Consider the following 257,858-nt stretch of genomic DNA (forward strand, 5'->3'; position numbering starts at 1 on the left):
ACATTTATTCCCTTACCTTGGGGCTGTGTCATAGCTGCATTGGTGCTGGGAAGTTGGTTAGGATGAGGCTGTTAGACAAATTATTTCAACTAAAGTACCAAATACTTCTGAAACTAAATAACTGCTTCTTCCATTTGTTCTTGCTGTGGTCAGTTTCATCAAACACTTTATAAAAGCATTACCATGGTACACATGTGGTTAAAAAGTCTTCTGGATACTTTTCCATGTTAAACATGCAGCTGGTCTCCTCGCAGGCCACTCGCTTCCAACATGGGCTTCCATTCCTATTTTGCCTGCTGTGATTTCTTTGCAGTGACTTTCAATTTCTTGAAGAAAATTTTTTCATGTTCACTGGAACAGCACATGCTTTTCAAGCAGAAGTTCCCAGGTTTCAATCCTTGGTAGCTCAAGTATAGTAAAGCCGTGAAGGCCCTCTGCCTGAGGCCTTGGACTGCTGCTCCAGTAAGAGTAGACAACACCAGGCTAGCTGCCTCTGCACAAGACAGTTTCAGATGTTCATCAACTTCTCTGCTTATAGGCAAGTAGCTTGGTCCCTTTCTGCTTGCTGATTATGCCACCTCCTCAGGAGAATCTTCCTGGTTCTGCTCCACCCTTGGAAGATCCTCCCTAAATTGACACTAAAACTGTGAGTTCCATTTTCTGCCGCATTTTACCAAGCTTTCTTTCAGTTCCTGTCCAGCCAATTCCTCCATCTAGGCTCAACCGCACCTGCTCACAGTATCTCTGCTTGGAAGCAAAATATCAGTCCTAACACCAGAGATTTGCATTCCTTGCTACCCTAAATAGAAAGAAACTTCAAGAGGAGGCTTTTGACAGCTTCAGTTTTTCTTGGCAGGATGGAATATTGAATTCTTGTGGTATTTTTGTAAGATTGCTTATTTCAAAACATAAAAGCAGTAGGAGATGGGAAAGAAAGAAAGGTACACAGACAGGTAATGCTAATTGAGGCAGCCCTGACAGTTTCCTAAGGAGGCTTCTTGCTAGTCAGCTCCAAGATGTCAAATTGATGGTCTTTCTCTGGTTAAATCTGAACCAGAACTATCTCTTTCTTCCTCTCTTGGCAGTAACCTTTCAAGGTAGAACACTGGGCACAAACTCACCCCCCCCCCGGGCCAGTGGGTGAGGCTTTCATTCCAGTCCCAAGGAACATCAGAGGCCTAGAGCAGTGGTTCCCAAATTGCCATGTTATATAAAAGCTTTAGGGCACCACAGCACAGTCACAGGGGCACCATGAGATGTCTTCAGTGTTCTCTCCTTCCAGCTTTCCTGGACACCCCCACCTTGGATCGTGCAAGATTTCACAAAATCCAAGACTGTGGCACCGGGCTGAACTGGGAATAAGAGGCTGCAGGGGCGCCCTGACCCTGGTAAGTTTGGGAACTACTGGCCTTGAGAGTTTATCACATCTTCACTTTGTACACCATGGGCCCTGGAGGATGGGTGAGTTGCGTCAGCTGAACTCAGCCGATGCAGGGGTCGGAGGGGCATGGGGAGGGTGGGGAGGAGGCATTTTGGGACGGAGGAGGGTGGGTGGCAGGCATTCCCGGGGTGGGTGGGGAGCAGGAGGCGGGGCTTGGATCCAGCAGTTATGCTGGATTCTAATCCTGTTCCCGGGCAGTCCTGGGCTTCTCGGAATTGCACTACCTCTTGAGATGGTGCAGATCCGAGTAGCCCCATTCAGGCTGCTGCAACTTTACTGGGGTAAGGGGAAGCAATTCCCCTTACCCCAGGCTGAGCCACTTTCAGCCTCAGTCCTGCCTTGGACGCAGCACAAACCTGCTCTGGGGCAGGTTAGGATTGGGCTGACAGTAACATATCCTATATTTATTTTAAAATATTTATGTTCTGCATTTCTCACCAAAGGCTCTACGTTTTGCTCTGCCCCATACAGACCTCTTGGATGATATGTAAAAGCAAATGCATTGGGGCAAGATTTTGTTTTTGCTCCATTCTTTTTCTGCTCCTTTAAGACAAAGTAGGAGAAAGGAACTTTGCAAGCACCTCTTAGTGTGACCTTTAAAAAGCTGCATTAGCAGCCACGATACAAATTTAACATTGTCTGTGGAGTCCTGCAACTGTTTAAACCATTTCAATTTTTGCATCTTTTTTTTTGCTTCAAGAGGAGCTGTAGCCTCTGGGACCACAAAGAGCTTCTTGAATAGAAATCTAGGTATAAATCTTTCATTGTTGCTTTATCAGTGCAGAACACCACCTTCTCCCTTTCAAATATGCAGTACATTTAGGCTTTAAGCACAGAAGATCACCAAGGGAATTTGAATTTACATTGTTGGTAGTCCTTGAACTCAAGACAACATGTCTATTCATGTTGCAAACTCAACCATGTTTAACAAAAAGAAAAGAAACAGCTGACCAGGTTAGCTCCTGATGTCTGTCAGTAGATGAATGTTAGTAAAATGTAAACCAATAAAATAAGCAAAAGATTGCAAAAGTCACTACATTAGAAACAAATAAATTAGTCTGTGGAACTCCTTGTCACAGGATGTGGTGATGGCATCTGGCCTGGATGCCTTTAAAAGGGGATTGGACAAGTTTCTGGAGGAAAAATCCATTACGGGTTACAAGCCATGATGAGTATGTGCAACCTCCTGATTTTAGAACTGGGCTATGTATCAGAATGCCAGATGCAAGGGAGGGCACCAGGATGCAGGTCTCTTGTTATCTGGTGTGCTCCCTGGGGTATTTGGTGGGCCACTGTGAGATACAGGAAGCTGAACTAGATGGGCCTCTGGCCTGATCCAGTGGGGATGTTCTTGTGTTCTTATTGCGTGGGAGCAGGGAAGGCAGCAGGGGTGGGGGGAAGGCAGTGATGCGATCCCCAGGATTGCGTCGCTAAGGGGCTGCAGGGGCTGAGACTTACTTACCAGTCCCTGCTGCAGCCTCCCGGGGGTGCAGGAAGCCCTGCATGACCCTCCACAGGTTGTTGTCTTGTGTGCTCCCTGAAGCACTTGGTGGGTCACTGTGAAATACAGGAAGCTGGACTAGATGGGCCTTTGGCCTGATCCAGCAGGGCTCTTCTTATGTTCTTATAAAGCTTTGGGATGCCCAGCAGAAATGAAGAATGGGACGTGTTGTCTAGGCAAGATGTCCCATCTGTAATTAATAGTGCCAGCTCAAACCTACCCTTCTCCACTTGTCAGCTAGAGCTTTCAGGCTTCAAGCCACCCTTCTGCTCCTATCCTAAGTGCCTGGAGAGCAATGGTGAAAGTTGGTTAGTGATTGGACTACATCTGAAGCTTGGTTTGGTGGACCAGTCACATCTATGGGCCTGAGCAGATACAACCATTCTAACTGCTAGAACTGATATTTTCCCAGAGGTTCCGGCTGCGTGTTATCTAAGACAGCGACAGAACTGTAGGGTACCATGAAGGAATTACTCTGAGAAGAAGGGTGCTGTGAACAAAGTAAGTTAACTGCTATGCTAGTGCATGAAGCTGCAATATGCAAAGTTAGATCATCGAACCATCTTCCTCTTCCTGGCAGTAGTTCTCCGATGGAGGTTTTTCCTAGTCTTGTTAATGCCAGAAAGACACAACTATAGAACCCAATCACATGGGTCAAAGGCCCACTGAACCAGCAACCTCCTAAGAGTAGTATGATGGGACTAGTAGGTAGGCTTTTACTAATGTGCTTGGGTAATACAAAGGTCACTGAGAAAGCCCAATCAAACACATGTCTAGTCAAAAAGTAAGTCCCAGTATAGTGAATGGGGCTTAGTCCCAGGTTAGTGTTGATTAGACTGCAGCCTTAAGTAGCTCTCACACAGGTATAGTAACATTTAAAGAGCCCCACAGACAAACCGATATTTAGAAATGTTTGTCTGAGCCTGCAGCTGCATTGACCAGTACCTGCTTTTAATGCTTGTCCTTGCAATTCAGTACTGACATAACTCTTAATATTGACATTTTACTCGAACAGAGCCTGGCATCTTGCCTACGTGACTAATTAAAACAACAGACCTCTTAATCTCCCTTCATTATTGCTCTTCTTTATCTGCCAGACTATCAACAGGTGAATGTCATTGATGTTTGTAATGACTTCAGCATGGGGGGGGGGGGAATACTCTCCATACCAACCAGAGTGATAAAAACTGAAAATTGGACTTGTAAAGTATAATTGAAAAAGGTGTGAGGAGAGAAAGGCATTGCGTCTAGTGAGATCACATCACACATCACACCACCAAGTTACTTTGTTCATTTGAATAACTTCATGTCACAGCACCGCAGTAATAATCACAGCAAAACAAACCAACAAAACCCACACAATTTGCAATTTTAAAGAGACAGAACCATCACAATGGTGTCCAAACCAATTACAACTACTGGCTTTTCCATTGTCTCCAGAGCTAGCCCATTGGATGGATAACACTTCTGTCCCAAGTCCTGTTTGGGAAGCAATGCATAGTTTCTAGGTACTGTACGGGGGGGGGGGGGAAGAGACCCGATTTACTGCTGCAGCCCTATCACCTCTCAGTAGTGTGGGAAAGGAGAATGGAGACAAGGGAAGTGGTGATACTGGCCAGTGAAAGACAGTCAGGTTTGATCTTATGTTCTGCTGCAAAGGGTGGATTCAGCACTATCATGGGCCTTGCACTGCCAGAATTCATGCTCCAGCAGTGCACAGCCATTTTGCAGTGATGCAAAAGCCGCGATGCCATTTCACGCCTCTGAGCCACTGCCACAAACAGCCAGAGGTATGGCATGCACACCAGCAGCTCTGGGAGGCGGTGCTGGTGTTGGTAATTTGGTGGCAGGAGTGGGGAAAGAAGGGTTCTGGGTATTCTAGGCATTCTGGGATGGGCAGCGGGGAGGTCAGGGAGAAGACTGGGATGGTGGATTAGCCTGCACTGCCCTCCCTCTTTTCTTGGACTTATGCCAGTTAGCTGGCATGGGTCTGTGGAGACCCACAGGTGACCAGAAGGCCTACCCAGAGGTTGAGTTTTTTTTTTACTTCTGGTTGAACTTCTGGTCACCCCCCACCCCAAACTATTGGTGCAGCATAGGCTCTGTCAGCACAGCTGCATCATCGTTAATGGTGGGGGATCAGACTGGGCTGTTAATTAGACAACTCAATCTCCATGTAACATTTCTACATGTAGGCATTCATATGGTTACTTTTCCTATGAAAAAAGGCTAAAGCAGTGTCAGCACTGAGGTGACTGTGCCATGTCTTTCAGTATTATAAAATATTACACGAAGCCCCTTCTCCCTTTTTTTAGTTGTCATGTTTGAATGGATTTAGGATGCTGAATTTAGGGGTGCTGAATTAAAAAAATGGCATCTGTTTTGCCCAACTGGCTCTTGTTTTGGGAGTACAGCATAGCCACCGCACATGCTGTTTCAAGCAGCTTCCTCATGAGGAAGCCAACGCCACGGCTTTCTCACGAGGAAGCTGCTTGAATAGCATATAAGATGGCTATGCCATTGGCTCAAAACTTGAGCCAATCAGGCAAAACCGATGTCATTTTTTGATTCTGCACTCCAAATATACTCAAGAATAAGTCTAAGTTTTATAAACACCAAAATGGCCTGAGTTATAGATAATGAGATAATATCTCAATATCTTTAGCAATCAACTAGATTATCATTGGCATCCTTCAGTCTATGGTATCTATCTTCAGTCTATGGTATCGCACTCTGAAATGTGGTTCTGGAACAGCGTCTAGTGTGGCTGAAAAGGCCAATTTGGGAGTGACAATCCCTTCCACACTGGGAGCAAATTAGTCTGTCCCTGGTGTGTCTCCCTGGCTGTGGGCCTTCCCTCTTTGCCTCAGTCTGTTGGGCAAGTGCCTCTTCAAACTGGGAGAAGCCATGCTGCACAGCCTGCCTTCAAGTGGGATGCTCAGAGGCCAGGGTTTCCCATCTGTTGAGGTCCATTCCTAAGACCTTCAGATCCCTCTTGCAGATGTCCTTGTATTGCAGCTGTGGTCTACCTATAGGGCGCTTTCCCTGCACGAGTTCTCCATAATCAACTACACAGGCCTACAAAATTGAGGTCAGAAAAGTTTTTTCCAAACTTTATGGTGGTATGATATGAATTTGGGGTGCCGATTCCAAAAATGGCGTCTGTTTTGCCCTGTCACGTCTAGTTTTGGAGATATAGTATAGCCTCATTAGCGAATGGTTCAAACAGCTTCCGTATGAGGAAACCATGGTATAGGCTTCCTCATGAGGAAGCTGCCTGAACCATTTACTAAAGAGGCTATGCCGTGTCTCCAAAACTAGACGTGATAGGGCAAAATGGATGCCATTTTTGGAATCAGCACCCCAAATATACCCAGGAATTGGTGTAAAATTTAAGGAAGCAAAATGTGAATTGGCTGGTGCCATATTGGCAAAATTGGCATGGTACTTATGCTGTTGTATATTTATTGTGTATATTTACGGACAAATCTTTTGGATAGATTCTTTGTATTTTTCCTGGAAAATTAATTTCAAAACAGAAAAGTGTTTTTTAGTTTAGAAAAATTATGGCTATGGGGGGCCATAATAGGTTTATAAAATTATACATGGTGTAGAAAAAGTGGATAGAGAGAACTTTTTCTTCCTCTGTCCTCATATTAGAGCTGGGGGCCACCCAGTGAAATTCTTAGCACTAGATTTCAAGAAAAAACTTCGAACAACATTTAGGGCCCAATCCTATCCAACTTTCCAGCATCTTTGCAGTTGCACTGCAGCCCAAGGTAAGGGAACCTTTGTTCCCTTACCTTGAGGAGGCTTCCATGATTGCACTCCCACCACTGATGCATAAGTGCTGGAAAGTTGGATAGGACTGGGCCCTTAAGTTACTCATAGAATTTACTGTCACAATATCTGATAATAGTTCCTAGCTTAATGGCTTTAAAAGGGGATTAGATTGAGGAGTGGTCAATCAATGACAGTCATGGTGGCTATGTGGAACCTCCAAATCCAAGAGCAATATGCCATTGAATAGCAGTTGCTGGAAAGCAACTGTGGTATAGGACCGTTCAGGCCTTGCTTGAGGGTTTCCTAGAAGCATTTTGCTGGCCACTTTGGAATGCAGATTGCTGGACTAAGTGGAACTTTGGTCTATTCCAGGAAGGTGGATCTTATGATGTTATTAAGCCAGTCTGCAAAAGCAAGTTACCTCTGGCCAAATTGGAAGTATCTGCAGGAACATCTCTAAAGCATGTTCTGTATTTCCAATTTATCAAATGGTGGGGAGGGGTATTCCATCATATAGTTACATCCTTTGCCTACTGGCTACTGACCTGGCACAAATCCATTAAGAGGCCTCATAGTTTTCTGCCAACTCCTTGCATGATGCAAGCGTAAGCAGGACATCAATAATTCACAGCTAGTGCCTTACTTACGCATCAGCAACAATAGCGTGCCTCTTAGAAAGTGTCTCTTTCTAAGACACTCTTTCTAAGTGTCTTTTATCCCTCCTTTTTTCTTGGGGAGTGAAAGTGATTTCTTCAGAGAGCTTGTTTTTCTTTAGGCCAGAGGAGGACAAGCTCCTTTCTCCTATTCACAAGCTTCAGATGCCAGCTGAAAAGGATACTGAGTTCTAAAATAGCCATGGATGCAAGTCATGGATGCAAGTAACCCACATTTTCCATCAAGAATGCTTGAGAAATGTCTCACTTTTATGCTTGGAGCTGAAAATAGAACCCTGACTGCCATCTTACACATTCAGTCCTGGGAGTTAGTCCCAGTGAACACAATTACTTCTGAATAAACATGCATAGGATGGCACTGTAAACAGTAACAGAATGGTTCAGTTGAGTAAGTTCACTTGATATAAAAGCATGTCAGTTCTTGAGTTTCATGGAACTCTTCGTTCATCAGGCAACCATTTCAAAACTTTCATATTCCTGCTCCAAGACATACTGGTCCAATAACCTATTTTATAGTTTATTCTCTGCCTATACTATATATTCTCTATGACTGCTGATAGAGATGGAGTCACCATATATTAAAGAAGAATGTGTCATCTGATTCAACCATTCATTGAACACATGGGAGGGGGGAACAGGGCCATACTCACCAACTCCACCCCAATCTCGGCTCTGTCACTCTTCATGTTTAGTGGCAGATCTGAAAAGTGATGTCTAAATATGTGCAATAGCAAAGGATCCCCATTCATCCAGAACTTCAATTATGCAAGATTCCTGATCGTGCATAGATCTGCCACCAGATACACAAAGTTCTAGAAGAAGGCTCAATGAGGGCACTGATAAAATGAGCGGGGCTTCGCCAGAGGCATACCTAGGGTATAGCAGGTGTGGGCACCTGCCCTGGGAGCTACAAAGCCAACTTTACAATCTGGCTGCCCCCGTTCCTTCTACTTTGCTTCTTCAAGGGTCACCCACTTCAAGAGGGAGCCTCTACAGGAGAAGGAACAGGGGCGGCAGCCACACCATGAAGCTGCCACCACTAGTGCCTCCACCTCTGGGACCCGGAAGTTCCTTCTCCTATAGACCCTCCCACTTAAAGCACCCACTTCAAGTGGCAGAACAGGGGACAGCAGCCAGACTATGAAGCCACCAGAGCCAGCACCTCCTCCAGGACATGATGTTACTGGCCCAGATGCCAAGGCCACTAAGGTATGCCACTGAGCTGAACCTCCACATATTCGGCAAACACTTTGAGGCAAAAACAAGAATGGGACCTGTCTGTAGCTGCTCAGTTGATCTGTTGCACCCATGTGTCATTTCAAAGGCAGTATGAAGAATGACTTACATGGTTTTATGTAACAATGTTTACTTACTGCCCTTAGAAAAGATGCGTAATGCTTTTGTCTTCTCAGGTCTACTGTGACCTTAGAGCCACTGAGTCACTGGTTGTTAATGTGATATACACATGCTTGTTCTATCTGTAGGAGTTGATGGTGTCTATTATGGTTCCATTTACCTGTTTCTGGAAGTCATGTCCAAGTGGAAATACGTACTGTATTGTTGATTTAAATTAAAAAAGAAAAACTCCTCCACTGTCAATGTAAAGCCAAGAAGGGGACACAAATTCTGTCTCTTTAATTTGCAACCAAAAGCACAAGTTCTTTTTTTCAGTACCTGCAGCATCGCCACCCAGTCCCTCAGAGTGAACGCTGTGTTCTGTGACTCTTTCATCTGTAGCCATGGTTTTGTTAAATGCGACTGAAACAAAATGTACAGCACAACAGGTTTGCACAGATAAATCATGGAATTCCAGTTTATCATTGTGAGGCCCCACTTTGGTTTCAGCACTCGCTGCTTAACAGTGAAGTGAATCAGGTCTTGGCATTCTTTGGAGAAAACAATGTGAAGGAGTCAAAAGCTCTGGCCTATTTTCATTGCATTTTCTTAATTCGACACTGGAACTGCGATTACCTTTCATAAACAATGAGAACTGTTGTCGTTTTTCTAGCCAGCACTATCATCAAGCAAGACAAACGAGCTTGGGAAAGATGGGGTTGAACTGCATAATTGTTTTTCATTACAACAGCTAGTTCATACCAGCTGCTCACCCAGGAGCAGAGGAGAGCAAACAATATTGGTGTAGGAGCTTTGCATCCTCTGGTAATCTTCATGGTAAAATTAAAAAAAAAAACCTAAGCTACAGAACTGTATCTTCAAGAAGACACGTAAGGAAAGAAACTACCATTGTGGGAAACAAGGCTAGGAGCTGGAGAGATTGAACAAGAGAAAAAACAGAAGAGTGGGGTGGAATGGATGTGGAATAGGAAGCAGAAGTGCAGGGGTGCTCAAACTTTCAACTTTAGGGATCCTGGACCTTTAAAATTGTGTAGGAGAGATAATTTCAGCAGGTGCAGCTTGTCATCTGTGGGATGACAAGTTGCACCTGCTGAAATTCTCTCTTCTATACACTTGTTAAAGGTCCAGCATCCCTAAAGTTGAAAGTTTGAGCACCCCTGCAGTAGTGTAACCAGTGCTGTAAGTATTGCAGGCATCTCAATGCACCATGTAAGTGCCCCCTGCCACTCGCTGTCAGAGCCATTGGGGCGGCGCCGGCAACACGGGCATTGCCATAGCTGCCACAATGGCTTCAGCAGTGAGTGGAAAGGACCACTTACAGAATGTGTTGTGGCACCTGCAGTAACTACTGTGCCAGCCCCTCTAGCTATGCTATGAATCGGAAGAGAGGGAATGTGGCAGGAACAAGGGATAACTACATAAAAGAGGGAAGGAAGAGAGATAGAGAATGCCAGAGGCTGCAAATGCAGAAAATCCTGAACTTACAGTGTTACAAACTTGGCATCCGATTTGTGAATCGGCCTGAGAGCCAGCTCCTAGTAAAGTGCTAAGCCAGTATGTCTGGGATTTCACAAACGAATTGATAGCTGTTAACAGCCCAGGATGCTCTCTGAAGAGAAGGCTCCATCAGAACCTTGTAAGGACCTCACATAGGATCTACCTGGGGAGTGGGCTGAGGTGACCCATTTTCTCCCCTTGTGCAGTCAGTGCAAAAAGGAAGCTTTTCCAGCAGCTTATAGCTGAAGCAGAGAGCTGATTCGATTTGGTACAGAGATATCCTGAAATGGAAACTAAGAGAAGAGCTGGAGTCTAGCAGGCCCTTTTGGATGTAGAAGTGCCTTCTCTGAAGAACTGATGCAATAACCTGTTGATCCTAATCAGGGATTTTCTACTGTACACCTCCATCCAATGCTCACCCTTTATAATTCTGACAAAAGCAACTATTACAAAGACCAGAGCCATATCTAGGATGGAGCCTGAGGGGCACCTGCTCCAGGTGCTCCGCCAAAGAGGTGTGAAAGACTGCCCCAAGCTCTGCCCTAGATACAGAGGAGGTGCACGCTGCAGCCGCTTCCCTTAACCCATTCCATCTCCTCTGGAGGCTGGGAGCCTGCACAGAAGAAGCAATAGTGTACACAAAGCAGACACAGCACCCATCCCTTCCTCAGGAGAGCCTGAAAGAGATTACTTCTGTGCCGCTTGTGCAAAGGCAATCACCTCTGGACTCTCTCCAGAGGAGGAGGTGCCTGACACATGCAGGCCCAGTTGCTGTCCCTCCAGGGAGAATCCAAAAAAAACTACCTTTGTGTCACCAGTGGCACAAAGGCAATCACCGCCAGGCTCTTCCTGGAAGAGAGGGCACTAGCAGCTTTGTGCACTAGCCCCCTCCTCCAGGGAGAACCCGGAAATGACATCACAATGTCATGTGACATTGTGCCGTCACTCACCCACTGAGCCAGGGTGTGACATCGTGACATCATCACTGCCCTGGGAGCTGGAGCAGGACATTATGCCTCTGACAAAGACACTGTAAGTTTCAAGTAATTTCTGCTCCAAAGGAAGCTAGAATCTGTTCAGCACTACTCTGACTTTGCACTGCTCAGGTTAGCGCATGACAATAGGAAAGGGGTAAGGGAGAGTAGATTATTATAGCAAGAAAGAAAGAAAGGATGTCAGGACTGAATACTACAGAAAAGAGGGAAAGCAATGCAAGTAGAAGCCTGGAGGTTGTGTTCTTCAGCTCTAGCACCTGAAAATAGTGATAGGTGCCAAGGACTTCAACTGAAGTGCATCAAGCAGAAGATATTGCTCTGTTGACCAGGCAAGGGACAAGGTCAGACTCCTAATATTTATATCAGGCCTGGCCAATCGGTTTAATATACAGCTTGCCAACTGCAAGGGCCATTGCTGCACATCTCTGTGCCCTTCTGCGCCTGGAAAGAGGTCTGAGGCCTAAGCACCTACAGTTAGCAGTGACTAGGGGCGCAATCCTAACCCCTTTTGTCAGGGCTTTCCAGCACTGACCTGAGGGCAATGCAGCTCGGAGGTAAGGGAACAAACATTCCCTTACTTTGAGGAAGCCTCCGTGAGTGACACCCAACTGCAGGATGCAGCATACATCCTATTGGCACCGCTGTGCCAGCGCTGGAAAGCACTGACATAAAGGGTTAGGATTGCGCCCTAGGTTAGGTCCCAGCATCACGTCCTGAGGTTCCTGATTAAAGTTCCAATATCTCAGGCCCTATACAGACAATATCTACTTATGTAAGGAACACAGAGTTCCTGCCCTGAAGGAGCTACAGTCCACACATATTGCCATGAGAGAGAGACAATGGGGGGACGGGACGGAATGGAGGTGAGAGTAAGCAAAGGAAGCATATGCAATTGCTTCAGTTACAGATACAGATTTAGGCTGCAATCCTAACCACACTTTCCTGAGAGTAAGCTCCATTGAACAAAATAGGACTACATCTGAGTAGACCTGGTTAGGATTGTGCTCTTAAACTTAAACAGCCCGAACCTACATGTGCCAGTGCCAGTGGCTAAACACGGTTTCCAGCAGTCAGAAACAGCAATCCGGAACAAATGGAGCTATGCACTTCTGGATTGACGTCAGAGAGCTGATTCAACAGTGGTGGGCATAACCAGGTGGGGGTGGGCAGGAGTTTGTTGCAGGTAGGAGGGGGTGGAACCAGGCATGGGCAACTTGCTCCAGATTCTATCCCCTCCGGTGCCAGCCAATATGCCCCCTGTCTCCATGGACTTATGCTAGCTATAGATCTGGCACAGGTCCAAAGCGACCCACTGGTGGTCAAGGAACTTATGGGGATTGAGGAAAAAAAATTATCCTCCCAATTGACACCGCCAGCATGCAGCAGAAGCTGTTTTGGAGCATCTACATGTTATGGTAGGGAAAACCATAGGATTGGGCTGTTAGTTACAGTCTGGAATAGAGTCTAATGCAGTGATTTTCAACCCTTTTCATCTCATGGCACACTGACAAGGCGCTAAAATGGTCAAGGCACACCATCAGTCTTTTGACAATTGACAAGGCCCACCACACTGCCAATGGGGGGGGGAGGGTTCACATCCCCCAATGGCCCTGCCAATAAATGACTCTCCCCAAACCGCAGACCATTTGCAGCACAACCAATGTGCCATGGTTGAAAATCGCTGGTCTAAAAGACAGGGTCAAAAGGCTTCTATATGTAAAACTTTACTCATTTGATTTGTGGGTCTATAGGTCCTCTATTGTCAGAGGTCAATTGCATAGAAGTGCTCTCACACATAAACCACCACCCAGATAAAGAAATAAACCACTTTTTGAGAGAGACTAAGAGAAACCTTCATTCCGATGTATATACTTTTCAGGTGAGCTGCAGTTTTCAAAGCAAACGATATCCCATGTGAAACAAAACAGAACAATCCACATGTGAACAGGACACCACTTCAATTACATTATTAATTGTATTTTTAACATACCCTTCTCCAAAGAGCTCAGAGTGGTTGTTTGGTTCCCCACTTTCACTCCCACCTTCAACAATCCTATGTGGTAGGATAGACTGAATGAGTGATTAGCCTAAGGTGACTCAGAGCACAATCCTAACCTGGTCTACTCAGAAGTAAGTCCTACTGTGTTCAATGGGACTTACTCCCAGGAAACTGAGGTTAGGATTACAGCCTTTCTGGGTAAATGGGGATTTGAACCTGGCTTCGTGCAACTACTACACCACACTAGCCCTCATGCATGAGCAACTAGCTTGGATGCTCAGTCCATTCCAGTCTTGATCTCAATCTTCCTTTTTCAGTCCACTGCAAGATCTTTCTCTGTATTACCCTGGGTCGCCAATCAAAATTACAGTTGTGTATTTAATTCTATTTAAACCTATTATGTTGCAAATTAATATCCCATATATTAGGAAGTGAATACATTTAAGGAGCCAAATCATTAGCTCAGATAAGCTCCTCCACACACATTTATATATGATGGCTCTTTGGTCTGCCACAGAATTATTTGATCACTTTCAAAATACAGTACCTCTAATTTTCATTTACAGTGTTCTTACCTTCCCTGAGTTGAATCTTCTTCTATACTCCCACTCAGGCTTTTCCAAAATAGTGCAACCACTCCCTTGCATAGACCAATTAATGGTTTTCTTTGCAGCTGTTTGAGAGAAAAAGAAAATGATAAATTATAATTTGTTTTAGGATAAGAGCAAAAATCATTTGGAGGAGGAAGAGCTTTTAATATGCAGTTAATAATTTGTTGGTTTAGTTTTTTTGAACTGTTTAAAACTGAGTTCTCCTTTACCTTGGTAGTTTTGTCCTATCTTGTTTAATGCTTTGAATTATTATAAGTAATGTTGTACAGGGGCCCCGTATCTATGGATCTCATATCCTGGTTTCAATTAACCATCGATTGGGTCTGTGGGGATCCCCCACACTCCCTCCAGATATACTTGGGCATGCCCCCAAGTCCTTCAAACCTGACCAGAGTTGTGCTGTCACTCATATCCTCCAGCTGAGACTTAAGACACTTGATCTTGCAATCCTACACACACGTTCCTAAGAGTGAGCCCCACTAAAGACAATAGGACTTTCTTCTGAATAGACAAGCATAGAATTGTGCTCTAAGAAGCAGAAGCCACTTGCATCTTCTCTGCTGTTACAGGTCCAGCCTATTTATACACGGATTTTTTTATACATGGATTTGACTCAACACGAATAGCCCCTGCTAATGAGAAGGAATGTGCTGATCTCTGGAGAAGAGGAAAAATGCACCCCTTTAAAATCAGTTTAAAAAACTGAACAGTCCTTTAACAATAGCCTCCTTAATGAGAGGGGGGGCAGCTGGATGACAATCCATTAATCCTCCTCTCTCCAGCAGACCCCTCCCTTCCCCCTAAGCACATGAAAGAAAAGTGATCACTTTGCATTGTGAAGGGAGGGGCTGAGCAAAGGGCTAAGCCCTTGGAGGAGGACTGATTGATGGATTGTCTTCTTAATGACTCATCTTACATCACAAAGGTCAGCAAGGCTGTTTTTAAATCATGGGAGGAAAGAGACTTTGTTTTTTAAATTGATTTGCTATAGTTCATTGTTTGTTTGTTTGTTTTTTGCCATCCACTTGGAGTGCTTGGAATGGAACCCACAGGAATAATGAGTCTCAACCTGTACTTCCTTATAAATAGAGGTGTTAATTTCCAGTGAGTAAGATAGGATTACAGCCAAAGTCTTGCTGAACTCAATGGGTTTACTTCTAAGTAAAATAAATAACACTGTTTTCAAACTAATTAACAGATGTGAAGTAGTTCAAGGAGAGAGACCTCTGTGCCAGAAGGTGCAAGAATGTTTGCTAGGATTGAGAATGCTCCAAGAATGGCCTGAAGTCAGGAACCAGCATCAATCTCCAATAGACTCCTGAAAGCAATTCAGGTGATTTTCACGGGGCCTCCAGAAATTTCCAGCATTACAGTATGTTGGAAGAAAACATCTCCAGGGATAGCTTTAGTCAGAGTCAGCAACTCTAACTCATGCCTCAGGCCATCCGTTAGCAGGGACAGCGTGGCATTTTTCAGAGAAAACTGAGCACCCTGATTTTACTATAAAATCTTCCATGAGGAGGAGAAAAGGACTTGGCAGTTAGGACTTCATAGCAGATTTGTAACACTGAAATATAATTTCTGTGGGCTGGATGGGATCCACTTCCTGATCCACCACATATATGTGAAGAGGTACAAAGCCATGCCCATCCCATCTTTGATATGTCTGGATATTCACGCAGGTGGCGGGGACTACATTTGAATACAACCTATGTGCAAAAAATCCAGTGTGCAAAATTCTAGTTTTTGTGGTTGCTTACTCACTGAGATTCATCAACCACACAAAATATGTACACCTACATGCACAGAGTGCAAGTAAGCACTTGGACATATTAGAGTAGGATGGGCAAATTAGGTGGACAGGCCTGTCCTCACTCTTTTCTGTGCATATGGCTGGATTTGGAAGAGGTATTATCCGAATCAGATTTATATAGACCAGTGGTTCCCAAACTGGTGAAGTGCAACCCACCAGCCTGGGAAGGACTTGTTACTGGTCTCTTAAGGGACAGGGAGGGGGAGAAGGCAGTGATGCAATCCCCAGGATTGTGCTGCTGTCGGGGACAGAGGAAGCGTTTTCCAACTTACCTCCCCCTGTGCCAGTCTCCATGGGGTGTGAGGAGCCCCACAGACACCTCTGCAGGGCTGCCCAAGCCTTAGAAATGTTAAAAATACCACCGGAAGTAACTGGTGATGATGTCATTGCCAGTTACTTCCAGATTGGGAGACCAGACACAATGTGACAAACACAGGTAAGAGGTTCAGGGCAAATGAGAGGACTTTTTGGGACCTCTGCCCACCCAGCCTCCTACCACTACTTCTCATGTTGCATTGCTGGTCTTGCTGCCAGGTGGTAGTGGGGGTCTACATGTACCACCAGACACCACTTCAAGTACCACTGATGGTACAGTACCACTGGTTGAGAAACACTGGACTAGATTCCCCTAGCTGCTAAGCTGGAATCCAGAGAGAGAAAGTTTATAAAATTATTTCCATAAGTTCCATTAGGAAGACAAGAGGTCATGGAATCATGGCTATACAAAGAAAGGGAGAGCATTTAGGTTAAGTATCAGGAAACGTGTTCAAACACAGAAAATAATTGCATTCTGAAATAAAGTACAAAAAGAGGGCACAATCCTGACTGTGCCCTGGGTTGATGCAAATCCCTCGCTCCAGCCTTGGAGGATCACAAACATGCCATAAAGCACATTTGCGCCTCCTAAGGAGTCAGTTGGGCTGGCTCACGGAGGTGCACTGCCAACAGAGGCTGCATTCAGTCTACACCATGCTAACAGAAGGTAAGTCAGCACTGGCCAAGCTCAGCTGGTGCAGAGGTCTGAGGGTGTGTGTGTGGGGAGGGCAGGGAGGAGGTGGGGCCAGGACCCAGTAGTTATGCCGAATCCTAGCCCCATATCCGGGCAGGGTGGAGTGGCTCCAGGCTGCTCCATTCTGCTCAGATCTGCGCCATCTCTTTAGGTCCAAGCAGACACATGGAGGCCACTGTGACTCTCCCCAGGGTAAGAGGAATTTTTTCCTCTTGCCTCTGGCCGAACCTCAACTAGCCCAAGACTTATGCTGGATACAGCACATACCAGGCAGCCTGCCTGTTCCAGTGCAAGTTAGGATTGCACTGTGAGTTGCAACTGGTTCCTTACAACTAAATGAACAGCTGTAGCAGATGGTAGTGCTTTATTGATCCTGCTTAATGCTAAATGGATGGAAAAACTGTGTTACTAATATTTTACCCAGCCCTAACATAATTAGCCAGTTTTGATTATTATGTGTAATGCTAGATTACACACTTTAACACAGGTTCAACGAAAGGTCAAATTACAGGAATGTCCAAGTATGGGGGGGGGGGTTCTGTTCTGGAACACACACCCCCATTGTTAATTAAAAATATGGATACCCAGGGACACCCTCCTGCCCTCTGGAGGCAAGGGAAGCTGGAATCCCCTTGCCCAGGAGGCTTTCTAAGGTCCATAGGGCTGCACGAAACCACCCGCGGCTATTGCAGGTCTCAGAATGGCCAAAAAGGTTAAAAAAAGCTATTTCAAATTTTACAATAAAACCAGCATTATAAGGCCCTTATTTCCCATGAAATATTAAAAATAAAAAAGCTTTTTTTTTCTTTTATGTGCTTGAGTACTTCTACTCTATCCAAACATGTACTGATTGCAATGACCTTAGAAGGATAAAAGCTGATCTAAACAGACCTTCCAGACAATAATTACTAATTCAATATCCTTCTTTTCCAAACAAACTGTGTCTTGCTGAAATGGTCACGAATATGCATTTCAGGCATATGTTTCACCTCCACTCTTATCCACAGTGGACACAATTCTATTGTAATGTTATTATTTATTCCATGCCCCCTTTGGAGTGTTATACTAAATGGGTAGCCTAGACATTATCAAAATAAAATAAAATAAAAAGCAAATTTACTACAGCTATTTGCAGGACAAAAATGTTTAAATTGCTGAGAAGTTTGTTGATAAGATAGTCAAGGAGTTGTTCTTAAGTACAATGAATATAACCCTTAAATTATTTCAAAAGCCAAAGACTGTAAACCAGGGGTGCTCAATACATCGATCGTGATCGACTGGTTGATCGCGAGGCAAAATGAGTCGATTGCAGGCTTCTCTCCCATCCACGCATCCCTGGGAGTGAGCCCCATCCTGGGAGTGAGCTCCCTGGGAGTGAAGCATCCCTGGGAGTGAGCCCCGCCCTGGGAGTGAAGCATCTCTGGGAGTGAGCTCCTGTCCACACATCCCTGGGAATGAGCCCCGTTAACTCTACTGGGGCTGACTGGTGAGTAGACCTGGAGAGGAGCTGCTGGCAGGCTTCTCTCCCATCCACGCATCCCTGGGAGTGAGCCCTGTTGACTCTACTGGGGCTGACTTACCTTTCCCCTGTTTTTGCACTGGTATGTATGGAGATCTGCCCCCCCCCCCAACGTCCATCTGTTGGTTCTGTGTGCAAGGGGTTTTGCACTGGTCTTGCTGTGATGTCTATATAGAGATCTTCCCTCCCCCACACCTTTCCCCTGTTTTTGCACTGGTCTGTATAGAGATCTGCCCCCCCCCCCCACACACACACACACTTGTATTGGAATGGAGGAAGATCTGGTGAGGAGGTAGATGTGGTGTCAGCAGTGGCCCCTTTAAGGGTAAGGGCTGGGCATCCAGCAGAGTGTGCTGCACAACTGCAGCCACTTGAAGGCAATAGGGCCCTCAGGGATATAAGAGCACCTGAGGCAGGAAGGGCTCCACTTATTTACATGAGTCAGCCTTTTCCTACATGAAGATCATTAAGTCCAAGTACCGTTCCACCATGACTGATGAACATTTGGAAGTGTGCTTGAGGCTGGCTGTCAGCAGCTACTGTCCAGACTATGCATCCTTGGCTGATTCACTTCAGTACAAGTCATCAGAGTAAACTCAAGTAATTACAAAAAATATTTATAGTTAATTATGTTGTCTTGTGCAATATTGGCTCATGCAGTTATGCAAGGTATACCAACATACATTGTACACATAAATGTTATATGTTATGATGGCGCGAACATTGTAAAAATCTCTGGTAGATCTCCGGGCCTTGCTGGGTTTCAAAGTAGCTCTCGAGCCAAAAAAGTGTGAGCACCCCTGCTGTAAACGGTATAAGCAAAAGAAAGGAAAGTGGTTTGATGCTTCAGAATAATGGACTTCTTGTTGCATATTAAAGTCCATAGTTTATTCCATGTCCCCTTTAGAGTTTTATATTAAATGGGCAGCCTAGACATTATCAAAATAAAATAAGAAGCACATTTACTCCAACCATTTGCAGGACACAATGTATGTTCTGAATCATATGTAAAAATATGTCAAAATCATATGTAAAAATCTGAATCCTATGTAGGAGTAAGGGTGCAATCCTAACCAACTTTCCAGGATTGACATAGCTATGTCAATGTGGTGTGCGCTGCATCCTGAATTGGAGAGGCAGTCAAGGGGTAAGGGCATGAGGATACATTGTGGCTAGGCCAGTGCTGGAAAGTTGGTCAGGACTGGGCCCTAAATCATTCTAAGACCTAGATCAATGGCGTGAAAGCCGCTTAGCTGTCATGTACACCAGGGCTGACAGAGCAAACGACTGGAGGCCCAGTGTGCACAACAGAAGCTTGCAGACCTCCCTCCTCAAGAGCAGATGGGTTGACAGTTGGGGCTGTATGGGGGAGGATCCGAGACAGTTTGGTGTGGGGAATGTGCTGGATAGCAGGTGAGTTTTGATTCAATGCACATCCTGAGCCTGTGCTGGAGGGCCTCAAAATGTCTTCTAGTCAAGTCCGGGAGGCCTTCTGAGGTGCAGGGAACTCGTGCATGACCTCCCCAAGCTTTGGAAAGCCTCCCATAAGCTTCTGAAAGGCACTTCTGGTTTGCCAGCAGCCTCCCTTCTGGCCGATCTGTGGGGGGGGGGGCGGTGGTCCTGGAATGGATCCCCCATGGATACAGAAGCCCACTGTATGGTTCCTGTTTGAGTCGTTTTGTTGTTTGTGTCTTTCATTGTGATTATTGTTGTTTTTACATTTGATTGTAGAGCATCTCCTTGTTGCAGAGGAAAGATGGGGATGAAATAAATAAATAAAATTGTAGATTGGTGGAGGTGGCAGGCATTACAATTTCTAGTGCCCCCTCCTCATTTAGTTCCCAGGTTCCTCAAACCGAGAAGGAATTAACATTAACCATGTAGTGTGTAAATATGTCCAGAATGGGTGGTGAGAGAGAGAGGGAGAGAGCGCACTGCTAAATGACATTACATTGCATGTGTGCAATTTCTTGAGCAAAAAAATTACAGTGCTAAATACTAAAGCTGTAAAGTCAAACCCCCTTCTACTACACTGGGATAACATTCTGGTGTCTTTTCAACAAGTCTGCCCTTACACTGATTGCTATAATCCTATTCTGCTTATTCTGACAGAGGTGTCAAGGGTGCTGCACACTCAGCAACAAAGAACTTGCTGTAACTGAGAGACTACAATTCAATTATTTCACATGCTTCCCTCTGGGGATAGTGGCCCTTTTGGAGGCTGTCATCTCACACTATCGTGCTTCTTTCTATTGTTTTAATACCAGCATTCCTACATTGCAGTGTGACTTCTCAATGAGTGGGTTGCAGGTGGGAAAATAAAAAAAAACTTGGGACCCACTAGCGCATTGATTCACAGGGGTATCAAAATTGTTAGGGTACTTCCACAAGACCTAGAAAACTGAAAAAAACATATCCATTGTATACAGTCAAAGTCACCCTGATTACTTCAAGAATCTGAAAATGGGACAGTTGCACAGCTCTCTTTCAACAGGAAACATGAAGTGAACCCCAAAACAGTTCAAGTACTGTGAAAGAAACCAGCAAGCTGAAATCTGGTCTACATGAAGTTCAGGATCTTGTAGTCCAGTGATATTCAACCGTTTTCCTCTCACAGTACACTGACAAGGTGCTAAAATTGTCAAGGCACACCATGCTTCTGGAGGGGCGCAGCTCACATCCTCCAAGGGCCCTGCTAATCAATGACACTCCCCCAAAATTCCTACACACCTTCAGACCAGTCTTGGCACACTGATGTGCATCAGCACTGTGGTTGAAAATCGCTGCTGGAATCACTAGAAAAGTCTGGAAGGGGAACATGTTTATATCTCACACTCAAAATTCTTGACATGAAATTGACCTCATAAAATAAGGCAGCCCCTGAGCACAGAGCAAGCAAAACTACACATGAGACAGAATGCTGAACTGGAAGGCATGCATTACTATTTTCACACACTTTAATCATCCCATTGGGAGGGAATTGCCCACAGTAACCAGGAAGGTGTAACTATGCTAGGAGAATGGAAGCCTTTTAAAAAAAAAAAAAAAGTGTGTGGGGCTTCTCAGCAGGCAGAGAGAGAGAGAGAGAGAGAAGCTCTTCACACTTCTAATCGCTTTCTGCTTCCTCCTGCAGTGAAAAGTGCTCCACTGACAATGTTATTCCATCAGCAAGGAAGCTTCAAATGTTGCTTTCAAAAGTTCAGCCAGTATTTTCAAAATGAACTCTTAAAATTAATGTAACAGTACAAAGTAAAGTCCCTGGAGAAAATCTGAGCAGTTGTGCATATTGAGTACGTCAGGGAGCAATTATTATGTCTTGCATAATACTAAATACTTAGAAGCAATTATGCTTCAAGTAGACAGGCCATCAATTTGTTTAGTGGTTCTTAGGCCAGAATCCAGAAGACTGCAATTAGTTCCATGTGTCCAAGGGAGCCGTGGACTTTTGTTTCGAGAAGAGCGGCACCCAAACCCTAAGCTCTTAGATTGAGCAAACGGCTTTTGAAACTAAAAGGAGATTTAAAATCAGCTTATAATTCAGTATTGCAGTGGCAGAGGGAGGGGAGATACTGTGAGTAGGATGTGGCAAGTGAGGACATCTGCCCTAAGCACTACTTGAAGGGGGGGCTGCAGACGTGGACTTACCATATTCTATCAATGGTATGTTTCCATACCACAGCCAATGGTGCATTTTTCCATACCACCTCCAAAAACAGGTAAATGAACACTATTTTTTTATTTCATTTTTTTTTTGGGGGGGGGGGGTTTAGCATCCAGAAATTTTTGCATGAATTCACTTGGTGGAACAGGGCTGGCTTCTTCCCTATCTCCCCTTCTCTGTGTAGTCTGCTGAATAAATTCACTTGGTGGGATGAACAGGGCTGACTTCCCACCCCATGATCTCCCTTTCTCCGATTGGACAGGGCTGCAATTTCAGCGCTTGCCACAGGCACCATTTCCCTAGATACACCACTGGTTACTGTACACAGAAAAAAGTCAAAAATTCAAATGAATACACCTAACATAACTCTTGAGTTTCTGGCTTCTATTTAAGGATTCTTTTATGGTTTTGTAAAATGACATTATAGGTTACAATAATGCTTTTACTATTATTGCATTTTTCTTTTTTATTGCGGAATTTTTATTGAGGCTTTGTAAGCTGCAGTAAGTCTTCTTTCTGACCTGAGTGGGATAGCAATTTAAGACAAAACAAAATAAATAAACAATAAACAAGAAGGAACTTAGGAAAAGGGCAGGCACTTTTAATTTATTCCCATTCCATTGGGAAGAAAAAACTGAAGGATGTTTCATTTGCAGCTAAATAAAACTTTGTGTGGTTTACACCGCCTAAAAGAGGAATTTGTCATTTATATGCCCTTGCGTGTATGCGCACGCGCACATGCACACACACACACTTTTCTCCTGTTGGGGTTCCCAAGCCTATACCTGCATTTCTTCAGCAATACTGAAGCTTCGTACGCTCCCAGATCATTCACTGGACCCTAAAAGATATGTTTAGAAATACTTTGGGTACATTTTATCACAAGCACTAACTTCAGTACAAAGCTTTAAAACAAAAGAACTTATTACAAAAGCAGTCCCCATCCTAGTAAGCGGATATTTACCTCTGCATGCAGAGCCTCAAAAAGAGTGATTGCACTTGCAGATAACTCATAAGATTCTCAGTCAGGCATGAAAAATGACTCCAGCTGGCAAGTGAACATGTTAAAATAGGAAAGTACTCCACAATGTATTCAAAGGAAGATCCATTACCCAAGAGGAAAATCTGGGAAACTCTTGCTCTCAATATAGAGGATGGAAAGCAATTCCAATGCAATGAATGGGACTCACTGTTTTACAATGTGTCTAGGATGGAGGTGTGCTAGATGTGGTGGACTGATGTTGCCCATGTAAATCAAACCTACAACTATAAAGTTACTTGTGCACATGTTAAATCAGTTTTAGTAGAAAGAGAATTAGGGCAAACTTCACACTTGACAGAAAAGAGGTGTTTGCAGCATGTCCAGTTTTTACTCCCCACACCCATTGTGTTTGGTGGGCTGTGTCTACAAACATCCTCAATTATGGTCTCTGCATGTGCATTTACTAGTGCCTACTCATACATTTGTTCCCTTCAAATACCAAAGAAACATAAGAAACCTCTCCTTGCGCTTATACTCTGAGGTTAGTGACAGTTAAATTAAAGGAAATGGATTGTTTTTTGTGATATTTGCTCCCAATAAGTAAACTTAGAACTATAGCCTTAGGCTAGAAATAGGTACATTTTTAAAGAGCCTTTGAACATATGTTTTATTTATGTACATTCCCTTTATGTACACTCTCATTTCTTTTCTCCTGTGATTGCATGTGGTCAAACAGGTTCTGCAGGTTTTAGAAGTACTAAAAAACCTGCAAAACCCCTTTGACCAGAAATGTTATTGGAACAAAAAAATAAAAAGCGTCCACACCATGAACAATGATGGCTCTGTCACACCATCTTGAGCTCTCTGAGAAGATACCATCTATCTCCATTCTTCAGTTACCACCCGACTCCAAGCCCGTTCAGCACATTGGCACTGCACAGTCAAAGGTCAAGCATCTTGACACCCCAATATTCCCTATCAGCAGCCAACAATTTGTTCCGTTACTATAGTATCTGTTTGGAAATCAGTTTGCAAGGAACTTTGCCAGCCTTATGAACACAAAGTGGTAATTCAACATAAATCATTAAAGAGTGGCAGGCAAATGACCTGTTCTTTCCTTTTGTAACCAAAGAAGCATGAAAGAAATACTCTTCTTACAAAGTAAGTCTAAGGAAAAACCTCTTGTCTGGTGATGCTCTGCACCAGTGGTCTGCAGAGTACACACGCACAAGTAACACACCCATCATTATGTTACAGCAGATGGAAAACACTTTGAGACATACTTTTAGTTTCTGTCTTGTCAGCCACTGATCTATGATAGCATAGACCTGCTAAACGCCTTTACTGAGTGTGTGTTGGGGGGGGGAAGAGATCTCAAGAGGACAAGTGATGATCCACTAACATGGTAATTAAACACTGTATGCCATTTCCCTGATCTGCCCTTCACAGAGAATCATAATAAACCTACTCGCCTGCAGAGAATAATTTGATTAAGCTGGAGAGAGTGGAGTAAAGGATTCATTTTGCCACTGCCACTGTCAGAAAGGTGAATGAGTATATTATGTTATCACATGGTCAGGCTTCAGTTCAAGACAGGTCTGCAAAGCTTTCATATTGATTGCTAACAAGCAGTGCACTGAAGTAGCTTTGATCAAAAATGGGATCCCATTATATCAGCACGCAGACTACAAACACATAAGTTGCTGCCATTGTGCAGCACTGTCGACACACACAGGCCATGGCTCATCAGGGCAGTGGTATCACCAGGGTTTATGTCACCCAACGTGGGAGGCCAGCACGTCACCCCATGATGGACCTCTTCCCATGCAGTGGGCAGGGCAATAGGCAAGATGATGTAACATTGCCCCAAACCCCACTGGTTATTTGGTTATAACTTTGATAGAATAGAGATATTTCAACACAGTTGGTTCCACTGCATTCTACATGAACTTACGTATCAAATGACATATAACATGATGGTATTATTTGAAAATACCAAGCTATTAAAAATTTTGGCCAGTGGTGGTGTCACACACACCCCTACGTGTCACCGGGTGCAGCCAGCAACCCTCTAGCAACACCACTGTTCGAAGATTTCAGGTGGTAATTTTTCTCTGCCCCACCTGGGGGTGCTAGATATTAAATCTGCACACTCTTTCCCTCTGAGCTACAGACCTCTCCTATAGAGCTTCAAGGACATACATGATTTATTTATGTTTGAAAAAAAGAACAAAAAAACTGTGGAGCAAAAATTAAGCAGAAATAATAATGGTGAGGACCCAAACTGCTGCTTAGACTTACACAGGCATTACAACTAGATCGGTTTAATATTTGATCTTTTTCACTCCTAAGAGCTGCCCCCTCCCTGGGGCCAGGCAACACCTCTTGATACCTGAGGTGGCACACCAAATGCGGTCCCCCCCTCATCTGATGATGTGTTGGCTGCTGCTCCTTCCATTCCCTGGACAGGAAAAGAAAGAGGAGAATGGAGTGGAAGATAATATGTGGAAGAGAGTGGTAAGCTTGGCCATCTTGATGGAGTGTGAGTCACATCAGTGGAAGGCCAGTTTAGGATTGGACTGTAAACCTCATTAATTCCAAAGGAAGAAGCTTAAGCACATGCTTAAAACTCCCACTGAAATCGATGGGGCTCAAAGGTGCTTCTCTTGCCAGGATCATTCCCGTTATGTGTTGCAAGTCATCTACAGGCTGAGTATGAGCATGTTGTCTCAACTAGATCAGTCACTGAGTGGCAACTGGGCAAGTTTGCATGCCACATAAAAATAAATTGGACATGGCTCCAAAGCAGACTGATGGACCATAACTGGCAGACTTTGATGGATGCTTCTATTTGCTATCACGCTGTGCTTAATCTCTGCCTCCTGTATTAAAGCTTAAGTAGCAGCCCACTGTGTAAATATGATCTCCTCTTTTGCTGAAATGTGCATCCATCTTCTAATAATAAACAGGTGAGACTTCAGAGATATTTATCATAAGGTAGATACATCTCTATTTTAAGCAAACAGCGTTAGTATTTTTAAACCTTCTGAATTCCATTTTCCTCAGCTGAGGTATTCACTCTGAAAATGTTAGGTGTGCTAAGAGATCACACATCGTGTGCTGCCTGTGAAAAGATAAATACATTTTGAATGGGCCAGACATAACATTTCAAATATCTTTAACTATGGTTATGAGATTGAGAGCATGCCACAAGATCATGGGCTCCTTCCCACTACCTTTAATGGGTTCCTTTAACCAGGATAGAGTGTTATATTGCGTCCTGGTCAAAGGCATTCTGCTCATTGGCATCTCTGGGCATTCACACAGTTTGTGTGTGTGTTATTTGCATCTCACTATAACTGGGCAACAAACCCCATGATACATATCCTAAACCTATTATCTTAGCCCTACTCCTACCTTTGCTTTTTAAAAAATTTTAAAAAATTACATGGAGACACAAATGTCCAGTATGCAAAAAAGAACACATACAAACTTCCAATACTGAGACACATTTGACCAGTGCACAGTTGTCCAGGACACGACAGTCCTGTCACTAGTATCATTGACACATGTATATAGCACTTTAGATTGTTCAAAGCATATTATTATTATTATTATTATACTTTATTTTTACCCCACCTTTCTCCCTGAAGGGACTCAAGGCGGCTTACAAACAAGGTTAAAACAAGTTAAAAACATAATTTAAAAGCAGATAAAAACATAACATATCATAAAAACAGTAGTCAGATAACAGCATAGGGCAGCAAATTAGAAAAGGATCAGTCCTGTGAGCAGATGTTAAAGAATGTTAAGAGATGTTAAAAAGATGTTTAAAAGGCCAGGAACTCAGAAGGCTTGTCTAAACAGAAGGGTCTTCAGGCCTCGCCGAAAAGTTACAAGAGAGGGAGCCGTTCTTAAGTCAAGGGGAAGGGAATTCCATAGCGTTGGTGCCACTACTGAGAAGGCCTTATTTCTAGCTGCCGCCCCACGTACCTCCCTAAGCGGAGGCACTTGTAAAAAGGCCTTCTCTGATGACCTAAGAGGATGAGCCGGATTGTACGGGAGTAGGCGGTCTCTGAAATACCCTGGCCCAGAGCAGTATAGGGCTTTAAAGGTCAAAACCAGCACCTTTAATTGGGCCCGGAAATGAATGGGCAGCCAGTGCAGCCACTGGAGAAGCGGACTGACAGACTCAAACCGCCTACCTCCAGTAACCGTGCGGGCTGCCGCATTCTGCACTAGTCGCAGTTTCCGAACTGTCTTCAAGGGCAGCCCCACATAGAGTGCGGTACAATAATCTAGCCTCGATGTCACCATGGCATGGATCACCATGGACAGGTCTGCACGATCCAACTACGGCCACAGCTGGTGCACCAGCCGAAGCTGAACGAAGGCCCCCCTAGCCACAGCCGCCACCTGGGAATCCAGGAGCAGCTGCAAGTCCAGGTGGACCCCCCAAGCTGCAGGCCTGCTCCTTCAGGTGGAGTGCAACCCCATTCAGCACAAGCCGATACTCCAGCACCTGCATTGAGGGTTTCTGAACCAGGAAAGTCTCTGTCTTATCCGGATTTAATTATCCGGAACATTATCATGAACATTGTCTCAGGGATTCTTACAACACGTCTGTAAGATATGTGAGTATTATTATACCCATATTACAGAGGGAGAAGCTAAGACTGAGAAAGTAGTGGCTTGCTTAAAATCTCATAGTTTCAATTCAGTGGCTGAAATGAGGTTTGAGCCAGGAACTAGATGGATAAATAGGGCCAAGCAGGCCACAGCCAGCTTTGGCACAAGGTTGCTGGAGGGCCTATGGCAATGTTGCCTTGCCAACGGGCTTCTCATGCCACCCTCTCTCTTGCCCTAATGCTATATTGGACGGTGCACTGGTATGGAGGGTTCAGGAAGCAATCCAGCCAGGTAGGCTCTTGGCTAGTGGCTGACTTCACCAAACCCTGATGCCACCCCAGTCATTGGCTCAACAGCAAAGCACATGTTAGACATACAAAAGGTTCCAGGTACAATCACTGACGAATCCAAGAAGAGCTGGAAAAGATTGTAGCCTGAAAGCCTGGACAGCCACTGCCAATAAGTGTAGATAATATGGAGCTAGATGGAACAATGGTCTGACCCAGTATCACTGGGAGGCTGCACGTGACCTCCCTGGCCATGCAATGGCCTCCATATGGGGGACGAAAAAGGCAGTGGTGATCAAAGTAAGGCAGCGCTGTCCCTGCGGGTGTGGTGCCCCAGGGCATTTGCCCCACTTGGCCCCCCAAGTACACCAGTCACATCCCCCGTACTACCTGGGCCCAGGACCACAGAATGGTACCCTCCGCAACAAGAAGAATGCCCCCTATGGGGCCTTCTGAGGACTTAAAACTCCACGTACAGTTTTCAGTCGAACAGCACGTGGCCTCCATGAACACGCTCAGCCCCTCCGGCCAGCAAAATGCCTTCTAAGTGCATAAAATGTCACTTCCGGTTTTTGAAAACCAGAAGTGGCGTTTAAAGCTCCCCCCTCCCCAGGGCTTAGAAGGCTTTTGGAGGGACAGAGAGGCTACTTGCGACCTCCCTGGCTGTCCAAAAGCCTCAGTACAGGGGCTAAGGAAGGCCGCGCTACCCCTGCAGATGAGGCATCCCAGGTCATTTGCCACCCAACCCCCCTACAGGTACACCAGTGCCCAATATAAGATAGATGTCAGGAGCCTGTGGTTCTTCTCTGGGAGTTGCCCTCCTCTTTTTTCACACCACTCTGGAAAGATTCCAGGATTGTTACAGATGCTGGTAATCTTAGGCATGAAAAAGTTGGCAAAAAAGCACATCCTTTTTTTATTCAGGGTTGCATCTTCCTTCATCTAATAGCTCTGGGTGCAGACAGAGCCAAGCAGATGATAAACATCTCTGCCTTACTTGGTTTTCCAAATTAGCATATCCACTTTCTTCAGGAGCCATCAGTTATGCAAGAGAAAAAGAAAGAGAGATGGGAAGTACAAGGCCATTTAATACTTTTTGCAGTCTTGTAAAACAAGTGATTTTTCATTTTAATGATATGAGGAACTCATTAACAGTGTCTGCAAGCCAGATGATTTAGTGGGTGCAGACTGGACGTGCTTCACATGGTCTGAAATCTTAATGTAACCTGGAGAAATGAATGCATTTGTTACTTGAGAAGTGTTATTTGACAACTGTTGTCCTATTAAATCAATAAGGCTGGCATTTAAAAACACTTTATAGTGTATTCCAGGTAATGTAGGTCTCAAAACCGAAATACCAGCATGAACACAGAATGATCAGTCTGATGCAGTGGTTCTTTAACAGTCCAAGGGAGGAATGGGACAAACTGCGGAGTGTTAGGAGCTGCTAAGGTGGGTTGCCAAACTGTCAGCAATGGCATTAAGAATGTCATTGTTTGCTATTGTAAATACATGCATTCAGGCAAGGCCAGGTGATGAAGTCAAGGCAGAACTGATTGGGTCATGGATGAGGCTGGCAGAATCTAGGGAAACCAGGCTTGTCCGACACTGAGTGTTCAGAATATTCCACACAGAGAGGAAACTGATTGAGGAAAAGATACATTTCTTGGAAATAATCGCAGCATTTATGACATTTTGTTTTCAACCATCTGGCAACAGAACTCTTAACAGTATTAACTGTGCACAATCCAATTATGTTCAGCACAATCCAACATTGGGCTTGCACTGACCTTCAGGACAGTGGAACACAGTTTTGTAAACGGTTAATATGGCAGCACACACAGCAATCCACCAGCAGCCATTTTGAGTCTGCTGCGGCAGACAGCTGAAGTTCTGGAACTGCCACTGCCAACTACCTTCAGAAGCAAAGGTGGGGCCTGGGAATGGTGGAGTGGGCAGACTGGTGTGGGGATGGAGAGGAACAGGGGTGTTTCCGGGCAAGGAAGGGGCAGGCAGGAGGTGGGATGACAGAGGGTGGATATCAGCAACTGTTGCATACCCCATGTGCAGACAATCAGTGCATAGTGTAGCATTCATGTATCAGTCAGGTATAGCATATACTTGCAAATGAACTCATGAGAGGAGACACATTGCAACATGCGAATGATCAAACACCACGGTGAGAATTTTCATCACCTCAAACACAAACACTTTACAACTGAGTCGGTTCACACATTCAACTGGGAATCATACAGTGATATGATATTGTGAAAAACATCTATGTGTGAATCAGCCTTCTTGTCAGAAGTGTTCTACTAGCTATCAGAACACTGTCATCATATTTCGCACTGCTTTCAGAACTCAGGATTTATTTTATTAACCTGCAAGAAACTCCCAAGAAACTACTCACAGCCTGGCCTGTAAGAATCACTGGACCACACTGAAATAAAAACTGGAATGGCTAACTGCACGTTTAGTAAACTTGCTTGAGCCCTAGAGTGCTGGGACTGTATTTATTTATTATTTATTTTAGAGTAGAAAGAAAGGAAGGAAAAGAAAAATAATTACATACTATGCAAATAATGCACCACTGGTACCTGGGCAAAGAGGTAACGTTTAAAGTGGTTCCCTCTTATATTTAGCAGGGGGAGAGCAACTCTCTCTCTTTACCACAGCATGGTGTCTTTTCCAGTGGCCTGTTACCAGTGTCTCTTCCGTATTCATTTGTTTTTAAGATCACAAGCCCTTTGGGGACAGGGAACCATTTATTGATTTATTTCTTCGTAAACCACTTTGTGAACTACTCTGTTGAAAAGCAATATATAAGTACAGGGGGCCCCGTATCCATGAATCCTGTTTCTGTTAATTCACTTATCTGCGGATCAAGTGTGTGGGGCCCTCCCGCGTGTGTACCCTCCGGAGGTGAGGAGCGCTCCAGAGGGTGAGTGGTGGTATTTGCCTCTATCTTCAGTTTCACATAATCATGGGGATTCCAGAACGGAACCTCCACGGATACAAGGACACACCTGTATTCTTAATGTAATATAGTATATAACATAGCCAAAGCCTCTTACACAGAAAGATATTTTCTTAAACAAAAGGTATTCTCCAAGTTAGAGTGCCCTCTCATCAGTCAGTTTCCTGGTCCACTAGTGACAGAGCAAGCAAACATAGTTCACCAAGCATGCATTGTGGCCTGATAGGAAGCTGACATTCCTGTGCAGAAGAACAGAAGTTTGATCAGGCCTTGAAATGATGCCCTTGTGAACATTCTCCAGTTTCACAAGTCACAATTCATAGTAGTCGAGGCAGACAGTTTAACACACACCAAAGAATCTACGTTCTTCTAATGAACAGATGATCACCACAGGGAAGAAAAATCTATTGCCAAATGTGTTAAAATATTTAGGCCTGTTCTTGTTTTCTTGGGGGGGGGGGGGTATTTTTCTTCCTTCAGTGAACTCACTGAGAAATGGTCAAAGCCATTCAAAATCTTCCCAGGAATATCAAATGCAGATTCTTATTTGTAGGACAGGGGTCTCTAAACTTTTCCGCTAAAGGACCACATCAAATATCTGGCACAGTGTTGAGGGCTGGAAAAAAAATTAAACATAAAATTTAAATAAATACATTAGAGATGGAACTGAGATGAATGACTGAAATGAATGAATGGGCTCAAATGTCCAGGATTTCTCTAAGCACCAACACAGCCCAAGAAATAAAGCACACACATTTAAATAGACCCCCATTCCCCCACCCCACAAGCACAACTCTGGTTGTGTTTGGTCAACTGGGCCAGAGGTTCCCAGGGGATCAGAGGCTGGCCGCAGGCCAGATAAAGGCACTCCGCGGGCTGCATCTGGCCCCTGGGCCAGGGTTTGGAGACCCCTGTTGTAGGAAATCAATTGCTACTGCCTGCCAACTTCCAGGGAAAAATCAGACTGGAATGTCCAGATGGAAATTGCACGACTGAGTTGTACATGCCTTGGGACAAATGTTTCAATTCCTTATGTTGGATTCTCCAAGGGCTGGAGTGAAAACTCAGCTGAATGTTATATAGTATTTATTGTTCTAGGGAAGCTGCCTTAACTTAGAGTAGAATTACACACGCAGAGTAGTTCTACAATTCTTTTCTTAGACAATTTTTGTTTTACAAAATGCAACCAGTAAGACAACAACTTGACAATTTGATGCAAAAGTGGGAGACTTCTTTGCAAAGTTGCCCTGTAGAAAATTGCCCCCTCAGATGCTTTTATTTATTTCAAATACTTATAAGTTGCTCTTCTGCCAAAGAAGTACTTCAACCAGACTAACAGGCCAATTCACAACCCCATGCCACTGCCAGGTGCACTGTGGCCAGGGGCAGTGGCACCAAAAGGGCTTCTGCTGTATCTAGGGTCCCTTCGGAGGATGCCAGAGTAAGCGCTGAAAAAGGGTGTAGGCCCCACAATGAGGCTACTCAAGTCTGTGCCAGCTATTTTCCCAGCACAGGCTGGAGAACTTCTGTTGGTCAAGCCTCCCTCTGGGCCTAAAAAACAAATCCTATGAGAAGAGGTTGAGAGAATTTGGTATGTTTGGTCAGGATAAGAAGACTGATGGAGCACATGACAGTGCTCTTCAAATACCTGAAGGGCTGACACATGGAAGAGGGCAAGGATTTGTTCTCTGCTTCCCCAGCAGAACTAGATTTGATGAGCTTAAGCTGCAGGACGGGAGATCTCGGCTGAACATCAGGAAGAGCAGTTTGACATTGGAACCAATTACTGAGGGGTAGGTTCTCCGGTGCTGGAAGTCTTCAAGAAGAGGCTTGACAGGCACCTTTTGGAGAAGCAGTAGGGGCAGTTTTCCTTATTCTAGGACAGGGTTGGTGGACTGGACAGCCTTGAAAACCCCTGTCACAGGTAAGTTTGTGTAGGGGGTTAGAGAGAGGTAGGGCGGGGTAGAACAGGGTAAGGGGTAGGTAGAGAGGGTAAGAGATAGGGTAGGAAGGTGAGTGGATCAGGCCCGGGAAAGGGGTGGATTCAGCAGCAGTGGCACTCACCAAATCCTAACCCCCCCTTCCTGGGCCTGATCCACCTTCATGGGTCATCACTGGTACCAGTCCAAGTTGACCCACTGGGCCAACAGGGGCTTACCTGGGGGAAAGGAGCACATTGGTGCCACTACATCACTATGCAGGAGTTAGGTAGGATTGGGCTGTATTTTTTTTATTATTCTACTTCATTCTATAGGTTGGACAGATTTCCGTGCCTGCCTGCACTTTGAAGATGGTTGCTGTATTATTTATTCTGTTTAAAGGAGTTTATGAGAATTCTCTGCTCTTGTGAACACCGCACCCATGACTCAAATGCAATCCATACCCCCCCCCCCATACACACCCCTTAAGCTTAGTCTATGCTTGGGAGTAATGTATTCCGTATGGTTTCCCGTGAGAATGTTATTTTGTTTTGGAGATGAGATCTAGTATAAACACTAATGACAGCTGTTACTGGTATACAGAAGGACTAAAGTATTATCTGTTAAATCAGCCAGGTGAATTATAACCAAAAGCCTCTTTCCTACAACACCCAGTGAGTGCAGCTATACCTATGAATCATTGTTTTGCAAGTTATCAGATTACCCCTGTCAGCACTTGTCAAGGAGCATTCCTGACAGCAGAAATGAAGGTTATGTCAGAAGAACAATCTCATTATGAGGTGCCAGCCTTTTGAATTCATTAGAGGGCATCATCATAAAAGACTGAGGCTTTTCTCAGGTATTGAGAAAAGAAAAAGAGAAATCTGTCCTCAGATATCTTTAGGGCCCAAGTAATATTTGTTCTTGATTGATGCTAGTTTCTTCTGGGTTATAAACAGACCGTGTGTATGCTGGGATCTCGTGCAAACACAGAAAATGAAAATGTTTCATTGGTTATATAGTCAGCTTCTTGAGAATCTCAGACTTCCGGGGACTGGCCTCCGGCTTTTAAGCCAGATGCTAACCCCCCTCTGGAGCAGTCCAGCGTTATACCAGGCTGCTCAGACCTGGGCCAGCAATTTAGTTGGTGCAGATCCAAGTAGCCCCACTGGGGTGAATGAAGTGTTACTCAGGGTAAGGGGATAAATATTCCCTTACTCCGAATTGAGCTCCAGCCACCTCCACCCCAGCAGTGGATATGTTGCAGGCCATTTGGCCTGCCTATTCCTGCACAGGATAAGATTAGGCTTCCCAACAAGTTTCTAGTCCTTACGGTTATATATCCCTCATCTACTGCAGTCCTCATTGCCCCAACATATATGACTTAAAGTGCAATCCTGATGATGGCTTGACTTGGTGCAGGCCCCCTGCACCGGTTCCTGAGTGTCACAAACAAGCCTTAAGGCTCATTTGCTCCAACTCAGGAGTCAGTTGGGCCAGCACAGAGGCCCATGCTGGCCCAGGAAGGCCAGATCCAGACCCTGCATTGGCCTAACAGGGTATGCTTTTGCCAGGTGGCCCAAGAGTGGGAGAGGGTGGTGGCAGGGGTTGGGAGGGGCAGTTTTGGATGGGGGAGGGCATAACAGGAGGTGCATCAGCCAGGAGGGGGGGCCAGGATTGACCGGAGGGGTTCAGGCCAAATCCTATTCCCCACTCCTGGACCAGACAGCCTTATACAGGCTACTAAAACTTGCACCAGTTGAATAGCTGGTGTAGGTTCGAGTAGCCCCATAGGGCATGCTACAGCTCGACATGGGGTAAGGGGAAATATCCCCTTACCCGAGCTGACCTCCAGCCTTTACCTATTTTCCACTGGAGACAGCACAAGCCACTGAAGCCTGTCTGTTCCAGCGCAGATTAGGATTGGGCTGTCCGATCCATGATTCAAAACTGTTTTGATTTGACTTTACAGGTGGGGCCACATATCTGCAGATTATATATCCATGGATCTGGCTCAACACGGCCCCCCTAGACCCCCATGGAGCCAGAGTTGGCCCCACCACAGCTGCTCTTTAGTCACCACCGGAGGGGTTTCTGAAGCCTGCAGAGGCAGCAAGTGCGGGCTTCAGAATGGCCTTTTTGGCCAAAAAGACTCTACTTTCCGGTTTCCTTCGGGAAACCAGAAGTGATGTTTTTATGCCATAAAAGGCATTCTGAGGCCCAGGGAAGCCCCTGGAGCACAGCTCCAGTCGCCCCTGGAGGGCTCAGGCAGAGTCAATCATAGATTTAATTATCCACGACATTTGGCATCTGTGGAGGATCCAAGAATGGATCCCCTATGGATACCGAGGCCCCACCTGTACTCTCAGTACAGTATATTTGTAAAATTTATGTCCACTGAGTTTGTGTATATCTTCTGATTTTTTAATTAGAACAGCAACACATAAATATATTAATATTAGCATACACCATACTGGTAGTTCAGATCAAACGTAATGATCTTGACAAGATAGCCAACAGAACAATCAACAATACACAGCCCAATCCTGAGCTGCCTGGGGCGCCCAGGTTCGGCGGCATTGAGGAGGGCTTCCGCTGAATCCAGCGCCTCCCGTGCTACCGGGGGAGGCGCCTCGGGAGAAGAGGACATTTGCCCCCTTCCCCCAAGTAAGGTAAGCAGCCCCGCAATGGTAAGGTAAAGGTGCTCGAGTAGGGCGCGTAGCCCTTCACGAGCACCCTGGATCCCACAGAGCAGAGCTTTAAGGAATCTACCTCCCATCCATCCCCCAGGCACGCCTCCCGCCCGCCCCCCTCCCCGCATCACGCCTCCTCCCCGCCCTCTCTCTGCTCCGCCGGCATCCCCTCTCCCTGGAACGCCTCCTCCCTGCCCCCGTCCCTGCCCCTGCCTACCATTCTGCAGCCCGGCGGTCAGGGAGACCACCGAGCCGTGGAAGCTGGGCAGCCACCCCATGCTAGCCCAGCACCGGCCGGCGCTGGGCTAGCACGGATGGGAGCCCGGCGGTGAGCCCCGAGAACGTGCCTTACGGCACATTTGCGACTGTGCTTGGCGGCACAGAGCCGTGCCACCGAGCACAGGATTGAGCTCTCAAAGAGCATGACTAAAAATGGCATCTTAGGTCCTTTCATTGCTGACAACTTTTTACTGAAGACTTAAATAAGTATTTGCAACTAGAAAGCAAGAGAGACAAGAAGAAGGCATGACTTTTCCCCTCCTAATTCCCATGGGACTGCCTGAAAACCAAAACAAATGAAGTGGCCCTTCTGTGCTGAGTCAGGCAGTTCGCTCCTGCTTTGTGTTGGATGCATAGCCCAACCTGATCTTTTTCATCCCCTGTGAAGTGATGCAAAGAGCTAATGAAATAGTACAGCTTGACTGTCACATCTACAGTGTCTACCAAAAGAGCCACAGCTGAGGGAACGCAATGCATAGAAATCCCACAGGGTAGCACGTGAGACTGCTGTTAAAGATGGACGGGGGGGGGGAAGGGGGAATGACAGGGTAGCTTGTAGCATTCTTTTTTCATGGAAGGCTACAGGGATGTAGTTACAATGCAAAAACAAGGCCTTTCTTAAAGAAGATGACTATCTGGTGTGCTCCCTGGGGCATTTGGTGGGCCACTGTGAGATACAGGAAGCTAGACTAGATGGGCCTATGGCCTGATCCAGTGGGGCTGTTCTTATGCAAAGTATGGTGGTCAAGACTGAGCAAAGTTCTTCCCAAGGAAAAGACAGACTTCAAAACATGTGCTGGGCAGTAAACAGGGATGATCACCACACATTTCCCACCTTCCTGATCTTCTCTTTAATAACTGTGTCGGGGGGGGGGGGGAAATAGCAGCTGCACTTTCATCCTACTACAAAGCTCCTAAAATGCATGACAAGCACATTTTACCCAGCCTCCAACTTGTGGAATCCACACAAGAATGTATGCTCACTGTGCACAGTTTCAGTAATATGTGCATTAATCCTTCAGCAGCTATAGCTAGACTTGGGAACAATGGTGATAACAAAATAAAAACATATAACACCACTTTTTCTTTTTTAACAAGAATGAGCAGAAAGAAAGAAAGAAATCCCAAATCTGCAAAAATACAGAACCATTTTTATTTGGTTCTTCTTATTTATTATTTAACGGGGGGATGCATGGATAATGACTGTGGTTGAATCTGCTGGCACTATACCACCTATATCACCCACCTAGTATACTTTTAATGTGATTATAATTTACAATGATAGAAAGGCGGTATATAAATACCAGTTATTATTACACAGGCCTACAAAATTGAGGGTCAGAAAAGTTTCTCCCAAAAGTTATGGTGGTTTGATATGAATTTGGGGTGCTCATTCAAAAAATGGCATCCGTTTTGCCCTGTCACGTCTAGTTTTGGAGACATGGCATAGCCTCATTAGTGAATGGTTCAAGCAGCTTCCTTATGAGGAAGCTGTTGTGTAGGCTTCCTCATGAGGAAGCTGCTTGAACCATTCACTAAAGAGGCTATGCCATGTCTCCAAAACTAGACGTGACAGGGCAAAACGGATGCCATTTTTGGAATCGGCACTCCAAATATACCCAGGAATTGGTGTAACGTTTAAGGAAGCAAAATGTGTATTGACCTGTGTTATTAATTAAAATGTCAGTTTTGAATAAAAACACATAACACTGTTTTCTGCACTTCTAACTTTGGAAAACACAGAAATTCACCAAAAAATAGAACTGATTTCCCCCCACCTCAACCTATAGCATGTACACGTAAAAGCTTCAATATGGACATCAAATTTCATTGTGCAAGGATGATCCTTGCAGTACTGGGAAAAGCTCTCTGTGCACACAATGGGAAATCAAATTTCCATGTGCCTAACAGGGAAAACCCTAGTTACACAGACCTGCTTTTGTGCATCAGAGATGCATCAGAACCAGATTCGGGTTCTGAACCAGAATAAATGTCTTCAATTGGAGGCACAGGTTGAGTGTCATTATTACTTCTTCGAAGACTTGAAACCTGCCAACTTGTGCCCAACAGATGAATGGTCCGCATTTATTGATTTTCAAGCAAATGGCACATCAAAGTCAGTTGCATATTAACATTTTTGAAACTATCTGACAACCATTCCTCTATCAAATATCTTAACCCATTTCTGCCTAGTCCACAGGTGTACACATTTGATTCCTGTTGTGTATATGCAACTCTGGGCAGAAATGGTTTAAGCTGCATGAAATATGTGAATACATTTATTTATTCACATTTTTATACCTTTTTAATTTTTTTATTCACATTTTTATACCTTTTTAATTTTTTTATTCACATTTTCATACCAAAACATTTAATGTTTTGATTACTTATATTTCCATTTCCCCCACTTTTCTCTTTTTTCCTTCAACATGCAATTTCATAAGGATCACATGTATGTCATGTTTCTCCCCCCCCTTTTCTTTTTATATAAAATAATAAATAAAGCATGAAAAAAATTACATCTTCAAAGAGGGTCAAATTTCCCCAGAAAACAGTAGGATCACTTGTAGGGCTTCGACCATTTGTGCAACTGCACCAAATTTGAAACTGTACTGACAGTCACTTAAAAAAAATGTGCATCTATCTGGTGTGCTCCCTGGGGCATTTGGTGGGCCGCTGTGAGATACAGGAAGCTAGACTAGATGGGCCTATGGCCTGATCCAGTGGGGTTGTTCTTATGTTCTTATGAAAAGCAGAAAATTGGAAAAAACAGCAGGGGAGAAACAGAGCGAGAGGGAGGGAAGTGTGTGTCAAGAAAGGATCGATTTAAATTGTTGCACAGCTGGCACCACACCTGCTGCTGATTGCAGCAACCCCTGAAGAAGAAAGGAGAAGAGAATGATGAAGTACCTGGAGAAGATGGTGCAAGGAGTCTGCAAGTCAGTGAGTTGCCCACGGCCACCCTGTAAGCCTCAGGAATTTCAACCAGATCCAAGTCAACTCACTGCTGTTCACTAGCTGCACAGGCTGCCCTCTTCTCCTTTCTCTCTGAAGCACCCAAGGTTCTCAACGTGTTTCGTATTCCACATGAAGACCACCACCCCCAAACCCAACCCGCAACATTTCTGTCAGTGTGCTGCTCTGAGAAGTTCACTTAGCTATATCAGCCTGCTAAAAGAAATATTTTGGAAGCAAAGGTTCAATGACTTATGGATCAGTCCTATCCAACTTTCCAGTGCTGATGCAGCCATGCCAATGGGACACGTACTACATCCTGTGGTGGGGCAGCACTCATGATAAGGGCACATTTGTTCCCTTACCTTGGGGCTGCATTGGTGCAGGAAAGTTGGATAGGATTGGACCCTTGGGCCACAGATGATTCACAGGTGAAACTGTATACCTCAGGTTGGAGGAAAGGCAAAAATGTAGCCTGAGGGTTTCGGTTTTCCTGACTGTAAAGCAGTGTTTCTCAAACTGTGGGTCAGGTGGTTGTGAGCCAATTTCAGGTGGGTTCTCATTCATTTCAATATTTTATTTTTAATGCATTAGACTTGATGCTACCATGGTATGTGACTGCATTTGGGGAAGTTACTGCATTTGTAACTTTGGGGAAAGGTTACAGATCTGTACTTTTAACAAGCTACTGTATATATTCTTTTAACAATGTTGGGAAACAGGACTTACTCCTGGGTAAGTGTGGGTAGGATTGCAGTCTAGAATTGTGAAAAGTGTTCCTGCTTGGTGATGTTACTTCCAGTGGGTCCCGACAGATTCTCATTCTAAAAAGTGCTACATATGAGAACGCTGCTGTAAAGAGATGTAAATATAGAGATTGATTCTGGTTTAGCTGCGGGAACCTCATTTAAATTCAACTCTCTTTCCAAAATAGCTCCGCCACCCTTATAAGATTTTGCAGAGATCAAGTGAGTTGCAATAAACATAGGTTGGCATTTGCTCAGGCAACTTACATACATATTAGAAGGAATAGATTCCTAGCTGAGTGGGTGCTGGCACACTGGAAACAGAAGCCTCTGTTTTGGAAAGAACAAAGTGATCTTGTGGTGTTCCAAGATTCTCCTACTATTTGGATTGTTCTGAGAGGAGAACAAGGAAATGCTGGCTTTCATCTGCAACTCTAATCTGCTGCTTGTCTATCAAAGATTATGAACCACAGTGTACTTTATGTTTTTTCTACACCAATCAGTGGTGTAGTGGTAAATTTTGAAGTGCAGAAACACCCCATAGCCCACAGCCGCACTTCATTAAAAAAATCTATTAACTCTAAATCATTAACTACTTTAAAAAATCACTTAAATTTCTTTATCAGAGTTTTCTTCTGACACTTATTTGTGCTTTAGAACGTATTTTATTTCATTTTAAGATCAATATCAGTTCATCCCAAATTCTTGGATTGGGTTCTTGGCAATTTAAAACAAATGTAATGAAAAGAAAAAAGCAGGATTAAAAAAAAAACACATCCCAAATAAATATAAAAGGTCTATGTAGCATGTTTACTCAAAATTCTCATTGTGTTCATCAGGATTTATAGCAAAAGCCCATATGGCACTTCTGAGTAAGTGCAGTAAAGAAGTGCACTTACTACTGAGTGCCATTGTACTCAGTGGGACTTACTCCCAGCGAAAAAATGTATAGAATTGTAGTCTTATGGCCCCTAAACTGAAGCAAAACTGCTATAGTAATACCTCCAATAATGCCAGGGGTCTGTTGCTTGAAAGCCTAAAACTACCACTAAAGGAGACACAATTGAAGAAAGCTGGTGCTGATTGGCCAAAATGTGCTGCTCCCATTGGCTATAATAGTGTCAATCAATGGAGGCTAAAGAATGTTCTAAGTAACATTATCAAAGGTCCAGTATCAGTGTATTAAGATAATAAATTAAGATTTGGCATACAGTATTGTCTTCACAAGGAAGGCTCAGTCTTACCCAGGGTTTGTGGTGCTGTGTTTTTTTAAACCTTTTGAACAAAGTCCTGTCCCTTATCATTCACTGCATTTGAAATTGTACTCAGATTTTTTTTTTAATTCCCAATCAAGAAACAGATGCCCAAAGGGCAATTGGCTCGGACTGTCAACTACAACTGATTCTCCCCCCCCCCCCAACATAACATATGCCATTAAGCCAGGGATATTCTCTTAAAAATTCCAGGATTGCCTTCAGTAGTCCCCTGAAGATTGACTCTAATTCCTGGAGACTCATGCCCTACTCCAGGGATGTCCAAAGTTTTTGGCAGGAGGGCCACATCATCTCTCTGACACTGTGTCGGGGGCCGGGGGAAAAAAGAATTAATTTACATTTGAAGTTTGAATAAATTTACATAAGTTTACATAAATGAATATATTAAAGATGAACTTATATGAATGAATGAAGGTCTTGCAATAGCTCAAGACCTATAAAAGGTCTTGCACAAAGCAAGGCTGGCCTTTCCCTTGCTGCCGCTACTGCATCACAGATGTGAAACAGCAAGCAGTGGAGGAAGCCCTCATCCTACAGCTCACGCAAGAGGTCAAACAGGTGCCTTCATGCTGAGAGCAATTGCGTCGGGCCAGTGTGGGCTCCAGCAAATCTCTGGAGGGCCAGAGGCTCATTGGAGACTGGGGGCTCCCTGAGGGCCGCATTGAGAGGCCTTGAGGGCCGCATACGGGCCCAGGCCCCAGGCCCCATACCCTTCCTTGGCTGTGCAGAAGTGATTGAGCAGGAGGTTAGATCCAGGCCTTTATCTGCACTACCTCTTACCTAAAGAGGTGGTGCAGATTTGGGTGGCAGCCTGCAGATGGGCTGCCTGGGAGTGAGGTTAGAGTCCAGCCTACATTCTGGCTCCTGGCTCCACCCCCTCCACCCCTCCTGACTCCACCCCCCTCCTGGACCCGGTCTGCCTTCCCAGCCCAGTCCACCATGGGCCCACCCACTGTCTGCCCTCCCCCGGCCCTGGCAAACTCACCTTCCACCTGCTGGGGCCACATTTGGCCTTTGGAGGCTGGTGCCCGCCTCCCCTGCACCAGCCTCCCAACTCACCCGGTGGCACCAGGAAGCTGGCGCAGGGGACTTGTGCCAGCCTAGGGTGCGCTTTAGATTGCACCATAATAAACATTACTGTATTTATAAACCAAGGGTGTGTGGGGTTTACAAAATAGTAAACAAAACAGTGTTTGCAAAATAGTAAATGGTTTACAAAAAAAGTGGTGTTTGTGTGGAGTTTACAGAACAGTGCATGCAAAATAGTGCATAAATTATAAAATTACATGCAGTTATATAAAATAAACTTCAAATATCCCTGTAGCCATTTTTTCTAGGCGACACAAGAGGTGCAACTGCCTGTTCAAGCATGGCTGCACAGCAAACCTGTTCTTTGTGTGAACATTGTCAGTGCGTAACAGGAGAAGGAAATGGAACTTTGAATGGGCTTTCTGGGCAACGCAGGGCCCACTTCTTTGTTATAAACCTATTTAAGCCATTTCTGCCCAATGTTGCATATACACAACAGGGATCAAATGTGTAGACTTGTGGGCTGGGCAATAATGGGTTAAGCAACATACACTGTCCATCCCAGACGGTCTGTGGTTCATGAAGACAAAGAAAAAGAAGGGTAGTTTTTGTGCTTGTTTCTGAGAGGGGGATACCAAGGGGACAAACAAAGGCAGAAAATACTTATTTACATCAGAATGCAAAACCTCTACCCATTTTTGAGGAAAGCGGCCTAAGAAGGAGCAGACAGAAATCTAGAAAACCTGATCAAAGCCCCTTCCTGAAAAATCCACATATTCTCTATGTGGAAGAACAACATTACATTGTAATGGGACCAGAGTCGCTTATGCATAAAATATTTGGTCCAGAAGAAAAGGTTAGACTGCTTTGCTTTCGCTTCATTACCAGCGTGGTCTAGACTAGAATGCAAAGCTCTACGTTGGAAACCGAGGACTCACACCCCCTTTCTGCCATGTTCCTCACAGGGAGCTGAATAAAATAGAGATGACAAGAGATGAAGTTCTAGGCGTATTGACAAATTAAAAATTAACCAGTCACTGGGTCCAGATGGCAGCTACCCGAGAGTTCTTGAGGAACTCAAATGAAAAATTGCTGATTTCCCAACAAAAATATGCAACTTGTCACTAAAATCAGCCTCCTTGCTGAAGGACTGGAAAGGAGCCAGCCTGACACAGATTTTTAAAGAGGAATCCAGGGAGAGCCATAACATTACGGACCAATTAGTTCACATCTGCTCTGGATAAAAGGTTGTGATGCATTATTAAATGTAGAATTATTAAAGAGGAGGAAAATCAAACGGTGCTGAAGAAAGTCCAGTCCTGCATGCATTCCTCTGAGCATGTCATCAACTGTTACCCTGCACATGCCCGATCTCGTCTGATCTCGGAAGCTAAGCAGTGTCAGGCCTGGTTAGTACTTGGATGGGAGACCGCCTGGGAATACCGGGTGCTGTAGGCTTATACCATAGTCTTTCGAGACTGAAGGTTGCCAATCATGTCATGTCAGGTCAGGTCATCAAGAAAGAGGTGACCTGGTAGACCTTATATAGTTGGGCTTTCAAAAAGTGTTTGCAAACCCCCTCACCCAAGACTCCTGGATAAACTTGGCAGTTATTAATCAGAAGATTGGTCTTCTTAGGGTTTAGTGACTCATTAAATAAAAAGATTGGTATTACTACCAGTGCCAGGGCTGGCTCCAGGTTTCAGGGGGCCTTCAGCAAACTGACCTCCATTGGCTTCTTCATACCTGGCCAGGTCCTGACAGAGTTGCTCAGCCGTCACTTCATGAAGAATGCAGAGGTGGCAAAAGTGCAGTGGGTTCTGAGGGCCCTGTTCCCTCAGCAGCTGCTCAACTGTGCTGACCCTGACACAGGCCCTGACCAAGATCCACTGAGGTTGTTCACGGATGAAATGATGAGTTGGGAGTGAACAGGGAAATGGCTTAGAGCCCAACCCTGTGTTCCGTGGCACGGCTCCGTGCCGCCGAGCACTGTTGCAAACATGCCAAAAGGCATGTTTGCAAAGCTCACCGCCAGGCTCCTACTCATGCTGGCTGGTGCTGGGCTAGCATGGGGCGATCACCCAGCTTCCGTGGTTCGGCAGTCTTCTGGACTGCCGAGCCACAGCACGGTAAGCGGGGGCGGGGCGGGGTGGGGAGGAAGCATTCTGGGGAGGGGGGAGGCCGGTGGGGGCGGAGAGAGGGTGGGGGGAGGCATGCTGGGTGGCAAGCTGGAGGCGTGCCAGGGGAGGGAGGGAGGGAGGGAGCTCTGCTCCGCAGAATCCAAGGCGCTCATGTAGGGCGTGGAGCCCTACATGAGTGCCTTTACCTTTTTGGTCAGCAGTAAAGTGAGTAGCCCCATTTGGGCGACTGCTTACCTTACTCGGGAGAAGGGGGACAAACATCCCCTTCTCCCGAGGCAGCTATCGCAGTAGCTCAGGAGATGTAGGATCTGGTGGCAGCCCTTTTCGGTGCCGCAGAGCCTGGTCGCCCTGGGCAACTCAGGATTGGGCTGTAAGTTGGTGGGTGCTAGTTACCATAAAAGCCCAAGCAGACTGTCAAGAACTCCAAAATGACATCTCTAGCTAGAACCTCTTCAAACCAGATTCCAAAAACCGGAAGTGAGTCGCATCGCATTTTGGAGCAGTTCTGAGGCATGGAGAGGTTCATACGGGGTCCCCACACCCTCTGGAGGGCCATAGCGACCCCCAGTAAGTACAAAAAATTTTTTGTGTGGCTTTGGCACAAACGTGGCGGTCCTGTCACTGCCATCACCCTGCCCCTTAAGGGGGGCATTGACAGGGCTTCCCTGGTTGGGCTGTTGCAACACCCCAGTTTGGGAACAGCCAATCATAGCCTGTGACAGCCAAACATAGTTGCCAATCACATAGCAAATGAATAGGAAGAAGCTCCCACCACACGACACTTTGAGAACCATGATCTGACAGCAAATCTGCTGTCATTGATGTTCAAAGTACAGCTTGCAGAAAAAAGAATAGGCTTCCTTCTCTGTGCATGCATGGCAGAGCTGGCCACATCATAGCAAAGAAAGGTCAAGTAAATACTAGTGCACAGAATGACAGAGTCCATGCACGCACACAAAAGAAACCAACTGGAAGCACAAGAGAGGGAACATGGCTAGCTGAGCTGTGGAAAAAACCCAGCAAATTCATAGTGGAGCTGGTTTGCCCAATGTGGGGGCAGAAGGTGAGGCAGCGACACCCCACCAGAGTTCTTTGAAAAGTGCCACCACTGCCACAGCCGCAGTTGTGATCATGCAAACACTTACAAACCACATGCTCCAGCCACTCAGACCACATGGGTTGTGAGTGTTTGTGCACTCAGAGCTTCGGCGACAGAGGCAGCACTTTTAGAAGATCCCTGGTGGGGCGTCATTGCTTCACCTTCCACCCCATACTGCGACCAGCTGAACCCAAAGGACCAGGTGAAAGAGGTGGAAGAGGTGAAAATCTCCCATCCTGGTCAATCTGGAGAGGAGCAAAAAATTCCTATCTGGCCCAACATGGCAGTCCACTAGTCTCAGACTGCTACGTTCAGAGTGAGCAGGCAGGTTCCATTCCAGCTGCTCCTTAGCACTGCCAGGCAGGCCAACAGGACTCCCTTTCTGGCTTACACCAATGGCTGCCAGGTACATCACTTAGGGAAGGGACCAGGCAGAGAAGCCATCTCCCGCAGCCATGGTGAGGCCACGTCTATATCCACACCCACTGTTATTGCACAAGTCTAGCTCACATTCCATCGCTCTTCCAATAGCTTTGACAGCAAATGAACAGGTGTCTTAAAATAATGCTAGGATAGTCCAACATAAGTTCTTTGTCTTAGATCCCAATCGAATGGTGGGGGAGGGGTGATCAGACAGCTTAGGAGAAATAAAAATATTTTATATTTACCTCTCTGTAGAGCATCTTCCTTTCAATGGGTCTCCTTAGACCAACGCCAGCTATTTTGCTGATGTAAGTCTGAAGAGAGATGGGGGGCTTGGGGCCAGAAAAATGAGGATAGGACCCTGACATCAGCTGCTGTTACTGAGAGTCACACCCTCCTGCCCCTGAATCAACCTCACAGCCACCTTACCTGTACCAGTGCAGCATATGAGAGCCACTGGTGTGAACAAAGGGCTACCGGCCCTTTGCGGCGGCAGCCCTGGAGCTCACAACAGCAGTGCATTGTTTATGGCATCATAAGAGGACTTGTGATAGCAGACCAGGAGATTTGCTGCCATAAATCCTCGCTGTGATTGGGCTGCCCAACTATGACCCTTCTGAGATAAGGCTCAGTCTTTAACCTGTCAATTTCTGTGCATACGTGTATAATTTTGGTGAGCTACGCAGAATGAAAATAAATGAACATGGTTGTGAATTTTGAAGACTTGGCAATTCTAGAATGGAAACATTTGGTCTTTCTTGTTTCATTGCTTTTTATGATATTCTGTTGTACTTGCCTGGTTTTTAAAGTGTGCTCTGCCCTGGGAGTCTCTTACTGAATGGCAGCTTATAAATGGACACAGTAAAAATATAAAATATAATTGCACTATTGCTGTTTTTAGGCTTGTCAACAGGTTGAGAAATATGGAAACTGTTATTTCAGGGTTGTTATTGTACTTTTTTGTCACGTACCCACATCCTGTAGCCTAAATTTGCCCTACTGGGGGATATTAATGCTTACTGTGACTCACTGTGCAGAAACTGTACCCATTTCCTTGCTACTCCAGGAATGGGAAACCCCAAGCCTATGCGGCAAATAAGCTTGTTTTCACTTTTGGCAATCATACAATTTTCACAGAGCTATAATTAATTTGTCTCTTTTGTCAAATTAGTTAGACAACCAGCCAAAGACAGGCAGAATCTGGATCAAGAGTTTGCTGCAAAAGTTGAAAGTACCATGAGAAGTAAAGGACATTTTCATGTCATTCAAAAAATTGTGCATAGAACCCTCAATTTAACTAAAAGTGGGCAAGGGGTGTCCATTAATGCCTAAAGTCAGTTAAATCCAAACGCATTAATGACAATGCACACGGGCATACACAAAACATATATGACTAGTTTAGGAGGCAGACAACTTCCATTATTTCTAAAGAGTGTTAAATCGAGAATTCATTGCATTTGAATTCCTCGCATTTGTACAGGCAATGAAAATGCCACACTGATCAAAATGAGACTGCCTTTATCAGTGACCCCATTTCCACTGTCTATATCTCACTGAGGCAAAAGTAGTAAAGAGGAGCTCTTAGCAACCATTTTTAAATGTCCAAACAGCAAGACTTTTTTCTCTGTATTTCCAGTAGCAAGTTCTGTTTTGGAGGCCCCAGAGCCATTCTGGAATTAGCCTGGGATGGGAATGTAGGAAAGAAACTAGAAATACATCAACATTCAGAGAACAAAAGAATATAAGAGCTCCGCTGAATCAGGCCAAAGGCCCATCTACTCCAGCTTTTTGTATCTCACAGTGACCCACCAGATGTCCCAGGGAGCACACAAGACAACAAGAGACCTGCATCCTGGTGCCCTCCCTTGCATCTGGCATTCTGAGGTAGCCAACTTCTAAAACCAGGTGGTTGCACATACCCATCACGGCTTCTAACCTGTGATCGACTTTTCCTCCAGAAATGTGTCCAATCCCCTCTTGAATGAATGAATGAATGAATGAACCTTTATTAGGCATAGATAGAGAAATCATAAAAGCAAACATAATTAGTCCTAATCCTGTTTATCAAAAACAGAGTTAAGATACTAAATTACTAATAAAACATTTACAGTTCAACATAAAATATCAACATTTTTGACAAATTACATTAAGAAGGCTTAGAAATCGCCAAAAGTAAAAATTTAGAAACTCCCTCCAGCACATCTGGTGAGCAGTCATTTAGGAGACACTTCAGTTTTGCCTCATTCGAAAGCCCATTCATTTTGCCGAGACGTGGAGTCATGTAAGTGTGGCGGGATCTAGTGTGCCGAGGACAATAAAAAAGAATGTGTATGATTGATTCAACATTTCCCAAATTACAAGGGCAGAGGCGTTCTTTATATGGTATTTGCCTATATCTACCTTCTGTGACCTTGGATGGAAACACATTGAATCTTGCCAAGGAGATTGCACGACGTTCAGAAGGGTTGATCAGAATACTCAGATAAGGAGCCATTTGCCCATACTTTAGCGGGATAGAGCAATTAAGAGGGGAGCAAATTCTAGAAGCAAGTTCAAAGAGGTTTTGTGCCCCAATGTCTAGCATTCTTTGCTTTACCCTTTGATAAACTCCAGGGAATGGATAGAAACTTTAAAAATCCAATGAAAAACCAATTGATTCGATTTTTGATTTAATTTGGCTATACCATTTAGAAGAACCAGACTCAGATAGCATTCTGGATAGGAGACTGCCTGGTTTCACGTTATAATGTAATTGGAGCCAATAGCGTATGGTTAAAAGCCATGCTCTTGATACTAAGAGCGATTGTCTGCATACTCCATGCAGAGTATGGTACAGATTTAGGTAAAACCAGGATAGCCCTCAAAAATTTAGCTTGGATACTCTCAAGGGTGTGATTTATAGCACTAATCCAGATAGGGCACCCGTACAGGAGTTGTGCCAATACCTGGCATTAAATACCTTGAGAGCAGCTGGTATATAACGATTGCCCTGACTAAAAAAGAATCGATTGGTGCTCTGCAAAGTGACACGGGCCAAGTTGGTAACCAATTTTTGATGAGTACCCCAGCAAAGATTGTAGTGGAAGTGAATTCCAAGATATTTAAAGCTTTTGACCTGTTCCAGTTTCTCCCCTCCAACAGACCAAGTGCCTGGGCTCCATGATTTTGAAAAGACCATAACTTTGGTTTTCTGAGAGTTCAATTTGAGTTTGTTACATTTCAGATAGTCAGAAGTTCTATTTAAAAGTCGCTTAAGTCCAATAGGTGTACAGGAAACTAGCACTGCATCATCTGCATAAAGCAATGCTGGAATATGCATTGAACCTAGTTTGGAAAAATATCTATCTATCTGAAGCAAAAAGGGGGTAAAATCGTGTAGAAAAAGATTAAAAAGAGTGGGTGCTAAAATGCACCCCAATCCCCTCTTAAAGGCATCTACGCGAGATGCCATCACCACTTCCTGTGGCAAGGAGTTTCACAGACTAATTACATGCTGGGTAAAGAAATATTTTCTTTTTTTCTGTTCTAACTTTCCCGATACCCAATTTTAGTGGATGGTTCTGGTGTTGTGTGAGACGGAAAATAACATCCCTCTGGCCACTCAATCCATCCCCTGCATAATTTTGTACATCTCATCATGTCCCCCTCATGAGCCTTTTTGATTGAAGAGCCCCAAACACTATAGCTTTTCCTCCTAAGGGAGGTGCCCTAGTCTAGTAATCATTTTGGTCTCTCTCCTCTGAATCTTTTCACATTATAGCCAGGGATTCCAGAATATTCTGGCCTTCTGGATCCTGTTGTCAACGTAGTCCATAATCCCTGTTAATGCCATGTTGACTACAGCTTATTTTCTCCAACCGGGGGGGGGGGGGGAAGCCTTCTAGCACATAGGGAAATAGCTCTGCAATCTGTATAGTCATCACATACCAAACAAGTATTTATCTTTGATTTGTTTGAAGGCTGGGAAATTTCTGCTGCTTTGGGATGATAATTGACTTCTATTTCAGTTCGACAAGAATAGGAAGTGTCACTCACCATGGATAATTAATTGTATATTTCCAAGCACCCCTTCTGCGTTCAGAAAAGGAAAAGTACATATGAAGCAGCCTCTGGCCCCAAACAAATATGCAAAAACCCAAGTGGAAATCACATTCCCACAGAATAACTACACATTTGGATGCAAACCCACAAGGGTTTGCTTAGCAGGGTGTTTTCCCCCCACCGAATAACTTTTTACTCACTTTTTAATCTGCGAGTACCAAATCTTCCACATGGGTTTTGAGCAAATGGTTGAAAAACTCAGGTTTTTTTCAGGAAAAACTGAGTTTTTCAACTCAGCCAATATCTCTGAGTTTGGAGTACTCCCAGGAAGTGAGATGGCGCCCTAGACTAGAGGGGAGTGAAACTGAAAAGAGCTCCCCTCTTCCAATCCACCACTGATGGAACCCTTTTCATCAGTGCTTCTCTTCCCACTGTGGTGCGGGAGGGAGAAAGAAGGGAATTAGAACCCTTCTAATAGCAGAGCTATTTCCTTGTGGGATGGAAGGCTTCCCCCCCCCCCATTCTGTTGGAGAAAATAAGGAACGCTTCCCTCCTCTCTCCATTCAGGCTGCTGCAAGTGACAGAATTAGAAAGAGGGGACATGGGCACCCCTTTTTCCCCCCACCTCTCCACGTGATGCATTCAGTGACACAATTCTATGTATGTCTATTAAGAAGTCCCATTGTGTTCAATGGGGTATACTCCCCATTGTATAGGAAAAGCATGTATAAGATTTTCAGCTGGAAAGGAAGATGCTGACAACTAATCAATATGTTCCTTCAGCACCTTGCAAAGTCAATTTAATCTCTTTTTACATTCTTGTTAAATAAGAACGTTATGCTTGGAGTTGAAATCTCTCTGTCTGCTTTTCCAAGTGTGGGTGTGAGTTGCTTGGGTGACCATCTCCACGCATCTGCTTTGGTACATGATCCCATGCTTGCTTGCTCAGAAGCAAGCCCCAGGGAATGGTCGAGGGCTTGCTCCCATGTGAATGAATCAGTCCTCCATGCACACTGGCACAGATAACAGAAAGCACACAAATCCTGCTGTTGAAGGACTAGGAGGTTTACTGTCCTCAGAAGGGCAAAACCTCAGAGGGAAACTCCCACCCCTTTCAGTGGCAAGTGCTGTTGGGATACGTGCAAGCAACTGTTACCCTGCACATGCCTGATCTTGTCTGATCCTGGAAGCTAAGCAGGGTCAGGCCTAGTTAGTACTTGGATGGGAGACCACCTGGGAATATCAGGTGCTGTAGGCTTATACCATAGTCTTTCGAGACTGAAGGTTGCCAACCAACCAGGATGCCTATGGAAGGATGACTGGCAGCAAGAGGAGGGCTTTCTAGTATGGCTTTCCCCATGAATAAACCCCCAGATTGGAGTGAATGTGTGGTTGCAAATCCCACGTGGATTGCAATTCATGGATATGATTTGGAGATATATTTTCCCACAAAATAACTGCACTTTTGGAGTGGGCTTTATACTGAATCAGCCCATCAGTCCATCTGGTTGAGGGGGCGGGTGTCTTTCCCAGTCTTGCTAGATGAATTCCTTTTAGCTGGAGGTGCCCAGGATTCAATCCTGCAAGCAATGCATGTCGGTCTGGTGTCACTGAAAATACTGACAATATCCTGATACTCATTTCCACCACATCTGCAAACCAATATTAAAAGTGAGAGAACCCTCAAAAGCTCTAATTATACCACCAAAAATTCAATCTTCATATTATTACACACCCTGGACAACAGTGTTGTGTGGTTTTATTTTGTGAGAAAATCTGAGCATTTAAACCAGACACTCAAGGCCATGCTGCAGTGCTCCATTGTACTCTAGACCCTGGAAGCCACTCAGCTATTGCTAATAGACTTCTCTTTATAATGTGCATTTATTCTCTGCCAGAGAGAAAGCAAATCCTTCATTTTTCTTCCTCATTCATAAGACACTGCCGCGTTAGGGCCAGGTAGGTCACCTGCCATCAGCAGAAATGACCATTTTGCTTACCATAAGCAATCCTTTCAAAGGAAGGGCAGGGATGCCAAAACAAAACTTTGCCATTTTGTTTATTGCAAATAATCCAGATGACGTGTTTGTCATGGAAAACAGATCACGACAAGCAAAGTGGTGAAAGGGCATCAACCCAAACTCCGGATTCTCTTCCATTTTAGACAAAAACGTGGCAATTACACTGACCCAATTTGCTGAACTGACCCAAAGGCTTAATGAGATCAAGACATAACATTTCTCCTGTGTGGTAGATGTGAACACACATCCACTACCTGAAAACGTACTTATTTGTGGTGTTCAAACTCCTTCCTCCAGGCTTCAGATGTTTGATTTATCTCGGCATTCTGTTTCTTTAGCTAGATGCCACAGGAAAATTCACAAGTAGGACATGAAGATGATGGCCACCCCCTGCTTTTGCTCCCCAGGATTACAGAGACTCTCCAAGCAGGGAAATTCCATTTAGCTATCCTCCCAACAACCACTGATAAACCCATTCATAAACGATAGGTCTAAAACCTCTGAAAAGCCACATGAACTAGTGGCCAGCATGACATTGTGTGGCACTGAATTCCACACATTTAGTTATGGAGCAGTTCCTTCACTTGTCTGTCCTGAACTTAGTGCAAATAACCTTCAGGAGATGAACTTAAATTCTGCTATTATATTATGGAAGAAAGAAACATTTATCTTCCTCCACACTGTCCATATGTTTCTAAACCTCTATCCTGCCCGCTCTTTGCTATCAAGGCAGCACCTCCTCTCTTCATTCAGCCTTGCAGGGGTTATCTTTTCCAACAGAGGCAGAGAAGTATCCTTTCAAAGAAACCTGCCAGATTCACTGCACCATCTGGAGGAAATGAGTGAAAGGAATGACCTCGGCCACCCACAGGAGCTGAGCAGCTGTAGTCACAGCACCGGCAACCAGAAGACTGAGAATGGATAAGCCTGACTCAGACCAAAGTCTACCTGAGCACTGCAGCAATAAAATTCTTCTTCCCTTTCAGCAATGAAATTGACACGTTTTTACTTTTTCAAGAAGCTCAGAGTTCAGCTCACCTCAGAGTTCATACCTCACTGATGAGCCGCCCAAATCCTTCCTGTATCAGACAGGCTCCCATGAATATTTCTTCAACTATTTCTATTCAAGTTATGTGGCACTCTCCTGTAGAAGGGGAGGGAAAGGGGGTGACGGGGGAAGTCTTGCCAGTCTCTTCACCTCACCAGGATGCCGCATTGGGGTGGGGTGGAAGAAGAATGGAAAGTCTGACACAAGAGCCTCAGAAGATCCATGGGGAGGGGCGTTAGGGCACAGGAGCAAATATTTTTCTCCTGTTAAGAAAATTCTTATTTGTGTACAAAATGTATGTATTATTTTATATAACTGACCTGTTCCAGCTCATGGTTAGAGCAAGGCTGCAATTCTAACCATACTTACCTGAGAGTAAGACCCACTGACTATAATAATAACAACAATAATATTATTATAACAGTATTTATATACCGCTTTTCAACAAAAAGTTCACAAAGCAGTTTACAGAGAAAATCAATGGGACTGAGTAGCTATCCAAAGAATGGTTCCAAGTGCTGGCAGCTGAAAGTTTGGGGACCCCTGCCCTATATACCATAGATGCAGGTAAATAAGTTTGCATAAACATCCTGAAGCACGATCTACAATTTAGCCCATCATTTTAATTTCATAGTAATAGGAATGTAATTCAGCTATATTCCTAACCAATAGACCTCCTGGCCAACAGACCTCCTAGCTGCGAGAAAGTGTCCCCTCTTTCCATGCTTGGGGCCTGTCTGCAAATAGCAGACCATGGTAAGCAAACCAAAATTTTCAGGGAAACCTGCCTGCCCTGATATCGATAAATTCCAAGGGACGCCAGATTTTTCCAGCCCAGGTTTTTAAAAGGACTTATTGAGCTTGTTATGAAAAACTAATGGCACCTTGATAAAAGTTATATTTTGCCTAGCTGGCCATCCAGGAAAGAAGCATTATACAAATTAACATACTGTTGACCAAGCAGAAAATGAAAGGGAAGGGACAGCAAATCATTTCCCCCCCTCCCCAGGGTAATTCAGGAATAAACAATTCCAAGAAAACAAGATCATTTGCACACAAACTGAAAAAAAATTCATGTCAAAGAGAAAAGGCTACCAACAGCATAAGTGGCAAGATTTTACAGAGGAAAAAAAAAAGGGCATCCTTGTATACTTTCAACCCCTGATACTCACACCAAGAATTCTAATCTGACCTCATTTGTGTGAATGGTGTGCAGAGCAAAGCAATCCTGCAGATGTATAGGGAGAAGATGGGATGAGGAATTGCTGCACATATGCAAGTCCCAGATTGTTCAGAGCTTGAAAGACTAACACCAGCAATTTGAACTGGGCTTGAAAGTGCAATTGGGCAATTGCTCCCTCCAGCATGTTCTCATCAGAAGAAGAGCAGCTACATTTTGTACCAGTTGCCCCTTCCAGCCTGTCTTCAAGGGTAGCTCTTCACAGAGTGCTATGGCCACACAGAAGGTTTGGATGGCTTGAGGCCAAACCTCTGCCTGAGAGGAGCAAATGCAGCCAGCCGGACAGCTTTTAAAAATGCCCCTGGCCACTATGGTTGATTGAGAGAGTCAGCCAGCAAAGAAGAGATGAGGAAAACCCCCTGGACTGTGAACGCATCTAGGACAGGAAAAACCTCCAGGTTCATATTTCTTCAGGTGTTAAAAGATGCTGGGATCAACACAAGAGAATGAGCACCTGGACCATGACTTTGACGGACCCGACTCAAATGAAACCAGACAACCACAAAGAAAATACAGAGCTCCTCACAATTACCACGTGGGTTAGCCTTGATGCAAGATCCAAGAGGAAGGGCTGTGAACTGGAACTGCTGACTCTAGGGATTATGGTTTCCAACAGCCCGTGCTGCAATATCTATGTGTAATCTGGAATGAGAGAGATAGATGATGTGTTCTGCATATTCCAGAAAAAATGCAGAGACATTTCCAGCATGCTCCTAGAATGCTTCCAGTGCAGTTACGGTATTTTAAAAACAAAAAAATGGCACCCTTTCATTAAAATCAATTGTATGTCACCATATTTGTCACCATAAACTGCATACATTATGGAGGCTGTCATGTTTTTGGCAGGTTCCTGCATTCGTTTTGATAGAAAAGAGGTGGAAGTGCGGCAAGAATGGCGGTAGCCAATTTTTTTTTAGCTCTGAGCTCATTTGGAGAAATTTTAGTGTGGTTAGCACTCTAGAAGCTAAGAAAAGAACAAAGCCCTAGCATGCTAGCAGCTAAAAAAAACTGGTTTCAAGCTTTTATGGTGCTAGAAACTAAAAAAAACAAAACACACAACACAGCCTGAGAGGCCCTTCCTAGAGACTGAGGAAGGCTGAAGAATGGAGAGCATCAAGAGGGACAAGGACTGGAAAAGGACCACAGCCTGGGAGCAAGTCTGTGAGAACTGGTGATGAGTAAGAATGGAAGATCCTTACTATCAGTCTAGAAACACATGTAACTCTAGTGTTGTTGCACAAGTTAACTGGCTAGGAAAGCCTTAGAAAAGAAGGATCATACACTATATATACAGTATTGCTAAACTGGTGCAGACCTTCTGTTGACTTGGCAACCATGGAAGCCTAGTTAAAGACTTGACATATTACATTCTGAATCCAGTTATTCTGTGCCACTCCAGGTGGTTCCAAGTGTCTCTGTTTTGTCTTCCCTGTTAAATCCTCTGTTCTAGTTAGGTGCATGTCAATGTGATTGCTAGAACCCACCACTGTTAGTACTGAGGCTACCAATACAGGCATGCCTCCAGCACTTCCCTCCAGACCTGTGTACAAAGGCATGCTACCAATGCGCTGGGTGGGGCTTCCTATGTGCTTGTATTACATTATGAATTTATCCCTCTGGGGACCGTGAATCCTTCCAGGGCAGAAGAAACCCCTTGGTTGACCCACCATTGCTTCTGGATTAAGCTTTCATTTGGTGGTCCTCGTCCAGCTCATAATTGCATTAAGGCTGCAATCCTGTACATACTTATCTGGGAGTAACTCCTACTGAATACAGTGTGGCTTACTTCTGAGGAAACACTGTCCCACCAGACACTTACTTAGTGACTTCATTGCCACTTCCTGGATTTAATCAAAAAGAAAAACCGAGCTGGCTGTCACTGGCCTGTTGATGGCCACACTCCAAAATATGGTGATTTCACAAGTAGTTAAAATGAGGAAAAGGAGACCGTTTTCCTCAAATGAACCAGGCTGTGCCAATGAATAGCGATTGTGTAAAAATGCTACTGCTGATGCAGGCAACTTAAGAATTGCCACTCTCTCTGTCAAGATATACATCCTTTAAAGCAGGGGTGCTCAAACTTTCAATTTTAGGGATGCTAGAACTTTAACAAGTGTATAGAAGAGGGAATTTCAGCAGGTGCAGCTTGTCATCTGTGGGATGACAAGCTGCACCTGCTGAAATTCTCTCTTCTATACACTTGTTAAAGGTCCAGCATCCCTAAAGTTGAAAGTTTGAGCACCCCTGCTTTAAAGGAAGGAAGGCTCATGCTTGGAGTTCCATACTGGACAGGAGGCTGACTTAAGGCCCAGTCCTATCCTGATTTCCAGCACCAATGCCACTGCAATGCAGCCCCAAGGTAAGGGCACAAACATTCCCTTACTTTGTGGAGCGCTCTTTAATATCCCTCTCACTTCAGGATGCAGGACACGCCCCAGTGGCATGGTTGCACTGGCACTGGAAAGTTGGATAGGATTGAGCACTTAAAAGACTGTAGAAACACAAAAGCCAGAAAACTTTGGGGGTAATAAATGTGAGGTTCTCCCAATTTTCCCTTCAATGATTCCCCTTCCTCAATTTTGTTTTTCATGTGATTCAAATAACAATGAAACGAGGCTTCCCAATGAGCACCTATTTCCATTGTATGTTTCTACAACCCTGAAACATGTTTTTAAAATGCCTTGACCCCACCTGCCTTTCTGATTCTTCATCTCCATCTCCTGCTGCACTTTCCTTCCTTCTCAGATATTAATTTTCTTCCTGTCCTTTGGCTCACGCCATTCCCTGCTGTTTCACCACCCCGCATTCTGCGACATCACCATAAGCACTCAGCCCCAGTCTTATGTGTGGGAAACATGATACTCCGAGGATTTGGATTTTGAAATGCAGTTATATTTTCTTGTGATTTTTAATAATCTGATGGTGGCTAGGTGTTTTGTATACATAGGTACTGAAATGCATGGGTGTGCATGCTTTGTTTATTGTACAGATCTACTACATGATTACTTTTCACTTTCAGAATTGCATATAAATGTAAATCATAACAATTAATGTATGGAAATTAATCATCGTTTTTCCAATTTAGTCAGGATTCTAAGAAGGTAATATCTAAGATCAGGCACAGGAAATCTGAGCCTGTGAGCCTACCACAAAATGAGAAGCTTGGTTTCATAGAAACATCCCAAAGCAGCCTTTTCACTAGCTTGGGGGGGGGGAAGACTCTGGCCCAGACTCTAGTAGCCTGTTTTGCCAAATTCCAGGTCCGAGTTTCAATTAGAGAACCTATGCCCACTTTTAGCTAATTAGCTCCCCTTTGTTCCCCAACAATGGCCCTAGTTCTGCACTGCAGCACCCCACCACCAGGTAGCTCGCTTGTTCAACCTGCAGAGATCCTCCTTCCTCCCCTCTCCTGCCAGAAGCTTCTCCAGCCACCACAGCAACACCTTGGTCCTCAGCAGGTCTTGGGCATGGCAGCCACACATCAGTCTCCAGCAGTCCTCAGAAGTCCATTCACCCATCTGTCCATTAGTCAGTTAGCCCACTGGTCAGTTCGCAGGTCCATCTGCCAGTTCCTTAGTCCATTAATCCATCAGTTTAGTTCTCTCTCCTTTCTTCCTCCAAGCTTTCCTCCTTGTATTATCCACACCCTTTTCCCTCCTGCAGGTGCTGCTTTTATCTCTGAGGGTCTTGTTACCTCCAAGTGGCTGCAGCTGTGCAGCACACTCACTGCCATCTGAGGCCTTGGTGTTAACCCCATGCTTGCCTGTCAGAGCAAGGGACCACTGTTGACACCACACCCTATCTCCTTGAGGGATCTTGCGCATTTCCATTACATAGCTCCATGGCAGGGGCTGGGGCTTTACTCCTTCCCTGAGGAGATCACCAACAGCTTCCTTTGCCCTGCAGGATAGAGCAGTGGCCATTTCAGCACCACTGTAGCCTGCAGCACCAGGAGTCTTAGGATTGGGCTGTAAGATAAATTATTTGTATAGCTTTGTCACTATGCATGGCATTTCACAGATTAATGTGTCAAAAAAATTTGAAGCCTACCATCTACATTTTGATAGTGGGGAATGGGTAAGGAAAAAGGAGCAGAATGGGAGAGGCAAGACTGACTGACTGGCAATGAACCTGAGCAAAATGGGTAGAGGTTAGATCTTCTCACTTGCAAGATCAATGTATGCCAACTTCCGCTTTGGTAGTACTATTAACTAACTTGTGTGAATCCATCGTAAGAATACAGGGCAGCCAGTCTTCCTGCTCAGATGCTTTTCTGAGGTAGTACTTAGAGGTCAGATGAAAGCACTTGCTATACTGCCCGATGAAAATACAGAATACTGGGGACAGGGAGGCAGCACTGCCGACAAGACTGTGAATGCCTCACTGAAGCAGATGACAGTCATGCTAAACCCCCACCCGGCCCTTCATGCACAGAAAGTGCTTTCTGTGTAGGAAGGATACACTGCCTTTTGTTCAGCCATCTCAGATAAATCCCCTCTACAGCGGTAGTGTATTTTTCTGGGTAAGCCCATGCTATGCATTCCTTCTCAGAATGCCACACTGCTGTCCATTTTGTGTCACGTCACCTGTGTGTGTGTGCACTGCACTGCACTGCACTGCGTGCGCGCACACACACACACACACACACACACACACACACACACACACACACACGAAACTAAATTTAATTTGAGTCCTCGGGACAAAATGACAAATGCTGCTTAAAGCATTATTAGCTCAGACAGGCTTCATTTTTTGTTAGTCAAGAGCATCTGGATCAAATCTCTCCCTGCAGACTCGAACTGCAGCGGGGGAGATAGGGAACTTTAACCTTTTCCTACTGTGATGTGATCTTCAGGAAGAAGGGCAATTTACCTTGGAACAAAGCTTGCACTGGTGCCAGTTATGTCTCTACAACCTGAATAAATACCCAGAAAGTGCATCTAGATGCACATTTAAGATCTCCTTATTACACTCCCACACGAGCATTGGACACTCCCATAACCCATTCACTATAGTCCTGTATTCTTCTTGGCCAACACATCTTGTGTTAAATTGTGTTTAATATTTTTCTCCAGTGCTTTTGGAGCATGCAAAGTGTTTCACAGGTTGACCTTCAAACACACAGCTCTGCATCTTGATGTCATCCTTAAAACAACCCTGCAAGGTAGCTATTACTCTCCCCAGATTATATCTGGGGCATCAAAGCAGAGTGTCTTATCTAAGGAAAGCATGACAGAGGTGAGATTTGAACCAAGGAAATTCTGCTTCACAGCTTAGGGCCCAATCCTATCCAGTTTTCCAGTGCCAGTGCAGCTGTGTCAATTGGGAATGCCTTTGGTGGGGAGGCAGTCACAGAGACCTTCTCAAGGCATGGGAACATTTGTTCCCTTACCTTGGGGCTGCATCATGGTTGCACTGGTACTAGAAAGTTGGATAGGATTGGGCCCTCAGTCTCTCAGCCACTACATCACAGCAGCTATTCTTAAGGGAATGTACATATAGTGGTATACATCCACATCCTTCTGAAAAGAAAAACAAATATTTATATTGATTCTAAGAGAAATCCCTTTCAGAAGGCATAAAATGATATTCTGAATGGTCAGAAAAACATTTTCACAGCTATTATTGAATACTACAAAAGATCAGCTCCTGTCAAAGAGAGCATCACAAGGAAAATAACCTTTACATCTTACAATTATTACATTCTGATTTCCAAAAGATGCTTTGTAATTCAATCTTACAAATTATTACATTCTGATTTCCAAAAGATGATTTCCAAAAGATGCTTTGTAATTCATTGGAAGGCTCCCAAATCTGTCATGGTAACTTGAGATGTAAACTGACTATATGCACTGCATGCACTAAAAGCTACCTCTAAATTTAATCTTCTTTAGCAGACACATTTTCCATCTATTTGATATAGATTATGAACATCAAAACATAAACTGCTTGGAGCTTTGTAACTATTCCCCATTTTGTTTCAATTTATTGACATATCCCTGCAGCTTCTACAATCCATAGTATATATGGCTTCCTGGCTATATTATCAAATGATAAATCTAAATATTGTAATTATGGTCAAGGAGATTAATCAGCACCAAAATGTTCAGAAGAAAATTAACTGCCCAATTGTATCAAATCCCCCCCACACACACACATCTGGGGCTACATCCGGGGGGGGGGGGCATTCCAGAGGTAAAGGACCATTTGTTCCTTTACACTGGGGAAAGCCTTTGCTGCTCTGATGCATCTACTTGGACCTGTACATCAGCTGTTTTGCTGGTGCATGTTTGAGTGGACCCAGGTAGGTGGATTGAGGCCATGAAGGCGGTTAAGATATCAGCATAGCCTCTGCTGATGATAACTGCCCCCTTTGCACTCTCAGCACTCCACCCTGTTCTGTCCACTGCCTGCCTCCTGCACCAACTTTGGAGAAAAGACAAGATAGAAAAAAGTAATACAGGTGCCTCACGTTTAATGTGGGGTTATTTTCTTGAAAAGCAGCACATATCTCAAAAACACGTAAATTAAAAATATTTTTGCCATAAGAAAGCATGTATCAGATATCAGCATAGCCTCTGCTGATGATAACTGCCCCCTTTGCACTCTCAGCACTCCACCCTGTTCTGTCCACTGCCTGCCTCCTGCACCAACTTTGGAGAAAAGACAAGATAGAAAAAAGTAATACAGGTGCCTCACGTTTAATGTGGGGTTATTTTCTTGAAAAGCAGCACATATCTCAAAAACACGTAAATTAAAAATATTTTTGTCATAAGAAAGCATGTAAACCATACAGGTTAGGGGAAAAGTCATAAAACACTTACGCTGATGACTGGCAACTTCTGCTTGCACAAGATGGTGTAAGTGAAGGGGGATGGGGAAGCTTTTGGGAGTCAGAGAGGGAGGCTACTGATGTTGATGGCTGAAAAAGCAAAGATGCCATGTAAGGAAACGGAGAAAGCAGTAAGCAGCAGGCCCATGAACACTGTCACACACTGGACAAATGGGCATAAAACAAGAGGGACCTGTATGTTCATTTGTTTGCCAGTCTTTGGACATCATGAAAAATTAGCATTGTCACCATTGTCAGTCTTGCTATGTCTACCTTATGCACAAAGGGTTGTGAACAGGAGTCTTTTTCCTTAGAGAACGTCACAAGGAAATAATCTGAGGTTCCTTTGGTTAAAGGAGCATAAGTTTTGTTTGAAAAGTAAGACAAATGCCATCTGACAAAACATTTTAGGGACTACTGATATCATCACAGTTAAGCCAGGTGTTGTATCCCTTAGGACCCAGTCCTATCCAACCTTCCAGTATGGATGCAGCCATGCCAACAGAGTGTGTGCTGCATCGTGTTGTCGTGGGGGATAGTCACAGAGACCTCCTTAAGGTAAGGGAGCATTTGTTCCCTTACTTCGGGGCTGCATTGTGGCGCTGGGAAAGTTGGATAGGATTGGACCCTTAAATAATCCCAGTGTTTTAGCACATGAAAGTTTTTTTGAGACATTGAAATAGCAGGTGATTGCTCAACAAATAATGTTTTATACAAAGTTGTCTGAAATGTCAGTGTACCTGCCACTGAAAACTGTGCGAGAATTCATTGAAGTCACTAGACAACCCGATATGCCTCAGGTTCCAAATCAGGAATGACAGGTGGTTAAGGTGTTCTGAAAAGGACTGATCAATGAGAGTAAACTGTGAAAGGAATTCAAGAATAATGGATAAAAATAACTGCCCAGGGGAGAAAAATCAGCTGGAATGCATGCCCTCTGCAGTTGCTTCTGGCCAAAACTGCAGTTCAAAAGAAGTCGCACTCACTGTTCATACTGTTCGAAGTCTAACATCTTACATGAAGTTCAAGAAGATGATTATCCAGATTTTCAAACAGAACTGGAAAGTATTTATAAAAGAATTCCTCAAGCACCAGTATCTTCTCATTGGCTAAGAAATGCCACTCAGGAGGAACAGCACAGCTAAAATGGTATGTTATTCAGATTCTCTAGCAAAACATGATCATAAATTTACTCAAAAAGAGGAAGGGGGATTGAGGACAGTTCAGTTTCTAAACAGAAATACATGAATAGTAGTAGTGTACACCAATTATAGATACTAAACTTGAGTTTGCATGTTATGTTAAGACTATACTGTCTCTTTAAGAGGCAATTCCAGAAGACTTCAAGATGCGAAAGGGCATGACACCGAAGGAGACACTCGTACAACATAAGTTTGTGAGAGTGGTTAAGCCTGTATGATGGGCTCCTCGGAGACCTGCACAGCCCTAAGGCGAGGTGGGAGACCAGGGACAGTCTTCTAATTTTTCTGCCCTGAGCCTTTCCAGTGAGTTGTAGGCAATGAATGACTGAGTTATTAGAAGCTTGGTGTGTGCTGCTCATCTCACATATCCAGTAGTGCAAAGGAACTACATGGCTTGAACTGCTGCTGATTCAGTAACCCAGAGATGTGCCCTTTGTGCAGATAGTCCTTACTCTAGGTCACATAATAAGTGCAGTATCATCAGATGACCTGCGACATTTTTATCATCAGTAATCATGTCCCTTGTCATCCTAGGAAACTGCCTTCTAGTGAATCACACCACTGGCCTTTTTAGCTCAGGATTGCCTATGCCGACTGGCAGTGGTGCTCCAGGGTTTCAGGCAAGGGTTTTTCCCAGATGTCCTACCTGAAGATACCAAGAACTGAACTGCGAATCATCTGCATGTAAAGTACATACTCTGCCACCAAATTACAGCCCATCGCTGAACAGTGCCAAACTGCACCAAGGGCAGGCAGGCCATACTTGTCCTGTACCATGTACCTGAATGGTAGACTCTCGTGTTTTGCATTTGACCCATGGCACACCTATGTTAACAGGATTGGCCACTCCTGTCTTTCAACATCCACCAAGATGTTTTCTGAAAATTTGGAAAGCCTCACTGCTTTCCATTCCCATCATAAAAGGAGGACACTGGATTGCATTAAAAAGATTAGAGTGCCCAGAAGGATGAGAATTAATAGGTGAATAAGCAAAGGGAAACATGGGGGGATGATGACAAATGGTGGAGGGGACAAATGCAAATGCTATTGTGAACAGCTCATGGCCTAAAATACAGATCCTCTTCGTGAATAAACAACAGTTGAAAAAACAACTATGCAAATAAATGAGAGTGCAGCTTCAGTCTGTTGAAATAAAAACTTAAGGAGACCTTGCAATGTTGCCACAGCCAGGTAGGAAACACTGTATCTCCCCTTTTCACACCACCATGAACATTTGACTGTCAAACAGGAGGTGCCAACAAGATCATGATTTCCTTGATCGACTGGGAGGCTTCTACATCCACTTTCCAGGACATGTGAGCTTCTTGGACTTCCATGCTTTAACGTGTTCAGCCTGTTGTCTCTAGTCCCCAGTTTCTTGCCCTACTGCAGTAGTACCACTGCGGAGAGTGACTTTGACTTCCACTTGCTTGACTGTGGACCTCACCCCTGAATAAACCAGATGCAAGTAGTTACTAGTTTCACCCCACTGCCAACTGGATTCTAGGCTGCTTGACCAGGATCCTTCAGATGCTACCAAACCCTGGTTGAAGAGCAGGACATTCTTTGAACCAGTTTTAACCAGCACCGATACCATGGTTGATGTGACATCAGCAGAGCTTTCAATTTTTATTATGCAACATCGAAGGCAAGCCCCAGAAATTACATAGGACAACATCTGCTGTTGATATCAACCATAAAAAGTGTTTCACAAATATGATTTGAATCTATTATCAAGAAGTTATATGTTCTTCAGAGTGAGAGTATAGATCCAGGCTGCAATGTTGTGCAATTAGACTGCTTAAATTGTATTGATGTGAAATGAAGACAAATTCCAGCAGCTAACCATTTTCAGAACCGGAATCCAAATCTACATCATAACACATAATTTCTTATAACAGGCTTTACTGAGATTTACTGAAAACAAACTGCCATTTTTTCTGCTCAAGTATGTAATACAAAAGAGAAAATGAGCAAACTGAATGCGATAACCATCAGCACAACCCTTTTTGTGTACACTCAGCAGTAAGTCCCACTGCGTTCGACGAACTTATTGCCAGGTACGTCCGTATAGGACTGCAGCCCAAGAGGATTTGGATGAATGCCATTTCAAGGTAATAAGCTCAACATAAGCATTTTTGAAACAGCATGCTAGCTAAGTCAAACCAGTAGGAATGTACTGACCATTTCAGGTTCAATCCCTGGCATCTGCAGGCAAACCAAGAAAAGATACTTGCCTGTGCGTTGTGCAGGCAGTATTGACTTCGCTGGACCTCACTGGTCTGATTCAGAATAAGACAGCTTCATGCTTCTTTTGCAAAATGTTAACTAGATTGTTTATACCTGAGCCCTGTGCTCAGTGGTGTACCTGGGGGGAGGGACAAGGGGTGCAAATGCCCCAGGCACTGCACTGAGTTCTGCTCAGGGGGTGGCGCTGCCGGGGTATGCTGAGAACAGCGCCAACAGAGGCTGGAGGAGCGCAGCCACTGTTGCCATGGTTCTGTGCTGCTCTGAGGGCCATTCCCTCTCCTCCCCTTTCTTTAAAAGGGAGGAGAGGGGGGTAGCACTTAGATCAGCGGGGAAAGAGGAGGAAAGGACAGCAGTCCCTACGATTTCAGAAGAGGTGCACACCACTTCTGGCTCTGATTGAGCCTTTCGCACCACTTCTAAGTGGTGCGAAAGTCTCCATCGGAGCGTCTTGACACCATTAGAATCAGCGCCCAGGACAGAGGCAAGTGGTGGTTTAAGGAGGCAGGTGGCGCACACCTCCTGTGTGTTGCTTCCAGCAGTGCCAAAACGCTCCAATGGAGTCTTTCACGCCGCTTTTGGGTTGCCTCCTTCCTTCTCCCTTTGTTTCGAAGGAGGAACTGAAGAGACAGCCGCGTGGAAGTAATTGCGGTGATGGGTCGGGGCAGCAAAGACAGAGGTGGCCCCCAGGTGGAGAAAAATCCAGGACCACCTCCATCTGTGCTACAGAAGTTGAAGAATGAACTTTGACCACAGAATTGTTTCATCCTGATTCTTCCTGCTCTTACAGAGATAGCATCATTCCCTTCCACTACTGTGAAATCCCATAAAAGTTTTGCTTTGACAAAAGTGTGGATTCCAGGGTTACCTTTTATCTAGGAAAGGAGCATGAAAGAGCATGCTATTTAAAGAAAGAGCAGAAAAATGACTTATAAACTGCTTCAAGGCCAAATGCAAAAAAAAACCCAACAAAACTTGGATTAACAGCTACATTGTCAGCTTGATAAATGTATTTTTCAACAGCTCATTTTAATGCAACAGCAAAAGCAAGGTCCATGCTGTGTTTACTGCTTGATGCTTAGGCAATTTGTTTCATGCAGCTGGGAGGCTGCTTCTACAACAGGAGACTTGAACAGACATGCTAAGGATCTCAAAACACAACTGACAGGCAATCTTTTCAGTCAAGCACCCCAGAAACTGCAGAAAGGACAACTTATAAGTAACTCAAGCCATACATTAGAGGTCTAGAAGTTCACTTTTCTATTACTCTGTTACTTTCTACTAGTACACTGAGAGCTTGCAAAATTCATAAGCTATCACCTCAGAGTTGTTGTCCCGAGTTAACCCTGAGTGAACTCTCCTGGGACTCTACCAAACAGTAATTTTGTAGGATAATCATCACCCATTATTAGGAATTCCTTTGCATCTCCACTCTGCCTTGAAATGCAGGCTCACCTGCAGAGGTGTATCTAGTGTATGAAAGGTATGGACCTGGGTGCCACTGGGTGCCCTGGGTGCCACTTGAAGGGGGGGCACTGTGTCACTGAGCAGAAGGAACAGCCAGGGAACCCTCATGCTTCGGCAACTTCACGACCTGGCTGTTTGTGTTTGGAACTTCTTCTCTGTGTGCCATTGGGAAATGGGATAGACAGTCTTGTGTGAGTGGGATAGAAACATGAAGCTGAGAACAGTACAGTATGCGCACTATACCAGTAGTATGCCTGGTTTATTCTAGAGCAAGGTTTAAAAAGGAAAGGGGTTACAGTCTCCCCTTCCTAGGTTGTTACTTCACACCACGTTCTTAAAGGATACTGGCTCAAATGGAGGCCCTTCTTCCTCCTCCTGTTCTTCCCCGTGGTCTGGCTACCAGCTCTCTTTCTCCTCCCCATTTCATGCTTTCATGCTTGTCTTACTTGCGCTCTGTCCCTCTCCATGCCAGCTCTTGGCTCTCTCCAGTGGTGGTTGATCCTGATTCTCTCCTTTCTGTTCCTTTTTCCCATTTGGTGTCCTTTCTACCCATCCTTCTAGCAATTCCTCTCTCACCTCTCTCTGCTGCCTGCACCATCTTTGATGTCACTCTATTTAATGTTCCTCTTTCCCTCGCCACTGTCCACCCCCTTTCTCCATCCGCCCTTCTGTTTTAAAACCTCCTGCCTGCGTGTCCCTTCAACCCAGATGGACAAATATCCAGCTGATGCCTTGCTATCATTCCAACTTCCAGATATTGGGGAAAGAAGAACCAAAACAAAGAAAGAGATTGGCAGCTTAAAGTATGTGTTCGAGGGAGATCCTATAGGACAAGTAGAAGGAAAAAGAAGTTTGGGGGAGTTTTTCTGAAAGCAGGCAAACTCTGAGTGGATGTCAGGGGGAAAGAGTCCCTATGGTTGGAGCAGAGAAAAGTGGGGAGGGGGGATGAGAAGGAGCAGAGATCAGGTATGCTACAGAGCCAAGATTAAAGTCAGTACAGAATGATGCCAAGCCCCAAAATCAAACAAAGGATGAGCCAGTGAAACTGATAAAAGAGGTGAATTGTGATAAAAGTGATAGGCAAAAAGGACATGATGAGAAGCTAAAATAAGAACCAAGATTATGAATGAGAAACAGGCAAACCAGTGTGAATGCAATTCATTAATTGCATTAATCAAGATGGGAGCTAACACATGATGCAACTGTAGTAAAATGATAGCCCTGGTAAGAATAGCTACCTGTTTTGATACTATGTAGGTGCATATGGCAAGTTCTGGTAACCATTTGAGGCTGCAGAACAAAACTAAGGAGAGATACTGAAAATTACCTTCCTTGGTGGAAGGTCCAGGCTGTTTATTTAATTTATCAATTAATTTAAATACTTAAGAGGGAAGAGGACACAGAAGGAAAACCAGGCATTCTGTTTTGTTAATATTCAGTTTGAGAAAATGATGTGATATCCATACTGAATAGACAGACAACTTAATAGTTTAGTGAGTACAATGATGAAAGGGATCAGAGAGATAAAATTTCTGAATAGAGGGGGGAAAGGAAGGATGTGATAAGAAGTTCAAGAAAAAAAAATATAAAGAAAGAACCAAAAGGGACCAAGAAGAAATTCTATGGAAACGCTGACAGGTGAAAGATGATAAGGAGGAGAAGAAATAGTACAGTACATGGAAGGAATCCTGAAAAGAAAGACTGGACAGATAAACATTGAGCCGAGCAAGCACAGAACCACAAAATCCCGACTCTGAAAGAGGAGAAAGGAAGAGGGCGTGATTTACAGTGTCAAAAATAAAAGGTAGATTAGAAGCAAAAATAGAAAGGTTTTGCCAGAAGGGGATTTTTGGTAAGACTCATAGTCCCATTCATTTTTCATTCCACGGATACATTCTGACGTGGGAGATGAGTTTTTGGTTTTGTGTTTAGCTATAGCTTCTGGGTGGCTTTGGGCAAATCGCTTCTCTTGCAGCCTCACTTTCTCAGCCATAAAGTAAGAATAGTAGAGATCTCAAAATGCAAGAATTAACCAAAATTTCCTAGATGGGAGTCAACAATAATAAGCAGACGTCTTTCATAAACGAGATATATTGCTAGAGCCACACTACTATATTGTCTCAACAGAGGTGACCTTTTAGAGCTGCAGTGACACGTTTGAATAATAGCCCTCACTATTCCATAAATCAGCAGAATAAACGGTATCTCAAGCCTGCATTCAGAATAATTCAGTATATTGCAATTTTTCCCCCAGTAGGAACAATTACATCTTTAGGACATGCCCAGCACAATCCTGCGCATGTCTGCTCAGAAGTAAGTCTCATTGTGTTCATTGGGGCTTAGTCCCAGGACCATGTGCATAGGATTTCAGCCTCAGGAAATGAGCACAACCCAGTCAAAGCTGAGCACTGATAAATGACAGAGAAAGAATAATGGACAGTTCTCATAATAAGTAAGCAGTTGATACCCTGAATGAAATATACTAGGACCAGTACAGGAACAGCCCAAGACCTCCTGGCACATGAGGTAGCCAAATGCTGCCCCCTTACCCAATGGTGCGCCAGCCTCTGCTCCTTCCAATCTTCTGACTCAGCACTTCTTTTCCCTCTACATTTCCTCTTCCTCTCATCCTCCTCTTCCTGTTCCAATCCAGGAAGTGAGAAGAGGAGGAACAACAGTGGAGACAACTTGGCAGACAAAGATGGGCACCCCCCCCATCTGCTGCCTGAGACGACTGCTTCAGGTGGCCTCATGGAAGGGGCAGCCCTGAACTAGTGCTATTTTGTTTATTCATAAATGATTTGGAGTCAGGGGTGAACAGTGAGGTAGCCATACAAGTCAGCGAGGCTATCAAGTGAGCAGTAAAATAGCTATTAGCATCTGCTTGGGTTTGGGGTAATTCTCAGAAATATTCAGGATAATGAAAAGCAGAATGTGAAGAGCTCCAAAAAGATCTCTCCAAACTTAATGAATGGGCAACAATGGCACTTAATGAATGGGCACATGAGATTCAGAGTAAGTAAGTGTAAAGTGATGAATATTGGGGTAAAGCAAACCAAACCACACAAATACTGATGGGGTCTGAACTAATGCTTACTAACCCAGGGGAAAAAATATTCTGTTGGATAGCACAATTACAACATTAATTTAGTGTAAGGACGTAGAGAAAAAAAATTTCATGCTAGAAATTATTAAGAAAGGAACTCCAAATAAACAGGCAATATTGTGATGCATTACATCTACATCTACAATACAATCAAAATGAACAACAATTTGGAGTATCATCCCTATGAGAAAAGACTAAAGCATTTGGGTGGAGGTTTTTAGATTTTTTTTTTTTAAAGATAACCAAGGGGGAGCATGACTGACGTTTATAAAACTACATATGCTGTGGAGAAAGTGGGAAGAACTTTTTCTCCATTGCCATATCTCCCTCTCCATAACAGTAGAGCTCAGGACCACTCCAGGAAATTTATCAAAAGTCAGTTCAAGACAAACAAAAGAGGGTCCTGCACACAGCAAATAAAGCATAGAATTTATTGCTCCAGAATGTGATGAAGACTATTTCGATGTTTTTCAGAGGAGGTTATACAAAACCAAGGAAAATGGATCTATTAGTCATTATTGCTGACAGCCCAATCCCATTTAACTCCCTGAAAGGTGATGCAGTGGCACCAATGTGGGGCCTGCAGAATCCCACGGGGCGGTTTTGGTCTGAGGAGGCCTCCTTGGTGGAAGGCAACATTTGTTTCCTTCTTCTGGGATAGCTGCTGCCGGCCCAGCAGGTCAACTCAGATCTGCACCAGCTATATCGCTGGAGCAAGTCTGCATTGACCCATGAAGGTGGATCAGTCCCAGGTGAAAGCTTAGGACCTGGAGGCCTACACTGCCACCAAAACCATCCCCTTTGTGGACCCAATCCACCCACCCAACTCCATTCCAGCATGCCCCTTTCCCTGCACTCTGTCCCACCTCCTCCACCATCCTACCTGTGTTGGCAGGCCTTCTCCAGTCCACCAGCGCACACAAGGAGGCTCAGGCCTTCACACCAGCACTCCAGCAATGTGCAAGTCCGCATGCAGCCTGAATGTATTTTGTGACTGCTGTAAGGCCATTTATGCTGGTAGATTGCTTACTCCACCAATTGGGCTGCCTAACTTTCAGTATGCCTCAGGATACCAGCAGCCCTGAGCAAAGAGTGAAGGGATGATTATTCCTGCTTGTGAGTTTCTCCAAAATATCTGGCTGAACATAGTTAGAAATGGGAGACTGCACTCAGTTGACCCTTGATGTGACACAGCAGGGCTTTTATGCTCTTGTGTTCATTTTAGAACCTAAAGGTGTCTTTGGGACAAAGTAAAGAACATCCTGGACTCTCCCATAAAAATCAATGTCCCAATGAAAGTTATTGCAGTGTTCCCCTGGGGCAGCTGCCACCTAGTTCCTTACTCCAGGTATGATAATCAAATCCAAGGGAAGTATTTTATGTGCAATGCTATGTGACTGGCTCTAGTTGCCACCATTCCTGATGCACCTGAGGAGTGGACTACATGTCTTTGGTTGCAATGCCATATGATAAACACCTGCATGTATAAATCCAAATGCAAAGAAGGCTACAAAGAAAAAGGCTACAACCAGGGATATAAAGAAATAAGGCTATCATTTGTATCCTTATACAAACAAGGGCATCCAAACAAAAAGGCCAATCCAAGCACAATAAGGCTACAATCCTAACCTACTAACCTGAGAGTAATCCCCACTGAGCTCAGTGGGGCTTATATCTGAGTAGACATGCAGAGAATTGAGCTGTTTGTTAGAAATAAGAGGCTAACCAGCTCTGGAATTAAAATGTTAAGTAACTTCTGATCCAGACAGTATTGGAAGCAGGTTATGGCTGGGATCCACAGAACTGTGCAACCAGCACAAGTTTCACTTTGGGAGAAGTTTCAACAGCAGTGTGTAATACAGCATGGTGGGTGGGGAGTCTGTTATTTAAATAAAAAAATGAGAAAAGACAAAAAATTTCACTGGGCTCACATAAATAGCTCTTTTGATCCCATACTGCATGTTTTTGTTTTTTTTCTGAAACCCCCATAGCATTATTCTAGTATTCTGAGTTCACCTGTTAGTGTGGATGACATGTATTTGTTTCAGAAACTCAAATATATTCTTACTGCAGTTCAGATTCTCACCCATTTTCATGACTGGGTCTAGATCAAGTCTGAATAGATTGGATATTAAACGAAACAGACTTGGATAACACATGCAACACTTTCTCCTTAATAATTTTCCTTGAACACTAGTTTTCATGCAATTTTAACAAAAATTGAATTACAACTTGCTGATTAAGATTGCCATTCTCTGGTACTGGCAACAATATTAGCACTCCTTCAAGTGCAATCTTCTGCGTGTGGTGTTAGAAGCAAGCCTTGCCCCATTGAGTTCAATGGGACTTACTCACAGATTAGTGTATATAGGATTGTAGCATTATTGTGTCTGGATTTATGAAATGGGTCCCCACCCCACTCCATCCTGGTTCTGTATCAAGCACATTTTACAGATACAACACAGATGGGGGGGGAGCATAGGCACTTGCTTTTATCCCTGCTAACCTCTTCCCCTCCCCCCAGCAGCTCAGTTTCAGCAGCACTATTGTTTAACCATATTAAAATTTCAACATGTACGGTTGTGGTTTCTCGTTTTCTTTTAACCCCTTGCAGAGAAGGCTCACAGAGTGGGATCTTTGCTAGATCCTGAAGGACACTTGCAACATTCTCTTGCAGAAGAATATTTTGTTCTAGCTATACCAGCTATTCACAATCGTGGTATGCTTACAATTTAGAGGTGTTCAACTGGCGGGGGTGGGGGGGTGGGGGGAGGGGGAGAAGAAATGATCCCACAGATTAAAAAAATGAATGACAAGCCCAGATGGAAACCAGCTTCCCATTTTTGGAAGTGTCACCTTTCATTCACTAAATCTGGTCCAGAGGGCTGTGTGTGTGTGTGTGTGTGTGTGTGTGTGTGTGTGTGTGTGTGTGTGTGTGAGAGAGAGAGAGAGAGAGAGAGAGAGAGAGAGAGAGCATAGAAAACTATGTATTTTTGTTTCCACCCATGACAACTAGCAGATTTCACAGCTCATTAAAATATGGTGATGGGGCTCTCTTGATAGATGGCTTTGGAGAAGGTTAGACAAAGCAATGCAGTTCTAGGGGGAGGAGGCGAATGTAGCATGGAACAAAAGTCACCCTTCTCTCCCTGGCTGCCTCTTTGACACAATCACTCAGAAAAGGAAGGCGAGATCCAAAGGAAAGAAATTAACCAGGGGAGGAAAAAAAATTAAAAGTCAACATACAGATGCTTCGGCACCTGCTATCTTAGGGCAGCCCTGCAAGGCAATCCTTGGGGGGCTGCCCATCTCCCCCTCCCCAGCATGTCTTTGTTTCTTCTTGCCTGTCCCTCTCGCTGCCTTTCCTGGATGCTCCAAAAAGACCATCTTTGCTCTGCCAAGCGCCACTTCCCCTCCGCGGATTGACAGCCTGCCTTCCGCACATCCACACCCCATCAGCCGAACAATAGATGGGAAGGGGGGAACCCCGTGGGGAAAAGCCGGGCTGGGGGAAGGGGTAGGGCTGGGGGTGAAAGGGGTAGGGGGCCGGAGGAGGCGCGCACTAGGGCTGCAAGCCTATGCACACTTACCTGGGAGTAAGCCCCACTGGACACAATGGGGCTTACTCCTGAGTAGACCTGCCTAGGCGTGCGCTGTAGGCTTGGCAGTGTGGACAAGGTCAAGAAGGGAGGGACAAGGGGGAGGACCCCAAACTTGGGGGCTGGGGACGCAGGGAGGGGAAGAGCCCCCCGAGGGCGAAGGCTCCTACCTGGCGTCCTGGAGGGCTGTGGCCGGGCTCCCCCTCCTCGGGCGCCGGGGCGTTAGCAGGAGCAGCCGCCCAACGCGCTCCGCTCCCGAGCCTCCTCCATTGCTCGCCCCGCCGCTGCTGCCACACCATGGCAAGGCGAGCAGCGAGCCAATTCCAGGCTCCGGCGATCACATGCTCTCGCTCCCGCTCCCCTCCTGCTGCCTCCGGTGGAGGGGGACCAGCTGCGCGCTGCCTGCCAGAGGGGCCCCGATCCTGGGCATCCCCAGGCACCTGGTGGTGCCTCCTGGAAGCCTCGCCTGGCTCAGCCTGGGGCCTGGACTGGCATCTGGCTCAAGGAGATCGCCCCCCCCCCAAGGACTCTTGTTCTCTAAGCAGTGGCGTAGCTAGAGAGGGGGCAAAGCACTAAGTTTTGCAGGGAGCCTCCCCGGGGCGTGCAAACTGCCCCTCCCCTTCGAAGTCATTCAGGGCGGGGGGAGCAAAACGGAGGCGAATGCTTTGCCCTCTTCTTTGCCCCCTCTATCTACGCCACTGTGCTTTGCCCCCTCTAGCTACGCCACTGTCCCCCAGGAGGGACCCCCTTGATGCCCTCTGGCACCGGCTCTCCCCGCATCCCCACCCCACTGCTCAGAGGAACCCGCTCCAGCGTCCGCGAGCTCTTCCTCCAAGTCACCGGATTCCCAAGGCTCGCTTCGCCCTTCCTTCCAGGCTTTCTCAAGATTCCTCTCTATCGCTGTACCAGAGCCCAGGTCCAGCCACCCCACTGCCCTTCCGATCCCCGCATGCAAGAGACTCTTTCTAAAGTCCCCACGTCCAGAGCTGGACGGAGATCATGGCCTTATCTGGACACTCTCAGCCCCTAAGAATGGGCCAGCTTTGAAGACTGGTCTGTCTTTGGCTCACTGACTGAGCCCAGGTTTCTTGGGATGAGCCTTTCAACAACCGTGGGGGGGGGGTTGATTCATAATGGGGGACTGGGGGGGTGAGGCTGGGGGTGAGAGCAGGCCCGTAGCTAGAAGGAGGCCAGCGTGGGCACTGCCCACCCTGCGTCAGCAGTTTGCCCACCCTCACATTGACTAGTCTTTGATATTTCTCCATACTAATCCTTTCATTCTGATCTTATACACCAGTATAGATACCTGTCATAATTGCCCACGCTGACAAAATAGTCGCCCACCCACCCCTAGAATCCTGACTACAGGCCTGGGTGAAAGTGCCCAGCAAATGATGCATTCTGCCTTTCACCTGTGACCACCACTGGTAGATTTCAGAGCTCATTAAAATGCAGTACCCAAGCCAGCGAGCGCACTGATCAATGGCTTTGGAGACAAAGCCAGGCAGTTCTGCGGAGGGAGGTACAGCGTGGAACCAAAGCCATCTCTTGCCCAACCCTTCTGTCGCTCAGAGATGGAAACAAGGCACTTCATGAAGGCCAGATTCAGGGGTGGAACTGCGGTCTATCCCAGCCACTCTTTGTCACCTGAACAGAAAGCCAGCCTGAGCATCGATGGTCTGGGGGAGGGGTAGAGAGGAGTTCAACACTGGGAATGGAAATGGCTTTGAGAACACTGGCATCTTCTCTAAGGACACAGTCCTAACCCTTTTTCCAGCTCTGACATAAGGACAATGCATTTCCGAGGTAAGGGAACAAACATTGCCTTACCTTGAGGAGACCTCCATGATTGCCCCCCAACTGCAAGATGCAGTACATGCCCCACAGGCACAACTGTGCCAGTGCTGGAAAGTTGGTTAGGATTGCGCCCTAACAGTGATTCCCAACCTGGGGTACCTGTACCCCCAGGGGTAATTGCCAGGACCTTTAGGGATACTAAAAAAGAATTATGCACAGGAAGGATAGAGTGGTGTTATGTCTCTCACATAACACCAGAACCAGGGGACATCCACTGAAATTGAGTGTTGGGAGAGTTAGGACAGACAAAAGAAAGTATTTCTTTACTCAGCATGTGGTTGGTCTGTGGAACTCCTTGCCACAGGATGTTGTGATGGCCTCTGGCCTAGGTGCCTTTAAAAGGGGATTGGACAAATTTCTGGAGGAAAAATCCATTACGGGTTACAAGCCATAATGTGTATGTTCACCCTCCTGATTTTAGAAATGTGCTACGTTAGAGTGCCAGATTCAAGGGAGGGCACCAGGATGCAGGCCTCTTGTTATCTGGTGAGCTCCCTGGGGTATTTGGTGGGCCACTGTGAGATACAGGAAGCTGGACTAGATGGGCCTATGGCCTGATCCAGTGGGGCTGTTCTTAATTGAATAATGGCAGAAAAAAGCAGGTCTGTATTAGAATGCCTTGTGGGGATTTTGGTCATCAAATTGTGTATTATCAGATATGGACCAGTAGTTGAAAACAGACAAATTTGAAATAACAGCAGCTATATTAATTATAAACATTTTGCTCATATGAGAGGTACAATTTATGGAAATGGGCTGCCAAATGGTATGCAAGTGAAATAAATAAATAAATAAATAAATAAATAAATAATAATAATAATAAACTTTATTTATATCCCGCCCTTCTCCCTAAAGGGACCCACTGAAAAACATTGGGAACCACTGTCCTAGAACATAGGTGTCAAACTCATTTCATATAGTTGGCTGAATAGTATTCCTGGCACCTGCTGAGAGCCAAAAGTGACATCATTAAGCAGGAAGTGATGTCATCTATGTGTGGCCCACATGATAGTTGGACTCTTCCACCACCTCGGCAGCATCTTCTTCTCTCACCCTCTTGGTCTGCTCCTTACCCCACAGCGTTCCTCCTTCTGTTGCTCCCTTCCAGAGCCTCAGCAGAAGCAGAGCTGCTGAAAGGGCAGTACTGGGAGAGCCCAATAATCACAGGGGCAGGATAAAGAGCTTCCGTGTTTGACACCCCGTCCTAGGAGGTAATATGCAGTACAGATAAAATTTCTTTGTGTATAAATGCTATGGGGATGATGCCACCAAATTGTGGGCAGTAAACTTGGGTCTGAGTTGTATGCTGCAAGTGCTACATGACCACTATATAATCTATATACTGTACTGCAGTGCTTCCCAAACTTTTCAGCACCAGGACCCACTTTTAAAATCAACACTCCATTGTGACCCGCCAGACCAGGGGTGTCCAAACATTTTAGCAGGAGGGCCACATCATTTCTTTGACACTGTGTTGGGGGCCGGGGAAAAAAGAATTAACTTACATTTCAAATTTGAATAAATTTTCATAAATGAATATATTTGAGATGGAACTTACATGAATGAATGAAGGTCTTGCAATAGCTCAAGACCTATAAAAGACCTTGCACAAAGCAAGGCCAGCGTTTTCTTCGCTTTCACTGCTGGATCACAGATGTGAAACAGCAAGTAGTGGTGGGAGCCCTCGTCCCCCAGCTCAAGTGAGAGTCGAACAGTCGCCCTCACAGTGAGAGCAGTTGCGTCAGGCCAGCATGGGCTCCAGCAAGTCTCTGGAAGGCCAGAGGCTCACTGGAGACTGGGACCTCTCCGCCAGTGGAATTGGGAGCCCCTGAGGGCCACAAGTGGCCCCTGGGCCGGGGTTTGGGCACCCCTGTGCTAGACAAAAAAAGAGATCTGGAAAGAAATATTGAATTTAGTAATAATTGCCAATTAGTTTTAATCATTATTTAATAATAATAATTTAATTATACAATATAAATTATAATTATTTACTAATATAATTGATAATTAATTATTAATAATAATTGGGGTCCTGTGCTCCCCGAGGCTGCTTAGTCAGTTCTCTTTACACACAAATCACTTATCTGCAAGGGGCAGAAATGTCACCTACCTCTCGTTATCTGTTCCTTATCTGCGAATACTTTGCTGGTGCACTTGGAGTAAGAACATAAGAACAGCCCCACTGGATCAGGCCATAGGCCCATCTAGTCCAGCTTCCTGTATCTCACAGCGGCCCACCAAATGCCCCAGGGAGCACACCAGATAACAAGAAACCTCATCCTGGTGCCCTCCCTTGCATCTGGCCTTCTGACATAACCCATTTCTAAAATCAGGACGTTGCGCATACACATCATGGCTTGTAACCCATAATGGATTTTTCTTCCAGAAACTTGTCCAATCACCTTTTAAAGGCATCCAGGCCAGATGCTGTCACCACATCCTGTGGCAAGGAGTTTCACAGACCAGCCACACGCTGAGTAAAGAAATATTTCCTTTGTCTGTCCTAACCCTCCCAACACTCAATTTTAGTGGATGTCCCCTGGTTCTGGTATTATGTGAGAGTGTAAAGAGCATCTCCCTATCCACTCTGTCCATCCCCTGCATAATTTTGTATGTCTCAATCATGTCCCCCTTCAGGCGTCTCTTTTCTAGGCTGAAGAGGCCCAAACGCCGTAGCCTTTCCTCATAAGGAAGGTGCCCCAGCCATCTTAGTCATCATCTTAGTCGCTCTCTTTTGCACCTTTTCCATTTCCACTATGTCTTTTTTGAGATGCAGCGACCAGAACTGGACACAATACTCCAGGTGTGGCCTTACCATAGATTTGTACAACGGCATTATAATACTAGCCGTTTTGTTCTCAATACCCTTCCTAATGATCCCAAGCATAGAATTGGCCTTCTTCACTGCCGCCGCACATTGGGTCGACACTTTCATCAACCTGTCCACCACCACCCCAACATCTCTCTCCTGATCTGTCACAGACAGCTCAGAACCCATCAGCTTATATCTAAAGTTTTGATTTTTTGCCCCAATGTGCATGACTTTACACTTACTGACACTGAAGCGCATCTGCCATTTTGCTGCCCATTCTGCCAGTCTGGAGAGATCCTTCTGGAGCTCCTCACAATCACTTCTGGTCTTCACCACTCGGAAAAGTTTGGTGTCGTCTGCAAACTTAGCCACTTCACTGCTCAACCCTGTCTCCAGGTCATTTATGAAGAGGTTGAAAAGCACCGGTCCCAGGACAGATCCTTGGGGCACACCGCTTTTCACCTCTCTCCATTGTGAAAATTGCCCATTGACACCCACTCTCTGCTTCCTAGCCTCCAACCAGTTCTCAATCCACGAGAGGACCTGTCCTCTAATTCCCTGACTGTGGAGTTTTTTCAGTAGCCTTTGGTAAGGGACCGTGTCAAACGCCTTCTGAAAGTCCAGATATATAATGTCCATGGGTTCTCCCACATCCACATGCCTGTTGACCTTTTCAAATAATTCTATAAGGTTCGTGAGGCAAGACTTACCCTTACAGAAGCCATGCTGACTCTCCCTCAGCAAGGCCTGTTCGTCTATGTGTTTTGAGATCCTATCTTTGATGAGGCATTCCACCATCTTACCCAGTATGGATGTTAGGCTGACCGGCCTATAGTTTCCCGGGTCCCCCCTCTTTCCCTTTTTAAAAATAGGCGTGATATTTGCTATTCTCCAATCTTCTGGCACCGTGGCCGTTTTGAGGGAGAAGTTGCATACCTTAGTCAAGAGATCTGCAACTTCATTCTTCAATTCCTTAATAACTCTTGGGTGGATGCCAGCAGGGCCCGGTGACTTATTGATCTTTAATTTATCAATGAGGTCTGAAACATCTTCTCTTTAACCTCTATCTGACTTAACTCCTCGGTCAGGAGGTGCCGTTCGGGCAGCGGTATCTGTCCGAGGTCTTCTGCCATGAAGACAGATGCAAAGAACTCATTTAATTTCTCTGCCATCTCTAAGTCTCCTTTTATCTCCCCTTTCCCTCCCTCACCATCCAGAGGGCCAACCGCTTCTCTGGCAAGTTTCCTGCTTCTAACATAATTGAAGAAGCTTTTATTATTCCCCTTAATGTTGCTGGCCATGCATTCCTCATAGTCTCGCTTGGCCTCCCTATCACCTTCTTACATTTCTTTTGCCACAGTTTATGTTCCTTTTTATTCTCCTCATTGGGGCAAGACTTCCATTTACGGAAGGAAGCTTCCTTGCCCTTCACAGCCTCTCTAACTTGGCTGGTTAGCCATGCGGGCACCCTCCTGGATTTAGTGGAATCCTTCTTTCTTTGCGGTATACACCTCTGCTGGGCCTCTATTACTGTTGTTTTAAGCAGCCTCCATGCACTCTGGAGAGATTGGATTCTTTTTACCCTCCCTTTCAACCTCCTTTTAACCAGCCTCCTCATTTGGGGGAAGTCTGCCCGTCGGAAGTCAAGGGTTTTTGTTAGAGATTTGCCTGGTATTCTTCCCCCAACGTGCACGTCAAAATGGATCGCAGCATGATCACTGTTCCCCAATGGCTCAGTAACGTTTACATCTCTAACCAGGTCCTGCATACCGCACAATATTAAATCCAGTCACCTGTCCTCTGGTGGGTTCCGTGACTAGCTGCTCTAAGCCACAGTCATTTAGCACGTCAAGAAATCCGGTTTCCTTTTCGTGACCAGAACACAAATTGACCCAGTCAATATGAGGATAATTGAAGTCCCCCATGATTACAACCCTGTCCCTCCTTGTCACCTCCCTGATCTGTTTCCTCATTTCAAGGTCCCCATCCGATTTCTGGTCTGGAGGACGATAGCACGCCCCCAGTATTACATCGCTGCACAAACCTGGTAATTTAACCCACAGAGATTCTACGGTGGAGTCAGACCCACCTTCAATCTCTACTTTGCTGGATTCTATCCCTTCCTTAACATAAACGGCCACCCCACCTCCAACACGCCCCTGCCTGTTCCTCCTGTAGAGTTTATAGCCCGGGATTGCGGTATCCCACTGATTCTCCGCATTCCACCAGGTTTCCGTTATGCCCACTATGTCAATGTTTTCCCTTGTCACCAGACATTCCAGTTCTCCCACCTTTGCTCGTAGACTTCGGGCATTCGCATAAAAGCATTTGTACACGGAATGCCCTAGGATGGGCTGCTTATTCGCTCCTTTGTCCCCGCATCCTCTCATTGTGCCAAACCGTCTATCACATCCCATCACGCTACCTTTCCCAATTTCTTCTCCTACTCTGCCTTTGTCTTGTTGTTCTCTAACCTCCCCATCCTCATCCCATAGGGATGAGGAGTCCCGAACCGGATGCCCCTCGGCTCCTGTCGGCCTTCCCCCAGGGATCAGTTTAAAAGTAGGGCAGGGGGTCCGTGCAGCTACAAGCAGGCAGGTGTGAGAGGTTGCGGGGACAGAAGAGACAGTGGCTCCATCATGAGCAGAAGGCTATGCTGGTGCCATGCAGGGGGGAGAGGAAGATACAGCCAATGGGGAAGGAGTTGATGTAATCATGTTCAGCCAATTATACCCCTTGATTTTTAGAAAGTTGTCTGGATTAGGTCTGTTTTCCACATCAAATGGGCATTGGGATTGGCCCATCAAAATCGTCAGTCACATTTGTGTTGGCTTCCAGACTTGCCCCACCATCTAGGGGACTCCAGCTGAATCTTCATATCCCTGGCGACAATGACAGGCCGATGATGAGAGGTCTCTGGAAGACTACCTGAGGGCTGGGGCAAGGCCAGGGAAGGCTGAGGAAGAAAAATGGTGAACCAACCCCCTCCCACTGCTCAAATCTGAGGCCTCATTTTTGGGCCAGCAACCAATGTGTCGAGGGATAACCAGCTCAAGAGGATGCATCAGATGTTGATGAGTCCTCGCTATCACCCAGCCCCATATGGTTATGAATCCCAGTTATGATTCAAGTTCATAAAGTTCATAGAATGTATAATGAAGAGAGTCCCCTGCAACCTAACCCCATTTTTCTCATAGGCTTACTGATTCTGTATCTGAATGAGTTCCCTCAAATGTATCTGTATCTGAAATGGAGTTCCCTCAAACCTATACAGTCATTCCATGGTCTCCAAGGCTGAACTGGAGAGCAAGATGCAGAGTTAGGAACTTCCAGGTCAGACAAAAGGCTGAAACAGAGTTCACACATGATCCATGGCATGCCAATTACTAGAAAACAGGAAAGTGTTGTTTTGATTTGGGGATATGAAGACTACCTCATACCAGCTAATGGTTTTGTTCTGCGAACTGGGCAAGGGTGCTTGTAAATAATGTCTTTTAAAAAAAAAATTATTTCAAAAACTCATGGAGTAAAAACATCCTTTCCACAGCTTTAAGACTTTAAGACCAGGGACAGCTGAACTAGTTGAATGTGGCCTTAAAGCCCGTAGAAAGGATTTTTTACTCCATGACACGTCTGAGCACAGAAGACTCAGTTCCTTTGTTTCAAAAACTTTTTACAACCCACCAAAAATCAGAACATGACTTACTGGTGGATCCTGACCGAGTTTGAGAAACACTACAGTACTGTAATCAGTTTTATGTTCCAGCTTGCAAGTTTCAGTCAACATCCTGACAACTGTATTCTGGTCCAAATGAAGTTTTCAAACTTGGGGGGGGGGGGGGTACTTCTAACAGTACTTCTAAATACTGTTAGAAGTATATTTTCACACAACGTCCCTTTGTAGACACATGGAGGGATCTCTAGGCTCTGCTTGATCACTGCCTGGACAGGATTGGAACTAGGAGTCCTTAACCAAGAACTCTGGGATGAAAGAGTGATCCTGTTTCTTGGTCTGCCTTTTACCTGACAGCCTTCCACCTTCCATCTCTTTGTCTGCAATGCAAATGTTTTCACTGACAGCACCTCTCCTCTGTAATCCAACTAAGCAGAGAGAAGCCTCTGAATTTAGTGCCCCAAGCCATCATGAGTGCTTTTGTACCAACAGTTCACCAGCCTGATTGGAAGGACAAATGAGGCAAGCAGACAGGCAAAGAGAACAGATATTCACAGTAAGAAAATTTCCTCTCTCTTGTCCCTTCAAGAGGGCACTCTTGTACTGCTGTATAAGAGCAGTATCCTCCCCCTGCCCCCAACAGGTCAGATTTATCTGTGTCATGGCACCCAAGTAAGAATGCAAGCTTAAGTTGCTGCTTTGCAAATCTCTTCCATAGAAATGCAGCAATGGACCTCCTCCAGTGTAACCACCCCCCATGCGGAAGAGGCAGTGATACCTCTTGGAAGAGATTGACCCAGGGACTTGTAGGCCATATGCATTCCCAAAGCCATCGTTGAAACAAAGATGATGAAATATGTCTGCCTTCCCCCCCCATGTTTGTCACAGAAAGAAACAAACAGGGCCTCCTCCTGTGCAGATTGGCCTTCCTCAGTGCCCATCAAGTGTACAGAGTGTGCCACCTCTTTTCCTTTGACATTACCAGTCTAAGACAAAAGGACATGATCGAGACCCTATAGAAAACAGAATTAATTTTTGGAAACAAACAAGGAGTCAGTTCTCAATATCATTTTGTCCTGATGGAATATGCACAGCTGGGGAACAGAAAACCAGGCTCCCAAGTCTACCACCCTCCTGGCCGATGTCATCACCACCGAAAAATTCTGAGCATTAACAACTTCAAGGACGACATAGTCAGGGTTCTAATGGCATATAAACCTTATGCTTTGTTGGATTCTGAAGCCAAGGAATAGGTGTGAATCTACTTTGGAGTGGAGATAATGTCTACGATGTGCTCCCAGGGAGCCTCTCTCCAGAGCATAGGCATCAATGTTGCGTTGGACCAAACTTGGCAAAAGTGCTCCCATGGGAGTGCTCTTGATGCCCCAGCTGAGGGTTGTTTCTTACAGGGTGACCCAAAAAAACAGAACCCACAAATCTTTGAATAAAACTGTCAATTTCAATTTTTCATCTTTGGAAAGAACATGACTTTTATGCAAAGCGACCAAGATAACTGAAACTTTGGGGAATAATCGTATACAGATTGAAGTTTGAGTCCAGTAAGTTTCTTGAAATTTACTGGACCTTTGTAGGATTTAATAAAATTTTTATGGGTTCTGGTTTTTTTGGGTCACCCTGTACTTAGGGAACACCCTTCACTTAGGGAAGGGGTGTGAGGAGCCAGGGTTGCTATTCTCCTTGAAACACTGCCTATAATGCTTGAGCCCTCAGGAAAGATTTGAAGAGTAACATAGGAAGGGGGGGTTGTAATGACAAGAACTGGGCACACAGCATGTTTGCACATGTGTTCACTGAAGAGTAGAGAGCAACATTATACAAAGAAAATATTCGTCAGAGTGCAACTACTTTCTTTCTACTACTCAAGCAACTGTTGTCTTTAGCCTATTTTGCAAAGTGGTGGTTGATTTTCATGCCCTATATATATCAAAATATATATATATTTGCCCTATATATAGCAATATCAATATATATATAGATAGATTCTTTAATTATTTATAAGCAATGCTGCAGTATTTTAAAATCAACAATTTGAGTATCTTTATCTGTATTGCTTAGCAGCACATACCAAATGAAGAATAATTGGTAATGAATACATAAAGAGAAAGTGTCACATTTTCAGTTATTTAAAACTCTCCAAGTCGAAAAATAATCTTGGAGCTGTTTCAGGACAGTTGTGGTTTGCAATCACATCATGACATGCAGGTATACGGAATAAAAAATTGGTGTTCAGAATTACATTCATAGTATCCATTTTTGAAAAGTTCATTATTTTCCTAAATCCAACTGCAATATGATCCTAAGGGTGCAATCCTAACCCACTTTCCAGCACCGACATAAGGGCAATGCAACTCCGAGGTAAGGGCACCAACATTCTCTTACTTTGAGGAGGGCCCTACGAGTGCCACCCAACTGCAGGATGCAGCACACATCTAATTGGCACCACTATGCTGGTGCTGGAAAGTTGGTTAGGATTTGGGCCTAAGAGATTTAGGGCCAAATTCTATCCAACTTAGCAGTGCTGGTGCAGCCATGCCAATGGGGGTTGTGCTGCATCCTGTGGTGGTGGGGCAGTCATGGATGCTTCCTCAAGGTAAGGGAATGTTTGTTCCCTTATCTCAGGGCTGCATTGTGGCTACATCAGTGCTGGAAAATTGGATAGGATTGTGCTCTTATTCATTTATTTAGTGGATGTTTAAAGGGGTCAAGTATTAACAGTAAACAATACATGCTTAAGAACATAAGATAGAATCTCAGAAGTTTGAGAGAGACAAACACCATCAGAGTTTGCACCAAGTATTTTAAAGTAAGCTTGCAGAAGACCTACTTGTGACTCTGGTAACAGATGAAGCAGATTAGATACTGCATCTTAAGAGCACATTCACAATTCATTTTCTCCTTTGTGTCCTCTGTTGCCACTTTCTGTTTGAAAAATGTAAGAGGTGCTGTCATAAAATGTCTGTATGTTATGTGTATTTCTGTGTATATTTTGTCTATTTCTGTGTCAGAGCAAGCTTAAAATTCAGTGGTCCACTCTGTCAGTCAGAGCTGGAATGCAATTTATAGGCAGCTTGCCAGACAAAGGAAAAAGGAATGCAAATTAGAACCAGCAAAACTGTTTGTCAGATCTGTGGGATTCCAAGGAGAGCCAGTAGAGTGCCTGGTCCCAGCTGGCTGCTCTCCAATAAGAGGAAATGTAGAAATCAGTTGAACAGGTGATGTCACTCCATGCAAGGGGGTAAAGCCCCAGCCAACCGGAAACTTCCTTCCTCCAGCCATTGAGAGGGGAGCTTTACAGGTGCTTTCAAAGTTCCCAGTAACACTGAGTTAAACCATGTGTGAGATTCCATAGCACCTCAGCACCATCTGCTGGTGAATTGTATGATTACAGAATTATAACCTTTTACCAAAGTCAATTTTTTTTACTTCTTTCTCTTGCTTATTTGATTCTTTTTTTCCCTTTTATTAGCACTTTAATAAACTTTTTGCATATTATTCTAAGTCTGCCTTGTTTGTGGAAAAATCAGTGGATTGTCATATCTCTTCTCTCCCTGCAGGCACTACAGAGAGAATGATTCTGATAGAGACCCCTGAGGTTCAGTATTGTTCTAGTGGGGGCGGGGGGTTCTGCCCATCGCGCCCCTCTGGCTAGCGTGATCTCCTGAGCTGGTGGCAATGGATTCAAATTACCAAGGCTTCCCCTAGTAAGCTATGTCCCCAAACAAGGGGAAGAGAGGAACCCTGACAGGTACAGAAAAGGTACTGTGCTAAATAAGCCATCAATATCTTAAACAGGAATAAATAGCCTTGAGTGCTCCTTTCTGGAGTGGAAAGTCGGGATATAAATTCTACTAATAAATAAATAAAATAAATAAATGGTAATCCTTACTCTGAAAGATTAAGTAGGAGATCTTTTATTAAAAACAATAGACTAACAGGTTTATTAAAAATAGATTATGCATATCCAGGTTTAAGATTAGGGTCCTCCATCTTCATTGCAAGACATTATCTGTTCTTATTGGTGTCTTTCGTGAAAACTGGAAAATACAAATTTTCCTTCAAAAGTGCGTAAGTCAGTCTGTAATCATGATTTGAAAACTGTAATTTCCTCATCTAGTCCTAGTACACAATAATAAGTATACTGTCACCATATATTATATCATTAAGTACAAATATTAATCAATACACTGGAAAAAGACAATAAATTATTATTTCAGATTACACTCTAATCCAGAGAGTCATGCATTCTGAGAAAAGATGGATCTCCTATATTCATAGTGGTCCTTGAACCTCTTAATGACTGGAGAACAAGTGCATGGCTTAGCCCTCTGTTAACAAGATAGAACAGGCAATCCGTTGCGAGATGAGGGATCTTCATGCTCAGTATAAATATTACACCCAGAAAAGGTTGCTGGACGTGGATAAGTCAACATGGCATAAAACAGTTAACCTACTGAGGAATACGTCTCAGACCCTGCTACTATATTACAACATTATTATAACATGAGTATCAAGTTTATCAGCCTTCTTGAAAAAATTCCAATCATTCCTTACTTCACTTACCTAATAGTTTGCCTATCCTAACCTGCTTGTTTTAGGACTTTAACACTCCAAGCTCATCTGTGAAAATACATCCAAGTTTGTTTCTGAACTTTAAAAAAAGAATAGTAATCATGTTGCCAGATCTGGCTAAGACATACATATTGTATCATTTAATACTAGCATGATAATCTAACCTCTGTTTTTATAAGATCTGATCAAGTATTAATTTTAGAGAAAAATTTAATATAAGATTTCCAGAAGGTTATGAAGCAGCTTCAAGTTAAATCAAGCATTCCTAATTGCATACAGATCATATAAACTAGTAAAGTCTAAATAAAAATCTTAAAATAGCCAAAAGCAGAAAAAAAGGTGACTGAAGATTCTGTATCTCCAATTTCACCTGGTCTACAGAAAACAATAGCTTGCAAATTCATATTTGGATTTTAGCAATTGTGGAAAAGCATTATAAACAACATGGGCTAATGATCCACACAAGTTATTCCAGTTCCACTTCTTGTCTTAAGCAAGAGCCAATGCCCGCCAATATAGTCAAGGACAAGTAGCCCTGCTAGGTGTGACAGTAGAAAGTTGCAAGGTTGATTGTAAATTAACACACTCAATTTTTATAACATATTAATGTTTAGCAACATTTTAGAGGTAGAATGTATATCAACATAGACAACAGAGTGAGTCCCAACAGGTTAAACCTTTCATTATTGTTCTGCTTTTAAAATAATTGATTAGTCCTTGAAGCCCACATTTCTGAGAAGGAAAACAAAAATAAATAAAATGTTCACACTGACAGCACATCCATTCAAGACACAATGTCTTTCTTCAATATCTATTCTCAGTACTTCAAGTTAGACCACAGCATAATAAACACCATTTTTTTCATAATACAGACTGGAATAGTTATGCTGGTTGCACAAAAGCTATTGTAGTTTGCTGCATCCATGAAGCTGGGGCATGTGCCCAGACATTGTACCAGCACACACACACCCCCGCCCCATGAGCAGCAGATATCTGAAACCTCTCTATGCCAGTCTGTGTCTCTCAGTATTGATTTGCAATCTGGACTCCTGGAAAAATGCTAAGTGCAGACCCAAGTACAGTGGTGCCTAGCATAACGAATGCCCCGCGCACCGAAAAATTCGCATAACGAAAGAGCTTTTCGATTGAGTTTGGTAACTCGCATAACGAAAATTTCTGGCCGTGCTTCGCATAACGAAAAAAATTTTAGGTCCGTGCTTCGCATAACAAAGACTTTTTAGGTCCGTGCTTCGCATAACGAATTTTTTAAAAATTAAAAATTTCGTGTATGCTTCAAATTTTAGAAATCCTCTGTACAGTATGTATGCCTTTAAAGAGCACGTAATAAACACTTTGTAAACCAAATCTGACTTCGTTTTGACCTTTTTTGCCCATAGGAACGCATTAATTAGATTTCAATGCATTCCTATGGGAAAACGTGATTCGCGCAATGAAAATTTCGCATAACGAAAGGATTCGCGGAACGGATTAATTTTGTTATGCGAGGCATCACTGTAGTAAGTAAACAGATACTCAACTTATAGCACAATCTTATGCATATCTACTCAAGATTAAATCCCAGTGTGTCCAATGGGGCTTGCTTCCAGAAAAATGGGTACAGGATTGCGCCTCATCTACTTACTTGTCTGTTCGTTCTATTGTTCCTGCAGGTGCTCTCTCTGGAGAATGTGAAGGAGATCTCAGTGTTGAGCTAAGTGGGGATGAGTCACGACGTAGAGAAGTTGTAGAGAGACCATGCCGACGCATCTCTTGAATGGCACGTTCCCTATCAACCAGAAAACCCAACTTTGAATTTTGGAGGGTAGTGAGGCATTTTCCCATAATTAAAACCAATCGGTCACAATAAACTGGAACCCACAATATCTCAGCACTGCTATTTTGTAAGAAAAAACTCTAGAGATAGGAGAAGTGAGAAGGTTTGTAGCAGTACTTAAAGGTCCAATTCTATCCAACTTTTCAGAACCAGTGCAGTCACAATGTAGCCTGCAGGTAAGGGAACAAATGTTCTATCTTAAGGAGGCCTCCATAACTGCCTCCCCCCAGCAGGATGTAGCACGCGCCTTGTTGGCATGGTTGCACAGGCACTGGAAAATTGGATAGGATTTGACCATAAGGCTCCCCCTTCCATACTTTATCCCCTGTAGCAGCAGCGCCTACTACCTCAAAACCTCCCATTTAAGGTATTCTTTATTACAAAAGTATTTATATTCTGTATCTTTCATCCAAATAGGACCCTTTATTAACTGTTTAGTTTATCAAAATGTAAATATTGCTCAGCAGAGAAGATGAGCAAAAGGCACAATACATCCTTTCAGCTTTCACTTCTAGGCATGGGCACTGTTCAAAGCAAAAACAGAATTTTGGTGACCAGAATGACTTCCCCCTTTGTTCCACAGAGGAATCAATGCATTTATTTTATTTAAATCCCTTCAATCAAAAAGAACTCCAAGGTGGTTTACAATTATACAAAACAACCCAGGAGCCCCTTAGTTCTCTGGTTGATGCCTTTACTCACTTCTCCAGCCCTCAAACAACTGGAGCAGAGCTCTTCTTGGCAGGGAGGTATAATTAAACTCCCTGCAGTTGTTCCATTTCCTGGCTGATGGTGGGTCCAGGGTTGCTCTTTCCCTTGCCACAGTGTTCAGCCTGGGAAAAAAGGGGTACAACCTTGCCCCAAGGCTCTTCATTCTCTGGAAGATGCGTATGGGGAATCCAAAACTTTGAAGACAGTCATATGTGCTCACATGCATTAAGAATCTCTTGAGTCAGAGGTTGATGTCAAAAAACCTAATATAAACACTCTTATCCAAACTTTCTAATACCAGCTTTCTAAAAGAAAACAGCAAACAAAAGTTTAAAAAATGGAGTGCAAGCCAGCCAGAGTACAACACTTTTATGTTTTCAGTAGGAGTTCTGAATAATGGAGCTTAAAAAGGTATAATTTTGAATAGATTTGATTCCATATTTTTATTCACTTCACTTAAATATCTACCTTTTCATTCCAATTTGTGAATTTCACACACTGCAGAAAGTTCTTTTTTAATAAAAAGCTGCGTTTTCCCATTTTTTGCTGATTGTTTTTCTCTCCACAAGCAATAGTAAGAAAACAGTAAAATATGACTAAAGTTCTAATACCATATTAGGGGACTAATTAAAAAAATCTAAACAAGGACAAAATTATCTCTTGAACCTCCAAAGAACCAAGCTAGGTAAAAGGTATAATTCTTAAATCAAGATTTTAATAGTCAGAGATTAAACATTTTCTATAGAACTGCGTACAAAGGACTTTGTTTCATCTCTAAAGACAAGAATCCAAATTCATGGCATTTTTATAAGCAAATTTGCTTACCGTTCAAATCGTTCTGTTGTCAGCTGCCTTTTTACAATATCATAATCAGCCTGCAGCTGTGCAAGTTTATTTCGGAGAATAGAAACTTCTCTATTAAGACTAGTTCTAAAAATATTGCCAAACAAAGAAAAAGGTCTTTGCAATTGTACTTTTACAGATGGTATTTTACAGAAACTCTAAAAATAAGCACAAGCAAAGAAAATATGTCTGCAAGTATCAAGAGACAATGAACATGTATGGCATGTGTGGAAATTCATACATGCTCACTATGCATCCTGCTATGCAAAATGAGTGTAATACTTCTCAGCTGCAAAACTGTGTTAAGGGAAAAGGCTTAAGAGAGTAGCCTTTTTAAATTACACATACTTGGAAGAAAATTCAACTGAAATTGAGTCAAACTCAGCACACACTTTCTAATTCTGATGAATTCTTTCTTATAGGCTTCCAAGTAGTCACAATAAATAATAATATTTAACACATGTATAGCACTTCCTAAGTGAGCACACTAGTTCACAACTAAATGATTCCATCAGGTAATGCAACAACCCAATAAGGGCGCAAGGCTAACCCCTTATGTCAGTGCTTTCCAGCACTGACATAAGGGCAATGCAGCTCTGTGGTAAGGGAACAAACATTCCCTTACTTTGAGGAGGCCTTCGTGAGTGCCACCCAAGTGCAGGATGCAGCACATGTCCCATTGGCACTACTATGCCAGTGCTGGAAAGCACCGACATAAGGGGTTAGGATTGCACCCTAAGTTAAGTAAGCTATGATCCCCATTTTGCAGCTCAGGGGCTGAGGTTGAGTGGCTTGTTCAGTTTCACCTAGTGAGGGTTCATGGCAGAGGCAAGACCTGAACCAAGGAAGTCCTTATTCACAGCTCAGCCACTACACTACTCCCTTTCAAGCCAGACACAGAAGCTACATGAGACGGCAGTGAATTTATATTGGTACATGTTTGAACCAACCATTAAGCTAGCATCACATACTCCTTTACAATGTTGTAGCCTCTAACTCTGCGTGGCAGGGAACACTGTGCAAAGGAGAAAACATTACAGGTGTAAAAGGAATGTGTGATGCCAGATTTGCTTCCCCTCAATTTTGTTTAATCTTGAGATGCAAGTCTAGGAGTACTCAATGCAGGGCAATCCCTGTCCCTTGTGCCAGCCCAGGAGCATTGCAAACATGCCATAAGACAAATTTGCGCCTTCTTGTGAGTCAGCAAGGTTGGTGTGCGGAGGTGCACTGGCCTGCAGGAGCTGGAATAAGCCTCCACGCCAATGGAGGCTCTGAGTCTTGCCAAGTTGGCCAACACAAGACTCTGAGGTGGGAGGGGGCGGGAGGGAGGTGTTCCGGGGCGGGGTGAGGGCAGGCAGTGGGTGCCTCTGAATTGTTCAGAGGCAACAATGCAGATGGGACAGTTAGGGATGTGCTTTCAGCAAACATATAGACCAAGCTTGGGGGGGGGGGGTAAAATAACATGCAGGGTAAAGCACAAAACACATGGAAGCATAAATTGTTCAGAGGCATAAACAGCAGACTCACCGTTCTCGGTGCAAGAGTGGCAAGCATGCAGGCGGCTTTGGAGAGCGCGAGGTGGCGGCCCAGAGAGCCGGAAACATTGGTCGCATTGCTCTTGCGCTCCCATTCAGCCTCACGACTCAAGGTGCGAGGCAGCGGTGGGCAAGAAGCCGTGGCTACAGCATGCTGGCAGCAGCAAAGTACAGGCCCAGTACAAGCCTCCCTCCACTGCTTGCTGATTCACAAGTGTGAAGCAGCAGCGACAATGAGGGAAAAGCCAACCTCATTTCATACAAGGCCTACCATGAGACCTTCAGGTCTTCCGGTAGCTCCAGCCTTGAGCTATTGTGAGACCTTCAGTTCTCATGATAGCTCAAGGCCTACAGAAGGCCTTGCACAAACTCGGCCCACAGCTTGCGTAGGGCAGGTGCAGACCACAGAGGCTCCAGGAAGTTTCCAGTGGGCCAGAGGTTAATTGTAAAGGCATTCCCTACAGGTCAGATTGGGGGTGCCAGAGGACTACAAATGGCCTGGAGGCCAGGGTTTAGGTACCCCTGATCTAGACATCTCTACATGAAATTATAAACAACTGAAACAATGCATAGTAAGAAAGATAGATTTGTACTTTACAACGTACAGTTTACTTTCTGAGAGTGTGAGCTTGTCTTTGAGTAGCTGTATTTCTGAATCTTTTTCATGTGTTATCAAATGATTCTGAAACTCCTTGTCCCTGCTAGTAGTCAAGAGTGTTTCCAGGTTTTGTATTGTAACTCGTTCGCTGGACAATTGCTTTTTTAACAGCTCTGCTTCTGCTTTTGCATCTTCTAATTCTGACACAATCTAGAACATAAAAATAATTGGTTCAATCAGCAATTTTATTTATAGATATCCTTTCACATATAATCCCCAAAATGGCAAGAAACAAAACACCCAAAGCAATTCAAACTGTACAGATGCAGTGCTTAGCAATGGTTTTAAGTGTTAATATATGAATATTTTAACTATGTTAAGGAATGGCTGCAAATCAGGATGTACAACCATGGTTTGAAATGGGTTTGTGAACCATAATTAGGCAATACATCTACATTAAGTAAACCATTGCTACAGCTGTTTCTTCAACATCTCTGCCCATAAGGTGACCAGCAGGTCTCACTGAACCATGTACTGGGGAAACGAAGGGAAGATTTGGTAAACTAAAACTATGGTTTTGAGGTACATTCAAGATTTTAACCAGAATTAAGGAAATAAACCACAGCTAGTGCCAATGATGAACAAGGATTATATGAGCATCAGGCAGCAGAAGTGACAGCCATGGCCCTTGAGATCAAAGATAAATTCCCAAACATGTTATGAATGCTTGGTCTACAAGGCTATTAAGAAAAGCACCACAAACTAAGAAAACCAAGATTCACATGCAAGATGATACAAGAATGTAGTGCAGTCAGAGACAGTATAGTCCAGGGTCAGAATCTGGACTAACCTGGGTTGAAATACCTATTCAGCTTTGGAAAACCCATTCTCAGTTCTTCTGCTGTAAAATATGAACAACAGTAACTACCTCACAGAGTCATTGAGACTTAAGTATTGTACAGCATTCTGCAGCTTAACATATTAGAAATGATTTGTTGTTAGATAAATTTTGGATTTTTGAGAGTTTCTCGTGCCTCTTTGTGGCCTGTCTCTCTGAAAATCAGTTTATAATTTGATGTCAGATTTCACTTGTTCCCTCAAGTGCAGAACTTAATTTAGATGTGCTATAAAAAATTAAATTTTTACCTTCTCAAATTCCAGAGATTTGGATGTTAACTGACGTGAGAGCTGATCTTTGCTGGACTCCAGTTTAACACACAGGTCTCTAACAGAAGTCACATCAACTGACATTGTTGACTTGTCTTCTTTTTCACGTTTAAGACTCTCCTCCAGTCTAGCCATATTTTTTGCCATTGAAGAAATCTGTGATTCATAAGCTTGGTGTGCAATGATATGCTATGTGAAAGACAAAAGCAACCTTATTACTAGGTATATACATGCGATGATGCCTTCCCCTATATATCAGCTGAAATCCAAACTTTCTCTATTTATACAAAGAAAAATTCTCCAGCCATCCCGCCCCCTCCTTCCTCTGTTATCTCTCTTGCATCTCTTTCTAAACTCTGAGCCTCCATGGACAGGAACTATCCTCTCAGCTGTTGTAAAGCACCATGCATAGAGATGGTGCTATATTAATAACAACATGAAGTTTTTTTTTCTTCCAAATTACACTGAAAGCCATTCGTGAGACCTAACAAGCAATGGGTAAGAACAGAAGTAGATCTGAAATGAGTTTTCCCTTGAGCAAACACTGATGATTAATTAACACTACCTGCTCTTTGCAGAAGCCAAGGCATTAAGAAAGCACATCAGAATAGTGAGCCAGGCAGCAAAACTGAGCTAACATTACCTCCTGAATTTCTTTTTCCAATAGTTCCACTCTCTCTCTGAGGTGTCTTCGCTCAGTGTCAACAGAGAGGAGTTCCAGTCGTACTGAGCTGCTTTGTCCCTCAGCTTGATGGGCCTTTACTTCCCAGTTCTCAGCTTCACTATGGAGCATCTGGAACTTTTGCAGCAACTCCTGGTTTTCCCTTTCCTAGTTCAAATAGAAACGTGCATCCACTGAGCAATGAATCACCATGACAGCCCCAGTCCCTTGACCCTTTTTATGCTTGCAAGCCAAATCAGCAATCTGCTGATTTGAAGATTCAGACTACATATTGAAGGAATAGAAACCTGAATGAGTACTTTTCTCAATTGAGGACGGAGGAATCTCCTAGGGACTCTTTTTCATTAAGTACCTGTACATTTTGTTGCTGTTCTTATATTATTTGTGTTAATGCTGTTTTTCACATCTTTTAACTGCACCAATACCATTTTTACTTTTAATTGTGCAGTGGGCCCTCAGTATCTGTGGGAGATCCATTCTATGACCCCCTGCAGATTCTGATTTCCACAGATAATGAAATCCACGGGGAAGATCTCGTAGGACCTCCCAGAAGTGCCTTCTGGTAAAGTTCGGGAGGTCAAGTGAGGCCCTCCAGTCGCAAGCTTAACACCAGTGGATACTGAAATCCACAGATGTCAGTCTGAGGATAAGAAGGGACCACTGTATTTTACACTGCATTTTTGTTGTTGTACACTGCTTTGAGCACTTGAAAAAAGTATATAAATCTTATAAATAAATATGCTCCTTATTACACAGATTAATCTCTCGCCCTCCTTCAAGAAAGAGAGAATTTCATCCTGTTCAGAGTCCAAAAAATGAGTCAGGACCTCTACAGGTTTAAAAACAGATGGCAATTTTATATATTGACAGAAATTATAAATGTATACAAGGATATCTTTCCCTTCTTATGCTTCCTCCTGTACTAATTTTAAAGGGCACTGTGGAGTGCATTTCACTCCACAATGAAATGCAAGTCTCAGGTCCAGCTGGGATCCAAATGTGCATGTGCCCACTGCACTAGAGCAATAGGTCTTAAGTTTAAAAATCAATTTGAAGGTTTGGTATGACAGCTGCATTGAAGGAAAACTCAAAAATAGCAAAATGCAGTGGATGTGCTCTTCCAATAAGTCTTCAAATTGTTTTTTAAATACAAAATACAAAAGAAAGAGTATTGTTAAACTAAAGGTAGGGGATAAAAGTGCTTACATAAATACAATGTGAAAGACTTTTGTGTAGTCCAGCTTTGCAATACGTGCAAAATACACTGCATACATGTGTTTCAGAAGTTATCATCCTGAGAAGAGCATGATGTACCCTTTGTTTGTTGGCTGGAAGTTTCATCAGGCTACATCCCAGGTGCTGGGATTGGAAGCATTAAGGCACTGACTGGTTAGATAATCTCAAACCACATGTAGCTGCAGATCTTAAGATGTCCCTCTGCTTCTTGGGAAGTGACCTCTTAAGTGCATGAGCTCCAACATGGGCTGTAATTTCTCCCAACCTCACCAAAGCAACAGCTTGGCAACTTCCATAGGTAATATAAGTGAGAGAATTATTAACAGTCAAAGTTACAAAATTACAACATGGTAAGCCTGATTCATAAAACATTAATGTAATTTTCAGAAGGTGTTTCCTCACCTTTAAAGCCATTAAGCTTTCAAATCTAGAGACTTCAGTTATGTAATTATGAACTCTCATTTTCATTTCTTCTTTTTCACGTAAGGCTACTTCCAATTCAGCTGAGATTTCCTATTAAGATTACATATACAGTATATAGTTACATATCAGGTTATGTACAAATAAATATACCTAGTCTTCACTTTAGGTGAACGAACGTGTGTGTTCGGACTGCAGCTATAATGTTGAATATTCCTCCATACAAAATTTTCCTTTACAGAAAATAAAAAACAGTTGACTATCTTTTCTCCGACATTCTAGTTTTCTATGCATTTTTTATTGGGAGGCGAAAAATGGAGCAGCATTTTGTTATGTGAGCCCACCTACAGTCTGAAGAGGTATAGTTCAGAAACAGGTTGGGACAACAGACCACCCAGGGGCTCCATGCTCATACACTCTGGGAAAAGTCAGGCTCTGCTCTGCATACCTGCATGGTGCTAGCAGCAATAGCCTGTCTGATCCAGTTGCATTGCTGATGGAGTACTCCAGTAAATCCATACTTAGTTCTGTATGCCTCCCTCTATGCAGGTGCTCACAGGAGCAAAGGTGGTCACTACATGTCTGTATGGTGCCATAGCATGAAGTACACAGGGAGAGGCCAAGAGGAACACTGGAAGCAACAGCAGAAAATCCTCTGGCTGGCTGGCCCTTTCCCTCCTGTCTCACCAGCAGCAATTCCTGTGGTAGTGGGTGTTGCCTCCTACCAATGGCGTCACTAGGATTACGCATCACCCAGTGTGGGAAGCCTGCGTGTCATCCCATGCAGTGGGCGGGGCAATGCCCCAGGTGGTGGGCGTGGTGATGTGCCATCGCCCGGCCCCCACTGGCTTTTTGGCTGTACCTTTTGTTAGAACACAGATATTTCAATGTGGTTTGTTTCATTGCATTCTGCATGAAATTACGCATTGATTGATTTAACATGATGGTATTATTCCTCCAAATTCTGATTTTAGTGATTTTGAAAACTTGTAGTCTCACACACACACACCCCCATGTCAACTTATAACGCCTTATTGCAGCAGTTCTCAAACTTATAGCACTGGGACCCGCTTTTTAGAATGACAATCTGTCCAGGACCCAATGGAAGTGATGTCATGGCCAGAAGTGACATCATCAAGCAAATTAAAATAAATATAATTAAATTAAAATAAAAGAAATAATTAAATAAGGGAGAGCCAGTCCTGTTCCACCAAATGAATCTACTCTGAAGTAAGTCCTATTGTGCCTATTGTGTGCATGTATACTCAGAAGTAAGTCCCACAGTGGTCAATGGAGCTTACTCTGTAGTCTGGCTGCAATAACAACACCCCAAAAAGAATCAGTGCCCTCCCCAGTGCCCAGTTTAAAGTTCTTCTATTTCAGGCATATCAAGATAAAGACCCTCCTGGCTTTTCAAGTGCAAAATAGAAAACTTTCCCCTTACCAGTTCAAGCCTCTTTTTTTTGTCCTTTTTAGTGGGGGGGGGGGGGGAGAGGCTGCCTTCTGGAGCATTTGTTACACTCCAGTTCCATTGGATTGGGACCATTCTGGTGTCCTCACATTCCCCTTTGCCTGGCCTGACCACCAGCCAAGGCATGTCTGCCTACTTGCAAATAAACACAATCGTGAGGCTGCTTTGCTTTCCATAGGGCTCAAGAGACTTCAGCTTGGAGGGAGGGAGGGACCTCCCTCTTCCTTTTGTGTTTTTGGGGACTGCATTCATTGGATCAGGAACATTCTGATGTCCTTGGAGTCCTCTCAGCCTGCCCTTTTGGATTGACTAAGGCAAGTTCACCGACTCACAAGTAAACACGGCCACGTGGCTTTGTTTTGGGCTCAATAAACTTGCAGCTGGAGGGATGGGACCTCCTTCTCGGGTATTTTGGGGGGGGCTGCGTTCATTGGATCGGGACCATTCTGGTGCCGTTGGATTCCTCTCAGCCTGCCCTTTCTGACAGACTATGGCAAGTATGCCTGCTCACAAGTAAACGCGCAATACAGCTCACTTTCAATTTCCATAGGGATCCATTCATTTTTTCTTTCTGTTCTTTTTGCCATAACTTTTGAAAGAAAGGAGCTATTTCAATTCTGTTTTTTGCATTGCACTCCGCTAGGAATTCTGCATCCAACGGTGTATGGCATGACGTGGTAGCTTCTAAAGCCGCAATTTTAGCGCATCACCCTCCCAGGGCGCATTACCCCCCCCCCGGCACAGCCTGCAACCCCCTAGCGACGCCACTGCCTTCTACAGGTTTTCCCCGCTCTTCCCCATTGGAAGAAACAAAAACAACAGTCCCCCAGCCAGAGGAAACAGAGAAAATGGCTGGAGGTGACTGGGAAAGGGAATGATTAGGGTTGGGTGAGAATTGATCAATGTTTGCCCCCCCCCAGGGAGGGGGGAATTGATAATGAGAAGGGGTAGTCTGGTGTAAAAAACTGCATAAGAAGTCTTTCTAAATCAACAGACAGGTAATGATAACTGGAAGACAGGTGTGAAAGCTGGAGCAGAATGCTTTTGTAATGCTTGAATATTGGTTTTGTGACTCAATAATGGGATAACCATGATAATATCTATCTATCTGCAAATAAATATTAAAACTCCCAAATGTGCAGTTTCTTTTTTTTTTTTTTTACTGTAACAATTACTGATATGGTTTCAGCCAAAATAAAAATTACAGTTAACCAAAAGCTATAAATTACATGTACTTTGGATGCCATAATTTCTGCAAACATTATTTAATGTTGTACACATCACTGTGAATTTTTACCTGGTTTTCTCTGGCCATCATGGTTAGGTCCTCTTGCAATCTTCTATTTTCCTTCAATGCCATTTCTTTCACCCTGCCAGTTTCTCCAAGTTCAGAGTGTGATCCATCAAGCTGACGACGGAGACTAGCAAGTTCACGGTCCTTGCTGTTCATGGCATCCTTTAATTGGCTAGCAAATGGGGGATTTGGAAAACCTTAAAATGGAATGTTGTCTTTTTGTGTTACAGCATACAATTCTGCAGTGCTAAAGGTAACAGCCACACTCTGGTCATAAAATCAGCTTAAGCACATCTGACTTTGCTATTGAACTAGCCCAACTTTCTTTGTTTTGCTTTCCATGTACAATTTTACCTCTGTAGTGAACATGGATTTCTTATGCTGGCTCCTAGGCACTGGTACAAGGTATGCCTAAAGTTTTGACAGTGTCACATATTTGGCAACACTATGTAGAAGGGTTGATAGCCATGAGAGACAAACTAATATCAAGATTCAAGTTCTCAGCCATCATTTTTGACCGTATAAACATAATTTTATTTCATGTTTAATTTTAACAGTTTCCAGGCTTTTTTCCTCAAGGAACGTGGAAAGGATTAATACATGAAATTAGAATTGCTCTAATTTTTATGCTAACAAAGACCTTAACAAATGAGCCTAAAGATCAATGTAATAAGAGCCAAACTAGATAGGTGGGACAAGTGTAATTTTTTAAACACAAGCCTTTCCCTATTGTCTAAGAAACAGAGGTGGCAAAAGGGTATACAAAGAGTGAAACTTGCCCTTCTGCCTTGCCATATAGCACTGTACTCAGCTGATTTAAGCAGTTTTCTTCCTATCCAGCTCACTTTCAGTACTGGAGTTGTTCCTGGGGATAAATGCTTATAAGAAGTGGAGTGCAGCAAGGTAAGGGAGAGGGAGCAAAGTGTCAGTCCCCTCTCTGTAAACTCTTTTTGGTATAAAAAATAGAATCCCTCACACATGTTTTATAGACAAATAAGGCAAGGAACACATTCAGCACTCCCCCCCCCCCCAACATCTACTTTGGCTCTAAGAAGTAACAACTGAAGCAACCCTTCAAATTGGCTAATTGTGTGTAAAGTGTGAGACTTCAGTGACTGTTCAATAAATGTAATTACATACTGAAAAATGAATTGAGAATCGATTTCTATACACTACACAAATAATTAACAGGCGATGTGGAAAAATTAGAAAGCATAAGTTCAGGCGAATGAGACAGATGTTCAACTATTTGTCTTACTAGTCTCTTTAACCTAATCTATTTTACGTTTTTCTTACTTTTAGGAAATGCAAATCACTGTTCCCTATATCATTCTGTTTCCTTAAAGCCAATGAATTTGTCCAACCAAAAGAATAAATTGCTAGATAACTAGTCAGCAATCTTATTAATAAGTACAGTTTGCAGCACCTTCAGTTTTTATTTCAATACAGTGTATATTTCTTTCATGTATGTATAATGTTTTGTTCTTTTATAGGGAAATGTTTAACACTATGAAATCCAGAAAGACTCAAACCATTTTTGAAACACATCTGATTAATTTCAAAGTTATTCACTCGATTTGTATATAGCAAAGAACACAGAGATGGTTTTGAATATAACATATAATTTAAGCACTGAATTGGTTGATGTGTTGCAAATATGGTGCTATATTGTCCAAAGGTACAGAGTACATTTTTACATCTAAATTTTGCTTGGCCAACCTGCTCATCCTGGGGTCAGTGTTCCTCCCCACCCCAGTCATTTACAGTTTTCAGAAAACTGTAACGGGAAGACTTATAATCAAAGTTTATTTTATCTAAACTACCCTTTCATAAACTGACAAATGTATATCTTCAGCAAGATATTTGAAGCTGAGAAATATCTTATAAGAACTTTGAAATTTTGTGCCACTTATTAGAAATTTAATGTATGGCAGTAATTAGGTAATGATAATTACATAAGTTAGTATTTTCTAAACTGCCACACTTCAGCTTTCTTCAGAGTAACCTTTTACAGCAATCATATTATTTTCTGCAATTGGAGTACATATGCAAAATCTCAAATACAAATATAATTGTCTCATTAAAAAACAATTAAAAAAATTTGTCTCATAAAAAAAAATGACTTTAATTAAAGATTAAAGTCATCTTTAATGACTGCAAGAAGATGTAATAACTTCCACTTGTGCTACTACTTACTCCAAGGAGGACTCCAGCTGAGTAAGTGTTTGTCGCAAATTGAGGATGATTTTTTCCTATAGAAAGAGACACAGTTGTGTATGTTGCTGAATTACAGAAGGAAATAAAATCAAAACACTAAAAGCAGCATTAATGAGTAGCAGTACAAGATCCAACCAGTGGCCTAAAATGCCCAAAGTACTCTCTCAAACTGGTCGAATACTGATGCTACAAAAAGTCTGTAACTTGTACACAACAATAAAATACAGTACTTAGAAATCAGTAACCTCCTATCAGTTGTTGATAAGTCAAGGTTTTAGGGACAGCTAAAGTACATGGTTGGAGATTTTGAGCTTCTAATGGTCTTGATGCCTATTACATTGGTATTTTAAAATATTTTTTGTACTCCGTTTTTCTTTTGGCTATCACTATTTTGATGCATGGGTTCATGTTGAGTGAAGAAAAAAACCCTAGACTAGTTTAGTGTTTCTATGTGCTTAGTTGTGGCTGCCTCATACCCCAGTGTTAACTGGGTCCCAGCTGTCAGCTTGAAGTTTCACTTCTCCACAAGGCAAGCAATAAAGGGGTTCAAATATTGCATGTGGACAGTACAGATGTAATGTCAAACTATGGTTCAGCATTATAAGAATGAGCTGCAGCCATGTTCATAGTGGTTACAAGGGTGTCATTTGAGACATCCCTATGTAAGTTTATTTTGTGTGATTCAAGCCACCCACACTCGCTGCTCTGTAAAGGGAGATGGAATTGCTCCCAGCATGCTTTGCATTTCCTCAACAATTTAAAGAGCCTGCATGAAGGAAGGAGGGAGATTGCTGTTCTCCAAAATGTACGAGCAATCTTACATCCTTACGTAGCAATCTTGCTCCTTCATACAGACAGGCTCTTTTTTATAGATGAAATGCAAAGCAAGCTGGGAGCAATCTCAGCTTTGTTTACGAAGTGGCTAGTGTGGGTGGCTGCTCTCGACCCTTCCAACAGTTCCTAAGAGTCCCAGTCTGAAATGGAGGATGTTGTAACTACAGACAAAGCACCAAGACTGCAAAAGGACAGTCAAAACTTTATGTAAAATCAGAATTGCACAAATTGAGGCTTATGTAAAACAGGGAGCATGCCTGCATATCAAAACTCTGGAAACTGTGCTTTATTCTAATTATCTAAATTCTAATTGTGGTTAAAATTAACAAATCAAGATCTGAAACCACAGTTTGAACTAACCCCAGTTAACATAAACCAGTTTCTAGCATGTAGAATGGAAGCCGTGCTGAGAAGGAGTGTGGAGGTCTGAGGCTTGTCAGTGTCCTCTTAAGACAAACCATGGCTTAGCTTTACAACTGGACCACAGAACAAAGGTGAGGAAAATGATGTGCAAGCTCCCTCTCTGCTTCATGCTTATTCCTAAGATGCTAAGATTCCTAAGAAAGAAGATGCTTCACCCTCTTCTTTCCCTTGTCTGACACGTATATTGTTGTAGAAGAGGAAATGTAACCATGTTAACTGTCCCATGGTAACATTTTCCCTCTTCCTCCCCTCTGCTAGCAGCTATAAAGCTAAGGAGGCAAGGGAAAGAAGCAGAAAGAAGAAGGCGTGATAGTTGAAAGAGGCATGGAAGCAGTTTTCATTTTTATTATTTGTCTGTGTTTGCTGAAATCACAAATTGATTAGATAGCTTGTTCTTCAGTGTTTCCGGTGACTTGCTGCCACACAGGCTAGGGCTGTAAATACTAATATAAATATCAATCAATATTTCCTGTGTTATTTTCTATCCATTTCATATTCTTTAACAGGCAATTTGCATTTTTGATGAGTAGATTTTCAGGAAGCTAACAACCCCATTTTTTCAAAATTCAATTTTAGTTATCACTAGGCATGATTTAAAAGCTCTGCCATTTTGTTTATTTATCCGGTCAGTACTGTACTAGAAATCCCTTCTTGTTCTTCTTTTGTGTGTATGTTTTGAAAAGAATCATCTGCCCATCTGCAGCAGGGTTTGAGAATAGTTCTATTATAAAGTGGTTTTGATTTTATACCTGGTGTACTTACCTTGTTGGCTAAATTGTCATCTAAATATGCAATCTTTTCTGTTTTTTCATCTATGCTTTCTTGAAGATTGTCCTTTTCCTTATCCAAGACATTAATAGTGCTTCTGAGCACACGGATGGTATCATCCTGTGCAGTGCCCTTACCACTTATTTTATCTGAAAACAGAAAACAAGTGCATATTTTTGTTTGGCTCACTTGCTTGAATCATATTGACATATCGTTTTGTGATCACATCTGTATGGGTAACTGCCATTCTACTTGAGACACATAAAGATCCCTAGTTGACAAATAGCTTCACTGGTGAGCCACTATGAATGCAGAGGGGTAAGGTGAATGCTGGGCAAACCCCTTCTAAGGATGCTGGAAAAGGTATCTGAAACTAGTTGCTTGATATTTGATCACCTCCAAAAGCTAAAATCTTGCAGAGCTGGCCACAATGTAAGAGTTAGACTGTTTCTCCCTCTCGCCTAATCTCCTCTGCACTATGTGAAACAACATAAGACAGAAATACAGGGTGCTTTAATAGGGAAAGGGGTGGGGAGAGGCCTGGAGGTGAAGGAGATGAGGAGGCCTGGCAACTAGATAAAAAATTCAGTCCTAAGGCTACCAGTTGCTGACTTCTTACAGACTAAAGGAAGAAGACAGACATATGGTCTTTCAGGGAAGTAGTTGGAACAGATTGGAGGACAGCTAGTCCAACTATGATTAAAAGTTCAGGTGATACAATTATTTTTTTTAATTAAACAGCACCTATTTTGTCTTCTAGTATCAAAATTTCTTCTTGAGCTGAATGAAGTTCATCTTCTTTAAGAGACAACTGATGCTGTACTTCATCGAGGGACTTTTGCATCTGCTCATTGAGTATTCTACAGAATCAACATGCATTTAGAATAAAACAAAAATGTAGATTTTAATGTAACCAAGTTGAACAAAATCTACAGATTTTTAAAGGTACAGGATTATGCATTTAAAGGGAATACAAATTGGTGCTTTATCATCAATAGATAGCAGCAAAAGTGCTGCTGATTAGTAATGCATTGCACTCCCGTAAAGGATAAAACATATTTGTATCTTTTAATTACTGAATGATATCTGAAAGTTAAAATCTTTTAACAGAATTGACCATAAGTTATCTGTTATAAATGAATCTCTCTTTTAATGCTTATCTCCCATTGCGTATCTGTTGGGTTCTCTTGCTAAATTCTTTGGTGGGAAAGGATGCAGCCAATATGTCAGCTAGAAATACTTATTATTATTATTATTATTATTATTATTATTATTAACAGTATTTATATACCGCTTTTCAAGTAAAGTTCACAAAACGGTTATTGACACTGAACATTACACCTGAAGAAGCACAATCACGTCTCCTTTGCATTAGTGATTAGTGGTGCTATCTAGGACTTCATTCAAACTAGAATGCAGTCCTAAAACTGGTCATTATTAACCAAATAAAGAATTGAGCCTGAGAACATGTGAAGTAATAAAAACATGTCCAAGCACATGCAGAGTGCTTCTCTCTCTCACTACTGAGCAACCAACAGACTGTCTTCATGTTTATCTGGGCTGAAAGATCAGAGTTTCCAATATGACTTACAGGTGGACATGGGCCTGGCCAGGCATCTCTCTTTTTAAGGAAGAGATTACTGATTCAAATATTTCATCTTAAAAAAAATCATAGCACCTTATTCTTATACAGCACCTTCATGAGCAAAACTAAATACACTGACGAACTTACTGAAGCGAGTTTAACTCTGTCCTAAATTGTGAAGTATCTTCAGATGACTGGGAGAGCTGATGTGATTTAGCATTTAATTCATCTTCTAAACAGGCAATTTTGTCTTTCAGTATTGAAATTGTAGTTATTTGATCAAGCTGTTCTGTTTCCAACTACAGCATAAACAAGAAAAAATACTGTTTATTTTTTGAACTAGCTGAATGTGGAATTTCTGTTTAGAAAATTCAATGTGAAAGTACTTTTTTAATGCTAAGTAAAAGCTCACATCTCCAAAGTCTCATTCGTTAAGAACAAAATAAAGTCACAAGAACTAAGCCTGTATTAGCTCTCTATTTGACTATAGGTTTTACTCAAATAATCCAGAATATAAGACTGGAGAGATGGCATTTAAATACACAACAGTGCAACTGTAATGAAGAATAGCTCATTTCTGAACTCGAATTACTATCACTTCACATGGTGCCTCACATCCTACCACAAATACCATTCTAGCCATCCAAATTATAATGTGGGCAGAAGTCATTCTTTTGATCTCTTCTCCAACCCAAATTGATTGAAACATGTATTTTAGAATATTGTCTTGGAAAAGTATATGGGAAAAATTTTCTCAACAGAATATCTGAATAGTTAGCACAAATAAATGAATGTCTATCATATTTTCTAACTTAATTCTGATGTCTGAAAATACCCATAATTACTCACTCTATGAATAGTGTTTTCTAGTTCTCCTATTTCCTGTTCCAGCTTTGATTTTTCTAAAGCATTCTCCTCCTTCTGGTTCTAAACAAACAAAGGACAAATAAATTCAAATTGTTATATTTACATACCATTATAATATAATTTTAACTTGATGGTGTCTCACTAATAGAAACATCCTTCAGTGGATATTAAGTACTGTAAATAGGTAACTTTGAGAACTCCTAATTAATCTTTATTATGGATCTGGACTAAAATACAAAGACAGATGTATACCAAAATCCCCCGATGGGTGGCGCCGCTAGAAGCATGTACCCGGCCAAATTTACTATCAAAAATGCTTAGATATGAAAGTTTATTGAAGAAGATGGGCAATTAAAGACAAAAGAAGAACTGTTAAGAGACAGGGTGTGGAGATGGACTGGTGGACTCGCTTACAACTTGATTCAAAATTTGGGAAAGGTAAACAAGAAGGATTCTATTCAGAACAGACGCGATTTGGTAGAATATTCTTAGAAACAAAAGAAAAATATATCAAAAGAATGTATATATTCCTATTGGATTTTGAGATGCATGAAGAAACAATAAAAGAATGTATGATAAAATTGGTGCAAAATATAGGCCATACTATTACATTAGAACAATAGGAACAGATTTGGAAATATAAAATTTACTAGAGCAACAAATTTTAAAGAAAATGTATATAAAATGTTTTATAGATGGTACATGACACCAGTAAAACTTGTAAAAATGAATCAGAACATATCAAAAAATTGTTGGAAGTGTAAATGTGAAGAAGGGATGTTTTATCATATGTGGTGGACATGTAAAAAAATGCAAGCATACTGAAAATGGTAAGGAATCTAATACAAGAGATTGTTGGATTTACGATATAGCTGAAACAAGAGTTAATTTTGCTTAATATTACAGATATTATAGATAAAGAAAATGATGTGTATTTAGTTATTATGATATTAACTGCTGCAAGGATTTTATATGCTAGATACTGGAAAGATATTAAAATTCCAACGAAAGATGAATTAATAGAGAAAATAATGAATGTGGTGGAAATGGATAGGCTTACAGAGATTTTGGATCAACAGCATAAACCTACATAGATAGAGCAATGGAGACCATTTTATGCTTGGTTGAAAATGAAGTTGTAGATGTATAAGATGTGAGAAGTGCAAGTAGCAGCTCATGGGCTCAGGTAAAAAATGTGCCTTCGAGATTTTGGAATCAGCAACTGCCTGCTTACATTACAACATCAATAGGAGTAGCCACACTCTGGAGGTAAGAAAACAAAATTATGTAAAACTAGAATAGAAAGTGTTATTTGTAAAATGCTGACCTTTAATTTCTCTCTTAGCCCTTCTTTCTCTGCCACTATTCTTCTGAAATCAGACAATGCAATGTTTCGCTCCTCTTCAACATGGCTCTGAGTCAGCAAAGAAGTTTTTGCTTCTCGTCGTAGACGGTTCAATTCCTCCTGAGACTGAAGAACATATTAACATTTTTTGCAATAAATACAGGGCATCTCAAGAAAATGTACACACACTTTACAGTGTAAAATTCATTATGCAGTAATTCATATATACGGCATATGGTATACCCAGAAGCAGTTGCCTGACCCAGTTAACTAGTTAATGAATTAGACCAATGCCTGAAATATCCCTCTTTTACATGTATTCACCACTGACATCACTAAGGGATATGCGGACATTCAACAGCTGAGTGTGTGCTTGGATGGTTCTACATATCTCTTCAACTGCTTCCCTTAGATGCTTGAGTGTTGCAGGTTTTTGACAATAAAGTATGTATGAATTAGAGCTCATTAAAATCTGTGTACACTTTTGGGAGACACCATATATATAATGATAACATGAGAGCATGCACAAGAGAAAGTAGCATGAAGAGCTAAAAAAATGAGAAAAGATGGAAAATGAATGGTATTCTGCCAAACACAAGATTCCTGATTCAGCACTGATCTTACTTCTGTTTCTGCCTGCCCAATCTCAGGTCATTCATATTATCTAGTTCACCTGGGGCAGACTTGATAACATCACCCCAGCAGCAGTAATCCATTATTAATACTTCTTCTTTCTACTAGACTAGACAGGTTCAAGGCTAGCTCTGTTGCATAAAGTTGATGCTTCACTTTTGATCATGCTCCTGCAACTTGCAACTCCATTATACATGTTATGTACAGTAAAATTCCAATAGTTTGGCTAAGGACTTAGATCAGGGGTGTCAAACTCATTTCATACAGAGGGGTGAAGTTAGCATTAAGGGCACCTGCTGAGGGCTGGAAGTGACATAATTAGCCGGAAAGTGACATCATTAAGCAGCTGATAGCCAAAAATCAACACTTTGTTCTCATTAACTGCATTAACTGCAAATGACAAAAGAGCAAATATGCAAACCTTGATCATATTTCAAAATATGAGAGAGCCCAATTTTCATGAGGGCTGCTGTTTCAGCAGTAACACCTCAGTGCTGCTCAGCAGCTGAGAGCCTGAGGGTCGAATAAAAAGCTTCCAAGGGCCACATCCGACTCCCGCGCCTTATGTTTGACACCCCTGACTTAGATGATACTGAATTATTGGATACGCTAGACTATCAGGAAGTGCTGTCCTGCCCTCAGCGATCCCTGGATCCAGCTATAGCAATGAGGTTGCTAATTACATTTAATGCCAAGCCACCGAGGTTGTCCCCAAGCGGCTTCCAGCCTCTCTCAATAGCTCTATCGTCAAGCCAGGTGCGATTGTAATGGCACAGGAGCTAGCGAGGTTAGGAATCCGTTCCCAAGCTGGTAATGCTCCCAGATAATTTTGACGCCAGGCTATCAGGAGTGATGGATAATTAGGTACCAGACCATTGGAATTTTAATGTATTGACAACTAATGACTTGTTGTTAACCTGAATCAGGTCTGTATTTCTTACCTGTTCATAAAGAGTACTTAGTTTGTCTCTTTCTGCAGTTAGAAGTTTGACATTAGATTGAATTTCTATCATGTGCTTTTCAAATCTGTCTAGCATAGATTGCAGCTCATCTCTCTCTCTAATAACCATTCTAAGGTTATCACACTGCAAAATAAAAATACAGAAGTTATAGAAAATATTAAATTAGATATTCTCAGTTACTTAGTACAAGGATCATTATCATAACAAGGCCAGACATATTTACTGATGTAAATAATCAACAGTGAAATCCTGGGCTTAATTATTCTTATTTTACCATCGCTGAAGTCAGAAGGACTTGGGTGTATCCAATGGCAGAAATGAAGGCCAAACTATATTAAATAGATCAGAAGTTTATAAAATAAAAGTTGCATCTCAATTCAATTCATTTTTATCCCGCAAAATGATATTTATTAACATATTAAACCTTTAAGATGCAAGCAGACAAGAGTATACCAATTAAAGGGAAGATTTGCGCTTACCTGTGAATTCCCCTTCTCGGTGGTTTCCATGGCAGGATCAGTTCTTGACATCTGAAAAGCTCCTCCCTCTCAGGCAGGCAGGTCAGGTTACAATGTCTTCCTGATGGGAGGGACTCCCTTGATTCCCCAGACTACAAAAGCCTCGATGGCCCCTCCCCAGATCAGTTCTGTCTTGGACTTGCTCAGGTAGATGTCCATCCTTGTAGTCTAATGTGTCAAAAAGCTATCTGGATGAACTCCGATGACCTAAATCTCAACATTCTGAACCAAGAAAGGCTAGGACCATACTGTACCCCAGTTCAGGGACCTAATAAGGACCTGTCAGGGATGTTTCGTCCTTCTTCTACCACCCCATTGTTTTGTGCTTGCTGTCTTTTTATTTTTATATGCTTCAGGCTGTGAGGGTGGGCGGACTGACCCTGCCATGGAGACTACCGAGAAGGGGAATTCACAGTTAAGCTCAAATCTCCTCTTTCTCCAGTGGAATCTCCATGGCAGGGTCAGTCCTTGACATCTAGGAAATACCCAAGCTGTGCCTCCTCAAGGGTGGGAGCTGCCTGAAGCATCTGAAACTGTGTTCTACAGCATGCACCTGGCAAAGGCTGCGTCCTGGAAACATAAACACCTACCTAGTAATGCTTAATGAACATATGGGGGGAGCTGCAGGTGGCTGCTCTACAAACCATCTCCAAAGACAAAAAAATGCTCTGAATGCTAGAGATAGCAGCACCCCTTAGTGAATGAGAAACTACGCCCTGAGGCGGCTCCCTTCCATGAGCCCTGTAGGCTTCGACTATCACATCCCTTACCCATCTGGAGATGGTGGATGGTGAAACTTTAAATCTCTGTTTGCCTTGTGCAGCAAAAAACAGCTTTCATATGACTGAAGGTAGAGTTTCTATACTCCCTGTCCAGCACACATCCAAAATGTGCCATCCCAGTCTCTAGGTTGAAAGGTTTGGAAAGATAGACAGGATCTGGTAAACACAGAATTAACCTTAGGTAGGGTTGGTGAGGAGAACTACCCTGTTCTTCTGAAACAGACACAAGTCCTAGCTACAGAAAAAACTGTCAATGCAGACACCCACCTAGATGATGTTATTCCCACTAAAAAAAGAGCAGTTTTCTGGGGAAAAGGACAAGTAGCCATAGGCCTGATAGGAGGCTGTGTTAATGCCTTGAGAACTAGACCTAAGTTCCACAAAGGGGTCCTGGTCACCTGAGGGGGGTTGGTCAAGGCCACTCCGCTAGTGAATTTTCCAACATGAGGGTAGGAAGACAGGAGTCAACCCTCAGGATACCCCAATATACATGAAATTGCAAATACTTATCTTATCAGAGTGGCTGTACACAGACCCTTATCTAGACCTGACTAAAGGAACTCAAAGAGTTCCCTCACTTTAATTTTCTCTGGTTTTAGAAACACCAGCCCATCAACCCTCTCTGGGAAGAATATCAACCCTCTAGATGGCCCTCCTATCAGTAAGTAGGATCTTGAGATCTAACTCTCAATAACTTAAGTTAGGACAGTGTATGTCGCTCAAGCTCCATACAGTTAGCTGCAGCATCACTTTCTTAGGATGGATACTGGGATCCTGAGATAGCAAGTTCAGCCTCAGTGGAAGGTGAAAAGGCTGGTATACTCAGGGGACTTTGAGGTTGGAAACCCCTTCCAGTGTTATCTTTAGTAACACCCTTAGAACATCTCTGATAGGAAGGAAAGCATACAGAACACCTCAGGGCCAAGAAAGATGAAGGGTGACCCCTTTGGCATCTCCCTTAGAAAAAAATCTCATCAGCTGGTTGCAGTGTCGGCTTACACAACACGTTTAGCCCCAGTGGCCTGAACCTCCTGTTCAGAAATGAGAACACCTGGCTGTGAATTTACCATTCAGCCTAGTCTATCTTCTGGAGGTTCAGCCAGTGTGCTTTGCTCTTATAGGGAGTAACTCATTCCCTTGCCCAAACAGTTGAGTGACAGGAAAGCCTTGAAGTGCCTCCTGATGTGCTGGGAAATACTGCCAAAGCACCCCATTTATTACTATAAGAAGACTCACATATAACAACAACAACAACAACAACAACACATGTATTTATATACCGCCTTTCTTGGTCTTCAGATTTCTCCTCAGACTTTATTCAAGGTGGTTTACATGGGCAGGCTGTTCTAAATCCCTGTAAGGATTTTTACAATCGAAGAAAGGTTCTATCTTTCAAGAACTGCAACATTTCAGATGGATCTTTCTGATCTGGTATCACATTCTGGCCTCCGATTTCCTCCCATGCAAGCTGACAAGCAGCTCCTTCAACTCTCACATGGAGGGCAGCCAAGACGCTTCTTCACTCACACCAAAGAGCAGGTGGAATAACTCAGCTCAGCTTGTCAGCTGCTTCAAGGTCTCACCATTCACTGTGCCGGTGGCCTCGAACTGGTGACCTGCGGATGTTGTCTTCAGGCAAACGGAGGCTCTATCTTCTAGACCAGACCTCCTGCCCAATCTCTGTTTCCCCATCAGTATAAGAAGACCTGTGATGGGGTCCTACTAGCCTACTCTGGTCAACTCAAAAGCAAACCGGGCTTCAGGTGTTGCATTATCTGTTAGACTTGATGCTCTGGCTGGAGGATGTACATTTTAGAGATCTGCCCAAGGGATGACGGGACTTAAATGTGGACCACTGAGATCTAAACTTGGATTGACCCTTGGGACGAAAGGATAGCTTGTGATCATGAAAGGACTGATGTTATTTATATTTGGAATAGTCCTTTCGAAGAGTGGGCAAAACCTCTCTCTGACTCCAGTTCTCAATGAGAACGGGATATTGTGCTCCCCAAAGGTTTTATTCCCTTCAAAGGGGAGGACAACCAATCTGACCTGGGAACCTACGTCAACATCCCAGGGTCGGAGCTGGGCATTTCTTCTAGCCACCAAGGCAGAGGCCATGGATCTTGCAGCAAAATGACAAGCATCAAGAGGGACATCTGTAGAAAAGGCTACTTACAGAGCAATTTTCCTCAGCCCTTTCTTGACACTCCTAGATAGGATGTGGTCTGAAGTGGCCAACGCTTCTGCCGCCAAAAAGGTAGTTTTAGACATTAGGAGGTTAGTGGCAACTCTACACTGGCAGAGGCAGAAGATGACCCAGCCTCTGAGCCAAGATTGAGAGACCTACCGTGTTTCCCCGATAATAAGACACTGTCTTATTATTTTTTTTTGGACAGAAAAACACCAGAAGGCTTATTTTCAGGGGAGGGCTTATTTTAATGAACATTGACAGCAATTTTAATAAACAGGTAAATGTGAACAAATCATGCCCCTGAGTTCTTCTTTTATCCTCCATCATGCCCCCTGAGTTCTTCTTTTATCCTCCATCATGCCCCCTGAGTGCTTATTTTATCCTCCATCATGCCCCCTGAGTTCTTCTTTTATCCTCCATCATGCCCCCTGAGTGCTTATTTTATCCTCCATCATGCCTCCTGAGTTCATCATCCTCTCTAGGGGATATGGAGTCTGTTGTGCCCATTTCAAGACGACAGTTACCTTTAGTAGTTGGAGCCCTCTTATGTTGACTGCCCCTGTAGGAACTTTGGGGCGGCAGGGAAGATGAAGAGGATGATTGAGACTTGCACATCTCAGTGGAGTCCCCTCAGAGTTAGAAAAAATAGAACCCAATGAAGATTGGGGGGGGGGAGGTGAACACTGGCGCTTGAACCTATAGGACTTAAAGTCCTGTCCTCTCCCCCCTGCTGAGTCTTCATGAGCTGCCCCAATTTGTCAGCTGCAGTCAGATTCACAAGCCCTTCAATCCAGCTTTGCACTAAATTTTGTGCCTCCTGGGACACTGGCAAGGCATCCTGTGCCTGGGGAATCCTGTTCTGGGGGAGAAACAGCTGCCCCAGGATGTCCCAAATCCCCTCTCAGGCCAATCTCCAGTCGAACCAGCACTTTCCCCAATGCTGTGGGGAAAGGGAACTTGACCCTGCGTATGCTAAAGCAGAGACTTCGGGCATGTTGTCGCATCCCTGGAAGCCATGAGGGAACAATGACTCACAAAATGGAGTCCTTCAGGCACTCCTCAGCAAATGCTGTGGAGAAAAGGCGAAGCTTAGAGCATGGGACAGGCTGGGAGCCAAATTTCTTTTAAGTCTGCCTGACCCTCAGCGTGCCGAAGCACAGAGCATGGTCAACAGGAGTCTGCCAGCTCCTGAACCCTCCGCCTTGCTGCTTGAGACAAGAAGGGATAACACAGTCCCAGCAGGATGCGGTGCCTCAGTCAGGGACGACTCAGTTGGCAGTCTCATGATTTCTTAGGAGTGCATCCTCCACGCCTGATGGAACAGGCCGAAATCCCCCTCAGTTGAGATGCTGAGGAGAAGGATGTGCCAGGCATGAACTAAACAACCCTCTAACTGCAGTAGTAGCTACTGAGGGAAAAATTCTAAGGTAAAATCCCCCCCCCCCCAACATTGAGGGAATTAGTACTTGGGGGGGGGGGAGAAAGCTCAATGGCCAGCTCAGGCTTAGAAGGGATCGAATCCGCATTGGACCAGATCTCTGGAGGGTCGCCACGGCTGTGGCCAAGGTGGAGGAGACATTGGCCTGAATCATGGCCATTTCCTCCCAGTTGTAGAGGCAGAGAGCCTGGACCCTGGGTCTCTAGATGCTTGCCATCTTGCACAAATCATCCCCTTACTGAATCAGAAAATGCCTCACCTGGTTTCTGAAGGTCTGTGTCACCCTCTGGCCCTCACCTGGCCCTCACAGGGTCTTGGCAGCACCTTACCTGCTGTGTGGTGCTTTGGCAAGAAACAGGCTTGTCTTGGCTTTGCCCTCTGACAAGCGCCACTGTTTGAACAGGAATCGGGAGAGTAGATCTGACTTCTCCACACAGTTTCTGGGCAGCAGCCCACTGCTGTGGTGCAGTTTTGGCAGGAAAAATACAGCCCACTGCTGTGGTGCTGTCATCCACCACCAAGAATCACCCTGCAGCCAGGCTCCTATGCTGTCCCAAAACTAGGGGGAAGCATGAGCCTTATAGTTGTCCAGTTGCTTAAGGAGCGAGAAGCAACCCCATTTTCTGTCCCAACAAGGACGGCAGTCAGGGGAGCTCAGGCAGGACAGCTACAGTCCTTTTCCTCACAACTTGTTTAAAAGTAAAGAAGGGCCAAAACCCCAGAAAAAAATAGTTTTGAAGGTCAGGTAAGCTGACCAAGAAAAAACCCAACCTACCGTGCCTAGAGGCAAGGTCAGTCTGGGGAATCGAGGGAGCCCCTCCCGTCAGGAAGACTTTGTAACCTGACCTGCCTGCCTGAGAGGGAGGAGCTTCCCAGATGTTAAGGACTGACCCTGCCAAGGAGATTCACTGGAGAACTAGTAATTTGTCAGTGGAGTATATCAGTTATTCACTGTGTATAATGGGGTAATTGTCTTTAATGAAATAACTGCCTGTCTAAAAAAAAAAGTTTTATATTTAGCTTTTCAAGCAACATCAACTTTTGACCGAAACCTTTAACATTCATGTAAAAAGGACAGATAAAACCTACCATGCAAACAAAAAGATAAAATCTAAAGCACGTATAAGAACAAATGAAGACAATACCAAAGATAACATTCTTCTGCCTATGCTAAGCTATCATCATCATGCTTGTCTTGTATATTTTTATGCTTGTCACAATACTTGGTTACTTTCGTTTCCTGCTTCTTGTTTTCAGTTTTTTCTCACTTTTGTGTGCAAAGCACACATACACACAACTGTCTACTGAGCATTACATCTCAAGCGAATAATGAAGTGAACCGTAGTCTACAGAAGTTTATGTTACAATAAATTTGTTAGTATTTAAGGTTCCAAAAGATCTATTATATACCTAACAAGATTATTAGGTAAGACAAACAGAATAAGATTTCGATCTGAGACACAGTAAAGTTCTGAACAGGTTAATTAGGTTGTAGTTCAACAAATTACTAAAGTATATCAGGAAACTATGAAGGCATGAGGGAATTTTAATTGCATTTTAATTATATTACAGGATACTAATAACTTCATATTGTCTTTTTTTGGACATGGCTTTTCTTTTGGCAAAGTCTGTTTTTCCTCATTGAAAGAATGTGCAATGATTCTGCCCGTCAGTCTGAAGAGAACACTGTTAGACTGCCTCATGTCCACCAAAAGCCTTCTAATAACAGTAATGGCAGCCATTTCTGAGCACTGGCATGCAGCTGAAATCTGTTAGACCCAGTGAAAAGTTATAGGCCTTAAGATTTTTAAAGATGTATTATATTTGATAAAATAGGCATTACCTTTTCTGGAGACTTGCGTGATGGGCTGGATCTGCGTTTAAGTATCTTTTGGAGACACTCTAGTTCTCGCTTGTAGTAATCTCTGTCTTCTTCTATTGTCTTGACAAATGAATCCAGACGAGAGGGTGACTTGTCTCCAAGTGCTATGCCACCTTCTAACCGCATTCTTTCTAGTTCTATAACAAGTTCCCGATCTGCAGAGCAAAACACATGAATAATTAGACCAGGGGTGGCTAAACCACAGCTTAGAAGCCAGATGCAGCTCTTTGACATATAAAGTGTAGCTTGCAGAAATATGTTGGCTGAGTTTTTTTTTCTGCACCACAATTACTATAAAAGGTAAACCAAAAAATTTCAAGATTATTATTATTTACAGCGTATGAAATGAGAGTCCACAGGATTAAAAAACACATGTTTAATGTTCATTATGAGTAAATATATTTAAGAATTTAAATGCTAACTTTAAAGCTAGAACTGAATCAGGCATTAAAGAAATTTCAGATCAGCAAGAATTACAGAGGAATTGTGCTGAAGAATCAGTAAATGCATAAAACGTGCACATAACAATAAAAATGTATGTTCATGTCTTGCGGCTCTCAAACACCTGAAGTTTATCATATGTGGCTCTTACATTAAGCAAGTTTGCTCTGTTATAGACCAAAAGGTCCACAGCTAAAGGACATCCAAAATAATTATGAGAATTATGATTAAGTTTCTCTGCATGCTTACTAGTGCCACTCAAAATTTCTCACAAGGACACAAAAAGTAGTGAAGGTTTAAAAACTCAGGCTACCTTTATCAGAGTTCAATATCATCTGTGCTCTTAGGGCTGTCAATCAATTAAATAAAATTGACAAAATATTTGCCTTTTAACCAAGACATTGATTAATTACATTTCAAAGAACTTATAAATCAAAAACCCAAATGTAGATATCTATTTACACTGTTGAAGATAGTGTGAGTTCCATGTTAGAAGATGGGCTGTAGCTCAGTGCTACAGCACTCGCTTTGTATACAGAAGCTTAGGGGTTAATGCCCAGCATCCCCAGGCAGAGCTGGGGGGAAAACCTGGAGAGTTTCTGGCTCTCAGCACAGGCAATACAGATCTAAATGGGCCAATGATCAGGACTCAGTAGAAGACAGTTTCCCATGTTCAAAATACATCCTGATAATTTTAAGGAATCAAAAGGGTGCCAGAAAAAGCAGGGGGAAAGTGTTTATCTCATCTACTGCTGACAGAAAAGGTATCTTCTAGTTAAGCATGAGAAAAATCCTTCTGATAATAAGCAGTTCAGGAATGAAATAAGATGCATATGTCAAGATTCTGTAATCTCCTTCAGAATTAAAAAAAAAAAAAAGATTGGCTAGGTAGCTGTCAGGCTTGGGACTTTACAGGATGACCCACTGGGTCCTTTGAAGACTTACCTATAATTTCAAAGTTTTCAACTTTTTTGGATAGCATGTGATTCTCTTGTTGAATCTGGTTTAACAACAACTCAAGATTTTGTTTTTCATCTGCTTTTTCAAAAAGTTCCTCGGTCAGTCTTTCTTTATCTCTGCGACATGAAGATAACTCCTGGAATAACGCAAGTATTTCAAAATTTAAGGTAGTCAAAATACAGTAAAAGTACAGTATGGAACCAATATTTATTCTGTATTTTAATGTATTGATTATTAGCTGCCCTGGGTGCCCTTCTGGGAGAAAGGCGGAGTATGTATGTATGTATGTATGTATGTATGTATGTATGTATGTATGTATAAATATTTACTGAAAATTCTGTTTCCACTTATGGATATATAGTACAGTACCTAAATTCTGTCTTCCAGAGAAGCTAAAATAGCTTGGCATACAGACTGAGTACAAATAATAACAGGATGGTCACAAATCAAAGATTTTTGAATTCCAGGACAAGTGAATTGTTAGGAACTGTTTCTCAGGCACCACTTGCCTCCTATTGAAATTAATGGGATGGTCAGCCCAATCCTATCCTTCCCGGCGCCCAGAGGAACAGTGGTGCCGCAATGGCGACTACTGTATCCCATGGGTGCTAGGAAACCAATGGAAGTTTCCTCGGGGGAAGGGGACTTTTGTCCCCTTCCCAAGAGGAAAGCCCAGGCCTCACAAAACGCAGAACTTCTATAAAATATCACTACGAACAATGATTTGTTTTCTCCTGCTGCTAACATCTCTAGTACATCATGTTAGAGCTAAAATATTCATAAAATTTAAATACCAAAGCTAAAATGTAATATCAATATTAAAATGCACTAAATACAATAAATTCAATATAAGAGGCAGTGAACTTACTGACTTAAGTCTTGCTATAGTCTCTTCACGGTACTGGATTTCACTGTATTTTTTTTTAATCTCTTCCTGTGAATCATAAAGAATAAAACTGTAAGATAATGACATTTCATGAAGAGCCTTAGAGTGGAATAAAACATTTTTTCTACATTAAATTTTAAGAAGATGTGTAAAATTAAACACACGGAAGTTGGAAAGTCAGTCTAATACGGGAAGTAAAATTATGGCCAACTTTGTAAATTCTCAGTTTATAGAACAAGAAAATACTGAACTATCTGGAATACTTAACTTAGATTTATATGGATCATAGACGAGATGGCATGGCATAGTTAGAAATAAACAGAGATATAAATCAGGAAGTTCCCAGAGTAAATGTAACTTCTGCCATGAACTTACTAGGCAGCCTTGGGCAAGCCACTTAGCCCCAGCCCCGCCACCTACAGTTTGGGGAGAAATCCAAACTCTCTTTCAGCATTAAAAAGCTAGAACAAAATCTATAAAGTGCTTTGAATATTTGAGAGCACTTTATAAATTCTATTATCATGATTAGGCTATTAGGTAGCAATGGGCAGCTGAGGATAGTGAGGGAGCTACATGAGGGCCCTTCTTTATCTCAATCAACCACAATATTGAAATCTGGCCTGTGCACTAATCACGGTTTGATTCCATTGAAGAATGTGGCAGTGCTGCATGTGGGCAACAGTAAACAAAATGTCAGTTAAGTTAGCCTGCAGAAAGGCTTTCAAGGCCCCTCTATAGAATGGAATGATCCAGCATACCAAAAAGCCCACCAGCAGCTGTGTAGGAAACCCCAAGTTTAATAGATGATCTTGGTAGGGTTGAAGGAACTGGTATCAGAATAGTCAGCTGAATTCCTGAAAAGTCTATACTTTTTGTAGCAGTCTTTTGGTGAAATACAGAATGGGCCTATTACTGCTACAATGTCCACAAGTGTGTTCTAAGGATTCTAAGCAAAATCCATATACTAAAATATGTATTTACATAAATCATGAACAGTGCTTCCAAACACAAAACAAAACCCCTATATTATTAGCTCCATTTAATCAACATGATTAGAATTGTGAAGTTTAACATACAGTATAAGAGAAAATATATCCCCCTTTAAAGCAGAAAACTTCTACTGAAGCCTTTGCAGGGAAATTATTCTTGATGTTCTACCAAATTATAGAAATCCCTTACCTTAGCCTCTCCAATCTCTTTATCTGCAGTCTCAAGCACAATTTCTTTGTGTCGTTCCAACTGTTGTGCCAAATGATCTATTTCAGTTAATTCTTGGCACAGTTCTTCATTTTTATTACTTAACTGCGCCACCTCACTAGTCACATTTTGTCTACTGTCCAAAAGATCTTGTATTCGCATTTCAAGTTCTTTGTTTGCTTGTTGCAGAAGGTCTACCTAAAATCATATTCAAACCATACAAATTGTATCAAATTAGGAAAACCCATGGTTGATAGAGGGCTAGTGTTATGTAGTGATTCTGATGCTGGACTTACTGGAAGTTCCTGGTTCAAATCCCCACTCAGCCATGAGGCTTCTTGGATCAGTCACTCAGCCTCACCTACCTCACCGGGTTGTTGTGAGGACAAAAGGAACCAGGTACACCACTCTGAGCTCCTTGGAGGAAGGGCGGTATAAAAATGTAAATGAATGAATGAATGTGTTAACTGGGACACAAATTAGGGTAAATAGGACACAAATTAGTCTCCAAGCCTTCGGAGAAAGCCTAACTTAAGATCAAAGTTCATATTGGCAACCTTCAGTCTCGAAAGACTATGGTATCGCGCTCTGAAAGGTGGTTCTGGCACAGCGTCTAGTGTGGCTGAAAAGGCCAATCCGGGAGTGACAATCCCTTCCACACCGGGAGCAAGTGCAGTCTGTCCCTGGTCTGTCTCCCTGGCTATGGGCCTTCCTTCTTTGCCTCTTAGCCTCAGACTGTTGGCAAAGTGTCTCTTCAAACTGGGAAAGGCCATGCTGCACAGCCTGCCTCCAAGCAGGCCGCTCAGAGGCCACGGTTTCCCACTTGTTGAGGTCCATCCCTAAGGCCTTCAGATCCCTCTTGCAGATGTCCTTGTATCGCAGCTGTGGTCTACCTGTAGGGCGCTTTCCTTGCACGAGTTCTCCATAGGGGAGATCCTTTGGGATCCGGCCATCATCCATTCTCACGACATGACCAAGCCAACGCAGGCGTCTCTGTTTCAGCAGTGAATACATGCTAGGGATTCCAGCACGTTCCAGGACTGTGTTGTTTGGAACTTTGTCCTGCCAGGTGATGCCGAGGATGCGTCGGAGGCAGCGCATGTGGAAAGCGTTCAGTTTCCTCTCCTGTTGTGAGCGAAGAGTCCATGACTCGCTGCAGTACAGAAGTGTACTCAGGACGCAAGCTCTGTAGACCTGGATCTTGGTATGTTCCGTCAGCTTCTTACTGAACCAGACTCTCTTTGTGAGTCTGGAAAATGTGGTAGCTGCTTTACCGATGCGCTTGTTTAGCTCGGTATCGAGAGAAAGAGTGTCGGAGATCGTTGAGCCAAGGTACACAAAGTCATGGACAACCTCCAGTTCATGCTCAGAGATTGTAATGCAGGGAGGTGAGTCCACATCCTGAACCATGACCTGTGTTTTCTTCAGGCTGATTGTCAGTCCAAAATCTTGGCAGGCCTTGCTAAAACGATCCATGAGCTGCTGGAGATCTTTGGCAGAGTGGGTAGTGACAGCTGCATCGTCGGCAAAGAGGAAGTCACGCAGACATTTCAGCTGGACTTTGGATTTTGCTCTCAGTCTCGAGAGGTTGAAGAGCTTTCCGTCTGATCTGGTCCGGAGATAGATGCCTTCTGTTGCAGTTCCAAAGGCCTGCTTCAGCAGGACAGCGAAGAAAATCCCAAACAAGGTTGGCGCAAGAACACAGCCCTGCTTCACTCCGCTTCGGATGTCAAAGGGGTCTGATGTAGTGCCATCGAAGACAACAGTGCTGACCAGGTCGAAAGCCTTTGTGAGATCTATGAAGGCTATAAAGAGTGGCTGTCGTTGTTCCCTGCATTTCTCCTGCAGTTGTCTAAGGGAGAATACCATATCAGTGGTGGACCTGTTGGCTCGGAATCCACACTGCGATTCTGGATAGACGCTCTCTGCAAGTACCTGGAGCCTCTTTAGTACAACTCGGGCAAACAGCTTTCCTACAACGCTAAGGAGAGAGATGCCGCGGTAGTTGTTGCAGTCACCCCTGTCACCTTTGTTCTTGTACAGCGTGATGATGTTTGCATCCTTCATGTCTTGAGGTACTCCACCTTCTCTCCAGCAGAGACAGAGGATTTCATGCAGCTCAGTGACGATGATCTCTTTGCAGCATTTTAGGACTTCAGCAGGGATGCTGTCTTTTCCAGGTGCCTTGCCAAAGGCAAGGGAGTCCAGGGCCATGTGAAGTTCTTCTAGAGTTGGTTCACTGTCAAGCTCTTCCAGCACAGGCAGGCACTCAATGTTGTTCAGTGCTTCTTCGGTGACTACATTTTCTCTGGAATATAGCTCAGAGTAGTGCTGCACCCAGCGTTCCATCTGCTGCGCCCGATCCTGGATGACCTCGCCTGTGGCAGACTTCAGAGGGGCAATTTTCCTCTGTGTTGGACCTAGGGCCTGCTTGATACCATCATACATCCCCTTGATGTTGCCCGTGTCAGCTGCTATCTGTATCTCGGAACAGAGCTGGAGCCAGTAGTCGTTAGCACATCTCCTGGCAGTCTGTTGGACTTTGCTGCGAGCAGTTCGGAGGACCTGCAGGTTGCGCTCACTGGGACAGGCCTTGTATGCTGCTTGAGCTCTCCTCTTTTCCTCAATGACTGGTGTCAACTCCTCAGAGTGGGCTTCAAACCAGTCTGCCGCCTTGTTGGTCTTCTTGCTAAATATGGACAAGGCGGTGTTGTAAACGGTATTCTTGAAATGTTCCCATCTGTTGGATGCGTTTGCGTCAGCCGGGCCTGGAAGAGATTCCTCAAGTGCTTGTGCAAATTCCTCCACTTTTCTCTGATCCCGGGTCTTGCTGGTATCAATGCGAGGTCTTCCTTCCTTTTTCGTGTGATACAGTCGCTTTGCTTGCAGTTTCACTCTGCTGCACACCAGGGAGTGGTCAGTGTCGCAGGCAGCACCATGATAACTGCGTGTGATCTTGATGCTGGGAAGGCTGGAGCGTCTGGTGAGGATCTGGTGAGGATCAGGTTGAGCTGGTGCCAGTGCTTTGATCTTGGATGTCTCCAAGAGACTCTATGTTGGGGCTTTGTGTTGAAGAACGTGTTGCTGACACAGAGACCGTGATGACAGCAAAACTCTAGCAGGCGTTGGCCATTTTCGTTCATCCTCCCAGTGCCAAACTGACCTAAGCAAGTGGGCCATGAACTGTTATCAGCACCAACTCTAGCATTGAAATCGCCGAGGATGAACAATGGCTCTTTTACAGGGATTTTCTTGACAGTGGTGGCCAGGTCATCATAGAATTTGTCTTTGGCTTCTGCTGGAGACGACAGAGTCGGTGCATAAGCACTGATGAGAGTGACAGGTCCTGCTGATGACTGGAGCTGCAGGGACAAAATTCTTTCACTACCCACAGTAGGTGGGATGATGGATTTCAGCAGGGTATTTCTGACCGCAAAGCCAACGCCATGTTCCCTGGTTTTGTTTGGTGGTTTTCCCTGCCAGAAAAATGAGAAATTTCTCTCCTTGACAGATCCAGAATCTGGCAGCCTAGTCTCTTGAAGGGCGACGATGTCCATCTGCAGTCTGCTCAGCTCCATGTCGATGACAGCTGTTTTGCGTGCGTCGTCTATTTCTTGCAGGCCATCAGAGAAGCCAGGTGTCATTGTCCTAATGTTCCAGGTGCCCAGCTTTAGGGCAGTAGTTTTCTGTTTTCTGTTGCATGGTGCAGAGTTGTCGATCCGCTTGTCGGTTTTCACCCTAAACCCCACGCACCCCATGAGGTTAACGGACTGTGGCGAGGCAACACCTTACTGGCTGGGGACTGCCCAGCTTAAGGCGGGCGGTAGCTGCCCAATGAGATGCAATGATCTCTCCCACCGTCGGAAGCAGCCCCTGGCGTCATGCTCTACGCCAATCGAGCAAAGACTTATAACCGGTAAACTGCTGCTTCCCGTGTTGTGCCGATGCCGTATGGCGAAGTTGGAGTGTCCTCTCCAGTGCGCGAAGCCTGGGTAAAGAAGGTATGGAGGATAGGCTGTTACCCATGCAGCAAATCCCCCCTCTCCACGTCGCTGGAATGGTCCAATGGAAAGGCAGAAGCCAATACGGTTGGTTCCAGCGGCGTCGCAGGAGTTGCCAGAACGTGACTGTGTTCAGCCATGAACTGCCTAAGGGACTCCGGCTCCTGATTTTGCCTTGAGGTTGACTCCTGAAGCCTTTTCCACAACTGGATGTAGCCACAAGGCAGTGGAGGTTTGAGGTCAGAGTTTCCTTCTCTTAGATGAGCTGCCTTCCTAGGCTGACGAGTCCCATCTACCCGGTATTTCAAGAGTAAGACGTGCTTAAGACGACCCATCAAGGCACACAGTAAGACGACCCATCCCTTGATCAAGGGACAATAAGTAAGACGACCCATCAAGGGACACAGGAAGTTGACTTAATCCGTGCGAGACCCTTGCTCCGTCTAGCTCCACCCGGTTGACACCGATTGGCAGCAACTCTCCAGGAATTTTTCTCTGCCCTCCCTGGAGACGCTGCCAGGGATTGAGACAGGGACCCTCTGCGTGAAAAACAAGGGCCCTGCCACAAAAGAAGGGCCTCTCCCCAAAAGGCTCTCTTGCATTCAACCAACACTTCAGGTTACTAGTGAGAATTCAGAGTGAACTGTTTGTCCTCAGAGCTGGAATTCCTCGCTGAGGAAGAATACACGTAAGAAATGCATCACTAAAACTGATGCGCTGAACCTTTTTTTTTTTTTTTACAAAATTGCAATGGGGGAGGGGCTGACTTAGATCTAAACCATGATGCATGTGGGAGGGTGTGTGATCTGGATTAGCCCCCTAATCCAATTAGCAAGTTATACCCAATTACATATTTAATGTGACATCTAGTTTGGCCCTTATGACCAGCATTAAGGCTTTTCACCAAAACTACTATCACTTTATTAATGTGCTAGAACACAGCACATATGGAAAAGAAGAACAAAGGTATGAGCATGCATGGGCTATGACCCAAACAAGCCTTGTGTACAAAGTACTTGATACTGTAGTCAGAACATTCTTGCAATGTTCTTAAAGTGGCTCTAATGTTGAAATACACCATCCATCTTTAAAAAGGCAACTCATCTCTTCAGCTAGCAGAAGGAAAAACTACAAAGCACGTCAGGATACTACAAGCAGTTCTCTTGTAAACTGCAATTTTGGTTTGAAAATATGGATTGTGTTCCAAGTGATTCTGGAGTTGTGACACTTCATAAAAGCCCTTTCTGGGTCTGGGGAATCTTACAAAGGATTCTACAGACAAAACTAAAGGAGACTTAAGTGTGCTACCTGCAAATTTAAGTGAGCTATGATTTTCTCACTACTTCTGGTTCTGGCTTCTAAAGATATGACATCATGAGAGCGGCCGCCATCCAGTGCTAGTGCTAAACGTTCAATCTCATTGTCTCGCAGCTCAACCTTTAGAGACAAAAATAAAAGTTTTTAAGACAATGGGCCAATGGGCCTTTCAAGTTCATTAAAGCCACAAAGACTGGCACAAACCAGGGCAGTTTCATATAACAGCAATGAGCTGAAGGAAAAATTTCCTTGATAAGAGTGCAAATTTTAATGGCTGTAATTTCGTTGCCAATGGCAGGATTCCAAGGTAGCTGTAGTAAAGCAAACCATTACTGGATTTATCCTGAACACTGACAGAATATTGACAGTTCCCAGCATTATATTACTATGAATACGCTTCTTCGACATTACAAATGTTAAATATTTTTATCCTACCTGTTTGCTGTAGTTTTTCACTCCACGTTCAGCTATCTCTAGCTTTTCCTGAAGGTCAGCCACTTCCAGCTGCAGCTCATGAATTCTGAAATATATTTTATTTGGATAGTTTCATTCAGGAATTCTTGATTTGGTAAGTCACGATAATTGACCAAAAATCAGAAAGTTAATTTCATGCATTTAAAGATATCAATACGAAAACTAAATAAAAACGAACATAATGCTTCATACACTAACAAAACATACAATCATGCGTACAGTACAGTGGGCCCTCCTTATCCACAGGCTTGGCACCCACGGATTTGAATATCCGTGGATGCAGAGCCCACAGCTTGAGGGCCTCAGAGGACCTCCCAGATGCAATTGGAAGTGCCTCCCAGTTGTGACTGGGAGGTATTCTGAGATGTGGGGAGGCGGCACATGACATGTGCCTCAGAAGGCCTCCCAGATGCTTCTGAAAGGAAATTCTGGTTTGCTGTCAAGGTTCCTGCATGGATTTCATTATCTGCAGAATTTGGTATCCGTAGGGGGCCCAGGATCAGATTCCCCACTGATACCAAGGGCCCACTGTATTCACTATGTACAATGCACTCTTAAGCTTACTGTTATAACATGGGATAAAACAACTTAATATCAAGAAATGTACATATCTTTCATCACTTGTTATACAATTACAATGAAGAAGCACAAAGTAATGAACTACCTTAATCCTAAAAAAAAATGTATATTCAATTTTTATACATTCCTCTAATTCGTTGGGGCTGCAATCTGATACACACTTCTGTGAGAGGGGCAGCCCAATCCTACCTAAATCCCTGCACCAACACAGCTTCCACTGTAACCCTCCGGGAATTTTTGGCTGTTGGAAATCTCCCCGGGATAAGGGGACATGTGTCCCCTTGCCCAGGCTTAAGCTCCAGCAGTTGTAAGGGGGGCAACTCAAACCAGCACCAGCTCAATTACTGGTGGAGGTCCGCGTTGCTCCATGAAGGTGAATCAGGCCAAGGAAAGGACTCAGGATTTGGCATATGCCGCTGTCACCAATGCCATCCCATCCCAGGCCTGATCTGCCCTCATCCCTGCCCATCACTGCCCCACTGTCCACCCTGTTGCACATTCCCCCCACCCCACCACCCTCTAACCCCCTATGTGGACGTATCTGCTCCGGTGGGTGTCTGGGTGCCTGCTGGTGTATGGGAATCTGTTGGGGGCTCCCTACGGGCAGGCCTGTAGTGTGCTTCAGTGAAGGCTGCTTGGCAAAAGCTGTAAAAGCAGCCTCTGCTGGTAAACACTAGTTACACTGGTGGGGGATGAGGTGAGGTTTGGGCTTTAAGTTCTACTGAACTCAATGAGTCTTACTTCCAAGTAGACATGTACATATAGTAAGTCACTTTAAGACAGAATGAAAATTTCAATTCCTTACAAAGGTTCTCTCAAAATAATTCTTTTTGCAAGCTGAAGAATTACTCCAATCTATTTTCTACCAGTGGAAGAAGGAAGGAAGGGTTGGAGAATACTTGTATTTAATTCTCTCTCATACAGCAAGAGGAAGGGACATGTCAAAACAGCACTACTAATGGTTTCACGGTATTAAAAGCTACTGTCACCTGTTGTCAGCCACCTCAAGAAGATCTGCAATGTACGGGTCATCTGGTTGAGGAACTGGATAAGTACTGATTTCCGAGGGAGGTACTGGTTGATCTATCTGCATACGCTGGCGCCTGAACGGAATATTTCTTTTCCTACCACCTACAAAGACAACTAGGTATAACTGAAATAGAACATGCTCCTTTTCGTCTATATAGAAAAACTGCAGGGTGTCAACTGATTCTGAAGTGCAACTTTTAAATATAAATAAGAAAAACATCTCATTCTTTCTTCTGTTATTGGTTACTAATTATATAACCAGTAACCTAAAGTTACATTTGTAACACTACAACATTTGATGATATGTGAATGAAACATTAATAACTTAAACAAATTCTGTTTGGTATACTGATATAAAACTACAGTACATTAAAGCAATCTTAATATATGTATCAACGTAATGGCTTTGCTATGGAAGGAAGAAGTGCAATTCCTTAATATCTTGGGTTTCTTTAAAGGCAACCAACGATTCCAAAGCATATTTACTAGGGAGTAAATCCCATTGAACTCAGGCACAATAACTTCTGAGTAAACAGACTTACAATGAAACCCTACATAAACTGAACATATGTGCTTGAGAGAGAAATACATGCAAGATGACAAAGGTTAGTACTGAAGGATCACATGGAGCCAAGGAAAAAAGGAAGGCAGAAGGAGGTCCATCATTGCCATCTCCAGTTTCTACTAGGCATAGACTGAGACCCCCGTTCACAGAGGTTATATTAACATTAGCAGCTCTGTGAGACAAGCTGCTGAAAAAGGAAGCCAGGACGCAAAGATCCTACAGCTGCAACTATCTCTTTAAATGACAACTGTGCCCCCTCTTCTCTCATTACAGTGGCATAGCCCCAGCCACTTCCTGAAGGGTAAAGGCAGGATATAAATATCTTAAACAAATAAATCAGTACATGAGTTAGTGTTCAGATGTTATTTCCTTGTATATTTTAACTTTCCCACAGAGGTAAATGCTTCACATATGGTGCCCTATGACTACAGAATAATGAAAATGCTTCAGTTTGAGGGCTCAGGGACAAATGAATAAACACTTAAAGTCTAAAAGATTGTGCTACAGATGCTAAGTATGTGTCCCAATCTGTCAGTTCCTTCTCTGAACCATTATTCCAATGGTCACACAGAGCTCCCTTACACCAGCATGGGATTGTTTATTAACTTTAACTGACAGGCTGAAAAGGGACACATATGTAAAAGTAACCTCTCTTCACTAAAGTGAAGATAATATGTTTAGCCAAAGGGTCTCCATATGCATGGTAGTGCTGGATCAGTGGTCTTGGCTCAGATCTCATTCCCAGTGACAGGTGCTAAACCCTATCTAAAATCAAAGATATTAAACAATCACAACTTACTGCAGGACTATGGCCCTACTAAGTGGAGAAGCAGCAAAATGGAGTGATGAGTAAAGTGTAGCACATAATCTTGCGCTGTACCTGGGGTCTGAACCACTGCTTGCAAATTTTTTTCTTGAAGCTGTTGGATTTTTTCAGTCTTGGCTTTGTTTTCTTTCTCCAATGCTCTGATTTTATGTGTATACTGGTTATTTAGAAATTTCATATCAGCAGTCTCATGTTCAGTTTTCCTCAACGTAGCTTTGAGATCTTGAAGGAGAAAAAACTCAATAGCATTCTATTTTATTGAATAATGCTTGGAAAGAAGATCACTTTTTTCTTTCTCCGAGTATACCCATGCACTGAAAGTCTCAATTTTATCAGTGCATACTTTTTAAAATTAATTTTAATTTTTAAAAATTTCTTTTTAACAGAAAATCCTGATTTTCTATATAACAAGACACTGGCTAGGATTGTACACCTCTGCCATTCTGTTCTTTTCCATCTGCATGTCTCCAGTAGCATCTTGGCCAAGGTGTGGCTTGAATGTGTGAGTGTGACTGACACATGCCATTGAAGAGCAAAGACACTAGTAGATAAAACAGCACACTTCTGGGTTTGGCATCTGCTTAGCCACTCTTTTGACTTTGGCAGAGGAAAGATACTGGGGAAAGATACCTGCATTTTCTATCCTTGAACCACTAAAGTAGGGGTTGGACTAATCAAAACTCCATAAAAGGAGTTAATACAATCCTATGCATGTCTTTGCAGAAGTAAGTCCCACTCAGTTCAAAGAGACTTACTCCCAGGTGTCTACAAGATTGCAGCCCAAGTCACTTGAATTCATGTATGTCTTCATTCAAGCACTGACAACAGTTACCAGTACACTACTGACAATCCCTCCAGATCCCCCTGAAGGTGAACAAGGAAACTGCATCAAAACAAGTATTTTTCTCAGTAAGGCTCATGTCTAGAAGTCATGTTGGGTTTTTGCTGCTTTCATTTGCCTCTAACTCAATTTTCTTTATATCAAAGTGCAAGTGACTGTTTTTGTTTGTTTTATCACTATCCTTTTCCCTTTGTTTATAAAACATTTGCTATTTTTACAAGTTGCTTGCCCATAGCAAAACATGAGCACCTCTGAAACTCAGTAACAGGATAGAGAGCAGAACACCCCACCATGCTTGGAAAGAGAAAGGTACAGTTAAACTGCACCCAGCTTCAGAGGCACTCAGGAACTCACCAAATCAACCACCAGCTTGAACCTCAGGATGGGGACTCATCCTTGACCTTGCATGAGGTCTGAAGCAAGAGGAATGCCCTGAAGCAAATTTGATGTCAGATATAAAACATCATGAGATCAAGGAAGTCACAAGTTTTGGATGGCTACTAAGGCAACCAATTCTACCTATGAGAAAACAAATCGTATTTTTTAAAACATTACCTTTCACTTGATGTTCTAAATTCTCCTTCAGTTTTAAAACCTCTAAATGTAGTTCATTATTTTCACGTGTAAGCCTAGCATTTTCTTCTCGATAAGGTTCCAGGACAACATCAAAGTTGCTGAATTCTTTTTCAATTTTTCCAGCAGACAGTTTTGTACTCCTAAGGCTCTCTGTTGTATGAACAAGGTCACTAAAACACAAGGACAACAGAGAAAACAGATTTCAGAGATGAATTCTGAAATGACAAAAACTAGTTTCCTTTAAGCACCCTGCTTCAAATATCACTAGTCCAGATCTACATATGTTGGTTGGACTCACTAGCCAGTCATAGTTTGTGGTTGCTACTGACTTTCTCCTCTTCCAAGACCTCTGTATGAGCAAAAAATTCAGGGAAGAGGAGAGGCATCTTTCATACCATAATAAGTTCTTGAGCAGTATGAGGGCCCAATCCTATCCAACTTTCCAGCACCAATGCAGTCTAGAGGTAAGGAAAAAATGCCCCCTGACCTTAAGGAGACCTCCATGACTGGCACCCCAACTTCAGGATGCAGTTTGCATGACTGCATCAGCGCTGGAAAGTTGGATAGGATTGGGTCCTGAGTCTGCTCTAAACTTCAGCCTGACAAGTTGCTGTAACAGAGAGGTATATGACAGAGAGGTATGTGCTGCTGAGCAAACCTGTGGTGACCTGGCTCAGCACTTTTCCAAATTATGTTCTTGGAACCCTCAATGAGAAGCACAGAAATGAAAGACAGCTTCCCCTAATATTGGAGAAAAGGGGGAGCATTGTTTGTGTTCCACTGGACACACGCTTTTTGCAAACCTGCTGGTGCACCATGTGAATGGAGCACACAATGGAATACAGCTCAGAATTTTCAGCAGCGCAGAAGTTGCATGACATGCAAAGGTTCCTCTGCATACAAGTTAACAAGGAGAGACAGAAGATTTGAAAACCACTTGCTCTTGTAAACTTCACATAGATTGTGTCCAAAAATGTGTTAGAACTTAATTTTAAAATAGATGAAATGTTCCATTTCTCTACATCCTAAAGACAATTAAGAACGTAAGAACAGCCCTGCTGGATCAGGCCAAAGGCCCATCTAGTCCAGCTTCCTGTATCTCACAGTGGCCCACCAAATGCCTCAGGGAACACACCAGATAACAAGAGACCTGCATCCTGGTGCACTCCCTTGAATCTGGCATTCTGACATAGCCCATTTCTAAAATCCGCACATATCCATTATGGCTTTTTCCTCCACATACCCATAATGGATTTTTCCTCCAGAAACTTGTCCAATCCCCTTTTAAAGGCATCTAGGCCAGATGCCATCACCATATGCTGTGGCAAGGAGTTCTACAGACCAACTACACGCTTTATGTAGCAACTGTAGTCTTAACCTCACTTACATAGGAAAGGCTCCACAAAAATCAATGGCACTGCTCGCAAATGTTGCAAAAAGACTGAAGGAGAGGGACTGAGTAGGCAAACAGCATTTCCTCTTCTCAAATTAAATTGCATTTTGTGGTTGATAGTTTGCTAACTCCCCCCCCCCCCAAAAAAAAGTAAACTGAAAAACCATGGGTGCACACAAGAGAATTTAGAAAATAAAAAGAAATATTTCCATTTAGAAATAAAAAGAAAAAATCTACTTCTTGGTGATAGATACCAAGAATAACAGCTGTAACAGCAAAGAGGTTGTTCTCCTATCCAATTATATGTATTCTGTTTTATCAACTACACTAATAATGTGAATGTTAATGTTTTCAGAGAGAGATTCCATACTTCAGGTCTGGAAGCTACACCCTCTAACCTAGAACTCTGCCCACACACTACAATTCGGGAAAGTGACTCTCTTATTTGAAAGTGAGAGAAAGGTTCTCTAGTATACAATACTCTCATTTTTTCATGTGTTTGAATGGCAAGGGTTGAATTTTGAAATTCAGAAGTGCCAAGGTTGAATCTCCGTGTAAATTATGACCCACCTTGGTGAAAATTATAAGCACATAATTTATAATTTAAGGCAACATATCTTGTTGCCTTAACGCTTCTGTCACAGCAGCATGCCAGGCAGAATTTTTCTGAGCACTGCACTTGGTCCGACATTCTAAGTACTTATTGATGCAGTTAGTTCTAAACAGGTTTTAAAAAGAATATCACAATGAATGAATGAATATGTTGAAGCAGTCTCTTTAAACTGTACTTCTGTATAAATCTGAAATATTTACTTTAGTAAAACCATTTCAATGGTATTGGTATTGGCAACCTTCAGTCTCGAAAGACTATGGCAAGACATTTCACAAAAAGATGAATTGCACTAGTGTTAACCAAACAGCATAGACAACTCCAACAGAGAATATAAATGTTTTTGCTATTCCTTTTGTTTCTATACCTAAAAAGCTTTTCCACCAAAGGTAAACTTTCCACTCCCAGTGGCTGTCGATAGCCCAGCTGATCCAGTCGCTTCCTCAGATTAATGAACTTACGCTCCACAGCTGTACTCATTGTGAAGACGTTTTAAATGATTTTTGCTTAAAAACAGGGATCTGAAAATGATTAAAAATAGAGATTTTAATATGCATCTTAACAACATGAACCCTTGTTTTCTAGACTCTGGTCAAATTCTGCCCAGGGATGTGATGAGAGTGGCATTCTGCTGGTTTGGACTCTACTTTTTATCCAGAGAACGTGTGACATGGAAGACTGGGCAGAGAGATGGGGTATGGGAACAAATTGGAGACTCACTGCCTTCTCATATCAGGCTCAGGAACTAAACACCCAATCATACTCACTTCTTAAATAAGACAGAGTCTGGATATCACATTCATGAAAGCTAGGCCAGAACAACCCAATCCAAACTGGAGTAGCAATGTCTACATGCATGAAGTGGGAGGATAAATACTGCATGTATTAAATGGGTACAGTTGTTAGAGGACATAAGCAAAATAATCACGGTAAGAGAGACTAGAAAGATCTACCTGCTGAGTAGAGCAAGTAGTTCCCAAACTTTTCTGACCTGCAGCTCTCTTGCCCTACTGGGCCATTGTCCGTGGTTCCCCATTAGGGCTATAATCCTATACACCAGTGATTCTCACACTTTTAGCACCAGGACCCACTTTTTAGAATAAGAATCTGTCAGGACCCATGAAGTGATGTCATGACCAGAAGTGACATCATCAAGCAGGGAAATTTTTAACAATCCTACACTGTAATCCTACCCACACTTACCCAGGAGTAAAAAGGATAAACATAGTAGCCTATTCAAAGTACAGATCTGTCACATTTCCCCAAATGCAGTCACATACCATGGTAGCATCAAGTCACATGTATTAAAAATAAAATATTAAAATGAATGGGGACCCACCTGAAATTGACTTGTGACCCACCTAGTGGGTCCCGACCCACAGTTTGAGAAACACTGCTATACACTATATAGGGTGGTAGGTTTTTTGCAACAAGCTCCCCTGGCTGGTTTCTGCGGCTCCCTGGGGAGCCACAGCCCAGTTTGGGAACCTCTGTATTAAGGGCACTGGGAGACCTTAGGCTAACCACTGTTTTCAGAATAATCTCCCTCACAGGCTCTTGTAAGGTTATGAATTGGGACAAAGACATAAGGAGAGCCCTGCTGAATCCAGCCAAAGACCCATTTAGTCCAGCATCCTGTATTTTACAGCAGCCCACCAGATACCTCAGGGAGCACACAAGACCTGTATCCTGGTGCCCTCCCTTGCACCTGGCATTCTGAGGTAGCCTATTTTTAAAACCAGGTGGTTGCACATACCCATCACGGCTTCTACTTTGTGATGGACTTTTCCTCCAGAAATCTGTCCAATCCCCTCTTAGAGGCATCCAGACCAAACACCATCAGCACATCCTGTGGCAAGAAGTTCCACAGACTAATTACAAGAGATGTGCCACTCCCTTGCACTTGGCATTCTGAGGTAGCCTACTTCTAGGACCAGGAGGTTGCACATGCCACCCATCGTGCCTTGTGGCCTGGAACGGATTTTTCCTCTGTCCAATCCCCTTTTGGGCATCTTTGCCAGGCACCACCACCACGTCCTGTGGCAGGGAGTTCCACAGACACCACGCAGCACCAAGGAATCCGAGTGGGATGACAAACAGCAGGGCTTTGGGAGGGGGTTGCCTCTGCAGCAAGAGCTACAAAGGACAAGGAGCCAGGCCTTGGGGTGGTGGCGTAGCTGGAGGGGGCGGAGCACTCCCATATGGCTCCGTTTTGCCCCCCCCCCGCCGGGAATGGCTCCGAAGGGAGGGCCCCTCGCCCACCTCCCTGCAGGCTGAGTGCTCCGCCCCCTCCAGCTACGCCACCGCCTTGGGGGGGAGGAAGAAGCAGAGACACGGTGGGGGCTCAAGAGTGACTTGGGTGAGCAAGGATTACCTGGAAGGCGGGGAGCAAAGGGTTAAAGGGGGCGGGCGTGGTTGCCCCGGGAGACGGGGGGCCAGAGGTGAAGGGACGGCTCAGGGCAGCCTCTGGCAGAGACCGCCGTCAGCGCGCGCAGGCAGCGGGGACAACCGGCTCCCGAGCCCTCCCGGCCACCGTCGTCAGTGTCGCCATGGAAACGGGCCCTCACGGCCTCTCACCCCTGAGAGCGTTGGCCCTGCCCGGCTCTCCCCCTCAGGACCGCCGCTCACAGGGCTCGAGGACGGCTCTGCCTCGGCCTGCCCCCTCCCTCTGGCAGCGGAAAGCGAGCGGATGGGCCGAGCCGGCCGTTTGAAAATGGCGCGCGCAGCCTCGGCCACTTCCGTCCAGTGTCGTCGCCGCCGTCGCCTAGCCAACCGTCACCAAACGCGAGCGCTCGGAGCCCCCCGCAGAGCTGGGCTCCCTCCGTCACAGCGGCCCCTGCTGGTGGCGAGCGAGAACTGCGCAGGCGCGGCGGTCCCGCCTCTCTCTCGCCCTCCCGCCAATCAGGAAAAGGGACGCGCTTCTGGGTCTGAAAGCTGCAGACACAAGGAGGGTGAGACAGTCCAGGAGGGTTCCTGCAGGAGGCTCTTAGCTGCCTCAGGCTGGGCTGGATGCCTGGAACATGCTTCAGGTGGGAGGGCTGCAGTGCTTTTTTTGTAAAAGAAAAGGTGCAGGAACTCACAACTTGTTAATCTTTTATTTATTTATTTATTAAACCATTTTTTATTGGAGAAATAAAATATTTTTATGTGCTTCCCCCCTAAAGATGAACTTACTTCTGAGTAGACATGCATAGGATTGGGCTGTCAATCTCCACATCCTCTTCGCCCTAGCTACTTTTTCTACATGGGGAAAAATACTGTACAGGTGCACTTGTAGCATGTAGTATGTAGTGTGGCACTATTTCGAGGAGAGGAAGCAGTGAATAGATTCCGAAAAATGGCTTACATGAGTTCCATGTAGTAAAATTACTCTAAGCAACTGTGGGAGTAAGAATAAAAAAGGAATTCTTACACGAGAGGGGTCCTTAGGTGCACATACGTAGAAACAGCTACGTTTGCAAACAAGGGATTAAATATGGTCTAATTCAGGTATTATTAGACCATATTATTATTATTATTATTATTATTAAACTTTATTTACATGCCGCCCTTCTCCCCAAAGGGACCCAGGGCGGCTCACAACATATTAAAAACAAATTAAAAACATAATTTAACCACAAATAAAAACATATTAAAAACACATTAACATATACCCATAAAAACCATAGTCAGATAAAAAGTCAGATAAAAAGAGCAAAACGTAGCAAATCAGAGGAATCAGGCCTGTAAAAATACTAAAAAGATACAGAAAAGATGTTTAAAAAGGCCATGCACTCAGAAGGCTTCTTTAAACAAAAATGTCTTCAGGCCTCGCAGAAAAGTCTCAAGAATCTCTTGAGGTATCAGAATACTCTGTTTCTTTGGGAAGGCGCTTGGCATGCAATTGTATGTTCTCTGCTGCCCTGAGCAGCTGCTGTGCATTGCTGGAGAGGAGCTGCAAATGCTGGCTGGCAGAGGGCATGCTTGGGGAAGGATGAGGAGGATCTCTGGCAAGGCTGGACAGCACGTTGTACACACGTAGAATCCCTTTTCACCTGCCCTTAGCATGTGAAAACGGATGCGGGCCCAATCCTGTGCCTGTCTACTCAGAAGTCAGTCCCATTAGAGGCAGTGGGGCTTCCATCCAGGAAAATGTGGAGAGGACTGCAGCCTCAGAGCCCCTCCTCTGTCTGTCTCCTCAGAAGTCAGTCCCACTAGAGGCAGTGGGGCTTCCTCCCAGGAAGGTGTGGAGAGGACTGCAGCCTCAGAGGCCCTCCTCTGCCTGTCTACTCAGGCTGCAAGGCTATGACACTTTCCTGGGAGTAAGCCCCATTGAACACAATGGAACTTACTTCTGAGTAGACATGCATAGGCTTGGGCTCTCAGGCTGCAAGGCTATGCACTCTTTCCCAGGAGCAAGCCCCATTGAGCACAATGAGACTTCTGAGTAGACACGCCTAGGCTCATGCTGCAGATTGGCACGGGGCTGCACCAGCCAGCTTCCTTCCCCTCCTCCTCCACCAAGCCAGTACCTGGGCATTCCGTGGGTGCCGCAGCCCGTCTCCCTGGCTGGCCGTCTGTCTGTCCTCCTCCTCGGTGTCGGCGCATGTCCCCCGCGCTGTCCTTGGAAGCTGTGCAGGGAAGCAGAGCGCGGGGGGGGAAGGGAGGATGGCTGGGCTCAGGCGAGAGCTTGGAGATGGGGGCAGGAGGGGGTCGTTGTGCAGTCAGGCAGAGGCCATACGCCTGCCCACCCTGCACCCCCCAGCACCCACCCAGCCAATGCCTCTGTTTTGTTCCCCCCCGAATGCCTCCGAAGGGGAGGGGCCCCTGAAAAAAGTTGCCAGAACTCCATCCCCCCGCGTTCCATTAGAAAAAAAAGCCCTGGAGGGCTGTATAAAAAATTCAGCTGCTGAAGGGGGTTCATGGCCAGAAGTGACATCATCAAGTGATGTCATCAACCTGGGAGTCATGTCCTGGCTAGAAGTTTCAGGATGCAGCAGGTTCAGGCTGCCCTTCACCTCAAATCTACTGCTTGCCTCCAGCCTATCATAGGCAGAGTTGCATCAATCTGTTTCTCATTTCCTAAAAGCAAGCAGGAAGCAGGTCATCCACTTTCCAGTGATCAACCTGCAAATCCAGGTATACCACAGGGAAGCAGGAACTCTCCCAACTCTCTGACAGTGAAATCAAAGCAGACTGAGAGCTATTTATTCCCAGTTTTCAATGGCTTGCTATGCTCTATCATAAATATGGTAAACTGAGCAAATGTAAAGTTACTGACCTTGGAATTTTGAAGTGTTCCTGTTACCAAGGAAACCACCAGCTACTTTATGTCAATTAGTAAAAAGTACGCTAAAAACCACACAGACAGTACAGTCTCTAGTTCTCTCATTTGGAAAGTGGAGGGGAATTTTTCCTTTGTTAAATACCCAGGTACACCTAACAAATTCCCTCATGAGATAAACAAGCAATGTTTTGTAAACATCAATTTTAATTAAGATCAAAAGAATTACAGCCACACAGTCATGTAAATTGATTCTCAAAAACATGCGTTTGGATGTTCCATTGATCCATATATTAACAAACTTTAATGCAAAAAAAAAAACAACCCAGCCTTTTACATTAATTTCAGTATTTAATTTCTAGGAGCTACAGGAGATTAAGGAAAGCAGATGGGTTTATGCCTAATGTACTAGAAATATACAGAGCCAACATATCAAAATGCAAAATAAAACTAATGGGCTTAAGTTACATGTGAAAATGTATGTTTTAACACTGTGTTTATCCAGTAAGAAAGTGGTACTTCTGCTTAGACCATCTGTTGGTATGCGTGAATATCATTAAATATCCTTATCATAATACCTTCTCAAAATAAGAAGTCTTCAGTGTCAAAGACTTTTCCCAGCAAATGTGTTAGCTTATCTTGCTTTGTCCCTTGGTAGATATTAGTGGGACTGTGCAATACTGGAGAAGTAGTCCAAGATGTCCTGGATGGTGAATTCCATGGTTATTCCAGCTCCCGGATAGCAACGTGCTATTAAACCTTCAAAGTGCTTGTACTGCCGTATGAACTCATCTTGCATAGAATGCCATACCACCTAGAAGGAAGAAAAAATGATTTTATTTACTAAAGATATTTGTACCTTGCCTTTCCCCCTTCTCATTACGAAGGCATTTAACGTGGCTTACAGTGATTTAAAATACAGTATAAAAACAATTTAAAACAGAAAACAAGCACAATTACACATAAAAGTGCAGTAAACACACTAAATAATATCCATGAACAGATGCATCACACTCCCCTTCTCAAAGGTCTTTGTCCTTCACATGTAAGACATGTACCCTAATAGGTCTGAACCATCTGGAGAGAGATCTGGAGTCCACATCACATCATGGTTTTTCTGTTGAATTTGGCATCACTGGGGTGAAATACTGTGAATGAGGCAGGAAAATGAATGACATGAAAGTAGCAATATTTTCCTGTTTCATTCACAATGTTTCACTCCAATGAAGAGACAAACTAAAGTCAACTGAAAAACCATTTACATAGCACAGTGGGCCCTCTGACTCCATGGGTCCTGCATCTGTGGATTTAACCAACAGTGGATCACAAATATTCTGCATGTGGGGGTGCTTACACATGGATGTGTGTAGGGACATGCCAACCCTTACTGTGCAATCATAGGTGGGCAGGCACCTCATCTTTGTGACCTGAGCAGCATTGCAGCCTCTGCTTTTTGGGATGGCTAAAAGTTTCCAGCTTGTTCTCCCTTTCTTGCTGTTCTCTGCTGCTGCTCCCTGCATAAAGGTGGGTGGGTGATTGGCACACACACCCCAGATGGGCTCTCAGTCCCAGTGGGACACCTGGAAGAGGCTGGCAAAGGTGACCTCTCCATACCTGAAGGAAGAAACCCAAGGAGATGGCTGCTTGCTACTGGGACAGCCATGAGCTTAGCTGCTCTTGATCTCCTCCATTCCTCCCCTCACCCTGCTTGGCTAATGGAGATGTTTTTTGGAGTAAAGGGGGAGGGAAAAAAGGGACAAGGATTGGAGGAACCGGGGAAGGGAGGTTGTCATATGCAAGAGGAGCTTGGACTTGAGCATCCATGGATTTTGGTATCTGTGTAAGGACCCAGAACCAATCCCCTGCAGATATAGAGGACCCACTGTATTAGCCCATTCTGTAGAAGAGACTGAGGAAGCAATCTCATCCTGACATCTATTATATTACCTGGAGAAGGTTTTCTTCTTCACAAAGGTGTTTATCCACCTTCTTATAGAGATTGTCCAACCCCTTTTTCACTTCCTTGCCAGGATACTCCTTTATAACTTTTCTTAGCTCTTGTTTATTGAACGCCAGCTGATAGCCCACTTCCTCTTCTCTCACACCTTGCGCCACACGGGCTTCAATGCCTTCAAAGAAGTGCTGAAATAAAACATAATGCATTGCCAAAATTCACAAACAGGCAACTCAGGTACTCAGCCTCAAGCATTCAACATATTAAGCTTGCTTCTATATATGAAACATGTGCTGAAGCCCAGCTATTTTGTGAAATCAATAGAAGTTACAAGGCTCAACAAGTTCAACCAACAGAAGTTACAAGGCTCTACTCAATGGCACACTGGCCAGAATGCCACATGTTATTTGCCTGTGCCTTAGTGATGAATCCCACACACTGTATGCATCCTATGCAGTTGTTTCTACTGCCATGTAAGAATCACAACACTTTCAATGATCAGATATTGTTATGACACAACTAGCAACAGCACTGCGTCAGTGATCACACACACACATATATATATATACTTATTACATTTAATTTCTCAAGTGGCTGTCCCAAGGAGTAGATGACATAAGACTGCAGATGATCTGTGTATTTCTGCTTAGCTTCCTTTTTCTCAGCCTCCAGACATGAGATTTTCAACCGAGATAGTGTTGCAAAGATATGGTGAAAGTTCTCCATCATGACCACATCCCGGGGTGTCTTTTGACTCTCATTTGCTACTTTCTCCACTAAAAAAAAACCCGAAGACATCAATTGCAGCAAGAGAACTACTGATTCTACACACTAACTTATCAATTCCTAAAAAAAAATTATTTAGTAAACAAATCATGAGGCAATACCTATGTGATTTCAAAGCTTTAAAAGGGTTTCTGGGGAAAGAAATAAGATAACCCAGTTGAAATAGTGGAGAAGGCTGCATTTATAAGTTTACAAAAAGAAATGGGACAGTCTCATAGAGTTCAGTCGGAAAGCTAAGCACACACTTAATATTGCAGATCATACACAGACTTTTTTGCTTGATGACCTGCTCAAATAATAGTGTGCAATTCTGTCCTTAAATTGGAAAATACTTATAGATGCTTTTACTAATAAAGACATATACAATCACCAGCCAGTAAACTAATACAGTATGATACATATTCATTAAACACCACCACTTTTTAAAATACACATGACAAGTCAAAGTAAACCAATTTTGGTTTTATAAGGTGTGTTTCAAGTCCACTTCACCAACAGGATGAAAAGTTATTTGTATAGGATACAGGGAAACATAGATTTTCTGATCATGATAAGGGTCGTACCATTAGTGAAAACACCTCTAATAAGTTTTAGGTAAGCTTTATCTAGATCTCCTCTACGTTCAGCATTTTTAAATATAGATTCAGCAAGTGCCGCAAACTCTTCAAATTCAGCCACAAAGGGAAGAATTCCAACTTTACTTTTCTTGGATATCTTTACATCTTCCATCTGTTTTATTTGGTTGCTCTAAAAGAAAAAAGCAAAGAAGTTAGACCACTGTATTTCACTTTAAACTTCCAGTGGAATGAATAGCATGTACAGGTGGGGCCTCCGTATCTGCGGATCTGGCTCAACATGGGTCCCCAGACTCAGGGCCCCACCTGAACTCTCCAAAGGTGATCAGAGCTATGCTCCAGTCACATCCAGAGGGCTTTCTGAAGCCCTAAGAGGCCGCGCACATCTGCCCATGGTCTCTGCAAGCTTCAGAATGGCCCAATGAAGCAAAAACTGTTTTCTGAGGGCTTTTCCTGGGCCTCACAATGCCTTAAAAGGCATTAAAAACATCACTTCTGGATTCCCTTGTGAAACTGGAAGTAGCGTTTTTTTGCCTCTATGGGCCATTCTGAAGCCTGCAGAAGCAGGAGACGCCGCAGATGTGACTCTGGATGTGTCTGGAGCACAGCTCTGATTGCCTTTGGAGGGCATAAGCGACCAAAAATCGTGGATTTGCTTATCCACAATTTTTGGTATTTGCAGGTGAGTCCGAAAACAGATACACTGCAGATACCAAGGCCCCACCCTTTGAACTGGCTGAAAAGGGTAGAGGGACAGACAGATAAAACAGATGGCCCCAACTTGTAATCAGCTATAAGGCTGCACGCTTGCCTAGTTGTTTAATTCTGACTAGCAGAAGTTTAAGCAAAGAACTATTGGAAGGCAACATGGTTTAAGAGCCCTCTTGTGCTCATCTTCCAAGGTGGCAGTGGTAGATTCTTTGCATTTAGCATTCTGTGCTATTGATATTCCTGCAGGTAGAAACTTAAGCAATTCAGGGAATCTGAATGATAGCTTCACATCCTTTATCCAGATACCTGAACCACACATCTCCAATTCTTCTATAAAGTAGGATGATTTATCCAACTCAGACTTTAATATGCTTTATGTACTATTCTCTTTGTCTGCCTTTCCACTGAGAAATACCGACAAACTTCTCACTTAGTTCAAGACAAGAAAGTTCACGCTGCAGTTAGATTGGTCTTAGTTTTCAGAGGCTTTTAACCTAAAAAGTTGAATTAAGAGTCTTTGTTTGTGAAATATATTCAATATGTACTTTTTAGCTTTCTATTCAGAGGTCATATTTTTTCCCCCACAGTAGAACCTATAGATCTAACATTCAGTATTCTCTCCCATTTCAAAGACAGATACTAAGTTTAACTGTACATCACAGAGGCCCTATTAGGCTGGTATTGAGAAATAGATAAAAAAAAATCAGTGTATGATGGGACTGCAAAATTGTGCCCAATCAGCCTGTGAACCCCCATGCATTTGCTGCAATGCCAAAATTACTTGTAAGGACACAGATTAACTATATAGTATTTCAACCCCACTAATTTTGAGGGGGAAGAAATACAAGTTATCGGCGTATACAAGTAAGAATCTACAAAACATTCAGATGCTGTAGCCCAAGGGTGTCAAACTCATTTCATACAGTGGGCCGTATAGCATTCATGATGCCTGCTGAGGGCCGAAAGTGATGTCATAAACATGTCATAATCAGAAATAAGCACTTTTTCTCACTTAAAAACTCACTAGCTGCAAATGACAGACAATATGCAAGATATAGGAGAACCAAATTATCATAAGGGCTGCTCTTCAGCACTGCTCAGCAGTAGAGAGCCCAAGGGTCGGATGAAGAGCTTCTGTGGGCTGCATCTGGCCCCCAGGCCTTATGATTGACACCTCTATAGCCAATGCACAGAGATTGTCTTTTACCCAGTTTACCAAACAAATATGCAGACCCCAAAGAACTCAATTATGTAAGCTGATAAAAAAAAACTTACAATGCATTTGTCAAAGTTCCTTTTTACAGTCACTAAAACATTTCCAAGTGTTGTGCTGAGGAATGAAGTCGGATCCACATTTTGTGCTGTCCATACATGGTGACTCATTTTCACCAGCATATAAAGTGAATTAAAGCTATCAATCTTGTCCCCCAGAGCAATAAGGTTATTCAGTTCGGGCTCAACACAGCGAAATATTTTTATCATCATCTGCCTGATCATGTAATTCCTACAAAATACAGAGAGTGGATAACACAATGAACATAGATTAGAATTAGTAAAGTACTGAAATTATTTATGCATTAAGAAAAAAACTTAATTTAGAGTTAATTTTCATTTGCAGGTAGTAATTAACCTCCTTCCTTCCAGTACAGTGGTCTTTTTCTACTTAATGCTAAATAAGATGCAGCCCAGGTATAGAGCATTCAGCTTTTAGAAAAGCAACTCTCATATGCTACCATCCAAAGAACTTCTGCATTGTCTATCATTTCTGCAATACTTACAGTTCCAAAACTTTCAAATTTCTCCTTCATTGTTCCTGCAATGCTGCTGTGAAGGAAGTTGCTTTTCCTACTTACAGGGAGGGGACTGTAGCTCAGTGCTAGAGCACATGCCTTACACACGGAAAGAACATAAGAACAGCCCCGCTGGATCAGGCCATAGACCCATCTAGTCCAGTTTCCTGTATCTCACAGTGGCCCACCAAATGCCCCAGGGAGCACACCAGATAACAAGAGACCTGCATCCTGGTGCCCTCCCTTGCATCTGACAAAGCCCATTTCTAAAATCAGGAGGTTCCACATACACATCATGTCTTGTAGCCCGTAATGGATTTTTCCTCCAGAAGTTTGTCCAATCCCCTTTTAAAGGCATCTAGGTCAGATGCCATCACATCCTATGGCAAGGAGTTCCACAGACCAACCACACGCTGAGTAAAGAAATATTTTCTTTTGTCTGTCCTAACTCGCCCAACACTCAATTTCAGTGGATGTCCCCTGGTTCTGGTGTTATGTGAAATTGTAAAGAGCATGTCTCTATCCACTCTATCCTTCCCGTGGATAACTTTGTATGTCTCAATCATGTCCCCCCTCAGGTGCCTCTTTTCTAAGCTGAAGAGTCCTAGTCGCTCTCTTTTGCACTTTTCCATTTCCACTATGTCCTTTTTGAGATGTGGTGACCAGAACTGGACACAATACTCCAGGTGTGGCCCTACCATAGATACCAAAGTTCAATCTCAGATGGCTGCAGGCAGGGCAGGGAAAGATGGATTCTTTTCTGAAACCTTCCTGTTGCTCAATATATTACACCAAAAGTCTGACTCAGCATAGGGCAGCTTCCTATGATCTTCAACTGTGGGCTAGGGGAGGGCCAGCTCTCAGATATCTGATCCTAATACAGGTGGGGCCTCCATATCTGCAGATTTTGCATCTGTGGATCTGGCTCAATGCGGGCCCTCTGGACCCGCGCGGAACCAGACTTGGCCCCACTTGAGCCCTATGTTGTGATGTGCGGAGGTAGGAAAGCCTACTTTTGCGCACTTTTTAGTATTTAAGAGCACTTAAACTGGAATCCTGGCTGGCATCCGCGGAGAGTAAAATCTGCAGATGCCAGGTCCATGGATGCTGGGGTCCCGCTGTACACTAAACATGTTTGCAACTGCAGGAACCAATATTTTGTTAATTACCAAACAATGAGCATTCACTTTGGGGCTGACAGTTTATTAAAAATACTTGCATTTTTGTATGCTTAGAAATCAGCAATGATAAAACATCAGAACGTACTCTGAAGGAAGTGCCTGTGGGCCACCAGTATTGTGTGCCCTTGATAAAGTTCCTCCATCCACCTCCTCTTGGTCACCCTGAAAAAAATTTAAAGGCCATTTCAGAGCTATAACAATGCCTCTATATTTAAAAAGTTAATAATCTTTAAAATAGCCATACCACTGTTGTTCCTGGTATGCTGAGATGTTGTTGAAGTTTGAAGAATTTACTAATGAAGTCTTGTTCTGCCAAGCACAGGGGCTCCAGTTCACTTAAGACTTGTTCAAAAATCTACAAAATGCAAGATAAACACTTAAAATAAAAAACCCACCACAGTTGCATTAAATGCAGAAAAACACTCAAAACCACTCATGGGACAGGGAAGGGGAGAGATTTTGCAACGTTTATAACTGGCTGAAATAAAGGATTTCTTGCTAAAGGCAGACTAGATGGCCTTGTGTGTCCCCTTCCATGGCTTCTTCTCATGCTGCAGAGATAATATCAGAAGCCTCAGGACACTGGAAAGAAGCACACAATGAAGTTCCTTCCCACAACAGTGCTGTCCCAGTTGCTCTCCCAAGCAGCCCATGATTTCCAACATTATCTAAGCTGACAAGAGAAAGCCATGCATGCCACAGTAGCTCCCATATAATGGTGATAGGGTCACCGCCCTTTCTCTTCTCCCACAAGCACTTACAGCTTCCAACACTTCCTGAGAATTTGGGAACTGCAGGGATATGGTATTAACTTGCGTTCTAATGTTTTACCTTATCAAACTTAGTTCTATCAGCCACATCAAGGTCAGATGCAGACATGTTTCCCATATCCAGCAACGAGGATGACTGTGACCTGCGATTTCCTGAACTCTGAACTGAGAGTTTGTTTAGACTAGAAGTTGAACCTGTCAGTTTTCCAGAACTGCCATGAAGACCTATGATATAATAAAAACCATGTAAGAAGCTATCCTAGATGGAATATCTTACATTGCTAAGCAATAAGTATTACATATTCAAGTTAGTATTTTTCCCTCTACCTAATATTATCCTCAGTACTTCCCCCATGAAGTCAGTAGACTGCTGTTAATGACCTCAGTTCACTTTGGTAAAGTCACATGGAAGAAACTGGTTTAGGAACAAACACTTAATGACAGACACCTGGGACCAGCAATACAAGAAATACCATAGGACCAATAACACTCCAGAAAAAGAACACAGATAGAAAGGCCAGATGCATTTGTAGGGGCATCTTCTAGAAGCAAAGCAGAACAAAGGCAAAAAGTTACTATTTTCTTTTTGAAAAAAGTAAATAGTAGCAAACACCTGCTGAAAGACAAGGACAATCCTCCATTGTAGAGGTATCTTTCAGTACAAGTGTTTCACCTGCAGGCTACCTTCACAGATACATAGACTTTATCTGCCAATGAAGAACTTCCTTAGCTCAGAGTGCCCCGGGACCACTGACCTTTGACTGTGCACAGATATTTATACACCTACTGTGGTTTTCCCACTTGTTTCTCCCTCTTCCATTTCAGCTGCACAAAGCTCAAAAGCATATGTTTATGCAAATACACTGCTTCTGTATAGTTAGAACCCATGATGTCGCATTTTTCTGTGAGAATTTAAAAGTAAAAAATTCTGACTTGGATCCTAAGAATGGTGAGCAGAGTTTGCTTGGATAACAAGTCTTTCCCTGCCTCACCTTCTCCTGTACTGCAGCCCCTTCACCCATTGAAAAGCTGTTCCAGAAGGCCTGGAAGCCCTCTGGAACAGTGTTTGTGGTGACAAAGAAAGCTGCAACGGGAGGAGAGAAATTGGTGAGAATCAAGAGACCAACCCACTCACGCCAAGCACCATTCAATCCAAACTCATTTCTTGAAAAGGTAGATATGGATGGTTTCAAGCAACTACCTGCACATAATGGCACCTTAGGCACTAATCCGGTAGCACCTCCAGTCTCATGGAGAGCTGGTCACTGTAGCCTCCAGCCATGCAGCACTGATGACTGTGGCCACTAGCCTGCAACCAAGCAGCTTCATGATAATGCTCAATGCATGATCAATACATGGTGGAGGTTACAGATGGCAATGCCTATGCAGGTGGAGATGCCATGGGATATATGTAAACAGCCACCAGGCCACAAAGCTTAGAACTGCAGAAGGTGGTTATCCCTGTTCTAAGTGGTAATTTGAAACAATCCTTTGCCTCTCTCCAAAACAGGCAAAACACTATTACAATTAGAAGTGAGAAGTCAGACGGACAAAGCCTGGGGATGGGATATGCTAGTGCTATATAAATCATAAGTTTACTACCAACTTTCTGGAAGCTGTTAAAAGACTATTAGGTGCAAATGGCTGTGCAAACTATGCAGGCTAACATCACAGCTGCATTTGAACTTCACGTGAATGTTTTACCACTGAGGATACTCTTAGATTGCAGTTGTACAGGAGGGCAGGAATTACACAGCGCAAGCAACTCCTAAACCAGAACAACATCCTCTGATAGTGCTATCTATAATCCCCATAATGGGCTTGAAAAACAGTGGTTTTCAATGTAGATCTGGCAGGGAGTCACAATGAACTGAACCACTCTTAAGTTGTGAGAACTTAGAGACTGGATGCCTATCTAGCCTCCAAAACTATTCTGTGCAGACAAGCCTTACTGAAATGTAGTAGCAACACATTTCCACTGCATTTAGTCTGTAGTTTAAGATCCCATACAGGGTTCAATTGTCATGTTTTGCTCCTCTCTCAGCTAAAAATTCATATTGCTGGTAGCACACAAAAATCTGTGCAAAAAGATTGTGTCCAACAGTTCTGATGTTAATAGGTTTTGCCATGACAGTTACTTTTTACAGAGACAAGAAGGCACTGGCAATAACCACTTAAAGCGCTAGTCATACTCACTCTCGGTTTCCTGTTTGACAGCACTTTCTTTTCGAGGCAGTGTAGCTGGGATGGATTAGGTTGCAAGCATCAAAGACAAAGACAAGTTAAAAATGCATATTGCACAAACCATGCACGAGATGCAAGTTAAGCACTAGCTGGAAAAAACATGCAGAAAACTATGAGAAGCAAGTAACTACAGTTGCAAACATACATAGCTGGGGAAGTACAAATTCGGAATATTTAACTATATAGAAACATGCTAAGTTTTGGTAGTCCATTTCAGTTTTTGTTCAGGGGAAGAAACGGCAAGAAAAAACCAACCTTGTGGTTGTGAGCCCTAATTATATAGGCTGTGAACCCTAAATATACAGGATGCTCTATTTTGTCAAATAGAGCATCCTGTGTACTCCAGGAGGCTCCTTCTTGCCATAGGCAAGATGCTTAACTGCCCAATATGGTTGCCGCATGAAAACTGGACAGATATGCCCCAAGATCCCATACAACAGAAATTGTTCAGAGGAGCAAGAGATCACTATTTTCTTACATCCAGTAATGCAGAAAGGTCTTGCAAACATTTTTCATATATATATAACACTACTGAAACAGGGCAATTTACATTTGTACATAAAATTAAATCTAAAACTCCAAATCTGGCAAGTTGAGTATCATCTAACCACTGGCAACTTCTATACATTTCAAAAACATACACATCTTTCCACTTGTCACACAGAATTATATGAAATGCTTTCAAAATTGCCAATCTGTCAGCTTGAGTTCTGAGGGAAGCAGAACCACAGCTTACATGTTGGTTCAGGGAGCAGGTGTAGAGGGATGATTCAGCAGAATCAGCAAGGACCTGGGACAGGCACACCCTGGGTGTGACCAAGCCAATACTTTTTGGCTGAGCCGACTACATAAGCTTAGTCTGCTGGAGCCTCAAGTGCAGCAGCAGGGGAGTTGATGGAGTAACTGTTAGACTGCTGCCAGTGACTGAAGAGGCTGGATACTGTATGTATATGATATTACTGACTTATGGACTGAACCTTTGACTGTGTATTATTGGAACTGATTTGGACTTGTTATACTGGAACTGACTGCTCTCTGTGCTGACTCTTGGACTGATTACTGACTACTCTGAATGTGATATCCTTTGCTCAATACAACTGCTGAAAGTACTCTGCTGTATTTGATGTGTTTTCTTGAAACCTGCTCACATTGGGACAAGACTGGGAACCTACACCATTCTTCTCATAATTTATACAAAAACCTTTAACCTTAACACAATCAAGTTCGGAAACGTCCAAGGCACCCCCCCCACACACACACCATGCTATCATTAACATACATAATATTTTTGCAGGAGAACCTATGTTCACAATAGCTGTGAGTAATTTTCTTTGCTGTATTTGCAGTGAGATGTTTATTTGCATGTGTTTTGCACAGTCTAAATATAAACATGCTAGAATTCAACACTGTTGAAGAGACCAAACAATCAGGCTGCAAATTCAAAGCATACTATCCAAATACTGAAAGAGGTCTAGAAATTACATTCCAACCTAGTAGTAACAAATGAGGACAATGTGTATGAAATCTATTTAACATCCACAGGAAGTAAATCAATTTAAAGTAATGACCAATTTCAGATTTCGTTTCTATGAGACCCTCCTTTTTAAAACACAGCCTTATAACTTTGTTGGTCAACCTTCCAATATACTACTGAATGCAACTTATGGATCAATTTAACATGGTGTATTATGCGCAATTTTTCTCTTCACAAGCTGTTCATAAAAGATGCTTCCCAAAATATAGGGAAGGATGTACGACAGTGTTTCTCAACCAGTGGTACAGGCACCGCCAGTAGTACTTGAGGTGGTGTCTGGTAGTACTTGCAGGACCCTTAAACACCTGCTGCCCGGTAGCAATACTAGGAACGCGACACAAACATTGGCATGAGGTTCAGCTTGGCAGGCAGAATTCCAAAGCATGCTTTTCTGTGCCTTCGAAAAAGCCCTCCTGTCCGCCCAGAGCCTCTTACTGGTGTTTGTTGTGTTGCATCTGGTCAACCAACCCAGAAGTAACTGGTGATGATGTCATTGCCAGTTACTTTCGGTGGTACTTCTAATAGGTGGACCATGTGAAGTGGTATGGCAGAGGAAAAATGTTGAGGAACACTGATGTAGGGCATTGTCCTACAGTAAAAGCCAGAATAATGTCCGGGCAATCTGCACTGTGTGTTATATATGACACTGGGAACATTTTAAGCATATTAAAGCAGGTTCTTGACATCTTGCAAAGAGGAAGAGAATAATGTTTCCATTCAGTCAGAAGCTTGAACAAAGCATACAGCCCTGGTAAAAATGGTACCATAACCCATAGTCCATTCTATCACTGCAAGTTAATTAGAAAAATAATTGATTTTTTTACTAAGATTTGGTGGAAACCTCCATCTTCTTGTTAGAGTAATGAGCCTACTGTACTCACTGGGTACCCAAAAATATAATTCATACAAGATTAACCATAAATTACCAGTGACAGTATTAATTTTTACATGTGGAAGTATTATAAATTGAATTACTATACTGATGACTTTTAAAACAAATTTATAATCCTTATTTACTTAAAGATGGAGAAAGTACTCGACATATAATTCTAAGGAACAAAACATCTCACTTTGTATGGTATCCTAAGTTTAGTTAGTCATGAATTAGGGTTCAATCCTATCTAACATTCCAGCGCAGATGCAGCCACAAGTTAAGGGAACAAACATTTCCTTATCTTGAGGAGCCGTCCATTACTGCCCCCCCACCTCAAGATGCAGCACACATCCTGTTGGCTCAGCTACTTTGGTGCTGGAAAGCTGGATAAGATTGGTCCCTCAGTCCCATACAGATAAAGTTTTGTCATAGTATGAATGGGGTTGTATCTATTTTATTGCTTAAGTAGTCAAAGTTCTGATCCCATGGTAACCCAAATTCTATGCAATGAAAAACTGAATCCTTCAACTCATTTAAATTAAGCAAATATGCATCTCTTTCTTTTTCATTTATACAGCAATATCTTGCACTGTGATCCGATTAGAGACCAGAACACAGATGAAGGTAAAAAATGGATGAATGTCAAAGCACAGAGTTTTTAGCCTGCAAATTTTATTTTGGCTGGCAAAAATGGTAAAATATAACACATGCAAATGCATGTGAAATCTAAATAAACAGAAATTAAAGAAAAGCATTAGAACTTCGACAAACATCATGGAAGAAACTGGATGTTGGATGAAACTGGATGAAAGGACAGCATGTGGACGAAATTTAAAATGTGGTTATATAATTAAAAATGGCTGAAAGAGCAAAGTAATGAAAGAGGATGAAAGTCAAGGTATTGCTATTTTTATATACTACTTCTCAAACAAAAAATGTTCTCAAAATAGTCAAAAGGAATGAGAAGATGGTTCTCTGTTCCCAAGTGGCTCACAATCTTGTAACACAAGGGAGTGAGTATGCTGGGATAAATAGGGACACTCCATTTTTCCCTACATAATATAAGACAGCCACCATTTCAAAAGGTGCCTCTGATCAGTTTTTTTGACTGTACCATTTTTATACTGTATCACAGTTTATATAAGCAGACAATTCCATCAAAATTCAAAATAGTTTGCCGGTTTCTTCAACCCTGTTCAAGGGCTCAGGAAAGCTACACATTTTTCCCCTGTTCCGTATTTTAGAAGGAATTAAGCCAGTGTTATCTGACAAGACTGGTTGGCATTTAAATTTTCTTGGATATTTTATGCTTAGTTAAAGACATTTAGGAATAACAAATAAGCGAACAAATGAACAAGGACAAACCAAGAACATTTCTTGAAGTCCATCATAAACCTTTTTTCTATTTTATTGGTAGCATAGAAATACCACTGTTACTTACTTTGTTGTATTGTTTAACTCCCACATATTCTAGATATTTGCATTCAAAATTATTTACAAATGACAAGCTTCACTGAAGTTATTAAGCATACCTTACATTATTGGTGTTGGGCAGAAAACTCCCAGGGTCATTGGAAAAACAGGCAGTACCAAGAGAAGATAAATACAGTAGATTGCTGGTGATTCTAGTACCATTCTGCCTGTCAAGCACAGAACCTCTGGAATTTCAGTCTTTGCAATGAGCACAAGCTTGTTCTGACACTATTTACCACTTTAACACAAATCTGAAACAAGAGAGTGCTTGTTGGACCCTTACCAAATTTCTTTCCTTCTTTGGTTGCACCCGTCATTTTAATCTTGGCAACTTCAAAGAAATCCTTTATTTCCCTTTCATAGAGCCGTGATAAATAATCCATATAGTTCTTAAAGAAAAACAAGTCCAGAATGATAGATATAATTGGTTCAAAGCATTTCCTCGGGGAAAGAAAATAAGTTTCATCACCAATCCCCACATACATTTAGAATCATTTTGAGAAACCAAGATATGTCTTCAAGCTCCAGAAAATAAGCTGTAGAAGAGATGACCTTACTGTATACAGTAGCTGAAGTTCATGGAACTAACTGGCCATTTATTTAAAAAAAACACTTACCATTGATTGATTTTATGTTTGATTTGCATCAACAGTTACCTTGCAGGTATGTGAAAATAAAGGATAAATGTGTAATTATATATGTACACACAAAGAAGCATGTGTCCTGCTCTTAGTTTCAACACCCAAGGATATAAGCTAATACCCCAACAGGTGAAGCAACTGAATGCAGAACTGTTGAATCTGATGGAACACACTAAAGAAACTACATAGAACATATTTTTTGCTTTATGATATAATCCCAAGAAAAAGAGGAATCAACCTAGGCCAGTGGTTCTCAAACTTTTTGCACCAGGACCCACTTTTTATAATGAGAATCTGTCAGGACACACCAGAAGTGATGTAATGACCGGAAGTGACAACATCAAGCAGAAAATTTTTTAACAATCCTAGACTGCAAGCCTACCCATACTTAACCAGGAATAAGTCCCATCATTGCTAAAAACATATACATGGTAGCCTGTTAAAAGTACAGATCTTTAACATTTCCCCAAATGCAGTCACAGACCATGGTAGCATCAAGTCTAATATATTAGAAATAAAATATTGAAATGAATGGAAACCCACTTGAAACTGGTTCGTGACCCATCTATTGGGTCCCGACCCACAGTTTAAGAAACACTGACCTAGACCAAAGAAAGTAGAGAAGCAATGGAAGAAAAAGATGCCATTCTTCAAGAGCTAAACAGTCATGCCCTGCTGAACAAACTTGGAAGCCCAATACTATGGGCTCACAGTGTTGGCGCTGGGTGTTGCAAACGTGCCATAAGGCACATCTGCAGCACCCGGAGACAAGGAGCCACTGGCACTGAGCCTCAATACCTCATGCAGAGGCAGCTGTTATTCCTGCAGCACCAGCTGGCAATGAGTATTTTGGGGGCAGGGTAAGGCAGAGACTGGGCGGAACCGGGTGGAGAAGAGTGGGACAAGGGGAGAAATTGGCCCAGGATGGGGTGGGTATGGCAAAGCTCTACTCCGCCGTATCATACCCTCTATATCGGGCTGCAAAGCCTGACACAGAGGCTCTGTGCCAGCAAAATAACCGGTACAGGCTTGAGAAGTTCCATTGCAATTCCCTTCCCCTGAGGAGACCTCTGGTAGCCCTGGTGGTGCTGCTGAATGAAGTGGTAGCCATTTTGGTGCTGCTGCACCAGGCAGAGCCATTAGTGATAGGATTGGCCTATAAGTTGCTAGCTTTTAGTAGGTGATAGGTGTCATGGATATGTACAGTTCAGGCCTAGTAGCATTGCAAGGCCTGAACCAAGCTAAAACAGTAACACAGAAGTGGCTTGCATTTCCTAGCTGCTAGGATTTACAACTCAATGGAAGGTGATTATGTAGCACCTAGGCAGCCAGAAAGACGCCCATCAAGGATGGAATGCAGCTGCAGATCTCCAGGGGGGAGGGAAGAGCTGAGAGGGCAAGCTTCCAGCCCCACTTCTGGAGGACAGGGTCTTTTGGTCTTGGTCTCTTGGTAAGATAGGTGGTGGGTGCACAGCCTGCCCCGCCAGGACCATGTGGCCATAGGTAACTGACCTGAGGATCTACAAAAGAAGCTGACCCAGGTGAGAGTTAGAGAATAATAGAGTTAGCCAGTTAGCTTTGTTGTTTTATGCTGATATGTTCCTAGAAGTTTTATGCCTCTAGCATTTGCTGCCTTTTGTAACTTTTTGTAACCTTTTGTACTTAATAAAGTAAAAATCTTTTTACCATGTTGGTTCATTGTCTGTTGGGGACAAAAATTCAGAATCCTGCCTAGCTGTTCAGCAAGCTACCAAAAATCCCCATTGTGGACTAGTAACTTGAGGACTGAGACTTTAAGTAAAGAAAGTGCTCAGTGCCTACAAGAGATATAGTTAAGCCTAGAGGGTCTCAGAATCCCTGGACTGAGACACTGGCTGTTACAGGGTGGTGGCAGGACTACCGAACAGGGATCTTTGTGGGCTCTGGGGTTCAGAACTAACAACTCTGAGCACCCCAAAACCCTGGGAATGTGAGACCAAGTGTACGACAATAGGGTTGCCTGATTTTGCAAAGTGGAACAATGTTCCCCATGCTATTTTACTTAGAGTCAATTATTACACTTTCCAAGCCACTCACCTTTGTCAGTCCATCATATTTTTCATAGTCTGTGTTCTTTAACCACTCCATAAGTTTGGCATATCGAAGTAAATCTCTGTGAAAGGGATGGTGGTTTGGTAATGTCAACTCAACAGAGTGCTGAGCAAGAGTAGAACTTTGGTCATGACCCTTGACAGAAGAAAACAATAGAAGAATACTGTCTGAGTGACCAAACCTATACACCTGAAAACCTGGATACCCCAAGAATGTGGTCACACTTTGTCAGATGTAAGAGATGCTATTTGGCATTTATTAGTTATGCCTTCGAGCTGTTATGTCTTCCTTTCAACACTGTGAAAGGCAGAACACTGCAACACAAAAGTTTGGGAAACAAAAGTAGTTTAAGAGAAAATAAATGCTGAGCCACATATGACATGTTAGAAATGATTTCTTGCAACCATAATGCATTTTCATCAGGAGTTGCTTTTTCTGCTTGCAATTTCAAGATTTTTTTAATCTTTCAAGGCACAATATTTTCTCTCTGAATTTACATGCATGCCATAACTGAGATGCAATCAGCTTTCATGCTCTATTATGTAGAGAAAAACTAGATCTTCCTCTTTTTTGTATTTGGGTTTTTGATTTGAATAAAATTATCTAGATTTTATTTAAGCTGTAAACAAGAAAGAGCTCTCAGTAGAAATGCGATGAACACTTTTTAAATGCAACTCTGGACAAGATGTTAAATACAAAATGGTGCTAGTAAATAGAAAATATTCATGTACATTTAGCCATCCATTCACTACCTACGGAGACACCACATCATGTCCCAAGGCCACTGCAAGCCCAAGAGATCCAGTCTCTGAATTTCACTTTTGGACAGTTTAGAGAGGAGCCTGGAAACCATTTTCACTACCTCTTGAGTTAGGGCAAGCCCAAAACAGAATACTAAATGTGATCGGTTTTAGTAGTCACACACACACACACGTCACATCTGTCAGGATAATTATTATATCCTATAAAAAGTAGTATTATGGAATGACTAAAAAGCTTCTAGATCTACTGCACTAGTAGTGTCCAGCATTCTGCCCCTCACCAAATATTCTCAGAGAGCTTTATGCACCACTCATGCACAAACAATGTGATTACTTCAAATTGAAAACTCACTTACAAACCATTGGGTCAATATTTTCTTGCCTATGTTGTGTCTCTCTTACAAAGCATATCAATCACTTATGCAGCAAGCTTTAGAGCTGAGACAACAACTAGTAGGATTTATTTTCTCAATTAACAATCCATTTTTTTCCTATTTGGCAGAGGCAACACTGCAGAAAATAGTTAGGCTTAGCAAGCTTTTTAAATTATTTTTTTTAAAGGCTTTGTAAAATTAAAGCAGGTTGATTCAAACTCTCTGTACTCACAGGGACTGAAAGATAGTACGACCTGTTATAGAGCTGGAGAAGGGTCTCAGTAAACTATTTGGAGATAAAATACAGGGATAAAACACTAGGTTGAGTAAAGAGGCTCATACAATCTACCCCAGGGATTCAGCACTGAATATACCAGTTTAAGAGCCTTAAGAAAAAGAGCATAAAATCAAACTAAATATATTCACTTGCAAAGAGATTGAGAAAAAAGTATATGAGCTCAAACAGAAAGACCACAACAGGTGGCCACCAGATTGTATCTTTCCATGTCTTACTTTGTCACCACAATACACCAGAGTAAATGAAGCTAATAAATAAGATTCTATTCAAAGCACAGTGTGGTTGTGTTCCATTATCACAGCATAACTTTCAGTGCAGCCCATCATAGTTCCATACTCACTGCTTCTTGCAATGCAGACAAGGGATCTCTCCCCATTCAAAACAACTATTTGGTTAGGATCTCAAATTTCAATCAAAATGCATTTCCACTGAAACCCTACTCAATTAAATGAACCACATTTCCAAACATGTTCTTTGGAATGGCACATGTCCACTTTATAATAAGAAAGCCACATGCAACTACCAACCACAATCAAGGCTCTCTCAATAATTGAAGTGTGCACAAGGGGCCACACGAACAAGGGACATCCAATTATTTTCAATACTGAATGTAAAATTTGACTTGAAGGATGACACCAAGAGTTCATCACTCTGCCTCTCAGTGTCTTCCAGATGCTCCCGGAAGCTCACAAAGAACACTGTGTAGATCCACTCATATTCCTCCACAGAATCAGAAATATACTAGATTTATGACATGCTCTGTGTTCACCTAGTATACCTAAAACAAGGAGACAGACCTATCCTGACTTCCGTTTCATTTGTATAACACTTCAGAAGAGGCATCTAAGCTAACGGTCATTTTCACATTTTTTTAAATTAACAGTTGGGAAAGTGCTGAGCATATTTGCACACTGAAGGGAACCAGCTAGCTCTGCTCAGCTGGACATTATCTTGTGTATTCCATAGAAAGAGCTTACTTAGAGACTTAATACTATAACATGTTCAAGCCACTGTTCACTAAGGAAGCAAGGTGTTGTAAGCCAGTCAAGTGGCCTAAAAAGCTCTTACTTTAAACACATAGTTGCTTATAAAACCCTGAAAATAAAAATGAGAAGCATCTTATACGCTTTTACTGTTCTGTATGAAAATATAAATACCTGCTGAACGAAAACATTGTTGAGATGGCTGGCCAGTCTCCGGGCAAACTGTTCACGCAGTTTGCTAAACTGCTGCTGCTGCTGCTGGACAGCATAAAGCATCTCGTGCCCTATAATCAGAACAGTGAAAAAAAAGATTACCTTAATAAGGTGTATTTTTGAATTAAACAAAACAAAAAAAGGACTCAGAAGAACCAGAATACAACAAATTCAAGAAGAAAAAAATAACAAAAGGATAATTTTTCCTATCTTCCAAAATAACTCACCTGGCTTAAGAGCAACGTTCATGCACTGTAGGAGAGCATCTGCTGCATTTGTGCAGGCCTCAATGCCCCGAGAAGATGAGAGGTCTCCTTCTTGGAGAGCCTTGATATGACCTTTTGCCAAATCCATATGGTTCTGTAAAAGCAAAAAATTTCCTAGGAGTGAATTCTACTGACCACGGTAGGACTTAGGTCTGAGGAAATATGCACATGATTGTAAACGTAAAACCTCTAAAGACAACTTTAATTTTCACGCACCAGAGAAAGGAGCCCAAAGTTGTATATTTGGACTAGCCATTTGGGCCCTGGTATTCATCTGACAGATAGGAGATTTTAATAGTCTGGCCAAGATCCAAACTATACTAGTCCTGGGTGTCCAATGGGGCTTTCGACTTTTATTTTTCCAACAGCAGCTCCACATGTCAAACTACTTTTTGAATGGAGGGTGCTTTCAAAAGCAGTTTATGATGTAACAGAGTGGTCTGCCATCCAAAGAGAAAAAAATTAAAAGTGCCTATTGGACATGCCCAAACCTCTGTGTGCACCAAAGACATCTCTTTGGAGTCTGGCCTGTGCAACTGAACAGCTAAAACCATTTGATTGGCATGTAATTATAGTGGCTTTTTTATTTTTTAATTTGTTATAAAGCACAACAAAATTTTGGGATGTGGCGTGCTTCACTACATGTTTGAATGGACTATTAAGTAAGTACTTGAGATGCTTACAACAAGAAACTCTATCTCTGACAGCAACTCCAGGTTGTTAGTGTTGCTAAGATTAATGAGATTGTTGCTTGCTGAGATTTGGTCCATTTGTTCTTTGACACTCTGCAACATTTCTTCATAACTGCTCAGCTTGAATTCAATTTGATCCACCTCTTTCAGTGCCTCATCCAGGAGTTTCATCAGAATGTTCACCTGTTTCTCAGAGGCCATGATTGATTGGATGTTTGCCTACCAAAAAAAGGGTAATGTAATTTGACAATAGTCAGACACCAAGTAAACTATACATTTCTCATTAGTCACAATTTTACTCTACAAAAATCTGGTGTTCGAAGATGAAAAGCAACAACTAAATACTCGTATAAATATAGGCTAAGTCCAAATCTAGCAACACTGGACAGGCTGGGAACATTCCAGCCATCCCTTGGAAAATACACTAACAGAAATATTAATATTTCACAAGAAATCCGTACCCCATCTAGCACTTGTAGCTCTCTGGATAACTTATCTGCAAAGGCTTCTGCATTAGAGATGGCATATTCACAGCCTTCCATCATTATTTCAATGTCCTGCTCCTCTCTTGCATTTAACTCTTGATATTCATCTGCTACCTCTTCATCTCCTCCTGCCACATTCTGATTCTCTCCACTTGGAACTGATTCTTGGGAAAAGAGCAATAAAAGGGCATGAAAAATGGTCAGAGTGCTACCAACAGAGATTTTCAAAATCTTTTACGATAACTGATAGTCTTTTAGGATAACATCAAATCAATTAAAAGACAGACAACTGCACATGCAATAGACGCTTAATTACATGTTTTAAGTGATGAACACTTAAAGTTCTGAAGTCAGACTTATCAGAAAACACTAAAATTCTCTAGGTTCTTTACAATATGAAAGAAGCTATGGTCACTAAATGTTGAAAGACATTCTACTTAATTAATCTAGGGACCTAATTCAGAAGTAAAAAAATAACTGGACTTTCAGACACTGCACAGAGTCAGATCAATGTAGACACCAGGTTGCTGGGATCGCTGGGGCAAAGTCTGCTTTATGGCACCCGCATCCTGTGCCCTGGTGGTTCACTGGGCACTACCTCTGCCACAGCAAGCTCAGATGGGTCCTCTGATAGATGTATAAGCCTTTGGCCAACACACAACTGGGCCAAATCCCAGGTCCTAACATTACTTCCGTATCTGATTACATTAAAGATCTACTTCTAGAGCCACGCTCAGTGGCAGTTTCTGCATCACAAAGAATCGTACCACCACATCTTAAGACTGCAGGAAATAAAACCTTTGACTAGACCTTCTAATGCAACACCAACTTTCCTTCAATGTACATTTCCATTTCTTCTCCTTACATTTAAAAAACTCCTGAAGACATTCTTTAAAAATTTTCCAGGTATTTTCAAAAGATCTATTGCAAGCTCACTCTCATCTATTCCCCTTGCCTTCCCACTTTTCTTTTTTTAAAAAAGATTCTAATATTGACAAACAGCCGCTCACACATACCCCAATAACCAGCTTATCACTGAATATTACCAATTACCTTTACCCGATACAGTTGAGTTAGAACAGTACCACAAGATTCACAAAAAGATAGCATTATATCACTGATAAATATTAGGAATGACAAAATAAAAGCTTGAAGCTGGCATACAAGACCACTGTGGAAAAAATACTTTGGGTCAATGTTTCTTCTTAATTTAATATCAAAGAATATTCTGTTTTACTCAAATGAGATGAATCTTACAAAGGTATGTTTATTAAATCTTTCCTGTCTAATTTAACTTTATATTCTTCCATGTTCAACTAATCAAAATTTTACATAATTTTACATTGGCCTTTTTTTATTCCTTTTCAGGTCTGTTTGAAAAGCAGATAGTTCTCAACAATGCTTCATAACACATGCTCAGATTTGTTCTGATAACAAATAGCTTTCAAGTCTCATATGTGTTACAACATCTGGAAATGAGAGCTCATTTGGTATGATTTGGTAAAAGGACTACCTGGAACAGCCACTTTTAACCTACCTTAGAAAACCTGTGCCTCATTGTATCAAAATGAAGACAATATCAAAATTTAAACCAATAAAATGCTTTTATATTTAACTAAAACTTTCAGTAAATTTGCAACAATGGCCTTTAAACACTACGTGTGTTTATAACTCGATTCTTGCTAGCCTATGGCAGATAATGAATATCTAATTGATTTTACAAAATATAATATCAAAATACTTGTGAACCTGAAATAAACTAAATACAATAATTGAAAACGCAATCCTATTCTTGTGCTGACGCAGCAGTCTGTATGCTGGCATGAGCTTTTGTAAAAGCACCATAAAGAGCAAAACCACGACTCATGAGCAAGCCGCGCTAGCAGGACAGCCTGCACTAGTGTGCCAGTGCTGCATTCAGACCCTGGGCCACCAGAGCAAAGAGGTGAGGCACCAAGCAGCACAGGGTCTGAAAGAGGGTGGCGGGAGAGTGTTCCAGGGGTGGGGAGGGGGCAGGAATGGCACAGCGTTCCTCCGCCATATCCTAACCCCCTGTCCTGGGCCTCCAGGTGGTACACCGGGCTTTCCAGATTTGTGCCAGGTATATAGGTAGTGAAGACCCAGGTAGTCTCATAGGGCAGGCTTAGGATAAGGAGAAATATATACCCCTACCCTGAGGAAACCTTCAGCCACCTCCTAACCTGTGCTGGATACAGCTCAGGCTATGCAGCCTGGCTGTGCCATGCAGGTTAGGACTGTATTGTGGGATGCATAGCAATTTCTAATTATATTCAGTGATGCAGGACCACATATGGGATAATTCAGGGGTATATTTCTTTTTATCTTGATAGGCCTGTTTTCCCAGATAAGTTCAGCAAATTTAGTTTCCCATTATTCAAAAATTGAACTGGTCCTGCAATGGGAAGAAACAAATGAAAACAGGAAGTTTGAGAATGTGTTCATTTTTAATAATGAAATTCTCCCCAGCCATAATGAAACATTAACCAGACCCTTCATCACTTCCTTAAATAAAACTGAGAAACATCATTAAACAGGGCTTCCAGATTAGATGACAAATACATTCCCAGATATCTCATTTTCCTCTGTTACCAAGTAACTGGACAAATATTTATCATCTTATCTTTAATGTAAGAAGAACCATTTATAATCATTTCATGTTTCTGCATATTTAACATGTCTAAAGATTTCATTACAGTATTGAATTAAAATTACTAACTGAGGTAAAATATGGCTGGGAATATCGTTGTTTTGTTTCCCTTTCTAATTTAGGGGAGCATCTTTTTTTGGGCTTCCAATAAAGGAATAATGGCTCATGATTAGGAAAGAAACAACAAACATTTGTGCTTTTCCCCTCCCCCATGCTACAATGATATTTTGGGCAAAAGAATTGTCTAAGATTTATGACCTATAGATATAGCTTTTTCATTAAAACAATTCCGTTTCCATATATCTTGCATTTTATACTGATAGCCATCTTTTTAAGATAACTGGGAAATTATAACCATATCCTGTGCAAGTGGTCTTGCTTAGATGCCCCACTTAAATATCATGTATCAGCACACTCCATTTGCCAATCTATCCAAAAGTCTTATATGTGTAAACATACTTTTTAAAAATTATAATAAGTAGTACAAAGAGATGAGAGAATATTTCTATGGCACAATCCTAACCAACTTTCCAGCACTAGCATAGCTATGCCAGTGGGGCAAGTGTTGCATTCTGCAGTTGGGGAGCAGTCATGAAGGCCTCCTCAAGGTAAGGCAATTGTTTGTTTCCTTGCCTCGGAGTTGCATTGCCCTTATGTCAGTGCTGGAAAATTGGTTAGGATTGTGGCCCAATTTTACCTTCCAGAATGAAATAACTACTTCCCTCATTTTTTCCCCCTTAACAATAAAATTTATTCTCCTTAATTTCAATAAAGACTACATCAGTTCTCATATTTACCAAGCCACAACATACTGGTCCTTGAAATATTCTTTGCAAACACCTTTTCTCTTTCTTGAAAAGGGAAGATACTTTTCATTCATAATTTCATTGTTTAATCCTTAACCTAATCCTAAATAAGTATTATTTAACACTTATTACTGAAATCTTAGGAGTCATATTCATGTTTAAGAATGTATAGAAACTATTTTCTCTTGCATTTTCAAGACATTCCTGACTGACCTGAGGTATAAAGTATTCCTAAAAAAGGAGTTCAGATGACATTAACAAAGCATAAAGCAATTGAATTAGTCACACAGAAAAAGAAAGAAAAAGAAAGAAAAAGGTGTTACGCACCTTCAGCAACTTTAGGTAGTTCTGGAGAATTAAAAGATATGAGAAAAGCGGAGGAAAGGAAGCAAAGAATATTAGCTAAGCAGTGAATGCACACAGAATTTTTAAAAATGGCATTTTTATCATAGTCACAAAGATTTGAAAAATGTGAGAATTTAAGCAGATTTTAAAGGATATTTCTGTATACAGAAGCCATATGTGAGAGAGTGATTTACATTTAAAACATAAAAACATGCAAGTTTTGCAATCCCCAGAAGAAGCACTGCTGCGAGTCACCTCAATATTTTAAACATGTATTTAGTTGTTCTGCAAATGAACAGGTTAGATCTGGCAGGTAGGAGATACAGCAAAGATGATCTGATAACCACTTACCAAAGCTGAATTTAAATTTGCTCACATCAAAATAAGTAGTCAATTTGATTCAAACCACCCAGGACTCAGAATATATTTGGCAAACAAAGTTTGCAAAAACACACTAAACACTTTGACACCAAGACTTACAATACTCCCCCCCCCCCCCAAGAATTTCTGCTTAAGTGGGTCATGGCCTAATTCCTTAGTCCTAAATAGTGGATCACATCTGATGCAAGTCAGATCATAAGTAAAATGGGGAACATTCTAATGACAGATACATAAAAGAAAAATTCATGTTCCCATATATAACTGCATCTGCTGTAGTTCTACATGGGGCTGCCATTGAAGACTGCTTAGAAACTACCACAGATTCAGAATACTACTGTCTGGTCATATTTTATTTGAGAAACATAAAACATGAGATCTCAGTTGCATTAGTTATAGTTTACTTGTGGGAACAATTCAACTTATGAATTTTAACTTTTAGAGTTCTAAATGATTTGTTGGGAAAGCTATTCAGAAACACATCACTACCTTCATGCTACAAAATTCAGATGAAACTTTGCCCTGGATTCTTCCTTTGTATCAACTGTAATCTACTGCAGTGCAGAGGAAAAGACTCTCTTGGGATGGCAGTTTCTAGTATGTTTCCCCACAAACAAAACCTTCAGGATTTATCCCTTTTCCTTTTAGACATATATTTGTATTGACAATCATTTTATGTGCTGTTCCAATTGGTTTTACGCTTCACTGCATTTATTTGACGACATCTACGACAGACTTTCAATTATTTGTGTATCAGATGAGCACTGATCTGAGAAAATGATTAGAATGTATAGACTTGGGTCTCTACGGTCCAAGTTTAAGAAATGATCAGCTATAGAGTGAACTAATTAATGCTAATCTACTGGCTATACACACTTACCTGGAAGTAAGCCCCTTTGTACACACTGGGATTTACTTCCAAGTAAACATGCACAGGACTGCAGTTGAGTTAATCTACATATAAAGAGTGAACTGGGTAATCTAGCTCACTGGGCTGTGATAAGAACCAGAAGGGTAGGAAAAATTATCCTGAGCTCTTTGGAGGACTGGCAGGTACAAAAAAAAAAAAGTAAGTAAGAGTGAACCTTCAGCTTCTATCACGATAAGGTGAATTATAATTTTAAATTAAAAAAATTAAAAGCAGCTGGCAATGGTATAGGTTCAAAAAGTAAGTCCCGCTGAGGTCACCCCATGTAATGTACTTAGGACCATGATGCAAGATGTACAAAAGTTCAAAGAAATATCATACTGAATGCTGTTAGTAGTACCCTCATGAATGCACTATGTAGATTTGCTACATATCTGAATACATGTTGAATTAATATTTAAAGCATAATGCAACATTTTTTAAGTCCAGAAACATTACCTTCCAAAAGCTGAGGACTAACATTTATGAAGTCAATCTTCTTTCTAAGGTACCGCTGATTCAGCTTCCAAATACATGAAATGAAAATATTCTTTTCTGCTGTACTGCTGGCAACCCATTTGTACACCTTGTCAAAATGTAGGTCAAATTCAGGATTTTCCTGAAATTGCATAAGAGGAACAATCGCAACATGCTTTTTTTCCTTTTAATTATGTAGGACTCTGAGCTACCTCCAGATAGTTAACATGAACAGCATTAAAACACACAACACAAAAGTTACATGAACCCTGTGTAAAGGGGAAGAAGAGTATTTGTTTATTAGAGGCTCATAAATTACAGTTGTCTTGCTGAAATTCAAGGAGACTGCTTACAAGCAACATAAAATTCTCAAAAGATGCTGGTAATCAAAAGAAAAGTTCTGAGTAATGCTTGAATTGATTTGAATTGAATACTTGGTCCAAGCATCAGAAACCAATTGAAAGTAGTTGTGCATTAAAGCAAAATAAAGTAACCTCTCTGAACTACCACATGTTCACTCCAAAAGGCAGATGCATTCTGAACAAATAATATTGTTTAACAGGAACTTAGATGACCTTACCCAGAAGTAAGTTCCACTAAGATCAAGAGGACTAACTGCATGATAAACATGCACAGGAATGCAACCCTGGTCTCCAAGTGCACTTACCATAGATATCTCCATGCCTTTGGCATGGAGAAATCTTCAAAAGCTGCTTTTTAAATCTCTGTAAATTTATTTCATTTATTTACAGATTTATACCCGCTCTATCTCCCAAGTGGGCATTCAAAGTGGCTGCAATACAAAGTAAAGATCTGCAATACTGAACATTTCAATTAAGACATACTTTGATGGCATCTTTGGCATCAACAACAGCAAGATCTCGAAGCACCCATGCTGTCTGCCTCTTGTAGAAATCTCCTTTATCAGATTTTTTCACCTTCACCACATTCACCTGCACTGGGCGTTCAGTTGTTACTGTAAAATACAACATATAATTATGTTGATAGATATCCATAAACTAGAACTAGATATCCATAAATTAATGCTCATTCTCCCTAAGCCACATATGAGAAATTAACATGAGCTTTCCTTCCTACACTTCCTCCTCTATTCACATCATATGAAGATGTAAAGCTAAGAGAAATTCAGAACATACATATCATTTCAAGTAGTTTAATATGGGGGGGAGGGTGTAGACTTTCTTAAAGAAAATAATGATTATTGTAGTTATTAAAATCCCTAAAGTGTCCCAGTCCTGATTATATCCATGCCCAGGGGTCAAAAGATTACAAATGGTGAAAGCAACATTGATGACATCATGAACAATCAGATCACGTTGTTTTCCCCAGTGACCCCTTTGCCCAAATTCAGTCATTTGAATGCCTAATTGACCACATCCTTAGGACCCTGGGTTCCAACCCTAAGCGGAGCACTGTACATGGTGTATCCGATAAAAAGGACTGGTTTGATAAAGAATGCAGAGACCTCAAGGCATTGATCAGAGCAACTTATTTGGCCTTCAGAAAGTCTAACGCTCCATGTGAGGCGGTTAAATATTTTTTCTACAAAAAACAATTTAATGCCTTACTGGTAGATAAAAAGCAGAAGTACACCCATGCTCAATGGATCAAGTTGTTGCAAGCGATACAGCAAAAAAATAACAAACAATTTTGGGCCGTGGTATCAGGCTCTCTTAGCTCCAAAATGGATGACCCAGTTGTAATTTCTTCTTCTGTATGGATTAAACATTTTTCAGAACTATTTTTTGATAAGTGCAAATCCCCAGATACCCAACCCGACTTCAATTCATCTGATCTACCTACCTGGCCCCCTGTGACGCCCATGGAGATCATGCAGATAATACATCAATTGAAATCAGGGAAAGCTGCCGGACCGGATCTAGTACCTCCTGAACTCTTAAAATGTGACCCTGAGTGGTGGGCTCACTTGCTTGCACCCCTCTTCACAACGATCGATAGGACTGGCTTAGTTCCCAAAGATTGGGTCTTGGCAACAATCATCCCAGTTTTTAAAAAGGGTGACCCTAAGCTCCCTGCGAATTACCGGCCTATCAGCTTGCTCTCTGTAATATGCAAAATTTATGCAAAATACGTAAATAATAAGCTTTTTACCTGGACCAACTCTAAGGATATCCTAGGTCCTGAGCAATCAGGATTTTGTCCGGGCAAATCAACAATGGATAACTGTTTAATTTTATCTCACCTAGTCTATAAACAGATTAAGAAAGCCAAGGCAAGACTCTACGTGGCTTTCCTTGATCTAAGAGCTGCATTTGATTCCATTGATAGAGATCTTCTTTGGTCTAAATTAGCCAGCATGGGGATTGATAAAAGACTATTGATGTTAATTAAGATCTTATACTCTAACACACTGTGTAAAGTTAGATATACCAGGAGTGGTAGCCTCACACACCCCATTGCTATAAACAAAGGGGTTAAGCAGGGATGCATTTTGGCTCCCATGCTATTTAACCTGTTCCTGAATGATTTAGCCCCAGCCTTGAAGACAGTGGATAGTCACTGCCCGATACTTGGGTCCCACCCAGTGCCGCTATTACTGTATGCAGATGATGCGGCTCTTATTTCTTGAACAAGAATTGGCTTAAAACGTCTACTTAATCAATCTATAGAGTATTTTACATCCAACAAGTTACAGATTAACTACTCTAAATCTAAAATCATGGTGTTTGCCAACAACTGGAAACCATTTAAATGGTCATTTATGGGCAACAAAATGGAACAGGTAAAGACATTCAATAAAGATATTTAGACATTAATTTCCACTATAAGCATTCGTGGGTTTCTCATCGTAATGCAGTCCTAAATGCATCAAAAATCTCATCCCTTGCAATTTCCCGGTTTTTTTTTAGCCAAGGTAACAGATATGTCCCGGCTGCTTTAGAGGTATTCAAGGCTAAGGTACTTTCACAAGTCTTTATGGCTGTCCAATCTGGCATAAGGCCTTGAATCATTCAACTGAGAGCATACAGGCTTCCTTCCTTCGGCGGATCTTGGGTTTTCCCAGATGTGTTCCATACTCTGCTATGTGTCTTGAAGTGGGTTCTATTAGACTCAAAACATTGGCTTGGTTGAGATCAGTAAAATTTTGGCTTGCAATCCTCTTCAATGCTGCCCCACATGGGCTAATGTACCAGCTTCTGGCTGATCCAGTACTGCCTGTGGAGGTTGCGGATTTACTCACCAAGCTTAAATCGATAGGACTAGACACAGCTAGCCTGGGTATGATTGGTTTAAGCGAAGCCTACAGGACTATCAAGGAAAGATTGCTCGATATTGAGCGTCAAGAGCTACTCTGTGCAGCTAACACCATTTGCTCCCCTCTCCATCTGCACATCCCAGTAAGCTTTGGGAAGCCGGCTTCTTTCCTTTATCATCTGCAGTGCCCTCAGGCTCACAGAGCATTCTCTCTTGCAAGATGCAATGCCTTTCCATCAGCTCTGCTAGCGGGCAGGTTTAGTGGCATTCCCTATTCAGAAAGAAGATATGCCTGTGACAGGAATTGTGTGGAGACATTACATCATATATTTTTTTACTGCCCACTCCATGATACCCTTCGTAAGATCTATCTGGCTCCACTGCTGAACAAAATGCAGGGCTGGGAAGATTCATTTAAATTACAAACTCTTCTTTCCATAGAGGAAACTGACTCTCTTGACAAGGTTGCCAACTTTGTTTCTGGGATTCTGGCAGGACGGAATTCTGGGTCTTCCGCTATATTATGGTGAATGGGGGGAGGGGGTATTGGATGATTACGAATGCTTTATTTTATTGTGTGTGTGTTCTGAATGTTTAATGTTTGGTTGTTGTTTCGTATTTCCATTATCTATGCCAATAAAGGTCTTATGTATGTATGTTTTCCCCAGCATGTTCACAGGAATCAGGGCAAACCTGAATACAAGTCCCTATCCACAAAGGGAGTTTGTGGACAACATGTAGGAGACTGCCCCAGAAATGGACCTAGTCACAACTGCTAAGCAAGAGAGAAGTATTATGATGTGTACAGAGCCTTTAAGACTGTGTGAGTTTGCTAGACTGTAAAAACAATCAGTGAACACTGTTCAAAATACTGATCTCAATGGAACATGGGTGGCACCTCTGGAAGAAAAATTCCAGGGGTGATATAAGAAGAGCCCTGCTGGATCAAGACCCATCTAGTTCAGCTTCCTGTATCCAACAGTGGCCCACCAGATGCCTCAGGGAGCAAACAAGAGACATGCATCCTGTTGCCACTCCCTTGCACCTGGCATTCTGAAATAGCCTACTTCTAAACCCAGGTGGTTGCAGATACTCATCACAGCTTGAAACCTGTGATGGACTTTTCTTCTAGAAATCTGTCCAATCACCTTTTAAAGTTATCTAGGACAGATGACATGACCACACCCTGTGGCAAGGAGTTCCACAGACTAATCACATGCTGGGTAAAGAAATAACAAAGAAAAGCATTGCCTTCTGCTATCCATGAGTAATGCTGGTCAATGAGACTTTCAGGTTTTTAGATCCAGGAACCATGGCTACAAAACTAGACCCCAATTTTAGCTGACAATGCCTTGTTCAACTGTCCATGAACTGAACTGACAACCCAAAGTTGATGATTTCAGTTGCTTGAAAGAAGAATCTCTTCTGCAGACTGCAGAAGTGGGAAGTATGAGGGTTTGGGAAGTTCCCTTAAAGCATCGCCTACCCACTGAACTTAAACACTGAAACTCTGGGGTAATGTAGATGAAAATATAAAATTCATACAGTACTGTAGCTTTGCCTATCAAATTAGGATATAATTTTCTCAGGTGACATCAATATTAATAGCACTTTTAATTGCTTACACAATTAAGGTTCTTTATACAATGAAAGGTGACAGTAAAGAACATTGTACCATAAGCTTTCGTGAATTTCTCAATAAATATTATAATCAGAAAGGCTAGAGGAAATGTTTGCCCAATTGTCAAAAATGCAAACCTGTTGCACACAAAAAGCAATTTCTCTTCTTTTTTCCAGCTTTGCAGACATTAACAATGCTTAATAAACGTTCATCATTTGGAGTGAAAATATCCCTCTGTAAGGCATGCTTGATTGCAGTCATTTTCTTTGCTGTAAGATATGGGTAATGCTTAAAATCACCAGTATGAAATATATTTCTCAGCAGGCAATATGCTATTTCAGTGGTTCTCAAACTTTTTAACACCGGGACCCACTTTTTAGAAAGAAAATCTGTCGGGACGCAGCCCATCTCATTAACCTGGAAGTAACATCATCAAGTAGAAAAAATTTTAACACCCCCATACAACAAAATCAAATCTAATTAAGTAAATTAAAAGTTTACAGTAAGTTTAAGTTTTAAAATTTATTTAAAACAAAGAACTTTCCAAGCCCTCCCAAGCAGTTGCTGATCTGTTTTCCCCAAACATCCCAAAGGCTGCAATCCTATCCACACTTACCCAGGAGTAAGCCCCATTGACTGTCATTGTTAAAAGCATATAAAGATTAGCCAGTTAACAGTACAGATCTGTAATGTTTCTCCAAATGCAATGACATCCCATGGTAGTATCAAGTCAAATGTATTAAAAGTAAAATGGACCAGGGGTTTTCAAACTGGTGGGTCAAGACCCACAACTGGTGGGTCAAGACTTTACATGAACCCACCAGTTCATGTAAAGGATTCCCCATCCCTTTAAGACACAGGTTGGGGACAAGGGCAACAATGTGATCCCCAGGATCACATTGCTAACAGGGGTGGAAAGGGGGTGCTTTTACTTACAGATGGCTGCAGGACATTGCAGGAGATGCGGGGAGCCCAGCACACCCCTCCACAGGGTTCCCTGATGCTTAGAATGTTGAAAAAAGCTGGTACAAAGCACTTTCTCTTTGTGTTCGCAACTAGGAAGAGCTTTGCACCCACTTTTTTTCAATGTTCTAAGCATCAGGGAGCCCTGCAGTGGGCTCCCTGCACCTCCTGCACCCACCTGTAAGTAAAAGCACCCTCCGTTCCACCTCCGCTAGCGAAGTGATCCTGGGGATCGCGTCACTGCCCTCATTTCCTCCCCTGCAAAGGCTACCCTGGGAGGAAAACTCCTGGGAAGTTTAAGAACTACTGAAATAGACAATGAAATGAATGGGGACCAACCTAGTGGGTCCCAACACACAGTTTGAGAAATACTGTTCGATTTGCTTCCTTCCTCCATGAAACATTCTTGTGAGCAAAGAACAAATAGTCCAGATGCGAATGTCAAATTCAATCCTAAAGCTGCAACATGTAGGATCAAACTCTAACCCACTTTCCCGCACTGGCATAGCTGTGCCAATGGGACGTGTGCTTCATCCTGCAGTTGGGGGGCACTCACAGAGGCCTCCACAAAATAAGGGAAAGTTTGTTTCCTTACCTCAGAGCTGCATTGCCCTTATGTCGGTGCTAGAAACTGGGTTAGGGATTGCGCCCTTACAGTATTACTCTGAAATCCACCACCTTCCACAACCACCTACATACCACTGAACACTGGTCTAATATTTAAAATACCAGGAATTCATATTTTAATGTTTTATCGAACACAGAACAGACTGGAATTACCAGAATCTAACAAGCAGACAGAATATTCAGTACTGTGCATTGGTTCATGTTGAACTTTGAACAATGTTTTAGGTTGCTATGCAGCTGGAATCAAAGATGAACTGACAAACACATCTGAAAATTCAGCTGGCATCTTTGAACATTTTAAAAGAGAGTGAGTGATATTACATTTTGGGCTCAAACCCCCACTGCTGTTCATTAAAAAAATTATGAAACAACAATCAGATGAGCCCCTAGGATATAAATAACATTCCAAATCACTCAGGGGAATGACCAAAATGAATAAGTCACTGGATACACAGCTGCATGAAAAAGTGATAAATTGCTACACTCTCACTCTCTCTCTCACACACACACACACACACACACACACACCCCTCAGAGGCAAGAGTGAAATGTGTATAGAACATTCTAAAATTTCACAATTTAAATGCGTATGGAACATTCTAAAACAACCATTTCAGCTATTAAATTACTTTAATTCCAGAGACAACAGATCAACTATGAGCATGGGGAACACGCAAACAAAAATATATATGGAGCTTGAAATGATTTAAACATACAATATCTGTTAAAATCTATGAGGTGCAGGGAAAAAAATACTGTAATAATTTCTGGTCTTTTGGTAAATCACTTAACCATTATATGCACAGCCGAATCACTTCTGATTATCCCTTTTCTTAACCAGGAAACATAACCTAATACTACTTAACAGCTCAATCCTACTCAGAAGCAAGTCCAATAGTGTTCAGCAGGGCTCTCAGGTAAGCATGTGTGCCAAATGGCAGCCTTAAATGAGATTAATCATCTACACACATATTCTTAAAACTAGTGGATTTTTCAAATCCAGATTTATAATTTGGTTTTTGGGTACATGGCATAGAACTTGAAGTAAGATGGGGGGAAACAAGGGGGAGAAAACCTATGTCAGTGTTCTTCAGCTTTGAGGTCGGGACCCCATGGGGTTGTGAAGACTCAGTTGGGGGGGTCACAGCAACTTCCAGTGGTCTTCAACCTTTTACATTTCTGAACTAGAGCACCACTAAGTAAAGGGGAAGACATCTGGTGCACCCCTTCACTATGTACCAGGCGATTATGTCCCAGTCCTGCTCAGGTTCTTAGCAACTGTGCTAAAATAGCTTACACATAGTAACTTTTTGTGTTATCTCTAATTAGGGTGACCAGATTAAGGGCTACCAGATTAAAGGTGTAGGCACTCTGTCCCCCCTGTCAAAGGGGGGGCAGAATGCCTATACTTTTAGCCATTGTAAAAAAAAGGGAATTTGGGCAGGTACAGTTTTTTAAACCCTTCCATGCTGAGCTGCACCTGCCAAAATTTCCTCTTCTAAACTATGGTTAAAAGATACAGGCACTCTGTTCCCCTTTGTGTCTGGTAATGCTATTTCTAATAAGTATATTTGGTTACAGTGAACAGTGCTGGCAGGGCCTTATGGGGTGGGGGGGAATGGGCAGCAATGGGGGTGGGTGGATAGGGTCTGAGGAGGGGCTGTGGGATCCTCTCTCTCTCTCTGGATCATGGCATGAAAAAGGTTAAAGACCACCAACCTATACTATTGTGCTCAGAGAAGAGTCAGAAATCTGAGCTTCCCTAAGGGGGAATTGGGGCAGAGGGCTTGTGTGTGTGTGTGTGTGTGTCTTTGCTTATATAATAATGACAGAGTGGAGGTAAAATACTAATGAGAGATGAAGAAATGTCAATTCATTACCACCTTCAGGAGCGCAGCAACTCTAACTTCTGAGTTGGCATGCAGAGGACTGGGCTCAAAGTCAGGCAGCAACCCTATCCACACTTGCCTGGGAATAAGCGCACTTGCCTGGGAATTGACTATCATGGGACTTACTTCTGAGTAGACATGCATAGGATTGGGCTCTCAGGCCGCCATCCTATCCACACTTGCCTGGGAGTAAGCCCCATTGACTATCATGGGACTTACTTCTGAGTAGACGTACGCATAGGATGGGGCTCTGAGGCTGCATTCCTATGCACTTACCTGGGAGTAAGACCCACTGACTACAATGGGACTTACTTCCGAGTAGACGAGCCTAGGCTGGGGCTCTCAGTGGCGCACCGACTCCCATGGCTGACAAGCCTCCCGTCCCCTCCTTACCCCGCCGCCTGGGCTCCTTCGGCCTCCCCCCCGGACTCCGTCTCCAGCTGCAGCTCCTACTCCTGTCACCTGACAGAACCGGAAGTGTACAAGCTCTGCCTTTTCACCGGAACCTCCATAGAGTAGACGCGAGATAGAACGTCCGCGCGTAACATTGCTGACGGGTGAAGCAATGGAAGGGCGCTGCTTTGAGAAAGAGCGGCCCCTGGCGAGCGGAGGGGGAAAGGCACGCAGCGTCTTGACTCCTCGTTGGTGGGGCGCTGAGATCAAGGAGGAGCCCGGCAGGGGGAGGGAGAACCGAAGTGGCCTGCGCAGTGTGCACGGTGCTGCCACTCATCCGGATCACTCTCCTCCTCGTCACAGCTGGTCCCTGTTTCCACCCACTCTCTTTGCGCAGGTCAGGTGTGTGCATTGCAACAGGTGCGCTCTTCCCCCTCCCATCCCCAGCAAGCTTCACCTGTTGGGTGGCTGCCTGCTTGGCCCCTGGTGACAGAGCCTTTGCCTGTTCAGACGGGGGGGGGGTCCCTTTCTGCAAAGAATGAATTACAAGGGGGGAACCCATCCACCACTTTTAGCCAGCCTCATGCAGTGTTTCTCAAACTGTGGGTCCCACCACCCACTAGGTGGGCCATGAGCCAATTCCAGGTGGGTCCCCATTCATTTCAATATTTTATTTTTCATATATTAGACTTGACGCCACCATGGGATGTGACTGCATCTGGAGAAATGTTACAGACCTGTACTTTTAACAGGCTACTATGTATATTCTTTTAACAATGACAGTCAATGGGACTTACTCCTGGGTAAGTGTGGGTAGGATTGCAGCCCAGGATTGTTGATTGTCCTGCTTGATTGTCCCACTTCTGGTGGGTCCTGACAGTTCCTCATTCTAAAAAGTGGGTCCAAATGCTAAATGTGTGAGAACCACCAGATTGGTTCATTCTAATCTAAACTAAAGCAAATGTCTACTGAAAGGCAATGAAAGAGAAGCAAGTCAGTGCATTGCTGTTGCCAACTGGAAGGAAAGAACCAGTGGATCTCAATAGCTTAGTTCAGTGGTTCCCAAACCACTGGTGGGTCGGGACCTAATTTTTGGTGGGTTGCCAAAAGGTGATGGAAGGATCACTTAACTAATTCCCTGAAGCTATTCAAAAATCAATTATTGTAGCTAACTGCCCTGCAAATAGCTGAGCTCCTGCAATTTGCAAGATAGCTGCTAACTGCCCTTCAAAGAGCTCAGCTCCTTCAGTTTGAAAGATAGCTACTTACTGCCCTGCAAGGAGCTGAGCTCCTGCAGTTTGCAAGTTAGATACTAACTACCCTGCAAAGAGCTGAACTCCCGCAATTCGAAAGCATATGTAGATATAGAGAAATAAATGTTTGAGGGTCTTTTTTTGCTATTATTATAAATAAATATTATTTCTTTTTAGTTCTCTTTTTTAAAACTCTGGTAAACCTAAGTGGGTTCTGATAGGGTGTCATTTAAAAAAGTGGCACCTGGTGCTAAAAGGTTTGGGAACAACTGGCCTACCTGCATAGCAAGTGGGTTAATATTCAAATGATCCTCTGCCTGCCCTACCCCCCCCCCCCCAATCATGAGCATAACCTGTAAGTAGAGGTGTGTGTGTTTTGGTGATATTTGTTTCAAAATTTCTTGATTAAAATAGCAAATTGTGGTGTTATGTGTTTTTATTCCAAGGGTGCATTTTAATGATATAACCGCTTTTAAAATGTATTAGGTAGGTGATACAGTGTCAGGAAATGCAACCACAGTATTATTTCTAACTGAAAAAGTAATCTATTTAATTTCTGGAAAACATCTTTTCCAGGGATATTTTGTGCTTTTATTTTAACATCCCAAATGTGTTGTTTTGTGGTTTCATGCATTTTTAACACACAAACAAGCCAACAAAAAAAAACACCCCTACCTGTAAGAATCTTTGCAGTATGTATGTGTTCTAGCTGGATAGCAAACAGATGTTTCATATTTATTTTTTCTCTATTTCTACTGTAGTTAGTTACCTTTCATTTCCCTCATAACCCTCAAAAGTCCACGGACTTTTTTAAAATAAAGACATTTTAAAAAAATTTTGTAAATAAAAGTCGTGGGGCACAAAATAATAAAAGTAGTAGTAGTAGTAGTAGTAGTAGTAGTAGTAGTAGTTGGGCACAAAATAACAAAAATCTTGTTTCATCTTGCTATGCATGCACAGGTCAACGATGTGATGAGAGTCAGGAGCAATAGTATCCCCCTTTCAGAACACTTTGAAACAAGCTGAACCCCAGAACCTGGTTTATTTACTTTTCTCAAATTATAAACTGTCATCTATATTAGAGAACCCCCAGTTTAGTCCTAATAATATAAAGTAACAGTGTCATGCGCAAAAATAGGAGTCAAGGCTGAGAGTCATCCCATTCACACAGCTGGTTGTGAATTCATATTGAATTCACCTTTTGGGTGCAGCTGCTTTTTCTAAGAATGCTGAATGTGCAGCCACTGAGAGCATGGCTCCTGGGTACAATTCCTCCCCCATATACTGAGCACTGAGGAACATTTTGTGAGAAGAAGGCTAATGACCAGTTTATATGGGCTGGAAGTCACAGGAGCTAGGCTTTTCCTGCAGCTATCACACACTGAAATGGTGGCATGAATTGACCTTGAAACAGTTTCCAGTAAGAGAATGTAATTTTTGATTCATGGAAATTAACCCTGGCAATCCTCTCTGTGTGTCTCCCAAGGCCTCTGGCAATAGAGTACTGTAATCATCATTCCATTACTTCACCTGCTCCCTGAATTCACTACAACTGGCCAATGACATCACTAGGTAGGTACCCTCTGGCCCCAGCATATCAGGTATAGCCTAGAATTGGCCAGAGAAATCCTCAGGCCTTTAAATGGATGGAGGCTATCTATGCTAGTTCACAGCTGCTGTGTGTGTCTTGGGAATGTGCAGTGACCTCAGCAGTTCGTCCATGACACAAGACAAACCAAGGTATACCATGGAGTCAAACAATTCTTACTCTCCCAGAAAGAGGCTGGAGTACACTAATGTGGAAACACCATTTGTGAGAACAGACATTTCCATAAACAGGACTGTATGGGAATGCTACAAAAAGTGCCACAACCCACCCACCCCAAATCGTAGTAAACATCCTGATCTTCCTTGGACCTCCTTTAGAGCAAAGACTGGTCCTCTGGAGCAAGCAACTTAATGCTACCCAGTGGCCAGATGTAGAACCCATCACATGGCTGAAATTATTAGTGGCAATTGTGAACTGTTGCATGGTTTGCTTACTTTTGTATTTTGAGGCACGGGCTACTAATGTTCAAGGATTCAGAATCAGCCAAGCACAAAGGGATTACCTTTTTAAAATGACCTTATCTTAACCCATTGTTGTGGTAGTAATCATGCCTAGGTTGTTATGCCCTGAAAAGGCAAATCAAACATTTAAAATAGATCTCTTTCAGGCAGTGTGCAGAAATGCATATGTTGTATTCATTTTTCATATCAGTGATATTTAAGGTGTACATTGTACTAACATGTTTCTTCTGTTACGTATATACAAACAGTAGGCAAGCAAAAGCAAATATAAACATAGCAAATTTGGGTTACATATATGTGATCAAGTCTCAGCACATCACAAAAAACAAGTCTATTTTCCTGAACATTTCTTAAGAATCAATGGCGAAGGAGTATTACTGTTGGTTGGTTAATTCATTTTGGTTTATGAAAAGTCTGGAGAAGGAGACTTTTTCCTACAGCTGCCAATACTTCTTCATGCCTGTACAGGGTGACCAGATGTCATAACTGCCAAAGAGGACCAGGCACCCCAAAATGGAACATCCAAGAAAAATGTAGGACTTGACAAAACAAAAGCTAAAAACACTTGTATATTGATTTCATGTGGTTAATTTAAACACTATATTACTTATTAGTAAATTTAAAACATATGCTTACATATGCTTTATTACATATAATTTATTAATTACAAGAAGGCTATGTGCTACCTGCAGGGGCCCACTCACAGAGAAGACATTTAAGTTCTTTTTCAGGACACTAGGCTAAAAAAAAGGACATATCCTGGAAAAAGGACATCTGGTCACCCTCTGCCTGTAAAGTATAAAATTGTTAGGTATCATGAGCTGGCTTAGGCTGTATTTTGCATGTCTGGAAATTGAATGTACAGACTTAAAAATAATTCTGCCATTTTTGCAGTGTTGTCTTGTAGCACCTTAAAGGCAATCAAACATATTCTGGCATGAACTTTTGCAGTCAGGGTGCATGCTGGCAGATGCAAGAAGTGGACACACACTTGAATAATCATGAACATTCCCACAACTAGTACATAAAAGTATCACAAGTGTCCCAAACATGGTGTGAAAATGTCCATCTTCTGAATCAGAATAGTCCAGCCCTGACAAAATGTCTCGATTGACAACAATCGAGAAGACTTGGCAGCCTTTACCTGACTTGGGAATCAAATCTGGGCATTTAGTACAAACCCAGTACACACTCAACTATGGACTTACAGTCTCTCACTGACGAGGTCAATAGAAATGTTATGCAGAGCCAAAGGCCCCAGTCCTATCCTTCTCCCCCCTACTGATGCAGCTGCACCACTAGAGCGGGCACAGCATCCTGTGGGGGAGACAATTCTGGAGGTCTCCACTTGGTAAGGGAACATTTGTTCCCCTCCCCAGGGGTAACCCTCCACCACTGCGACAGATCCACTGGCAGCCCACCACTTGCAGCATCATCTAGCTGCTCTTGATGGCAGGTTATATGTGCAACTGCCATAACAAGCCTATACGACACATATAGGATTCAGCTGAAAATTTCCCTGTATATGATGCAACCATTGTTGGAGGACTGACTGACTGACTACAACAGCTCTGAACAACTTATAGTCTACTTAACAATGTAGCCTACCTATGCTAGCTCACCAAACTCTTGATAAGCCTGCTTTCCCTGCCTGCCTGACAGATCACAAAGCATAGCTGGCTGAGTGATGGGCCACATTCAGTTTTGTCAGTCACAAGTTGTATAGGCCTGGTCTATAACAAAACAGTTATGAAGATGGAACAACATGTACTAGGAATAGTTTCATTAAATTTGGATTGTAACGAGCCATTATGTGAGATAATCAGTCTTCTTGAGCCCTAAGCATCATATACAGTGCTTAGAGACAGACATCTGGTCAGTCAGACAGACCAGAAGGAACAGAAATGGAAAATTATATTTAAAAAATACGTAGCAATCCTTATGTTTGTTATTCCATTTCAGCTGTAATTCATTGCATGCGCAATGACAAAAAGGGGCTGCTTCTGCCTCCCAAATGTTCCAGCACCCTCACCAAATGACAAATTCCAGAATGTTATGGGGAAAGCCAGAACAATTAGAATGATATAAAACCAACATAAGTTTGCAATGTAGATATAGCCATGCATATGTTCTTCATGGTGCGGGGGTTCATCTGCGGGGGATCCATTCCAGAGGCCTTCCCAGCCCCTCCTAATGCCTTTTAAAGACACAAAAAATGTCACTTCCGGTTTTGACAAAAAATCAGAAGTTGCATTTTTTTTTCCTTTTAAATGTCATTCTGAGGCTGGCAGAGGCCACAGGTAACTACACTGCCTCTGCAGGGCTCAGAATATCCTCCAGAGGCAAGGGGAACACAGCCAGGAGGGGGACATGGGAATGCCCTCCTTGCATTTACTAATGCATTTGCATAAGTAAATCAGTGGATATTGGATCAGTGGATACAGGGAGCCACCTGTACTTAGAAAATTAATATGCTAGTTACGTGTACGTTGTGAAGACTTTTTTTTTTTTTTTTTTTTGGAGGGAGTGGGAGTCCAAGTGATTAAAAAATTCTGCTTTGAAAACTTGAAAACCTGACAATACTGAATATCTATGTTCTAAAAAGTTTCAATTAGAAGTTTTGCCCAAATGTGTAAAAGTGATAATGGGTCAGCCTATTAATGGCAAAGGACACAAAGAGAGACATAAAAGGTTTGATGCATAGAAGCAGACCTTTGCAAGTACTACACAGTCCCCATTGTTGGTTGACCAGAGTGACTCGCTGTTGATGTAGGTAAAATCAAAGTTCACAAACTTCAGGTCCTTCTTGAGATACGTCTCATTCAATTTATTTAATTTTCGTACAAAAGCATATTTAGATGCACAGCTGTAGGCTTCCCAACTGTAGACTTTCTTGAAATGCATATCAAACCATGGATTATCCTAAAGAGGAAGAAAGACAGAGAATAAGTATTACTTGTATTTCCAAGTCTAAAATCTTTATCATGATGCACTCAACTACCTTGCAGCCAAGACACTCTACTGTGAACAAAGTAGTTTTTAAGCCAAAATAGATTTTGGAAATATTTTCAAAACTTAACTTGTCAGGGGTTGAGCCCTTGTCCAACCCCTGCCTTACCTGGCTGCAGGCCAGGGGCAGAACTGCCTGGCCATAGAGCCACCACCACCTCTCCAGCTGACCAGGAAAGACGTAGGGCAGCTGGGTGGGAGAGACCATCCCCCCCAGGGCTCACCTGACCGGAGCAGTGAGCAGGGCCGGGTCACCATTAACCACCAAAGAAGAGGGAAGCAGGCTAGGGTCAGGGCTCCTTTAAGCCTAGAGAGGGAGGAAGGGGAGGAGCCAAGGGTATGGCTGGGGAGGATAAAAGCAGGGAGGCCTGTGATGACAGGCAGTGCTGGAGAGGGAAGGCTGGAGCTGGAGCCCCTCCCTGAAGACCAAGGGCCTCAGGTCCTGCCTCCAGGAAGGAGGACAAGGGTGTTGTGAACTCCTTCCCCCTGGCTTGGTCTGAGGCTTCCACTGCAAGGAACCCCAGGGAGGTGGACACCCTACCCAGGGGTCCCATGAGACCATCCAGCCAACCCTCGGCACCCCGCCAGATGACACCCTGAGACCCCCCCTTTTGGGGGCACCCCTCACATAACTTCTTAATTTTTACAAATAGTGCCAGAGAGTGGGGGGGGGAACCTCCCCCTGCTGATTTCAGAGGCTGTTAAGTGCCCTACAAATTTATTATCTTATATTGTAACCACAAGGGCTGACCCTGTATCTTTTAATTTATTTTGTGTAGTTAATTCAGGCACTGTGCAATAAACAAATTTAACATGGAAAACTTAAGAAGAAACTCAGCATTCTGGATTGTATCCAAAAGAAAGTCATGATTGATTTTTTTTTTTTCTCTAAGCTAAAATTATGGAAACATATGAAACTTGGAAACAGGCATGTGACATGTGTTGAAGTCCCATTCCCATCCTCCTTGCAACAAACAATGGGACACTGGGAGTGTTTCTCCTAATTGCCAGTCTAAGGTGCAACTTCTCTGTTATTTTTGCTGCAACAGGTGAACACAGCCACAGTAACCCTCTGGAAGAAAGATCTGTTACTTGTGTGTGTTTTTTTGGCAGGCACTTGTCCTCTGCCTCAGGCTGAAAAAGCATTGTATGGAGCTGCTCAGAAATACTGATTCTGGAAATCTAAAATGTTGTTTTAATATCACAACTATTTACATCAGTGGTTCCCAAACTGGTGGGTTGTGACCACCAGCCAGGGAAGGACTCAGCCCTGCCCCCTTAAGGCGCGGGGCAGGGGGATGGCAGCGATGCAGTTGCCAGTATCACACTGCAACTAGGACAGAAGGAGGGTTCACTTACTTGCAGCTAGCACCAGCCTCCAAGGGGGTGCAGGGAGCCTCAAAGGTGCCTCTGCAGGGCTCCCCAAGCCTCTGATTAACTAAAAGTAGAGATTGGAAACCACTTCCATTTTTCGGTCGTGAAACTGGAAGTGGTTTCCAATCTCTATTTTTAGTTAATCAGAGACTTGGGGGGGGGCCCTGGGGAGGGGTCCATAGGGCTCCCCATACCCCTGGAGGCTGCTGCTACCTGCAGGTAAATAAACCCTTCCTTCTGTCCTGGCAGCGGCACGATCCTCAGGATTATGTTGCTACCGTAGCCCTGCCCCCGCAAAGACTTAAGTAGCCCCCAATTCCTACACAGGACTTTGGGAGCCACTAATTTACATTAATCCTGCAACACATATAAAGAACAAGTATGTCTTATAATAAAATGCAGCACTCACAGCATCAGCCTCTTTTCCATCAATCATCTCCAGATCTTTTAGAAACCATTTTTCAGATATTTCATAGTTCTCTTCAAGGCCTACTCGGAAACGTTTAACCATAGATATTTGCACTTCTTTGCCTTTTGTTACTGTAAACAAAACAGTATGTTTTTATTAAGCATCAAAAAAATGAAATATTTATAAGCTGTTTTTAAAATCACTTTGTAATGACAATTGGTGAGTAGTATTCAGCAGTGCCTTAAGTTTGGTTACTTTTAAATGATAACCTATGTTCAATCTATTGTACGTGAACAGATCAAGTCTGTACTTGATTCTACTGTATTCTACTACAACATCAGGACAGGGTTATTATATTCCATGCAATATGTACAAATTTATTAACAGAAACAACACAATAGCAAACAAAAATGTAAATTGACTTTTTTTTTTTTTTTTTACCTTGGACTAAACAGCCTAGATCATCAGTATGCTTACTTGGAAGTAAGCTTCAAGTTTAATGGAAAGTATATTTGGATTACAGCCTTAAGGTGCAATCCTGACCCTTACTTGGGCCTATGCAAGTCCTTTGTGCCAGCCCTGGAATGTTGCAAAAGTGCCATAAAGCACTTTTGCACCACTCAAAGGGGAGGTAGGGGGCCCCAGAAAGAGGGTAGGTTGTATCGGCCGGTGCAGGGATCTGGAGGGGGGTGTCGGGAGGGCAGGGAGGAGATGGGAGGGAGGTATTTCCGGGCCGGGGAAGGGCAGGGAGTGGGCTGGACCGTGGGTGAGCGGGCAAGGGGCAGGAGGCAGGGCCAGGACCCAGCTGTTATGGCAGATCCGGATCCAGGGCAGCTCAGGGCAGTCTCAAGTGGCTTGGATTTGCATCACCTCGTTGGGTAGTGCAGATCTGAGTAGACCCATTGGGGCTACTGCAGTGAGACACGGGGTAAGGGGAAATGTTACCCCTTGTCCTGGGCTGGCCTGCTGTCAGCCCAAACTTGCACGGGATTCAGTGCAGGCCCACTGACCTTCCTGTTTTCAGTGCAACTTAGCATTGAGCTTTTATTATTATTATAATTATTATTAATTATTATTAACAGTATTTATATACTGCTTTTCAACTAAAGTTCACAAAGCGGTTTACAGAGAAAAATCAAATAACTAAATGGCTCCCTGTCCCATGCCCCTTTCAATTGCACAAACAGTTCAAAAGCACCAAAAATTCTGTATAAACACTGACCAAATGTTTGCGTTATCTACTACTGTGAATCACACAAAATGGTGTGGTGTAGTTCCCAGTGCAGCCTGTAATTTATCATTGCTTATTGGCCCATTTCTGGGTTCTCTCACATGTATCATATTAAAGAGATGCAAATCTTATCAAAATTGGAGTGAACAGAACTATCATACTGTCCCTTTTTGGGGTATTATCACAACTCGCCAACTATTGTTAAAGATTATTGCAGTGCATATCTACTCAGAAATAAACCCCAGTAAATTCACTTAGACTTATTGCTTGGGAAGAAGAAAGCACACATGTATAGGACATGTACCGAAGTTATTTGATTTCTATCAAATGATGTAGTGATTCTGGTGTTAGACCTGGAATATCCATGTTCAAAACCCCACTCAGCTATGAAGCTTCCTGGGTGACCTTGGGCCAGTCACTATCTCTCAACCTAACCTACTTCACAGGGATGTTGTGAGGAGAAAAGGAAGGAAGGAACCATGTAGACCACCCTGAGCTCCTTGGAAGGGTGGTATTATAAAAATGTGAAAAAAATTGTACATAATGACTTTTGTACATTGTGCTCAGAGATGTGGCTTGTTATTATGCTTTAATGATTTTCCTCCTGTAGTCAGGAATTATGACTTCTTAGACCAGGGGTGTCAAACTCGTTTCATACCAAGGGCTGAACAGCATTCATGGTACCAGCTCAGGGCCAGAAGTGATGTTATCAGGCAGGAAATGATGTCATTAATCAGGTCATAACAAAAAATAAGCACTTTTTTCACTTAGAAACTCATTAGCTGCAAATGACAGAAAATACACAAATCTTGATCGTATTTCAAGTTATGGGAGAGCCCAATTTTCATGTAGGCTGTCCTTATAGCAGTAACACCTAAGCACTGCTCAGCCACTGGGTCCCTTTTAGGGAGAAGGGCGGGATACAAATAAAGATTATTATTATTATTATTATTGAGAGCCTGAAGGCCAGATAAAAAGCTTCCATGAGCCGCATCTGGCCCCCTTATGTTTGACACCCCTGTCTTAGACCATGTTGGGACAGGTTAATCCATTTTGCTCTGCATCACCACACTATTAGCAATTAAAAAACTGCTTCGAATTTGTGGAGCTATCCAGGGTGCTGACTGAGGCTTATGGTCAGGTGTTCATTGTTGTCAGCTCAAACACTGACTGTCTTCTGAAATATGTATCAGAGATACAGAAACAAATTGTGCATGTGAGCTCTTAATCTGCAACTCATTAGCAGCTCAATCCTATTCTTCTCCTTCCCCCACATACACACTGATATAGCAGCACCGAAATGGCTATCTAATCTATCTATATCCCATCTCTCTCCCCCTAAGAGAACTAAGGACCCAAACATGTCATAGGCATTGGGAAAAAAGGTTATTTTAACACTGAACACATTATGAAATAAATATTGATTAGAGTTCTGTAAATCAACATCAGAAATTAATTTTGAATAAGCACTGAAGTGCTGTCCAGTTAACCAAATAACCAAGTGACCACCAAAGGGGGCTGGGAACATGGCTGTAGTTCCTAATTCCCAACCTGTTGCCTTTTATCCCATTGTCTGTACAGAGCCTGTAACGTGCAAAGGCTTTCTGCAAACTGTGTCTGTATTTTTCAAGGTTCAACAACACATGGAGATGCCCTACATGAATACAAGCTGTAGGCACATATGCTTTATCTAGATTGGTGGTTCCCAAACTGTGGGTTAAGATCCACTGGTGGGTCACACCCTGATTTTTCATGGGTTGGCAAAAGGTGATGGAATGATCAGATAATTAATTACCTCAGGCCCCGAGACTATTCAAAAATCAGATACTGTAGCTGCCAATTACCACTTTGAGTTGGTAATTTAAAAATGTGGAAAAAAAATTCTACACAATGGCTTTGTACATTATACTCAGAGATGTAGCCTGTTATTATTCTTTAATAATTTTCCTCCTGTGGCCAGGAATTATAACTTCTAATCATGGTGAGCCAGGTTAATCCATTTCACTCTGGATTACCCTGCAAAAAAAACTCAGTTCCTGCATTGCCCTGCAGCTGAGCTCCTGCAGTTTGTAAGCATGTGTAAATATAGGGAGATATTCAAGGTTCAAGGGTCTTTTTCCTGGTTATTATAAATAAATAAATATTTCTCTCTAGAGCTCCCTTTTTAAAAGTCTGGTAAACCTAGGTGGGTCCTGATGGAGTGTCATTTTAAAAAGTGGATCCAGGTGGTAAAAAGTTTGGGAACAACTGGTCTAGAGTAGACAATCAGATTAACACAGAGAGGAATTGGGATAGCAGGGACCTTTCTGAGCTCATGTCCACTTCATGATGGTCTGAACGAGTTACTATTGTAAATAATTTGCCCTCAGAAGATCTCTTCTGTTTCTACATGTAGTGTACATGATTATGTTTGGTTTGCAGGAAGCTGTGTATGTACAGTATATGCATATTAAAACCCTCTCCGAATCAAAAAAGGCAATTTTCTAAAACTAAGCCAATGTTCATTGAAATCAACAGATGTCCTAAGCACGCTTGCTTTGAAGTTTGCCCCATTCATTCAAATGGAATTTATTTTCAACTAAGTATGGTCACAATTGTCATTTTCCCAGAACATTCATCTTAACTACTCTGACTAGAACCAAAAGCACTGTTTTAGGCACATCCAGGGATCACCCAGTGGAATTTTTTGAGTTTTCGCCCTTTGATTAGTAAATCATCATGCCATATCACAAACTGCTTTTGGAATTCCCTCAGCTTTGAAACCTTTTTACTGTGTGGCAAGGAGTGGTGCTATCTGAGGTAGAAAATATAAAAGCCTGCATGGTTTGTTTTCATTGGATCCTGACCCTTACAGAGATAAATCTTCCTTTTGAAACAAAATTGGGAAGAGGAAATTATATAGTCCCTCTTTGCACAGCAGAACTGTTGGGCAAACTGATTGGAATTTAGCTCCCTTTAAGTTAATGGAAATGTAGTTGTCAGAGTGAATCCCTGGGTAAGGCAAAGTGAGGAATCCGAATACTAAAAGTGGATTTCAGTGACAGATCTAGGTCCTGAAATTCCCCTGTGAAGTTCCAATAGTTTGCTTCGCATCAAGCATTTTTCTCCAGTGGTACAGCAAGGAACCATTTGATGTAAGTGAAAAATCTGCAGATATACACCAAATATAAAGATATCTGCAGATAATCTTCCGGTTTTGTAGGTTGCCTCTCTGAAGACTGCAAATATTTCAAAGAGGATAGTAATGACAAAAGGATAATTTTCTGAACAGATTTTGTGAAAATTGTCGACAATTTCATGTAATGCTGTTAACTACAGAAAATGAGAAAAGCAGTGCCCTAGGTCTATTCTGCCCACCAATTTTTTCTTGAAAAACATTATTTCCTTTCATTTGTTAACCAAGCTGATTCTACATTCTGAACAGCACAATTAGGTGCTTTCAGTAGGGTTATTATCAGATAAGCACATACAGGATGACACCCATACTCATGGGCAACCCAATCCTAACCCTCTGCTGGAACAGGCAGGCCAACTGCCCTGCACTGTATTCAGAGGAGATTAGGTGCAGGTTGGAGTAAGGGGCTATTTTTCCCCTTACCCCAGGTCGAGTACCAGCCTGTCCTATGGGGCTACCTGGATCTGTGTCAGCTATTTAGCTGGTGCAAATCTGAGTAGCCCATATAAGGCTGTAGGGCCAGAGATGGGGGTTTGGATTCAGCCTGCGCTGCCATAGCCAATCTTGCCCCCTCATGGGGTTGATCCATGTTCCATCCCACCCACCTAAAAACACCCCTCCCCACTCCTGGAACGCCCTCCTGCACCCTCTCCCACCCCCTGTGCCATCCACCACTCTCTCCTATTCACCTGCGCTGGCCACGGTGGGGCTCTTAGCCAGTGCCAGCAGGTTGGCTCACATTGCTGTGCCAGCACAGCTGACTCATAAGTCACCATAAATGTGCCTTACAGCACTGGTGCAATGCACTTTAAGGATTGTGCCCTGAATCTAATATGGCCTTTAGGAATGTCCCTGCATAACCTATTCTAGAGCCAGATACTGCTCAGAGTTTTCTTCCAAAACCCTTTACACTGTCCTGTTGGCCACTAGTTGCTCAGCTACTAGTTCAGAAAAAGAAATTTTCCTTGTGTTTGCATTTTCTCAATGTCCTTTAGCAAAATGAAACAACATAATCAGTGCTCTCTCTTAACTGTATACCCCCTCTAAACATGTTAATGATATATGGTTGTGCCCCACTTTTCTGAACAGTGAGAAGGTCTAGGGCACGGGTGTCAAACTCTTTTCATACAGAGGACCAAATCATATTAATGACACCTGCTGAAGGCCAGAAATGACATCACTTATGCCAATGATGACCAGAAATAAGCACTTTGTTCTCATGTAGGAACTCAGTACCTGCAAATGACAGAAGAGAAAATGTGCAAATCTTGATCATAATTTAAAGATACAGGAGAGCCCAATTATCATGTGATGCCCTTTTCAGCAGCACTGCTTCTGCTGAGGCATCATTTTGCAGCTCACATGCACTGCTGAAAAGGCAGCTCACATGATAACTGGGCTCTCTCAGCACCTTGGCAGCATCTCCCTCTCTCACTTCTCTTGGTCTATGCCTTTCCTCCTAGTGTTCCTTGCATTCTGAGGTCTCCTTTCACATGTCTCCAGTCCAGGGCTTTGGCAGAAGTGGCACTGCTGAAAAGGGCCTCACATGATAACTGGGAGAGCCAATTATCTCATGTGCCAGATAAAAGCTACTTTGGGCTGGATATGGCCTGTGGGCCTTTTGTTTGACATTCCTGATCTAGGGACACAGTTTGACCTGGGTTCAGATTTCTTTATAGCACTGGTCACTGAAGATGTCTTTTTAAATATTTTTATTTACAAATATAAGTGTTTGAGCATTTGGATGGAGTTAGGCAGCATGCACTCCTATAAACAGCATCAGCTACATGTGTCTTTTATGCACGTCTGTTGCTATTAGATCCCAGTTCCTTCTCCTATTTGCTTCCTTTACAGCCTATCTCAGTTTGTATCTCTTCCAGTATCTACAGCTCATCCTTATCTTTCTGTCTAACCACACACAGAATCACCTGATACTCACACCTCAGCTCTCTTTCTCTCAGGTAGATGAACAAAGTTCCAAAAGCACTGATTCAGGGTATCAGGGCATTAATTAAGATCCATTAACTAATCTCTTGGACCCCGTCATCTGAATTCCATCCTACTGGATTCTTAGGTTAACACCAACAGAGGACTAGCTAAAATTCTGCCATGTAATTCTGTCATTCAGTTGATCTAATACTGAATTGTAAATTCCAAAATTCATTTTCTAATCCTCTAACAGTAGAATAGACATTGCAGTTTACAACTCCTTCATAATGTACAGCTACATGACAAAAAAGAAGATATTTTAAACTGTAGAATATAATGAAATAGCTCAATAATAGTAATAAATAATTCAAAAATCTGAAATTATGTGATTTTATTTTTACAATGTATTCTGGCTATAGAATAAAATGTTTTGTGAGATCATAGCACCAATATTTAGACAATCACATCAGAAGAAGAGCAGGATAATCTTTTCCAAGGATGTTAATATAATCGATTTTACAAACACACACGGGGGGGGGGGAGAGAGAGAGAGAGCACACTTCTTTTGATGAATAAAACTGCTGAGTATTCAAACTGAGTCAATTAATGATAACCTCTGGTTTTAATTGATTGCATTGCAAAAGTGTTTTGTATCTGCTGCCAAATATCAAAATATTGAGGCCCAGAGCAATGCACTAAATATCCGAACAAAATATCAGAAGCATACACAAAAAAAACACCCTTCTGCAATGGCTATTGGAACTTCAAAGCCTACAAACTAATAATTTCAAGAAAGTGATCTATTTATGTGCATGATTAGACAGAACAGCAAGCAAAACATATCTAGTCTACTTAAAACACATACTCTACATCTATCTTTTTCTCTGAGAAAGATTAAGGATTAATCATCTAAATATATGCAGATACATTCAACTCTCAATAACTAGAAAGTACAATGCAGTCATAAATACACTTGCTAGATTGGCTGCTTTAAGTGGGGAATGCTTAAGTAAATGGAAAAGTCAGTCCTGAGAGCATTGACTTGAGAGTAAGTCCCAGGGAATTCTGTAGGAATTACTCTCACATAAACATGTTTAATACTTAACAATTATATAGCCCTCTACACACATTACTGCAGGTAAGGTCAGTTACTGGGGACTGAGACTACAGCAACAATGGCTTGCCTAGCTAGCTCATGACTCAGTTGAGATGCGAATCACAGATTCCCAACCCCCAACTTACATTTTGCTCCTAATGTAGCCCAGGATGGCTAGCTGAAGTTTGGACATGCTAGTGTCAGTTTAAGCCTTGTCCCATTTACCTGAAGCACAAAGGTAGAAGCGGTGTGGACCAGGGCATTCAACTTCAATGAATTCATGCAACCTCTGCCCAAGGGATCTGAACAGTTTCTTGTTGAGGTCCTCCTTCACCAGTGAAGACATTGCCTTGGCTCTGATTGTGGCTGGAACTGCTGCCTTCTCCTCCTTCTAATTCCTTCCCAGGAGTTAGGGCTTCAGCAATCAGGCCAAAGTTCCCAGCTTCCAACTTTCCAGCTTGCAAGTTAGAGGTGCAGCAGCAGCCCCATTCAGCATCCAGTCTAACATGAGAGACTCCTCTTCTCTGTCATAGTTTGCTGATGCAATGAGAGATTCCCTCCTGTGGGTCTTAGCAGCCCCCTGACTATCACAGGGCAGAGGCATCTTTAATATCAAAGCAGCGAGAAAGCCCCATTCGCACTAACTCATTTTGATTCCATTATCCCAGTCAGTTAACAGCTGCCTGGAGGTATTGATTGAGATGATCTTCCATTAAGGATATTACCACTGGCGAAAGAAGAGACAGGAGCAGGCGCTACATCTCCTCACCCGCCCTCATCTGCAACGCTGCTGCTATTCCTGAACACTTAACTTTTCCCACAAGTCTACGTGCATCACTTCAGAAGCAGAGGAGAGCCAGCCAGTTCTGGCACCAAAATCACCTACTGGTTCAGAAAGGACTTCAGCATGAAATCCAGATCTCTGCTTTTAGGTCAACAGAAAAAAAAAATCATCCAGGCTACTGTATTAGGAAAGCTGATCTTTACTATGTAACCCTTTTCCTGCTAATTTTTATATGATTGTATGACTGTAATATTCATAAAATGTATGAATATTACTAAACATTTTATTTTTGAACAGTTTGCCTTCTTTACTCTTTACAACATCAACACTTGTTAACTGCCACAAGCATTTTTCTCAACTAGATCTTCTCTACGCAACGGTTCATTTTCTTTTAAACTCTATATTGTTGCTTCTTAAAGTGTGCTGAATCTTTCTCTTGGCCATTTTAGGAGAACAAGACCCATTAGGAGAAAAAATTATTTAAAAAATTACAAGATTGGCAAGCCACCTTGAGTTGGCAACTTGAGTCTTGAAGGGACAACTAGAAAAGAGCATCTGCATATACACTATTGATTTTGAATTCATCTCCTTTCTCATTAGCAGCATTGCTTAGCAATATATGCCCACTTATGATTTTTTGACAAGTGATGCTTAAATCAGCCTCACATTTCCTGTGACTATAATTCAAATATAAACCTATACTGGTAGGAATGCATATTCAGATTAAAATAAGTTCCCTTCCACTTTTTATCCTGTATACCAGTGGTTTTCAAATTTTTAGCATCAGGACCCACTTTTTAGAATGAGAATCTGTAAGGACCCACCTGATGTGATGGCATGACAAGAAGTGACATCATCAAGCAGGAAAATTTTTAACAATCCTGGGCTGGAACCCTACCCGCACTTACTCAGAATTAAGTCCCATTGACCATCATTGTTAAAAGCACATATATAGCAGCTTGTTAAAAGTACAGATCTGTAACAGTTCCCAAATGCAGTCACATGCTAGTCTAAGGGCGCAATCCTAACCAGGTCTATTCAGAAGTAAGTCCTATTTTGTTCAATGGGGCTTACTCTCAGGAAAGTGTGGTTAGGATTGCAGCCTAATATATTAAAAATAAAATATTGAAATGAATGGGGACCTGCCTAAAATTGGCTTGCGACCCACCTAGTGGGTCCCTACACACAGTTTAAGAAACACTGCTGTACACAAATTGAGTACAGGGGCTCAAAAACAGCATTTATAAGGCTGACAGCCCAATCCTAGCCAATTTTCCAGCACTGATGCACACACAATGCAGCCCAGTGGTAAGGGAACAAACACTCCCTAACCTTGAGGAGGCGTCCATGACTACCCATCCACCATACAATGCAGTGTGTGCCTGTTGGCACAGCTGCATCAGCACTGGAAAGCTGGGAAGGAATGGGCTTGGAGCAAAATTACTTAAATGCCATTGCACTGTACTTGGGGCCAAACTATATGCATTAAACTGTAGGCCAACAGCCCCTTTTATTGTGAAAAAGTGGCCTAAGAGTGGATGACAGAGAGCCCAGATGTGATTACAGGGAAGGAATTCTTAAACCTTTCCCCACTAAAAAATTGCTGCCTCCTAAAGTACCTCTTCAAGCCAAAAAGAGCTATTGTAGTTTGACCCGCTGATTTACTTCTCAGGGTGGCTTTGGATGAGATGTAGAGCAGATCACACTCCCCCATCTCATTCAAAGCAACCTGCATGTAAAAATGTACAGGGCTGTGCTGAATGTTTCGTGTATGACCCCCTCCCCCATCCAATTCTTTCTATGGGACTTCTGCATGACAATTTTCTAATTTTCAGCACAGAACTTCAGCACAGATCTGGAGCTGCAAGGAAATGGAGCAATCTTTATTCCTGCAATAATCCCACTTTGACATTGTGTGAATCTTGTCATACAGACTTGTGTGCTCATGCAGTCCTGTAATTTCCACACCTATACTGCAGATAAGTTTGGAGACCATCCCAATATGTTCAGAGGTGCATCTTCATCTTCAATAGGTTGACATGTGCATCACTTCCACTTCAAATTCCTTCCTCCAGACAGCTCTGTATTCATCCCGACATTTTAAAAGATGCCTTTCAGCACCTCTCATGAACTACTTTAATGCTTTTATGAACCTACAGGAATCCAGTTTTTATACCTAGAAATGACCAACCAGGAAAATTGAAACTTTGTTTTTTGTGTCAGTCTGTGAACTGATATACTTTATCTGGTTAAGCATAAACAGAATTATAAAATATTTTCTTTTTCATTTGGCTCTTTCATTGTATTAAGGATTTTTCTATTTTAGGTTGCTGCCTTGAATATTGTCATCTTACTTGTCTTGACTGCTGTTTTTGGCCCCAATCCTGTGCAACTTTTCAGTGCTGATGCAGCCATGGGGGCAGTCATAGAGACCTCCTCAAGAAAAGGGAATGTGCATTTGCTCTGGAAAGTTGGATAGGATTGGGCCCTTATCTATGCTACTTTGTATTTATGCTGGTGTTTGCAGCTTTTTTCTACACTGCTGGTATTGTTTTTACTGTGTATGTGTGTATTTATTATTATCATACTGTAAGTCATCTTGGACGCCCCTTGTGCTGGGGGTGGGGAAGGCAGGGTAAAAATGGTTTAATAATCATACACAGATGATTAACTATACTAGATTGTATGGCTGTTTCTCAAGTATCTTTTACCATGGGAGCCTTAATGACCAACTATGTATCTGAGATTTTTGTTCCTTAGCTTAGAAACCTCTGCCCCCCCCGCGTAATGGCTTTGTACATGGTGTACATGTTTGTACATGGTGGCAGGAAGCCATCTGATGCACCTACACAGGCTGCATCCACTGGGCACTGAAGTTTTGTCACTCAACCATTTTAAGCCTGGTCTGCATATGGAGGAGAATGCAATGGTCGAATTCTGAAATGGTCAGCAGGGACTCAGCACCTCTTCAAAATGCCAACATACACTAATTCCCAAACTGTGGTCCATGGACTATAAGTGGTCCATGAGGCCCTATGAAGTGGTCTGTGGAGTCTCAAAAAAAAAGAGAGATCACCTTCTATTGCTTCCAGCATCTCCCAAATCAGCGCTCCACACAGACCACCAGAAAGGACAGACTGCAGACAGCCTGCAGCTGTGGCTGGCACTGAAGTGGCAGCTGCAGTTGTGGGAGGTTCGTTCTTTCCCCTCTCTGGCAGTCTGTGGGGGAGCACTTGCTCAAGACATGCTTCCCCATGGACAACCTAATAAGAACATAAGAACAGCCCCACTGGATCAGGCCATAGGCCCATCTAGTCCAGCTTCCTGTATCTCACAGTGGCCCCCCAAATGCCTCAGGGAACACACCAGATAACAAGAGACCTGCATCCTGGTGCCCTCCCTTGCATCTGACATAGCCCATTTCTAAAATCAGGAGGTTGCACATACACATCATGGCTTGTAACCCGTAATGGATTTTTCCTCCAGAAATTTGTCCAATCCCCTTTGAAAGGCACCTAGGCCAGATGCCGTCACTACATCCTGTGGCCAGGAGTTCCACAGAGCAACCACATGCTGAGTAAAGAATCAAGTGTAATACATTTAAAATCATATTGAAATGAATGACCCACCTGAAATTGGCTCGCGACCCACAGTTTGAGAAAGATTGCACCACACTATTATTGTTTGCGGGGAGGTGTTTTGTTTTTTTACCGCGGGGGGGGGCAGCCTTTACAATGCGACCCCCTCACTGTCCTTCATGGGGGAGGGGCAGAGGGCAACCTTATCTGGTCCTTCAGGATCCACGCCTCCAGCTGGAGCAGTGAGAGCCTTCTGGCCCTGGTGGGGGAGGAGAAGACAGGCAGCCTCTATCCGGGGAAAGTTTGGTTACCAAGGGATGAGCCCGCCCAGGGATGGCACTGCCTGCATTTGGGGGAGGCGTCGCTGCTCCAGCCATGGACGCCGGTGCGCAACTGGAGGTAGGCGCGCTGCCCCCCCACCCTCCGCATGCCTGCCTGCAGGCGGCTCGCCACCGGCCCCTCTCCGCCCCTTCCCCCTTCACGCGTGCCTTTTCTTTTGCAGGGAGGAAGGGGGCAGTCCTGGGAACGGCAGCGGTTCCGCAGAGCAGCCACCAGTGTCGCGCATCTCTGCGGGCTGGTCTTGAGCAGGAAAAGGTAAAGGCAGAGCAGCTCCCGTCCCCTCCCCCTCGCCTCCGGGATGACGGTGGGGGGGGGGTCTCCTACCTAGAAAGAAAGAGGGGAACAGTACAAACTCAAAAGCCTGCCCAGAAGCTATATGGAGGGGGGCCACACTTGTCTGTGCATCCCCCATAAGTGTCTGCCTACAGCTGTCCCTACTAACCAAGGATGGCAACACACTCTGCACACACTCAGAGGCACTCTCGTTACTCCAACCTTGTGATGGGGCTGAGACCTATCTCCCTATATTTACACAAGCTAGCAAACTGCAGGAGCTCAGCTCCTTGCAGGGTAATTGGCAGCTAGAGTATCTGATTTTTGAATAGCCTCAGGGCTGGAAGCAATTAGTTATCTGCTCTTTTCATCAGCCTTTGGCGACTCACCAAAAATCAGGTCATGACCCACCAGTGGGTCACATAGTTTACAGAAACTTGAGCAGTTCCTAGTCTCATAAAAAAAAAACCCAGAAATAAATAAAGCAATTCCTCATGCTCTGAAGAGACACGGATTCCTGTGACCTGCTCTTCCTTTAAGCCAGGAGTTAGCCTTTGATTGCAGTGGGTGGGCTTAAGCCACTGGTGTTGTAAAGTGGTCACAAAAGAAGAGAATGCCCCGAACATGTGCCTGTTGCATTTCTCTATTGGTAAATAATTATGCCCAGACTCCATGCATAGTTATATTCCATAAATGTACATAGTCCATAAAAGGGGACTGACCTTGGCAGACTTGACCATTATCCTCTTATTTTAGAAATTAGCATGCTTACTAAAAAATAATTGCTATACCACCATTGCTCCACTTCAGTAAGTCATAACAGGAAGTAGCAGATACTCATTGTCTTGATGAGTCCTCATTGATAGACCTCCTTCATCCCTCCCCTCACTTAGGTTCACTCTTGAAGTTAGAATAATTTTTGCTAGTAGTTGCTATGTGATTTTAGTAGGAATCAGCTTGACTCATGCAGCTGGAGGTTGGGGAGGAAAACCCCAAGCCATAAATCTTAAGCTTGTCCAGAGGAATCTAATAGTTCATAACAAGCAGATGAAAGATACCAGCTAGGGTTGAGAATTTGTGCCACAGTAGTTGCGTGGTTTTGTAGCAAGTGTTACATGGCATGATGACCTAATGGTTTCATGAGCAACTGAATCTTATGATTCTTCGAACAGGATAGACATATGGCTGAACTCAGTTAGCCGCACAATCTTCCCATCCCTTTTGGTCCCAATCATTGTAAACTTCAATTTTGACCAGATTTATTTCCAGTTGGCTTTCCTGCATCTATTCCTTGACCATTTGGCAATGGTCTAAGTTCCAGTATGGATGGATGGATGGTGTGCTTGGGTGAAATAGCTAGACTCAGAAAACATATATACATCTTTTTAAATTTAGATCTGGTACTACAGAGATTGGAATATGGTGGTTTTTGCATTCTCAGTTTCTCTTATTTTTATCATGGATAGGCTGTCTCAGCCTAAATATACCTAGACTTGTTACCTACAACTGCTCATCTCATCATGCCATAGTAACATAGTCTCCAAGGGTGATTTATAAATAATTACTCAGGGGTGTGGTTGTTTCTCCTTCTCTTCCTCCTCTATGCTTTTGCTACTGCCAATGATCCTTCCCCAGGCTGCTGTCTTGGCACTGTCACAATTGCCTGTAGTCATATCCTTAAATTAAAATGCATGCCTACATAAACTGTAAGAGGTTTTTTTTTTTTTAAAAAGGGGGGAGAACTGCGCATGGAAGCAGGATAAAGATATAATCAATGAATACATAATGTCTAGCTTATTTATTTTCAGAGTTGTTCATCATGTACCTTGTTTCTCTTGTAGTTATACTGAAAGGAGTCCAGTAGTGCAATGGGCAATGTTTAACCTAAAGAGGCAGATGAACCTAAGAAGTGACCTTTTGTTCAACCTCAGTGATTATTCAAAAAAACAGTTTGTAAGTACAGTATTTTCTTATGCTTTGTAAGAGTTTAATCTCTAAAAGCAGAGGTGCTGAGGCTCTCGCTAAATGGCCTCAGTCAAACCTCAGTCTTCCATCCTGAATATGGAGATAGTAACACTGGCTTACCTTGCAAGATTGTTGCAGGGAGTAACAAGATATATGTAAATCATTGGAACAGTTGAGATGTACCATATATGTTGAGCCAGATCCATAGATGTATAATCCATGGATAAACAGGATTTGGTTCCATATCTTCCTGATCCAAATGTTGGAAGCTCTGATCACTGCATCTCTCTCTCTTTCTCTCTCTCAGTATTGCTGACACATTCAGGGCAATGCTTAGTGCTGGGGTGCAAAATACATTTGGGAGGGAGAGGGCATATTTTATAACTGTATATAATTTAGGTTTTTAAAGAATGTTGTTAAGCAGTTATAAATGCCATTTGGCAGAAAGGTGGCATTCAAATTGTTTAATAAATAAAGATCAATAATTTCTATCTTAGAATTTTATTTGATGTAATTTTGCTCAAGTAAAACAATTCCTGTATTTCCTATAATTGCAAAGTGCTACATTGGTCCACAGCCTTGCTCCATTGCTTTGCTTCTCCTGTAGAAGTCACCTAGAAACTACCGTAATATAGCGGGGAGCAGCTAATATACTTTTTTGTTTTGTTTTAAATAGCTGTAAATTAAGAGGCATCTCTAGGCTTGACAGCTGGCATAACTCACTAGCCCAAATTGTGGATGCAAATCCAGACGAAACTGGATCTCTCCGTTCTAGGTTCTGCCATGGACTCACCGAGGGGCTAGTCATGAACAAAAAGCTTCATTTTCCTATCTGCATAATGGAAGAAACAGTGCCAAGCCTTGAAGGACTGTTGGAGGATAACTTCTCAGTTGTAACACTTGCACCAGCTTGCCTTACTTACATTACTTACAAGGAAATGTAACATTTTATAATCCCAAACCTTTTGATGGTTGGCATGCCCCATCCTAAGTACTTATTTTTCTGGCACAGCAAATCAAATGATTGCAGTATGAAAGTGCTATATTAAAAGTCAATATTAACAGATGAGATGCAAGACAGTTCATGTATTTTTTAAAGGTGGAAATTTTGCATTTGCTGAGTCTTTTGGTCAGAGATTTCTTTGAATATTTTGAATATAGTCAGTCCAGAAAGCAATGAAAACAGTTTACATGCTTTTGTTCAGTAATAAGGTGCTCAGTATCCCCCCTGGGGCCTGGGGGTAAGAATAGGCCCTCAGTTTGGCTGTACTTGTCATAAGAGGCAACTAAACAGCCACCGGGTAGATGGGACTCTTAGCCTGGGAAGGCAGCTCATCTGAGAGAAGGAAAACTCTGATCCCAAACCTCCACTGCCTTGTGGCTACATCCAGTTATGGAAAAGGCTTCAGGAGTCAACCTCGAGGCAAAATCTGGAGCTGGAGTCCCTGAGGCAGTTCATGGCTGAACACAGTCACGTTCTGGCAACTCCTGCAACGCTGCTGGAACCAACCGTATTGGCTTCTGCCTTTCCATTAGACCATTTCAGCGATGGGGAGAGGGGGGATTTGCTGCATGGGTAACAGCCTATCCTCCATACCTACTTTACCCAGGCTTCGCGCACTGGAGAGGACACTCTGTTCGTGAACCACCATTCAGAGAGCGATACCATAGTATTCAGAAACTGAAGGATGCCAACATGGAGTATCTTGCCAAATTAAAGCCTAATGTTGGATGTGCTTTCAGTAAACTAGTTACGGCTTGGATCCAGAAAGCCCATTGTATAAACAGAAGGTACTTTCGCTTCTGTAGGGTCTTCCATTTCTTCTGATTGTCCCCTCCAGCTTCAGCCCACTCACATCAGATTATATTCCATTCAGGCATGGCTTCAGGAGACACAAGGAACTTCAGTAGGGAGGAGGAGGCAAGAAAATCCTGTTGTACTCTATTCCCAGTTCTCTAGATCCAAACCAGTGGATTAAAGTCCTAGTCATAATACCTTTTATTACCTTTTATTACCTTGCATAATACCCTTTATTACCAAAATACCTAAGAGATGGCTGCATTCCTATACACGCCTAGGAGTCAGTTCCATTGAACTTAATGGGTCTTAGTAGTCACACATAGTATTGCACAGTTAGTCTGACACCAATCCAGTGCATGTTTACTTGGAGGTACACATGGTAGTTGTTGTTATTACTTGGATTTACTCTCAAATAGGAATGCATAGGATTGCTATCTGAGGCTTTACTCAGGTGCATACTTACTTGGGAATATGCCCTATTAAACTCAATGGGTGTTTCCAAGAAAACATGCATAGGATTGGGCTGTGCATGATTTAAGTCTCAGGGCACAATCCTAACCCCCTTATGTCAGTGCTGGAAAGCACTGACATAAGGGCAATGCAGCTCTGAGATAAGGGGACAAACATTCCCTTACTTTGAGGAGGCCTCTGTGAGTGATACCCAACTGCAGGATGCAGCTCATGTCCCATTGGCACCGCTATGCCAGTGCTGGAAAGCACTGACATAAGGGGTCAGGATTGCGCCCTAAGTGTTCTATTATATGTGGAATATTTTCATGAAGAAATATCACTATAAAATATCGTGTTTCCAGAAAATGATGTGACTCCAAGATAAACACAGAGCTGAAAGATGTTCCATGACTACAGTGTTGAAAATGTCTTAAGTATCCAGGGTGACATCTAGGCTATGGACAATGAAACAAAAAAAATCACTGGGTAATGTTTACCTCTCTTTTGTGTAGCAGAAGAAAGGGTTTGAAAAGCTTAAGCGTCTGTTACGTATTTGTCCAAAACAAAGACGACAGCAAGACCTCCTGCAGGTAAGAAAAAGAAGAGTTAATTAGATGATAGCATTAAAAAACAGAAATATGAAAACTCATGTGCTGAGTTTATTATTTTATATTTGTAGATAAATGTTGCTTTTATGAAATATTTAGCCACAGTCCTTCAGATGATTTTCAGCATCATTTAACTGAGGGCTTATGTTGGCAAACCTTATTTATACATCTGAAAAAAACTTGTCTCAGGATTTATCTCTTGAGATGGCCATTTAACCACATACAAGTTATGACAGTGCTAGTTGTTAGGTTATGTGCATGTGCACCTCAGGGTGATTTGGGTGCTGAGTTACTGTACTCAGTTTTCATCTGTTTGCATGTGTCAAGCACATTCAGCAAGCGATTTTTGCTTGGAAAACCATATGCAGGACCAGGGTGTTCTTTTCTTTTTCTTTAAGGCTGTCCAAATCTGGACCAGCCCCTCATGGGTCAGCAGAGGAGCATGGGTAGGGGATGCGGCCTGGCACAGGCATCGTTCGGACTTCCAGCTGCAGAGCTGGGATGGGGAGGAGATCCTGTGCTTCACTATAGGAAAGATTTGCCCTAAGTCTCCAAAGAAGGGGGAGGAGCAACACTCCCAGTGTGAGAGCCTGCTGGGGGGGGGGCAAGAGGGTGCCAGAGGAGACAATGTAGGAAGGGATGAGGATAGCAGTTCCCTTGCTTAGTTCAAAAAGCCTTCTGTAGGCCAGAGGTGAGGCTGGTTGGGTTGAGGCTGAGAAAGCAACTGGCTGGAGAGGACGCAGAAATGCAGTCCAGCTATTCCCAAGGAGGCAAAACTACCATGAGGCAATGGAGGTGTACCGAGGGTGATGAGAGCCATATTCCAGGTGGGTTATTTGTCTGCAGCAGTGTTTCTCAAACTATGGGTCGGGACCCACTAGGTGGGTCACAAGCCCATTTCAGGTGGGTCCCGATTCATTTCAATATTTTATTTTTAATACATTAGACTTGATGCTACCATGGTATGTGACTGCATTTGGGGAAATGTTACAGTACTTTGAACAAGCTATTATGTATATCCTTTTAACAATGATAGTCAATGGGACTTATTCCTGGGTAAGTGTGGGTAGGATTGCAGCCTAGGATTGCGAAAAATTTTCCTACTTGATGATGTCACTTCCAGTCATAACATCACTTCCAGTGGGTCCTGACATATTCTCATTCTAAAAAGTGGGTCCCGGTGCTAAATGTGTGAGAACCACTGGTCTACAGTGAACAGTGATGGTAGCGAATAATGGGTGCAGGGAGTGGGCGGTGATGGGGGTGGAGTAGACAGATAGGGTTCCAGGAGGGGGGCTGGATCAACAGTGGGTCCCCAGTCTCATACTTTGTGGTGTCATGGCAAAAAAAGTTTGAAGACCACTGATGTAAGCCACTCTGAATAAATAGTAGCATCTAAATGTAATAGTAGGAGGCCTTTGTTTCCAGTGAGTAAGATAGGATTACAGCCTAAGGGCCCAATCCAATCCAACTCTCCAGCAGTTATGCAGCCATGCCAATGGGGCATTTGCTGCATCCTGCAGTGGGAGGGCAGTCACCAAGGTCTCAGGGTAAGATAACATTTGTTCCCTTATCTCGGAGCTGCATTTTGGCTGCATTAGTGCTGGAATGTTGAATAGGATTTGGGCCTAAGTCAGGGGTGTCAAAGTCATGTCATACAGTGGGCTGAATAGTATTCGTCATGCCTGCTGAGTGCTGGAAGTGATGTCATTAAGCAGGAAGTGATGTCTTTAAACAGGTAATGATCAGAAATAAGCCCTTTTTTCCTCACTTGGGAATTAATTTGCTGCAAATTATAGAAGAGAAATTATGCAAGTCTTGATCATATTTCCAAGGTATGGGAGATATCATGTGGGCTGCCCTTTCAGCAGTGACACCCCAGCCAAACTCAGCAGTTGAGAGCAGCTGATGATGAGCAGCCCAAGGGCCAGATAAGAGTTTCTGTGGGCCACATCTGGTTCCCAGGCCTTGACACCCCTGGCCCAAGACTTACTAAACACAATGGGATTGCTTCTGAGTAAAATAAATAACACCATTTTCAAACACCTCTAGTAGTAGTATAATAATAAATGGTATAGGACTGGATATTTCACTCTTTTTTCACTTTACATTTGTAGCGTGAGCTATGGTGTGTTAACTCTTCATCCGGGAGTTACTTGGGCAATCACCTCCCATGTGCTAATGTATAGAGAAACCTTTAATTCATTTTGTTAGCTATCTGTAAAATAAACAGGCTGTTAGAGCTCATGGATTTTTTTGTTTTAAGTGTTTCAATATAAAAAGCTTTTTTGTCAGATACTTTGCAATGAGACTGGTGTTTACAAATATTGACAAAACTTACATTGCATCACAAGGCATTGCTCCATGTACTGTGGCAGGAAGCAACTAGCTAAGGAGTCCTTTTGTATCAGCGCCTGTGCCAGAGATGTATTTGTTTGACTCATTAAACATGTGTCGTGTCATCATCATCATCGTTCGTTGAAACCATTAGCATGGCTAACAAACTAAAATCCACAACCAGTGGATAGTTGCATCTGCTAAGGCAGTTATTTGGATTCTTTGTTCTTAATGGCCTTAGAAATGCATGTAAAGAAAGTACACTATAATTCTAAAACTGGTACTTCTTCTGTTAAAGAAACTCATGATTCCTGTAAGATTCCTGTTCTGTAAGTTCTGTAAGATTCCTCTCTCTCTCTCTCTGACACACACACACACACACACACACACACACACACACAGAAGCTCAAGAAAATGCATAATCTTTTGTATTTTTTATTTAACAAGAAATGTTAAGAATATTTCAGAGAATTCCATTGGCAAGTGTGGTGGAGCTGCAGTTCAACCATGCGTTTTTGCCCAACCCACAGGTGTACACATTTGGTCCCTGTTGCATATATGCAACATTGGGCAGAAATGGCTTACATATTGAACAAAACCAGTATGATGGAGAGGGAACTTTAATGGAAAGTCAGATGGAGACAGGGTTGAGCAGTGAAGTGGCTAAGTTTGCAGACGACACCAAACTTTTCCGAGTGGTAAAGACCAGAAGTGATTGTGAGGAGCTCCAGAAGGATCTCTCCAGACTGGCAGAATGGGCAGCAAAATGGCAGATGCGCTTCAATGTCAGTAAGTGTAAAGTCATGCACATTGGGGCAAAAAATCAAAACTTTAGATATAGGCTGATGGGTTCTGAGCTGTCTGTGACAGATCAGGAGAGAGATCTTGGGGTGGTGGTGGACAGGTCGATGAAAGTGTCGACCCAATGTGCGGCGGCAGTGAAGAAGGCCAATTCTATGCTTGGGATCATTAGGAAGGGTATTGAGAACAAAACGGCTAATATTATAATGCCGTTGTACAAATCGATGGTAAGGCCACACCTGGAGTATTGTGTCCAGTTCTGGTCGCCGCATCTCAAAAAAGACATAGTGGAAATGGAGAAGGTGCAAAAGAGAGCGACTAAGCTGATTACGGGGCTGGGGCACCTTCCTTATGAGGAAAGGCTACGGCGTTTGGGCCTCTTCAGCCTAGAAAAGAGACGCTTGAGGGGGGACATGATTGAGACATACAAAATTATGCAGGGGATGGACAGAGTGGATAGGGAGATGCTCTTTACACTCTCACATAATACCAGAACCAGGGGACATCCACTAAAATTGAGTGTTGGGCGGGTTAGGACAGACAAAAGAAAATATTTCTTTACTCAGCGCGTGGTCGGTCTGTGGAACTCCTTGCCACAGGATGTGGTGCTGGCGTCTAGCCTAGACGCCTTTAAAAGGGGATTGGACGAGTTTCTGGAGGAAAAATCCATTATGGGGTACAAGCCATGATGTGTATGCGCAACCTCCTGATTTTAGGAATGGGTTAAGTCAGAATGCCAGATGTAGGGGAGAGCACCAGGATGAGGTCTCTTGTTATCTGGTGTGCTCCCTGGGGCATTTGGTGGGCCGCTGTGAGATACAGGAAGCTGGACTAGATGGGCCTATGGCCTGATCCAGTGGGGCTGTTCTTATGTTCTTATGTTCTTATGGAGAGTGCAGCTCGAGTGGTGAGAATACAAAATGTACCAGAACCAAAAGGGGAAGATACACGACATCTGATTGGTGATTTATTATCAGAGTGGATCGACACGTCAACAGAGGAGATACTCATGGATCTGGATTCAGCGAGAAGAGTGAGCACTTTCTATCTAAGAAAACATGAACTACCAAGAGAAATCCATGTGAAATTCATCAGAACTTTTTACAGAGATAAAATATTGAAGATCTCACAGGAAAAGGAATGGATGGTAGAGGGTAGTAAAGTGAAAATTCTGAGACATGTCCAATGGAGAGTGAGAAAGAAGAGAAAAGAATATGAAGAGCTAGTAAAAATTTTAAGAGGAAAGCAAATACCATATAGATGGCTTCTCCCAGAAGGTATGTTTTTTCAATTCCAGTCACAGAGATATAATATAAATTCAACAATGAAAGCAGAAAATTTTTTGAGTACAGTGATGAAAGGTGAGACGAGAAATGAAGAAAATGAGGAAGAGGAACTGAGAAGAAAAGAACTAGAAAGTGTAGAAATGGAGCTGGAAGAAAAGAAATCAGATGATTCAGAGACAATTGAGGAATCAGAGAAGGAAGAAACTAGAGGGGCAAGGAGACACTCACTGATAGCAACAAGAAGAAGACAAAAAGAGAAGGTGAATAGTAAAAAGAAACATGATGGTTAAGGCAGGATGGAGTATTTACTCTGTCAACATAAATGGCTTAAATTCACCTCAAAAACGAAAGTCTTCCTTCAATTGCAAAAGTTATTTGCTTTATATTATCCTAGATATTATAAAGAAAATGATGTGTATTTAGTTATTATGATATTAACTGCTGTAAGGATTCTATATGCTAGATACTGGAAAGTTATTAAAATTCCAATGAAAGATGAATTAATAGAGAAAATAATGAATGTGGCGGAAATGGATAGGCTTACAGTGACTTTGGATCAACGGTGTAAACCAACACAGATAGAGCAATGGAGATCATTTTATGCTTGGTTGAAATGGAGTTGTAGATGTATAAGATGGGGCATTTAGATGAATATATTGTATACATGATATATTATATAAAATATGATATGATAGATAAATGATATTAAGAGGCTAAGCTAGAAGAAGAACAAGATTGGAAGATATGTATTGATTAGATATATTGATATATGATTGCCTGCACCCTCCAACGGTGTGTTGTTTTTGTTTTTTGTGTGTGTGTTGTGTATTGAGTTTGTGTTTGTTATGTGTTTGTTTATATGTGTTTGTTTTATTTTGGAAAATAATAAAAAATTAAAAAAGAAAAATGTAGGACATCCAAGAAGAATGTAGGACATGAACAAATATAAGCTAAAAACACTTGTATATTGATTTCATGTGGTTTAATACTATATTATTAAATTTAAAACTTTTTACATATAATTTATTAATTCCAAGAAGACTGTGCGCTGCCTGCTCACAGGGAAAAGGAGAACATTTAAGTTTTTTTTGCAGGACACGAGGCTAAAAAAGAGGACATGTCCTAGAAAAAGAGGATATCTGGTCACCCTGCCCTTTGTTGGGCTTCCTGCTTAGGGAGGGGGAAGAATATGCCCAGAGACCAGTTGTCTGCTGTCCCTTCCTTCACACTCTGGAATTTCCTTGGTACAAGGGAACCAACAGGCACCAGGACTGGGGTTGTGGTAGATAATCCTTTCCCCTTTTTGCTAAGTAATTAGTTGCAAGCCTGGTCTATAAGAACAGCCCCACTGGATCAGGCCATAGGCCCATGCTTTCTGTATCTCACAGTGGCCCACCAAATGCCCCAGGCAGCACACAAGACAAGAGACTTGCATCCTGGTGCCCTCCCCAGTCTCGGTCTGAGACTGAGGCTTTATCTGCATGGATTCTCTACAGACTGCTGCACTGGTACCATCTTTGGGATGTTTCTTGAAGCTTCAGCAAAGGGAGGGAGGGTGTGTGTGTTCACCTTCCTGTCCTTACCACACTACACAAAAATTATTGAATTGTCTTCAGGGCTAGGAAATTATGTCATTAGGAGAGCAAAAGGTCTGACTCGCTAATGGCTGCTACCACAGATCTCGCCAGCATCCTTCCCCCCCCCCCCCAATTCCATTTAAATCTGCAGAACCATTTTGAAGAGCATGTTGTAGCCTTCGGTTTTCAGCCAAGGGAAAGAGTGATGGTGAACTTTGGTCAATAGGAAAGAAGAGTTGGGTAATGGGTTTATTTAGACTAGCAGGCTGGTTTGGAAGGGGGATGATTGTTTTGGCATGTGAAAAGATTTTGGAGGTAAAGCAGTGCACATGGGATGGGAGCATAGATGATGGAGGGTTTTAAGGTACAGTCAGCGCTCAGGCCTGTGTTGGGGGGCAATAGACTATTAGGGACCAGTGAAGGGATTTTTTCCCCATCAAGATTGGGGGCAGAGGTGGGTGACAAATTGTGAGTATGGCCCCTGGGCATTTGCTTAGTGTAAAGTTTGGTCCTTCATTCCATTTGAATTTAAAGCTTTTGCCCTAATACAGGTGTGCACCACTTAACAACCATTTGCATGTATGATAGTGGTCAAAGGACAATAAAGATGCTCTTAGTGAGGCAATCGCATCTCCCATAGCCTGTGGGCAGAGTGTCTGTTTACACAACAGACTCTTAATGCAAAGAAGAGGCAATCTGTAGCCAGCTAGTGTCTGGCAGGGAGCGTCTGTTTACACAACAAAGGCAATAGATTGTACTGAATGTTCACTTAATGACCCAATCGCATACCAACGGGGATAAGAAAACTTATCCCATCATTAAGTAGCGCACACCTGTATAATGCAGCCTTCTGTGCCTCATTGTTTGCTCAGTAATGCAGAAGTACCTACTTCCAGATTCTGCTTGAAAACTCAGAGGATAAATAGTGAAGTGAATAGTTTCTACCATCATATTGGGCAGGATCCTTTATCATGTTTTGGAGACTGCTACCCAATTCTGAAGTTTCTAAAAGGCTTCCATTCAAGAGAGACAATTCTTCACAATGTCTAGCTGCTAGCACAGAATGTATAACATAGCATTGAATCCAGCCTTGTCCATGATGCCAATGTTAAGTATAAAATGTGCTTTTTTCTCCAGATACAAGCATGTTTGAAGACAAACAGAGGTTTTCATGGCTTGCCTAGCAAAATACAACTTCAGCTCTGCCAAGCTTTCATCTACCAAGAGTAAGTAATAAGCCTGGGCGCTACTTGTGTATTGAGATGGGATCTGTTCCATAAGCTTCCTTCAGAAAGCTGGGTCAGAAGGTGAACGTTTTTTCAACAAGGCTGAAATTCTTTTTGATTAAATATTTATCATACTTCAGAAATGCCCTGCCCTGTTAAAATAAAATATTGACAGATGGAAGGCTACATAATACTTCTTTGGTATCCTGTGATTCCAATAGCAGTCTTTTAGCTTCTGAGCCTTTGGTGACTAAGAAAAAAAATATAAGTTTATTGTGGTACTAATATCAGTGGCTGCTACACTCAATGAGAAATGTACATAGGTACAAGAAAACTGTATGGGTTTCCCCCCACTTACACTTTATGATCCTCATGATAAAATGTGAATCAAGGGGGTTTGGGATTTTTAAGTAGAGTGATAATCTTCATTTTCCAGACGGGAACACATAAGTCAGGATGACAACAGTTTATATAAAAAGAAAAGTTGCAGATACCAGTGAGTCAAATGCTTGGCATTGCCCTGATGATTCAAGTGAGCTGCCTAATCTTAATTTTTTGTTCTAGTGCCACAGAATGCTTATCTGTTCATCCTTCACTTAAAAAAAACAAAGAACAGATACACGCAAATACTTTCAAGAGAGCTGCAAACAGTTGCACATCTCTAGAGATGTGGAATCTGTGAGTTCATAACATATATTCTTCACCGCTGCATCTACTGCATTTGAGCTCTACCACGTTGATTAGCTAAAGCTGTAATCCTGAGTTCAATAAGACTTACTTGGGAGTAAGTCTTATTGAACTCAGTGGGGCTCTCTTCTGAGCAGACATGTATAGGCAACTGTGACAGTCCAAGCCTATTCTTGGTAAACGCCATTGAGTTCAGTGGAGCTTAGTTCCAAGTAATCCCCTGGGGGCTGGGGATAAGAGTAGGCCCTCAGTTTGGCTGTACTTGTCATAAGAGGCGACTAAACAGCCACCAGGTAGATGGGACTCTTAGCCTGGGAAGGCAGCTCATCTGAGAGAAGGAAAGCTCTGATCCCAAACCTCCACTGCCTTGTGGCTACATCCAGTTATGGAAAAGGCTTCAGGAGTCAACCTCGAGGCAAAATCCGGAGCCGGAGTCCCTGAGGCAGTTCATGACTGAACACAGTCACGTTCTGACAACTCCTGCGACGCCGCTGGAACCAACTGTATTGGCTTCTACCTTTCCATTGGACCATTTCAGCAGCTTGAAGAGGGGGGATTTGCTGCATGGGTAACAGTCTATCCTCCATATCTACTTTACCAAGGCTTCACACACTGGAGAGGACACTGTTCCAGAACCACCATTCAGAGCACGATACCATAGTCTTCTGAGACTAAAGGATGCCAACATTGAGTTCCAAGTAAAATTGCAGCCCAAACAACTTTTTTTTTTTAGTTTTTTAACTGAGTTTATTTCTTTTGAGAGCTACATCTGTTTTCAATGCAGGAAACTGCACTTTCCATGCTCCTCCTGTGAGCTGACTGAAGATCTGAAGCAGCGACGGCTTAATGTAATGTAGCTGATGTAGTCCCCAGAGCTTGCAATGTGTCATTGTCTCTTACTGGTGATCTGGTCACTGGTGATCTGGTCACTACCTGGTGATCTACCTGGTGATCACAACACCAGGAACCTGTACTTTGTGCCATTGAGACATGTGCAGGCTTGCAGGGGCCTGCACATGACTTTTCAGGTGGCCTGATGTAAAAGAGCAGTGTTCGGTCTGACAGTGTTATGCAGCATTGCAGTTCATCCCCTTTCTACCTCACTTGTATTTCTCCACTCTACTGTGTACAGCCAGAAGTCCGACTCACATCTATATAACAGTAATAAACAGTCAATGTATTGCTTCTGTATTCTAAGGCAAATTATGACACTTTATGTCCTGCTTTTTGTTTTAACTGCACAATGTGTTGCAAAGATTTGTGTGTGGTTAGGAAGGGCCACTAGTAGGACAGTGAATGTTCACAATATTATTAACAGTGACAGTTCTCATCTTTATTGCCAAATTTTGAAATAGGTAGACTTATATCCCTTTATTATTTTTTTTTACAGCAGTCGTTATTGCTAACTTTTATCTGCATATTTTGACCAAAGGTATGAAGCTGGAACAATCGTTATCAGGCAAGGGCACGTGGGAACTGAATGTTATTTAGTGCTATCTGGCAAACTGAAGGTCATTATGGAGGATGTAAATTTCAAAGTCAAGAGTTTCCCCTCTGAAATGTTATATGAAGCAGAAGAGGGAGATTTCATAGGGGTAACTATTTCCTCGTTATCAGTTAATTTGTGGGAAATGCTATGTGTTAATGTTTATATTATTTGTTAAATCTGACTAGGTATTTTGAATAACATGTGACCTCTATCAGTGGGTTCTAACCTAAGAACGTTAGTCAAGACTAAGTACCATTAAAATCAAGGAGACTACTGACCTAAATCCCATAAATTTCAATGAGATTTGGAAATCTTAACATACTGACAGAGCAATCCTGTGAAAGGTTACTTAGAAATGAGTCCCACTGTGTTCAGTGGAGTGTACTCCCTGGAAAGTGTGCACCGAATTGCACTGCTAAAATATGTCATGCCTTCCAGTGCTTCCTGCAAATAGTCCAGGTCTGTAAGCAGTCTAGCCATAAATGTTAATGGCTAGAAACATGGGAATGAGTCAGTGACATACCTAAGAGGGGGCAAGGGGAACAAATGCACTGGGCACCAGGCTAGGGGAACGGTGTCATGCCACCATCCACCCCCACCCCACCACACTCACCCCAGCGCCACCCAGTGTCCTTCACCCAAAGGTGTTCTGAGGGCCAGGGAAGCAGTGCACTGCCTCCCTGGTCCTCCAGAAGTGAGGCAGGAGTGGCAGCCCACAGGAGGGACAGCAGGTTGGTTGGTGGCAGCCTGTGGGGTCGGCAGCCTGTGCTCTTGGCCCGGGATCTACTGGGGCAAGGATCACCACTGAAATGAGTCCAGTGGGGCCAAATGTAAATGTACTTACAAATGTATGGTGTACTGGATAGAGTGGCAAGGCAGGAAGACCTGGGTTCAAATCTGTGTTCAGTCATGACATTCACTTGATGTCCTTAGGCAAGTTGCCTTCTTTCAGTCTAACCTACCTTGCAGTGCTGTTGTGAGGGTAAAAATGTGATCATCCCTTGTATATCACCCTAAAGCTATTTGAAAGAAGGAATAATCATATGTGTAGAGCTGACCTTTCACTATAATATGATGATAATTTTACAAAATTATGAGCCATATGGATAGAGAGAAATTTTTCTTAAAGTGTGAGAATTAGGAATCACCTGATCAACTTGGTTATCAGTTGAGTCAAACAGACAAAAGGAAGAATTATTTTGCTGAATTGCCATCACCTTCACATTGCTTGTTATCATTCGGACACATGTGAATAGCTACTGAAGGGACAGAAAACTAGCCTAGGTGGATCTTTCTCTAGTCATTTTTGTCTCTTGGATGGTATAGCCAGAATTGCCAATACCTATATAGACCTCTGGAAGGCTTTAAAATGTCACTTTCGGTGAGATTTAAAGGCCCTCCGGAGGCCCTAGAAGTCCTCCAGAGGCCCTGGGAGACAGTGTGCAGCCTCCTCGGGCTCTCCGAAGGCCTCCAGACAGGGGGCAAGGAAGTTGCTGCTGCTGCCATCACAAGTGTGCCACATGGGGCATTTGACCCTCTTGCCCTCTGGTACACCAGTGGGACCAGTCTTAAAGCAGAGTTATGAAAAAATGGTTTTATGTTGAAGTTTGAAAAAGTGTGCAACATCCTGCATTCTTGCAATATCTCTTTCTTATGCATAAGAAATTGTCTAAATTATGATATATTCTTGTACTGCATTCTTGTACATACTGCTGTGCAGTCATACATAAAGGTAAACTTTAAAGCTGAAGAAAAACATTATTTTCTTTTCAAGGAAACATGTCTCTTGACTAATACAAAACGCCTGGCTTCAGTTATATGTAAAACTAACGCAGAACTTCTTGTGATAGAAAAAGAGGTATGTACACAAAACATACACATCCCCAATGGTACTTATGTTTGTTTTAGCTTAAAATATTAAATTTATTTTCCCATGAGCAGTTTAAAATATATTTCAAATGTGATAGTGCTAAAGTTTGTCTGGTAGGGGTCCAACCCTAAGCAACTGACCTGACCTCCAAAAACAAACAGTGCAGAAGCAATAATAAGGTTCAAGTAACAATCATTTCAGGATTAGAATGTATATCTAATTCATGATTAGGGGTAACTTCATGAGTTCCCTTCACAGAATTTATCTGCAAGTTAATATCAGAGGGGACAAACCATATGTCCAGGGAATGGCCAAATTCTTTAAACTGAATTCTTCACAGAATTTATCTGCAGGTTAATATCAGAGAGGACAAACCATATGTCCAGGGAATGGCCAAATTCTGTAGACTGAGTGACTAGATTCCAGACAGTTGAGCTGCTCAGAGGCTCCCTGTGAGGGCATAATTGCTGTTCAGCTTGGCTGAGGGTTTTTCAGAGTCTCCAGGGTAAAGAATTCAGCAGATCCCTTATACCCATAGGAAATGGTAGATTATGTTGGAGGCCATTGCATTTGATTTCTCATTTCCTGGTTGGATGACCTCCCACCAGCATGGAAAGAAGGAGCAAGAAGAAAAGCATTTGTATTTCTTATGTCTTCTCTAGCACTGCTTTCAAAGAAAAATTAGTCAGAAGCAGCTCTAGCCAGGTTAGAAGAAGCATGAAAAGTACTTCATCTCACCTGGTAGGCACCATTCTGTGTGGGAAATGAGAGTCTACCATTTTGGGCCAGATCCTATCCAGCTTCCCAATAGCTGTGCCAATGAGGTGTCCACTGCATTATGCAGTGATGAAACAGCCACAGAGGCCTCCTCAAGGTAAGGGAACATTTGCTCTCTTACCACAGGGCTGCATTGCGGTTGCATCAGCAGTTGGATGGAATTGGGCGCTTTATCTTTATGTCAGTTTTTATTGTTTTTATTAACCATTTTGAATGATATTCAGAAAGGCATAATAATAATACAAACAGCAGTGAATAAATAAAAAATGTATAATTAACAAAGAAGCAGCTCTTCTTAGCAGAAGGCATAACTTAGGGAATTCCCAATAGGTTGCATGACAATCACTTGAGCATCAACAAAATTCAACTGTGATTTAGCTAATGCTAAGGCAAAAGGGGCTGTTTTCTTGTAGCCCATTTATTTTCATTTGTAAGAAAAGAAGTTTGGTTTCTAAAAAGTTGACTAATGTTGATTACAAAATGGAGGAGGAACCTTTCCTGGGCACTTTTGGTCATAAGGCAAGAAAACAAATAATGCAGATTGTCTTCAGTTTCTCCTTACTCAGATACAGATAAAGTGAGGCTGAATTAAATGGGGCTTAATTCTGAGTAAATATGCTTCGGATCAATGGTAGAAGTCATAGCCAGCGTGTTGATACATTATCCACTTGTGTTACTGCAATAACAGAAAGACTGGCTGATTTAATTTGTACTGGCAGGTTAATCACTATTTGTCATCTGAACAACACTTGATGTCTTGAAGATAGCAGTTTTTATTGCTTCTTCTGGGACACTTTTTATTCAAAAGATATTTACAGACTCAGTTTATGAGGCAAAGAATCTTGGTGCCAGGAGTCTCTCTTGTCAGTGCAAATGACTCTCTCAAGCTATTTATTTAAATCATGAATCTCCAATAGAATGACCTGTCTGACTTGATATTTTAGATAGCAGGATTTAACCCTCTTTCCCTTTAGTCAGGGACTTGTTCATTTTTCTTTGGCAAAGAGGAAACTGGTCTTGTTAACTATATTATTACATAGTTCATATGCTGAAAAATCTCCATGCAAAGAGGCCCAATTGACACATCTGTGTGTGGGGGTAGTAATGTAAGAACCAGAACAATCACATGAATGCCTGATCTATTCCTTAAAAGCATGTGGGTGGAGAAAGAGAGAAAAATTACATGAATGGGGCTTGCCAGGGGCAAGGCCGCTACACTAGAGGATATTTTGAATCATATGAACCAAGTCACTGTCCTGGTTTAGATGATGATCTAAACCACAGTTAATAAATGAGGATCTAAAATCATGGTTTGTTTTAAATATAGGTTCTAATACCTATAATTAGAACAGTGTTTCTCAACCAATGGTACATATACTGCAAGTGGTAATTGAGATGGTGTCTGGTGATACTTGCAGGATCCCTGGACCTCTGCTGCCTAGCAGTGAGGCGAGGAACACGACACAACAAACAGCCGTAGAAAAAGCATGCTTTTCTCTGTTCAAAAAAGCCTGCCTCTTACGGGTGTTGATTGTGTCACATCTGGCCTCCTAATCCAGAAGTAACTGGTGATGATGTCATTGCTGGTAACTTCCGGTGGTACTTCGAATAGGTGGATTATGTACAGCGGAAGACAAATGTTGAGAAACAATGAGTTAGAATGAACCAGGTTCCAAGTTTGAGCATAATGGAAAATTGAAATTCATTTTAAACCAAAACTGAATGCTTTCGGTGTACAGGTTGTCCCTCGTTATTCACTGGGGTTCCATTCTGGAACCCCTAGTGGATAAAAAAAATCAGTGGATAAAAAAACAATAGAAAAATAATGTTGCCCATCCTTTTTTTAATTTTAGTGTGATTTGTATGTTATTCCTATTCTATTTAAGCTATACCTTGAAACAATTTGAGGTTTTTAGCAGCAGGAGAAGCCAGTGGCTGGGGCTCCCATGTTTTTATTACATAATGTTAGATATAGCCCTGAATTTGATTTTGGAGGTTCTCATCTTCCCAGAAAAGGAAAGTATCTGCCCGTCACCTATGGGGATGCCTAGCTCCACTAATTTTTATGTATTGTAGTATTAATATTTTAGATTCAGTATGCCTTTAGTCCTCTTTTATACTGCAAGAGGCTGAAGCTTAAACTCTATAGGAATATGCCTACTTAGGGGAATTGAATAATGGAATAAAGAAATAAAAAGGTACTTAAAAGCCTTCTAAACTCCTGGGGCTAGGGGAGGCCTCTATAAATGCTTTCATTTCACAACTGCAAGTAGTGCAAATGAACAGCAGCACAGAAATAAAATACATGGGCTTCCTAAAGGAAGTTGATTGTATTATTAAGATGATTTGCTATCATAGTGCTTATGTGTAGATTAGATATCCTCTGTTCACTGAGTTACAGTTCAAACTAAGTCAAGAGGGATTACTTCTATATACCAAGAAAAATAATTACATTACAGCAAGGTCGGTAAATGAAAGAGATGGACCTGTTTTGTGTGATATAAGCTCCTCACAGCCCAATCCTATGGGCCTTTTATGACAGCACGACTAGTGTCTTACTGCTGTAAAACACCCAGCACTGATGCAAAGATTGCACCCCTTTTGGGCCATTTTAAACCACCACCACAAAGCATCAGCTGTGGGCTCCTGCTGCCACAGACCCCAGACAGCGCCAGGGCAAGCATGGCAGCCATGGAAGTGTGTTATGGGTGGATAGTGGAGGGCAAAGGAATGTCAGGGGAAGGGCAGGACTTTCAGACAGCAACCTAAACAACAGCAGTACAATTCAAGAAGATGAAAGCTGGTTTGTGCCACTTAAGGAGCTAAAACATGACACTAGCTTAGTCTAGACCAGGGGGTGCCCAAACCCTGGCCTGGGGGCCACGTGGCCCTCGGGGACTCCAAATCCAGCTGGCAGAGAGCCCCCCAGTCTCCAATGTGGCCCTCTGGAAACTTGCTGGAGCCCGTGCTGGCCCAACACAACTGCTCTCAGCAGTAGGGCAACTGTTCTACCTCTCATGTGAGCTGTGGGACAAGAGCTCTGCTTGCTGTTTCACGTCTGTAATGCTGCAGCAGCAGCAAAGAAAAGGCCGGCCTTGCTTTGTGCAAAGTCTTTTATAGGCCCTGAGCTGCTGCCATACCTTCATTCATTCATATAAGTACCACTTCTAATTTATTCATTTATGTAAATTTATTCAAATTTATTCAAATTTGAAATGTGAATTCTTTTTTCCTCCGACCCCTGACACAGTGTCAGAGTGATGATGTGGCCCTCCTGCCAAAATGTTTGGACACCCCTGGTCTAGACAAACAGTGGGTATGGTCCAGAAACAAATCGTTCCTGGACCATACTACTTCAGATTAGACAGGTATACAAAATCATGACTAAATGGTTCCCTTTTATTATTATTTTTTACATACCTTAAGCTTAGAAAAATAGAACAAATGAAGCAGAATTCTAGCATAGTCTTTTTTCTGATAGATTTTTTAGGTGAAGGGATTATGAAGGAACATTCAAGCTACAATCTCTTTTATTCCACGATGACCTGTTTGTCAAGAACAGGCCTATTACAAGATTACGTACAGGAAAGAAATTATCTTGGTACAGCATGTTAGTTTAAATGCAACAGACTCTCTCTCTCTCTCCCCCTCACACTCTCTCTCTCTCTCTCTCTCTCTCTCTCTCTCTCTCTCTCTCTCTCTCTTATGCTTTATACACCACTTTTCCTGTCCCCATTTGAAAATGTCTGTGGTTAATGCATAGTGGTTCTGATCTGCAGTGTAACACATTGAGAACAACCCACCAAGGAATCAACTTGTACAAATTCTGTTTAATTAAATGGGAGTTAAGGAATGCTTTTGCAGATTTTTCTGGTAGTAGATTGTGCTTGATGTTCTAAAAATTACTTGTGGAAGTGGTAAAAAAATTTCTGCGGTTACTACAAGCTAGGAGTTGTAAATCTGTTCAGTAATATAGCTTTATGTTTGTTATTGAAGGAAGAGATCATTTCCCGGAGACTGAAAATGACTTTTCAGAGAAAATAATTGTTGGGTTTTCTTCCTTTAATTCCTTTCTGGGCTGGATCCAAAATGCACTTAAATGTCTTAGAAGTAAAAGTTAGTGGTTTCTAAGTTTGCACATGGATACACTTAGGCTCCATTAGTACAACTGTTGATAGGCATATTCCTGTAAGGATCCTCATTAAAAGATTCCCATGCAGAAGTGCTGTGAAAATGGTACTGATAAAGGAAATTATGCTGGTGTTGACCACAAGAATAAGCAGTAAAATTCTAGAGAACCTTCATGTTGAGTTTGCAGGTTTGCGCTACTCATACAATGCTTTGCACAGGAATTCCTTTTTAGTGGTGGAAATGGCAAGTGTATAGTGTGGGCATGGAGGTCTGCTTTTTATGTTACTTTTTTCTGACATGTTTTCCTAAGATACGTTTTGGGGAAACAGCTGGAACAGACATAACTTTGAAAATCGGAAGTTGTCAGAGCAGACACAGGGCCCAGTCCTATCCATCTTTCCAGCACGGATGCAGCTGCAATGCAGCCTTGAGGTAAGGGAACAAATGTAACTCCCCCCACCCCGTAGGATGCAGTGCATGTATGCCCCATTGGCATGGCTACATCAGCACTGGAAAGTTGCATAAGATTTGGCCCACACTCCTCTAGTTACTGAACTATTTATCTAGCTGGGTATGTGAGCACATCTCTGATTCATTTGTATGAATCAGAGATTCATCTCTGGTCCCATTTCCTATTTGTTTGATTTGCATTGACATGGTAGCTGGGATTAAGGACAGTAGGTATAAACAACTCTAGCATGTATAGTTGTTGTGTGTTCTCTCTCTCTTTCTCGCTCTGTACTTGTGTGTGTGTGTTTTTGTGTGTGTGTGTTGACTATTCTGCATTTGGAATGAATTGGATTAAAAATTCAAATAAACATTTGAATAAATGTGTGTGTGTGTGTGTGTGTGTGTGTGTGTGTGTGTTTCATAATGCAACGCCTATTCTGTCTTGTTCTGCCCTGGAGCACCCACAGAGCACCACCACCTGGCTAGTTGACACTTTTCCCCACAGAATGCTAGCATCTCAGAGAAGGAGAGCATTTGCACAGTGGGTGGACCAGCCCAATTTTTTTATGATGGAACCCAAACTCTAGATGCTTATGTACATGGTTTCAGTACAGGTGTACATTTCTTTCATAATAAAATGCACTGCACTTGTTTCTTTTTAGCATTAACTTTCAATCTTTGAAAGTGGATGGAATATTTTTAAAATATGGTAAAGTTGTTTCTGTTCCAAAAGGTGCAGGTGACAGTCTGTGCAATCTTATTCTTATATAATCATTTCAGAAAACAGCAATAACTACAGAGCGATATTCAGCAACGTCATACCCTGGAATATGAGAGAACTGTGTAATGCATTTTAATCGTTTTAATTCTCAGAGAAAGCAATGACCTAGCTGAAGAAAGGACTTCTGGTGGAGGGAGAAACCCTTCCCACTTGCATTGAAATGAACATGGCTAAGGGAGGGGCGTGTTAGTATTTACAGCAGGTTTCCATGCATTTTGAGAAGGAAATATTTGTATTAATTCTATTCAAGAAGAAACTAGCAAAAATCAAGAACACAACAGAGGGAAACTAAGAAATGCAGTAAGATCAAAAACAAGCATTCCAGGCAAGTAACATACTGAATAATGCATCGAGAATAAAAGCATTAAGCCATTTCTGCCCAACGTTGCATATACGCAACAGGGACCAAATGCGTACACTTGTGGGCTGGGCAAAAATGGGTTAAAGGAAAAAAAATCTGTGTTCACTGAGTTTTTCAAAAACAACAATTTTATTTTGAGGGGCACATTATAACTTCTAGCTTTTGTAACTGAAGTGAATGAAGAGGTTGAGTCATCATGTTGATAGCTTGTGCCAGGCTCCAGGCATTAACTTTAATTATTTATGAGTTTCGTTGATAGACGTCATGGCACATTTTAGAAAGTGAAGATTCCCTCTTGCCCACTAAGCCAAATGAGGAAGAGGCAGAAATGAAGCTCCTACTTTAATCTTGAAATAAAAAAAATATTTCTTTCTCTTCGCATTGGACTGTACTAGGTAATTAGATGTAATAGTTCCCAGTCTCTTAAAAGCTATTTTAGACTGAGAGAATTCCATGCTCTCCCTTCTTCCCCATGATTTCAGACTTTGGTTTAGAGTTAATCATGGTTGTAATTAACCTCTGTGCAGATGGGATGCATGTGATGGCTAATGTTGAAAAGGGAAGCAAGGGGGAATTCACATAGGGAGTAGAAGTGGGCAGAGTAGTGCATTTCCTAGAGGGTACTCCTGTTATCCTAACCATGGTGAAGAGCCTGGATGCATTATGTTTTTAACCTGCTTTCCTTCTTATTTATGAAGCCAAAAGTGGCTAATAATAAAAGATGCACAAAAATAATTCGAAAACAACATACCGTTAAGTTCAGAATAACAAAATAGGAGTGGGAGCAAATACGTCCATGTCAAGTCACAGAATTTAATTCATGAAAGCTTGCTGAACTAGGAAGGAGAATGGGGAAATATCTTTGAAGCAGTTATGACACTTATACCGTTCCATCCTTGTATATAACTTCTGTTTTTCCATTTTACAGTATTTTAAATGCATTCTTGCTAATTTACGAAATGAAGAACATCATGCAACTTGTACTTTTCTAAGGTAAATTTGCTCCAACCATGAAAAAGATTTTTTTTTAATTATAGCTACAATCTAATGCTTGTCTACTCAGAACAAAGTCCCTTTGTTGAAAAGTGGTATATAAATATTCTTAATAATATTGAGTAGAGGGACAGATTATTCCACTGGCAGGGGATGATTTGCCTGATCCCCCATCATCAGCCAGTGAATGAAGTAGCTGAAGGGAGCTCTCCTTCCCTTTCCTGCTAGAGAAGAATTTTGCTTCAGCTCCCAATCGCCCAGGAACTGGAGAACCAAATGGATGCATTGGACAGAGATCTAAAGGGCACCTGTTGTTTTTTATTGTAATTGTAAGGCTTCTGTGGATCATGCAGATCTAGGCTGCAAGCCACCTAGAGTTCGCCCCTTGTGGAAAAGGCAGGATACAAATACTTTAGAACTGTCCCCAGGATCATATGATTTAAATGCCCTTTCAGAATCTAGACTGTCCTCCAACTCCTTCCTAGTCTTGATTTGTTTCTGCAACAAATCTTAGAAGGCCCAAGACTGGAACTAATATAGCCATTTTTTAAAATTTGATTTCTTTATCATCTTTTAGCAATTCTGTCATTTCATTTTAAAACTTACGTGTTCCACATAATTATAACAAGGGTTATAAACTTAAAAAGAAAAAGATGTTGGGAATCTAGAGTCCTAGGGCTACACACAGTGTGCTGGCCATATTGTGCCCATCCAAGCCTTGCTTTCTGACCAATCTAATATGTTTTCTGAATCTCTTTAGGATTTTGGCAAGGCCATGAAACAAGTCACAGCTGTATTGCACAGTGGACTAGGCTCTTCAAACATGTTTAATATTTCATATGTTTCTGGGTTATTTTTGCTTCAAGACAAGGTCCATAATTAATGTATGCCTCTTTAGATATATAGCACGTCAAATACTCTTATATCTAATAGCAACTTGGCTGACATTGATACATGTACAATAAGATAATTCCATTTTGACTTTTGGTTACTTTTTATTATCACTGAAGATATTTTTAGCAAATCTGGTGTATTAAATTCACATGAATTTCTCTCCTCTGTGTGTTCCTTGAATGTTTTCTAGATTTATCTGCACGTTAATCAAATAATACTGAGCAATACAGTATTTTTTTCAGAGTCTCATTTTGCAAAGTTATTCTTGAAGCTTACAAAATTAAGGTTAGTGTAGTTTTAACATACAGAAATGACTGATCTGTAATTTTGGTGCAGACTTTGTGTAATGCTAATTGGAAAATGGAAACCAGAAAGCTAATGTTGTTAATTTTTGGTTTAGGATTAGACAATTCTTATTTATCTGTCCAAGCTTTCAGCTGCAATATTATGGGTCAGAGTCACTTACCAAGGGAACACATTAGACCTCTGTTTTTGTTGGTACATATTGCAACTTTCTCTTTTGAACTAACCACAGTTCCTGTTATGTCCAAACCTTGGAATCGATTAACAAACAAATTAATTAACCACAGCTTGGTGCTAGCTGGTTTAACAATCCACAGTTCCTGAAGTCCAAGTGTAATAGAATGGTGGTTAGTTCAGAAAAGGAAACTTTTGATCTTCTTCCCTGGTGCATCAAGGAAATACTAGGGGGGGAACATGGGAGCGCAACAAGGGCACAGACTAGTTCACAATTGTCCTACCTAGCAGGTCAGTATTCCCCCAGGGCACCCCCAAAGTGAAAACAAGAAATTACAAGTACTCCCTGAATAGCCTGCTTGAGTTTCACTTTCCCCTTGTTATGCGAAATGGGGTGGAACTGGAACATCCCATTTATCTGAGTGCTGACTGATATGCTGTTTTAGACCCTCCAAACTGATCGGAGCCACATGGATGAGCCAGTTGTAATTGCAATTTCCCATTTCAAAATTTTCCATCCATGAAAATGTTCCTTTTCATTGTTGCCCTTGGGCATGTAAGTTTGCTTCTAACCATAGGGCGGTAGGGAGGATACATGTAACATATTCTCACAGATCATGCTCATAACTACAGTATAAGCACGCTGATTTTCTACTTCCCAGTTCAGACAAAGGTCTGATTATTCCTGACCAGAGTCATGCATTACCTGTGTCTTTTTTCAAGCTGGTTATATCACTTGCACCCTCTTTTTACCATTTCCCACAGCAAGAAACCATAATGCCACCAGTTCACTTGTTTTGCTTTTGAAAAAGCCCTTTATATTTCATCTTGGCTCTAAGCTTGCATAAACGTTCAAATTCTGTAATGGCATAACCTTAGCTGAAAGTCTGAAATAATAATGTTGCATCAACCTTGTTTTGAACAGGGGGTCTGTGAGTTTTAATCAGCATGAAGAGCAAGTTATTTACATCCAATTGTTAATAATTCAGTGTAAATTGGCACTGGGGACTATTATGATGGGTGCTTCAGAAATGCCTTTTGATTGATGAGAATTATATGCTAAGTGTCTTGCCATGTGGGAAAACATGCCTTTATTAAATGGACTTGACTGTATTTCTGCTAGGGAAGCAATTGATTATTCGTTGGGCAGTGATGCAATTGCTAATCACCTTCCCTTTCCCCTTTTTTGTCTGATAGATGTTTTATGGTTCCATTAAAAAGATGTTTCTTATAGAAGCAAAAAACATGGTGCTTAAGCCATTGGTCTCCCATGATAACCAGAAATCAGCAAATTTTAAGTACCCCTCATCATTCACATTGTTCTGTACTTCTATGCATTAAATTTCTTTAGCAGTTTCTTGACAAGCAACAACATTCTGCTACTGTTGGTAGATTCAGGGCCAGCCTTGCCATGAAGCAACCTGAAATGGTCACATGGAGAAACGCCTTTGGAGAACACAAGAACATAAGAACAGCCCCACTGGATCAGGCCATAGGCCCATCTAGTTCAGCTTCCTGTATCTCACAGCGGTCCACCAAATGCCCCAGGGAGCACACCAGATAACAAGAGACCTGCATTCTGGTGCCCTCCCTTGCATTGGCATTCTGACATAGCCCATTTCTAAAATCAGGAGGTGGCAAACAAAATTTGGAGAGTGGCAAACAGATGAGTTCCCAGCCTGTCTGCTGCTGTCATCAGCCTGCTGCCCTCCCTAGGGGCTCTAACCCCCTTCTGTCTCCCTGAGAGCAAGTTGGAAGAGGATTGCAGCTGTCCCCTTCTCCCTCCAGAGCTTCTGGAGAAGGAAGGGAGGGAGGAAAAAAAGAAGCTGCCCTGATTCAAATCTCTTCTCCTTGTCCACTCGGTGCTTAAAAGCACCAAAGGAGAATCAATCTAGAGTCCATCCCTTTTCCTTCCTGTCTCTCTACTTACCAGAGCTCTTTGCTTAACTTGTCTGTTCTGCACAAGTTCTGTTTGAATGAACAGATGCTGCTCCCGTTCATTTCAAACGGAAGCAGTACAGAAGAGAGAGGCTGTGCATGGAGCTCAGATAAGTAAAGGAAAGTGGGATGGGGGTGTTTCTTTCCCGCCTCCCTATGAAGGCAGCATGGAGGGGGGGGGGGAAAGCAAGAGCTAGAAGGTGCCACTGATATTCTATTCCTTTCCCAGGCATCAATCCGCCTTCCCAGGACTACTCAGATTCATGCCAGCAAAATCACTGGCGCAGATCCAAGTAGAAACATTCTGGTACAAGAGTCTTACCCCCCTCCTTGGGCAAGGAAACATTTGTTTCTTTACGCAGAGGAGACCTTCAGGACTCCCCCCCCCTTGCAGGACCAGCGCACGCTCCTGCACCATGGCTGCTTTGGCAGGGGTGGGGGGAGAGGATAGGACTGGGGCCTAAATTTCTCAAGAGCATAAGTCTTGCTGAGCTCAGTGGAAATTAATTCTAAGTAAGTAGGACTAGGCTATAAAGCTGAAAGCATAACCAAAATTAAGCCAATTGAGATCATTCACCTTTGACATAATGTTCCTGTTTTCATTGGATTTACTTTAAGAGATGCTGTCAAGTGCGTACACCTTTGTAATTGTGATCGATAAGGAACACTCTTGTGAGAGAACAATAGAATATGTGAATTGCAGCTCTTAATGCAATAGTATTCTACAGTCTTCTGTCATTTCCTGACAGTTCTTCATCTGATACTGTCAGAACACAATCCTATGCATTTGTACTTGGAAGTTAGTGCCATTGAGTTCAATGGGACTTACTTCCATGTAAATGTGTATAGGATTGCAGCTTAAAAATATAAATTAGCTAGTAGATGTCAGTGCAATGCTTTATTAATTAAATGTTTGAGAGTGGCTATTGAATGACAATAGCTGGTTTCCTTTCTTCTAGCAGTGAATGTAGTTGACATATCAGTCTCATGGGCCAATGGTTCCCAAACTTTTTAGATACCCTAGAGCAGTGTTTCTCAAACTGTGGGTCAGGACACAATAGGTTGGTCGTGAACCAATTTCAAGTGGTTCCCCATTCATTTCAATATTTTATTTTTAATATATTAGATTTGATGCTACCGTGGTATGTGACTGCATTTGGGAAAATGTTACAGACCTGTACTTTTAACAAGCTACTATATATATATATATTCTTTTAACAATGGTAGTAAATGGAACTTACTCCTGGGTAAGTGTGGGTTAGGATAGCAGCCTAGGTTTGTTAAAAAATTTTCCTGCTTGATGATGGCACTTCTGGTCATGGCATCACTTCTGGTGGGTCCTGACAGATTCTCATTCTAATAAGCGAGTCCTGATGCTAAAAATGTGAGAGCCACTACCCTACAGGCTGGTGCCTGATTTATGAATGCTAAGGGATGTGGCTATAATGATGATTGGGCAGCAGTGCCCCCTCTTCAAGTAGCATCTTGTTTAACCCTTGATGTACAAAACCTGATCAACCCTGTACCAATTTTACTTTTATGACTGATCAAAAATTGGGTCCTGGACTCACAGTTAGGAAACTGCTGGTCTAGGCTGATTAAAGGTACTCTGGACTGCATCTACCTCTGAGAATTTAGAGGTAGTGCTGAGTCCTAAAATACAGCCTAGTAATAAATCTGCTCCATAGGGAGAGTGTAAAAACACCCAGAACAGACATTTCACCAGCTAGACTATTATGGTTTCCCACTATCAAAATTAAGTTACAGTTTTATCTCAAGTTTCCATATAAAACAGAATTTCATTCGTATCCGTATGACTGGGCAAAGAAGTGCCTTTTAAAGTGATGTGTTTAGGAGGAGAGCTACTGTCTCTCTTCATCCCAGCAATTGCATCTTTTCCAATGGCTGTTGCTACTGTCTCTTTTTTTTTTTTTTATTGTGAGATCCTTGGGGACTGGGAACCATGTGTTTAGCTATGGAAACTGCTTTGTGAATTGGTTTCTGTTGAAAAGCAGGACATAGATATTCTTAGTAATAATTCTAATCTACGTTTGCCTTCTTTTTTTCTGCAGAAAACTTCCAATATTCTCTGCTTGGCCACTGGAAAAAATAGACTTCCTTGTTCATTGCTCTCTACGGAGATTTTACAGGTTGCCAGTTTTTAAAAACCATATATAAATCAAATAATGAACAATGTATTTTCAGCAGGTGCATGAAGATTATTGAATCAGATCCAGTTATATTTTTATATCTCAGATAATTTGCTTTGATGAGCTACTAGATATGTATGTGAGGCTGCCTAACCACACTTTCCTGAGCGTAAGTGTCATTGAACAAAATAGGACTTACTTCTGAGTAGACCTGGTTAGGATTGTATCCTCAGTGATATGGGGAATTTTGTCTACTTAAGCATTCCTGGCACCACCAGTGTTACTTTTCCCTTATGCTTGGGTCATTGGAAGAAAAATGCCACCAATCCTTATTGTTTTTATATTGCTTTGTATTAAGAAACTTTTTTATCTTGTTCATTCAGATGACTTCTTACAAGTCAAGTTGCTATTATTCCTGTTTTTTCAGTAAGACTGATGCAGAAATATCTATACATATGGAAATACCTGCAAGTCTTGAAATCCCATTTCTGTTTTTTGCCACTTGCTCTCAACAAACCCCGCTGAGAAACAAGAGAATGGGAACAAAAGAGCCTGTGCTTTTGCCACAGCATGCTAGCGACCACACTAGGTAGGGGTTGGGAAAGATGAAAACCATGTTCAGGTAGTTCATTGCCTTGTCCCAGCAGGTTCTGTTGCAAGCAGAATGAAAATTCCATTTCCTCTTCCCTGCCAGTGACAGCAAAACTGTAACTCGCCACTGGAACAATATTTGCAACTGGTCTGGAATGTTTGCAAATCACAATGTTCTCCTTTAATCTGAATCATAGAACATGGGAGTTCTCTTTAACATAATTTCAATGTTTTGCTTTATGTAGGGCAGGAACAGCTGTTGTCACTGATAGTCTGGACTCCTATTTTCTGGTGGTTGTAAAATCAGTAAGTATGTTGAAGGAGTTCCTGAAGGCCCTTCTGGTTTTCCCATCTGTCAGTCTGCCCAAGGCCTCTCCTGTTGGGTCTCTCTTCTGCACAAACCTCTGCATCAAGGGCTCAGAAACTTCCCCAGGAGAGGGTGTTGCACTTCACCCCAGGGTCCTTCTCCTGGGCTGTATTTCCTGTCACTGGATACCTCCCAGAGCTTGGTGGCCTGCCTGACCTTCTGTTTTGCCTCCTTTCCCTTCTTAACAGCTCATATGCTCTTGCTTCTTCACCTAATAAGAACATAACAGTCCCGCTGGATCAGGCCATAGGCCCATCTAGTCCAGCTTCCTGTATCTCACAGTGGCCCACCAAATGCCCCAGGGAGCACACCAGATAACAAGAGACCTCCATCTTGGTGCCCTCCCTTGCATCTGACATAGCCCATTTCTAAAATCAGGAGGTTGCACATACACATCATGTCTTGTAACCCGTAATGGATTTTTCCTCCAGAAATTCATCCAATCCCCTTTTAAAGGCATCTAGGCCAGGTGCCATCACCACATTCTGTGGCAAGGAGTTCCACAGACCAACCACACCTGCAAGGACGTGGTTGAGCTAGTTCTCTCCCACCCAGTAAGCTCGTCCCCAGACACTATTTTCTTTATTCTTTTAGGGCCGTTGCGTGGAAGCAGCAAAGCTGAGTCAAGAGATGATTGTCCAACAGGATGGTGATTGCTCCACTCTACTTAATACATTTTCCCAAATGTCATTCTCAAAACAGAAGATGAATTTCACTGGACAAGTTCTGGAAAATAAGCATCTCACACAAGATTCAGTTTCAGCTTTAATCACTGGTAACCAGCAGATATATTTACTGTGATAAGAATTCTGTGAAGGCAAGAGTTAACACAATATCTTGCTATACATGTTGTGAGGGACAAGATGTTTTTTGTGCAGACAAAAAACTTTTTGTCAAGTGCCCTTTCACCATGGGTTTCTGTCATCAGAGTACCTCTTTGAAAGATCAAAGACAGATAGCCCCAAGTTCCATCTCTGTTCATCTGAACTGTAGTTTTGCTGGCAGGGGATTTAGTACGGGGGTTGGGATGCTGTGATTGGATGCTAAATGTAGTCTGTATCCTATGATCCATCATAGAAAAGTCGGCAAGGCAGGGAGGTGGTAGGAGGTGCAATTTTCTGTTTTCCCTTCCCCATTGTTCCTTATATGTTTATTCCTACCTAGGACAACTAGTTTTTTCCTGCATTGGGGTTGCAGCCATATGTGATGGAGTTCCCATTAAGGGGGGGGGGGAGTTGAACCACCACTCCAAGACCTAAAGTTACCAGGGAACCTGCCATCTACTCATCAACCACAAATGCATTCTTTTAAAAGGTCCCGTAAGACTTCCTCTTTCCCATGTTCCCAAGAGCAATTACCTTTTCCCGACTGGACTCATGTTTTCTCTAATAAGATTAAAAGAGGTTTATTGTGAAGTTAAGCTGAAACAGATACATTAGGAGTTTGCTACTCATCCTGCAAAAAGCAGGATGTGCTCTTCAAGGACAACATTCAGAGACAGGACAATATGCACACAGCAAGAACAAAACAAAATCTAGCTAACTTATAAACTTGAAATCTAACCTACATTACCAAGAGTTACAACGTGGTTCCATGCCAATGTTCTGAGCAGCAAAGTCCTGGGTGGTAGATGTCAGGTATAGAGAGAAACCAAAAAAAATACCTAGCTAGTTCTTATAGCTAGTCTTTCAGGGCCCCACAAGGGAATCATGTCCAATCACCATTCATCAAGTCTGCTGACTCATGGGCCAGTATTTGGCAAAAACCCAATTGCACCTGGAGAAGTTCTCTGGCCAGCTAATCATCTGTTCTTTCCCAAGGCCAGTTGATGCCTCCTTGCTCTTCTTTCCCTGTACTTCAAAGATGAACCCCTTCCATGTTTTCCTGTTATTTTACACATTTAAAAGGTCAGAGATCTGCATAGCAGGAGGTCTGGTCTAGAGGGTAGAGCCTCCATTTGCCTGAAGATTAACATCCACAAGGTCGCCAGTTCGAGGCCACCGGCACCGTGCGACCTTGAAGCAGCTGGCAAGCTGCAGCTGAGCTGTTCCATCTGCTCGGAGCGTGGGAGGATGGAGGCCAGAATGTTAAAACCAGATCGGAGTGTAACAGCTTGAATGTGGTGGTTCTTGAAAGAGAGAACCTTCTTTCAATTTGTAAAAATCCCTGCGTGGATTTAGTAAGCCTGCCTGTGTAAACCGCCTTGAATAAAGTCTTGAATAAAGACCAAGAAAGGCGGTATATAAATACTGTATATTATTATATTTATATTATATTAGCCATAACTGTTTAAAATACATATAATCAGAAAATACATAATCTTACTGGTGCAGATCAAAGCATTCTAACACTCTTTTGTAGTTAAACATCCTTGCATATCAAATATTCCTTTATGTCTATTCTAAAACACCCATATATTCCCACTTATGTGACACCATCATTTGAAAGGGATTAGGGTAGCTGTATGTCAAATCCTACTCATCCTTTGTACTTCATGCCTTTGGGTCAAATCCTGAACAGTGCACACTAGCTCACCGCAGGCATGCACTATTGCAAATGTGCTGTAAAGCACGTTTGTGGGTCCTCAGTGCTGGCCCAGCAGCAGAGCTAACTCAGCACCAGCTGGCACTGGGCTAGCACCAGAGGAACACGAATGATAAATACAATGTTAGTCTCATGAACATGTAGATTTTAAAGCATTTGTTAATGTGTTCACGTGGGGAACAAGATCAGTGGACAGTTATTGTCAGTTGCTCTGGGGTGAGTCTGTGATTCTTTACTCTAGTCCTTTGAAAATGCCCACCATAGCTGTGGGCAAAGCATTAGGAAATGAAAATCTTCATAGACTGTGGCCAATAAGCCCAAACAGTTCTTACTGCAACACTAATGTGAAAAAGTGTTTGAAAACTGATTCTTCTTTTTATTACAATTTACTTCATCATTGTGGACATTGGAATTCTGACACCTGTAAAGCTATACCTAAATATAAGTCTGAAAAACAAAGGCCACAGGTAAGATGATCCTTCTCCATTATTATTGTTCTTGTTCTTATTAACAGTATTTATAGACTGCTTTTCAACAAAAAAAAGTTCACAAAGTGTTTTACAGAAAAAAAAAAAATAACTAAATGGCTTTATGTGTTTGTGTGTGAACTTGTACGTGTGACTACCCGAGAAAGAAAGATAATTTCATTATTTTTTATGTCATATAGACTATCAATATCTGTACATTCATGTGAAGAATTCATGTGAAGCCCATTCACTAGGGCTTAATTTCCAAAAGGAAGATGGTGAGTATTCCACTCTCCATCTGGAGCTTCTCCCAGAAATTTCTTGCTTCAGGTCTGAGATCCGATATAGTAAGCTGCCCAGGCCTATGTGTGGTTAGACTTCAGAGCCATTTTTAGTCACGGAAGGAAACAGGGATGTGCAGCATTAGGCCCTTCAACTGGCATGCAGTATGAGACCCTGGACTGACCAGGCTGGTGTAAATACTAAGAGTACATACCTTCAGTACATACCTGGTAAGTATGAAGTTCTGTTTGTAATTTTGCCTACTGTGTTCCTGGCTTCAGGTTCCAGCTCCACCAACTGACTACACTACAGGGATTTGTGATTGACCAAGTACTTTAGGTCTAGTTCCAAATATAGCGGTCTGGGGCGTAGTCCTGCAAGGATATACAGCCCAGAGACGTGAGGAGCTTCACTTAAATTGCAATTTTTTTTGTTACTTATTTGTTTATAAAATCCTCTGTGTTGCAGCTAATGTGTATCGAACCATTTATTGATTCTTTAGTTGTATAAACTGCTTTGTGAACTACTTTTTGTTGGAAATAGATATATAAATATTCTTAATAATGTGAATGCATGTTTAAAAACTGTTTTTTTTATCTGCTTCTTTCATGGAAGCAGCCCTTCCTCTGACAATTTCCAAGCTCAATTTTGAAGCAAGAGTGAGGGGGGACCAATCTGCAGGGAACTGAACCAGAGGATGGGTCCATTTGGGCATGTGCTGTGGTCCTGCCAGTTCTCCCTATGGCTACCTCAGGATATATGACAGTCTAGAATTTATCCTAGAAAATACAACATTGCCCCAATAGTAACTTCAGAGTTCCTTAACTCTGTATGCAGCTTGCATATAGACTTAAAGAAATCTAGAGTTGCTGTCCATTAATCTCTCTCTATATCTTCTAAGGGGACTTTTCTACTACTGCAAGTCTTGCAAGCAGTAAATGATTACAAAAGCTGGCTCAAGATAGTTACTTGAAATTCTTTTTTTTTTTTTAAATGTTATACATCTGAGGAAATATATGTGTGGCATGTCTATCATCTGAAGTCAGGATGTGTACAAAAAGATGCACGAGTTAAAAGAATATAATAATTGATCAAATGAAGCACATAAAATTTTCTTCCTATTCTGGCATGCTTATCCTGGTGTTCTATTTAAAGCCTTATATGCAATAAAATTAGTAATGGTGTGCTTTAATTGATGCCTTACTCATTTTTATTATATGCATAATTGTTTAAAAAAAAAGAGAGAAATGAATCAGTTCCTGAATTAATTAATATCTCATTAAAGCCTTGTTAATCTAATTTAGCAGCAGTGTTAATAAAGGATATGGATACTGTCCTAAAGCAAATGGATTTGAATTTTAAGCAATTTGTTCCTCCAACATCTTCCTTAATTGATTTAACAGACAGCTGCAGCAACATATTGTTCACCTAGAGGAAGAAGAGACTTCAGTGACCTGAAGGAGAGAGGTAAAGAAGCACCCCCATACAGATTTAGTAGAAAATGAATTGCATTTTCTGATGCGACAAATATATTAGAAAGCGTGGTGTGACATTGAAAAACAGGGATCTATGGACTACAGCAGTGTTATCTGTTGTGTATATTAGTTGCAGCAAAAAAAAAAACTCATTCTATTCAGTGTCTGATTTAACCCATTTCTACACCTAGGGTTAAAGAGAAATAGTTTTTCTTTCACCTGATATTACATTCATCATTCGAAGGTCTTGGAGACCAAGTGAGTGGAGATTCAATGGTCAAATTATAGAACAGGTTAAAACATTTAAATATCTGAAAAAATATTCTTTTTTCGTATAATCTAGCATGGGCGCGCCATTGTTATATGGCTCGTTCTCTTGCTAAAGCCTCTTTGCAAGCCATTATCAGCTTCTTTCATAGCAAAGGTGGCTCGTATATTCCAGCAGCGTTGAAGGCCTTTAACGCGAAATGTTCCCCCCAAATTTTATACGGGGTGTCGCTTTGGATTAAGTCATTCAATAGCTCACTGGAGCAGATTCAATCAGCTTTCTTAAGAAGTATACTAGGCCTGCCTCGGTGCGTGTCTTATGAGGTGCTCTGTATTGAATCAGGCCAAATCCAACTTGAAACATTGGCGTGGATCAGAGCGACCAAATTTTGGCTTAAGATCTTCTATAATACCAACCCTAACACTCTCCTATATCACCTCTTTGGTGACCCTTACTTCACAGACAAACTTTGGAGCACAAAAATAAAACAATTGGGAGTTGAGCCTGATTTACTTGGCCATTTGTCACAAGACAAGGCATTTAGGCTCATTAAAGGGAGACTCCTGGACACTCATACTTCCAATATCCTATCTGCTGCTAATAAAACCTGTTCACCAGTATATTATCACCTACCAGTTAAAGTAGGCGAAACTCCCAATTATTTTTACATTTTGGAATGCCCAAAAATTAGAAGGGCCTTTTCTATGGCCCGTTGCAATTCTATTCCATCCGGTGTTCTTTGGGGTAGATTTAATGGTACTCCTCTCCAGGAAAGAATTTGTCCCTGCCCCCAGCGAGCTGTAGAAACGCTAGACCACCTTCTTTTCATTGTCCGCTCCATAATGAGGCCAGGAGGAAATGTCTAGCTCTCCAACCTTAACTTAATTCTCTTTTTGAGGACTGTGTCATATTGCAATTCCTATTTGCCACCACTGACCCTAACACCATTTTCCAGATAGCTACATTCATTTCACAAATTGTGGCATCCAACTTGAAGAGTGCCCCTATTTCTTGAAGTCCTTGGTTTATAGGTGTCAGTTGTAGCTTGGTATGTTATTAGTAAACAAATCTCTAGTCAGCTCCTTTAAGTTTTTAAGTATGAAAGTGCTCAATGTTTTTGTAACTGTATTCCAATAAAGGTACTGAAACATTCATGGTTCTTGCACTGCAATTTGATCAAAACATTAAGAGCACGTTCAATTCTGACATGTTGATTTCTGGTCGTATTTGGGTATAGTCCAAATTAAGTAAAGTGTTTTCAAGTGTCATTGATTTCAGCTGAAATTTTGAGCATGTACTTAGTTTTAATCAGTGCTTCACTTTGGCTTGATTGTACTGTCTGTAAGGTTAAGGTACTTAACTCTTTAGTTGTATTACTGTGATGTTTACTGTTTGCATTTTTAACAAGCCAATCCTGTACTCTGTTATGCTGATGTAGCAATGCATAGAATCTGGCATAAGGGTTCTAGCATGGGTTGTACCACATTCATGATATCCGAAGAACTATTAAATCAGTCTTGCCATCCCAGTTCTGGTGCAGGATTGCATTGGTAATTTAAAGCAGTCAAAGGATAGATGGCAGGAAGTGAAACTGAATACCTCCTCTTAGGTGGGGAAACTAAAATCATTTCTTATAATCAGACTGTCCATTTCTTATAATCAGATTTCTTCCTTTTAAATGATTTTCTGGTAGTAAGAGTTCTATACTCCCCCTTTTTTATAGGCTTAATCAGAGTTGATGATGATGATGATGATGACAGGATGAAGAGAACACACGAAAAGAAAAAGGCAATGTCAATGCTTAATTTAAGTTTGCTTTGTGAAAATAGACAGAACATATGCAGTGTTTGTTTCAGCACTTGTATGAGTCCAGATAGTTATCTTGTACTATGCTATTTTCAAAGACAGCTACTAATAAAAGCAGACCACTGTAGATAATGTGACTGTGGCACTGGATGTGAAATTCAGCTACACCTAAACCTTAAGGCTGTGGAAGACTGCTAGGAATTAGTACTATCTGGTGACTCTCAGGAACCAAAGAAGTAGCTGAGATAAGATTTCAAGTAATCACAGTAGAGCTTCAGTATCCAGCATAATTGCCCTTCCTCTTGATTAGAAGAAGCAGAATAAATTGTGCAGAATAAATACAAGCATATACAGGTGCTTAACATGTATAATTTTTACAGAATTCAAATTTCTTGCGCAGAATTTAAGTTATCTTAGCATAGAACTTGAATTTTGTTTCCCCCAGCACAGAGCATACACTATAAGGCTAACTCACAACAGCTTGTATCATTCCCCATCCACCATTCCCCTCCCTCATCCAGAAGTCTATTACTTAAATTTGATGACTATAAAATATTTCCTTCCTATAAGTTAACATTAACACACATTTCCTCCAGGGTAGTCAGTTATGTTACAGTTCTTTTTCCTGCTTCTCCTTCAGTTCAGAGAAAGCTCAGATGTTTACCTTCTCTAACTGGGCACCAATAATATTAACCTACACAAATGTATTTTACTTATACCCCGCCTTTCCAACCTGTAGGAGTGCATAAGAACATAAGAACATAAGAACGGCCCCACTGGATCAGGCCATAGGCCCATCTAGTCCAGCTTCCTGTATCTCACAGTGGCCCACCAAATGCCCCAGGGAGCACACCAGATAACAAGAGACCTCATCCTGGTGCTCTCCCCTACATCTGGCATTCTGACTTAACCCATTCCTAAAATCAGGAGGTTGCGCATACACATCATGGCTTGTACCCCATAATGGATTTTTCCTCCAGAAACTCATCCAATCCCCTTTTAAAGGCGTCTAGGCTAGACGCCAGCACCACATCCTGTGGCAAGGAGTTCCACAGACCGACCACTCGCTGAGTAAAGAAATATTTTCTTTTGTCTGTCCTAACCCGCCCAACACTCAATTTTAGTGGATGTCCCCTGGTTCTGGTATTATGTGAGAGTGTAAAGAGCATCTCCCTATCCACTCTGTCCATCCCCTGCATAATTTTGTATGTCTCAATCATGTCCCCCCTCAAGCGTCTCTTTTCTAGGCTGAAGAGGCACAAACGCCGTAGCCTTTCCTCATAAGGAAGGTGTCCCAGCCCCGTAATCATCTTAGTCGCTCTCTTTTGCACCTTTTCCATTTCCACTATGTCTTTTTTGAGATGCGGCGACCAGAACTGGACACAATACTCCAGGTGTGGCCTTACCATCGATTTGTACAATGGCATTATAATACTAACCGTTTTGTTCTCAATACCCTTCCTAATGATCCCAAGCATAGAATTGGCCTTCTTCACTGCCGCCGCACATTGGGTCGACACTTTCATCGACCTGTCCACCACCACCCCAAGATCTCTCTCCTGATCTGTCACAGACAGCTCAGAACCCATCAGCCTATATGTGAAGTTTTGATTTTTTGCCCCAATGTGCATGACTTTACACTTACTGACATTGAAGCGCATCTGCCATTTTGCTGCCCATTCTGCCAGTCTGGAGAGAGCCTTCTGGAGCTCCTCACAATCACTTCTGGTCTTTACCACTTGGAAAAGTTTGGTGTCGTCTGCAAACTTAGCCACTTCACTGCTCAACCCTGTCTCCAGGTCATTTATGAAGAGGTTGAAAAGCACCGGTCCCAGGACAGATCCTTGGGGGACACCGCTTTTCACCTCTCTCCATTGTGAAAATTGCCCATTGACACCCACTCTCTGCTTCCTGGCCTCCAACCAGTTCTCAATCCACGAGAGGACCTGTCCTCTAATTCCCTGACTGTGGAGTTTTTTCAGTGCAATTGCTAGCCTGTTCCTTCATTAGCTGTATTTCTTTTTTCTCCACAGGTAGCTTCATCAGCTCCTCAGTTTCTGAAGATTAGGGCTCTTGAACAAAGTGATATCTTTGTGAGTATCCATGATGTGCAAGCCTGATGGGACAGAAAATGAATATGTATTTTAAAATTGTTCCAGATGGCCAAGTCTGAGGTTTTGCTTAGCAGAAAATAAGAGCTTTGCTTGAGGCTTCTGCTGTATTCATATGATGGATTTAGCAACTGACACAGACCAGAACAGTGAATAAGGGTGGGTCAAGCACCCCCTTCTGCAATTCTCCTCTGCAAATAACTCCTGCATTGGCTTTATGAGGATCCAGTTTCAGGCAATGTGAGCCATGCTTGGCTTGATTGAACACAGGAAGTGGGGGGTCACTGCTGCTTTTCCCTCACAAGAGGTGGGGGGGGGGTCACTGATACTTTTTCCTCACATTGTGTTTAAGCATCTCAAGCCTGGAGCAGGATCTGGTATTCTAGAGCAGGGGTGTCTAAACATTTTGGCAGGAGAGCCACATCATCTCTCTGACACTGTGTCAGAAAAAAAAGAATTGTGCCGGGGGGGGGGTTAATTTACATTTAAAATTTGAATAAATTTACATAAATGAATATATTTGAGATTTTGAGAACTTTGAGATTTGAGAACTTATATGAATGAATGAAGGTCTTGCAGTAGCTCAAGGCCTATAAAAGGCCTTGCACAAAGCAAGGCCAGCCTTTCCTTCACTGCCACTGCTGCATCACAGACATGAAACAGCAAGTAGTGGAGGGAGCCCTTGTCCCACAGCTCAGGTAAGAGGTCAGACAGTTGTCCTCACACTGAGAGCAGTTGCATTGGGTCAGCACAGGCTCCAGCAAGTCTCTGGAGGGCCAGAGACTCATTGGAGACTGGGGGCTCCCCACGGGCTGGATTGGGAGCCCCCGAGGGCGGCAAGTGACCCTCAGGCCAGGGTTTGGGCACCCTTGTTCTACAGAGTTGATGGCAGAGGGAGAGGTCTGCTATCCTGATCCTTACCAACAGGGGATAATTGATTGAAGAAGTGAATCAACAACCTTGGGCAAAAGCAAATACATCCTCTTGGGATTCAAGGGGTAAGAAAGCAAAGCTAGTCAGATATGTCCTCTGAATTTCAGAAAGCTGATTTTAAATGCGTAGGTTAAGAGAACAAATAAGTCGTATTCTATGGCTAGACTGTTAAAGGAGAAAATAGTCCAAGAGGGATGAGATTTTTTTTTTTGAGCAAAATATTGAAGGCAAAGTTGCAAACAGTTCCCATGAGAAGAAAGGTAGGGAAATGTCTTGAGGAAACCACCATCGCAGTGATGCCAAACTGGTGAACACTGCATTCTCATGCTGTCAGTGTGCCTTTTGTGACAGGTGCTGACTTATGGCAGTCTAGTGGCAGCAATGTGAAGAATGGTTATGGGTTCATTTATGACAGTACCAAAATCAATGTAATGACCAATGACATGTATTTACTTCAGATAGCATGTTGAATTCTTCATTCCAATAAGTTTTCGTATTGGTTCAGTAGCAAAATTGAATTGAGTACGCAAGGGTAGGAAAATATACATATCAAAAGCAAGGAAAACGAATATAGAAAAAATAATTAAGTGGCTGGCACAGTAGCCTTAACTCCAAAGTGTGGAGAATTATGTTAAAAAGACAATTTATGAATTAGGTTCCCTTGGAGGAACAAATTGAACCGTTTAACTGGCACAACTCTATGAAAAATTATTTACACTGGTGAAAGTGAAGACAACCTGTAAACCCATCTTAAATAATATATTTGATGTTATAGGGTTTGGCAGAGATGATGGACAAACTCTGTGCCCTTCAACTCACTTTGGTAAGAAATTATTTTAAACAGAAGAGGTCAATAATGTTTTCCTTTCATTTGCTGAGTTTAAAAAAAAAACTGAGCAGCATCAAGATCAGTGCTACCCAGTTGGCAGGAAGCACCTTCCATGAACAGAAGGAGAGTTCCCTTGTGCAACTATCTTCTGCAAATGGGCCTCTGAACCTTTCAATGTTACCCACTAATATTAGGGTTGGGAACCAGCCATCGCATTCTAAAACTGATGAAATCCGTACTCTCCAGTGGAGTGAGAGTTAATGTGAAGAAATGCTGAATGTTTTGATTCATACAAGTGTAACATGATGAAAAAAATTGCAGACAAGAGATCTGCAATTCTCTCTCGCTACCCCGGCACCTCCCACCAAATACAGTGTTTAGCCAATTACTTCATGGTCGGTAATGACAGAGCAGCATATTAGATGCTAATGCATTCGACTTTTACACAATGGCCTTCTTGTTTTGTTTTTAAACACCACTTTGAGGACATATGGTTGATAGTGGAAGAGTGGTGGTTGTGGTTCTTTAGCCCTTCTCCGCCAGATGCTTTCCCGCTCCTTTGCAACCATGCATTTTAAACCTTGCATGGAGAAAAGCAACTTGAAAGCGATTTGGAACTGGGAAGTGGCAAGGATTCAGTCTCTCTAGCCTTTCCAAATTTTTAGGACCAACCTGCGCGCAGAATCAGATAAGGCCACCTCTTCAAAGCCTACCCAAGTTCCCACTGCTTATTGTGACCAAGGGAAGCTCAATGCACCTTGAGGAAAATGAGTCCACAACTCAGGACAGTGCCCACCTGGGGGAACCTGGAGTATCAAGATAGCTGCTGTAGCTTACACACTGGTCCATCTCCTTTATATCACTTCCAGGATCCCATAAGCAGAGCTAGCAACAAGTTTATACTGAAGCCCAGAGGCTCAGCACCTGCTTGCAGCATGAGGTAACCCATCTAGCTGGCAAGAATCCTTAAATATATGCAAGATCAGGACCACATTGTTCACAGGGAGTGATGAGGCATTCAGGCAGAGTACAAAAACCTTGGTTGCTGCCTAGAAATTGCTTAATCCCGTTTCTGACTCCTAAACCTAGTGATTGCCTGGAGAAGGGTCTTCTGCTAATTCATATTTTGGCATCAAAGCTTATGTCTCTATAGTGCATTCCTAAGCATGTTTACTCAGCAGTAAGTTCCACTGTATTCAGTGAGGCTTACTGACAAGTAAATGTGTTTTTGGATTAAAGCAGTGGTTTTCAACCGCTGTGCCATGGCACACTAGTGTGCCAGAGGAGGCAGGCAGCAGCCTTGGCTGCTTTGCATCTCCAGCTGTGAACAAGAGGAAGGCTGCAACCAGATCCTCATTTACCTGGAAGTAAGTCCTGTTGTCTATTATGTGGCTTACTTCTGAGTAGACACGCCTAGGATTGGGTATGAAGTCCCTTGTTGCCTGCACCTCTTGCTGATTGGGCAGCCAGAGGAGCCTGGAGGAGCTCCTTTTATATATATGGAGGAGCTCCTTTTATATAAAATGTTCAAAGCACATTTACACTCAGACCCCAATAAAAACATTTTTAGTTCTATTGCTGAGTATCAGTACTTCAAACAATGGTTTGCCAATGCAGTACATGTTGAACATGTTCCCCTGGGGGCTGGGGATAAGAATAGGCCCTCAGTTGGGCTGTACTTGTCATAAGAGGCAACTAAACAGCCACCGCTACATCTACTGTATTTGAGCTCTACCACATTGATTAACTAAAGCTGTAATCCTTTCAATAAGACTTACTTGGGAGTAAGTCTTATTGAACTCAGTGGGGCTTACTTCTGAGCAGATATGTATAGGCAACTGTGACAGTCCAAGCCTATTCTTGGTAAGCACCACTGAGTTCAGTGGAGCTTAGTTCCAAGTAATCCCCTGGGGGCTGGGGATAAGAGTAGGCCCTCAGTTTGGCTGTACTTGTCATAAGAGGTGACTAAACAGCCACCGGATAGATGGGACTCGTTAGCCTGGGAAGGCAGCTCATCTGAGAGAAGGAAAACTCTGATCCCAAACCTCCACTGCCTTGTGGCTACATCCAGTTATGGAAAAGGCTTCAGGAGTCAACCTTGAGGCAAAATCCGGAGCCGGAGTCCCTGAGGCAGCTCATGGCTGAACACAGTCACGTTCTGGCAACTCCTGTGATGCTGCTGGAACCAACTGTATTGGCTTCTGCCTTTCCATTGGACCATTTCAGCAATGGGGAGAGGGGGGATTTGCTGCACGGGTAACAGTCTATCCTCCATATCTACTTCACCCAGGCTTCGCGCACTGGAGAGGACACTCTGTTCCAGAACACTATTCAGAGCGTGATACCATAGTCTTCCGAGACTGAAGGATGCCAACAACATGTTGAACTAGCCAATCACAAAGAGAGTATCAGTAGTAAGGCATAAAATTTGAGGAAAAAAATTTAAAATATTTGTATATCTGGGTCATGTACAACCTTGATATAGTATCATATATGTACCTAACAAGGCCAATGGATAAAACAGACCTGGAGTATTTGAGTTATGCTCAGGTCTAGTTCACACATGACTAGATCTAGTTCACAGGTTTCAAATTCCTGGTTAAGAGAAATCTTTGACTACTGTCAATCATGATTAAGACTGATGCTAACATAACTTTTAATCATAATTTAGACGGGTAAGGAGAATTTGAGGGGAATGGTAGTGGACCTGTAGCTAGCTCCCAAACCAGTAGCATTATTTCTGCACTGGTCTTTCATTTATCTTAGTGAAGTAATATTCCTTAAAGACACAATCCTAAGCAGGTCTGCTCAGAAGTATGTCCTATTGTGTTCAATGGGACTTACTACCAGGAAAATGAGGATAGGATTGCAGCCTAAAGCAACCGTTTTCTTTATACGCTACCTTCAGATGAGATTACTCTTCACTCTTTTAAAAATTAAGTTACTGTCTCTCTATATAAATACTCTTAGGGCCCAATCCTATCCAAATTTCCAGCACCAGTGCATCTGCAGTGCAACCCCAAGGTAAGGGAACAAATGTTCCCATATCTTAAGGAGGTCTCTGTGACTGCCTCCCTACCACAGGATGCAGTGCATGCCCCATTAGCATGGCTGCACAAGCACTGAAAAATTGGATAGGATTGGGCCCTTAATAATAAACTGAATTTGGTGTGACATATATAAATACGTACAAAATAGATATTTGCTGTTACATTTCTCAGAAATCTGATTTGTGATTGTAGGTATAGAAATCACAGTATTAAAACATAAAGTATAGTCCAATATATGTAAAAATAGTATTATGCTGCATTTTTTTAAAATTGTGTGTGACATTTACCCTTTCCGCAGATCAGTGAAGGTGCAGAGTGCATATTCATTCCCCAAAAACTTTTTCTGGTGGATGCACCTGCCAAATCCAGGCGAATTGCATTAGAGATGGTAAGCAGCTTCCCAACAGAGAATATGATCCGGGAGAGCTATATTATACAACAAGCGTGGACCACATATAAGACAACACTTATTAGACAACATCATGAAAGACATGTAAGGCCAGTTTCAGCAAGCATTAGTAGCTGGTAATTGTGGGGAAGGGGTAGGCACATGTTTCTGCATTGATTAAAGCATTTGATTTATTCATGAAAATATTTGATAGAATACAACCATTCAGCCCATTTTATATGCAAGGAAATGGTGCACTATTTGTTATCATTTATTTATTTAGATTCTACTTTTCAAGTATTGTTCACTTTGAATGCAAATATATAAAATATAAAACATTAAAAACACATGTTTTTATGGAACTTCTTTCCATAATGAACAGCAAAATTGCTTTTCCTTTTTCAGGGCCAATACTGTAAGAGGTTAAAGGACAGGCCAACTGAATGCCTTACACAGAGCTCCTCCTGGAAATTCCAGGAGCTCCTCCCGGTTCAGGGGGTGGTTTTGGAGGTTGAGAGTGCAATACCCACACTTTCTTTGGCTGGTGCAAGTCCCTTGAGCCAGCTGGGCTGGTGCAAGGATGTGCGCTGGCCCACAGAGGCCAGATCCAGCCTCCACACTGCCATGACATGGTGCAGGGCAGCTGGCATGTGGGGTAGGGAGGGTGTTTTGTGGGCACTTTGGGGAGGGGTGGGTAGGCTGGGAAGGTGGTGGGACTGGCCTTCAGCACTTAGACCAGATCCTAATCCCCGTCCCAATCCCAGCATTACACTGGACTGCTTGGATCTGCACCTGTAATTTCACTGGTACAGATCTGAGTAGCCCTTACTCTTGAATTGTGCTTCTTCCACCACCTAATCTGCACTGGATATGGCACAAACCAGTTGGCCTCGCTGTTCCAATGCAGGTTATTCCAAGTGTAGGTTACTGCCTATTTCAGTGCAGCAGTGTCTAGTACTGCCTAATGCATTCGACCAGAATAGTGTTTCTCAGCCAGTGGTACTTGAGGTGGTGTCTGGTAGTGTTTGCAGGACCCCTGAACCCCTGCTGTGTGGCATCAAGACCAGGAAAGTGATGCAACAAACAGCAGTAGGAGGCTCAGCTTGGCGGGCTGTGCTCCAAAGCATGCTTTTCCATGTTCAAAAAAGCCCACCCATCCACTCTGAGCCTCTTACTGGTGTTTGTCATGTTGCATCTGGTCTCCCAATGCAGAAGTATCTGATGATGATGTCAATGCCAGTTACTTCCAGTACTTTGAATAGTTGATCACGTGAAGTAGTACAGCAGAGAACAAACCTTGAGAAACATAGGACCAGGATATTCACTGGTTGTTGGCTGATGCAGAATCATATTGAGAACATGTAAGAAATTATATCTATGTTACAAATGTAACTGATTTTGTACTGGTTTGATATCATTAACAGTCATCCCTAAAACTTTCAACTTTAGGGATCCTGGACCTTTAACAATTGTGTAGGGGAGAGAATTTTCAGCAGATGCAGCTTGTCATCTGTCCGATGAGAAACTGCACCTGCTGAACTTTCCTCTTCTAGCTAAACAATTGTTAAACAATTGTCCAGGATCCCTAAAGTTGAAAGTTTGCCCACCCAGTTCTAAAAGAATCCAAAGAATTGGTAAGAATTTTGATTCGGTGGGGAAAATTTCCTGTTTGAATGATGTCATATGTACCAGTCATCATGTGTGGTTTAATCAGCAACCAAGACAACAGGAAGCTGAAGAAGGATATCAGAGAATATACTCTTAGGAGCACTTGTATACTTCTATTCAGCTATGCAACAAAAATGTTAACAAAATGATTTCTGTTGCAGAATTAATGAAAAAATGATTCCCTGTCCCAAAGGGGTTCACAATCCTTAAAATAAACATGAGAAGGACTAGCAAATAACCACTGGAAAAGATCCAATACTGGAATGGTTATGTACAATTTATGATGCAATACTGGAATGGTTATGTACAATTCCTCTCCCCCGGTGGTAAGAGAGCCACCACTTTGAAAGGTGCCTCTTTTTCCAGTGAGAAGGCATAAATTTGCCCTGCTTACTTTATTCAGTTCATAACAATATATTTAAAAAAAATACCTTTCTGGAACTGCAAAGATACTGATTTTTAAACTGTACCAAATGCTGCGGCCTTCTTTTTCTTCTGCCTCTTGGCAGATATACATAATTTGCAGGTGGCCGCTGATTACTTGAGTGACATTTTGATGGCCTTCCCCTCATGATGTGCAGGGTTTGATGCCTGTTTCCCTAGTGTAGAATTATTGAATTTCCTCCAAAAAGAAAGCCCAGAGGAGATGGATCTGAGACTATTATTATTCATGCTCCCTTCCCTCTGACCCAGGGTTTTTTGTTGTCCATTGACTCAGAGTGTTGTGGGCCATACTAAATTGTTGTAAATCTGCTTCCGTAATTTATAATGCTTCCAGGAGGCATTCTCTAGTGACCAATTATCTCCATCTGGCGAGTCACTGTTCATAATTTCCCTTGCAGTTTTTTTCCCCTTTCTACAGTAGCATTTTGACCAAAACACAGTAATTTAAAGTTACCATTTTGATCACTCTCGTTGGGCTCCCTTTTTTTATTTCAACTAGTAATCTGCTGGATAATATAAACAGATGCTTGATTTACTCTAGTCATCAAATAATGTTCCTGCATAATGGGAAATGTGCTATAAATGACAGAGATGTTATTATCGTTATAATAAATTAAAACCTTTTTGTCCTGAGTGCGCTTGAAAGTTGGGAAAAAAATCAGGATGTGCTCTAGTGATGTGTCTGCTCAAACCATGCAAGGTAATAAATGAAGAAGCAAATGTACCAGATAGTACTGAGTGTTGGTCTTTTAGAAAGAATACTGATGAACTGGAATCCAGAGGACAGGTGCAAAATTGCTAATATGTTTGGTAGGTCAGGTCCATGAAGAAACTTTGAGGCTGCAATCCTATACTCACTTACCTGGGAGTAAGTCCCATTGAAATAATGGAGTTGTTTCTGAAAAAACATGCATAAGATTATGTTGTAAAAAGCCTAAGATGCATCCACACCATCTGCTTTGCATTCTGTTCTTCCTCAGCATGTTTTGGTTCTGGTTGCATTTGTATTTGTTTACAATTTTGCAGTGAAACTAGGCTTACATTTGCATTGGTTAGGAATGATGTGGATTCCTCATTCAATTTACAAGAATAAAGGAAAAGCTATGCCTAACTGGACCAGTTAGGCTCTTCTTTTTTTTATTAAAATGGGCAGGAGGTCTGGTCTAGAGGGTAGAGCCTCCATTTGCTGAAGATAACATTTGCCTGAAGATTTGCCTGAAGATAACAGGCCTTTAGCCTGAAGATTTGCCTGAAGAAAACAGGCCATTTGCCTGAAGATAACATCTAGTTATCTTCTATCCAGAAGTTATCTTCTAGATAGGTTGCCAGTTCGAGGCCACCGGCACCATGCGACCTTGAAGCAGCTGCAAGCTGAGCCGAGTTATTCCATCTGCTCTGAGCGTGGGAGGATGGAGCCCAGAATGTGAAACCAGATCAAGAAAGTAACACCTGAATGTTGTGGTTCTTGTAAGAGAGAACATTCTTTCAAATTGTAAAAATCCCTACAGGGATTTAATAAGCCTGCCTATGTAAACCGCCTTGAATAAAGTCTTGAATAAAGACCAAGAAAGGCGATATATAAATACCTGTATTATTATTATTATTATTATTATTATTATTATTATTATTATTATTTGACATACTTCATGATATCTAGAAGAAGCAACTGCAATGTAGAACACATCTGAAATTCAGAATCAGAAAAAAAAACATCCAAGATGGAGAAAGATCATTATGTACTCAGAATGTACGTTACCTGTACTTTGGAATCAATAAACAAATGTTATGATCTGCAGGCTTTTCAGGTTTTCCAAAAGTAGTAGGTGCAATGGGAAAAAAATAGTTCTTGAAACAACCTGAAGATGGAGGCAATATCTATTATTTAGATTCCTATTTTGACTGGAGGGTTGTTTTCTGTCTCCTTTTTCCCCCTTGAGCGAGACACCGCTTAAATACTAAGATGAAGAATAGGTTGAGTCTGATCCAAAATACAGTTATGTCAGTATATTTAGATTTGCACTGCTAGAAGTCAATGGACCTAAATGAATTTTAATCTCAGTACTTCAGCCTAACTGAATTGTATGTTGGTTATTCAAGAGTATCAGTGACTTGGAATGCAGGAGTTCCTCCTGTTTGCTATTAAAATTTGAAAGACCCCTTTGGCTGAGCAATTCGTTAGCAAGATTCTATCAGTCCTACACAATTCAATTTAAGCTACCATGCAACCCACAAACCTCTTATTGAGCTTGCCAGGTGCTTATTAACACCCTTCCTTATGTTTGCAGTCCTGGATAAACCAGGAAGCTTTTCAGAGCCGCCTATGCAGCTGGTAGCTGCATTTGGTTTGGTGTGTTAGAAGTTGTGTAGGCTTAGAGCCTATAAATATTCACAGTGAAATTGGAGGCCCCTAACTGGAAGGGTTGCTTCCTTCAAGCTCCATGTTCTTTTCTTACAGGAGCAACTGTCAGCCTAGGTCCAATTATTACCTGAAGTGTTTTCTTGAATAAGTTTCTATTTTCTTTAATAATCATAGATTGTTATGTGCCTTTATGCCAAGCAGCACCATTCAAGTCAGGCCTGCCTGCTTAGGTTGCAATGCATTCTAGACTTTTTGTGAATCAGTGAATACCGTTTATTTGCCCTGAGACCCAGGTCAGATATTCAAGGCCCCTGACCTCTGTGCTATCTTGCAAGTCATACATCCAGAGGAAGAAGAAAAGGCTATTAAAACACCAATGTGTGTGGTGCCATCTGGTCTGCTAAACTAACCTTATCAGAGACATTGATTCATAAATAACCAATTAATTCTGATCCCAGAAACACATGGGGGCAGGATCCTCCAGCTAGCCATGCCTTTATCTGTATGTAAGCATTCCTCCAAAATCCAGTAAATACAGGGGACCAATCTAAGTGTCTTTGGGAATCCTGGAGTGAGGCAGAAATTCCCTGTGTCTTTGCTTCATTCTCCAGTCTCCAAAGCACCACCCGGAACTCTGCATTGAACCCTGTCAAGTTGTCTGCAAGAAGATGGCTATCCTTAAGTTGTGAACCACCTTTTCTCTTGCCATTTCCCTTTGTCAATCCCTTCTCAATAGCTAGGGAAAGGGACTAAAGAGTAGAGCGCTCCCAAATCATCTTCCCCCCAAATCATTCCTTTTTCTTATCTCACATCACAAGCCAATTTGTTAGGGCTGATTGATATATTTTGTTGTTGTATCATTCTTGAGTCACTAGTGATTTTTAATGTCAATTCTTTTACAATATATCTTTAATCTATTTGATTAGAAGCTCCCCTTCTCTCTCAGTCTACTATTAAGGAATTGGTCTCTCTCTCTCTCTCTCTCTCTCTCTCTCTCTCTCTCTGTGTTGAGGACAATTAGTTAAAAGATTCCTTATCAGGAAGTTGTTTCATTGTGGCTTAATGGCTTCTCCCTTGGAAGGGATGGAAGGGGAGGGCAGGACTGATCATCTTGTATCCTACCCCAGGGAGTCATTTAAATTTCCCTATGCAGTTTCTCTGGTTACAGAGTAGGAGCAAGTACAGGTTGAGACTAATTATTCCTGTGGGTTCCCTTCCAAGCACTCACAAGGATTAAAAAAAATGCACTAGCAAATCAATTTAAAAAACAAAGTTTCTTTGCTCCAGTGATTGAAAAACAGCCTTGCTGACCTTCTGACTCTAAGATAAGAGTCATTAAGAAGACAATCCATCAGCACTTCACTCAGCCCCTCCCTTCACCAATGCAAAATGATCATCTTTCTTTCACTGGGGAAAGGGAAGGGTGCTGGGGAAAGGGAAGGGTCTGAAGGCGAGAGAAGGATTGATGGATTGTTAGCCTGCTGCCCTCTCTCTCTCTCATTAAGGAGGCTGTTGTTAAATGACTGTTCAGTTTTTTAAACTGATTTTAAAGGGATGCATTTTTCCCCTTCTCCAGGGATCAGCACATTCTTTCTCATTTGCAGGGGCCATTCATGTTGAGTCAAATCCGTGTATAAAAAATCCATGTATAAATAGACTGGACCTGTATACTAAAGATTCCTTGTTGAATTAGTACAGTTCTAGTACCAGTGCAATATCCAGGTCAGATGATAGGATGGAGGATTCAGTGTCATGGGCTGAGAATGAACTTGTTAAGCTGAAATGAATGTTATGTTTTATGCATAAGGAAAAATGGGTGATAATCACTTACCACGGGGCAATTTTAAATTCAAGATTCCTGCAAGATTCAAAAATGAATATTTGCTTAGCGATTTAAGTTTTAAATTAAGTATCTACTATGAATTAAGTTAGTAATTAGTTACTATTTTTTTATATTATGTTCCTGCAGTAAAATAAAGCAAAAGGAGGACATTAACTGTACTGAAGACTTCTATACTTTCTCTTGTTCCCACACAGCTGTTGAATTCAACAGATTTACTTGGAACAAAGCCAAGTGGTTTTAACTTTTTATTCAGATTAGGTATGTTTAAGATTACAATGTACAGAGGCATTGTACATTGAAGGAATAAGCTAATTGGGAGGCTAATTCAGGTTCTCTTGACCTTCTCCCTACATGTGTACAACTGCTTTATACTGACTCACACTATTGGTCCATCTAGTCAACCACTATTCCTCTGCCTAGAGGCATATTTCAAGGTTGTAGGTTAAAATCTTTCATACCTCTTATTACCTGAGATTTTAGAGGCATGTATATTACTGTTGAGAGTGGGTTCTGTTCATTATTAAATGATGTTCCTGCTAGCAGATTGTGCTTGGCTTGCGCTCTGCTTTTCACCAGTAAACTAGTCCCAGCTCACATTAATTGTTCAGAAATAAAGGTACTGCTTCCCTAATAAATAAGGCTTTGTTGATCACATTTCCTATTCATATTTCTTCTAGTCACCTTAGGAGACCATGTGTGGATTACCTTAATTCAGTGGTTCCCAAACTTTTTAGCGTCAGAATCCACTTTTTAAAATGACACTATCGGGACCCACCTAGCTTTATGAGCGCTAAAAGGCTGCTGCTGCTGATTTATGAATGCCAAGGGCTGTGGCTATAATGGTGATTGAGCAGCAGCACTCCCCACAAAATAGCAGCTTGTATTAAACCTTGATGCATGTAGCCCGATCTGTCCTGTCAGTTTTGTGACCCACTAAAAATTGGGTCCCAGTTCACAATTTGGGAACCACTGCTTCACATTCATTCCAGGAAACTCAGAAGACTGAACTGGAGAACAAGATGTGTAGTTAGGAACTTCCAGGTTAGACAAAAGGCTGAAACTGGGTTCACACATGATCAGCAGCATGCCAATTACTAGAGAAAATCAGAAAATGTGACATTTTAATTTGGGAGTATGAAAATTACCTCACACCACCGGTTAGCAATCCATCTATATATAAAACTTCAGTAACTTTTCATGACCCACCAAAAATAGGCTCATGACCCACTGGTGGGACCTGATCCACAGTTTGGGTAACACTGCCTTAATTTATCATGATGAGAAGTATGTTTTGGAAAAGCCACCTAGTAAACCTCATAGTTGAGTGGGAACTCAACCTCTCAATGGAGAGAGGTGAAAAGCGGTGTGCCCCAAGGATCTGTCCTGGGACTGGTGCTTTTCAACCTCTTCATAAATGACCTGGAGACAGGGGTGAGCAGTGAGGTTGCAAAGTTTTCAGACGACACCAAACTTTTCTGAGTGGTGAAGACCAGAAGTGATTGTGAGGAGCTCCAGAAGGATCTCTCCAGACTGGCAACAAAATGGCAGATGCGCTTCAGTGTCAGTAAGTGTAAGGTCATGCACATTGAGGCAAAAAATCAAAACTTTAGATATAGGCTAATGGGTTCTGAGCTGTCTGTGACAGACCAGGAGAGAAATCTTGGGGGGGGGGGGGTGGACAAGTCGATGAAGGTGTCCACCCAATGTGCGGCAGCAGTGAAGAAGGCCAATTCTATGCTTGGGATCATTAGGAAAGGTATTGAGAACAAAACGGCTAATATTATAATGCCGTTGTACAAATCGATGGTAAGGTCACACCTGGAGTATTGTGTCCAGTTCTGGTCGCCGCATCTCAAAAAAGACATAGTGGAAATGGAAAAGGTGCAAAAGAGAGCGACTAAGATGATTACGGGGCTGGGGCACCTTCCTTATGAGGAAAGGCTACGGCGTTTGGGCCTCTTCAGCCTAGAAAAGAGATGCCTGAGGGGGGACATGATTGAGACATACAAAATTATGCAGGGGATGGATAGAGTGGATAGGGAGATGCTCTTTACACTCTCGCATAACACCAGAACCAGGGGACATGCACTAAAATTGAGTGTTGGAAGAGTTAGAACAGACAAAAGAAAATATTTCTTTAGCGTGTGGTTGGTATGTGGAACTCCTTGCCACAGGATGTGGTGATGGCGACTGGCCTGGACGCCTTTAAAAGGGGATTGGACAAGTTTCTGGAGGAAAAATCCATTACAGGGTACAAGCCATGATGTGTATGCGCAACCTCCTGATTTTAGAAATGGGCTATGTCAGAATGCCAGATGCAAGTGAGGGCACCAGGATGAGGTCTCTTGTTATCTGGTGTGCTCCCTGGGGCATTTGGTGGGCCGCTGTGAGATACAGGAAGCTGGACTAGATGGGCCTGTGGCCTGATCCAGTGGGTCTGTTCTTATGTTCTTATGTTCTCTGGTCTCCCCTGGTCAAGTCCTGCACTCCATTTGACAGAGAAGGTAGTCTGAGAGCTGAGAGGCCAAGGGGAGTAGTACCCTGTTGTTAGCACTTTCAGTGGTTGGCGCAATTCCTACCATTGCATCCCCAACACTTACCCTTCCTGCTCTTTGCTTTCTGTTTTTTCTGGTTCAACAGCTGTATGGGGGAGAAACTGATAGTTCTATCCTCTGCTAGCATCCCAGGCTAAAAAGACCAGGTTCAGGGGAGCTGTCTTGGAAACTTCCTGCCAAGAACATCACAGAACCTGGAAGGGTTGTCTTATTAAAATCAAATTGTAGTAGAGCCCGTGACCAATCTGATGTAGTAACCACTGAATTACCTGTGAACATGGATTAAGCAAGCAAAGAATCAAAATGTAGCTAGTTTATTTACAACCCAAAAGGAGTTGAATAAAAAGGGGTAATTGGGGTAGAAAAAAGTACAAGCAGGCTGATGGAAAATGTTTGAACTTGGCTATGTGTATACAATAACTAACACCCATCAAAGGAAGCTGAAATGCTACTCAAGAGCAAAGAACACAAATCCCCAATATATCCTTAACAGGTGCAGTTTGCAAGCCTGTCTTAGAGTGAAAAGGGCTAGATAAACAAAATTAATTCTCTAAATGCATCTAGCTAGAAATACAGCCCCTATTGCTAGCTACATATATTGTCCCAGGAATCCTGGTCCCTCTACTTGGTATGCCTTTCATGAACCAGCACAGGATTTCACAGCAGACCTGGCAGAAACATGCGTGAACATCCTTGTGCTTGAAAGTAAGTTTGGGGATGTCTTACTGCTAACAGAGATGTACATTCTTGTGAATTGCAAATGAAGTTGAAACAATGTTTTTTGGGATAAAAGCCGTGGTCAAAATTATGCAAATAAAGTACTTTTTCCCCCCTTTGAAACCATTTTGTTGTCTCTGCTTCTGTTTTATTGTTAGCAGCTAATAGTGGGAGTTGGTGGGGCAGCAATTAGAAAAAGCAACGTAACTCAACTTGATTTAGACCACTTTTTCCAACAGATGCAACTGACCCAACTAGAATGTGTAAGTTCTTTTCTCTTTTTTAAAAAAAGGGATCTAAACATCCCCTGATTTGAAAGCTAAGGCAGAGGGAAACTTAGGGGCCGATCCTATCCAACTTTCCAGCACTGATGCAGCTGCAATGCAGCCCTGAGCTAAGGGAACAAATTTTCCCTCACCTTGATGAAGCCTCTGTGACCCCCCACCCCCAGGCAGTACCCACCCTATTGGCATGGCTGCATCAGCATTGTAAAATTGGATAGGACTGAGACCCTGGTGATTTGAAACTGATTTTGGCTTTGCTGCTGTTAGTGGGGACAGAATCCTAATGCATGCTCTCAGCTACTAATAGAGCAAACTTTGTACACTGTGGCTACAGAAGAACCAGTAGCAATTTTCACAATGCCAGCAAAGAAGCATTCTATAGAAATATAGGAAGCTGCTTTATACCAAGTCAGATCATTGGTTCCTGCGGAGTAGTATATTCTATGCCAGCAATTTTTAACCTTTCTCATCTCATGGCACACTGACAAGGCACTAAAACGGCACACCATCAGTTTTCTGACAATTTGACAAGGCACACTGTGCTGCCAATGCAGGGGGCTTGCACCCCCCCAATGGCCCTAGTAATAAGTGACCTTTCCCCCAACTCCTGCGGCATACCTGTGGACCATTTGTGGCACTCCAATCAATATCTATGCTGAAAGTCACTGGTCTATGCTGACCGACAGCTGCTCATTAAGATGTAAGACATGAATCTTCCCCACCTGGAAATGCCAGGGTTTGAACCTGAATTCTTCTGCATGGGAAGGATGTGCTCTACAATTGAGCTACAGACACATCTCCAAAAAGCTGATGCCAAATTCTAATTAGTTCAACTCACCATTGCAGTTTACTCCAACCCTCTTCCTCCCAAACAAGTGTAAAGTAGTATTGATGTTGGCTCCTAGAGTTCTTCCACAAACCTTAGGATGCCATCTAGTGGTGCTGTTTCTCACCCTGCTCTGGTTGCATCCTGCTGTCATGTGGACAATCCTGTCCTGTTGCAGGCTGAAAGCACCATCACAGCCATAAAGGTCACTGCTGATCTGACTTGGCTTCCTGCATACATTATAGTTTTGTCCTTGCAATTGCATGGAAGATAGTCTTAAAGGGCCTTGGAAGATAGGAAGAACCTAAGATGCTTTAGGGAATTTCATACATTCACCATCAAGCAGTTGTGTTCTTGAGGGCTACTGTATGCAGGTTCAAGGGAAAAAAATTCTTTTGTTATATAGCATCCTCTGACCTTTGTGGTCATCTCTTCATGTCTAGGGAAAAAAGGTTGAGCTTTCCCAAAACATTTTGCATCTTTTATCTATGTCCTGTATTGTTATGGTGAAATTGAATAACCTCATAAAGCCACCCTAAATTCTTGAAAGAACACATGCAATATTAAACTTAACAGTTTTTCAGGCTGGGTGCCATGGTCTAACTTTTTTTTTATCTAATGAGCTTTAACCAGTCCTAAAAGGGGAGGGGGGGGGAAGGCTAACTATATTTCAATTGCTTCTTGATACATACAGTTTTTAACTTAGTTTTAGTGTGGTGATAGTTAGCTCCCCCCCCCCCACACTTTTTGGATTGGTTTAGGCTCATTAAGTAAAAAAGCTGAACCACTGCACCCAGCTCGAAAAACTGTTAAGTTCAATATGGATTTCAGCTGTGAAAGTCTTAGCATGTTTATCACACATGCAATATATTTATTTTGCTCTATAAGCTGCTTTGTGAACTTTTTATGTTTAAAAGCAGTATATTGATGATGATGATGATATATACCAAATAATAATACGTATATTGCCAAATATAAAACAATATAAATATACAAAAGAAGAAGAAGAAAGAGGTCTTTGCAAACATCAGCCACACTTGCTTTGTAACAGCCCAATCCTGAGCTGCCCAGAGTGCCCAGCCTCGGCGTCACTGAGAAAGGCTGCCGCCGCATCCTGCGCTCCTTGGGCTACCGCAGGCGGCGCCTCAGGAGGAGACTTTTGTCCCCTTCTCCTGGGTAAGGGAAGCAGCCCTGCAATGGGGCTACTCACTTTACTGCCGACCAAAAGGTCGGTGGTAAAGTAAAGCCATTCATCTAGGGCACTGAGCCCTCCATGAACAGACAGGATCCAGTGGAGCGGAGCTCAACCGGACCCACCTCCTGCCTTCCCGCTCCCTCCCTCCGGCACGCCTCTTACCCGCCCCCGCCTCCCTGTTACGCCTCCTGTCTGCCCTCTCTCCACTGTCCCCACACCTCCCCCCTCCCCAGAATGCCTCCTCCCCACCCCCTTCCCCGCCCCCGTTTACCATGCCTTATGGCACGTTTGCAACAGTGCGCGGTGGCATGAAACCGCAGCACCAAGCCCAGGATTGGGCTCTAAGCCAGGTAGGCAAAACAGTAAAATAAATGCAGACTAATATCAAAATAGAGATAGATGCTTTAAGAATTTCCAGGAATAGATCAAGGCAAGCAAGAAATCATTACATAGGTAGTTTCCCCTGTAACACGCCCCCCCCCCCAACAGAGCCACATCACTGTCTGTGCCACACTGAGAAGGAAAACAGGTCAACCTTCAGCTTTCTCAGCAACACCAGCAACTAACACAGGTTGCATGAGAAGACTCCAGCTCAACGATAGTTCCTGATACTGGGGCTCAGAGCTTGAATAGGTGAGATAAATTTGTAGGATAGTGTACTTCTGAACATCTACTGAATATATGTCCTTTGCTCATAGCTCATCCCCCCACATTTAACATTGGAAAACAAGAGAGGCTGGATTCAAGCTGAGGAAGCCTAGTAGGGCTGAGCCTTGGCCATCACTTCAAACATTTTTAAAAACTCACCCTGCATAGAGATTTCTTTTTCACTCCTTAGCAACTGTTGCAGCTTCCTACGGGTGGCCTACAAGTTATTTTGAGATCTGTGGCCCAAAAATATTAAGTAAACAAAACTTACCAAATGAGACTTCACAAAGCAGTTTCAGATACTTCCAGTCTCTTTTACATTTCATTCACATTCTCCCTTCTGCTTAATTTGTGATTAGGGCAACTTGTAAATAAGCCGTGGGGTGCGAAAGTAATAAGCAAAAGCATTATCAGCCACAGAACGGTTACACGTTCCCAGAAATGCTTCATAATTGGTTAGTAAAGAGGACAGAACTGGAGACTGAACACCAAGCTTCTGACACATGTGTCTGTGCGCACGCGCGCACACACACACACACACACACACACACACTCACACACTTGCTTCCCACACACTTGTGATGAATTTGGCAGGAGCTTTGAAGTTTTGTGGTACAAAGTATGCTTGCAAAACGTCTGCCATTATAGTGGTAGGTTGTGCAAGGAAAGTCATGTATATTACAGCCTTCTTTTGGAAACCTGTTACTGAAGGATCAGGGGCAACAGGTAGGGGACAGGTTTTGTACTTCCCACAGTAAGTATTCCCTACCACTGCTTTACTTTTTCCCATAGGAGTGAACAGCAACCAATTCAGTTATGTGGAAGAAGACCATTGGGATAGGGTTGCCAACTCTTGAAATGAAAAGGTTTAGTAGCTGAGTGGAGCTGAGGGACCTGACCTCAGAATTTCTAGAAGAAAAATCCATCACAGGTTACAAGCCATGTACAACCTCCTAGTTTTAGAAGTAGGCTACCTCAGGTTGCCTGATGCAAGGGAGGGCACCAGAATGCAGGTATCTTGTTGTCTTGTGGGCTCCCTGAGGCATCTGGTGGGCTACTGTGAGATACAGGAAGCTGGACTAGATGGGCCTTTGGCCTGATCCAGTGGGGTTCTTCTTATGTTAAAGTAAGTCCAATGGTCAAATTAAGGGAGAGAGCATAACATTTTTATGCATCCAGAGGAGGAGCCTGGGGTGGGATTTTTTGAGAGGGGGGTGGAGGGTGCCAGAGACAGAGGCAGATTCCAACACAATTGCTGTCTATTTAGCTAAATTGTACAGCTCGGGGGGGGGGGGGGGACCATCAAAAAGCAGTGAAGGGATTATATCTCTGCTCCCTTGTTTTTCTGGCAACTGGTCCCAATTTTAAAAAATCTAAGTCAGGCAATTTTTACTATTTGGTTGGCAGCTTTACACTGGGGTAAGAGAAAAATTTTCCCCTAGCCTACTGATAGCACCCAGAGGTTCCCAAATTTACTTGGGTCATGACACCCTTGTAGCCTCTTTGTCTTGGCCAAGTCCAGTCCATTTTGTATTTTGCGAGATCCAAGATAGTGGCGCCCAGAGGAACAGTTAGAAGGGGCCAGTAGGGACATCCAATGGTGCCCCTGTGAGTGTGCCACAGTACCCTAATGTGTCGTTATGCACACTTTGTGAACTTCTGCATCAACCATTGAGAATCAAGCTGCTTTAGTGGTGGGGAAAGAAACATAAGAACATAAGAACAGTCCCACTGGATCAGGCCATAGGCCCATCTAGTCCAGCTTCCTGTATCTCACAGCGGCCCACCAAATGCCCCAGGGAGCACACCAGATAACAAGAGACCTCATCCTGGTGCCCTCCCTTGAATCTGGCATTCTGACTTAGCCCATTTCTAAAATCAGGAGGTTGCACATACACATCATGGCTTGTAACCCATAATGGATTTTTCCTCCAGAAACTTGTCCAATCCCCTTTTAAAGGCGTCCAGGCCAGATGCCATCACCACATCCTGCGGCAAGGAGTTCCACAGACCAACCACACGCTGAGTAAAGAAATATTTTCTTTTGTCTGTTCTAACTCTCTCAACACTCAATTTTAGTGGATGTCCCCTGGACATGAAAACATGAAAGACCATCTCTTCCCACATGACACTGATTAAGATCTTGATATGGACTCTGCTTTGTGTTTCAGCATTGGCACCAATGCCACTGCTAGGTATTGTATGAAAAGAAAAGAGACATGCTCTTTTCATATATAGACCCATCCAGACTTTGAAGCACAGAGCCCCGGGAAGCCGAGTTATTTTTGTCACTATTGGCATTTCATTGTTTTGTAAAAACAGTCTTATTTTGCATGAATGTTTGGGCTCGGAGCATGCTTTTTTTTTTTTTTTGCTTTTGTTCTGAAATTGCTTTCTGAGCTGCTTGCCTCTGTCACTTTATTTTATTATTTTTATTGAACTTCTGTTAGTGGGTCTGTTTCTTGGCCTTGCTAAAATGGAACAGAACAATACGTGGAATGGGATGTCAGAAAGTAGCTCTGTTTTGAGCAAAATATTAATTCAAGTGCTGTACAGGCAAACTTCATTCTGTCAGTTAAAACTAACAGCCACTTTTTGTCTAATAGCTTAACACAACCAATAGGCTACTAAATAGTGATTCACAGTTTCTGTTTCTTTGCCCCACAAATATATTATCTTGGAATCTCATTTCCATCTTTGTTTATATGAAGACTACATATGCCTTATAAGGGACGTGTGCATTCTGATTAATACCAAAGACATATAGGTAGAGCCTATTTATCCGTGTTAGTTCCGTTCCGTGACTCAGCGCGATTAACAAAAAACGCATTGTGCTGAGTCCTTAGAGTCCATAGAGCAAATAGGCTGCAGCCTGACACTTCCGGTTGGAAGGAAACTAAGGTAGCTGTTCTCAGTTCCCTCCCCTCCCCTCTGCACTCAGCTCTCCTGTTGCCAGCTGTCCTGCTTCTTTCACAGTTGGAATGGTTCTTCTCCTCCTCCTCTTCACTGCTGCTGTTCCTGCAACCCTCCCAACCACCATCATGGAAACTCCTCTGCCCCGGAGCATTCGGGGACTTGTAGTCTGGCTCTCTGCTCAATGTCACGTGTCTCTCCAAGGCTTCCCAAGAGCCTACATCATCGGGGGGGGGGGATTCGGCAAACACTCCCTGGATTCTTTAAAGCAATACCCTCTTCTCTTTTAAAGCAATCCCCTCTGCTGCTATGGCACCTGTGTGTGTGTGTGTGTGTGTGTGTGTGTGTGTGTGTGTGTGTGAGAGAGAGAGAGAGAGAGAGAGAGAGAGAGAGAGAGAGAGCTTCTGGCTACAGAGGTTCTTGCCCCCCCTTCCCCTCTTCAGCCTCAGCTGGCTCAGGGGCTCTAGGAATGTTACTGATCCTTTGCAAGGGGAACCTCTTCCAGGGCTCCAGGGCTATTTCCCTGCCTGGACAAGGCAGAGCCTTTTTGCAGTGTTTTGGGCTACCTGGAAATGGATCGAGGTGCCAGCGCAGGGCAAAGGAGGCAAAGGTGTGTGTGATATTCAGTACCCCACCCCATTCGCATTGAGACAAATCCGCAGATAAAAAATCCGTGGATAAATAGGCTGCACCTTTCAATTATGTCTGCGTGCTATATTTTCAGAAGGATAAGACTCCATTGCTTCCTGTATTCCGGAATGCTTCTGTGCAACCCAAGGTCTTTTGCACAAGATGTTTCTGCATGTCTGCAACCATCACCATCAAGCCTGCAGAAATATTTTTCTTTTTGCTTTGTTTAACATCTTACCTGATAAAGAGTTATTTGAAACTCAAAAGTTTCAATGTACTGTATTGAAGTACTTGGTGATCTTGTAGGTCCCTTCCAACTCTATGATTCTTTGACTAGTGGGCATGTCAACTGTAATCCTTTGCACACTTATTAGGAACAAAGCCCCACTGAACACAATCGGACACACATCGAAGGCAACAGACATATGTAAACAGTGTTAGATTTTTTTGAGAGGCGGAAGTCTGAAAAACATTTTCAGCTTTTATTCAAAGCTCCATGAGAGCTACTAGGGCAGTACAAAAAGTTGTGTTCAAGCGACAGTAATGTTGCTGTAAAGATACAACATTCCACTGGAGATAAATAGATCCAAATTATTAAATTTTTTTTCCACTGAACCCACTAAAGAGCTTCTTGCAGAACAAGCTTAAGGAATTTAATTCCTTTTTACTGTGTGCCTCCAGAAGTAAGAGAACCTCTTGAGACTTTTAAAATTAGCTTCACTACTTAAAAATACAGCGTGCCTAGAATAAAAACTACCTTTTTTGTACTGAAGATAGAGGAACGCATTTTTCTTTAATGCACTGTTGTGCAGTAACAATTTTACTTCTCTTTTTTCTTGTTCAATATACATTAGGGCTGGATTATTAACTATGCTAACCACAGTACAGTAGTGAAGTACTTGTGAAGCCAACATCTGGGAGCTCCTGGATCGATGGGGAGCTTCATGAGATGGTTGATCACTGGGCCCCTTGTACTTCTGTTCAGTAATGTAGGTATATAGTTCTGTGTTCCATATTTCTGTCCTACCTTTCAGTCATCTGGTGCTGCTACATCAGAATTACACAGACCAAAACTATATAAAACATAAGGCAATAAACAAATCAATTACAAAAATAATTTAAAACTAAGATGTAATAGACTATGGGCACAATCCTAACCCCTTATGTCAGTGCTTTCCAGCACTGACGTAAGGACAATGCAGCTCTGAGGTAAGGGAACAAACATTCCCTTGCTTTGAGGAGGCCTCCGTGAGTGACACCCAACTGCAGGATGCAGCACATGTCCCATTGGCACAGCTATGCCAGTGCTGGAAAGCACTGACATAAGGAGTTAATAAGGTTAAGCACTGACATAAGGAGTTAATAAGGTTAAGCACTGACATAAGGGGTTGCCCTAATGAGGAGAATAAAAAGGAACATAAACTGTGGCAAAAGAAATGTAAGAAGGTGATACGGGATGCCAAGAGAGACTATGAGGAACACATGGCCAGCAACATTAAGGTGAATAATAAAAGCTTCTTCAAATATGTTAGAAGCAGGAAACTTGCCAGAGAAGCGGTTGGCCCTCTGGATGGTGAGGGAGGGAAAGAGGAAATAAAAGGAGACTTAGAGATGGCAGAGAAATTAAATGAGTTATTTGCATCTGTCTTCACAGCAGAAGACCTCGGGCAGTTACCGCTGCCTGAATGGCTCCTCCTGACCGAGGAGTTAAGTCAGATAGAGGTTAAAAGAGATGATGTTTCAGACCTCATTGATAAATTAAAGATCAATAAGTCACTGGGCCCTGATGGCATCCACCCAAGAGTTATTAAGGAATTGAAGAATGAAGTTGCTGATCTCTTAACTAAAATATGCAACTTGTCCCTCAAAACGGTCACAGTGCCAGAGGATTGGAGGATAGCAAATGTCACGCCGATCTTTAAAAAGGGAAAGAGAGGGGACCCGGGAAACTATAGGCTGGTCAGCCTAACATCTATACCGGGTAAGATGGTGGAATGCCTCATCAAAGTTAGGATCTCTAAACACACAGAACAAGCCTTGCTGAGGGAGAATCAGCATGGCTTCTGTAAGGGTAAGTCTTGCCTCAAGAACCTTATAGAATTCTTTGAAAAGGTCAACAGGCATGTGGATGCGGGAGAACCCATGGACATTATATATCTGGACTTTCAGAAGACGTTCAACACGGTCCCTCACCAAAGGCTACTGAAAAAACTCCACAGTCAGGGAATTAGAGGGCAGGTCCTCTCATGGATTGAGACCTGGTTGAAGAGCAGGAAACAGATAGTAGGTGTCAATGGGCAATTTTCACAATGGAGAGAGGTGAAAAGCAGTGTGCCCCAAGGATCTGTCCTGGGACTGGTGCTTTTCAACCTCTTCATAAATGATCTGGAGACAGGGGTGAGCTGTGAGGTTGCAAAGTTTGCAGACGACACCAAACTTTTCCGAGTGGTGAAGACCAGAAGTGATTGTGAGGAGCTCCAGAAGGATCTCTCTAAACTGGCAGAATGGGCAGCAAAACGGCAGATGCGTTTCAATGTCAGTAAGTGTAAAGTCATGCACACTGGGGCAAAAAATCAAAACTTCACATATAAGCTAATGGGTTCTGAGCTGTCTGTGACAGATCAGGAGAGAGATCTTGAGGTGGTGGTGGACAAGTCGATGAAGGTGTCGACCCAATGTGTGGCGGCGGTAAAGAAGGCCAATTCTATGCTTGGGATCATTAGGAAGGGTATTGAGAACAAAACGGCTAGTATTATAATGCCATTGTACAAATCGATGGTACGGCCACACCTGGAGTATTGCGTCCAGTTCTGGTCGCCACATCTCCAAAAGGATATAGTGGAAATGGAAAAGGTGCAAAAGAGAGTGATTAAGATGATTGCTGGGCACCTTCCTTATGAGGAAAGGCTACGGCGTTTGGGCCTCTTCAGCCTAGAAAAGAGATGCCTGAAGGGGGACATAATTGAGATATACAAAATTATGCATGGGAAGGATAAAGTGGATAGAGAGATGCTCTTTACACTCTCACATAACACCAGAACCAGGGGAGATCCACTAAAATTGAGTGTTGGGAAGGTCAGGACAGACAAAAGAAAATATTTCTTTACTCAGCGTGTGGTTGGTCTGCGGAACTCCTTGCTGCAGGATGTGGTGACGGCATCTGGCCTGGATGCCTTTAAAAGGGGATTGGACAAGTTTCTGGAAGAAAAATCCATTATGGGTTACAAGCCATGATGTTAATGTGCAACCTCCTGATTTTAGAAATGGGCTATGTCAGATGCAAGGGAGGGCACCAAGATGAGGTCTCTTGTTATCAGGTGTGCTCCCTGGGGCATTTGGTGGGCCGCTGTGAGATACAGGAAGCTGGACTAGATAGGCCTATGGCCTGATCCAGTGGGGTTGTTCTTATGTTCTTATATGGTTAGGATGGGCGCACCCTATGAGAGATACTTTTTCTCACATTTCTTCTATGCAGTGTGTATATTCACAGTATGCTGATGAGCAGGGCAGGCCCACTAATGAGGCCAATTAAAATGGTTGACTTGAGTCTGAGGCCACTAACTTGGCACTCAGTCCCCTCGCATGTATAGAGGCACGAGCTGGCTCTCTTGCCCATCTCTGAAGGAACCAATGACCGTTGGATGGATAGGCAGTCTGATTTTTTTCTTTGGATGAGGGAGGGCAGGAGGAGGAGCCCAAGAAAGTTCTTGCCTTAGAATTGGCTAGAGAAGCCCAGGAAAAAAGGAGTCGGGGAAGTGCGAGATGAGGATCATAGCAATCACGCTTTCCAAACACATGGCTGCTATGAGCTCCATTGTTACTTGGGAAAAGGTAGCTCCATTGAATGACTGGCACAAATGGGACTACTTTTGAGTAGAGCTGCAAAGGATTGGGTCATCCTGGTAAGTCTCACAGCTACTGCACGTGACACTCCTCCATCTTGCTACTCCCACGCAATCTGTCCGAGTCCCACCCCTCCCACCTTGTTTACTGATGGGATGAGGACAGCAGGGAAGTGGTTAAAGAGAACTATAGCCCAGCAGCAGCTCCATTTTTCCTCATAGAATTGCAGCTTGTTTTTTAAAAGGAAAGACTCGTGATTCGAGTCTTTCTGAGTCGCAAAAAGTACCCCCGTTACGACTCGTTTTCAAGTTGAGTTGCAGGGGTGGAGACTTGTGACTCGACTCGAGTCTAGTTGCTTCTGACTTTTCCATACCTGGGACAGAGTGTAGGGAGAGTGGGGACAGAGCTTTTGGAGCACATCAGTGCAGAATTGGGGTTATTGGTGTGCTCCCACTCCCCTCCATCATGTGGATATTGTCCATGTTTTAGGACATCTGTAGAGGGCTAGTGGCATGGGGACAAGCACATATATGTTTACATGACTGTGCCTCCCTAAGGAAATGAAGGGACTTTGCCAATAACCTTGGTAACTATAGACTATCTTGTAATTCTTTCGTTAAATTTCTATCTTACCATAATGCTTTCATTATCCAACCTAACCTAATCTACCCATGTTCTAATCAGAATTCTGTTTATCTTTCACTTTGTTTTGTGCCTGAAGTTATCTAACATTTATTACATAACATTTGTATCATCTTGCTCTGGGCTACTGAGCCTGTACCAGCACAAAAGTCTCCTGTTGCCTGGAAATGGATTGCTCTTGAGGGTCTTTTTTTATATAATTCAGAGAAAAGTTTTCAATGTTTGAAAAACCATGTGGAGTATCTACAGAAGCAGGAAGCAGCAAGAAGGTTGATTAGTCTTCTCCTGTTGTGAATGTGACACTCACCCTTGAGCACTTCTGTATGGAAGTAATCCAGGGTCATTTTTGATGCCTTGATACCACATGAGAGCAAAGTAAAGAATTTTTCATTAGGAGATTCAGAGTGGTGGTTTATCAGAAAAGTTGAATTTTGAGTAAACGGTTGAGCTCAAGTATCAAGAAAATTTTCATGAGATAGTTCATCAGCTTGTAAGATGTTCCAATAACACATTGGATCATGAGCTGCATGGCGGCTTGACTAGCACAAATGAATTCTGATTAATGTTAGGAATACAGAAGACACCTGCTTGCCAGGGGTGGGTAGGACCTGAATCTCTTGCCCAAGGCAGTATGCACTGCGTGAGGAAAAGCTAGTTCTGAATCTGGATTGGCGAAGAGATGGGAGAGGAGAAAATAAATTCTTAAACTGGCTGGCAAGAAGCAACTTTTGAATCTATGGCATGCTGTTGCTAGTCCCTGCTTCTCATCTGCTCAGCCTGGACATTGATAAACAAACTTTATATAAAAGTCATCATAAGTTTCCAGAATTCTTTCACAAGATACCTGGGTCTGTAGAAGAACTTCTCTTGGCACTTTCAATTCCCTTGGAATGTCCAAAATAGGACTGTGCAATTTGGTAAACAAACTCCAACCCAATTTAGAGGTCCCTGTCGCTCTTAGATATCAGTGACATAGCATTTAATCCAGTAGACTTCTAATGATGAATATGTTGCCTGTGTTATGAATACTGTGATAAACAATTGATAACTGGAATTAGAATTGATGAGATTCACAGCTCACTCCTGAGCTGCCTGGAGCTCAGAGGAGCAGCAGTGTCAAAATGGCTGCCGCTGCATCCAGTGGACACTGGGACGCCGCTGGCACAGAGTATTTATCAGGCACAGAATAAAGCAGCCCCATATCAAGCTGGGAAGCCCAATGCAGGGCTCTGGATCCAGTGGAATAGATCTCTGTCACTCCCACCCCTCTCCCTCCCCCCACCCTGCCGTCCCACTTTCCTCCCCTTGCTCCAGATGCCTCCCCCCCCCCACACGTCCACTCACCATTCTGCTGCCCAGAGAAAGGAACGAGCTGCAGGCGATGTGCAATGGATCTCCGGCCATTGGTGACTCAGTGCAAACTGGCGCTGAGCCAGTGGTGAGTATTGCAGATGGGCCTTATGGCATATTTGCGAAACTCAGCACCAGCAGAAGGCTGGCGCTGGCCTGATAGGATCAGGCCCTCAGTGGCCAGCAGCAGGTGGTAACAACAGGGCTATGGCATTCCTCCAAGGATGTTTTCCACTCAAGGGCTCTAGCCCAGGGATTCTTAACTGGGTTATCCATATCACTTGTGGTATGGGAACAAAATGATGGGGGTATGGGACTTACCTAGGCCTACACAAGTTTTGAAAAGCCCAACTTAGGGCCTGATCCGCAACCTGGCATGCTGGCTTACCGCTGGTGCGCACTGTTGCAAACATGTCATGAGGCACATTTGTGAGCCTTACTGTGGGCCCAGTGCCAGAGCTAGCCCAGCGCAAGCCCACACTGAGCCAGCTCCGAGTCCACGTTTCGTAGCCCGGCACACGTACATACTGCTGGACAGTAGAGAGGTGAGTGGGGATGTGGGGGGACACAGGAGGAGGCGTTTCAGGTTTCAGGTTGGGGAGAGATGGGGAGGGCAGGGAGGAGGCATGGGAGAGGAAGAGAGGAAGCAGGGCAGGAGGGGGTGAGACTTGCAGAACTCAGCTTCACTGGATCCTGAGCGCAGCCCAACACTGGACTTCTAGATTTTGCACTGCTGCAAGAGCCACTGCTGAATCAAGTAGCCTCATTGCAAGACTACTTCTCTTAGGAAGGAAGGAGGAAGGGGACAAAGAAGGGGACTGTATACACATAGTATAGAGTAGATAAATAATGGAACCATAGTAGAGGCACACGCTCCAAAATCTATATAAATTACAGATTTGGGGAAGAGAGCAAAACTTCAATGGAAAATTGTTGTTTGTTTTCATACCTTTTGCCTTCGTAAAGTGAAAAGTACAATCAGTGAAAATAAATTACACTCAATATGCCAGTCACTCTTTTCAGTGTTGTTTTGTGTAATATCTTGCCAAACAAGTCAAGGATTGTAAATGCAGGTGCTGCAGGTCTCTAGAGAACTGATGCAAGTTTGGAGATAACATTTTTAGCACTGTGTTTTGATTGCAATAACAATATTCTGTCTAAAATGGGAAGTACATTAGCATTAGCATAGCTGTTGAACCCATTTTGAAATTTAGGAGAAAATCGTGATTGCTTCTTTTTAAATTCCAGAACAAATTCTTAAACCTTATGAAAAGCTACAGTACGATGATGATTCAGCTCTGTCTGAATTTGTTTTCTTTGGCAAACGGGGGAGTATAAAAACTGCTCTGTATGGTATTGTATTGTATTACTACCGTGTATAATCATAGCAGGCAACCTTTCTCAGTTTTGAGATGAGAAAAAGAGAGAGATTTAATCCCCAAACCCTTAATTGTACTGTATTGTTATGAAATTCTTGGATCACAAAACTCTTGTGCGTGTGCTTTTTCCATAGCAGATGAATGATTAAGGAAATGTTTAACAAGTGTTCTTATGTTTTTATTCATTGCAACTGCTAACTGCATTTTAAACTGGCCCCAAACCATGACCAGGCTACAGTAAGTGAGTTTATATCTCTTTGCTACAGCCATTGCTCAGTAGCGCTGTAGATGCAGCCGGTGCCAGCTACAGGTTGCTGGGGCTCTAGGGCAAAACCCCACTCTGAATCTTCCACAGCACCCTTTGCTTGCTCCCATTAGCTGCTGCTGCTGCTGCCACCCCCAGATTCAGGGGTCAGTCTGGATGGGTGGACCCTCTGATGGGCTTGAGCCCACAGTTAGTACCTGATCTGGCTGATCCCTAAAACCAACCCTGGTCCTGGATGCAGCCATTAGCAAGCACTCCTGCTGTAATGCTCGACAGCAATTTCATTACAAATTCAGCAACCATCTTGAACACAAGAATTCACAACTTGCTTCATCTTATTTTAGTTTAGCCTTCTGAATCCAGTATTTTTAATATTGGATATT

The 257,858-nt window shown here is 42.7% G+C and overlaps 4 protein-coding genes and 1 pseudogene across 8 annotated transcripts; 2 read left to right on the top strand and 3 right to left on the bottom strand.

Moving 5' to 3' along the window:
* Positions 1-13,881: 13,881 nt before the first annotated feature.
* On the bottom strand, positions 13,882-129,444 carry CEP135 (centrosomal protein 135). 4 transcript variants are annotated; one of them, XM_066632146.1, is made up of 25 exons: positions 129,332-129,444; positions 126,941-127,131; positions 125,599-125,766; positions 124,114-124,255; positions 122,507-122,591; positions 122,063-122,191; positions 116,736-116,951; positions 115,539-115,604; positions 114,656-114,806; positions 113,231-113,424; positions 106,435-106,578; positions 104,843-104,986; positions 103,498-103,575; positions 102,796-102,947; positions 101,808-101,923; positions 101,058-101,212; positions 99,018-99,073; positions 96,825-96,993; positions 94,039-94,149; positions 92,362-92,547; positions 91,698-91,907; positions 90,559-90,761; positions 88,401-88,505; positions 86,673-86,816; positions 13,882-13,919 (listed from the first exon to the last, which is right to left on the bottom strand). In XM_066632146.1, exons 1-25 carry the CDS (start codon positions 129,442-129,444, stop codon positions 13,901-13,903), a joined length of 3,447 nt encoding a protein of 1,148 aa, XP_066488243.1. In that variant the 3' UTR covers positions 13,882-13,900. The 4 variants fall into 4 exon arrangements, with proteins under 4 accessions (XP_066488243.1, XP_066488244.1, XP_066488242.1 ...); XM_066632147.1 differs by lacking the exon at positions 13,882-13,919 and adding an exon at positions 84,399-84,577; XM_066632145.1 differs by lacking the exon at positions 13,882-13,919 and adding an exon at positions 85,207-85,762.
* On the top strand, positions 42,971-43,087 carry LOC136656353 (5S ribosomal RNA; annotated as a pseudogene).
* Positions 129,445-134,416: 4,972 nt separating the features above from the next.
* EXOC1 (exocyst complex component 1) lies at positions 134,417-169,313 on the bottom strand. 2 transcript variants are annotated; one of them, XM_066632523.1, is made up of 19 exons: positions 169,235-169,313; positions 165,500-165,631; positions 161,350-161,480; positions 160,487-160,646; positions 154,900-155,087; positions 154,430-154,657; positions 153,708-153,840; positions 153,442-153,551; positions 152,219-152,272; positions 150,837-150,986; positions 148,403-148,508; positions 142,056-142,219; positions 141,469-141,579; positions 141,310-141,386; positions 139,529-139,757; positions 137,531-137,714; positions 136,758-136,957; positions 136,175-136,369; positions 134,417-135,041 (listed from the first exon to the last, which is right to left on the bottom strand). In XM_066632523.1, the coding sequence occupies exons 2-19, from the start codon at positions 165,621-165,623 to the stop codon at positions 134,889-134,891; spliced, it is 2,697 nt and encodes an 898-aa protein (XP_066488620.1). In that variant the 5' UTR covers positions 165,624-165,631; positions 169,235-169,313; the 3' UTR covers positions 134,417-134,888. The 2 variants fall into 2 exon arrangements, with proteins under 2 accessions (XP_066488620.1, XP_066488621.1); XM_066632524.1 differs by lacking the exon at positions 152,219-152,272.
* A 271-nt stretch (positions 169,314-169,584) lies between these two features.
* Positions 169,585-234,141, top strand: LOC136655956 (uncharacterized). Its single transcript, XM_066632712.1, has 14 exons — positions 169,585-169,636; positions 189,645-189,736; positions 191,596-191,707; positions 194,483-194,560; positions 201,717-201,805; positions 218,726-218,803; positions 219,640-219,700; positions 220,356-220,536; positions 222,735-222,772; positions 224,458-224,521; positions 226,521-226,585; positions 228,637-228,696; positions 230,423-230,470; positions 233,825-234,141. The coding sequence occupies exons 3-14, from the start codon at positions 191,630-191,632 to the stop codon at positions 234,053-234,055; spliced, it is 1,071 nt and encodes a 356-aa protein (XP_066488809.1). The 5' UTR covers positions 169,585-169,636; positions 189,645-189,736; positions 191,596-191,629; the 3' UTR covers positions 234,056-234,141.
* On the bottom strand, positions 175,207-185,126 carry EXOC1L (exocyst complex component 1 like). Its single transcript, XM_066632184.1, has 3 exons — positions 185,006-185,126; positions 177,350-177,480; positions 175,207-175,479 (listed from the first exon to the last, which is right to left on the bottom strand). The coding sequence occupies exons 1-3, from the start codon at positions 185,124-185,126 to the stop codon at positions 175,207-175,209; spliced, it is 525 nt and encodes a 174-aa protein (XP_066488281.1).
* Positions 234,142-257,858: the final 23,717 nt, after the last annotated feature.

This window comes from Tiliqua scincoides, chromosome 6 (genome assembly GCF_035046505.1).
Source record: "Tiliqua scincoides isolate rTilSci1 chromosome 6, rTilSci1.hap2, whole genome shotgun sequence".
NCBI classification, from domain to species: domain Eukaryota; kingdom Metazoa; phylum Chordata; class Lepidosauria; order Squamata; family Scincidae; genus Tiliqua; species Tiliqua scincoides.

What these genes read in the sequence shown, in the direction of transcription:
- CEP135 (XM_066632145.1), bottom strand. Translation starts at nt 129,444, where the DNA reads ATGAGTACAGCTGTGGAGCGTAAGTTCATTAATCTGAGGAAGCGACTG. An exon ending in CACGCAAGTCTCCAGAAAAG is followed by an intron (nt 106,579 to 113,230) that starts GTAATGCCTATT and finishes TTTATTTTGCAG; the next exon opens with TGTGATAACCTTAGAATGGT. An exon ending in TGGAAAAAGAAATTCAGGAG is followed by an intron (nt 91,908 to 92,361) that starts GTAATGTTAGCT and finishes TCTTTCACATAG; the next exon opens with CATATCATTGCACACCAAGC.
- EXOC1L (XM_066632184.1), bottom strand. Translation starts at nt 185,126, where the DNA reads ATGTCTTCACTGGTGAAGGAGGACCTCAACAAGAAACTGTTCAGATCC. An exon ending in CTTCTACCTTTGTGCTTCAG is followed by an intron (nt 177,481 to 185,005) that starts GTAAATGGGACA and finishes TTTTGTTTACAG; the next exon opens with TAACAAAAGGCAAAGAAGTG. An exon ending in ATGGAAAAGAGGCTGATGCT is followed by an intron (nt 175,480 to 177,349) that starts GTGAGTGCTGCA and finishes CTTCCTCTTTAG; the next exon opens with GATAATCCATGGTTTGATAT.
- EXOC1 (XM_066632523.1), bottom strand. Translation starts at nt 165,623, where the DNA reads ATGACTGCAATCAAGCATGCCTTACAGAGGGATATTTTCACTCCAAAT. An exon ending in ACAATGTTTTCGTTCAGCAG is followed by an intron (nt 152,273 to 153,441) that starts GTATTTATATTT and finishes ATCTCCAAATAG; the next exon opens with TTTACTGAGACCCTTCTCCA. An exon ending in AGCCACTTGAGAAATTAAAT is followed by an intron (nt 136,370 to 136,757) that starts GTAATAAGTATA and finishes GTTTTATTTCAG; the next exon opens with CACTTCTTTGAAGGCATTGA.
- LOC136655956 (XM_066632712.1), top strand. Translation starts at nt 191,630, where the DNA reads ATGTTTAACCTAAAGAGGCAGATGAACCTAAGAAGTGACCTTTTGTTC. An exon ending in CAGTGACCTGAAGGAGAGAG is followed by an intron (nt 224,522 to 226,520) that starts GTAAAGAAGCAC and finishes CCTTTTTTATAG; the next exon opens with GCTTAATCAGAGTTGATGAT. An exon ending in TTGAACAAAGTGATATCTTT is followed by an intron (nt 228,697 to 230,422) that starts GTGAGTATCCAT and finishes TTGATGTTATAG; the next exon opens with GGTTTGGCAGAGATGATGGA.